We start from the raw sequence: 286,863 nt of genomic DNA, 5'->3' as shown, positions 1-286,863 counted from the left end.
GGAATTTCTTCTTCATATGTTAATTTCTCTTCACATTTGGAAGATTACCTGGATGATCTTTTATTCATTTATTTATTTATTAATTAAATATTAAAATAAGTATTTATATTTTGTAATTTTAAATTGATTTGTTTCTGATAAATTATAATGAAACTTAAACTACCGCGAAATAAAAATTTAATACTTAAATATTTTCAAAGAATTATTATATACATTGTATTTATGATTATAAATAATATAAATAAGCATAATAACACCATTATAATTGATATTATTAAAGATATTTCCAATAAACATTTTGTAAAATTAAAAAAATTCATTTTTATGAGCTTAATGACAATAAAAAAAGATAGAGAAACTAATAGAATAGATACTTTTTGCAATATATTTTGATAAAAATATCATTACAAATTCTTGCTTAAATTATTTGATATGAATTTATATTTTTGCAGTAACATATTCTCTATTGAAATAAGGAGACAGTTTTTAAACTTAATAGAAGCATATTAATATTTTAAATATGTAATCTACCTGATCAAAATCTAAACTAATTAATAAATACTCTCCTTTGTTTATTTTTATAAATTTTAATGGAATATATCCAATTTCAAAGTAGCCAATCTAAAATTTTGATACAAAAGATTATTTTTTTAAATTAATTCATAATTTATTTAACTTAACTTAATTATAAAAAAATTATTTTTAAATAGATTACCTTCAATTAACTAAGTACTTTTTTTCATTTAATTATATATTAATTTTAAAATATTAGCAAAAAAAGTATAATTTGAAATAATTCATCAATTAAAATAATAAATAATGAAAACGAATATATATTATTTTAAATTAAAAAAAACAATCTAAAGATAGTTATTTAATTTATAAAAAAAGTTTTAAATTAAATCTCTTAGAATATAATTTTACATTTTAATTAAGACCCACAAAAAATTGTGGTTGACTAAACAAATTTTTTGCTTTAATGAAAAAAAGATGATTGAAAGAAAAAATAAATATTAAAAAAATAATGAATTAAACTATTTATTTTTTCTTTAATTTTTCTTAATTTAATAAAATATATTTTTTAAGTATTAACATTTTTTTTTTACTAAATAGAGCGAAAATTAATTTGTGTCTTAAAAATAATAATTTTTTCATCATTTTTATGTGATTAAAATTTTTTAAATACCCTAAAAAATTGTAAAATTAAATTTAAATTCTCTCAACAATTAAAAATTTTAACAAAATATTATGAAATTAAAAAATCTAATTATTTAGCTTAATTATAATTTATACACTTATTTTTATTTTTAAGTTGTGTAACTTGCTATAAAATTTAAAAAAAACTATCAGCTTACTTAAAATTAATACTAAAAACTATTAAATTCTACCAAACGCTTAACCCAATAGCAAGACTTTAAACTTCTTCATCTCTAATTTTATTCTATTGTTCAAAATAAAAAAATTTTAAAAATAAAATATAAATGTTAAATTGAATTTTAGTTGAAAAATTATAATTTTTAAATGTATTTTTACATTATTTCTTATGTTGAAAGATAGCTTTTAAATTAACATATCCGTAATAAAAATATTGCTTTTAATTAAATTTAATTAAGATCATTTTACAACAACAAAAAATGAATATTTCTCTCTACAAATTTAAAAATGAAGAACTTAAAATATTTAATAGAAAATAAATTTCAATGATACTATTATTGTTAAAATATCTTAGAATAAAGAAAATTAAATTTAGATAAATATTATTTTAGACAATTTTTGTGGAATTAATTTATTTAAATAAATAATTGGTTTTTTTGTAAATTCAAAATATTTAAAATTCTAAAAATGATTGATTTAAGTTCAGTTTCTGATCGACATTTAAAGCAAATTATAATAAAAAAGATTTGTAAATTTCAAAAAAAGTATTGATACTATAAATAAGATTATTAATTAAAAGCGCGGGAGAAGAAATTATAAAAGTAGATTAGAAGATATAGAAAAATGCTACATTACAGAACAAAAGAGCAAAAGATAGATTTGCCACATAGTTTTTTAGAAGGCGCTTAAATATAGAAAATTTTATGCTTAGAGTTATAAAAAGTATGGATTCTGTTTACCTCTGGAGCATATTAAGTATGGAATTTAAATCACAAGACAAAATAATGTGAAGGTTAGATATCTGCATAATCTAAGAATCACACAATATTAAATGCCTTTAATATAGCCTACATAGATTTACTGGAGTCAAAGCTTAAAATTTTAGATCTACAAGCAAACCAAATTAACTAAAAAATCAATATGGATTTACCCACAATAACAGCAAGAAATGAGTAAAAGCCATCAGGAAGCGGAAGTGTTAACAATAACATTCCTTAACAAAACTAGCAAAAATTATAATTAATGGTAGAGGAAAACACTTAATTAATATCGCTACCACAGCAAAGTCTATTGATATTATGCGAGCAGCGCACAAATTTAAAGGGATAATTTGAATACATAATAACAGTTATTCAGCTAGAGATATTTCCATAGTTTTTTTCCTAATTCATTTATACTTCACAGCAACTTTGTTTAATCAAACCTCTCAATAAAAAGGATAGCCTTATTCTTTGGCCTAATCTTGTAGAAAATACTTAAATGTCCTTTTTAGTATGGAATGTCTTAAATAAAGAAAAAGGCTGTCTTTCTTTAAGTTTCAAGGAGCCTTTTTCGGGGTGTGCTGTAGATGCTACCTCATGGGGATCAAATAAAATTGCATTCTGGATAAATGGGAACACTTACTCCAAGCCTGAAATGAAAATTTTAAATATAAAAGATGGGCAAGAGTTCAAGGGTTTGATTGATTGCTATTCTCAAAATGGAGATAATGATTCTGCTTGGCTTTTGGCAGATGTTTACCATATTGATACAGAGAAGAATTTTGCTGTAATCTAAAAGATAGATGAAAACACAAGCAGCTTAGATATAATTTCACTAGGAAAGTTTAAATGCAGTCATTCAATACCTTATGATAGCAGTAGTTAATAAAATACACAATTTGCATTTAGTTAAGATAGCAAATATTTTATTTAATACACACAGTAGCTGTTTAACTCAGGAAATGACATTGAAATTATTGTGCATACATTTGAACCATTTATTGCAAACACTCGTATAAGAGCAATGTTTTTAATGGAAAAAACAGGCCTTCTTGCTTAATATGATGAACAAGTAATTAGAAAAGCTTTAAGCATGATATATCCAAAAAATAAAATTTGATAAATAAATCCTAATCTGCTAAAAAAGAGAACTCTTTCACAAAACCCAAGTACAAAAAAGCACCCTTTATTGTTTCACAGTTTTTAAAAAATAATATTTGAATTTAATTAAGCGCTTATTTATCTTTAATTTATATCATATTTATAAAGTCTACTAACATAAAAACTTTGATTTAAAAATACTAATTTTTTTTACTTTAAAAATTTCAATAGAACTATTTAAAATTTAGCTTACAGCTTGAATAATATAAAAAAATAAATTTTAAAATTTGTCAAAATTAAAAAAATACTGTTTTAGTGTAAAAATTTATAAAATTACACATAAATTGATTATAGAAGATAGTAATCATAAATCATATTTAATTTAAACATAATTTTTTTTAACTTTTTTAGTATTTTGAATTTATAAAATTTATGGTGAACTTAATTTTACTTACTAGCTGCATTTTTATAACATTTCTCTGTAACAAAAAATTATAATTTTAGACAATACTGGAAAAACAGCTTTTTAAAAATTTAATTACCCACAAATTAATCAATCAGTTATCTTATTAGATTTACACTGAATTTATTTTTAGGATGAATACACTTAAGATTGGAGAAAAAACAAACTACTAAAATTATGTTTGAAGAGAGAGAAAAACTCCATAAAAATAATTATTTTCTTTTAAATTTATTCTTAGTATTTCAAATTAAAAATATGGAAAAAGCTAATTTTAATTAATAAAATTTTGTATTTTTTATAAATAAAATGATCAATAATATTTTGCAATTAGAAAATAAAGAAAATGAAGACTTTTCAAAGTAATAAATTTTTTATTTTAATGAGATGATACTATTTAATGGTGAATTTTAATTAAGCGTAATTAACCAAGAATGCTAATATTGGGTTGGCCATAAAGAGATGGATAAATAGTTTTAAGAAATGAAAAGACTTGAGATAAATACTACAAATATCAGTGATCAATATTTATTGATTAAAAAATATAAAATTTATCCTAAAAAATTGAATTACATTAGAAGAGATAATTAAATGTAGTAACTAGGGTTTATTTCCTCAATCAACCAGCTATTTTTATTATAATTTTCTTATCTTAAAACAAGGCCAGTCTCTTTTTTTTATATTTTGCAAGGAAGTTCACAAATATTTGTTTAAAATCTAAATTATTTGTTAATTAAAAATATTGTTAATTAATTAATTAGATTGTTTTTCAATTTTTTTTTACTTTTGAATACTGTTTTTTCCTTTCTGTATTTCTTCGTAGAATAAACAAAAATTGATTATGTTTATTTTCTTTAATCTTTTTGTTATTCTTACTCATTTTTTTGATTTTTGCATTTAAAAAATTATTCAAATAAGTAAGAATCAAACAGAACAAATTCTTTAAAAATTTAAAAGTTAATAAAACTTAAATCCTAGATTTCATATTGTTATATTAACAAATTCCTATACTTAAGATATCTAAATATAATTTAAAATTTCAAAAATATTTTTAATAAATCTATATTTCAAACAAATACTTTAAATTATTTGCTTTAAAAATAAATAAAGTTGATTTACTTAATTTTTCTTTTTGGTTGGTAAAAAAGCAAAACAAAGTATGAGATAGTTCGAATCAATTATTAAATTCAGAAAAGAAAAAAATTGAAAAATCTAGTATAAAAATCAATTGATAAAGAGCTGTTTAATGCAAAGTGTTAAAAAATTAATAAAAAAAATGAAAAATAATTTAAATAAACTATGTTTAGGTAAGTATGATAGTATTTAAATCCCTGAAAATAGAAGAGAAATTTCTGTAAAACAAAATAAATAAAATCAATAACATTTTGCTCTAATCTTTAGAATAAAGAGAGGAGAGATATAGAGTGAGTATTTGCATCGGGTGGGCTTAAAAGCAAGTTAATTATTAAAAAATTAAACAAGCTAGTAAGTAAGTGAAAACGATAGATAGATAGATTGATCAATCAATATAATATGTGTGCACTTGATTGAAAGTGCACTGTTAATCAAAAAATTAAATTAATCAATATATCATAAATAAATTGATATACAGAGATATTAAATAAGTTATCAAGTAAAAAAAAAAAAAATCAAAGAAACTAGCTAACAAATAAATAAATAAGAATAAGATTGAACAATATTAAATAAAAGCGCATAAAAATAAACAAAGAAGAAAAAACTGAAATTCTATTTTTAAAAGCCAAAAGCAAAGTAAGTTTAGGAAAGCTAGAAGAAGCATTAAATAGAGCAAGCAAACAAGTATTTACCAGTTTTATTAAAAATTTTGCATTTAATGGGGACAATTATGAAAAGATTTTGGATTAAATGAAAATCTTAAGAATTTAGTTATAATGAAAAATATTAAAATAAAGTCGCCCAAATATAAATTTTGTAATTACGTCTGTAAAATAAAATTTATGTATTGTGATAGAATAGGTTGAAGGAGGCAATAAAAATGGAACAAATATTAAGCTAAAACTCTGTCAGCCAAAATCACCCAGATAGCAATGAGATAATTGATGAAGAAATTGAAGGTATATATTTTAATTATACAAAGCAATATATCTATTTATCTATCTATCAATTTATCTTTGGAATTATTAGTCTTTTCTGATGCTTTTTTTTGTGGTTCTTCTTTTCAATTAATTTTCTTCTTTTGTTTTGGTTTTAAATAAATAAAGAAAGCACTGTAAAATTAATTAATTAATAGGCTCTATATATTTTACTTAAGAAAATTTGAATAATCATTCATTCAAGCAATTGCTATTATACTGACCAATCAGTTCAATTTATAGATAAATAGAGATATATATTAAAAGTGCAAAACTACTCATTCAATAAATACTATTATATAATTTATAAATTGTTTTTTTAATTACTAATAGAACGTAAGCAAATTACAGAGTAGGCAAAAAAAGTTTTTGATGAATTTGCTCTTGAGTTGAAGGAAAAAGTCAACGAAGCAGTCGATTTAGAATCTTTTAAAGATTAGTTCAAATTCAAAACAAAGTTAAAGCAAATCACTTTTGAAGAAATAAAGTTAACATGGGAAAGAGTTTAAAACAAGTAAATTCTCATATTTTAGATTTAATTCACTTATTGATATGCAACATCTAGGTTTTTAACTTGTTCAAAGCTCAAATTTCGCAACTATAATATTTGTTTATTTATTCATCCACTAAACCTAGCTTACTCATTCTTAAGTGCAATAAAATACACTTGTGTATCAAAAGAAAATACAAATAATATCAAATATTTTTATGCTATCTTAATTTGAATACATGAAAATAGACTTCTTGAACGAAGAACGCACTTTTGTTTACAAATTTTTAAAAAAATATTCATTTTAATAGGCTACTTTCCTCCAAATCGCCAAGAAAGAATTGGTCAGAAGATGAAGTTAATATTATGATTTGGCTTGTTATCAAATATGCTGACTTCTATTCAAAGGATATTGAAGAAATAGTAATTTTGTATTTTTATTTATGCACCATATAAATACGCACTGATTTAGCATATTATTCACTTAAACCATTTACAAAGTTCAAGTTATTTACAATTTAAGGCACAATTATTTAGTTGAAAAAATATGAAAAATCAAGCAATAAGTTAAAATACATAGAAAGTATTTGAAATAGGTTTTAAGATAAATAAAATAATTCAAGTCAAAGGTTTTGCAAACAATAAAAAGTATCAAAATTAATTGAATACAAAAAATGCACTTAGGTAATTTATAATAAATAGGACAGGGAGAATAAATGAGAGAATTTGTTTTCTATTTTAATACAATAATCAAACAACATCGAAATAAATATGTTTTCTGCTCTCACAAAATTATACTTCTTTATTTATTATTTTTCTCTCTGGAGATTATCCAGTAATTTGTTATAAAATTTATACTGAATTAAAAAATTCTGATCTCTGAAAACAAGCATTATACAAGTTATAAAAAGTAAATAGTTTTTAAAAATATTGGCAGACTGGATTTAATAAATATAGTCTCTGATATTTATTTAGTAATTCCTCAGAGGAAATTTTTCAAATTAAGTATGAACTAGCTCTTTATATGAATTTGAACTGATTAAGATAAATAGTTAAGATATTTGCAATTACTGTGAAAAATTGAACAGTAAATTATTTTTTGAGCAAAAAATAAGTAAGTAAATAAATAAATAGGTGTATAAAATTACCTAGCCAAATAATTTGAAATATGTAATCAATAAAAATTAGATTTCTTAGGCAAATATTGACACAAGTTTAGTGTTTAGATATGACTAAAATAGCATAGGTTTATTAAAGAAAATTTATTTAAGTAGTTTTAAAATTTTGAAAAAGACTGACTACTTTTAAAAAATTTGATAATTTACTTAGAATTCATAAGAATATAATTACTCTGTATTTTAAATGGATTCTCTTTTAAATTTATTATTTTATCTAATGTTTATTTATATTATTATAAGTGAATATGCATTCTCAGTAATTTTTTATATGGTGGGCAAAGCATAATTTTAAATGTTTTATTATTATAAATTTACTCATTTTTTGAATTAAATTAACAAAAGGAAGATGAATGTTTTGATAATTTAGCAAAGATGATCCCGTTCAAGGATGGAGTCACGTTTAAACATAAATGGCTGCAAATGAAGCAAATTAATTTATCATAAATACCGTGGACTAAAGAAGAAGATGACCTTCTTACTCAGATATATTTAGATTTTAAAAAATAAGATAAATAAAATAAATGGAGCGATATAAGCAAAGTATTGGAAAATAAAACAAAAATATTTAGGAGAGGAAAGTAATGTAGAGAAAGATGGAATAACTATTTAGATCCTGATATGAATAGGTAATAAATATATCATTGAAAAATAATTCTTTCAATTAAAAAAGCACACTATAAAAATATTTTATGAGAGGGTTACAACTTAAAGCAAAAAAGCTTACGAATTTTAAATCATTTTTGCTATTTCTAAAAACAAATCTTGTATGTGGAATGTGCGCTTGAAAAAATTTTTATTTTAAAAAATTAGAGGTAATTGGTCTGACGAAGAAGACTATAAATTACTCAGTATCGCTTTAGAAATAGGGAGTAATTGATTGTTTTTTGTTATTATCATAAATTATTTCTGATTCAACCTTTAGATATTTATCTATACACAATTTGAAATTTGAGAGTGTAAGCAAAGAATACAAGATTAAAAAAATAAGAAAAAAAGCTAAGTAGTTAATTATTAAAGGTAGCATTATTTTAAGTAGGAATTAAAAATCTTGTAAACAAATTAGGTATTAAGGTGTTAAAAATAGCCAAATATAATTAATTTAGTGTGTTATATAACCTTAGACAAAATACTTCCAATTTTGCAGCTATTACACGATTTTTAACTTACACTCACAATATTTCTATTTCATTTATACTGCGTTTATTTTTCATAAATTTATTTTCTATCTTTAAAAGGCACTTAATGGTCAAGCTTAGCCAAGAGACTTAGTAAAAGAACAGAAAATGCAGTTAAAAATAGATTCAAAAGTCTCATGAAGAAGGAAAGAAAGGAAAGGATTAAAAACGGTCAAGATGTTAAAAGCGCAGAATCCCTAACGGAACACATTGACAAAGAAATTTTAACACAAATACTTGAAAAGCTAAAGCAAAAAATAGCTATGAAGAATTTACAGTAATAATAAGAAAACAATCAAATTAATGCCACTAATCCAGCTCTATTCTAATTATATTTCAACCCTCAATAAAATTATTCTCAGCTTTCAGCAGCCGCAGCAGCTGCTTTTTTGACTCAACCATAGTAATAGCAATTGAATTTTTAGATGCTTAATGCACATCACTCTTCAAATACTCCTTATTCCTCCCCTGATCATTCACCTTAGCGCTTAATGGCATAGAAGGTATTTTAATATTTATTTAATCTGAACTAATATTTTTTTAATTCGGCTATGAGAATAAATATCTTTCGATTAATAGGTTTAGTAGCAGCAAATGGGAGTGAAGACAAAAGAAGAAGAATTCCCCAATTAATTGAATTTTACTAATGGATTAAACTCCTTTTCTTAAGCATAGCAAGCATATTAATAATTTTAGCAGTAATAGACTACTCCTTAGGCAAATTAAGGAGCAATGACCGAGTAATAAATATAGCAACAAAACTAGGCTTTGCAATAATAATTGCAAAACCTAAATTTAAATGCAGCTATGAGTCCTATGAATCATAATCTTCTTAAAAACTAGTTAATTTAATAGTAAATGTTTTAATAGCAAGCTCAAGTAGCCGCTGCTGCTTAATAGTAACAATAAACACAAGCAGGTAATCCTCCTCTTCCTTAACTTGCATCTTTACCAGGTGGACCAAATACTCCTAATTTAGCTTCATTGATGCAAAGTCTTTAAAACTAAGCTATGTAGAATCATACTAATCTAGTACAGTCACCTTAATTTATAAAATAGGTTGTTCCTAATAACAATCAAATCAATCAGCAATTCCTTAATTAAGTCAATTCTAGTAATTTAATAGATTAATCATTTTTAATTTTGTTCTACAATTTAAATATTAATAATAGATCGTTCACTAAATGGAGCATCCGTACCAGCTAGCTTTTCAGATGCATTAAATATCTACAGCACAGGTAATACACCTTAAAATGGCAATTAACTCAATAATGCTCTCGCACAAGCCTAGTCGAACGGACTTCTTGGAGCTTAAAATACTCCATTTATCTAATTAGCCAATCCAACCACACTTTTTACAAATTAAATTTCTGGACTATCTCCAACAGCTCGTTTGCAGCTACACTAACTCAACTAAAACACGGGAGGAGAATACACACCTTAATAAAAAAATTTAATACCTGGACTTTCTACATTAAATCCTAGCTTCAGCTGTGGTAATACACCTCAATCTAACAGAAATAAAAGATCAGATAAACCAACTTTATTTTCTGACTTTGAAAAATTTTAGAAAATACGTATCTCAGAGAATGAAGAGCTAGAACAATAAGATTAAAAAAGCAATGAAAAATCTAATTGTAACTTAATTTATTTATTTTTACATTAATTTTATGTGAATTTTTTAATAAAATAACAGAAAAGAAGGCATAAAAAATTTTCATGAATCCTAAGATTGAGGAAGAGGAAGAAGAAGAACACTAAATTATTTGCGAAAAAAATGAAAAACCTTCTGAAGCTTAATAAAAAATAATATCTAAGCAAGAAGTAGAGTAAGATAACCATGAAAATTATGCTGACTCACCAATTATTTCTTAAAACAATCTAATACGTGCTAACGAAGATTAAGATTCTGACAGTAACACAGAAGCTGGAAGAATGAAGCGTTAAATGCTTAACCTCTAAGTAAGCTAAAATAGTAGTTTTAATAAATTTCGCAAAGACGAATACGGAAATTCTATCATTAAACCATAAAAACTTCCTATCTCACCAAGCAGTGCGTTCTAATTAGAAGAAGACTCAAAGTCTTCTCCCCAGAAAACAGCTGTAAATGGAAACTCAAAGCCTTAAAATCCTACAATTAATATAAATTTAACACATAGTCCACAATTACAAAACAATATCAATACAATAAATATGGCCAGTCTCAACAACCTTGGATCATTAAACGATATAACTATTACTCCTCATATTCCTATCAGCTAAAACTAATTCAGCAACCATTAACTATCCTTCTAGCAACTAGACTTTTTGACAAAGTAAATAGACTTTAACATTATTTAAATTATTTAAGCAATATTTTATATAATTAAAATAGCCAACAAAATCAAAATAAACAGTTTTAAGCAATCTATTCTCCTTCTCATTAAAAATAAAATTAAGTACCTCCTTTGAATTTCTCAATTTATAGCTAGATGAATTCCGTTTCCCCTTCTAACTCAATAAATATTTAATTACAGAAGTAACTTCAACAACAATAGTAATAAAATTAGCAATAAAACAACATATTATAAAATGGAATTAACTCACTAAACTTATAACTTAATTAAGGTGATATTAAAAATTAATCTTTAATGAACCTTTTCAGTAGCAATAATAGTAATGGTGGTAGCAGCAACAACTTTTTATGTTAATCAGAAAAGAAAGAACCAGAAAATTAAAATGAACTTTTAGTAATTTAAAATATCTTACCAAACCTATCTCTATAGCAAATAGAATTGCTTTCATAACAGCTACAATAATAATAAATAGCTAAAAAAAGTTAGTAAGAATAGTAATAATAATAATAATTATTTCAATAGCAAATGTAATAAAATACTTAAATATAAAAACTTCTCAACCAACAGCACCTCAATAATAATGGAGCAAGTGAGGGCATTCGCATAGATCTAACATAAGTAAACTTGAATTAATTTTGATATAACAAAAATTGCTTACTTGCTTGCTTGCTATTTTAAATAATTTTTAGTTAAAAAACTCTCGCTATTTTAATGAAAATTAAACAATTAACTTGAAATATTCATACACTGTTTACAATAAGTAATAAAATAATAATATTGTACCAATCAATCATATAATTTAAAACTTAACTCAATTTTAACAATAAAAAATTAATCTTCTTACTTTATATTCTCTAACTAAAATAGTATATCCTTTTGTCATTATTAATAATCATATCTATTCTTTTTGCCAACTATACAAATCATTTATATATATATTATTATTTTTTTAATTAATCTTATTATAAATATTTTTACATTTTTTCATACTTAAACGATAATATTAGATCAATAAAAATTATCTTTATTTTTATCATCTTTATTTTTGGTAAATATTTTTATTATTTAATTTTTGATAATTTTGTTAAAAAATTATTTGCATATGCTATTTCAAGAAAAATGAACAATCAATAAAAATAAGTTTGATAATAGATCTTATTTTCATTTTAATTTTAAAATTATAATGCATTTATGTTTCATATTTATTATGAAGTTTAATTTAAAGCTTTATTTTGATTAATTTAAAAATAATTTTAGAAGGTTTTGGTTTTTTTTTTTTGAATTATTTGTTAGTTTTTCTTTCTAGACATTAAAAATAATAAATAATAAATTTGAGGGTTATTTATTATATAGTTAATTTTGTTAAGTAATTAAATTACGAAGAGTTTTAAGTCAATAGTATCTTAGAAGAATTAAAAGTGAAGTTATTGTTAATTTGAAATAAATTGTCAATAAGATTTTTTGTTTAATAGTAAAAATAAATATTAGATCTTAAGTGTAATATTAGATTCTAAAAAAGTAATTGTAAATATTAAAATCAAGAGATGTCAGCGAATTGGTTAGAGTAAACAAGAAGTGTTTTAGAAAACATTGAACTTCTTGATCAGACTGTTTTGGATTTCATGTTTGATAAACTTGAAAATCCTAAAGATTAGGTGATCATTGATAATAAATTAAAAAATTTGATTGAAATGAAGTAAAGTAAATGCATGGATGCTTTAATATTACTATAAGATTTTGATGGCGTTAAGAAAGAAGAAATGGCTATCCTTGAAGGCAAAAAGAGTGTTAGTGCTGGTACAAGATAGCCTGATATTTGGTATAATTTCTAATAGCGCTTAAAGGATATTAAGGAATATTATAAAAAGCATTAGAATCAAAATATTTAAGTAATCGATAAGGAATTCTTGAAAAAAAATGTATTCAGTCCTCCTTATTCTGAACCTTTATTTTCTACTGATGAATAATAAGGAAAATATGTTGATATGAATGTGCTTTATTATGAATTTTTAAGTTTTGATTTAAAGAAAAAGAAAAAAGTTAGACTTTCTGAAGATTACCACATTGGTGATTATTTGTGGTACTTAGAAAAGTTTGATGCCTTCCACGAAATTCCTCTTGCTCTTAAATAAAAAGAATATTCAAGTTATAAGTAATACTTATAGAACCTTATTAATTACTTGAAGGAATTCTTTTTAAAAACTCAACCTTTGACTGAGTTTTCCATTATTGATAGATAAATTCAGTAGGACTTCGAATATCGCTGGAAAGAAGGATCTATTCCAGGCTGGACAAATTCAGGATATGAAGATGTTATTGATTATTCAAGCAATGAACTTTTCTGCAAAGCATGTAAGAAGTTATTCTCCAACAGTAGTATTTTCGCCCATCACTTAGAAGGTAAGAAACATAAAATGGCTCAAAAAAATCTTGAAAAAGAAGAAGAAAAAATGTCTAAATTAGAAGGAGCTCCTGAAAAAACTGATATGGGATAGGATGATTAAGATTAGTAAACTACAGGAGAAATTAACATGAAGGATGAGTAAAAGAAAAAATAATTAGCTCATTTAGAATAATATATTATAGGCTTGAAAAAATAATTAGGTGAGGTAATTAATGAAACTATCCTCTATGTTAAAAAGAAGCAAACAAGGTAAAGATCATTTATTTTAATTAAAAGATGTATTTTAAATTTATTTTTAAAAAAGAACATATTAAGAAATTGAAGCAGAAAACCAATAAGAAAAGGATGCTGAACCCTAGAGTGATAGTGAAGATGATGACATTCCATACAATCCTAAGAATGTGCCTTTGGGCCCTGATGGAAAGCCTATTCCATATTGGTTGTACAAGCTTCACTAGCTAGGTATTGAGTACAAATGTGAAATATGTGGTAACTACAGTTACTGGGGAAGAAGAGCTTTTGAAAAGCATTTCTCAGAATGGAGACACAGTTATGGTATGAAGTGCTTAAAAATACCCAATACTATTCACTTCAAGGAAATTACATCTATCAAGGATGCTCTCGCTCTTCACCATAAACTTTCTATGGAAAGCGAATATTCTTAATTCAACATTGATCAAGAAGAAGAATATGAAGATTCTGATGGAAATATACTTAACAAAAAGACTTATAATGATCTTAAAAAGCAAGGATTGTTGTGATTTATTTTATTGTAAAATAGTTTTTAAGTATTCATCTCTTGTAAATTTTAACTTCATTAAGAAAAAAATGACCACTTATTATGTTAAAAATTCACTTCAATTTAATATATTTAATAATATATTTTTATCGTATAGAAACAAAATTTAAATATTTCATCAAGATTTAAATCGAAAGGTACATTAGTTAAATAACTAATCATATTTTCTTTAACAATGTAAAAAGGATATAAATATCTAATTTTAGTGATACCAAATTTATATATATTTTCTTTACAATATTTTATATTTTGTTTATTATTATTTAATGATAACCATTGATAAATATTCAAAAATTACGGATTTAGCTTTAAGAGGCTTCTTAAACGGCTTTACTAGCCTACTGGTTAACTTAATAGAAAATATTACCTATATTTGCAACAGTATCCATTGAGTGATCAACAAGTAATCCTGCCTATTGTCCATATTTTGCATTTACAACAGAAGTTGTAGTAGATTAAAATCCTCTAGCTATTGTTGCTAATGATTCAAATAATCCATCATAAATTGAAGCTACAGCATTAATAGTGCCTTTAGTTACATTTCTAATATCTGCATAATTTTTATGTTATTATATTTATTATCCAGTTTATGACTGTGCTACTTATGAGAATATTTCTTATCCAATACTTTTAGCATTATCCAAAATATATTCTAATTATTATTATGTATATGTTAAAATGTAATCAGATGTAGCATGGGCCATTTGAACTTTTTAAAGAGTTTATGGATCGATTTCCTTTACTTCAGGCTTAGAAAATGTAGATTTTATAAGTCTTCCACCTATCTTTATTCCATATGCTATTGCATTTCCTCCTAGGATTATTCCAGTTCTAATCATATCACCACCTATTAATGTACAAAAAATATATTAATACCATAAAAATAATTAAAATCTCTGATCAAAAAATGTAAAATATTAAGATACCTTTCTACAAATAACCCTAAATCCATTTAGAAGTCGAAAGTGGTTGCTATTGTTATTATTAATAGTCTTAATTGATGTTGTTGATGTTTTAATTTTCTTCTTAAGGAGTAGCAATTACAAAATCACTACATTATGTAAAAATGCTTTCCAAGATCTATTCTTAATCTTATGTGGTATAAGGTCCCAAAACTAAACCGAAATTTCCTTAGTTAGATGGAAATGCATACATTTTTTTATTGCATGACTCTAAAAACATAACAGGAAGATCTTAAGAAAGACTATATTACCATTAGCCTAGTTTTAAAACAACTAGATTGTATTATCTCAATACATAAATAGCTAAAGGGGCTTAGTCAATAATAGAAAGTGAGTTATTTTAAATATTATATAAAATACTATCAGCAATTTCAAAAACAAGTTCCATACGATATTCCATTTCCTAAATATGATTTTTGTTTTTTAGTAGAAATTATGAATTTTTTATATTTGTATTCGTCTCAGATTAATATTGTCTTTAGAATATCTAATCTATCTTTTAATTTATCAAATATAGGTTTAGTTGGAATATATCAGTAATTTTTCATGATATCATCAAAACATTACATTAATTGCATCTTATACACTATCACATCATTTTATATCTAAAATAATTATTTATGAAGTTATATATCTTAATATTTTTAAAATTTTAAATAAAATCTCGAAAACATTTTAATTCAAATTATTAAATTTAAAGAAATTTTTTTAAAATATTTTTGAGATTCATTAATCAGTAATTGATCATACATTTTTAATTTTATTAATAATTTGAAGAGTAATAAATTACTATTAAAAAATGCATATATTAAAATTTTTATCAGATTATCATTAAATCTTCAATTTAATACTTTGAAATAATTGATGTTTCTTAAGATTTTAAACAAATTACTTAATTATCAATAAAAACATTAAAAATACTTTATTTTCTAATATTTAAAATTTTTGTGATTTAATAGTGTATTATAAAATTATTTTTTTAACCAAACAAAAATTGCAAATATTTCTTTTTTTTATCATTAAAAATAATTAATTTACTGAAATAAAAATTTTTGAAATGACTTTTCCTAATTAGTCCGTTATAAAGATTTTATATAATAAAACAAATATTTATTGAATGATATGTTATATATTTTAGTAATATTTATTGCTTTTAGAAGAGATTAGCAGCTTTCATAAAGCAAACTGACAGATTGATCAACTTGTGAATTTTTAAAGAGATCTATTTCTGCTCATGATTGGATGACTGTCAATACGTTTGATTCTTTCTTTATATACTTCTAAAAGGAATTTATAATCTATAAGTCCATTTCTTTCAGCAAATTTAAGTATTATTGGCCAAGATTCTTCTTTAAGAGACTATCCACTGTTTCTAAGCATCTAACCAATGATAGCTTTAGCTCTTTCGAATGTAATTGGTATATTTCTTTATTAGAGGGAACCAAACATGTCTAAAAGGAATCTACGATTCTTTCCGATAGAAATAATGATCTTATCGAATTCTTTAGTTTTACCCCATTCACCTAAAATTTAATTGAAGTGATTATCTTAAACTGGCTTTGATTCTGGTTATCTCTCTACTTCGTCAAAGAACTTATTCATAGTGCCATATTTCTCCTTGTCTGAAATCTAATGAATCTTTTCATTCTTAACTGTCAATGGATAGTTACTGCTAATATATTCTAGGTTAAATTTATTGTGGGGAAGCTCATTTAAAGTAGATTTGTTGAATGATGTTTGAGGACGCTTTTGGAGATTATAAACAGTTGCTTTTGATAAAGGTTGCTTGTTGATAGAAGCCTAAGGGACATATTCAAATTTGTTAAATATATCCATCCACTCAGCTTAATCAATGACTCCATCTTTCTTTGAGTCAATATACTCAAATAGATCCTTAATGATTGAATAAGGAAGCATGTCATGTCCAGAGAGTTATGATAATTTACCAATAAATTGAGAGAACTAATCAAAGTCTAAATAGCCATTTGAGTCTACATCGAACTATTAAACAACAAACAAGCTTTAATAAAATATAAAATAATTTTTAAAAGATTTACCATTCTAAATGCATCCTTAGGAGATAGAAGGAAAGTATAGACTTGGTTTGTTATTTCTCTTAATTTAAGAATTGATCTTTAAACGATTTTCTTATCACTCTCGCTGGTATTAAAAGTTATAATTTAATTTAAAATCTTAAAATAAAAAGTATTTTAAACCTAAAATCGATGAATTTGAGGAATTATTTGATGTTGACTCTTCCATCTATTTCACAAATGTTCAAGAGCAAGTCAACTTCATTTTAGGCTAAACCTAAGTTGAGAGTTTTTATGGCATTTCTAAATTCTAAGTTAGTAATATATCCAATATTATTAACATCGAGCTATTCAAGAACTTTTTTCACTGATTTTATGGTAGGTCTAAGAAGTCTACGAATCTTAGAGAGCAATTTTTCTTCAAAAACATCATCTTCATTACCATCAACGATACTGCTGGTTCCGAAGGGATTTTGAGAGTTTCCATTTAACTAGCTGGCTCCATAAATGTTATTCCATGAAGTTGATTTACTCAAACTGCTCCTTTTATTCGGTTTTATAAAAAATTTAAATAGATGTTAAATTGGATAAATTCTTACAATGGTCCAGCTGTTTTTGGCCTCATATTTTCTTGGTCATACTCAATAGTTCTTTCATAGTGAGGGATGTATTTCTAGAAGGCTATCTTAAACCTGTGGAAATCAACTTAAGGTTGACCGCTTGATACATACACCCATAAATCTTTCAAATCAGAATCAATAAATCTTTTGGGAAGAATAGAATTTATAGCTTTATTGAAATCTGCTTATTCAATAATCTTATTTTAGTTTCCTTAACAGAAAAATTCAAAGGCCTTTTCAATTGATTTAAAGTTTTACTTTACATACTCTTTAATTTCCTCATGCATTTAATGTTCCCAGTCAAATCCACCTGAATTATAAATAAAACATAAATTTTTAATCAGATTAATTATATTCAATAAAATAAATTTACCAAAAGCAATCTCCCAATCGCTTTCAGAAAGATATCCCTTATTGTGAGAATCTAAGTCAGAGAATAGCTCTTGCATAAGACTTTCAGTTAGATCGAATCCTCTAAGAGCATCAGTGTCTTGAACCCATTTTTTAAAGTGAGAGAATAGCAACTTCTTTCTATATCCACTTATAACTGTATGAAAATAATAAATAAATTATTAATTAATTAAAATTTAAAAATCATACCATCGAAGCTGTGGCTTAATGTAGAGAATCTTCTAGTCAAAACTAAACCAAGCTATTATCTTGCATTAATTTTCCAATCAAAAGAAGAAATATTATCAATTTTCTTTCCTCCCATGATGGTTTGGTTCATACCATATCCGAAGTCTTCCATAATAAATCTCTTCCAATCAACAAAATTAACTTTTCCTCTCTTGTATTAGTCAATTAACTTGAAGAGTCTATCTAGTTTTGCCTTATTTAGCTCTTCAGATTTCACCTTCAAGCAATCCTTAAGGAAAATTTCAAGATCATCAACGTTAATTTCTCTCTTAAAATTTTAATCTATAGCTCTAAAGGAATCTTCAACGGTAATACCTTCTTTTTTGAACCATTATCTAATTCTGAAAACCATTTCATTTTCCCAATCAAAATTATCTTCTTTAATTGGCTAATCTTTAGTAACTATACTCTTTCTCATCACTTTTAAGAAACTGCTCAAATCTACCATACCAGTATGCAACTTATCCATGTATGCAAAGAAGCCATCAATAGCAGGTTATGAAAGCTCAATTATCTAGTTTTTCAAATAAATGAAATAAATGGTAAATAAATTATTTATAAAGTAAGTTACTTTTCTGATATTTTCACTGAATTCATTAATTGTAAGGAATCCATCTTAATCTGCATCTAAAGTACTGAATAATTCAGCAGCTTTCATCTTTTTGAGTTCCATTTTTTTTCTAAGATCTCTAAGAATTGTGTCGACCTTAGCTTCGCTTAAAGCCTTAAAAGGATATAGAGTTTTAGTATTCATGCTAACAGTACGAGGATCAAGAGATTTTAAAGTGAGAGATCTTGTCATACTAAGAGGAGTGTATTAGGTTTAGTCGAAATAGGTGTATCTATTTAAGAAAGATTAAACATCATTTTCCTTAATATAGCCATCACAATCAATATCCAATTCGTTTACATAAAAATCAATATCTAATCTATCATTTCCCTTAAAAACGTTTCTATGCAAAAATTCAGACATCTAATATTAAAAAAATTCATTCAATATTAATAATTTTAAATAAACAAAACTTATATTATTACTTATGTAAGAGTGACAAAGTAATCTTAGTTATTTGAGGAATCCAAAACAAAAGAGAATCTTCTAACTGTCTTCAAGAAAGAAGGGATTGTAAATTTCTTATCTTTAATGAATTTTCCTAATTTGACTGCAAATTCGCTTATATCAGAAACGGCATCAGGAGCTGAAGCATTAATGTCAACTCTTTCAACGAGTTTTAGGAAATTATAGTAATCGATGTTATTAACTTTTACCTTAGGAAGATATCTTACAATTCTATTGATTTCTTTTACTGTGAGCTTTAATTGACTTCTCATCAAGCAAGTTTTGAAGTTAGCAGTATCTAAAATACCTTCATTATGTTCATCGTAATTCTATTTTTAAACATTAAATAATTTTTTTATTGTTAATAAATTTTAGATATATATCTATCTACTTCAAACGATTCTCTAATCTCATTAGGATTTTCAAGAGCCATAATTTTCTGCTTAATTTTGTACAAAATATCTTTAAACCAGCTTGGATCAAATATTTTATCATCTAAAAAAATATAAATTAATTTATATATATTTTATAATTCAAAAAATAAATGAATGAGATTACCTTCTTCGATAGTTTCAAAAGACCTGGCTAAGTCATACATGGAGATATATTCTTCATGACCAAGCAGAGTCTAAGCAACTCTAATAGCTTTTATGTCAGTGAGAGTTAAATCGAGCTTCTTCAAAGCATCTTTGAGTTAATATTTATTAATAGGAGGATGTTCTCTGTCTAATCCCATAGTCTTTAATACATCATCAGTGTGTAATTATCTCTTGTAAATAACATCCTTTATGTACTGCAAATGATCATCTATAAATTTTAAATAATTTTCTTGTTACTTTTTAAATATTTATCAATCAATTTACTATCATCCTTAATAGTGTTTCTCCAATCTGTGTAATTTATATATCCATCTTTGTTTGCATCTAACTGCTTAAATAACTCTTAAATCTTTTTTAATTTTTAAAAATTTAATTATTTATTTATTTAATTTTACTTATTATATCATTTTAAATTTACTTATTCCTCATTTAAATCAAGCTCCATCTTATTTATAGCTTCGAAAAACTATTTATAATCAACTTTTACTCTTTAAGCACGAGTTCTGCCTAAAGCACAATTGCACATTTCTAAGAAAGCCTTATTTAATTAGCAAAAAAATAATGTTTTAAAGATTATTTGCCAAAAAAAATTTTCTTTTTGAAAATCTTTTAAAATATGAAATTCATTTAAATTAATTATTTATTACGTCTTGTGCATTAAAACAGTTTTGTCTAATCCAAAATTTAAGTCTCTTCAAACCAAACTCTAATGGACCCAATTCAGGTTACTTTAAATTAATAGCAGATTATCTGAGAGTGGTGGAAGTGGCTGGACGTTAGAGAGTTTTATTATTTGGTTAAAGTAAATTAGAAGTAGAAGCATTTCTGACAGCTGTTAAAGGTCTGCTTTTTGTTGAAATATTATCAATATCAATTCCTAATTTAGTTTTCAAATATTATTCAGCATCTGCTCCTATTCTTGAAGTATTTTCCAACATACTTAATCTATCAGCAGTTAAGTTCATATCACCTTTTTGTTTTCTTTCACTTAAAGGTCTTTTGGGGACACCCTTGTTTATAATTAAATTCATTTATATTTTATGATACATTTTATGTTAGATATTACTTTGATATTTTAAATTAAGTACTCATCAAAGTGAACAGCAGCAATATTATTTCTTACTTAGAATACACCAATTCCAGGAATTTCCATGTCAACGACTCTTTTCTATTATTTTAGATATTTAAATTAAGTTTAAATAATTTCAGCTCACATAAAGTTTGAATGTTCCTAAAAATATATATAAATTATCTGATTTTAATTTACTTTTTGATTTAAAACTATTTTAACTAATTAATTATATTTTATTTTGAAGCTAAATATTTTTATTTATTTTTAAATTATAGGAACTTCTTCTTCAAGCATTTATGCTGCCAAAGCTAATATAAAGAATATCCTAAAATACCTATCTGGTTTAATCAGCTAATTATCTGATGATTCTTTCAAATGAAATTTTGACAGCTTCCTTGTTTTGATCAGCATATTGTGCTATTTCTGTGAAATTTATTTTTGTTACTGATATTGAACCACTGGTTTAAACGTTGTAAGGTCTTATATGCTTATCGATGAAAATACCAGTTTTAATAGGTTAACCGAGCACAAATTCCTTAGAAACTAAAAATACTGGAACTCTGAATTGCTTATCTCTTTCAATAGGATTAGTAACACCCTATTAACATTTTATTATGAAAATTAAGTTAATAAATAAATTTTATTTGCATTTTTTTAAAATAATTAAATAAGCATTGCTTATTAAAAAACAAATTTAATTAATTGCGTTTTTCTTTAGATTTTTATCTGAAATTATTCTATTAATCAATATAAGAAAGCAAAATAGTTAAATTGAGTTAATGCATTAATTATTTATTTATTAAAATGAATGAAGCAATATTTTATGTACTGTCAAATTGCATTCAGGAGCACTAAATGTGAATGTACCAAAATGAGGAATATTTGTACCTCTACCCATTCTTAGCTATCTAGAAAGATATAAACCTATTTTAACAATATAAATCATTATTATCGCAATGTTTATCATTCCTAATTATATTATTCTAAGAGCACTGAATGGTGCTATATTGTAATTCGTAGACATCCAAAAAGGAGTTAAATTTTAAAAATTTCGCAAATTTAAATAAATCATTATTACCAAATGCTCCCCAAGTCTTTGTAAGACTCTCTTCATCGAGTTGACCTTCGAGAAGGGGAATCCTTTTATAAATTATACAAAAAAAGACATTTAATAAGCTGTTTTTTATTGATAGATTGTTTGATATTTTGGGACAGTTAATCAAAATATGAATATATCAGATTTAAATATGCTTAAAAGGATTTGCTTAAATCTTTCATAAAAATCTTTCAATAAAACTCATTTGATTTTCAAATTGCAAATAATTACTTGGATTGCCCTTTTGATATTAAATTATTAAAGAGTTTCTATGTTTTTGTTGATGCTAGAGACTACTCTGAAATTACACTCCTCATTTGCTTTTACTTTATATTCCTTATTATTACTCAAGAAAATCAGATATTTTTATTTTAAGTTTCAGAATCCGATTATTATCTTTTTATCTATCTTTTATATTATTTTTATGAAGAAATTTAAATGAAATATCGCAAATTCATGCAATTAGCTAATTAATTTATGGGTCAGTCAGTCAGTCAATCAATCAGTCAGTCAAACAGCAACAAAAAAACAAATTATAAATGTAATTTTGCATATAAAAAAATTAGAAATAAATAAATAAACTTTCCAGCTTAGAAATAATTGTGTTTTTTAAAGATTAATTAACATATTGATTATTTTATTTTCAGCTTTTTTGTTAATCTTCTAAAAATTTAATATTATGTAAAAAAATCATGATTAGATAAACTTTAATAATAATATAAAATTAATTTATTTGATTGTAGGAAAAATATAAAAATAAATCTAACTATTTAATTGATAAAATGATAACACTTAACAAAAAATATAATAAATATAAAATAAAAACTTATACAATCTTATTTAATATTCTTATCTAACAAAGAAGTATCTCCGTGCTTTTATTGTTTTGATAAATTAAATAGATTATATAAATTATAAGATTGATTGAATATTTAATGATTTAAATCTATGAAAGTAATTACTCCAAATTATAAAATTAAAAATTGAATTTTGTTATCTTTGATTAGAAATATTTAATATTTTTATAATTAAAGGGATTTTTTTTTTTAGTGTATATATATAATGAATAGCGAGAAACCTGAAGGAGAAGATAACATATCTTTAGTAGCAAATAAATTATAATAATATGAAGATGAGATAGTTAAAAAAGCTAAGCAAGTAGAGCAAGAAATGTTTTAGCTTAAGGAATAAAAACTTGAATTGCTTTTGAAGATGTTCAAAGATTAATTGGCAAAAGATTATCAAAATGATATATAAAAGTTTAAGCAAGATCAAGAAGATGAGTAGAAAAAGAATGAATAAAGTCTCAACAAAGAAAAAAATATGAAATTAGAAAAAATAGAAAAAATGAGTGTAAATATTTATATTTGAATGAAAATAACTTAAAAAAAGAAAAGAACATTTAATAGATTCTCTTAGTGAATCCATTTTATTATTATAAATATCTAAAAATAAGAATCAAGAAAATTATTTATAAAAATAGGCAAACATAGCATAATAAATAAAAACCCTTCAATTAATGTAAGAAGATATATTAGAAAAGAAAGAAGAAATCGAGAATTCATACTTAGCTGCTTTAGAATACCTAAAAAAAGAAACACAAAATAATATTCTTGAATTCTAGTAGAGATGCAAAGCATAGATAGAAAACAAAGTCAAAGAATTTAAAGGCTAAGTTTCTATGAGAAATTTTTGAAATATTTAATGAATGATGTAAATAGAATGAAGAACATATAATCAAGTCGAATTAATTTATTTATTTAACAAATAAAAATAATTAATTTTAATTAATATATAAAATAATAAATTATTTCTTTATTTATATTCCATGTTAATTATTGTGTTTAGTTTTACTAAATTATATAATAAAACTCAAAAAATAAATTAATTTTTTTGTCATAAATTAAACAAAATAAAAATTTAAATAAAAAAACAATTTAATTTTCGAGATAAACCTAAATTTTCAAAAGATATATTAAAAGCTTTTTTTAATTTATTTAAATAAATCAAATCTTTTATCGACTTATTTTAATTTAATACTAAACATTTTAATTAATGTTAATTTATGGAAAATTAAAAAATAATTTGATAAAAATATTCTTAAAGAAAATATACATTCAGATTTATTTTAAAAGTTCAATTAGTGTCGTAATTTATATTAAAAAAAAAATAATTTTATAAATTTGGTCAAAATGAAATATCTCTCTTTTTATTGACTGCTTAAATACATACCCTCCTTTATAGATTATCTTAAAAAGATTTACATACTTCCTATTGACCAATTTTTACTATTTAGTCTTACAATTCAATAATAACTTGGAAGATAGAAAAATAATAAACAAATAAAGTTAGCACTGATAAATAAAAGCATAAAAAATAAAAATTAATTTTTAACTTATTATAAGATGAATTTACTTTTTTCTAATTTAAAAACTACATACAACTAACTCCTACTTTTCACATTAAATCTTATATAAATATAATTATGCTACTAGATGATATATTTATGTAAAGAGCACTTAGAAGCAAGTGATAAATTCACTCTTATTATTATTTATTTATTTTTAATTTATTTAATTATTTTTAAATACAGATAGAATCACATCTTATAAAGCTGAACATATTTTAATTATATTCATAATTTATTTATTTAACTTTTATTTGTTTTTTCTTAATAAATTTATAATGTTCATTCATTTTTAACTAATATTTTATTTCTAAAATATTATTAGGTGCATAGGGTGCATCGGACTTAAATTTTATTTTAGCAAAGTGCATTCATCTCTTATCTTTTGCAATAATGAAACAATAAAATAATTTTTTTTTTTATTAAATCTTTAACAAAAAAAATGTAAAATTTTTGTTTTTTCTTGAATTTAATTCTAAATTAAATTTTATAATTAGATTTATTCTCAAATAAATAAAAATAAAAATTTTTAATTTTGATTAGATTCCATTAAAAAGGTTTGTTTTCTCTAAGATGTAATGTTTCATAATTAACTTTTTAATAAGAAAAAATAATAAAATATAAAAAATCTTCACATATGATTATATGCTGTATAATAATATGATGAGACTCTATATTAATTTTTTTATTTTTGTTTTATTAAATAAGTTTTTTTATCAAATGTACTACAAAATACTTTATGTTTTTAAAAAAGCTTTGAAAGATATATTTATTATTAATCCCTTAACTTTAATACCTCAACAAAAAAATAATTTGCATTTATACTCTTTAAGGAGTAAATGTAATAAATTTATTTTGATGATAAAAAAATAAAATTTTAAAAAAAGTTAAAATTCTTATTTATATGAAGCAATTTCACACAATTTTCATTAATTCATAATTAATTAATAAATAAATAAAAATAAACTTAACAAAAACTATTTTAACTATTTCATAGCATATTAAAAGTTTATCAAACATAAATTTTACTTTTTGTTGTAATATTTGGCCTATTTTCATTGTTTTTAAATAGTAAAATAAAAGTGATTTAATGAATAAATGAAGAAATTCTATATTCTAAACAATCAAATATAAAAAATTATTAATTCATAAAGGATTTATTTTTAAGCTAGATATTGCAAAATATCTTATACTAATGTTTAGTGATACATTTTAATAAAAACCAATAAATCCATTGATAAATTGAGGATATATATTAAATATTATTTTTAAAATATAAAATTAACAAAAAAGTTTTACAATTTTATTAGAGAAAAATTAATTTTGATAAAAATAATTGCATTTATTAGATAGTAGCAACAGATAGATAATGACTAACTATAAATTAAGCAATAGAAGAATATATGTTTGTATAATTATGTGAGTGTGTAAGTGAATAAATATGTGTATCTACAAAGTAAAATTTAAGGATCAATCTGTGTTAGTAGGTACTAAAGGATCAAAACCTAGTTCTTCTACAGGTATAACGAATTCAGAAAGTTTTCCTTCATAAGCCTTAACCATGTGTGAGTGAGCTTTTCTGATTTATTTTAATTGTGCTTGTAATTCAGAAATGAGTTCATTTTTAAGTGATTCAACTTCTTCCAAACTTTTATTGATAGATCCTAAAAATTAAAATAATTTGTAAATAATTTAGCAATTTAACTAACTAAGAAACTAAATTATTGATTAATTATTCTTTTACCAACAGAATTAGGATCGATGTTAGCAGCTGTTAAAACTTGGTGAATTTATAAGTCTTTAATTTCTAAATCTTCTCTTAAATTAGTTACTTTCTTTTCTAAGATTAAGTTCTAATTTAAAATAAAATAAATATCTAAATTTTGCTTAATTGAAAAAATATTTTTACTTCCAATCCTGATTTTTAATGTATTTCGAAGACAGTTTAATTAAATTTAGCATAAAGAGCATTCCTTTCTCTTTCTAGGTACTAGAATTACTAAAGTTTAACTTCGTATTCGTATTCAAGTTTTCTGAAAAGTCTTTCTTAGTTATCAATTTTCTATTTAAGTTCTTCCTTTTCTTTAATGATAGCTTCTTGCTCTTCATCTTATTTTTTCAGCTATATAATCTCTATTCCCAAAGCCTAAAGAGGTTCATTTAATTCTTTGTATCCCTTCTCTGTTTATTGAAGAGTCTTTTTGTATTCCTCATCTTTGGTTTGAAGTTCCTTTATTTCATTTTTTAATGTTTTTCTGTAATCGAGGTTTGTTGCTGTAATTTCAGAATAATAATTTTTAATATCATTGTATTTCTGTGTGTGTTCCTTAATAATTTCTGCTATCTTTTAATTTTTATTGTCTTCCAATTGCTTAATCATAGCTGCTCTAGCTTCTTCCATTTCCTTAGTTAAATTTTACATTTTTAAGTCATATTTTCTCTTGATATCATTAACTTGTCTCTCATAGTCTATTAATTTATTTATTATTTATTAATTAAGCATATTGAAAACAAAAAATTCAATTAAAATTACCTTAACGCATGAGAGTCATTTATTTGTCATGCTCAGATTTTAATGCAAAGAGGTAATCCTACTAAGATATTTCTTACTCTTTTTTCTATTATTTTACAACAAAATGTTGATAAATTCTTTTAATTTATTTGTTTATATGTAAATTTATTTGGTTATGTATAAGTGAGTATATCTTTTGTTTTGTCTAAGTCTTCGCACAAATATATTCAAATTATTAATTACAGTGACTTTAAGAGAGCGGACGTCAGTTTTAAGTTCTCTTGATTTAATTCTATGTTGATCTTCTAATTACTTAAGTGTCACTTCAACATCTTTTTTAAGTTCGCTTTGTTAATCCTGATTCTAAAAGAGCAAGTGTTTAATTCTATTTATTGAAGTAAAATAAAATAATTTGAAAGGTTCTTTATTTACTATTTGTGTTTGTTTGAATGAATAACATAATAATTATTTTGAACATTAATTTAATAGCTATTTATTTATTGCATTCAAACTAAACAATTTAATTACTTTTATTTATAAACATTTAATGTCATGAAATGATTTTCTTGAAGATCTTAGATTTCTCTTTCTTTATTGATTAATTCGCTCTTTTTATCTTCAAGTTCCTTCTTCGCAATAATCCAATTGTAGTTTATTTTTTATCTTTCTTGCTAATAAAATGCCAAGAGCTTCTTTTCCTCATTAAACTATTCAACCAGAGCTCTGGCTTCCTTCCTCATTGCTTTCTTTTAAAGTATTAAAAAAACAAACAATTAATTTTTCTGAGTTTCAACTGATTTTTATATTCAACATTAATTATAACTTGACTAAAATTATTACTTTGAATTCTTCGCTTTCATTATCATTAACACCCTCAGCTGCCTTTCTTGCATCAGCTTCAAGCTCTTTTGATAAAGAAATAAAAATTAAAATCAAGCAACCCTAATTAAACTCTTTGATTAATTAATAAAGTATATTTATGATGTACTTGAAACCACAGGTACATTTTTTTTAGCTTTAGCAGCTTTCGACATTCCTAAAAAATAATTTGATGGTTTTTATATGTGTTATTTATAATAAATACAAATTAGTTAATTAATTAATTAATTAATAATATAACTTTCTTTATTATTCAATTATTTTTAAATTCAATTATCTCTTTGCAAGCTGTACATATGTATGTATGCCTGCCTATAATTTATTAATGAAATAATATAAATCAATACTGAAAAAATATATTTCCATTATTACAGCCATTATCTATAAAACTATGAGTAAAAATCGAATTAAGCTATTTGCCAACTAATTATAATTAACAAGAATCCTTAATTCAACTGTCTCTATATACCTGCTATTCTGATAATTTTTTACTTCTATGAACGACCCTTAAATGTCTATTTATTTTTAAAGCTAAATCTATTACTTTATTTTTCTATATATTTAATTCTTCAATGCAAAATCATTTTTTTAAAATTATATTAAAAAATTATTCAAATTTAAAACTTAAATTTATTCGAAATATATTAAATTTTAACAATAAAAAAATAGAATTGTTTGATTTAACAAAATAGAATAAATGATTTAAAAATATAACTCTAAAATGAAAAATTATTATAAATAATGTTTATTTATTTTTAATTGATCAAACATTTTAAATTAAAACATTTTTTAGTAATAAATAAATAATTGCATCAAAAGATTTAGATTTTAGAAGAATAATAAATGTTTTTACATCTCATATTTTTGATAAGAAGGAATATAACAAATAAATTTTAGTTTTTAAATAGCTTATTTAAGCTACCTAATTCAAAAAAAATTAGTTTTTTAACAAGAAAAAAATAGAATTGTTTGATTTAACTAAATAGAATTAATTTGATTAAAAAATGTTACTCATAAATGAAAAATTGTTGTTAATAATATAATGGTTATTTATTTTTAGTTGATCAAAAATTTTAAATTAAAACTTTTTTTTAGTAAATAAAATTGAAATGAAAATAGTATTAAATAAATAAATAATTTCATCAAAATATTTAGATTTTACAAGAATAATTAATTTTTTTATTTCTCTTATTTTTAATAAGAAAGAATATGATAATTTAATAAGGAAAAAATTTTTATTATTTAATAGCTTATTTAAGCTTCCTATTTCAAAAAAGAATTAGTTTTTAACTTTGTTAAATATTAAAATAATTATGAATACCTTTTAATCTTATTTAAGCTACCTATATTTCAAAAAAGAATTAGTTTTTAACTGTGTTAAATATTAAAATAATTATGAATACCTTTTAATTTTTAAAGTTTTTTAAGATTTTTAAAGTATTTTGGATATATATATCAAATTCAATATATTTGCACAAAAATGTATTCTTTTAATCCCTCAAACAAATTAAGCATTAATTTAACTAAATAAATATAAATACAGTAATTCATATCACTTTTCAAAATAAGAATTATATAAATAATTTTAAATTTTAAATAAATTTTAACTAATTGAACAGATCAGCAAAAAGTAAACAAAATTAATTTATGAATATTTTAAAATTGAATAAATAACTATCAGAATTAAAAAGTGTTCCCTTTGAAATAATTATTCCGAGAATATTTAATGTCAAATGTAAGCTATTTATTTTACTAATAATTAGAAAATGATTAACTAATCTTTCTTTATCAACATATTGATTCAGATAATAAATACATAAAATACACAGTATTTCCTTTAATTTTAGAATTGAAAATCTATTTGATTTATTTAAGATTAAATAGAAATCTCGAAACTTGAAAATTATCTTTGTGCTAGAGCTTTAATCAAGTTTAAATGCAATGATTTTTTTTAATTAAAATTAGTAACAATAAATATTTTCCATAATTTTATTTTGCTTTTCTTCATTAAATTCTTTTATTAAATAAAAAATACTGATGAAATATTAAAATAGCAGTAATTTATATGTTTTATAGAACATTCAATTTAAGAGCCTACTTAAGAAAATGATTAACATAAGTAAACAAGTAAGTGAGTATATATTTTTTGTTAATCTAAAATTAAAATCTTGCTTAACTCTAAAAAATACGGTTTCTGATTTATGGAATTTTTCCAGCAGCTTATGAATGTAAAATAAGTATTGTAAGCTATATCAAAACAAAAAAGATTACAATATTACAAATTTCCTTATGGTATCTCACAAATAGATAATGTAAGAAAAGAGGAGTAATAACAAATTCAAACTGATGTTGAATTAAAATGTAATCAACCAAAAATTATAACAAAAAATAATAAATACTAATTAAGAAATACAAATTAATAAAAAAGAGTAAAAGATGACTAAAAAGATATCATCTACTTTCCTCCTTTTATTGCTTGCTTTAGCATTCGCAAACGCAGAGCTAAAATTTGTCTTCTAACTTTACAGACACGGTGCTAGAGGACCTATTAATGACTGGTTTAATGGTGGTGAATAAAAAGATATTTATAATGAATTGACTCCTACAGGTGAAAGACAACATTATAATCTCGGTTCTAAGATGAGAGAAGAATACAAAGGCTTCCTTCCTAGCAAGTTTAATCACTCAGAAATTTATGTTAGATCAACTGATATGAACAGAACCTTGATGAGCGCAGCTTCTCATCTTTAAGGAATGTTCCCAGAAAATACTGGTGACTTTTTACCATCTAATTTGACAGATAATTACACTCTTCCTTATTTTGCAGGTGCTAAAAACTATTTGCCAAACTAAAAGACAGCCCTTCCTCACAACATTTAAGTTGTTCCAATCCATACTCAACCAAAGAAGGGAGATTTAGTGCTCTAGCCTGATTCTAATTGCTAGTATTATGATGATATTAGACTTGCTTTCTACGCACAAAAGAAGGAAACAATTGATTTTATCACTTAGCAGTTCAACACAACTTATCAATAGTATTCTTTATTGGCAAACAAAACATTCTCAAATTTCGATGACATGGAAGATGTCGATGACACTCTTTAATGCAACAGGTATAACGCCAAATGGGTTCCTTAAATATCTTAAGAATTAAAAGCGAATGCTACTTATCTTAGCTCTTTAGCATGGAACTTTTGGTATAACTAACCAGAACTTCTTCGTGCTTTGAACACACCTTTCTTGAACTAATTAATGGATTATTTAAACCCAGTTGTTTAAGGCAAAAACGTTAATGGATTAAAATGGGTAATGTTCAGTGCTCATGATACCAATGTCCAATTAATTAGTGCAGCTCTTAACTTGACCAGTATTGATTGTCTTCTTCATAAAAGATTCCCTGACAAATTTAAACCCAGCACTCCTTATTATAATTGTGAGTTTGCTCCCGAGTTTGCTTCAAGTCTTATCTTTGAATTATACCAAGCTGACGTAAAAGTTGATGAATAAATCAATAAAGGAGATTTCTACATCAGACTTAGAAGGGATGGTAAATACATGAATCTATGCGAAAGAAACTCAACTCTATGCTCCATGAAAGAATTCACTTAAAGAGTAAGCTGGTTTGCTTATGATTTTAATGCAGTTTGCAACACTCCTCCATCAAAAGCAGTTTTAAGCACTTAGATTATCACCCAATCTCATAATCCACAAGCTGATTAAACTAATTTCTTCGAGATAGGCTTTTATTTACAGTCGATAGTCATAATCTTAGGAGGTTTTGCTTTCTACAGATCAAATTTGAATAAGAAAAAATTAGAATTCAAGTAATTCTCAGACTGTGAAGTCGGTCTAACTCATTGATAAAATAATAAATATATAAACAAAAAATATTTTAAATACTAAAAATCATCATCGAATTGTTGTTCATTTAATTTTTTAGTATTAATTTATATAATCATAAATGTGAAACTTTTTTTTAATCATTTAAAAAATATATGATGAATTAAAAAAATAAATTTCATCTAAAAAAATTAATTTATAAAACAAATAATTAAATAAGAAAGTTATTTATACAATAAAAAATATTAAAGTAAAATTTTATTTTTATTTACTTTTTTCATTTAAACTTTGATAAATATTTATTTATTTAATTATTAGATTTGCTTGAAATTATTAACTTTTATTGTAAAATTATTTTATGAGTATGTCATTAATTGTATGATATTATTTTTTAAATTGGATTTCATTTGCTTTTCTTGATGCTAGTTAGATCAAGATTTCATTTTTAAAGAAAAAAAGCAAGCAAGCAAGGAATTAATTTAATAAATAAATAAATTTAATTAGATAGATTTGTTAGTTCCTTATTATTTAATTTTAAATTATTATGTTTTATAAACTACTACAAATTATAAATAAATATAAAAACAAAAAATTTAAAATTAATTTAACTTTTATAGGAAAAAATATTTAAAATTAATTAATTTAATAAATTCTAAAAATTAGAGGAGTTATTTAATTTTTTGATGATTAGATAGATAGATGTTGGTTGTATTTATAAGAAGAAAAAGAAATTAATTAAAAAGATTCCCTAAATCTAATGAAGCTGCCACACTATATTAGTAAGAGAGATTAAAGAGTAAGTAATCTGTTGATTTTTTTTAATTGGTTTGGTTGAAGATAAGTTATAAAATTTAAATTAGCATTAATAATTAATTAGATCCATCAATGTAGCAACTCACTTTATTATTTAGTTTACCCATCTATTACAGATTTACAATATTCGTATACTATAAAAGTGATTGTATTTGCAGGGAGCACTCTAACTAAATCTACTTTTAATCCTCTATATAAGCCATTTAATCCTTCTTTATGAACTATATCCATCACTATATCTTTAATTCTCAGTCTATGGGATAAATTAAGGCTTCCATAATTTTATCTATTATCTTACAGTCTAATTTAATTATTTAAACAAAAACTAATAAAAACTTTATCATTTCAATATTAAAAATTACCTTGTTCTAATAACTATGTGTGGATATGTTATGGAGCATGCTATAACTGTAATATAATAAAAAAAATAAATTAAAAATATAAAATAAAAAGCTAAATTTATCCCAATAAAATATCAATTAATTGACAAAAAAACAATAAATATTCCTAATAATTTAAAATTAATTACATTTAGAAATAACTGAAGCAACAAAAATATCTTTTGAGTTTACTTTTTTATTTTAAAGACTTTTATTGTGTTCGAACTTAGCTTTTAAGTACTCATAAATGGGGAATTGGAAGGCAACATGAGTCAGACCTATTTTTAAAGCAAGATTAGTTAAATTTTTATTGAAAAAAGCAAATGATACCTAATAATGAAGCACCAAGACCTTTGTAGAGAGCCTTAAATCCTTCCTAGTTGATATAATTTTAAAAAGTTTAGTTTTAAAACAAAACTAAAGAAATTTCAGAAAGTTTTGATGAATTTCTATAAAAAATCTTTTGACGATAAATTATGAGTGCCACCAGATTTGTTTAATTTATTTATTTATTTTTCTAGTAAGGTTATTAAATGTGTTTTTGGTTTTGTTAATTAAATAAATTACAGTTAAAATTTGAATGCACCCAAATAAATTGAATAAATAAATTAATACCTCTTATTAAATCTTTCTGAATGTTTTAAATAAACCATCTGAGTACTTACTCGAATCTTAATGCATATGTTATACCTGTAGTCTAGTTCTGACAACCTAATTTTACATATAAAAATTCATTTTCGATTTGCTTTCATTTATGATTTTTGTTTATTTTATATTTTTGGCCTTATTGAAGTGTTTGATTGTATTCTATTTTATCCAAAAGAATTATTATAATAAAATAAAGTGCATACCCATAAAGGATTTGTGAGAGTATCGCAAATAAAACCAGTAATTGTAGATGCACAGATATGTTGGATTACAAGTGGAGTATCTGTCATGTGATTTTTGATAAATGGCTTCATTTAGTTATAAATTGTGAAAAAAAGAGAATGAAATAGTGGAATGCTGATCACTGTTGCATTATAACCTATTTTTATATTTAAATTATTCAAATAATGAAAACACTTTTTATTCATAAAAATTAGACATTATAAATCCTTTCTCTCCTTTCAATTATATTTTATTGCTCTTTTAACAAACTAAAATGTTTCATTTCATTTATGTCTAATTTTTTACATATTTTATATTTTATGAAAAAATTACCTTTGTAAAATCCTCTAAAACCTTCCTCTTTTTGTATTGTCTGTAAGGCATGCAAGAAACCTTCATACTTTTTAACAGAATACTGAGAATTCTATTATAATAATATGTATTTTTAGAAATTAATCGCTTTCATAGTAAATTTTTAGAATTGTGAGAATTATTTCAAGATTTTATTTTAGAGCAATTACCATCATGTTTAAACGAGTACGAGCTATATCTAGAGGTGCACAAGCTGTGACAGAAACAAGTCCACCTATTAGCCCTGATATTAAATCAGAAAACCATTTATGTTCTATATTGCTTGCTTTTATGCTAATTTCGGATTTAAGCTATTTATTCATTTTCAAAATAAAATTGCAGAATTTATTTATTTAGTTAGTTAATAATTAATTAATTGATTGATTGATGTAGGCTTTGTATTTATTTATGTATTTTGATAAGGACTTTATTCTATATGCTTGCTTGTTTGATAATCAAATTTACAGGATAAAATTTTTATCAATTCAATTTTTAATATAATTTTAGATGAATCTATCTATTTATTTATTTATATATCTATCTATATTTCTTTCTGTACATTAATGTGTTTATAAAATAAACTAATATTTTTATAGTAACTAGAGCTTTTGGTCATTGATTAAACATCACTGCTTTCTTTATTTCATCTATGTACATTTATTTACTAATTAATTTACATATTTTTATTTAAGGTAGAATGTTGTTTATTTTTCATCTATTTGATAAGTAAAGCTGCCTAACTAAATTTGAATAATCTGACTGACTAATAAAATAATTGATTAGATAAATAATCATAAAAGATATATTAACAAATTCATTGCTCTACATTCCGTTCATTTTATTTAGTTTATTTTTTAAGTCATTTCATTTACTAGCATTTAACCACATATGTAGCTATAAATATTAGTTTGATCTATCTTAAAGTATAAAGTTAATATTTTTTTTAGTTATTGAATATCTACTCAGAATTTATATAAATATTCTTTCTGCATTTCTTCGAAGAAGTTTCTGAATATTTTCAATAAAACTTCACATAAAATTTCCTATTTCTAGAAAAAATAGTAAAGTTAAAAAATTAATCTGCTTAAGCTCAGTCTATTTTAATTTATTATTATTTAATTAAGATATTTGTTTTCAAAATTAAAAATTAGATGAAAATAAATGAAAAATTAATATTTTGTTTTAAATAATAAATAGAAAGCTAAAAAATATATACAATAAAAATAAATGTTAATATTTTTTTCATTAAAGATGTTTATTTTTACAAGATTAAAAATAAAAAATATTATTCAAATAAATTTATTGACAACGCTCATTTTATTTATTTTTTACATATATTTTGAAAAGAACTAATAAGTTTAATGCAGTTATAAGCTTTATTTGTTGGGTCATTAGCGTTAATCCAAACTTCATTTTTTAATAAATTAATAATACATACTTAATACACTCAAAATAAAACCATGATAAAATAAATTTTTCTTCCTAAATAGAGTTTGGTATTATAATAAATTAACCTTATATTTTGAAATCAATACTCATAATATAATATTACATACAGCTAAAATAAAATGATGGAAATAGATAAATGAATATATTTAAGTATTTTCATTATGTTAAAATGAAATGAATTCAAGGCAAAAAAAATATGGCTATTATAAAATTTTTAATTTCTAAGTTTTAGTTAGTGTTTTAATTAATTTGTATTTATTTTATCAATTTTTATTTATTTTTTATTTCTTTTATTAATTTTATTTTATCTTTCTTATTAATTTATTTTTCAATATTATTTATTTATTTATTTAATTTAATTTTATTTATTTATTTATTTTTAATCAATCTTTTTTGGTTTTTCCTCTTTTTCTCTTCCTCCACCTTCTCGATCAGCAAAATTTCCTAATTTAAAAAATACTAATTATAATTTGGAGCCAATGCTCTCTAAAATCTGCTAAGAAAGAATTTCAAAGATAGTCTTTGTAAGTTAAGATGTTTTTTGCTATTCCTTTTCTTACTTTAAGTAAGGCAATCGGCGTAAGTCGATTGAATAGGATCTTAATACTAATTATGAAGGATATCAAATGATATATTTTTTTTATTTGAGGGTAATGCTTATATTTGATATAACCACTTTTTATAAGTTTGTTATGATGAAGTGGGTGGTCCATATCATTTATTTATGCAATTGAATAGTATCGCATAGTTCGGGTTTTAAAAACTTTTCTTGATATCCTTCACATTAATATTAGTCCTATTTGCTAAAGAAGTTGTTTTTCTTTGCTGTGAAATTAATTTACAAATTTAAAAAAATTATTTATTATAAAAAGAAAATTTAATAATTAATTTTTATATTAATCAAAAAAAGAAGTCACATCAAAAAGCTTTTTCACAAATAATTTGAGATAAAAAAATCAAAATAATTAATTAAAAAATGTTTCTAATCGAATTCAAAATAAATTTTTAATTAAAAATACAAATATAAACTTAATCAAGGAATTTAATAATTTGAATTTAATTTTCATTTATTTTAGCATATAAAAAAATAATTTAGATATTTAATTAATAAATAAATATTTTATAAATCTCAATTCTAAGAATTATATTTATATTATGTGTAAACCAAATATCATTTATATACTTTAACAATTACAGCTGCTACGAGTATGGCAAAACCAAAATGAATCAAATTCAATTATTTTGTTTTTAATGAAATGATTTCCCTTGTTAATTTGTTCATTTTTTCACACATATCTTTATTAGCTTTTTAGATTTCTTCACTTATATTTTATAGTTATTTCTCAATTTAAAGCGTATTATTGTTTAGTAGTCTTATTTCGTATAACATTTGTTAATTTTGTTGCTTTAAAAAATGGTAATAATAATAAGCTTTTTGCTATGTGTTGATCAATTGTTTTTCTTTTGTATTTAAAGTGCTCTAATTTTTAAAAATGCAAATAAAATAATTAATTTTAAAAAAGAAAAATTTTGTTTTACATTTTATTTTGAGCTAGCAAATTATAAAATTTAGTAATTCTTGCCAAATAATGCATTTCTCAATAATTGCATAGAAGCACTTTATTTTTTACCTGCCTACTAATTCATTTTACCTGTTTAAATGGTTTTTATTTTTTTAAATTTAAGCTTTTAATAATTAAAAATAATTATTATATTTTATTATAAAATCTCTGAAATAAATAAAAAATTTAATATTATTAAAAATAAAAATATTTATTTGAAAATTAAATTAATAGCAAGCTAAGAATCTTCATTTTAGTTATATTTGCCTTTAATAATTCGCCTTAGCTATATATAAAGATACTAATGATTGATTTGAGTAAAAAAAGCAAAAATTAAGAAAAAAATTTTAATATTTCTCATAAGTAATAACAAATATAATAAATATATTTAAAATATCAGATTATTGTCCAGTTAAAATAATTTAATGTTCACATTTGGTATTTTGATGTAAATTTATTATTTTATTTTAAGTTTAATAAAAGTTTAATGTATTAATTTTTTTAAAAGTTGAAATAATTTTAATTTTTTAATAAAATCATAAATTAAATTAATAGCAATTTGAAGAAATAAATAATTAAATGAAATAAGAATTTTTTAATCAAGTTTAATTTAATTTTGAATGCAAAATATTTGATTTAAGATTAAATAAAAAAAACTGAAAAAATTAATTTTAAAGAAAAAATATTTTATAAATCCATTCTTTGCATAATAAATTATTTAAAATTTAAAAGATTTAATTTTATTTTATAATCGTTTTTCTTAGTTCATTCATATTAGCTCATTTTTTAAAAATATTCGTTTTTCTTATTTTTGCAAAAAAGGTCTGAGGATATTTCAAAGCAATTAAAAAAAAACGTATTTGTTTCATTCAATTATAGCTTTAAAAACCAATGATTATATGATATAAAATGAATGAGCACACTCAAAATAATAAGGAAAGTGGCTTCCTAAAAACAAAATACAGGAAATTAAATGAAGCAAAAAAATTTTTTTTCATTGATTTTAGTAAGGGTATTAATTTGTTTTGACTTATCAATGTAAATATGAATGAAAATAAACAAATAAAGACAACAACTCATGTTTTGATGTAAAGTGAGTGAGTTTTGATTAACTAAAACGAACTTTTAAAATATAAAGAAAAACAAACAAAAAAAAGGGAAATCATAATATATTAGATATCAAAATTAATATGGGAAAAAGGTTGGCATTATTAGCAATTTTTTGCCTAAGTTTGAGCATGATTGGCAGTGTCTCATGTAATGATACTACCTCTGCTATGCTTTAAGGAATTTAACTAGTTTAAATGCAAACAGAATATGTTGTCGATGACATTTTGGCATTTTTGAAATCATTCTCAACTGATATTAACTAACAAATCCTCCATTTAGATGAAGCTGTCAAAATCGAAACTGCATATCTTGAAAAATTGATTGAAGATTTAAACACTTAAAAGGAATCTAAGTTCGCTGAGTGTGGTCAAGATAAGGACGCTCTTGACGAAGTCATTCATGAGTACAACTAACAACTTGACTTTGTTAATTGGATTACAAATAAGACTAATGAAGATTACGATAAGATTGCTAAGTATTAAAAGCAAAGTTGTTAGTAGACTCTCGATTTTGTTGAGTATCTTAGACACGCCTAGACTGCTCTCAACTTAATTGACTTCTTGAGACACGCTCTTGATAACTACTCATTTACCTAATTAAAGGCTATTACCAAGGTTGTTAGAGAAAACTAAAACGATAGCTCTTTGTTTTCCACTTCAAATGGTCTCCAATTGATGCTCCTCTAATTCTAGGCAACGATTTAATAAGTTGATGCCTCCAAGTACAATGTTGGAGATTCTTTGGATGATAAGGTTTCAGATAGAACCAGTAAAAATAATTAATTTTTAACATTATTACATCAATTTTCAAATGCACAATTGAACCTAATTTATTAATTACTCTTTTTAAAAGCTCCATTAAACTTTTATTTCAATGAGACTGTAGAAATTAATTTATAGTTAAGTATGAGATTTTGATACATCATATAAAAAATTTTTTTAGAAGTATTTAACCAATAAATTCAGAATCAATTGCGAATTATCAAAAAATGTAGAAAATAAATCATAAAATCTAAATTTATTTTAATGTAAAAAAAACAATTTAATCAAGAATTGCTAGTCTGTGAATAAAATTAGACCAAATTTTTTATTTGAATAAAATAATAGTTTAAATAAAATCAATTTAGTTTTTTAAAATTATATTGGTTAAAATTTTTAAGATAAGTTAAACATGCATTTAAATATGAACAAATGAAAAACATTTAGAAATTATAAACTTATTTATTGATTATTTAACTAATAATTTGTTAATAGAGGATGAAATCGGAACTGGACACATCGATAACGATAAGGGTGATATCGATGTTGATAGCTTTTAGAGTGGATCCAGACTTGGATTATAAGCTATTAAATAAGAATTATTCGCTATTTTAGATGAACTCGAGGCTGTCATCAAGAAAAACATGAATGATAAAATTAATGACATGATCAATTTGGCTGAATCTATTTCAGACTATATTATCTAATTGAAAAAGGAAATTGATTACCTCCAAAAAGAATTAATCACTTAATAATAAGTTTTGAGAGAAATTGAATTAAGAGTTGAAGCTGCCTAACACACAGTAGACTAATGTTTGATTGATTATAACGCAATTGTCAAAACTATTTAAGATACCTAAGAAAAGCACGATAGCTACATCAAGGATAGATCTCACTACAGAGAAGTTTTACTTGATTAATTAGATTAATTGACTGCAATCATTAACATCTATGAAAAACAAATTGCAACTGCAGGTGAAAGCTACAAGAAGCGTTATGATGATCTCATTGATAATGGAGTAGTTGATTACACCGCCAACGTTGATGACAGAGTTTTATACACTGACTACAATGCTCATCAAACACCCGATCAATTAGACGATATTGTTGAAGGAGAAGTTGTTGCTACTGCTCCTAATGATAACGATGAATCCATTACCTTCTGATGAGATAATTCATTTAAAATATATTTTTTAGCAAACACTCTTTGCCTACAAGCTAAATATAGATTTGAACATCTAAAATATCTACTAACTAGTAAAACATACATATTAAATCACTTATGTATCACAAATTCCATCTTCTAACACATAAATAAGATTACAATAAAATACTTTATAAAGTATAGCATGTACTTACTTATGAATGAGTTATTTCTTCAGGTTAATTCTTAAATCACAATCACTTGTATGGAATAAGTTAAGCTAATATAAAATAAACAAACAAATAAATAAATACATCTATTATTTTTACTAAATTGCATGGAAATTTATTATCTATTGTTAAAAACAATCTAGTTAGTATTCAATCAAATATATTTCATTACTTTTTCTTTACTTTTATTTACCATAATAAAATTAATTAGTTATTTTAAAATGAAAAGAATAAATAATAAAAACAAACGTTTTTTAAAATTAAATCTTCTAAAAAGATTGATTTATTCGTTAAGCCTAATTATTAAATTTTTAATTTATTATTAATCCTTTTTTTAACAAACTCATCAAAAATCTATATCTTATATTGTGTTTTATGAATGGTCATTTATTGATAATTTTATTAAATTTGTGTATTCTTGTTTAAATAATAAATTTAGATAAAATATTCAAACTAATCTTATTTATTTATTAAAATTAAATTAAATATGAATATGATTTTCACAAAACATGCATAATTTCTTCAAAAAATATTTTTAATACATCAATTCTATTAACATAATTTTAATTATTGATGATTTTTTAAATTTATAAATTTAGTTTTTATCATCAATTTTTTAAAAGCAAGTTTTTTCAAATATTTTTGTTTAAATTATTTTATAATTGAGATTATTTGTTTTTTATTAAATTATGAATTAATAATTTTAAAGTAAATATGATATTTATGATTCTAAAATAATATTTTTTAGAAGAAATTTAACAAACAAATTTAACCAAACCAACTTTTTATTTGAAATTGAAATATTAGAAGATAGAAAATAGTTTAAAAATGCATTTTAAAAAATAAAATAATCTAAAAATATTGTTAAGACTAAACAAAAAATACAATTTATTTTTTAGATTTAGTTAAATTTGGTAGGCTAATATTTGTTAATAAATGTTTAGAATAAATAATTCATAAATGATTAATTTTAGTTTGGATTTCAATAAGTTAAAATGGAAATAAATATATTAAATAATTATGTTAGTTTATTTAAATTTTATTTTTATAAATTTTCATTTTTTCTTTTGATATTATGCTGCTCTTTGCAAGACATAAGAATCCAACTTAACAGATTTGCCATTTAAAATTTCTATTAAAATATCTTCGTATGCTTTATGCCCATAAAAAGCATTTTTTTCAAGATTTATCCATACTTTACCTAGAGTTGTAAGTTCACTTCTTGAATAACCAACAAAACTTGCTTACATGTTGGCAAATTCACTCACATGGATCATTTTTGTTTATGGAACCTATCATATTAATAATATATATATTTATTATAAGTCATTAAGTAAATATACCTTTTGAATACATGAAAATATAATATAAAATTTATATATTATTTTAGAAATTTAAACATTTAAAAAACCATTTACCCAAAACGCGTTGAAAAAAGTTACTTCAACGAAGTCGCCTGTTCTGAGCAACTTCATTTTATGAATAGTTCTTTTAGAAAATACACTAAAAAATGTTAGAAGACCTATGCCTGTCAATGCACATAATGAAAATGAAAAACTATTCCATCCACCAAAGACTAAGTTTTAAGACAATTGAATGATTTAAAATAAAAAGCAATGTAGAATTTTATTTAATTTTATGAAATATCTTATTATATAATATCATTAAAAGTAAAATAAAATCAATTTATTCCTATTACTTGGATATTAATATTCTCCAACAGCTAAAAAGACATTCATGATGGTAAAAATAGTAAAAATTCTTATTGCAATCCTTAAATCTCTCTAAATTGATATTTTAAAAGCCGTTAATATTATAAATACTTAAATTATTCATTTTATATTATGTTTTTTATTTCTTTTTTGAACTATTCATTCATTTTTAACATATTTTCTAATTATTTAATTACTTCTCCTAGCATATGTTCAAAGATAGGAGTCTTATTTTCTTCATCAAACAAAAACGCTGTGTATTATTGATCCTTATTTGGTCTTGGACCTCTTTCCTTCTTTTCTTACTCTTTTTTCTAAGCAAAGTACCTTTATGTGCTAAATGTAAGCTATTTGTAATTGCTTAAAGCAATTTTTTATTGTTGAATTACAGGTCTTAAAATTTTTGAAAATATCATTTCTAAGACTAGTTAAAAGAATATATTAATTTTTAATTAAATCTTATATATCTTTCAAGTTTTTGTTATTCTTTAAGAACCTAATAGAAATTACTAAATATTATTCTCAAATCATCTACTAATATGGTAGTTATCCAAATATTTATATATCATCAAATATCTACTAAATATTAAGATATATATTTAAATATATAAACAGAGATATTTTTAAATATAAATAAGTAGTTTGAGAGATATAATAATTTATCTGAATATATTAATATATTTAAATCAACTTAACAGTAACTTCTCCTTAATCTTACTAATAAAATACATAAATACCTTAAATTTCAAAAATTTTGTAAAATAAAATGAGAGTACCTAAATATATGAAGATTTATAATAATTTTTTTTAAAAATGTTGGAATATTAATATATGATATTAAAGAAATTTACATTCACTAAAAAAAAATTTTATGATTTTTTATTAAATTATTTTATTATCATTTTATAAATTGTTATTTTTAAACTTTTTATTTAATTATTTGATTAAAAGAATCAATCATTAGAATAAATTAATTTTGAGAAATTATTATTAGATTTAAATATACTTAGATTCAACAATAAAAATGATTAAGTAGATATTATTTTTTATTATTAATTTCAAATTAGCGAAATTTAAAATGAATAGTAGAATAGAATATTAAGATATTCATTATTTCATGTATTTTTTTTACCAGCTTTGCTTGTTCATTATTTTAGAAATTAATAAGTTAATTAATTAATTAATTAAATAAGATTAAATACTGACTGACTGATTGATTGATTTCAAACATAAGGAGATTGATTATAAATAAATTAATTAGCTTTTATCATAAATAGTTATATATTTTGATACTTACTTAAAATATTATCTCTCAATTTACATTTTTATTAGCAATATATATTCTCATAGAAAACACTATGCTTAAATTCTTTGCTACTGGAGAGCATTTCAAAGATAAGATTGATCCTCCACGCTTTCCTCCTTGTTATGCTTCAGCTGTAACTTAATATTCTTATTTATTTTTAAAATTATTATTTGCACATTATGCTTTAATTAGCTGGACTTATTATGTAGAAAAACATTTTTAGCATAAAAAATGCCTTATATTAAAAATGAAGATATTTATTATATGAAAAGGGAGAAGGAGCAAGAATTGAAAATAGAAATTATTCAGATTAGTTTTCATATGATTTCAAATAAGCTGCAAAGCGTTAGCATACTAGTGTTGATTATTCAAAATAATACAATACCATTAACAATAACTACAGTGATTAAAAGTAATAATTAATTGTTTGAAAATTAAACAAAGAAAATCATTTTATAAAAAGTGATTAAAAATATTCATCAAACCCTTTTTAAATAAATTCTAATTTAAAATAATAAAGTAAGTTCTTCTAAAGTAAATACAACAAAATATCTCAAGAAAAGTAATAATTAACAGCAACTGGCTAAACTGATCATAGATAGTAAAACTTAGAAATATGCAATCATTAATCTAATTGGAAGATAGTTAAAGAACGTTCTTTTGCAAAGTAATTAGTCAAAATTTTAATTGTAGTTTCTTTTAATGCTTAAAAAAAAAAAAACATTATTTAGAAATAAAAATTTTTTGTGTAATATTTATTATTATTTAAATAATAATCAATGTTCTTAAAATTATAAAATCAAAATAAATGAAACCTTTGTGTATAAATAATAGTTAAGCAAGACTTCCGAGTGAACAGATAAGATAATCTTAAGTTATTCAAAAGTAAGATTTCGAATCTCAAAAACAGAGCTAAAGCGATTTCATGAAAAAATCATAGTCTTCTTATCTAAATAGAGAAAATTTATTTGTTACTAAACCTTTGGTAAGACTAGATAAAGACTTCAAAGAGCAACCCTTACTTAGAAATGTCTTGTAATCATATGAATTTGAAATTGCATAATAATATAAAATTAAAGAATAAAATAAGCATGTTAATAAATTACTACTTTTAATTAAAAAGGACTGTTTCAGATGATACTCCAAACTGGTGTCAGACTGTTAATAAATTTTACACTGTTGAGAACTTTGATCTAAGCAAAAAATCACGTTTCAAACCTTCTCTAAATACAGATATTTTTGGAAACAAAATATAAAAATACGAAAATAATTTTTTATTTAAATGTATCGAACCAAACTCATCATTAAGATTTGTAATAGGAATAATAAATTAAGAATATTTTACTAAATTTAATTTTATTAAAATAAGGAATAAAAAAAAATGATAGTAGCTGATAAATCTTCAGTTGCAGACATGAAAAAACTCAGTAATAAATTCACGTTTTAATAAATTTTTTAAGTTTATCAATTTTATATTTTTAGAATTAATTAATCTTGATTTTTAAATAGCTAAAGAAGATTTGAAAAGAGGCAAATGCAAAATAGAATGGAATGAATAAATATCAAAATAGAAATTTGATAATCCACCTCCAATAAGGAAAATTGGATTTACATAAGAACCTTTCATAAAATAATTAGAAAGAAAAAGACATCCTAATAAATTAGCTCTTAATAAGATAGGAGAATCAGAAACATATACTAAAATAGATAAAGAAAGACTTACTTAGTTGAAAATAGGTCACGGTACTCCATAAACACTCAATCCTCTTAAATATTGACTTAAATTAATAAATTTTTTCTATATATTTATTTAAATTCTAAATTATTTTGTTTTCGAATATATTAAGTGAGTAAACAAATTTTATTAAAATAAATTCATATACTTATTAAAATTAATTTCAGATTTTTAATAAAATAATTTTCAATAATTTTTCAAATTTATTCTAATTTGATATAATTTAGTTTGTATGTCAAGCTCGTTAATTTAGCTGTAGTATTCATTTAAAAATAAAATTAATTAAATTATAGCACTTTGCAATACTAAAAAATAATCATCACTATTTATTGGCGATGATTTAAATAATATTTAGAAATAAAAATAATTAAATTAAAGATTATGTATATTAAAAAAAAAATTTTATTTTGTGATATATTTTGATGTTTTAAATAAAAGATAGTTAGTGTGTCTCATTTAAATATTTAAGAATTGCATGCAAAAAATTTCAAAAAATTGCTCTAATTAAAATTTTGGATTTTATTTAAGAATTTTTGGACTTAAAATATTATTTAATTAAGCTAATACAATATTATTATTATAAAAAAAAACATAAAAATTAATAATTATATTTTTATTCTATTATTTATTGAATAAAATAATTAATTAAAAAAGCATCTTATCACTATTAATCAAACTGCACTTGCACCCTTCTTTACAATGGTAATTTAGCAAGTTTGATCTTATTCACCAACTTCACATTTCCAACCAGAGTATCTAACGACATTTCCTTCTCTGCTAACAGAAATTATACAGCTAGATATATGTTCAAAGTCATAATTGAAGCTAAATGAGCCATGACACAATCCTGATCCACCACGTAATCCTTCACACTCGAGATTAATAGTAGTTACAGAGTCGTTAACCATTCTAAAATCTGTTGAGCATACTGAGCCAAAAGCAAAAGAAATTGCTAAGGACAAGAGCAATATTTGTAAGAATTGTTTCATTTACTATTTTTTTCTGGTTTAATATTTTTTATTTGATCATTTATTTATTTATGCCAAAATATATCGAGTTTTTATATACATAGAATAAAAATATCTTTAATGATGACTAAAAGTATTAAATTAAGTAATTAAAATACTATATTTATATATTTGAGTTTATACGAGTATTCTAAAAATAGATTTAATCTAAAGTGATATATATATTAGATATCTTTATGAAATCAAAAAATAGATAAGACGCACTTTAATTAAATAATTTAAATAGCATTAACACCTAAAATAAAATTTAATTAAATTTGCTTAACCATTCTAAAATCTGTTGAGCATATAGAGCCAAGAGCAAAAGAAATTGCTAAGGACAGACAAGTACAATATTTGTAAGAATTGTTTCATTTACTATTTTTTTGGTTATTATTTCTGGTTTAATAAATCTATCGAGCTTTTATATACATAGAATAAAAATATCTTTAACTATGACTAAAAGTATTAGATTAAGTAATTAAAATAGTAGATTTATATATTTGAGTTTATACGAGTATTCTAAAATTAAATTTAATCTAAAGTGATATATATTTGATATCTTTATGAAATCAAAAATAGATAAGAAGCACTTTAATTAGATAATTTAAATAGCATTAACACCAAAAATAAAATTTAATTAAATTTGCTTAACCTTAATTTTAATTAGATACTTATTATGCTTATCATCTTCTTTAAATATAGAAATCTTTACAGCTGGAAATTAACATAAATCTATTCTCTTAATTTTTAAATTATTTTTATACTCTTATTTGTAGGGATGTACTAAATTTCACTTAAAATCTCAATATATTTTATTGAATAATTACAAAAATAGCTTTATGAAATTTATCTTTACCTATCACTTTGCTAACCTTTTATTTTATTTAACCAAATTACTTAAAAAAGAAAAAAAAATTTATTAAATGAAACATTTTTATATATCAAGAATTAAACAAACACTTAGATAGAAAATAAAAGTCTTTTGATGGCTTTTTTTATTACTAATAGCAGCATGATGAAGTATTTTGAAAACAGATACATATTATTTTAACTCAAAGTAATAAATTTAGCTTTAAAATTTTTCAGTTTATACGAGTTAATTTTATCAATTTAATAAAAATAGTGCATGAATATAAAATTAAAAAGCAAATAGAAATTTCTTAATTTATGAAATCAAATTTAACATAAATAGATAAATTTGAATTTTTACCCACATAATATGATTATTAAATATTATAAGATTTTAAATTGAATATTGGGAAAATATGTAAACATAAAGCAAATATTTAAATTGAAAATGATAATTAATAATAAGGTTTATAGCTTAAAATTCTTAATATTAATGTTTAATTAATAACTAACTTTCTATTAATAAAATTTGCATTTGTATTTATCTAATTTACATTTTATTTCAAAAAAATTTCAAAGAAACTTATTTATATAATAATTAATGAATTAAGTTATTATAAAAGCTATTTTTAAGATTTATTTTAAGTAAATTATTTGAGCAAGTATTTCTATTCTTCTACTACATATTTAATTGTATGTAACTTTTAATAAATTTTTAAAAATTATAAAATTTTAAGTTAGTTAGAAGGAAAAAATGAAGAAAAAAGATGAAATGAAAAGAAATTAACAACAATAAAAGCAAAAATTGAAAATTAAAAAATGAGTAATAGCTAAATGCCTTTATTTTTTAATAATGTTTTTTAAAAAATATTTATATTATATTTTTATTAAAAATATTATAAATTTTAAATCTTTTGAAAAAATTCAATTTTTTATCAAATTTTTTTAATTTTAGCGTACTTAAATTAGAACACATTCTAAAATTAGAATCAGCTTAAGATAAATTATTTACAGTACATAAATAAATAATAGTGGATTTCTTTTTACTTTTTAAATAAAAAATAAATTTGAAATACATTTTAAGGAATCTTAATTAAATTAATTTGTATTTATTTGCTTAAACTAATTTTTTTGAAATTAACCAAATTAATTAATACATAAATTTTTTACTTGAATTATTTTAAACTAAAAAAAAATAAAGTTTTAAATTAAAAATCAAAAAAGAAAAAATAAAGACTTATAGAATGAAATATCCAACTTTAGAAGCAGTAATTTATCATCTAAATTAATTTCTCTAAGTCAAATTTACCTTTTTATTAAAAAAGTTTTTAAAATCAAATAATTTTAATGATTAATTGATTGAGCTAGATTTTAAGTAAATAAATAAACCTTTTGTCTTTTAAATATATCAATTTTAAAATAAAAAATTTAAATAAGAAATCTTTACTATGGAGTATAGCGCCTATAAAAAATAAAACTAAAATTAGCTTAATATAAAAATCTTCAATAGCTAAAGCTAAATTTAGAGTGAGTTATTTTCTTTTAGTATATTTTATAAAAACTATTTTTCTTAGAAATAACTAACTCAGCCAGTAAGGTGCTTCCTTTTTAGCTTAAGCAATATTAAATCACGCAAACTTAACAAATTTAGATATAAACCTTAGGTAAGTATTATATTTACTTTTAAAAACTTCTATTTATTAAAGATTCGTAATTTTAATACTATTATTATTATAAGCTCGGCCAATTTGTTAAATAAGAAAATGTTTGTTATAAAAATTATAAAGATATTTAATTGAATATTAAAAATGATAAATATATTAATATTAAAATATATAGCTCTAATAATATAAATGATACAGGATCCTCTAATCTAGGCAAAGGTATTGGAGATTGCACTAATCTTACAACTTTAAACTTAAATTTAAAGTAAATACCATATTTAGTCTCGAATATTTTCATTTAAGTATAATTTTTTTTAAATTAAACTCAGCTGTAACAATTTGACTAATGTAGGTCTGTCTAATTTAGCTTTAAGATTAACATAGTGCACAAATTTAAAATATTTAAATTTGTCTATTAGGTAAATATATTTCAAGGTAAAAATAATTCCTAATTTTATTTTTAACTTTTATTTTAGCAATAATAATATCAATGGAGCTAAAGCTTTAGATTTTCTTAATTCAATAAGCTTGTGTTTAAATTTAGTTTATTTAGAGCTTAATTTTGAGTAATTTCTTTATAAATTTGACTTAATATGCTAAATCATAAAAATACTTTTTTTAAGAATAACAAAATATGAAAAATTCAATTTAAATTGAAATTATATTTTGTTATTTATTTGGATATGCTATTCAAAAAATGCTTTTAAAATTTTTTTAGAATTTATTTTATTAATTTATATGATTGATTGTGATAGATTAAAAAAAAAATTTTTAAATAAAAATTTGACTTAAAACAAATTTTTGAAATTATTTTAATTAAATTTAATTAGCTTTACTTAACAATTTAAAAATATTATTTTTGGAGATAAAAAAATGGAATTTATATTTAATAAATAAACAAATATTTAAATCAAATATATTTTTAAGATAAAATAAGTTAGGAATTTAAGGAGCTCAATAATTAGGAACAAGTATAACTAAATGCTAAAGCCTTGAGACCATAAAAATTGAACTATTGTAATTTGTTTCAATTAAATTTAAACTTTTTTATTTCAAAAAACTTATAAATTATCTTAAAGATACAATGTAATTAGTGATAAAGGATTATTTGGATTAACAAACGGATTGATTTAGCTAAGCAACTTAAAAAATCTTACACTTTATTTGAAGTAAACATTTTCTTTAAAATCCAAGCAATCTTTTATCTTAAATACACACATACACTAGATTTAATCAAATAACTGATGAGGGAGCTTCTTAATTAGGAAATTAACTATTAATTTCAAAATCTATAGCTAATTTAACTTTGAAATTGGAGTATAATTTAATTATAATTTATTTATAACTTGATCTATTTAATTTATTTTTATTTTCTTTATATTTAAAAATAGCTCAAATGAAATTAAAGGGTAAGGAGCAATAAATTTGATTGTTTTATTAGGAAAATCTACAACTATAAAAAATCTAATTTTATATTTGAGGTAATTTTTTATTTTTATTTTAGCAAATTAACTTATTTTAGACATTAAGACATATTTTAACTTGGAAAAAATTCAAATTTATTATTTTAGTTGAAATGTTTATTCAATTTTTAAAACAAAATAAAATTAATATTTTTAAAATTGTAAATAAACAAAAAATAATAATATTAAATATGGATATTTAGTGTTAATAATATTTATTGTCAAAAGATAGATTTTTATTTTTAATAAATTGGATTAATTTCATACAATTAAGTTCTATGAGTTTGTTATAAATTATTTCTTAACCTTCATCTATTGAATTTTTATGATTATTAAAATAAATTTTATATATAATCTTTAAAAATATAAAATAAATGTAATAAGTTAGTCTTTTATTTTAAAAAGTAATAATTAACGAAATCAAAATTACCTTTTGTAGTTTAAAATCATTAAAAACTTTATTATCAAAACAGATATAATTAAATTGATGATTAAAATATGAATTAATTTTGTTAAGGAATGTTAAAATGTCAGAATTTAAATAACTTCTAAATTTATATGAGGTAAATTATTTTATTTTTTTTTTCTTAAAGTAACAAATTTAAAAATAATTAGATATAATTGGTTCAAAAGTAACACTTAATCCTTTTACCATAAGATTTTAAAAATGAAAAGATTAGTTTAATATGATTATTTGATATGAAAAATATTAATAATGTTAATTAATTACATCGAATTAAATATATTCAATAAAGAATTTAGTAAAATATAATTAAATAATAAATATTTAATATTTATTGTATTTATAAAATTATATCTTTGAATAATATTAAAATAAGTTTTTTAATTTAATGTTAAAAATTGATTTTAAAAATTGGGTGTAAAAAATTATTCGCCAAACCTCACTTTTCCTCTTATATAAAAATAAATCAAAAAAATAAAAAGCTAATAAATAAATAAAAAGATTAATTTTGTTTTAAATACATTTTTATATTAAAAATATCACTATTCAAAATAAATAAACTATATTTACCAAACAGAAAGTTTAAAATTTGAGAGATGAGTGCAATTTGCTAAAGCAATACCTAAGCCTGTTGCAACTTTTCACCAATTTAATAAATTATTAAATATTGAGAAAAAAAAAATATAATTAATTAGTAAGTTAGAAGGAAAAAATGAAAAAAATATGAAATAATAAGAAATGAAAAAAGAAACAAAGAAAAAACACAAACAGAATAATAAAAAAATAAATTAAATAAAAACCAACAAATGAATTAGAAGATTAGTATTGTTTTAAATTCATTTTTATATTAAAAAGTATCACAATCCAAAATTAATAAACTTTTTTTACTTAAGATCAAGTATTAAATTTATGAGATTAATGCACTTTAATAAAGCAGAATATAAGCTTGATACTACTTCATCATCAATTTAATTTCCACTTTTTAAAAAATCAAGGAAATTTAAAGAATATTGGTAAAAAAGTAAATAATTTCTATTATTAGTAATAAAATTTATTTGATTTTATCATTTATTTTTATTTTTTTTCAAAAATATAGATTAGTAATTTATGGAATTTTAATTAATTAAATTTTTATAAAAAGTTTATTTTCAAATGGATAGAGCGAATTTTATTTCTAAAAAAAGGAAAATTTTGTTATCAATTTATTTAAAAAATAGATAATAATTTAAAGCTTCAAATGAAATTGAATATATTTATTTATTTATATTTTAATTTATTAGACATCAACTTAGCTTACATTATTTTGAATATAATTTCAGGATAGAAACTAGTTTAATAAATAAATTAAATATTTAAGACAAATATTTGAAACTCTAGTGATATTCTATATCTAGATTGGCTCTTTAAATAGCAAATAGAATCAACAAATACATATCTATAATAGTAAAATGTAATTTTTTTTATTGAATTGAAGTTATTTTTATAAAATTTTAACAAGTTTAAACCCGAATTATATTTGATATTTCATTTTCTTTTTTGTTCATAAAGGTGATTGTTTGGATAAATCATAAAATTAAATTTACATTAATTCAACCAAATATTGAGGACAATATTTTACTTGAGAAGATTTTTATTTTTAAAAATTTTGATAATCTAATTCGTGCGATTTTTCTTTCCTTATGATTTTTAATTACTAATTAAGAGTAAGTAAAAAAATATAAAATTAATATTTTTTATCATATGAACAAAATAATAATTTAAATAGCATTGAGCTATAATTAGTAGATATTTTTATTGATTGAAAATAATTAGTTTTAATTGTTATATTAAATCTTTGTAGGATGATATCTAATCAGATTTTATGGAATTTAATAGAGTAAACTAAAATCTACAATTAATAAAAAAGATAAGTCAAAGACTATTGTTAGGTGGTAAATAACCTTAAGGTATTTGGTAGTATGAATAAATGTAAATTGATATCAAAAAAAATTTAATAAGAAACTATAAAATTTCTATTATTTTTATAAACATTTAATAAAAGACTAATTAGATTTTGTTTTTTTTTGTTTTTGATTTTAAATCCATCTAAATTATTAATTAAGTAATTAACTAAAAGAATAAATTAAAAGCTAACAAAAATTTAATCTAGAGAACATGGAAAGTGAACTCTATAATAAAGAAGAAATAGTTTAAGATTTAGTATAATAAATCAAAATTCTTAAGGCAAACTTCAACCATTATTTTATATTTTTTATATTACAATCTTAACTATGAAGATCAGAATAACCAAAAAGAAATTCAGTGTAATTTTTATTATTAATTTTTAGCTTTATATATTTTAATAGCCATAAAAATAATGTTCTAAGTTTGATTATATTTTTTGAAACTTCTAAATAAAAGAGCCAAGAAGTAATAAAATTTTAACTTATTTTTATGAAATATAAAGTGGGTGCACCATAAGCTGATGGAGCTAGAAAGAAAAAGAAAAAGAAGAAGAAAAAAAGAGTTGAAGAAGAGGAATAAGTTTAAGACCAATAAATTGAAATTCAGTAGGAATAGGCATATGGTAAAAAATACAAGAAAATACTAAAAGTTTTTAAAATATAAACCAAAGAATTCTTTTGAATGAAAAAAAATAGTTTTTGATATTCAAGAAAAAGGTTTTTCATTAGAATGTAAATTTAATTTTTTATTTAAAAGATGAGGCATATGCAGAAAATAAGCAAGTTGTAGAAAGTGCTTTAGACTCGTTTAGAGCAACTACTTCTAAAAAGCCTTAGCAAGAAGAAATTATTGATTTAAACCAAAATAATGATGCAATTGATTAAATTTTGCAACAAGATCAGCATCAAATTGTCTAGTTAGATGATGGTAATTATTAGTAAATCTACTACGATTAGCAGTAGCAATAAGATTAGATCAATAACTAGGAAGGGTTTGACTAATCTACTGTGAAAAAGAAAAAAAAGAAGAAAAAAAAGAAACAAGTTGAAAACTCTGAAATTTAAGATGGAAATTTTGCTAGTGAAATTGTAAATCCTGAGAGTAATTATCAAGAAAGCAACTAATAATAACCATAGTAAATGTATGGTACAGATCAAGGATAGACCTTAAATGGAAACGAACAGAAAGCAGATATCGATTAATTGATCAATGAATTGTAATAAGAAGACCACTAAATGTAAAACCAGTAAAATATAACCTCACAAGAATAAAATAATATGCTTTTTACAGATAATAACTTATTTCCTACTCATCCTAACAATACCATTAATGATACAGAATAAAACGAGCTTGTGCCTCCCGTTAAAAGTATTTTACTTAAATTAATACCAAAAATACAAACAAAAAGTCTAATTTTAAGTTTTTTTGCTAAAAGATAATTTGAGTAAGGTTTTTTTGTGGATAAAAAATAAATAAATACACAAAATTTAATTTTTTAGCGAAATGCTGTTAACGTTGATTAATTTATATTTGTTAATTAAATTGGTTGATTTGTTAATCAAAATTATCGAAAAAGTAGAAATTTCAACTCAAATTATAGTAAGCATAAGCAAAATTAAAAATGATGAGATATCTATCAATCTAACTATTGTTAAGAAAATAAATTTTAAATTTGTTAGATAAATAAAAGCTTTTTGATAATGTTATTTAATTAATTAATGAATATTTTATTTTGTTGTTAAAGCTAAGAAAAAAAAGAAAAAGAAGAAAGCAGAAAACTCAACATAAGATGAAGAAAATAGCAGAGTAGTTTTATTGGTTGATTCAATAAATCACCTTGAAGAATAAGGAAATCATGTGAGCGATCAGAGTAAATTTGTTAATTATTATGCGAAAATGCAAATTAAATGAATAATTGGAATAGATTTGAGTCCTGAAAAGCAAAGAATAATTAAAACTGCGGAGAAACATAACATCGGGAGAGATCAAATTATCTATGAAGAAGAATGTAATACTTTGTTATAAATAATAAATTTTATAATTATAATTAGACTCTTTTTAAAACAAAAACTGTAATCTAAATTAAAACTCATAAATCACTCTCTAATTTTTTTTATTTTTCAATAATCAAATCATGCAAACTTACAATTTCTTATGACTAATAAACAAACTATTAATCAACCATTACTTTTTAAAAGCAATTTATTTTTAGTTAAAAGCTGTCAAATATCTTTTTTATTTATTGAGAGTGTTTAGTTAGTATTGTTGTTGTTTATTTTTCATAGTGAATTTACCCAAAATATTTAAATTTTTAATTTACTCATTTTTTTACAGAGAAAGAAGTTCATGAAGATTTTAATCAAAGTATGTATAAAGGCGTTAATCAAAGTCTTGTTTATGGTAATTCCTCTCAGTTAAATGAGTCTCTAGTTCAAGATGACCAGAAGTTCATAAGGGAAAACTAAGACAATAATATTATTAGATCTCAGTCACGCATGAATAATGATCCAATTATATTGAACCAAGCAGAAGATAATTAAGAGCAATTTTAGGCAGATCAGAATAATTAAATGAGCGCTCCATATGGAAATAATTAATTACAAAATCCATCTGAATTCAAGCAATCAGCTTGCAAAAGAATATGTACTAAGTTATGCAATGCCATTTAATATTAAAGTCAAACTAAACCCTATGAGTAAAAATCAAAAATAGCTAAAATTTTCTCTTCAAATCCTCAGCTTTTACGTCCTAAAATAAAACCTCTAGACATATCTTTTGGAAATAACAAAGTGAATTCTTAATTATAAAATAGTATTGCTCCTGCTAAAAATAGATTCACCTTCACTCTCTACTTATTATTGCAAATTGCCTTCAAAAAAATAAATGTTTATTTCTTCTTTTTAGGTGTCATCGCATCTGTTATTTATTGGTAGAATTCGAGAGTAACTATTTTCCATAACCTTCTTAAATCATTTTAAAAATCCAAATAGCCAAATTATTTTTGAAAATTTAGCAAAAAACAAAAAAATAAAATAGAAAATAAAATCAATAAATAAATAAATAAAACTCGCCTAAAATCCTTATTATTAATTAGGATTTTTTAATTGATTGATGATTTTTGCTAAATTTATCAAATTCTTTTACAAAATTAAATTAAAAAGCAAGCTTCAGTTCAGATTATTAATCAATTAGTTCGAATATTTTTAGGTTTATTTAATTAAAATGTTATTATATTAAATAAAAAGAATTTCCCATGCATGATTGCTCTATATTTATTCTCAGTTTTCTCCTAGTTAGTTATTGACTACAATTTAAAGAAAAGAAATTTTTATTTCTGCTAAGCTGTTGATAATTAGACTGTTTAAAAAAGCTCTAATGGAAGCTTTGTATCCTGTAAAAGAGGTGAACTGAGACAGGGTGACATTGTTAAAATAAAATAAGGTGAATTTCTTCCAGCTGATTTGATTTTGGTTTCATCTTCAGGTGAAGACATATTTATTAATTTGGATTCTCATGGCTCTCAGGTGTGTATTTTTTATGAAGTAATTTTATCTAAATTTATTTAAAATAAATTAGTCTGGTTTTGAAAGAAAATATGTACCTTAGCAAATAAGAGAGCTGGATAAGTCTTAACTAATTAGCAATGCCTTTAGTATAGATGGTACTATTAAGTCTAATAGTGATACTCTTTCTATCTAAGAGGGTAAATGGGAAGGAACATTTAAGTCATCTGCAGTAAATTCTGGAAACGAATTTTAAATCACGTAAATTGTTAAAAAAAACATATTAATGATTAATTTTTACTTAATGTATAAAGAGAAGAGAACATTGGCATTAAAAATATGAGATTGCTTAATTCTGATTTTATCATTGGAATTGTTTTGTTCACTTCATAAAAATCTAAATACAATGGAGTTAATTTCTAAAGAGAAACATTTTAACATATTTTGAACAGTTTCATCAACTTACACGTCTTCTTTTCACTTATTTTTATTATAGTTTTTGCTATTATTTTTGCCATCCTTGGTAGCTCCTTCGCTTCTGATGCCTTAAACAACTACCATTATCTTAAAGTATTATCAATTATTATAATTTATATAATTTAATAAGGCTAGACCGAATATTTTGTTTAATCGAATATTTTGTCTATTCAGCATTGGGCAATTAGCATTCGGTTAATTTTTAGTGAGAAATAAATTATTCAGCCGAATTTTAATATTTATCGTATCTATCCCTATAATTTATAATAATAAATATTATTTGAAATAAATTACATCAGCAAGTAGATCCAGTATTTAAGGTATTCATGAATTATCTTGTAATCCTTACAAGTACTCTTCCAACTTTCTTATATCCTGTTTTAGGAGCTGTAGATTTGTTGTAAACATACTTAATTAACAGAATGCCAGACGATTGGGATGACATTATAGAGAGTTAAAAGCAGATGAATGCCATTTCGTTTACTTAATTGGATTAAGAAATGAAACCCTTAGATGCTAGTAAATCTTATTACGAAACTAAACCTAAGTAGAGAATATTAAAAAGTGAAAAAGAATTTTAAGAAAGCAAAAAGAAGCTTAATTTTGAGGATGAGAAGAAAAGAGTTGATCTCAATAAAAGCACTGCCACTTAACAGGAGCCTGGTAAATAAATCAAATCAAAATAATTTATTAATACTAAATCTTAATAAATAAATAATTAGAAGCAAAGAACTAAAAGAAAGAAATTAGTAAATACAAAGAAATAATTTTTGATGGATAAAAAATAAGTTTCTTAGGAAAACTTAATGTAATTGTTTCCGATTTAGAAAATGTAAATGAGAGATATACTGAATTCTAAGGATTTACTGCTTACGATATTGGTTTTGATTAAAACAATAACTCAGTAATTAGCTTTTTTAAAAATTAAATAATCTTTAAATTAAATAAATGTTTTTTTGAATGAAATGCAAAATCAAAAATTTAAATTTTGTTTAATTCAAATATTTTAAATTAATTGTAAATTTTAATAGATTTATTACAGAATAAAATGATTAATTCAATTATTTGGAAAATAAAAATTGTTAATTAATTGAATCTTTATAAAAAACAGCATTTATTTGATGGAATGGGAGAAAGATAAATTCAGTAGGTAGTTAAACTCTTCAAATTTGGCTTGATGTCGAATGGAAAATATTAATAAACAAAAGAAGATATTGCTTTAAAGGAGTACTGTGAAAAACTGGAAATCTTTTATACAAACGGAGAAGAGCAAAACTAATTTATAATCAGTACAATGAACGTGGAAGAAAATTTCACTTTGAACTTTTAGTAAGCTCCTAGTGCTGATAGACCTTACTAAACAAGTTATATATCTAGAACAAACAGTGATAATTAGCTATTAATGAGAGGTTCTCCAGAAGTAGTTATGGATAAAATGATTATGGATAATGAATTATCAGAGAGTATTAAGCTTTCTATTAAGTAATTTAGAGCTAGAGGATATACTTGCTAAATTCTTGCTACCAAACATGTTGACGATAGATTCTTTGCAGTATTAAGCGATCTCAAACAGAATACAGTTTAAACAGATCAACTTTTAGCTAATATCGAAAATAACTTAGAGTATTTAGGTTTATTTGCCTTTAAAACATTTTACAGAGATCCTTTCAACAGATTAACTCAATCAAGTATTAAGCCTTGGTATCTTACTGAATAAAATTATAACTAACAGTAAAATATCTTCAAAGAAAACTCACTTGCTCCAACATTCAGAATCTCCTAATAAGATCCAACCCTTCTCATTAAAGAAATTGACTTCTACTTCAAATAATATGTAAAATTAAATCTTCAAATATTTTTTTAAACAAACAAACAAAGTTATTTTTTAAAGAAAAAAAAATTAAAATTTTACTTTTAAAAAAAAAGAAAATTTTTTTATATTTATAAAATAGCGAATTTTCTCAAGTATGATTTCTCTTCATATTTGAGTAGCTATTTTATATTATTATCACAGATAAATCTTAATATATTTTTATATTGAGAAGCTATATCTTTATTATGAATAATAATTGATTGTTAATTAATCAGTTATTTTTACTATTTTATTCTTTAAATATTTTAAATTTAAATTAATCAAAAATAATTAATTAATTTATTTATTTATTAATATATTTTACTATGATTTTATGAATAGAAACTAAGCACGTTCGGATCTAATATTGTTAGTTAGATATCTAGCTATAAGATAAAATATAATATGGAATCGGATGCCAAAGTTCTTTAAACACTATTTAGCTCTCAAGACCAAAACATGCAAATTTTCAAAGTGATGTTTTTCACTATGATGTTACATGCATAAAATTGTGTCATATGGGGTATGAGTCCTTTACTAAAATAAACTTTGATTTCATAGGTGAAAGGATGTATATCTCCTTCTCTAAACTTCTTGGCAGTTGGCTCAAGTGAAAAAGATATTCCTTTAATGTAGACCTCAGATGTTTCTCTAGTTTACAGTAAAGAAGGAGAGGATAATTCAAATTAGTAATCTATATTACCATATGCTGATGGTTAATTCACAAGTTTCAAGCAACTCAATTATCTTATATTATCATATGGTAGACAGCATTATCACAAAAGCTAGCAATTATGTACTTATATGATAGAAAAGAGTATAATATTTACAACTTTAGAATTAATTTATGCTTTCCATGTGATGTACTCTGGTTAATTGTTTTTCTGTAATTTGATCTATTTCTTCTATGAGTTCCTATTCGCTAATTGGGGTGCAGCTTTCTTTTACCTCTTAGATTTCGATATCTAAATGTATTAGCAAATTGAATATCCTTAAGTTTATCTCTAAGGAAGTCTTCAAAAACTTACCTCAATACCTAAATATTTCTATAGAGCTTTTCTTTCTTTGTGCTAAGGAATATTTATTTTCTTTATTACCTCCTACGTAATCAAACATATTTTTTTTATTATTTTTCATATTAAGAATATTCATAGGCTAAAGATAGCTAAATACATTCAAATATTAACATATTTTTGAAGTGAAATTAATATTAACTAAAAATACAAGTCTATCGTACTAAAATTTATTGAATTTATAATTTGAATGGCTTTACAATTATTAGTGAAAACATAAAAGCAAATTAATTTCTTTTATAAATTTATGTTTTAATTTTTGATAAAGTTTTTGTTGAATTTTTTCTTTCCCTCATTTACAAATTTTATTTGAATAAAATCTAAGATAATTTGATTAAAATTTTATAAATAATGAATAGACTTTGCAAGAAGCTGTAGATGGAACAGGTGTTGTTATGAACCATGGTTTCACATAAATTTGTGCTTTGTTTACCATTTTTAATTTGATGAAATACAAATAAATAGTTCATTCTACAAATATTTCATATCATTAGTAACACTTTTTAACTTTTTTTTTTTACCTAAGTGTTTTATTTGAAATTAAAAAATAGTTGGGTGATGGTTATTGATTACATCCTATTTATTATAGTCATGTTCATAATACAAACAAAGGGAATTTCTAGAATTTCATATAATAATTTGGATAAGATGGTCAGTGCTTTCTTCTCAAGCACATCCTCATTCTTCATATTCCTAACAATTGGATTTATTTGCCTTATTCCTGAAATTATCCAGCTTGTAAATGAGAGATTAATAAACAGAAATCCAATTTATAAAATAATTGGCTTCAACTATGGGCTCTACGAAAGGAGAGTAGGTGCAAATGTGCCAATACTAACACAAAATGTGTACTATACAAACTAAGTAGACAACTTTGCAAAAATAGCTCCTGAAGAGAAATCAAAAATAGGGCTAAAAAAGCTAGTTTCTTGAAATATAATAGAGAGAAATTTAGTTAAGATTAGAATATTAAAAATAATTAATAAATCATTAACAATTTAGAATAGACTCAGTAACAAATTTTCATTATCATTTTCTATGTAATCATTTTATCAATATATATCAATTTATATTCAAAACGTAGTCAATTCTTCTTTAAAAACAAAATATTTTGACCAAAAAATTATAAAAAAATTGAAATATCATAAAAATCTAAAAACAATTTTTTCAAACAAAATATTTTAAAAAAATATCCTCTAAAATTTAATCTGAAAATTTTTGTTTAATTTCACATTAAACTTATTTTATTTATTTATTTTTAAGATGAAATGATGGAATCATTATTTTTGTTTAAAATAATAAATGATTTATTGTCTCTTTATTTTAGAAAATGAAATAAAATACACCATAAAATAAATATTTCTTAAATTAATTTTCTTGATGTATTTTATTGAATTTCAAAATTTTTCTTTCTTAAATTTTTTATAAGATATCAAATGAGAAGATAATAATTATTTTTTTAATTTTTGTATGGATAAATGATTGAGCTTTAACATTTTTTATAAATTTATATTAATTAAGTGAAAAAGAATGTCTAAAATTCACCATATTTTTAATTAATTGTTCCATAAATTCTACTTGTTCTTAGAAAATTTTAATCCTTTATAATTAATTTGAAAAAATTTTTGACTTGAAGCATTTTCTGATAAGAGTTTATAAAATATTCTTTTTTAAATAATATATTTTACAGGAAAAAAACAATTATATAGAAAAAATATATTTTATCAAGAAATAAAAAACGAATTTGAAGTTATTAGTTAAAATTTGCTCTAGATTAATTACAAAAGTAATTTTAATAATATTTTAATAAAGAGTAAGTGATTTTTGTGTTTATATTTGTATTTATCTTTTAAGATTCATATTAAGTTGAAAAAAATTTGTATAAATACATAAACTTTACATGTTTAAAAATATAAATACTGTATAATTGATTGAAAAGAGAAATCCAAAATTTAAATTATTTTAATTTATTATAAATATATTTTACTTATTTATCTGCTTAAATGAATATTGTCATTCAATTTTAATTGTGTTTAATTGCTTTTGTCATTTTTTATTTTATTTAAAACAATAATTTTAATTATTTCATTATTTATTTTTACTTTCTAAATCTTTTAACTATTTTTTAGTAGTCTTTAACATGTCTTTTAATGCTTATTCCTTCTCTTAAGCAACTCTTTTCAGCTCTTTTTGGATTTATTTTACTTCCAAATCTAGAAGTTCTTGCTTTTAATTGTATTCATCACAAAGCTCATGGATTCTTGAAAATGTTGAAAAATTGTATTCGTCTCTTGCTAAAAATCCGCAGTAAGCGCCAGCTATTATTCCTAAATAGCCAAAATTACGCGCAACTCTTACTAAAATCTTTTCAGCCATTGCAGATGATGCTAAATTATAAAAATTTTAATTAAAGAATAGATCTATTTTTTTCTACTTTTATAATAAAGAATAAGTAGGTTTGTTAAGATGCAAATATTATACGTAATAATTAATATTAGTGAAAGCGTCAACGAGATTATATTTCTCGATTATTCTTCTAAAACAAATAAAGAATATGCAATTAAATTTTAATAAGTTTTGCATACATTTAATATTAAAGTTGAAGTCATTCAATATTCATATGCAAATCAGATACATTTATTCAATTACGTTCATTAATTCAATCCAAGAAAATTAAAAGGAATCTAGAAAAAATATTTATTATTAAACAGGTTGCAACTATAATAAAATAAATTAATATAAATTCCTTTAATTTATTCTACTAAGTTAAGTCCTAAACAAGATTATGTTCGATTGCATTTAAATTGCTTTACTTAAGCTAGATAAAATTAAACGTCTGAAATAGATTTTCTATTTACAGAGATAAGTAAAAATATTTATTGATTGAATGAGTGTTGTTGATGATTATAAGACTATTGTCTATTCGCAGATTACTTAATTATAATTTAACTCTATTTGTTTATTTAAAGTAGAGAGAATATGTACTAAAGTGATGTAAGATGGTTTCACCAATAATTAATGCAAATTTAATTTTTTACGGCTTGTATGACGTAATTTTCGGTATTTATCTGCTAATTAGGCAAACATATTAAGATGTATAAATACCTTCTATCAGATATGTTATTACGCTGATTGATGCATTCATTCCCTCATCAATCTCTCCTTAAACGTATTTCTTTAATAATATTTAAGAGATTTAAAAAATAATCAACTAAAATTTCCAAAAGAAAAAAAAGTAAAAAAATTTATTAGAAAAAAAATAAAAGCAAAAAGGATTTTCGATTACTTTTAAAAAAGTTAGAAAGAAAGAATTTTATATTTAAAAACAGGAAGGTGGACTAAAGTCTAGAAAAATAAAAGCTTATTTAAAGTCATCAATAATTTAGCATATTTAAAGCCTATTGATAAAAAATTTCCTTGAAAAATGAAGAAAATGCAACTTTACATTCTACCTGTTAACAACAGAGTAGTATTTCCATACTAAACCATCAACATAAGGATTCCTGAAACTTACTAATATGATGGTAAATTCATTGTTATATTCTATAAAATTAATTTACTTTTATAGACTAATGCTTAATTAGCATCATTCTAAACCAAATAAACATAAGACTTTTTTAAATTACTCATTGAAACAAATTTATCAGTTTATTCTTTATCATTTAGTTTTATGATTACTTAGTCTGAATAAAATGTTTAAAATAATTTAAATTATAGCTAAGAAGTTCAACAGCATGATAGGTGTTTTACCAAATTTAGATCCTACTTTGTGCAAAGAAAAAAATATCGAAACAATCGAAAATTTTGCTAGATATGGAACTATATTGAAGATAACCAGTGAAGATAGAACTTTTTATACATTTACAGCTGGTTATTAAAAAAATCATAGAGAAGTTAGGTATTACGGAGCATTCGCATTTGGTCGTTTTAAAGTAATTGATTTTGATAAAACCTCTCCTTATTACATCGCTAACGTAGAATTGATTTCAGATGAAATCCCTCCTGAAATAGAAAAAGCTGTTAAAGCTGACAATACCATCTCTGACTTCCGTAATTTAGCTAAAACCTATGTAGAAATAGTTTGCAAACCTGAAGCTGTCCCGCCTAAAAAGCAACTTATAGAGAATGAATAATCAATCAATAAGTTAGTTTTTTCAGTAGCTAATTATTTGGACGTTCAGCCAGAGGTAAAGCAAGTCATTTTACAAGTTAATGAAATCAAAGAGCGTATCAAAGAAATATGCAAAATTTTATAATCAAAAAACGATGAGCTCAAACTTGCTAATGAGTTAGAAAAGAAAGTCAAAAAAGAAATGTCAAATGAATCACAATCCCGTCAATTAATTCTTCGTCAACAACCTCCATAATATGAAATTGGAGGATTCAATGTTTCTCCTGAAGACGAAATGTCTCAACTAGAAATGCAAATTAAGTAGAAGCAACTACCAGAAAACGTGTTTAATGCTGTAATGAGAGAATTTAAAAGGTAAATAAATAAATAAATTAATTAAGTTTTATTTAAAAATTAAAAAGTAGTAGTATCTATTGCTATCTAGCATTCAAATTAATTACAAAATTTTTATTCAAAAACTAAAAAATACAAATTTTTCAAAAAAAAATATGAAGTAAGGAAAAAAATATTTTTATTTGTTTATTTCTTTCTTTCTTTGTTAAAGGAAGAAAATAAGTGTTAAAATATCGAAAAATTTTTAAATATTATGTTTAAGATATACCTGAAAGCAAATTAAATAGAACATGCTAAAAATTATTAAATATCATTTTTTGTTATAAATTAATAATTATTTTTTTTTAATTTTTAAAATCTAAATTGTTTTTATAATATAAAAAGATTGAAAAGTATTAGAAGTCAAAACGCAGAAACTAATGTGATTAGGACTTATATTGATACTGTGTTGGAGCTTCCTTGGAATGAAACAACTTAAGATACTTATGACTTAAAGTTAGCAGAAGAAATATTACATAGAGACCATTCAGGATTAGAAAAAGTTAAGAAAAGAATTTTAGAATTCCTTGCTGTTCGCTCTTTGAAAGGAAACTCTAAAGGAACAATTATTTGTCTTTGTGGACCTCCTGGTGTTGGAAAAACATCTTTAGGTAAATAAGAATAAAATGAAGTTATTATTTTTTACTAAAAAAGTTCATTTATATATAGGAAAATCTATAGCAGATAGCTTAGGAAGAAAATTTGAAAGAATATCTTTAGGTGGTGTTAGAGATGAAGCAGAAGTTAGAGGACACAGAAGAACTTACGTTGGTGCTCTCCCTGGTGTTATTATCCAAGCTTTAAGAAAGTGCTAATCTAAAAATCCAGTAATTTTACTTGATGAAATCGATAAAATAAATAGAGATTACAGAGGAGATCCATCTAGTGCCTTATTGGAAGTTCTTGACCCTAACTAAAATTCTACATTTACTGATCACTATCTTGCTTTGCCTTTTGATCTTTCTAATGTGATGTTTATTGCTACTGCAAATTAATTGGATACAATTTAAGGACCTCTTCTTGACAGAATGGAAGTTATTTAAATTCCAGGATACACTTTGGATGAAAAGAAAGACATTGCTCACAAGTACTTAATACCAAAATAAATTGAAGAAAACGGAATCAACTAAAGTATCATTGACCTTGATAAAGAGTCAGTTGATTTGATTATAAAGGCCTATACAAGAGAAGCTGGAGTACGTCAATTAGAAAGAAACATAGGTTCTGTTTGCAGAAGTGTTGCTGTTAAATATTCCACCCACAAATAATCTCACAAAGACAAGCCAAATTTGCCTGTAAATTTTATTAAAATTATAATTCAATTAATTATTTTATTAAATGTTTCTGAGAATAAATCCTTTTTTATTGGATTTTAAAATTTCAATTTGAATTATTTCATATTTTATTTTAATTTGAAATATTTCTTGACTAAATTTTTATTCGAATTAAATTTTGATCTAAATAGGAATTCTAAAAAGTAAAAATAACTCCTGATTATGTGAGAGATGTCTTAGGCATTGAAATATATGATGAAGAGGAAATAAAAGACCGTATTAATTCTCCAGGTATAGCAGTGGGAATGGCTTATACAGCTGTTGGTGGAAAAACATTGATCATAGAAGCAAGCATGAGTTAAGGAAGCGGTAAATTTAAATTTCTAAATTCTTGAAAAATTCTAAGTTTTGTTTTAATAATTTAGGTAAAATTAACTTAACTGGTTAGTTAGGCGATGTTATGAAGGAATCTGTACAAACTGCTATAGGATGGATTAAATCAAATTGGTAGAACATTCAATTCATGATGAAAGATCCTGATATTTTTAAGGCTGAAAAATTATTTGACAATATTGATATTCATGTGCATTTCCCTGCAGCAGCTACACCAAAGGATGGTCCTTCAGCTGGTATTACAATCACAACTGCATTAGTAAGATATTTAAATCTTTTTTTTTTTTGTAATTGTAAATAATTTATTATTATAATAGCTTTCTTTACTTTCAATGAGAAAGATTAGAAGTGATATTGCTATGACTGGTGAAATAACTTTGAAGGGTTTAGTTCTTCCAGTGGGAGGAATTAAGGAAAAGGTATTAGCCGCTTATGCCAATGGTATCAAAACGTAATTAAAATTTTTAATGAAAGCTATTAAAATTAATTTATTTTAATTAAATAATTAGAATCATTCTACCTTACAAGAATCGCAAAGATACAGAAGATATCACTCCTGAGATTAAGAAAAACATAGAGTAAATAAATTAATTGATAAATTTAGTAAAAAATGAATATATTAATAATTATTTAATAAAAAAAATAAATAGTTTTAAGTTTGTAAAGAATATATTCGAAGTTCTTGATATTGCATTTGATGAATAAGAAGAACTAAGCTTACGCAAGGCTAAATTTGAAGCCGATCAAATGAATAAACAAAGCAAGCTCTGATAAAAATATAAAAAAAACTAACTACTCATTTTAATTTTATAATTAATAATTTACTATTTATATGTAAAAACTATTCATTCATATGTCTTCTTTTTATTTTTATAAATAAAGCTCAGCCATTTCTCTATTTATTCTTTCAATTAACACTCTAATTTTACAATTACATTTAAATTTTAGTGAAATACTTAAAAAATAATTCCAAATAGAAAAATTATGCAATTAGGTTGAATTAAGAAAGTTAAATATTTAATTTAAATAAATTCATTTATTAAAGCAAAATTTATTTTTTTTTTAATTTATTTAAAAATTAAAGAATTTAAATCAGTTTCTTTAAATTTATTAAAAATTTATTTTAAAAACTGGTTATTTTATTTGTAAATAAATTTAAATGATTAACTTAAATAAAGTGATTGTTTGCAGATTAAATCTAATATTCGTTTGTTTAAGGATAAAGACATAAAAGGTATGTATGCATGTATTTACATTTCTCAAATATTATAAAGTTATAAAAAACAAGTTATAAATTTTTTAGTTCAAACAATCTTTTCAATTTCATGAGCATAACTTAGTGCTGTTGAAATAAGAAATTCAGAGTTGAATAATGCTTTTTTATCAGAATCTTTATGACGGAAGACTAATCTATTATTTTCGAAAACCCAAGAAAATCCTTGTTCCTTAAAAAAAATAATAATTATTGATTAATTAATTGCTCATTCAAATAGTTAATTTACTTCTCCTTATTTTGATTGTTCAGCTGAAAAGCTTTTAAGTTAATCGGCATTTTGAAGGTTAAATAATTTAATTGCATCATTTATTGATAAACTTTCATAGGCTTTTTCAGCACTTCTAGCAGTTTCAAATCTGTTTTTTTAAAATTAATATTAATTTCTTAGCTTTTATTTGTTTCTACTAATTTATTTGTTATAATTCCCTTAATAAACTCTATTAACAAACGCTCTCTAACACATTTAATGAATCATTTAAATTCATTTTTTATAAATATAAAGAATAAATCTCTTAATCAGTTAAAAATCAAAAGAATATCCTAAGTTACCTAATAGTTTCGAAGATTCTATCCAAGAATATATCGAAGTGAGCAAGAGGAGACTTGTTTTTAGAAAGGAGAGCTTCAGAGTAGTTACCAATAGCCAACTACTTTTCTAATTCAGTAACGAATTGAATAAATTAATTATTGTGCAAGTCTTCAACTGGAACTAACTCCAAAGCTGAATGGTATTCAGTGTTTCTATTTAATAATAAAATTTATTAATTCTATTTTAAAATTTATTTATATTGAATTACTTATTGAAAGAAAGAAGATATAACAAATTCAATGCAATAATTTAATTTCTATCTTGAGAAGCTGGCAATTAAGGATAATTTTCGTAATAAGCTCTTAAGTAATTAATTGCTGACTCAAAGCTTTGAATGTTTTTGGATTAAATGCTATGTAAAATGCACAATTCGTGGAAACGTCCTTTTTTAAAACAAATATTTAATACTCCCAATTTATCGTTTTATCTGTTTTATGAAATAATTTAGAGATTAAAAATTAAAGCTGTTCATTACTGGATGCAATCAACTCTTATTCATTTTTTGTTTTAGTGAGAGGATCATTACTGGGTAGGAGGAATATAATACGCTATTTGTTTTTATAAAAGTAAATGTTTGATATTTAGAAGTAAATGATTTATTGATTGATTAAATTCACTTAAAATAGATACTAAACTTAATTTTTTCTTTTAAAAGAAATACCTTTAACTAAGATATTAATTAGCCTACTCTAGGAGCATTGCTGTTAGAAGCTATTAAAGTTTCAAATTCTGCTAAGAGAGGTTAAGCTTACTATAAAGTCATTGTTGTAATTTTATTTTATGAATTTAAAATAATCTAAAGGTAGGATCAGCTAAATATTGATTACTTGCTATTTTAATTGATTTTATTTGGATTAAATATTTCTATTGGAATCTTTCAAAGATTTTTATTTTTTAAAAACTAAACAATCAATAAAATTAGTATCTAATTAACCTTTTAAATTACTAAATATATATGTATATATATTCTCTGCGCTCTCTCATGCATACATTAATGCACTATCTTTTCTTAAATGCATAACAAAAGATCAGAGAGATTTATTCGCTTTTCTGAATTCTTTTGTTTGATTCTTTCATCTTTCTTAAAAACTGCAAGTCTGATAGAATAAAAGCTCTCTCACTCTCTCTATCAACCAATAACCTAAACGGATAAATTATATCTAAAATTTCAAATTGATTTTTATTCAAAATTAATTTAAAATTAATAATAAAATTAACAAATAAAATATATTATTTATATTAAAATGAAATTTCTTCTTTTATATTTTTCTATATTAAAGTTAAAATATTTTATAAATTAAAATATTAATAATAGGAAATCTTAATTAAAAATAATGATTATTTTTTATTTTAAGCTATTCTCAAAATTCAGAAATATTAAAATTTTTGATTAAAAATTAGGACTATTAAAACCATAAAAGGAAAATAAGCTAATATTTTAAAAATTTACATAGTAAAAAAACAAATTAAATAAAAAGGAAAAACATTTTTTAATTAATATATTCAATAAAGGTTGATTAATTTTTCATTAATATTTATTTATTTATTTTAAAAAAGTTTAATTTATTAGTAAGCAAGCAATCATTTGAATTTACAAATAATAAATAATTAAATTATTTAATACAGTAATAATTTTTTATTTTAATTCAAAAATAATACACTGCAAAAATAAAATATTAAATTTGCTGAAGTTTATTTAAAATAAATAGTAAATATGTTTTAATATTAATTTAAAAAAGAAAATTACTTTTTTTATATTGTAATTCAAAATTCTATCAAAAAATAAATTAATTTTGTAAATATTTTTTTTAATTTACTTTTGAAGTTTCAAAACAATTTATTAAATATGAATAAAATTTTACAGATTAAAAAATAAATAAATATAAAGCATTAAATTAAATATCTTTTATTAATATTTTTTCAAAATCAATAAGTATTATCATACTTTTAGCCTTTATTTTAGGAATTTCTCTTTATCAAAAAATGATATTTTAAAACATAATTTAAGAGAAAAAAGTTGAGTAATTCTAAATATTTTTTGTATTTTTTAGAAAAAAAACAAACACATTTTAATCCATTTTGATTATTTATAGAATTGCTTTTATATTAAAAATTCTTTAATAGTTTATTTTGAATAATTTTTTTTTAGATTTAATCAAAAATTTTCAAGAGCTTTTTCAATTTTATATAAAAAATAAGATTTTATTTGGTTTTTAAAATTAAGTAAAACATTTGGTTAAAGTTTTCTCTTTTATATAATTTATACTAATTTTTTTCAAAAATATGTTATAGAAAAAAGAGGAGAGAAAGTTGTATTTTTGATAATTTTATAGAATCATTTAATACAACAAATAAATTATATATAATTTTCGTGAATAGAAAAAGTAGTTTCAATAGATAACAATTATTAAAAACTAATTTTGGTTGATTAAGCATGAAAGCTCATTTGAGATTAATGTTTTATTTATTTATTATTTATTTAGCAGGCTAAATATGTATAACATTCTATGTTAAAATAGTTCATTTATGGTCAAAGTAAACCCAAGAAAAACCTTCAAGAAGACCTTCCAACTAATTTTAATAATAAGAATAATCAGTAAAAATAAATATTGTTAATAATTTATTTATTTATTTAATATTTCTTATTGCCAAAGTAAGTAAATTCTTTATGCAATTACTTTTGATTTAAATCATTTATTTATTTATTTATTGATTATTACTTGACTAATAACTAAGGAATTCTACTTAACAAATAAAATTTAATTTTTTTAAAATATGGAATATTCTATTTCATTCAAAGCAATCCTTTAAATGTGTGCTTTGAACTCTTTAAGTTGATAGAACTATTATTAGTTTGTTTGTTTGTTTTTTTTATTTTTGTAAATAGCATTTGTTTAATTTAATAATTGATGATATTGTTTTTATATTTTTTACCTCTTCTTCTATTTCCTATTCTGAATAACCTGCTTTTTTAACTGAGTTCCAGAATTCCATCCATTCATCTTCAGTAATTGTGCCGCTATTATCAACGTCTACAGCTTTGAAAAGTTCATCTGTATTAACTTTTGCATAGTTAGATTTCCTATTTTGATGATTATTGAAGAAGTTTTTAAAAATAGATCTAGAAACAATAGAACATGTTATGAAATGAAAATGATATCAATTTGTTTGATGCTCTTTTTCAAAATTTTAAGTGTGTATTTACCAGAACTTGAGAGTTTCTTCTTTATCGATACACTTTGAACCATCAGTATCAATCTTTCTAAAAACACCCATAATTTTGTTTGCCAATTCAGGTGAAAGCTTAAAGTTTTTAAAAAAAATGGTTTTTCTATGAATTTGAAATAAATGCCAAAAGCAGATAATGCTGAATAGTAGAATTACTTGGTTTGAACTTGAATTTCCCATTTGTTTCTATAGTTATTTTGTATATCTCCTTCTAAATTAATTGTTAGACTTTCTTTCCTTTTTAATGGATATTAATTATATTGCAATTAAATAATTATTATTGAAATTATGATTACGCAAATCAAATTTAATGAGTAATACTATTATCAAATTTGTTATAATTAACTCTTTCTTACTACTTGCTTTATTGCTTATTTGCTTATCGTTTTCCTTTATTTTTCGCACTTTTTATTTATTGGTATATTTAATTTTTGATAACAATCTGTCAAGTTCTTCCATTTATTTATTCTTCAGTAAAATTTGATTTCAGTTCAGCCCCATACTCCTAGTGATTTGTATCATTTATGAATATGTTTGCTATCTTCTCTCTGTCTTCTTTTCTACATGCGGCTATTTCATTCGTATTTAAAATTAAACATATTTTTTTAAAGACTAGTTTAATTTTTTAATAAAAATAAAGAAATTTACAAAGTCCATTTAATAAAATCGAATCAGCAGCTTCTCTAGTTAAATCACACAAAAAAAACTCTTTGAAAAATAAAAAAACTTAAAAACTTTGAAAATTTATTGTTCTGATATGCATTTAAAAAATTTTATAACCAATAAATGGATTGATTATTTTACTTGTTAAGTTTATAAAGATAAATGTTAACTAGCATAATTTTATTTATATTAGTTAGAATTAAATATGTAAGATTATCAAATTTCAACATTTTTAAATTTATGGAGTATTTTTAGAGCCTAAAGAATTTTTTGTAAAATTAGGACAATAGATTTTAATGTCTAAAGAATAAATAAATAAATAAAAATTAACATCAGATTTTTGTGAACTATAATTAAACCCATTAAACTTTATTTCACATCTTATAAATCGATTTGAAAGCCTATTTTATTTTTGAGAACAAATATTAAAAAACTTTAATATCAAATATTTCAAAATATATTGATAAATATTTATCTCCATATAAAACAAAATTCTAATATAATCCTACATTAAAATGTTAAATAATATTGATTTAGACATAATAAAAGCATTAAAAGTTTCGGAAAGTATTTGAAATTAATTTAAGAAATAAAATTTAACTATTTCAAAAAATTAATTTGCAAAAATATTTTGTGCTAAAAACTTAACAAAAATGAAATGAGAATTTTATTTATTTATTATTTTTTTTGTTTTAATTTATTTTATAATTAATTTTTATTTCAATAATATCAAAAAAGAATAAAACAATATTTATGCTTTAATTAAATGTGAATAAAATTTTTTAATTCTTAAAAGTTAATTTATTTTTTAAACATAAATAATTTGCAACCTAGATATTATAAAATTTAATAATTTTGTTTGCCTATATTGATATAAAATATTTAATTAAATTATTTTATTTCATTCTTAAAATACAAAAACATAAAAATTGCAAATTTTATAAATTTTTAATATTATGATAAGATTTATTGTTGCTTGTTTTATGCTGATAGAAACAAATATTATAAATTAAATAAATTTAAAGCATTTTGATTAAGAGAATGGTATTCAAAAAATTTTATATCAAATAAAAGTGATTCAAAAATTTAATAAATTTAGGTAATTGAAATTTAATTTTTGTTTGAAGGATTTTGGATATAAGTAAGATTCAGATTAAATAGCAGATTGCTTTTTATATTTTTTATTTGTCAATGAATGAAAGTTTTACAAAATTTAAAATAATTTGCATATGATTTTATTAATAATATGCAAAAAAAGAATATACAAGCAATCAAAGAAAGAAAGAAATAAATAAATATAGTTTGTTATTTTGTTTGCTTATTTGGATGTTTGATTTTTTATTTGTTTGTTTCTTTGAGAGGGGAAAGAAAAAAGAGAAAAGAGAAAAATATTAATATAATTATTTAATAATCAAAGAAAAGTAAAGAGAAAAGACTTAAATCTTAGAAAAGCGGTAGAAAAAGGAAGTCTATAGACAATATCTAAATAAACTAAGTTAAGGTATAAATTTTAGTTAGCTAGCTTATTAGTAAAGGAAAGCAAAGAAAGCAAGTAAGGTAGTAAAAGTTAGTTAGTAGTAGAAGTAGTAAGGTTAATAGTAAAAGTAAGTAAATAAGTAAGTTTAAGTTTTAGAAATGGCTGAGAAATTAAGTCGTATGTATGGTACAGAAGAAGACAAGGTCAATTGTCCCTTCTACTTTAAAATTGGTGCTTGCAGATATGAAAATAAATGTCTCAGAATCCACAACAGACCCTCTGAGAGTTAGACTATCTTGATTAAGCACATGTACTAGAACTCCCCCACTGAGTTGGCTTTGGCTTAGGGTAATAGAGTCAGCGAAGAAGAAGCTTAGAAGGCTTTGAATCACTACGAAGAATTTTATGAGGAAGTCTTTTTGGAGTTAGCAAGTTACGGAGAAATTGATGACTTGATCATTTGTGATAACATCGGTGATCACATGAAAGGAAACGTTTACGTTAAATATGTTAGGGAAAGCGAAGCTCTTAAGTGCTTGATGTCCTTAAAGACTCGTTATTACGACAAGCAACAGCTCCAACCTGAATTCTCTCCCGTTACTGATTTCTCTAATGCAAAATGCAAACAATATATTGAAGGTCAGTGCAAAAGAAGTGGATACTGTAATTACATTCACTCTAAGCCTATCGGTAGACCATTCAGAAGATCCCTTTTCAGATAAATGTACGAAGAGCATCCTGAATACAAGAACAGGTCTCGCTCTCGCTCTAGATCAGATGATGATGAGAGATCTAAAAAGAAAAGAAAGGATAAGGAAAGATCTGAAAAACATGAAAAAGACTCCAAAAAGAAGCATTCTCGTTCCAGAAGCTCCCATAAAAAGCACAAGAAAGATAAAGATAAAAAGAAGAAGAAGTCTAGATCTCACTCCAAGCATTCTAAGTCAGCTTCTCCTGGCTACAAAAACTCTGAAGAAAGAAGAGCTGATATCGCAAAGTGGGGCGAGGAAGATGATGAAGAAGACATGAAAGTCAATGCAAGCGGTTCAGTCAACAATAATGGAACCACCAGCAATAACGAATAAAGCGACAGCAATAACAAGCAAGGCACTCACGATTATTTAGCCTAGCTTGTTAAGCCATAGAATTGATTTCACTATATAGAATTAATTAATTAATTACAAAATAAATCAATCAAGGCTGATTTGGAGATACAGTTGAAGATAAACCAAGAGAACACAAGATAGAACTGACTGCTAAGTAATTAAAAACCAATCAAACCACAATAAAGTAAGCAAAATCTAACTAAGCAAAGCAAATAAAAAGAAGAAAATAAGGAAAAAGAAATGAATGTATGTCTCTTTAATAAGTATATTATATATATAGTAAATAAATCAATTAAGCAACAACATCAACAAATAAGCAAGCAATCAAGCTAGCTAGCTAGTTAGAGATCCTGGCAATAAGAACAATTAATATAAAAACAATAGAAGCGATAGCGGACTATGGAAGGAAACAATTTAACTAAAATGTTACCTGCCATTTGTTTGCAGTTTCGCGTTATTTTTTATTTTCATATATTAATCAAATAATCTAGCAAGGGTATATCAATCAATCAAACAAACAAACAATCTCCATCAAGTTTTATTGTTTTATTTATCTTTTTATTATATTTTATAAAGCAAATCTATTTTAGTTCGTTCTGTAGTCTTTAATTAATTAATACAAGTTATTCTTATTTAGCTCTCTCTTTAACGAAGATAGCGTATTTTTTCATTAGTTAGTTAGGAGCTTAGAAAGTAAGTTCTCCGCGGAAACCAACAAAAAAAACATTTATTATTTCTTTCAATAAAAGCAAGGTTAGGGCAACGCTAGTTAAATAAATAAACAAATATACAAATTAATTAATTTATTAGTTAATTTGCATTTAGCAAGCAAAAAGCAAAGCATTTTTAGTTACTTTTTCCCTTTTTTTAGCAAGCAAGCAATTGATATTTAGCCATCATCCATTACCCATACACACACAAAAATTCTCTTAATTGAGAAAAAAAGAAACAAAATTTAGCGTAGACACATTCACCTACCCACCAACCATTTTAAGAGAAGAGCTTCATTATTTATTTATTCAAATAATCTTTAAACACGCATCAAATATTATTTCAAACCAAGTTTTCTTTGTTTTATAGCTTAAAAAAGTATAGTAAAGCCTAAAAAGCATGATTAAATCACAATTTATTTTAATTTATTATTTCTAAATATCAATTTTATAAAATTCAACTCATCAAACAATTAAAAAATTTTTTATTTTTAACAATTCTTTATTATTCATCATTTCAATTAATTAATATTATTATGATAAAATATCTACTAAAGAAAGAAAATTAAATAATAAAATTATAAAAGCACAAAACCTATATATGTATCTATTAATCAACTTAAATTTTGTTTAAAATATATTCATTTAAAATAAAATAAATGAATGCTAAAATTATAAAATTAAAAAAAAAAAATTATAAATATTTAAATTTTTATTTAATATGTAAATTAAATACAAATCATTAAAAAAATTTAGATCTTATACATTTTATTAGGCTCTCACCTCTTTCAGTGTCAAAATAAATTTGTATTAATTCTAAAAAGATCAAAAATTTTTTATTAAAATATTTTCTAACTAAACAAATAGTTTTTCGACACATTATATCATCTTTAATTTCTTAAATTCATAAATATACAAAAAAACTGTTAATAATAAATAAATAATTTTCAAAAAAGTATTAATCTATAATTATTTTCAAGTTTTTATTTGATTTTAATTTATTTAAAAAATTAATAGTTTTTTCCTCACTCTATTATTAAATAATTTATTTCAATTTTAAATATTCTTTACTGAATAAATATATAAATAGATTAATTTATACAAAATTTTTTTCATTTTTTTTGAAAAATATTTTTATAACCCTTTTTTCCCTTTAACATTTTACTGAGTACTGTCAATTATTTGATAATTTTTATTAATATTATGTATGATACAAAGTTTAGAAACCAAAATTTTTTTAAAAATACAAAAAACTGATTTTTTTTTTTCTAAACTAATTACTCTTTGTTTGTTGATTCAAAACTCTGATAAGTTTTAATATTTTAAAATATTTTAAAGAAAAGAATATTTATAAACAGTAAATAAAAATTATTTTTAATTTAAATGATTTTAAACTATTAAGTTAATTCTTGTAAATTTATAGTTAGACTCTATAATTTATTATACTTATATGTTTGTTTTTAAACCAAAATAAGAGATTTAAATAATAAATTGTGTTTAAAATTTATTTTAAGAGCACAATCGAATAAATAATACAGCATAAATTGTTTATCAAATGATTAAATTATAGCTTAGTAAGTGTATGCAAAACAAGTACAATAGCTATGTAAAAATACACATTAAAATGATATTATTTTAATTATTTCATTCTAACTTAGCAGCAACTTTTTTGGCAGCAATTTCTGCTTATAAATCTTGAATTTGGGTTTTGATTTCATTTTGATATTCCTAATTGGTAGCCAAAGCTCTTTCCCAAGCTCTTCTTGTGATTGGAGCATATTCAAGCTTTTATTCAAGAGTTTTTCTGTTTATAATAAAAATATGTAAATTCTACTTGCTTTTAAATGAGATTTAAATGTTTTGTTTTAAAAATAAAGGTTCAAATATTTTATTTCTTTTTATTGATCTAATCAATAGTATCATTTCTAATTTTTAATATCTTTAACTTCTATTAGGTTAAAATAAATATATTTTCTTATCCTTAATAAACTTCTAAATATATATAAACTATCATCTAATTATACCTGGCACCAACAAGTTCATCGAGTTAGTCACTTTTACCTCTTGAGATAATTGCAGCGAGAGGAACACCAACAATACAACCTGACCAGAAGATACGAGGAGCTCCAACCTTAAGGGCATGTCTTCTAGCCAAGAAACTCACACCAATAATAAAGGCATTAGTGATCCAGTCTAAATTTTATAAATAAATAAATTAAACAAATTGAAATTTACAAAATCACCAATAAATATAATAAAAATAAGATTCATTATCTTGCTTAAAATTACTAATTCATAATTATAATAGATAATATTGCATGCTTTTTTATGTTATATGTAGAATGGAAAACCTAATATTCTAAATATTTTTCAATTTAAAATAATAATAATTTAATTGAAATTTTAAAACTGATGATTTCAATATTGTTTGCCAAATAGTTTGCTTGTAATTCCTGTATATTATAATAAGATTTTTATAAATCTAAGCTAAACTGGTAAATATTCCATATTTTTAATGCGTTAGCCTAAAATCAAAATATTTAGATTTATTTAATAATGATTTTGAATGAATTTCTATCTATTATATTTAAAGCGATTATTGGTAAAGCTAACAAGATATTTATCCTAGAGTTATCAATTTATTACATGTTTTAGAAAAAGGATTGATTTAATCAGGGAGGGGCTTAGGTTCATAAACCTTCAAACCTTGTTTCTTTAAAAATTCACGATGTTAGTCAGTGATTTCGGGATAGGCGTTTTGCATTTCCTTTTATATTTTTTCTTTGCAATAATACAAAAATTTATGGATATGTTAACAAAAATTAATTAATAAGAAAATTGCAAGCAAAGCATACAAAAAGAAAGAAAAATTAAAGGAAAGGAAGAAAGAAAAACTTTATTTATATATTGATAAAATTTTTTTGTATAAAAACATTCTTTTAAACTCAATCTTAAATATTTTTAATATAAAATTATATTTTCAATTTTTAATATTTTTTAATTTTTAATAAAGACCTTTTGACTGAAAATTTAATTAATTATAAATTTCTATTATAAAATTTAATGATTTTTAAAAATTAAATTTATGAATGAGATAGCTAAAATTTACTTTTGAAGAGTAAAGAAAGAATTATAATTTGAAAGTGATTTTATTGATTTGTTTATTTATTATTTAGTAATTTATTTAGGATTTAATTTGATGCAAAACATAGTTATTAATAAGTAATCAAGTATATCTTCAAAAGATATTTAACAAGAATTGGTTTGTAGGTTCACTCAATTTTTAATTAAGTTTTGATTTTATTAAATAAATAAAATGAACATATCAAAAGATCAATAAAGTAATTGCATCTATACGATGACTCTTCTACATAAATAAATACATATAAATACAATGATGGAGTAGGGATTTTCCATGTAAATTTTACATGGAAATAATCATTGAAAGGTAAAAATAACAAAATGAATGAAGGGAAAAAATAAGGAAAAGAAAAAAATAAAATAAATCTGAAAAAAGAAAGAAAATTAACAAAGCAAATAAATAAAATAAATCAAGAAAAAAAAAGAAAATTTCATACAAAAGAAAGAAGAGATGCCAGTCAAGGAAGGACAAGCCAAGTTATGGTTCAGCACTAAGGAAGAAGCTGTAGGGATTTAAAAACAAATTATTTTAATTTGAAGCAAAAAATAAAGCTAAGCGTCCAATTTTGTGATAAAAATGTTTTAGAACAGTTAGAAAGCTATTCAAATTCAAAAATAGTTAGCTTATTCTTGCATCAAATTACTTCATTTTCTTTTGCAATTATCATAATATCTCTTTATAAATTCATTAGGACGCCTATGACGATAAAATGATTTCCAACATCGAATTGAAGTCTCAAGATTATGAAGATGAAAACTTCTCACCTGTCTTCAACAGAAAGACTTAAGAATACTTCCTCGAACCCTCTGAAAAGTTCAAGAGTGACTTCGCTGAAGTAAAAGCAGAAAATTTTTGATATTCATCCAAACAAATCATTTCAAAATTAAATAGCATCAATTTTAATTTTTGCAAAAAGATAGTTTAAACTGTAAAGTTGAGCAAATCAAAACAAAAAAATATACAGCAAAAGTTAAACGAAAATAGGGATTGTTAGAATGCGACATTTTAAATTGATTAAAAGCTGTTTTTTAGTCCTATTAATTTCATTTTCATTTTCAAAATAGTTGTTGAGACCTTTGAGATCTCTCTCCTTCAATCAAGTTGTTGATAGATACGTTTTGATCCCTCCCAACCACACCTTCTACAGAAACTGGACCTACGAAAAGTTCCTCGGTGGTTTCGGTCTCTCTTACTTAATTCTCAGAGAAGTAAAAAAAAAAACTCCATTTCTACCACTAATTCAGATAATTCTAAATAATTAACTAATTAACTAACTATTTCGAATAAAAGCAGATCTTTATAGCTCTTATTGAAAAATATATTGATTTCTATAGAATATCCAATTTCTTCTTTAATCGAATCAAAAAAAACCAATTTTATTTCTTGCATGATACTCCTTTAAGATATAAAGATATATTTAACAAAAAGGCATACAACAATGATTTGATCCTTAATTGAATAATCAATGAAAAAGCTAATAATAGGTTATTCGCTCTTATAAACTAGTTTAAGTCAAACGAAATTGATTTTGGAATCATATAAAAATTTAATTGGAAAAAAAAGAATCAAAAAATGAAGAAAATAGACCTTTAATAAATAGGATTTACAAAAGATTTATAGCAAGCAATACAGTGTTATAATTTATTTAAAGGATGTAAATATGCTATTGCAAAAGGGAAATACTTACTTATTTAAATCAATAAAATGATGCAAAAAATCTAAAATATTCTTTTGAAATAACAGATATAAGAAATTAAAAATAAATGCTAATAATATACGAAGATACAACACTAATATGCATTATAAAATAGTTAGTTAGATAGTTAATTACAGGAATTATAAATTGATGATTGCTAATTATGTATTAATATTTTTCTTTATATGAATAAAGTTACCTTTAAGAAACTTCTACGCTAGAGTTTTCGTTATGTACGCCTTTGCTGCTAAGGTTTTGGATCATTTGGGTAATCCCTTCCCCTTCAGTGGTCACGGTCAAATCGTTGCTGCTGCTGATAGATGGAACCAGTAAACATTATTTTCAATTGATAATACAAAAGCTATTTTTTGTCTTACAACTAATTAAATTAACTTATTTTCTAAAATAATTTAGTTGGGATGTCAGATGTTACGACAATGTCATGAAGGCTCTTAAATACATCAGAATTCCTACTGTTCAAAACAAGTAAATAATTCTTTAAATAAATTAGAATTTCTTAAACCTCTTAATATTTATTTCACTTTTATTAATAATTGCTTTAAAAAAATTATCCTATTATATATGATTTATTAAAAATTTAATTAATTCATTAATAGCATTCCTGAAGCTACCAGATGGTACGGTAGATAACCCGGTCACTTGTTAAGAGCTGATACTTACTGGATTCCTAACTTGGTTTCTCAAAGATTTGCTAAACACCAACCTGCTCATTGGGTAATTAATTAAATAAAATAATTATTAGATAAGATATTTATTAATAAAATATCAATTTCTATTAGGATGGTACTCAAAATATGCCCATCTTCAGATTGGCTGATCCTAAGCACAAGGATTCTTACATGGTCCAATTCAGATGATTAAAAAAATTTAAAAATCTCCTAATTATTCATTAATCAGCAGAAGCATAAATTAATAAATATTATTATTATTATCATAATGTAAAACAGTATGCAAATAAAATTGCTTCGTTATTTAGTGTTATACATGTATAGGAGTTTATCAAACTTTTTTACTAAAAGTGTAATTCACAGTTTACTTTTTACAATGAATTTATTATAATTTATTAATAGCAGATAAAAAGCAAACTATTTTTATACTTTTGCTTTTAATTTAAATATTTATTAAGTGCAAATCAAAACTTGATATTTTTTATTTAATTTAATCAGATACTCAGGTTAGGTAATACCTTTAAAACTAAAATTTTAAAATATGATTTAATTGTTATGTAGACCACAAAAATAATAATTCAAAATTGATGTTATCTATTTAGGGGTTACACAAGATTCAATGCAGTTATTTTATGTATATCGATTATTTGCAAATAATTTTAAAACAAAACCTGTTTATTGCCACCTTAGGAACATTAGTCTATTTACATGGAACATTTGCACCCTATCCTTTAAAAGTAGTAACATGGCTACTTTCATCAGATTTCATATTTATTTTTAGAATTTGCTGTACCTGAATTGGATACAACACTATCTGAATCAGTCCAAACACTGTTTCTAGTAAAGCTACCTGTATTAATAACTCAAGAAGATTAATAACTATTAACTATAACTTTTATTTAATTTGAAGTATATGCTTAGCATGCAGCACAATAGGAATAGGTTCAACCGCTACTTCTAGAGCAGCTCCCTAAAAGGCTGAACAATAATTTTAGTCACAATTTGCACTTACTTTTGATGAATTTTAAGTATTTGCATTACAAGCAGCTTAATCTGAATCAGTTCAACCACTATTATATTTACGGCATCCTGAATTAACAATATAATGTTAGTCATTATTAGCTTTTAATTTTGTTGAGTGTGATATTCCTGCATTTCAAGTAATGCAATCTAAATCATTCTAACAACTATTTCTTTTACTACTACCAGTACTTATACAAAAGAGGATAGTTACTAAAAAGCTTTAACTTTTGTTGAATTAGAAGTACCTGTATTACAAGTAGCACAATCACAATCTAATAAATCAAAGTGTGTTTCCAATGCATACAGTTACACAAGAAATAGTGGTTCTAATATTAGATTTTAATTTTATTACATTTGAAGTTCTTGCAATAAAAGCAGCACAATCTGAATCATTCCTGTCACCTACTCTAATTCGCTATCTGAACTATTTAAACAAGATGAATTATGACTATTTACTTCTACTTTTGATGAATTTATAGTATTTGCATTACAAACACCACAATCTTAATCAGTCCAATCATTCTAGATTATACTGACAACACAAGATTTTTATCACTATTAGCCATTACATTTATTTTATTTGAAGTTCCTGAATTGTAAGCAGCACAATCTGAATCAACACCTAGACTAGCTAAACAAGATGAATAGTCAGTATTAGCCTTTTAATTTGTTGAATTCAAAGTATCATCATTACAAATATTACAATCTGAGTCTGTCCAACCATTATTTTTAGAGTAACTACCAGTATTAGAAACACAACTAGATTAATCACTATTAGCATTTATTTTATTGAATTTAAAGTTCCTATATTACAAACAGACAATCCGTTTTACCAAACGACTATTTGTCATACGATTTCTTGTATTTTCAACTCATTATATTTCTCCAGAAAAGTAAGCAGTATTAGTACAACTGTTTAAGCTACTTTCAACAAATGAATTTTATAATCTTACAAGAAGACAAGAAGCATAGTAAGTTCCAAGTATTCCTATTAAGATTTAAGCATCATCATAATAAGATATATATAATTTACTTGAAGATACTTATTATCAGATACTCCTATCAGTATATCACAAACATGATACATCTGTTAAAGGTGAGCAATATACTACTTAGCCAGGAGTACCTAAATAAAATTTACTTATAAAAAGATAATTAATAATTTATTAAACATATTTTTTTAGATTTAAGAATTAATTTATTTTATTAATCAATTGATTAACTGTTTATATTATATACAAATTATAAAACTGAATAAAATTAAAGAAAGTAAGACTCTAAATAAATTACCTAAAAGAAGATAAATAGATATTAATATTATATTTAGATTATTAACCCAGATTCAAATTAAATATAATAATATTTACCAGATATTTAAAAATAATAACTTATAACTATTTTCTTAGGGTAGGCTAAGATTAAAAAATTATTTTAAAAATAGATCAATTCATTAAATAAATAAAAGCAATAATAAAAAGAAAATATACATAAAATAAAAAAACTTCACTTTTCTTTATATAATGTGTCTTAATTTGTTATTTAAGTTTCATTAATAGTTTCTTGATAGTTTAAAGAAATTAAATCATTATTTGTTTTAAATGGAAATAATGAGTTTTAATGAGAGAAAGATATTGTTTCATTATGTTTTATAAATGAATTTTTACTATTATCTCTTTTTTAGAATTCATAAAGTTAAATACTAACAGGATCCTTTGTTTTTGACTTTAAAATATGTTGTTATTAGAAAAAAAATGTATCTGAGTTAAATGTTTCATTGGCTTATTTTTAGGGACTAAAATCTGTAGAATTTTTATAAATTGACTTATAAGTTTTTTATCTTTCTCTTTTGTTATATATTGGAGAAATTTGCTAGATATTAAATGTACAATTCTAACTCAATTACTAATTATCATCTAAAACTTAATCTAATTAAAATAAGGAGTCACTTTCATCAGGTATGCTAAATAGAGATTCATCTTTTACAAATTTTTATTTTTCAGAAGCTTAAACTTTTAAAGAGAATTATTTTATTACATATCCACTAAGATCATATACTCTAATTAGTACTTCATCTATATCTTCAGTAGAAGGTGTACCATAAATCATTAAAATACCATGTTTTTAATCTAATTATAACCATTTAGGAAGCCTTAAATTTTTAGAAACTCCATATTTATTATAATCTAAATTAAGCATGCTCATTAAGAATCTCACACAACTATTTTTGTATTACTCTTTTTTAAAAGCAATAATTTATAAAATTTCATATGAATGTAAATGAATTGATTCTCCTACAGAGGGCTATAGAACGGAAGGTATGTGTGAGCAATAACCGAGAGCATCAGCATATAATACTTCTCTGATGAGGAAGAAGTTAATATCAAGTTGTTTATTTGTTGAATGTTTAATAAGTTAAGTGAAATTATTAATTTAAGACATTTCTTCGATTGATAAAATATTTATTTAAAATATAATTTTTATTAAATTTTATACGTTTATAGAGAGTTGAGGGAAGATTGTTAAAATGCCTTTATCATCTGTCTCTTATTTATAGTCTAAATTGACCAAAGCCTTGTACCAATCATTTAAGGATTTTTACAAATATTCATAGCAATAACTTTTAATGAACTCATAAACAAGCTATGATTTTTTATCTAACTAAAGTAAATATCTTGCTGCATGAGATCTTATGCCTCTATATAACCTGGAATTTACATTTTTCAAATCAGCAATATTATTCTAGTTAATTTGTCTAACTTTCATTAAATTAAAAGATATTATATCTTTAATTATTTTAGACATGCTCATACTTCCATCTTACTTTAAATAAAGCTTTTCAGCGGGGTGAGTTTTTTATTAAGATTTAAAAGCACTAAGTTGATTTTTTGTCTTTTTGATATTAACTACCTTTGGAGGTTTATTAGTTGTCATTAACTTTGTTTGCTAAACCATTTTAATAATATTATTTTCATCTAATTATTAATCATTACAATAAGGATGACCCTCATCTATCATCGAAGGGTTAGTATGATTTATTTCTTCTTATTTTTATACATTTTTTTTTTTCGATTACTCTTACTCAATTTTTGCAAATAAGAGGTTCACAATAATTTTTGAGTCTTAATGGCTATCACCAAGCATAATGATTTTTTTAACATATTTTTAATTACATTCAACAATTTCTTCATCGAAGTGCACACTATTCTTAAATATCATGTTTAGAATAATGCATCTTTTTTGGTAGATACCAATTATTGCAAAGAATGGACCAAGAATTTTAAGTAGAAGATTAAAAATATAAGAAAAAGGTATTGCGTAGATCTTAATTTAAAATTTACTAATTTTATAAGTGTAACCATCAGTAGCATTCACTTTAAATGAAAAAACTTCTAGATACGAATCAGTAGGTACAGTACCATGGAATGACAATTTTGTGCTGCCTTCTTATTATAGCCAGAAGTCCTAAGTCAATTTTTTATACCCTTCCTCATTATCAACATCTCCTTTCGTGTACATAGTTGTATATGTAATTGTTTAAGCATCTGAAGTTTAAAATGTGTTATCAGCAAATATGATTGATAGATCCTCCTCAATAGCAACTTCTGAGTTCGAAAAGAGTCTATTGATTTGTTACTGTAAAGTACTATTAGGATTTTCTTATATTTACTATTTTAGGGTAATAAAATTACATCTATTAAGAGGAAGGATGTAAGCAATTGGAAAATTAATAGAATCAGAAATAGTTATATTTAACATTTAAGTAGAATTATTTATTTAATCATCCATATGTATTACTGTTTTATTAGCAAATATTATTTTATTTTATAAAATATTATTGACTAAATTAAGCTACCCACTAAGCCTTAGATAATTAAAAGTAGAAGAAGTTGACGAAATCACTCCTTGGTAAATTTGCTAAACAAAAATCCCATCATTTACATTTGATTGAATTTCAATAACAACTTAATCTGATAATGTTTAAATGGAAGGAGAGGAACTTTAGTAGTAGAAAAATAGAGATGGTCTTACATAATAAATAACAGAATTCACAAACTGAGATTATATTAAAGTAATGATAACTTTTTTTATAAATTGTTGAGAGGCTTTTTGGTAGTCTTTTGAAGTAACGTTAGTAAGAATTTAACCTTTAAGGAAATTGTCATCAAATATTTAGTAGTTATTAGGATTAAACCCAGAATTTAAAGTATATTTGTCATTAATTATTCCTTAGTGTTACAAATAATTGATAATAAATTATGCTTAATCAGAATTAGTAACTGCTAAATCATCAGCATCATCAGCATCATATATGAAGTTATTTGTAGATAGTGGAATCACAGTTTCAACAAGAATAGTGTTTAAAGCGACTCCACCAGCAATATTCTAAAGTAGTTACTGACTGATAGCCATTACTAAAGTTTATGTTGAGGGATTATAGGACATAAAGTATGGTAAATCTAAGACTTAATCATTCTAATAAATATGTAAAGAAGTGATCTTCATATTATCTTGAGGATAGAGTATAACAAAATTTAACTAGATAATCTATCCTACAGAAAAGACAAAGTCATCCTAACTTAATCCAGTAGTGTTTACTAGGGATAGTTTTTAATCAAATTTTTGTGTAGTATTTGTACTACCATTTGATATTAATTAGCTTACCTCTGTATGAATCATTACTTTGCTTGTTAGAGGAAGACTAATTATTCCTTGAGGTCCAGCAATAAAAACAAAAGACTAATCATTTGGAATGCAAATAGATACACAATACTGCTTATCTCTTTAGTAAGCACTAATTTTCCTTGGATTTATTTTGTCTTTTATAGTAAGTAGAGAAAGCATACCCTTTTCCATTTAACCGACAAGCATATACTACTCATCAAACAAAGGCTATATCATACTTGTCCAGCCAGGTAAGCTAACTCTGGAGATTATATCTATTTTAGGTAAAGAGTATAAGTCTATTATAGCAAAACCAAGCATTCCATCCATTAGATAAGCATATTGATCAGTTAGAATTGATAATTCTATCCCCTCTCCACCTAAAGTTTCTATATAGTCCACTAAAGTAATGTTATTTTTATCAGTAAAACTTAAAGCATAAATTCCATAAGCTCTAACAGTGCTAACAATCCACTTGTTATCGTGAGTTATTACAGCTCCTTGATTTTCTCCACTTATGAATGATGGATTTTCCCAATATTTGATCAGTTTAAAGTCAAGAGGGTTTGTTGTGTTGAATATTAAGATTCCAGTTGAGTGAGTTATAGTTGCGTACTGCCTATCCTTGCTAAATTTAATTGATTCAGACATTTAAACTGTGTCTGTATGATAAGAATAAACTATTTTTGGGTTCATAATAGATATATTTTATGAATTGGTTGGATCAGTACTGTCTGGCTTAATCTGTAATACAGTTAATAAATTTTCAGAATATAAAGAAGGAATGTAAAGATATTTTCCATCGGGGTCTAAGTAGGCTGAATCAGACTCAATACTCAATCTAATTGAAGTGTCTAAATTTAACTTATATGGGTCTTAATAGAAAGGCATTATGTAAAATCCAGAATAATCAAACGCTCCGATCAAATAGTTATCCGTAGGATCTACGTAGCACCTCCATTTGTAAATTCCATCCATACTTAATTCAATGGCTTAATTGGTGTTGAAAATATTAGGATATTGATTATTAAGATTAGGTTTATTTTGTACAAATGTATACACGCTGATCGAATTTGAATAATATAAATATTGCTCAGTTCTAGAGAAAACGCCTGATTAAGCGAGGGCATCAACTTAAATCTAATGATAAAATCTAAAATTATCTCTCTAGCTGATGTCAAATATGAAAATACCTTGCGATCTAGCTGCTACAAAAAGCAAATTATCATTAGATGAAATCAAGAGGATGTATGTAGTAGGACTAATTTGTGAAAATGGCCAAAAACCAGTGAAATTTAATTTAAGAGGGTATTAGCTTTCACTACTTGCCAGTACGTTTTTAAATGGTGCATAAAATAGGCCAAACCACATCTCTACTTCAAATAAAATTTATTAATCATGTGTTGCAGTAGCATACCAACTTTTCCTATATCCGACACCTGTTGCAGCATTAAGTAAAGTTGCTTATCTTTTATCATTAGGAATCTAAGGAGGAATTATATTTATCTTTAAAACAACTACTCCTACAATATCACAAGCCAAATAAATCCAGTGACCATCGTCAGAAACAGATACGCCAGTAATCTGAAGAGTATCAACAGTATAAGTTGATAGAATATATACTTCTGACATTACTTCAACATCATAGACAACAACACTTCCTAGCATTCCAACGGCTACAGCTATTTTTATATCTTTTACATAAATTAAATCTTCCACTTGAGTTGGAAAATTACATTATCCTACTTAAATAAACTATTATGGTAAATTTAATTAATTTAGAGGATTAATGAATTGGTAAACCTTGATTTCTGAATTCAATCCTACTAAAATATAATTGCCATCACTAGTTACATCAAAGGCGCTTATGTAATCTCTACCTAAAGCTGATTTAAAGATTAATTTGCTACCTGTTTCATCCATTACTTATATGCCCTTAAATCCTAATGATATAAAAACTAAATCTTTATCTTACGCAACTCTAATAGTGAGAGGTATTCCTTAATCTTCTGTAAAATCTATTTTATTTAAGTAAAATGGCGAATATACTAAATTTATATTAGAATTCTGTGACCATACAAATTAGCTTAGTTATTAAATAAATATCAATAAGGGGATTAATATTCGCATATAAATATATTGTTTTTCTTATACGTTGGTTGGTTTATTTATTTAACTTTTTACTATAAATTTACTTTGATGTATTCAATTAAATACAAAAATTATTAATATTTTATAATTATTGATTATTAATTTAGGTCTTTAACAAACAAGAATATGCTTGCTAAACAATCGAACTTCTCCAAATTATTTTTAGATAGCTTTCATAAATAAATGAGTAATCAACAAAACGCAAATAAATCAAAATGAATAAAATGTATAGATTTTTCAATTTGAGTATTTATAATTGTAAAGTTATGATAATGGATAAATAACTGTTTGCCATTAACGCTACTCCATTTAAATTATATAGTTTTTTTAAAATAGTAGTTTTTATAATATTAATTACAATATGAAATTTTTTTTTCTTATTAATTAAAATGTTTGCAAAATATGTGCTTAGTAAAAATTTAAATTGGGAAATTTTTTTATTTACCTTTAATCACTAATGAATGCATTATTAGAAACAAATATTGATTATAATTTAAAAAAAAGACCAGCGTATTCAATTTTATCAGAGTTACATTTAAAGGGATTACATAAGCATCAAATAATCATAAAATTAATTAAATTATTGTGATAAATAATTATCAATTTTTTTAATAATTTTTATGATTAACATAATAATATTACCATCCTCTTATACCTTTATGAAATTTTTAATAGAAAAAATATCGATGCTATTTTTGAAATTAAACTTTGAAAATAATATAATTTTATTTTTAAAAATTTAATATTTACATCTGTTAAATAGTTATCTTAATAAATAATTAGAATAATCAGTCATATATATATTAGAATATATTTAAATAAACTACTTACTCAGATAATTTTTATTTTGCTAAATTATAGATGATAAAAACAAAATAGATTAAATAGCTCAAATAATATTCAATCAATTTTCAATCATTTAATTACAATAATTAAGCTAATCTTTTGATATCTAATTATTCCGCAATTAAAATATCATTATCATCTTAATTCAAGTTGATTTAACTTATTTCAGAAAGAAGCTTTTTAAGGAAAATTATCTTCAGAAAAAAAAATTAAACACTCACCTTTTCTGAATAAAGCAGTGTTTTTATTTAAGGTCTTTATTGATATATACATTATGATTTTTAAAGAAGCAATTTAGTTTTACCAAGTAGTTAATATGCTATTTTATTATTTTCTTTTATACTTTAAAAGACTTTTAGTAAATATTTAAATTATTTAAAGGGATTTAATATTTTTATATAAAACTAAGAATAACTGGAATTATATACTATTTTTTAGCTTTTAGCTGATTTTATTATGCAAAAACTAGACCAAAAGATATACTCTTTGACTAATTTATTCAATATAAAATTAAAAAAATTAGTTGTTAATTAAACTTTTTTACTGTTATTGCTTGAATTTTAATATTTAAAAAAACTAATTAATATTAGTTTTAAAAGATAAAATTATCTAAAAAAATATAGCTAATACAATAATTATAAAATTTAATGACTATCTAACTACAAAAATATATGCCATAGTTTCATTAAATAATTCATAATTGTCATATTACACTTTTTTACCCGTTTATAAACCATTAAAAAAAGGTTATTAAATTACCAAATTTGTTTTGGATTTTTTGAGAAAAAGAGGAAACTGGGTATATGTTAAATAATCAAAAAAAAAAAAAAAAATTAGATATTGATTGAATTATTAATAATTATAAAAATACATAAAAAATAAATAAAAATATATTTATAAATAAAATAAAAATTAATTTTAAGATGTATTCTGAGTGCATTTATATGTGCGAGTTATTCTATTCTATTCTTTACCTATTTTATTCCACCTTTTTAAATATTAATGAAAGAAAGAAAACTCAACCAGAATAAAAATGAAAAATAAATCAGATAAATTGCTAATAAATGTATGAATCAGTAAATATAAAGAGATTTTATGTATAAATTCATAATTTTATTAAAAAATCTAAAACAAATAAACTATTTTTACTAGAGATTAAGTGCCAAATTTGAGAAATTAGTGCAGTTTGTTAAAGCAAGACCCAAGCCTGATACACCACTATCACCAATTTTATTGGTACTTTTAAATTTTGAAGAATGAAAAAATGAAGAATTAATATGAAATAATAAAAAGCAAATTTATTAACAATCAAAGTAAAATTGAAAAATGAATGAGTTTAATTAAGAAACAAAAAAAAAACTGAAGCAAAATAAAAAATATAAGATAAAATTAATTCAAAAGATAATATATTAATTAATTAAAAAATTTTAATTGTTTTAAATTCATTTTTATATAAAATATCAAAATAAAAAGCAAATAAATTGTTTTTACTAGAGATTAAGTGTCAAATTTGAGAGTTTGGTGCATTTTGCTAAAGAAGAACCTAAGCCAGATACACCTTCATTCCCAATATAATTTTCACTTTTTAAATATTGAAGAAAATAATTATTATTTAATTAATTCAAAAGAGCATTATTGTTTTAAATTTATTTTAATTTTAAAAATATCAAAATTCAAAATAAATAAATTGTTTTTACCCTAAATTAAGTGTTAAATTTGAGAGATTAGAGCATTTTGCTAAAGAAGAACCTAATTCTTTTGCACCAATTTCACCAATTTAACTCCACCTTTTTAAATATTGAAGAAAAAAATATGTAAATATTTAGTTATTTGGAAGGAAAAATGAAGAAAATATGTGAATTAATAAAAGCAAAAGTTAAAAATGTAAAAATTAAAAATGAATCATTTATATTAAAATAATGAAAAACATAAATTTAATAAAAAAGAAAAATATACCTAATAAATAAAATAAAAGAAGTTACTTTTTTAAATTCATTTTTTTTTAAATATCCAAAAAAAAGTAAATTGTTTTTACTAGAGATAAAGTGCCAAATTTGAGAGATTAGGGTATATTTCTAAAGCAGAGCCTATGCCCGAAGCACCAAACGTGCTAATTTGATTTCCACTATTTTAAATATTGAAGAAAATAAATAAAATTATTATAGTTCGTTTAAGGAATAAATAAAGAAAAAATATGAATAATAAGAAATTAATTAATTTAAAATCAAAAAAAAGTTGAAATGAATGAATGTATTTTTTAAATGGGTAAAGAAAGAAAAATATAAGAGAAAAATAAATCAAATAGACAGCTAATATATATTAATTGTAATATTAAAAAATATATAAATCCATAACAAATAAAATTATTTACCCAATATCAAGTGTCAAATTTAAGAGATTTTGGCATTTTGCTAAAGCAGAAACTAAATCTACTGAACCTTTATCTCCTAATTTATTGGTACTTTTTAAATATTGAAGAAAATATACATAATTAATTAGCTAATTAGGTAAGAATAAAAAAAAGATTTGAAATAATAAGAATTTTAATGAATAATCAAAGTCAAAGTTGAAAATGAAAAAATAAATGAGTTAAATTAAAAATAAATAAAGAATAGACATGATAAAAAAGAAAAATAAATAAATATAAAGCTAATAAATAAATTAATTTATTAATAGAGTTTTATTGTTTTAAATTTATTTTTATTAAAAAAACATAAAATCCAAAACAAATAAAATGTTTTTACTAGAGATTAAGTCTTAGATTTGAGAGATTAGTGCAGCTTGCTAAAGCAGAACCTAATATTGATGCACCTATAGCACTTATTTAATTCCACCTTATTAAATATTGAAGGAAAAATATATAATTAATTTTTTAGTTAGAAGGATAAAGTGAAATAATAAGAAATAAATTTTTCAAAGTAATAATTAAAAAATAATAATTTAAATTAATTAAGAAAGAAAGAATAACAGGAACACAATAAAAAGAAATTTAATTCAAATAAAAAATTAATAAATAAATGAATAAATTTCATAAGATTTATTGTTTTAAATTCATTTTTATATTAATAATTAATTATCAAAATTGAAAACAAGTTAACTGTCTTTACTCAAGATTAAGTGTCAAATTTGAGAGATTAAGGCATTTAACTAAAGCAGAACACAAGCCTGATATAGCTTCATCACAAATTTTATTCTAACTTTGAAAATATTGAAGAAAATATAAATAATTATTTGGTTAGAAGAAAAAAAACTGAAGAAAAAATATGAAATAATTAGAAATAAATTTATTTGAAATAAAAAAAATTTTTAAAATGTGTAAAAATAAAGAAAAAATATTTGTTAAAATAAAATGAATGAATCTATTAGAAAAATAATATTGTAAGTGACTTGAAAATAAAATAAAATAAAAAAGATTGATTAATAATAATAAAATTAATAAATTAAATATACTTTAAATTAATATTGAGAACTGAGTGAGATTATAGCGAAGAGTTTAAAAACTTTTTTTTTAATAAAAATAAATTTAATGGATATTTATAAAAAATAAATAATTACATCTTCTAGATTGTTATAGTTTTTCTGTTATATCATTTATTTATTTTTTCAAAAATTAGAATAATGATTAATGGAAATTTAATTTATTAATTAAAAATATATTAAAAAACTAATTTAGTTTTATTTAGATTTTATTTCGATAAAAGAAACAAATAGTTATAAGAGAGATGAATAGGATTTTATAAAGTTTTTTTTTAGAAAAAAATATGACAATAAGTAAGTGCAACATTGATTTTTAAATTTTAATAGTACTCGTTATAATGTACAAAATATAGTAGAAGTTAGAGATGGGTTATTGAAAAAAATTTTTTTATATGAGTACTTAAATTTTAAAAAATACAATAATTATTAATTGAACTTTTGAAATTAATTTTAAATTTGTGCCTATCTTTGAAATAAAATTAATAAAATTTAACTAAAATTTTAATTTGAGTAAAAAAATAAAAATATATTCATTATTTTTGATATTCATTTAACTTCTAAAAAATTTAATAAAGGATTAATAATTATTTATCCAAAAAAAAAATGGATTCATAATAAGAAAAATACTTACATTCTTTAGAAGATGTAAAACAATAAATAAATTTAAAATTAAGTAAAGTATTTTCTTTTAATGATAAAGTTACATAACCTAAACTTTAATGTGCTGAAAAAATTACAAATAAATTAAAAGTAGATTTAATAAATTGGAATTAGTAATTTTTAATGGTTTTAATATATAAATAGCTCATCAAAAAAAGAACAATTCAAGTTTAAATACCTTGAAGATTGCATTCTAAAAAGTGAAAATTTAGAGGAATTAAATTTAAGCTTTGAGTAAATTCTTTAATATAAGTAATCCATTAAACCTTATTTATTTAGTAAAAGTTTTGTAGATGATAATTTTTTTGAGGATATTATTTCAACAATAGGAAATTCTACGTCCTTAAAAAGTTTGAGCTTATCTTTTGAGTAAAAATAATTTTTTCTCAAGCCAGATTAATCAAATATATTTTATAAGATTAAATCAGATAACTAGCAAAGGAATAATGAGTCTTGACTCAAATCAAAAGTGCTTTAAAAAATTAAAAAAGCTAGAGTTATTCTTAAAGTAAATTAAATTACTCATAAAGATATTTTATTTATTTTTGTTAAAGTTCCAATAAATTAGAAGATAAGGCACTAGAATATTTTTCATAATTTATTTTAGGCTGTAGCTCCCTTGAAACAATTAATCTTATATTTAAGTATTTTTAATTTATCATAAAAATAACAATTTAAAATTTCATATTTATTTATGTAGCAATAATAAAATATCTGATGAGGGCATTAAGTTTATTTAATAAAGTATCCCAAAGTTATAAAATATTAAAAAAATTGTGCTCTTCTTATCGTAATTTCAATAATTAAATATCAATATTAATTTTTTTTTAAAGAGGGACTTTTGTTACTGAAAAAGGATTCTCTGGCTTAGTGAACAGCTTCTCATAATGCCAAAATCTTTAAAATTTACATTTACAGCTAATGTAAATAAATAAATAACTTTTGCAAAATAAACAATATTTTAATAAAAAAGCAAAGTGCCTTTAAAATTATGTGAGAGTAAAGATTCATTTGATTTTTATTGCTATAAGAATCTCTACTAACTTACATTAAATTTAGAGTAAGTATTTTTTAATTATCTGTTTTAATTTTAAAATTAAAAAAAAAGTTAGTTGAAATTAAAATAAAAGGAACTTGAATAGTTTGCAAAATATTTAAAGATTTAGCAGAGTATAAGATACCTAAAATTAACAATAAGCAATTATTATTATTATTAAGCTGAAAAAAAATAAACATAATTGATTATATTAAATAATATTTACAAAATCAAGCGATTAGTTTTTAAATTTTTACTAGTATGAAAAATTATCTATTAAAATAGTTTTATATGTTTGAATATTTAAGTATGTGTAATAAAATAAAAATTTACAAAAAATAATCAAATCACTTAAATATTTTAAAGGGATTAAGAAATATCATTTTATTTACTTACTTACATTTATTTTTTAAAATTTAAAGTTTATTTTTTTTATTTAAAAGCTTATTAAACCCAAATAAATATTCATCACTAAGAGTAAAAAATGAATAAATAATTTAATTATTTACTGACGGAATTAATTTTGTTAATTTAATTTTATAAAATTAATTTCTAAAAATTTTTAAATACTAAAAATGATTCAAATTTGATAGAAATTGGATCGATTTTTCTATTTTTGTTCAATTTTATGATTGATTATTTTTCACTTTCTAAACCATTTTTTAATAGATGAGATCAAACTTATTATTTTCAACTGTATAAAATTTCTTAATAATTGTATAAAATAAAACATAAATTTGAACTATAAAAAACACTTTAAAAACCTAAGAAGAAATTGATTAATATAAATTTATTTATAAAAAGCTATACTATCTATTTATATTTGTTTAAAGAAATTAATAATATTAAAATCTAAAAAAATTTAGAATGTAGAAAATATTTTGAATCAACTATTTCGCCTTTAGTCACATTTGGTTGAAGAAATATCGTCTTCAAGAGTTAATATTTAAGAGTCTTTATCTATAATTTTTTAGATTTCTTCAGTAGTATTGCTAATTTATGTAATGTTTTTGCTATTTTTGTTTCTCCTAAATTGATAATCTATGATTTACTAAATTTTCAGTGATTTTTAATTGAATGTATTCCCTTCTTCTTCTAAAGATTGAAGTTCTAAATTCTATTAGCTAGGCAAGCTTAATTTAAAATTACCACTATTTTTTTAATTATCTATTGATTTCGTTTAATCTTGTTACTAAAAAAAATACTAAGAAAAGTTTATCTGAGAATTATCTTTGTATTTAAAAAAGGGAGAGGTATTAAATTTATATTAGCTTTTTCTATGATTAATATTTAAATCGTATTAATTAGATAAATTTAGAGTTTATAATGTGTTTTCGTTATTTTACATTTATTGGCTTGCATTAGCTCTGATTTTTAACAGAAATTGCTAAACTACATAGCCAGAGTAATCTTTGATTTTAATTAAGACTTCTTCTGAGTCTTCGTACTGAGGAACTCCACGCATGACAATCATACCTCGTTTCTGATCTAGATAAATCCATGCTGGGAGTCTCATATTCTTGGAGATTCCATATTTAGTATAATCTAGATTAAAAAATTTAAAGACAGGCTTTAAACAATCTTTAATATTTTTCTTCTTATAAGCAATTATTTATTTGATTTCATATGAAAAAAGATGTATTGATTAACCTACTGAAGGCTTAAATTTAGATGGAGAAAATTACTTAAAACCAAGAACATCAGCAAAAATAACATCTCTAATTAAATAAATATTTATATTAGTCTTGTATTTTGCTTCAAACTCCAAAAATTCTTTAAAATTATTAGGTGTTTCTTAAAGTTTATCTGGAAAGAGCTTAAAAGATTGAAAAATGTGAGTTAGAATCAAATATTGAAAGTCTATTTTTGGGAATATGCTGAGGTTTTATTAGTTTTGAATATCCTTTTAGTCATAATCATATTTTATAATAACTATCTATTTGTACCAATCATTCTCTTATTGATGTAAAAATTACAAACAGTAACGCTTAATATTTTCATAAGCTTTTTAAGATTTCTTATCAAGACTTAAGAAATATCTTGAAATATAGGCTCTAATGGCTACTTAAATTCTAGAATTTGGATCTTGAATTTCATTTTCATAATTAAAATTTGACTGAGTTAGATTTAAATTGTAAGATTAGATATCACAAATTATTTAACTTGTGTTGATTGAACCATTTTAATTTAAATACTTTCTTTCAAGGATCGACCTTACTGAGTGTTTCTTATTTTTACTAATACTTTAGGTCATTTTTTCTAAGCTTTTAGGGTTTATTTTCTTTTATGTGAGTTATAGTTTGCTTTCTTGAAAATTCTTGAAATCTTCATTTGAGTTATTGCAAATGTTAAAAATGTTACTATCTTTTTCAGATTCTGATTTTAAATCAAAACTAATTTTACGTTCTTTATTTTGGCTTGAAGAATCTATTTGTATTTGCTGTTTCATTTTGACCAATACTTTTGAAAATAACTAGTTAACAATTTATTTAGAATCCTACTAGAGAGATCCGAGCATTATTATTTATTTTACAAATGGTTGATTGCAGATTGCAATTTCTTCTGAGTATGTTACTTTATTACTAAATATGATATTTAAGAAGATGCTTCTTTGTTTGTACATGCCTAAAACAAAGACAATTGGACCTAAGATTTTAAATAACAAATTTAAGACATAATTCAATGGTACTCCACTTATAATAATTGTAAAGGTGTCTTCTGCTTTTGTATAACCATCAGAGGCAATAATTTTGAAAGTGTATGATTTGAGGTACATACTTGCAGTTGTTTACCCTTTTAGGGTAAGCGAACTTCCATCCATCTACTGAAGCCATAAATTTGGAGGAATAGAAATGTAATTACCGTTTGAGGTAAGATAAAAATATTCATATGATATATCTGATACATCTTCAACTAGAAATGTACTATGTGAAAACGAAATAGTAATTTCACTTTCAATAAAAAGAATTCCTTCAGAAAATTAATTATAAATTTAATCTTATAAAGTATTCTATGCATTAAGCACTAATTGCTACTTTAATGATATGAATTAGCATTAAAAGATAGGAATAACTTAAACTATTGGATAATTTATGCTATCAACTACTGTTATTGTAATATTTGAACTATTTGTGCTTGTTATCTCTGTTATATTGGCAAAGACTATTTTTTATTATAAAACAGCATTGACATTAACAACAGTTCCAGTAATAATAATTTGATCTTTCTAATCAGAAATCTAAAAAGCTACACTTAAGACACTTCGTAATATCAATTTACCAGATTTGTTGTCGATTTGCAAAGTAACTGAAATAGCTTATGAGTTAGTTGTGATAAACTAAGATGTTTAAGTGCTATTAAATTTCAAAGATGGTTATATATAGAATTTTATTGGGTTTATGTAAAAAGACTTCATCAATGATAGGTTTATTTTCCAAATAATTTATGGCAGAACAATATTTTTTAAATTTTAATCTTAGAAAACAGATGGATCTAAAATTTATTATTAAACTGTAAGATCGAAAATTAAAGCTTTAGTAAAATCATAACTTTCACTAATTATTGAGTTAGAATCTAAAATATTTTACTATAAGAGGCTCTGGTAAATATACTGAGATTGTTATTGATTAGTAATAGCTTTATCAAGTTAGTTTTATTAATTAAATATAAAGGAGTTTGAATTTAATGGGATTACTGTTTTTATAAGTATTATGTTTAGATTCAAATTTACTTTGCTACTTCCAAGCAAAGCCTTATCAGTTTAAAATTAAATAGACTGCTAGAATTAATCAAACGAAAAGAAAGAAGGTAATTTCACCATTTATCCATCTTGATAAAAATAGATGTCACTGATGTGCATATTTTCATCAATAGGATATAAAATAGCAAAATTAAATTAGATTTATTCTCCAACATAAAAAATATATTCATCGTTGAGCGTTGGGGTATTTTAATCACCTTATATATTTCTTTTCTCATATTTAGAGATTCGAACCTCTTATGTGAGCTGATTTTATGAAATTAAACTCACACTTGTGTGCATCTTTACACCACTATAGATGGGAAAGGTAATAATACCTGCTGAAGTAGTAACAAAAATATAATTTGAATTATTAGGCATGCAAATCGCCATTCCATATTGCTTTTCATATATTATTGCATTTACTACTGTAGGGAATCTTTTATCTCTAATGTCAATTAAAGTGAGCATTCCTCTTTCCATAGTGGTAACAAATATATATTACTCATCTTAAATTAGTAAACCCATAACACAATATCCTGGTAAGCTAATCCTTGATATGATATTAATTTTTGGAAAAAAATTTGTATCTATTATTGCAAATCCTTTGATTCCATCGATTAGGTAAGCATAATTTTAAAATGATGAAATAATTATACTTTCTCCACCAAGAGTGTATTTGTAGTCAGATAAAAATGGTTTGCTCTTATCTTAAATGTTCAAAAGATAAACACCAAACAACCTTATTGTGCTTAATATCCAATTATTATCATTAGTTATACATGCTCCTTGGTTTTCTCCTTGCATGAAATCTGGGGTATTCCATCTAGAAAGAATTTAAATGTTGAAAATATCAGTTGCATTGTAAATGATTAAGCCTATACCATATGTCTAAACAGCGTACTACCTATCGAAACTAAAAGTGATCATTTCAGTTATTTATAATTAATTTATGTCATATTATTTAATCAGTTTTGTATTTTCCAAAGATATATTTTACTATTCTGGACTATTATCAAGCGGCTCATACTAGTAAATTCCTAGTAGATATTCAGAAAAGTATTAAGGAATTACCATGTATTTTCCAGAAGGTTCAAAGTAAATAGAGTCTACTTGCAAGTCGTAAAATTTGTAAACAGACGTATCTAAATTGTAAGGATTTTGTCTGATAGGGAAAATGAACAAACCAGAATAGTCAAAAGCTCCAATTAGATAATCATCATTCGCATCAGTGTAGCATCTCCACTTATAATTTTAAGTTGGAAGCTATCCATATTTTATTTAGTGGATATTGAACAAATTTGGAAAATTCTCGTTTAAATTAATTTATTCTTGCTAAAATGTAAAGACTTTTGTTGCATCCGAAAAATATAGAAAGTCTTCTTTAATTGAAAACTAAATTGAATAAACGAGAGAATCAGAGTTGATTTGTTAGAAAAATTTAATTTACTCTCTGTCCCTAATATCGAATATAAAAATACCTTAAGATCTCACTCCTAGAAATAAAAAAGTCTCTTGAGAATTAAGAATTAATGACTAACATGTTGGATTAAATTAGTGAAAAGGCCAATATGCATTAAAATTAATATTAAATGGATATTAATTTACACTACTTTGGACAATTTACTAAGAATTTGCATAGAAAAAACCATACCAAAAATCAATAGCAAATATGTAGAAATTATCTGAAGTTGCAATCACTTGGTAAGATATGATCCCATATGTACCATGACCAGCTAATATTAATTAGATCTAGCGACTATCTAGAGAGTCTTTTGGAAGTGTAATTTCTTGTAGCTTGAGCATGAATAGGCCTACCAAATCGCTAGCTATATAAAGCCAATCTCCATTTTTGGAAATAAAAAGACCATTTATAACTCCAGATGTTGTATTAAATACTGCAACTTATTTGATACTAATTTTATGTGTAGTATCATATACAATAACTTATCCCTATCTCCCGCCAACAACTAACAGCTCTTTGCTCTCACTGTAAACCATTTTTTAGATATCTGTTGGAAAGGTGTAGGTTGATTAAAGTTAAAACTCAAACAATTTAGTGTTATTTTTTAAATATGTGAGAGAATACACCCTCAAAGAATTACGGATCCCTATAAAAATGCATGATGCATCTGAATTAACTTCAAATGACTCTATGTAGTTGTTTTCTATGTTTTCTATCTGCAAGATTTAATCACCTTCCTGGCTTATAACAGTAATTCCACTGAATCCAGATGACAAAAAGATCCAATTATTAAATGAAATGGCCTTTAACTTTAAAGGAATCCAGTTAGAATCATTTTATTACAGTTAATTATGAAACAAAGGGGAGTATATTTAATTAACATTTATTATTTAACCCTTTAAAATTCCAGGAATTATTAAGAAAATAATAGTTATTACTATCAAAATCATTTCTACTCTAATTAATACAGATATTTATTTATCTATTTACTTTTTGGCTTATATAAAAAGCAAAAATTAAATATTGCTTAGATTTTGTTCAGTTATTTAAGGGTTTAATAATCTAATCATAATAAAGTGATTGCGTAACAATTCAGACACACAAATTGTTAAATTTGTTGCAAATAATATTAATTAAATTGTTGAAAAAATAAGGTTTTTTATTCAAATGTAAAAATAAAACTCATTTATTTAAGTACTTAAACAGTTTTTATTGACTGAATTCAATCAAAAATTTAAGCAATTCAAAACTTAATTTAAAAAAAAAAAAATTTTTTATTTTTGGAATTATTTTAAAAGTAAATTTTATTTGCTTAAAAATTAAATATTTGAACTAAAATTAAAAAAATAAATAATGGTTTGTAAAATAGTTTGCAGAAAAAGTAATTTTTAATTTTTACTTTGAAGATTTTTAATGACTCACAAATTTTAATTATTAAGAGTGAAATTATTAAATTTTATTGTTTATTTTAAGATTCTTATTGCTTTTATTGATTAGTTCAATTATTTTATTAAAAAATATAAATCCTAAACAAATTATATTTACAAAAAGTAATTGAAAACTAACAAAAAAGCTAAAACTTTAAATGTTCTCAACTATTAAAGAAGTATTTATTTATTTAATTTGTTATTAAAATAAAAAACTTTTCAACATAAAAAGTTCATAGATAGCACTAATTTTGATATTGAAGATATAGAGTTAGATTTCGGGTATAATTCTAAATTTTATTTTGAAGATATACCATTTATTATTTTTTTTGCCTTAGGTACCTTCAATTAGATGAATAAAATTTATAAAATTTAAGTGAAAACTTTGAGTAGTACAAAAATATAAAATAATTAAATCTAAATTTAGCGTAGATATTTATTATTTTCAATAGAAATTTTAATTATTTAAAAGCTATAACTAGATAAATGATAAATGGATATAAGTTTTATGCGAAAAACTTATTCAAAAAAAAAGTTTGGTTAAATTAATCCTGCATCTAGAGTATTTAATTTTATATTATTATTATTATATTAATTCAGCATATTATTTTACTAAAAGGAGTAACCTAATTACTGACTTGGGCCTCATTTTTTTAGGCAAAATGCTTTAGGAGCTAGACTTATCTAATTTAGAAATTTATCTAGGGTAAATATGAATTTGTTACAGTTGTATTTATTTCAATTTTAATTTAGAATTCTAAATAGATTGATTATATTTTTAGTTTGTTAATTCATAAAAAAAATTCATTTATAAAAAAATAAATATAAGTCACAATTAAATTTCAGATTTGGGTGTAGAAAATTTAGCTCAGTTTTTAAGATTTTGCTGCAATCTTTTAGATTTAGTAATTACTTTAGAGTAAATTGAAAATTTATTATTGTTTCTTAATTTAAGATTTTTGTTTTATATAATTTTTGTGGTATTTATAAATCTTTTACTCTCTAATCAAATATTATAAAAAAAGGCATACACTGATTTCTAATCAAGCAGTTGAAAATATTAGCCAAGTTTTAGGAAAAATCTCGAATCTAACTTCTTTGAAGCTATTTTTTTAGTAAATTCTAATTATTGTTAAAATATTATTTTAAAATATTTAAAATAAAATAAAGCTCAAATTAATTAGGCACTTATTAATAACCACTTTAAATGTCAGGATTAAAAAACTGCAAAAATCTCAAAAAGCTTCTTCTTTAATTTGAGTAAATATTTTTGAAACAAATTTTTTAGATTTAATAAAAAATATGTTTAAAAAATAAAAAAGTTCTAATTAAATTGGGGATAATTTGCTAGATTTAGGTATTTAGATTAGATAATGCTCACTTCTTACTCATCTTGAACTTTATTTAGTGTAACTTAAATAATTTGTATCATAAATTTAATTTGATATTATTTAGAGAAAATGAAATTACAAACATTGGAATCTAGTAACTACTAAATTTAGGGTAATAAATTATAAATTAATTTTATGTTAAATCATTAAAATTAATAAAATCATTTATTAAATTTTAAAAAGATAAAATCAAATTTAAGGGGAAGAATTCAATAAAATAAGCGAATAAATTGCTTAGTTCTAATATTTAGAATATTTAGAACTAATCTTAAGGTTTTTTTTTTATCTTTAAAGATATTTAAGATTATTTTAATATTTGTTTATAATTAATAAGCTAAAACTCCTTAAAAAATTCAGGAATTAAGAGTTTATCATAAGGATTAGGATAAATAAAACAACTAAAATCACTTATTCTATATCTAAGGTTTTTTAAATTTTTAAAGGAATTAAAATTTAATTTATTATAGCGATAACGAAATAGGAAATGAGGGTATATATGAAATAGGATAGGCATTCTCAAATAATAAAACCTTACATCAAATTTTTATTAATGCAGAGTAAATCATTAATTTGATTAAAATATTTTCATTTAATTTAATGATTATTTATAATTTTTATAAGTTATTTATTTTTCTTAACATTTTATCGCATATTAATTAACTTTTAATATGTGTCTAATTTTAAAGCTGGAATAATATCAGCTACAAAGGAGCTAAAAAATTATGTTCTTCACTGATAAATTGTAGGTAACTCTATACTTTACAACTGGAATTCAGGTAAATGCATTTATTCGCTTTTAAATCGAAAGCATAAATAAAGTTAATATTTTTATAATATCTTTAGAGAATATCTATTTATATTAGAAATTCAATATCGTTGTTTTTATTATAAAATTTTTCTACTTTTGAAATATTTTATTAGTAAATTATAAGATTAAATTTGTTTTTTGATATCAATCTTAATTAAAAAAGATATTTATATTAATATTTTATTTTATGAATAGGCAAAATCAGATTAATGAAGAAGGAAAATAAAAATTGCTTAGAATGTTCAAAAAAATAAATAGATTGGTTAATTATTAATTATATTTTTGAAAAATAATATCAACATAAATTTTACTAATTATAACTATTACTAAGCTAATCAAGAATTAATAAATTTATTAATATATATTTTATTATTTACAGTATTAAACATTTACAACAAATATTAATTTAAAAATAAAATATTAAAAGTTACAAATCCTTTTTTATCAGGGTTTTTAGTTTGTAGTATTTTTTCTTCAAAATAGTCAAAAAAAACCGATAATAAGAAAAAAACAACTAGTAGAGAGAGATATTAATTAATGAGAATTACAGTATTTACTAATTATTAATTAAATTCATTTAAAATATTTATAAAAATTAAAGCAGAATTATTAAATTTAATACCCTCAATTTTTTTATTGATGTTCACTATAATATTAGTTGAATATTATCAAAAACAAACAAACACTAACTAATATCTTTAAAATGCATATTAAATAAATTGAAAGACTTTTAATAAATTAGAATTTTTTCTTACTACTTATAATAAAAATAACCAACCCTAAATTAATTATGAATCACTGTAATAATATAATAGCTTTGTTTCTTAATTTATGTTAAGAAAATCAATTTAAAATTCATTTATATGTCATAAACAATTTCATTTTTAAAATTAAAAAATATTTATATATGAAAATGATAAAGAAAATGCATGAATTAGATTTTTTATAACAATTATTTTTTTGAGGCAAAATAGATTAGAAATATCTACATATTTATTTATTTGATTAACTAAAGATTTTAACTAACTTATATTACTATTTTATATTTCTTTTTTATTAAACCCTTCAACTAGTTGAAATTTCTTTATCCAAGAATGTTAAAGCTTGCTTAAGAATTTCAAAGTTAGGATTATGGTTGGCTAAAAATGTTCCTTCTTCTACAAACCCTAAGTATAAAAGTGTTTCTTTTGCTCCAAAACACTCGCCAACTCTAGTTTAATAAGCCTTGTTTTCAAGATTTATCTTTCTAAACTTTTCTTCAGTAGGGTTATTGACTATGTTTTCTATTATTAAAAAAAATAATATTTTATTGATGAATCCTTTTATTTTAATTACAAATGTAAATTTAGATGGTCTTCAAACAAACTTGTGCTTTGTCTAAGAAAATGTTTCTAGGATGAGCAGTCTTAACTTGCTTAATACCAACCTAGAATTTTTCAAAAGGAGTAGGTTCTTTAGCTTATTATTCAGTTGGTTTACTGCCAGCGAACTGTATTTAAATTATTTATTTTTAAATCTAAATAAGGGTTTAAAAAAGTAAATAATTATTACCTTTTTGCCAAATCTTTCTTCTCTATCACGTTATAGTTGCTCTAACATTCTTTATTTGTCAATAGCATCTTATTCTCTTTGTTGCTTTAATTAGAGAGCTTCTTATCTCTTTTTCAATTCTTAGATTTCTCTCTAAGCATCTCCCATTGATTTACCAGACATAATACGTCTCTTTTCTTTATCGAGTTCTTCTTGGGCTTCTCTCTTTTTTCTCTCTTCACGCAACTTGTTTTGCAACTCCCTAGCTTTTTATCTAGCTTCTGCCTCACTCAGTTTAGGTTTATTTGTTTCATCAGTGATTTACATCAAAAGTTATTCTTCATAATCAGCATCTCCTTAATGCTTTTCTATTTGATTATTTTAAAAATTTTATCTTAAAAAAATGAAATTTTTATCCTAAAAAACATTAGAATGATTTCAATTTTCACTCTAATTGCTAATGTAATTATTGTAATCATTTTATTTAATTTTAAAAGAGAAAAATTATAGTACCAGTCCAAGCAAGAGCAGCTTCCAAAGTCTTTTAATCTTAGGTCATGAAGATAGCCTTTTCAGAAACGTTTTTAGAGAAACCCATGTCCTAAAGCTGTGCAACCATAAGGGGATCGACTAAATGAGAAATAGGACCCCATTTTTATTATTCTCCTTCAGCGTTATTTTCCTTGCTTTCTTCATTTGGCTTTTCTTCAGCTGGTTTCTATTCCTAATGTTGTTATTATTATCCTTCTTCGGTTCCCTTTAATGATTCTTTTATAGCTTCTTATTCAAGATGCTTTTCAATCCATTCGATGTTTGTATTCAAATCAGTAGATTTAGTAGCATTAAAGCATTTTTAAGCTAACTCTTGATCGTAGCCCATCGATACAATCTAACCAATAACAGAATCCATTTATTTTAAAAAATCTATTTACCTATTTACTTATTATTTTTTGATTAGCTAGTTGCTAAACTAAAATTCAAACAAATTATAAAAATTTAATTACAGACGAATAAATTATCAAATCTCTTATTCCTTTTATACTTGTAAGCGATAGTTCTAAAAAGATATTATATATCAATCAATCAGATCAGCTTCTATTTTCTGATATTATTTTTCAATATTCATCTTTCTAATTTTCTTTTAGAACAGTCAATAAATAAATAAACATTAAAAAGCTATGTTTTGAATAACCCTTTTAATAAATACTTAATTAAAAATCCTTGCAAAATTAATTATAATATTTTAATATTTGTTTGAATTTCTTTGAAATTTAATTTCATCATCAAAGGATTAACTAATAGATAGATTTTTAGTGTAAAATTAATTTTTATTTTTTAGCTAATTTCCTAGAAAAATAAATAACAATTTATTTAAATTTCTATCTTTTTATACTAACCTATCTTGTTCAATATTTATTAATCTAGTTTTGATAATTCTTTTTAGAAAAGTCAACAAATTAATAAATATTAAAAAGAATAACCTTTTTAATAAATACTAAAATATCTTTAAAAATTCATAATAATATTTTAATATTTAATTGATTTATTTAGATTTTAACCTAATTTAATAATAATAAAAAATAAAGTAAAAAAATAGATTTTTAATGTAAAAGTAATTTTTATTAGCTAGCTTATTTCCATAAAAATAAAAATTTATTTTTATTTCTATCTTTTTATTCTAACTTTTCTTATTTATATTCATTAATCTAGCTTTGATAATCTTTTAGAAAAGTCAATAAATTAATAAATATTAAAAAAGTAAGTTTTGAATAACCTTTTAAGTAAATACTTAAATATCTTCCAAGTTTCATAATAATATTTTAATAGTTACTTGAATTTCTTTAAATTTTAATTTAATTTAATAATAAAAAGAGCAACTAGTAGATAGATTTTGTGTAAAAAGTAATTTTTATTATAATTTCTAGAAATTATTTCTATTTTTGTCTTTTTATTCTAATCTATATTTATTTATCTAGCTTTGTCTTTAAACTTAATATTTATTTATTACAATTTCAGAATGATAAAATCGTATTTATTTCAAAATATATTTTTGAAATCTATTTCTAAACCCAAAAACACTAATAAATTAAGTGAAAGTGAAATATCAAAATTTATACGATTATATTTTATATTATATAAAATTAAATACAAACAAACAAATATCCTACAAAGAATTTTTTAAAGAAAAATATCAATAAAGATCAGTACTAATTAAATTTACATATTTATTTTTATTAGAATATTATAATTCATATTAGGTTTTTAATATGATTAACCAAAATTAATAATTAATTGATAAAGCAAATGAATAACTAACTTAAAATTATCTTATAATATTTAAATTTATATGAAATTTTATCTCATATTTGACTAAAATTAAATAAAAATTTAAAATGTAACAAAATTTATGTTTTAAGGAAAGTCAAACTAGATATAAAATTTAACTTAAAGGAACATAAAATAATACCAAAAGAACTGCATAAATTTGATTAATTTTTGCTTGTTTATAAACCGAATTATTTAACATTAAGAACTAAACTAATAATAAAATAAATATCAAAAAACTTATTGATAAATTGTCACTTATCAAATACCTTCAATAAAAGATTTGTTTACAACTAATCTTTAGTTTTTCAATATTTATTATTTCAGTTAATGACGAACAGATATTGATCTCTCATCGCTTTTAAATTTAAAAAATACGATTTTAGAAATTGTAGCTACTTACAAATACAATAATCAAAAAAGCTAACCTAATATTTATATTTAAAACTCTTAGTTGAAGACAATTTTCCAAGCTTTTTATGAAACTTAGTGTAGAATTATCGTCAATTTAATTTTAACTATTGAAATAACAATAAATGAAAAAATTTTTTCAAAAAATCAATAAAAATATTTTTTTTAAGTAATAAAAAAAATTCTAACTTAAAATCTAAATAGAGAAATAATAATTGAGCAAGTTTTTATAATGCTGAGCTAAAGACTAAGATACCCTTTCCACTAACTTCGTTCTCTCTAAATAAATTTAGAAATAATTTAAATTATAGATTATTTATTATTGTTCTTAATAGTATTTTAATTGATAAATGAATTTTCAATTTTGTTAGTTAGCTAATTAGTTAATATTTATTTATTAGGATATTTAAGATTAAATTTTTAAAATATTAAATAATTAATTTTACCGAAATGACATATTTAAAGTTGTAAGTCCTGCACAATTTACCAAACCTGAGCAAAAACCAATTAGACCATCATCTCTAAAGTAATTGTTGCTTTAAATATGTTATCAAGTTATTAATTTCATAATTATTATAGTAATAAACAAAATATATATTTTTGTAATTAAATTTTTTTTAGAAAATAATGAAATGGATGAATTAATTAATTACTTTAAATTAATCATCAAAGTTTATATCTTAGCTAAAGAAGTTCCTAAACAAGTTAAAGCTTAAGAATCTACTAAAATTGAACCCTTCCATTAACTTTTTATTTATAAATATATTAATATAGATCAAAAAACAACAAACAAAGTGTTAATGATTGATGGTTAGTTATTGAAATTTTTTGTTAATTAAATAATAATATTAGTATATTAATTTAAAATTAAACCATTCTAAATATTTTAATTATATTGTAATATCTATTGTTTAGTTTAGTTTTAGGCTAAACAAAATTAAGAAATTTTATATTTTTAAATCCTTCTTTAAGTAAATATTAGATAATGAAATTTCTGAAAAGGTATTTTGAATAAAATATTTATTTAAATCGAAATAAATTTAGGAATAATTTATATAAATTCTGCTTTTACTCTGGATGTTTAGATAATTCTAATCCTAATTTCTAAAGATTCACACATTAAGCTAAACCAGAAGCCAAACCAGATATACCTCTAGAACTTATTTTATTGTTATCACTTTTATTATAAATAAATTTCAAAAATAGATAGAATATCAAAGAAAAATTAAATTATTATTTCTCTTAGTAATAAAGCAAAGATAAAATAAAATATTTTATATTTACAGTAAAAAAATAAATAAATCTTAAAATTCAATATTTTATACTAAAAAGATAGATTTAAATCTAAAAGATTCTCAAAATTTCTTAGCTCCCCGGACAATTTAGATAAGCCAGTATCACCAATTTCATTTTAGCTTTTTATTATTATTTGAAAACAAGTTTATAAATTGTATTTCAAATATAAAATGATTCAATTCTATAATAAATCAGTGAAGAAGAAAGAAATATAATATCAAAATAAATTCATCATAAAAATTAAAGATACTTAAAATAAATTTCCAAAGTTGATAGATTTTTGCATGATTAAATAGAAGAGACTAATCCAAATGCCCCATTATCACCAATTTTATTATCTCTTTTCAATAGTTAGTTTAATAAATAATTCAAAATTTTACTTTTAAAAATATTAAATATTTAAATTTTAAAGAAAGCTAATTTATTTTTTGCAATTAGTAGAGAAAAAAAATTCTTACCCAAGCTTAAGTCTTAATATAGATAACTTTTTACAGCTTTGTAAACCAGAACCAAAATCACAAGCAATTTAATCATTAATGTTACTTAACCTTTAGGTCAAATTAATTAAAATTAATATTAAATAAGTAATGAATCAAACAGCAGCAATACGGTTTAAACATTTAAGTATTAAAAAAAAATGACTAATAAATTAATAAATAATTATTAAATGTATATATATACTCGCAACATATGTTTAAAGACTCTAGATATTCACAATTTGCTAAAGCTAAGCCTAATTTAGATGCTTATTTATCTTAAAATCGAGAATAGCTAATAATTTTATGAGATATTGTTTTACCAAATTAAAAAATAAAGAGAATAAAATAATTATATTTGATTTTCTTATCAAAATAAAGTTTTTAATAGAAAATTTCTATCTAATTTATGGATTTATTTTTTCTATTCGAAATTAAAAATTATTTGTTACTTTAAATATAAATTTAAACTTTAGAGAGATGAACATTTAGCTAAGAGAGAGAAAAGTAAATTAATCGTAAATTCATCTTAAAGTTTCCTTTTATTAATGTTTTTTTACTTTAATATTGCCTATTTTATTTTGAAAAATGAATTACCATAAAAAAAGCGTAATATTAGTATGAGTATGCAAAGATGAGCCTTCAAACTATTTATTTTTTAAAAAGAAAAAATATATTTTAATATAATTTATATCCTTACTTATTTTAGATCTGAAAATTTAATTTCTTATTTATTCATGCTATTTTTTTTTACCAAATTTAAATTAATTTTAATAATACAAAAATTTATTTTCTGCAAATGATTTAAACATCCAATTAATTTTTTGGATATCAACTACCAAATAAAAAAAAAGTTTATTTATACTTCAAATACAAATAGAAAAGTCTTTTTTTGATTTCTATCAAAAATTATTATGAGATCAAATAATAATCAAAACTAAAATAAATATTAGCTTGTGAATAGTATATTTTAAACAGCTCTGATTTATTTTATTAACAATTTTTTTTAATGAAATAAAAATGATTAATAATAAATTTTAAATTAATAATAAAAGCATTTTAATAGATTCATTTAGATTTATTTTTACAGCATAAAAATTGTTCTTTAAAAAAAATTCAATAAAAATGATATTTTTTGAAATTAATTTCAATTGAAGTTTAATTAATTTTTATAAAAATATTTATTTAAAAAGTTTGTTGATGCTTATTGTTTATAATTAATCAACTCATATTAAAATAATAAATAAGTTAATATTTTTATAATTGTAATTATCTAGTTTATTTGAAAGCTAGAATGAATTAAAAATTAATTTATTATATTATATATTTATTAAAAATAGAAATATTTTTAAGTGATTTAAATTAACTTATAATTTAGTTTTTTGTCTAAAGTATTACATTTATTCATAAAGTTTTGCTATATAATCAAATTAAAATATCATTCATAATTTGTAACAAATAAAATAAATTCTATTATATATTTATTTATAAATTTTATTAACATATATATATCGATCGATCATGCATGAAATTTCTATTATTTCATTATAGTAAGTGTTTGTAATAGGGTAGATCGCTTGTTAAGGATGTGCAAAAACGGCACTTATAACCAATTTATCCGCATTTACCATAAGAATCATTCAATGTACCACAATAAAAAGATCCCTTTGAGAGAAATGCTACTTTTCCTTCTGCATTTACCAGAGCATTCTTACCTTACAAATTTCTATACTTTAAGTCTAGTTCCATACACGGAGGACAATTGCATCCATCATCAGGACCACATTATCCATCACAAGTATTACACCTGTGTCCTACAGTTTTACCACAAAAGAACTTAGAAGTCCTTCCAATATGACATATATCTCCCTTTGAATTCTTTACTTCTAACAAAGGATCAATTTTCTGTACAGAAATGCTAGGGGTCCTTGATTATTCTTCTATAGATTTGTCAAATTTCTACATTATTTCATCTTTGTGAACACTTGTAATATGGTTGAAAAAATCTTATTGCTTTCCTTAATATTCGCAAACAGAGCATGAATACATTTTTTTTGGACAATTTTTGTAGTGGTTTTTGATATCTGATACTTATGAAACGTGACCACATTCATATTTGCAGATTACAGGAAATTTATTTATTAGCTTTATGAGATACATATTTTTTTCAAATTTAGGATTTTAATTTCTGCAATGTGGGCAAAATTTTGAGCTTCTTAATGTCAAACTTGTGCAATCTTCGCATAGAACGCATCCACAGCATGAAGAAGTATGGGCATTTGAAGGTACCTCTTGGCAAACTATGCACATTATATCTTCTTCTTCTAATTAACCTTTCATTTTATCTCTAATCTATTTTATTCTAATATGATCTAAATAGTGAAATCTTCTTTAATTTTACTGATTTTGTTTGTAAACTGCATCTCCTTTAAAAAAATTTAAATATGTCTTTACAATATTTTCTGATCAGTCTAAAAAAATCTAAATATTAATTAATTAATTTTTCTATAATTTTCTACTTCATAAAATTGAATATGAAATCTATCAATTTAATAGTTTTATAAAAAATTTGGAAATAATAGTTTTATCAATTAAATAAATATTTTAAACAAAATTATGTAAAAATTTTCTTTGTATAATATTATAATGAAAAAGAAAGAAAATAATTAAATTATGGTTAAAATCAAAAATGTTATTTGAGAGCTAACTTCCTTCATAAATGTTTTTTTTATCCAAAAAGCGAAATAAAATAATTAAAAAAAATTTATTAGTCAATAAATTTATTAACTCTTAATGAATGAATTTTAAAATATTTTTTTCTTGATATTCTAACTAAAAATTGATATTTAGCAATACATACAAATTTGAGAGAGTTTTAGTCTAAATATTGAAAATCTGTTTGTTTACTATTTTAAGAATAATAATTGGTACTACAAAGAAAGATTAAATAATAATTTATTTAATTAATTAATTAATTTTGATTTACTTTTTTAGAAAGCTAATTATTAGCCAATAACTAATTATATTATTCATTTCAAGCTATAAACAGTTTTTTAAATTAATTTTGAGTTTGTCAAATATATTTTAAAAATGTTTGTTTGTCAATTAAATATCAATAACCAAAAAATGTTTTGAATTTTAAATATACTAAAATTTTAATGATAAAACAAATATTTTAAGATTTAATTTATAAATCCTCAAATTATTTGAATTTAGAATAAAATAAAAAGAGCAAAATAAATGTGGTAAAAATATTTTTTTTTTTTAATTAATTTCAATTGAAGTTTAATTTTTAGATCTCTTAAAATATGTATTTATTTATTTAAAAGTATATTAATGTTTAATCTTTATTTATTTTTAATCAATTTATTGTAAATAATATCTAAATTAATATTTTTCTAGTTTATTTAGAAAACTTACTATTTTTGAATTGATTTGAAGTTTACTTAAAAGTTTGAATAAATTTTAAATTAATTTATTTATTCATTAAAATTGAAATATTTGTAAGTGATTTAAATAAAACAAAGCTTTTATTTGAAATAAGAATTTTATTTTTATTTTTTTTGTAAGTATTTCTTTAATTTATTAAATTTGTTTTGCTATACTATCAAATAAATAATTTTATTTTAGATTTATTTATAGATATTGTTAATAAATATATATCAATAATAAAATGTATATTATTTCATTGTAGTAAGTGTTTATAATAGGGAAAATCACTTGTTAGGGATGTGCAATAACGACACCTATAACCAAATTACCCGCATTTACCCCATTCATCATTTAATGTACCGCATTAAAAAGATTTATTTGAGAGAAATGCTACTTTTCCTTCTGCATTTACCAGGACATTCTTACCTAACAAATTTCTATACTTTAAGTCTAGTTCCATACACGGGGGACAGTTGCATCCATCATGAGGACCACACATTCCATCACAAGTATTACATTTGTGTCCTGCATTTTTCCCACGATAGAACTTAGGAGTCTTTCCAATATGACTTATATCTCCATTTGAATTCTTTACATCTGACAAAGGATCAATTTTCTCTTAAGAATTGCTTAGAGTGCTTGATTATTCTATATAATTATCAAATATTGACATTATTTCATCTTTGTGACGACTTGTAATATGGTTGAAAAAGTCTTATTTCTTTCCTTAATATAAGCAAACAGAACAGGAATAATTTCTTTTTGGACAATTTTAGTAGTGGTTTTTGATATCTGATATTTATGAAATGCGACCGCATTCGTATTTGCAGGCTACAGGGAATTTGTTGATTAGTTTTATTAAATACATATTTTTTTCAAATTTAGGATTTTAATTTCTGCAATGTGGACAAATTTTGGAGCATTTTAATGTCTAAATTGTGCAATCTTCACATAGAACGCATCCACAACAAGAAGAAGTGTGGGCATTTATAGGTACCTCTTGGCAAACTAAGCACATTATATCTTCTTCTTCTATTTGACTTTTCATTTTATCTGAAAATTGTTTCAACTAATTTCCTGACATTGAAATCTTTATTTATTTATTTATTGATTGATTTTGTTTGTAAACTGAATCTACTTTTAAATAATTTAAATATATCATTAGAATCTTTCTGATCAATCTAAAAAATCTTAATATTAATTCTATTTTTTTATAATTATCTATTTAATAAAATTGAATTTGAAATCTAGAAATTAATTAATTAATTAGTTTTATAAAAATTTATTAAATAAAATAGATTTTTGAATAAAATAAATATTTTAAATTTAAAGTTATTTAAAACCATTTTGCATTTTTGACTATTATAATGAAAAAAAAGATTAATTAAATTATTGCTAGAGCTAAAAAATTTACTTGAAACTAACTTCATAAACATATTTTAAATGAAAAGAAAGCAAAGTAAATTAGTTAAAAAAAATATTTTATTAGTCAATATTTTTAAGTCTTTGTAAAGGAATTAATTTTAAAAAGTTTTATCGTGATATTCTAATTAATAATTTATTAAATAGCAATGCAGTAAAATTCTAGGGAGTAATAATATTGGAAATCTGCTTACTATTTTAAGAAAAATATATGGTACTACTAAAGCAAGATTAAATAATAATTTAATCAATTAATTAATTAATTTCGATTTACTTTACACAAAACTAATTATGAGCCAATAACTAATAAATTTATCTAATATTCAAATCAATCTAGAAACAGTTTGTTTTAAATTAATTTTGAGTTCCTTAAAAATTTTTAATAGTCAAAAAATATCAATAATTGTAAAATGTTTTGAGTTTTAAATTTACTAAAATTTTAATGATAAAATAAATATTTTAAGATTCTTATAAAAAAATGATTTGAAAATATATTAAAATAAATAAATTTATTTATTTATCTATTAAATTAATTACAAAGTTTTATATTAATATTTAGCTTGATATCTTATTTTACTTAAAGATTATTCCATGGTAAATAAATATCTTCTTGGTTTAATTTAGAAGATTACATTTAAATTAAATTTTTATAAAATAAGAAAAAGCTGGTTTGTTTTTTTGTTACTTAATTAATTGCTTTTCAATTTTATTGACAAACATAATTAATTTTAATGTAACTTTGATTGATCAGTTAGTTATCTGTTTGTTACTTTCATTTTTTGTAAAAAATCTTTAATAAGAAATTGAAATTCAATTTTGATAATTTTGAGAATAAAAATTCTTTCTTTTTATTTGATTTTTCAATAATTTTGAAGAATAACATTTTAATGATATAAGTAATAAATGATAAAAAAATGATGATGAATTTAACAATTTTTATGAAATGATAATTTAAATGACTGTATACATATGAAGATAATAAAAGCATATTGTTTTTTATACAAAGTAATTTATTTGAAATTAATTTATGTTTTTTGTTTGTTTGGTTTTTAAATGGATTTTATAAATGAAAGGTTTTATATTAGTAGTAAATAAATTAATATGTTATTAAAAAATGCAGTGGTTTTTGTAGACCACTCGAATTTAATTAGGGTATTTCGTATCAAAATATTAATTTTTCTTGCTTGATTTTTTAGGCAAGCAAGCTGTCTTGGAAATGTTTCACTGTAATTTAATAAAATTAGTTTTTAGTTTGAATCTATTATTTTGCAACCAGCCAGATAGGTCGGCAAAAGTTATGCTTTAATTTCGCTTAATAGGATTATTTTATTAGTTCCCTAACCTCAGGTTACATAATATTTTTTATCAAGATAATTTTTTTTTAACTAGTGATTAACTTTTTTTTTAATTTTAATTTGTAGATCTTAAACATTAAATAATTCAAATTATTCTAAAATAAATCTGCTTGATGCATTTAGCACGCACAATTTCAAAATAATATTTTTTTTTGTGTTGTTTCAATTATATTTTTTGGCAAGATGTGGATAGTATTTCTCTAGGAAGAGCTAACTTTCAACAGAGTACTAGAAATCATCTGAAATTAAATCTGTATAGTCTTCATAAATAATTTGTTCTGGATGCTTACTTCTTTTATTTCGAATATACATAATTTGGCTGATAATATTTTCTGGAACAACATACTCTCTTACAATCAGAACTTCATCATACTTTAGTATATGCAGATGTGGGTTTGGGTGAATGTGCTTGTAAACTGCTTTGCAAGGTATTTTAAATCCATCAAAACTAAGAATTTCTATATCAACTGGTTCTGGACACGAACACCCATCAACGGACATTGCTTTCAGTTCAGCAATTAATATATCTATTCTTGATTTTGCTGTGAAAAGAATCGTTCTGCCCCTTCTTTATGTAATTTAACTAAAGCTTTCTACTGTTGTGCCGAGAAGGGCAAGAAAAGATTCACTTACTCCTGAATTAATAATCTCAAAATTGAGAGACTCATAATTAATTCTGCCTATTTTGAAATCGTAGTAGCAACAAGGGCTTATTTGCTCTAAAAAATTATAGCAAATTTCAAGGCTGGCCTCAAATCTTTTGTTGCAAAACTAAATGTATTCTTCGTATTTACCCAATTAAATTTATTCACTTTAGATTCTTGATAAGTTTTATCTGTATTTTAAAAATGAATTTTTTTGCTACTGAAGCCAATGAACAACTTCGTATAATAAATTGTCTCCTTTTGATAGCAACAATTTAAGCACTCCTTCGTAGTTGTTTAGACCAATCAAACTAGTTCCTAATTGTTATTCAATCAATTTTAATCTTTTTTTATACTCTTGGCGCAGTACGGGTTTGCAAAATTGGTTTAAGCGAGATCTCTCGTTGATACATTGCAAATCATCCTAATAATTAGCAGAAACAAAAATCTCTCCATATAGAAAGAAGGTGGTTTCACATTCAATCTGATTTCTTGGGACTGCAACGAGAGGCTTCTTAACTAAAATACTTGCTTTCCTCCTCTCTTCTTTCAAAAGTTCTTCTTGTTATTTCTTTCTTCGCTCCTACAAAGCTAAATTTTCTAGCTCTCCAAAAAATCCCTATGATGGAGGTTCAAAAGGCTACATTTCCATTTCAAATAAACCAAAATCATCTTCACAATCGTTGCTCATTTTAGTGTTTGCAGAGCACTAATTTAGTTAGATTTTACTAGTTAAAAAGGAAGTAAATTCAGCTAGAATGTAATTTTAACAAGTCTCTTTTTATTGAGTTTTTATGATTTACAAAAGTAAATACTAATTTATTTATAATCAAAGCAGAAGTTTCTCAAGAATAATTAAGAACTTAAATATATATAACAATGAAGACAATGCTTTTTGTCAAATCAACTGTAGCTATTCTGTTTACTTTTTTAGTTAGTTTTTGAATCAACCTTTAATTTTCTTTGTGAGTGAAAATTAATAATTTAATTTTTTTAATTTTTTCACCACTAAGCAAATTGTAGATCTGTAAGATAGATTTATTAATTAATAAATTAATAGCGATATACTATAATTTCTTTTTATGATTTGCCAAATCACATGAAATTGATGCGAAAAAATAAAGTTTCCTTTCATTCCACCGATTCCTAAGTAAAATAAAAAATTAATTTTGCCTTTAATTACCCAACTCAATTACAATATGATTATCACCATAATTTTTTAGAATAAAAAATAATTCAATTTAATAAATATTTTCAATTCTGTTTACTTATCATTACATATCCAATATCTTAAATTCATATCCATCATCTACTACCTAAAAATCAGTAAAAATAATCCTACATCATTAATTTACTAATTCCAAATCAGGTTATTTCTATTTTTAAAAACTTTACTGAATTTGTGATTTACTTTCCTCTAAAAACAATTCAAAAACTCAAATTACTATCATCGTAGAAAGTGTTATCTAAATATAATTCTATCAATCGTTAATCATTATTTGATTTATTATCTTAAATGTTTAAAATAAAAAATAAATATTTCAAATCAGGCAAATTCTAATTTGAAATACTTTACTGAATTGTTGAGCTCTAAAAAGAATTCAAAAACTCAAAGTATTATCATCATATATATTAAGCGTCTCCTAAATATAATTCTATATATTGTTAACCATTTGTTTGATTATCTTAAATGTTACATGTTTAAAATAAAAAAGTATGTAAGTAAGTAATATCATAAACTAATTTCAAAAATAAATAATAATAATAATATTTAAACTCAAATAATATTTATTTATTGTCAGATAAAATTTTTCTATAAAAATTTCTTAAGAGAAATTAATCAATTAACCAAATACTACTTTATGATAAGAAAGAAACTAAGAAAATGTCTTTGAAATATACTTTGATTTATAGATCAATCAATCAAGTTATTGAATTATTTTAATTTGACTATTTGATTAATCAATTATTGATTGTAAGTTTGAAAAATATAACAAAAAAATTGATATATTTATTGCCATCTCAATAGAGAGTAATCGCTAATAAGTTTTAACTTAGTTTTTTTAAATTTTTTGCTCAGAAATCGAAGAAATGTGCATAATTATTGCTATTTAAATATTAATATTATAATTTATGAGGTGGAAACATTTGATTTATTTTTGCTTACAATTTGAAATTAGGTTGATAACTGTTGTTTATCATATCTCATTATTGTAAGTTTGTAAGATAAATTTGGAAATTAAAAAAAATTATTTAAGGTATTTGTTTTTGTTACTCACTCAAATAAATCATCTTTATAATTAGCATTTAAGGTGATTAAATAAATGACTCTGGTAACCTCTTCTAATCCTAAACAAAATGAAATGAACTAGACATTCAATTAATAAAAATAAATTTTTTGCTTTAAAAGCATTACACTATTATTAATTGCTTGCATTATTTTATTAAAGTATCTAAAAATTTGCCTAAATTAATCATCATTAATATAAGAATCGGAGGTTTTTAGTAAAAGAATTTAAATTTAATAGGTAAGTCTGACTATGAAAAACTAAATCTATATTGGTTACATAAAAATTTGGCAATGTTTATTCTTAAATCTTTACTTTAAAATTCTTTAAGCAGAGTAATAAATTAAAAAATTGTACTTTACACAAATTTGGATTTATAATTTGAAATTGAATTAGTACAACAGGAACTAAAAATTGGAATACAATTTGCCTTTAAAGATTTAAAATTAAAGTGAGATTAAACCTGTTTTGATTCACACAATAGTATAAAAAATTATATGAAATGAAAATTGATTTTTTTGATCGTAATTTAAGAGAGTTGGGTGTAATCGTAGCCAAGCGATTATACCAAAGTATTATAAAATCAATCAAATGTGTGTGTATGTCTATTAATTGATTATTTTAATTACTTTTTTAATTTGATATAGTAAAAATTTCCTATTTTTTTCAGTCAAAAACAAGTGGAAAAACTTAATAATAACAAATCCAGACTGAAATTTGAAGTTTTTCATTATAATTTATCAATTTTATTATAAAAGGGGAATCATATTTATAATTTAAATTTCTTTCGAACAAAATTTACATGGATAATAAGCAAAATCTTGCCCTCTTTCCGTAAAATAAATAAAATCTAGCTCTTACTCAATAAAACAATTGAAAATGTAACAACTAATATTTCCATACATTTTCCAAGATATAAAAAGTTTGTATTTATTTCACTGCTAACTAAATAAGTAAAACTGTAGAGTTAAAAAATATGATTTAGGAATTTCTTTTGTTTGAGGTTTGTAATTTATCATAAGAATTTCTAAAAAAAAAGTGGGTGATTATTTAGTTATTTAATTCCTGTTTACACAATTAAAAAAGGTAAAAGAACTAATCAAAATAGAATCTCTTGGGATTAAAAAATAATTTAATTAAAAAAAACACCAAGTTATTCAAGTTTTTACAAGAAAGAAAATAGTTTGTAATATTTATAATCCAATTAGAGAATAGAAAAATAATTAGTATTACAGTTCAATTTGTTGATTTTTTTATTTGATTGCAAATTAGGGCTTGATCGTACAAAAAAACATCTTAATTAATTATGGAGATTTATTGAAAAATATTCACATTGATTATTTATTTATATATAGATTGATAATTAATTATTCAATTATTTATTAATTTTCATTTAATTTATATATATATAGGTCTATAAAATATGTTTTAAAATATTATTTTGCAAAATATCTTCAATGTTTGTTTTTTGAGTGCACATTTTTTTTATTTTTGGAAACTGAAGTATGAAAAACATTTAAATTTTTCAAAGTAGTTTTTCTTTTTAATACATTCATTCATTTGTATAAATTTGATTTTATTTTTATGGTTTGTTATTTATTAGAGAGATGGAAAATCAGATTGATTATTTTTTTATCTAGCCAGTTGATAAATAAATCTTTTATTCGATCTCACTTTCCTTTAATTATTTGTTTGTTAACTTCTTGCTCAGCAATTTCTATTCGTTAAAAATTTATACTCTGATGTTATTTGTAAGGGCATTGAAATGGCATCAGCTGTTTCTTGAGGAATTACATCCATGCTAATTGCTTTGTTTTCGAGGTAGTGGTTTCGCCACTCTGCTATTTGCTTACTCTCCATAGCAATTGTATCATATGCTTTTTGTATGTAAGTTTCGCTCTATTTTTCTACAAGCTAGTTAAAATCTAACTGGGATATAGTTGATGGTCTTATACTTAAGAAATTGTATGTGGAGACACCTAAACTTATTGCACTCATGATCATAGCAATTATAGCGTTTTGATTAACTTCGTTACCTGATCTTAGAATAACGAATATTAGAGATAGAACTAATTAAGGTGTATCTTCAAATACAAATTTTATACAAGACTTAAAAATCTTATTAGAAATTGATTTGCCTGCTAAATTGGGAAGTAAATATCTTGTTATGCAATTGTTAGGAACAATCCACACATTGAAAGGCGCTACAAAATCTAAGAGACTGCTCAAAGCAGCGCACTCTAAAAGAGTTGTAATTTCATAAAATTTATTTAAAGAAGAGGTTGTGTACAGACGAGAGCTTTTATGTCTGATGTGCTTTATTATTTTAATGAAGTTAAAGGTACTGACTAACAAATTACCAGCAATTATACTTGCCATCAGAGAACCTATTGGTATATATCCACAAGCAAAGCAGACTATTACAAAACAGGCTTCGTTGTATAAATGATATTTCGTTAACTAGCTCTACACTAAAGCCACACCAATCAAAAACTTTTTCTTTCCCTTAATAATTTTCTTAGCCTTAAATATAATTTATTCTAATTTTGATTAAACCTTTTTTTTGTCTTCCTCATTAACCTCCACAGGATCAGGCAATAGCTTGCCTACCTTTTTGTACACATACACAAACAGATACAGCTCGATTATTGCACTGACAAGAGCAAATGCAAAATAAATAATAAGGGCAATTACATTAACTCCTTTTTCACAAACTTCACGATCACTGTTATCACCTGCTAAACTTTTTATATCAATATCATAGTAAGTAACTAAGAAAGGAGCTCCTATAGCAACTAAATAGTAAATAAATGTTAGAATAAGCAAAAAGAAAAGTATTGAATTCTTATTCTTCAGTCTATCATTCAATTTTTAGATTCTCTTTTTGTATTTATATTTTACAGATTCTGAAACAAAAATAGACAAAATGTAGTAAATCAGCTATTTAATCTTACTTCCAATATAAGTAGTTGGTTTATAATTGTAGTAAATATGCTCTCTCCAAGCAAATGCTATACCTACATTAGAAACAGAGTTAATATCATAACTCATATTAACATATTAAAGATCATAAGAATGATAAAGTTTAGAGTAAATTGATTTCCAGCAAGGCAGAGTTATTTTCTAGTAAAATTCTATTCTCTTGGGTGGGAGTAAAGAGATAAATTAGTTTAAATATTTTTCACCTCCTTCTAGCATAATACCTTTAAAATTAACAAAAACAAATAAATAAATATTCATAGACATTTCAAACAACAAGCATTTCATAAACATTAAAAAAATTTATTCTATGAATTATGAAAGAAATAAGACAAATTTAATTTAAAAAATCTAAAGTAAAAAATAAACTTGGAAAAGTTATAAAAAAATTTTTTTATCCACAAATTTTCTTTGAATTTTTATGAAAATTTTTAATTGCTTTTTTTTATTAAAAAAATTGTAACTCAATTCAAATAAAATATTTATGTTCATTTACTTTCCAAAAAACTGCTAGAGAGAGTGTATTAAAGATGAATCTAGTTTATGCCTGAATTGTGGAAGTTTTAATATACTTCTTTCAGGAAAGGATAAGTTAATTGTTCTACATCACTTTCGAAGGAGTTGTTTAGAATATAGATTTCTTTTATGTGGTTAGTAAAATACTTTAAATTGTAAGAATTGAGGATCATTCTGTAAGGGTATGGTTCTATTTCATTTTATGGCATATTATATGCAAATATTTTTGATAAGGATCTCAGTCCTTTTGTAGTAAAACAAAGTATGTTTTTATCCTCTACTATGTATTTTATGAAATGTTCGCCTATCATCTCAATAGGAAAATTACCTAAATTGTAAATAATTCCATTTTATAATGCATTTTTTTCTATTCTTAGATTCTTGCTTTCCAAAAAATACTTGTTAAGCTTGTAAACAGCCTAGGATAAACTCTTTGGTAGGTCTTCTAAAACTTAAAATTTTGTATCTTTAACTGTCATTTAAATTGTGAATTTTTTCATAAAATTTATCTGTTTTGAATTTTATTTGTTGAGTTGAATGTTTTGAATCAGTCCCTAAACAATATCTTAGATTTTCTGATCTTATTTGATGCTATTGAGCTAGTCTGAGAAGTCTACAAGAGATTTCTTTTTCTATTTCTATAAAATAAAAAGTTAGCATTAAAATAATAAAAAAAATAATATTTTACAGTTTTAACTGTCTTTCCTGTAATTTAAGTTACAATGTCCTGTAAATTTTCTTGATCGATTCCATTTTCATCTATTTTAACAGAATTAATTGATTTGCAATCATTTTTCAAAAAGAAAATTAAGTTTATATAGCCTTGCTTTTAAATTTTTGAATTATTATTAATAATAAGCTTTTTCAAGCTTTTGCCAACCAAATCTTTTGCCTTTAAATTAACGATCATCCTAGACAATATTTCATCATTCAAACCGCATTTCGTTAAGTGAATGCTTTCAAGTTTCCTAATTTGAATTAAATTTATTAGCATTATTTTATTTAAACTAAATAATTATTTTTACTTAAAGTTAGAAATGCATTTAAATATGCAATCCCACCCTTCATTAGTAATTTTAGCATTAAAGCTTAATGATATCTTTTGCAAAGTAAAAGTTATAGGATGTTCTTTTTTAATATCATCTTAAATGCTGCTCACCTTTTCATCAGTCAATTCACAAATACTTATATTGAAGTTCTACAAACCTTTCATTAAAGCAACAGTTTAAAATACGTTTGACCATCCTTCTTTATTTATCAAGTCATTACCTTGCAAACTTAAATTCCTTAGACTATTTGTCAATTGACTTTGTTCTGAAGTAAATTCTCTATTCATAACCTTTACAAAATAAATAAAAAATAACTCAAATTTATACATAAAAAATCATTTTAAATTTACTTAGCATATTTTATCATTTAAATTGCAAAATTCCAAACCAAGACTCTCTAAAAAAGTACAATTTTTAAATGCTCTAAACAACTACTCCCATATTACGTCTTTAACTTTATTTGAACCTAATAGCTCAATACATCTTATCCTATCACCAACCTAAGATTTAGGGTTATTTAATTCTGACTATAAAAATGTTAATCTTTCACTATTGAGTTTGTTGTGTTAAAAGTACAAATTAGATATTTGTTCCATATTATTTAAGTTTTAGAAAAATAGTTTCCAATTTAATGGAGAAATCTTAGGATTCATCGAGAGATCGAGAGTAAATAAATTTTTTGATAATTAAGATTTTTTTAGAGCATTAATCAATGGTTTGAACTTTTAATCATCAAGTTAACAATTCTAGAGAGATAAATATTACAAATAAGATTTTGATAAAACTTCAAAAAGCATTTAAAGACCTTTTGAGGTCATTTTTTGATTCCATCCTAAATCAAAATCTGTTAAATTTTTTAACAAATGTTCTTTTTCATGTAAAACCTCTGCTATGCTCCTAATCTATTTGTTAATTTGCATTTAATTTAATTATTAAAAAATAGAATAGATAAAATATAAAAACCTATTGTTCTCCCAAATTGCAGTTTCTCATATAAATTCTTTAAAAGTTTAAGCAAGAACTGAGTGTTTAGAATAGCTTGAGCCAGCCAACATAACTGATTTTTTAATTACCAGAAAGATCAAGTGATTGCAAAGAATTCTTTAAAGGTTTTGAAGCCTCTCTTTAAAGTTAAATTAAAATAGATTCAATTTTTTTGTCATTTAAGTAGCAGTGTTATAGAGATATCTCTTTTATGTTTTAAAACATAGATATTTATCTAAATAAATAGCCCAGTTCTTAAGGAGTCATCTTTATATTCTTATTTAAATGAAGTTTTTATAACTCTTAAGGGAGTTTATTTAAGGTAAAAAGGTGATCTTTTATTTCTTCATAGTTTCTTTCTTACAAATTATCAGCTTTAGCAGAATTTTTTAAATTCTCAAACTGTATTTATTTTTAAATTACTCTCCCAGTTAGTGCTTATAACAATTTCTTATATCCAATAGGTCCAATCTTTATATTTATTTTTCAAAAAAAAATGTTTAAAAATCAAATACAATTTTACCATTAAAAAATACCATATTTTTTCTAAAATAAAATCAATATTATTTTGGATTTATAAATCTTAGTATATTAGTGATTAAAAAAGGTGGGTATTAGATACCATTTGATATATGAAAATTTTTTGTTTTCAAAATATTAAATAAAATGTTTGGGGTCTATGCAAAAAATAATCATAAAATTCCCTCCTCCCAAAGTAAATATAAGAAAGATTCAATATATTTTTTTTCTATAGCTTATGAACCAAAATTGTTTTCAAAACTTTTTTTGCTAAAAATTGAGTTAAAAATATACTTTAATTAATATATTTCATTTTATTATTTTATAAAAGTAGAATTTGTAGAGGAAGAAATAAATAAATAAGGCTTTAGATAAAACTAATTTTTGAAATTAAATTTTTATAAGTTATTCTAAAATGTGAATGATGTTTACTTGAACAGTTTTATCTTTTTATAAGAGTATTTCTTAAAGAATAAAAAATATTTTACTTTGTCATTTCCATTTAGGATAACGTTTCTTAGAGAGCTGTTTTTAAGGAATTCTTCTGTTAATTTATTTTATGGCTAAGCGTTTGGTGTTATGTTTGGCTGACTTTTAGTCAATAATTTTGATATTGCAATCAACTTTTTGTTTGTCAGGTAGCAAAAACTTAAGTCTAGCTTTTCTAATTTTTCACATTTTTTTAGGCAGTCAAATAAATAAATCCAGCCAACAAGATTTAGAAAAGAATTTCCAAACAATGTAAGAATTTTAAGTGTTTTGAAAAAATGGGCATTTTGAGTTAGTTACACAATATTTTTAACTTTATCATGTTGAAGGAAACAAGAAGTGATGTTAAGTTCAACTAAACTTTCAAATTATGAAAGTATTTTCCAAAAGCTATCCCAACCCTTTTTAGGCGAAGGGTTATTTGAGAAAATAAGTGTTTTAAGAGATTTTATTAATGGATACTGTACAATTACTTCTGATGAAGAAATTGAATCTTTATGATTTCTGTTAGTAGGAGATTTCCATGCATCGTTTCTGTTAGTAGGAGATTTCGCTACATCATTTCTGTTAGAAGGAGATTTCAATACCATCATAGTTGGCTAAAAAGCATTTTCCATAAACTTTAAATCTTTATCTGAATATATTGTTTCTGACAGGTCAAGAATATTTAGTCTGTCAAAGTAACGAATACACTAAGCTAAGAATTCCCATCCTTCTTTGATTTCAAAATTTTAAGAAATATTTAAATGAGTAATAGACTTATAAAGACTGCAAGATTTACCAAATTGAGCATACATTTTTTTACAAACACGAGGTCCTAACTGGCATTTGCTTAAATCTAACTTTCTTAGATTTTCATAATCTTTTAATTTACTAAAAATCAAATCCCAGCCATCATCAGAAATTTCAGTATTATTTGAAATGTTTAATTCTTTTAAATTTTGTAAGAAATTCATATTACAATCAAGAAGATTCCCCAAACTTTCATAATTCTCATTATTAATATTAACATTAGATAAATTTAAGTATTTAAGTTTTGAGCACTTCATTAAAAATGATGCAAGCATAAAGTGAGAGTCTTATCTAGAAAAATTATTATTGGAGATATTTAGCAACTTAAGTGATTATTGAACATTAGACTTAATATTAAGGAGCAATTAAGATATATTTATAACAATATCATCGCTTAATTAGCAGTCCTCCAAAGAAAGACGAGTTAAAGTGTTGCTTTCAGAGAGCATTTCAATAAATTTTTCTAAAGACTGTCCGTCAAAGTCAGAGTTTTTTGATAAATCAATTTTTTTTATTTTTAAAAAGAATTAATGCTACAATGCAAATTCATTTAAAATGGCTGAGTTTATTTTATTGTCTTACAAATCAATACTTTAAAATTTTTAAAACTTATTTAACCATTTAAATAACTTATTATATCCCACTGGAGTAATATCCTTATTTCCTTTTATATCTAAAATTTCTAAGCATTTAAATAAATTATAAATTTATTCATTCTAATTAACTTCGTTGGATTCTAGTGTCAATTTAGATATTTTATCATCATTTAATTCGCAATTGTTCATAATTAAGATTTTCAAATTTTCAAATTTTTTAAGATATTCACCAAAGTGTTTCATTCCCTCTTTCCCAACACCAGCGTTTTTAGAAATATCAAAATGTCTAATTTAAATTGATAATTAATAACTTAACAAAATATATTTATTTATTTATTATTTTATCTCATTATTAGCAAATTATATTCAAATCCAACAAAAAAATAAAGCTTAAATTAATTCTTTTTTGCTATTTCTTCTGAAATTTATATTTATAAATTTAATTCAGTAAATTTGCTGAATAATTTTATTGATAAAAATAAATTTATAAGTAATGTGATTAAAGGTGTCAGTAAAAATAATTATTGATTATATTTTTATTTGAAAGAGAGTTAAAAAATATCATAATGTCTAATATAAATTGATAATTAATAACTTAAAAAAATATATTTATTTATTATTTAATCCTTTTTTATGCAAACTCTGTTCAAATTCAATAAAAAAATAAACCTTAAATAATTCTTTTTATGGTATTTCTTTAGAAATTTATTATTATAAGTTTAATTTAGTAAATTTGCTGAATAATTTAATAATTTTATTAATAAAAATAAATTTATAAGTAATGTGATTAAAGGTGTCAGTAAAAATAATTGTTGGTTATATTTTTATTTGAAAGGGAGAGTTAAAAAATATCAAAATGTCTAATATAAATTAATAATTAATAACTTAACAAAATATATTTATTTATTATTTAATCCTTTTTTATGCAAACTCTGTTCAAATCCAATAAAAAAATAAACCTTAAATTAATTCTTTTTATGCTATTTCTTCAGAAATTAATATTTATAAATTTAATTCAGTAAATTTGCTGAATAATTTAATAATTTTATTAATAAAAATAAATTTATAAGTAATGTGATTAAAGGTGTCAGTAAAAATAATTATTAATATCATTTTTATTTGAATGAGATAGTTTTTTTTGAATTTTAATGAAATCATTTTAGTATATTCATTAAAAAATTTCATTCATTTTCTTTATCAATATTTTTTTAATTCAATAAACAATTTTGTTTTAAAAATTAAATTTCATTATAAATTGAAAATGTTTTAAAATAAATTTGCTTGGCTTTAACAATATTAAAAAATAAAATTATAAATAAATAAATACTTGAGGTAACGAAGGAGCCTTTTATTTGATTTAAGTACTATCTCCATATCTTCAAAATGTTCATTTGTTAAACCACAATCAGCTAGTACTAATTTTTCTGCTGATATATTTTTCATTATATGTCTAAATGATTCAGGTTTAATTTTTGATTGAGTAAATTCTACTTTTTAAACGTGAATTTTTCTTTTGGAAATATTGAGTGCAAGACTGTCAATAATGTAATCTTCTAAATGATGCAAGTATAACAGTCTTATGGAAGAACAAGAAGCTATTTCTGTCCAGAGTTTTTTCAATAAATTCGTATTTCTTATGAATAAATATCCCAAATCTAATTTTTCAACTGGATTTAGCTGATCTGATGGAAGAAGACTGTCTAGTATTGCTTCTAAACATCTTTGTGGATTATCATCTTATTCGTCATTATTTTCTTATGATTCTTACTCATCTTCTAGCTATTTTAAAAAATCTCCATATTAATTTTAATTTGTAACTCCATTTGAAAAATGAGATTTCTATTTTTTAGGACTTATTTTATTATCTGAGACGATATTTTCGTCTGCAAATTAATGAATAGATTGTCTTATACACTTCATGCAGCTCAGACGAAAAAACTAATGGCTATTATATTCCATGTCATCTTTACCATTTATATTGAATTATATCAGTCCTTAGTCTTGATAAACTAGAACACAATCACTCAGTTTGGTTTATATTTTTTAAATAAATTATTCTTTGAATACACCATAGTTATTAACTATATAGAGATACAGATAACCATCCTAAATTCTCTTACGTATAACTTCACTATTACCAAATATAAAGTAATCCATTTCAAGATCACTCAAATTATTAAAAGAAAAGACAATACGAAGACACTTGCTATGAAATAAAATTTATCCTTTGAGAACTTTCAAGTGTTCTTTAGTCAATTTGCAATTCTAAAATGTGATTGTCGTAATGTTATTCAATTCTCTCATTACCTGCTCTAAACTAAACCACAAATCGATCTTAAAATTTCCATGAAAGTTAAGAATCTTAATTGCTATATCTTTTTTATAAGTAGAGTAATTGTAAAGCAGCTCTTTGAGAATACTTTCAAAGTCTTGTTCCTACACTAGCACTTCTACTTCGGCTTTTTTAAAGGTAAATTAAATAAATTAGAATTATTTCTGTAAAATTATGTTTAAATTCCTCGCTTCAAGCTAGCGAAATTTTTATTGGGTTAAGTTTAAATTGCAACAATATAACATTTGAAAGTAATTAAATAAAATAATTCCAAATTGATTACAGCATAAATAATTTTTAAACTGCGAACCACGAGGTCTCCTTTTCTAAGATTTGGTAGTAGAACTCTATCCTAATTTAGAATCATTATAATTGCTACTAGCAGGTTTCGATTTGGATGAGCAACACTCAAATAATGACATGGCTTTTGACTTAGTGATTATTAGAGCTTTTATCTATCTATCTATTTATTTATTGTTAATATTTACCTATCTATCTATGTATCTTACAATCTAATTTTAGATTGAATTAATTAATTAATAAATGTTTGATGTTTTCTTCTACTACTATTACTTTTTTTAATTCAGTCAATAACTAAATTATTGTTTTTGATAACCTTTATTTGAATTTTTTCACTCTAAAATAATCTTTAACCCGATTTATTTGCTTATATATAAAAAAATTTAATTTTTCAAACAAAACTCTTAAATTTTTCAATTTATCTTTTAATATTTATTTTCCTTGATATTTTTTTTCATTTTTCATTGTAAATTTATTAATTCTGAATAACTTTCATACAGAGAGACTAAAAAATAAGTGCAATCTCTTTATTTATTTTACAATTATAAAGACCATAAAAATTATAAATTTTAATCTTAAAATATCCAAGACTTTTAACAACTAATTTAATTTATGGTTGGTTATAGATAATTTCAAAGAGTCTTGAAATAAATATACTCTACTTGCAAGATTTTAAATCTTTAAATTTGCACATAAATATAAATAAATCTATTTAATCTGTCTTTAAATGCAAGTATTTTAATGATATTAAGAATAAAAACTTATTAAAACATGTAAACCTAAATAAATTTCAATAATTACCATTGGAATATTTAAAATTTGATGTTTTTTTAAATAAATAAATATTAACCCGTTTAACAAAAATTGATGAAGTGCCACTGTTTGTTTTTAGCTTATATTTCAAATTTATTTTGATAGAAATTAATTTTAACTTACATATTAACTTGATTTATATTTATTTGTTTATTAGAATATAATAGCCAGCCACTCATTTTTTTTGAATTTAATTTAAGCCAAATAAAGTATTTAATTTAATTACATCTATCTTGTCTATTTTTATAATTATACAAAATAAAAAGCTTTTTTGAATCTAAAATTTAAATCAAATATTATCAATTTGATTGATTGATTTATTTATTGATTTGTGGTAAAAAAATTCTTATTACACTTTGATTTAGTCCGTACATACATATCACCTTTAGATCCTTTTTTTTATTATTTTCTATCTTTAAATTATTATTTCATTAATTAGTAACAGGTAAATGATCTAAAATTAACAATTAAATTTTTTTATTTTAAAAAAATTTAATTAAAAATTAAAAGATTTATTTGATTGTTTTTGGTAAAAAACTGGTTTTATAATAAATTATTTATTAAAGTAAATTTAATTTGTAAATTTTCATTTATTTGATAAGCTATTTATTAACTTACCAAATAAATAAATATGATATTCATAAATATAATAATAATAATAAATCTATCTATCGATATTTTAGGTTAAATTATCTTATTACAAAATATTATATAATAAAACATATTATTCTCTATTATTCAAATATTTAATATTTATTCATCCCCTTTCACCACTTGTCTGTCTGTCTATCATCACCAAAAATATATTTTAAAAACAACTAACCTTTTTGATTTATGACACTTACTTTTTACTTTTAATTTTTATGATCCATTGATTTAGTTTTCACTTTTATATTAAATTAAAATAAAATACTAAAAAAAATTAAATAAAATATAATATTTTAATAAAAAATTATATTTAAAATTAATTAAAAAAAACATTAGCTGAAAAAAGAAAAATAAATCAAATAAAAAGCAAAACAAATAAATTAAAAGAGTTATATTTTTTTAAATTCATTTTTATAAGTAAACACATCATAATCAAAAACAAATAAACTATTTTTACCGAAGATTTAGTTTCAAATTTGAGAGATTAGTGCAATTTGCTAAAGCAGAACCTAAGCTTGATGCACCCACTACACCAATTTAATTTGAACTTTTTAAATATTGAAAAAAAATAAATATTTAATTAGTTATTTTGAAGGAAAAAATGAAAAAAAAATTTGAAATGATAAAAAATGAGTTAAATTAAGAAGATAGAAGAAAAAAATACATAAGTAAAATAAAAAGTAAAAGAAAAGTAAACCAAATCAAATCAAATCAAAGAAAAAGCTAATAAACATATTAATATAGCTAGCTGTTTTGTTTTAAATTCAATCTTATAAATAAAAGTATCAAAATCCAAAACAAATAAACTATTTTACCATAAATTAAGTGTCAAATTTGAAAGATTAGTGCAATTTGCTAAAGCATAACCTAATTCTGATGCACTGATTGGACCAATTTAATTGTAACTTTTTAAATATTGAAGAAAACATATATAATTAATTAGTTATTTTGAAGAAAAAATGAAGAAATTTAAAATAATTAGAAATGAATTAATAAATAATAAAGCAAATGTTGAAAATAAAAAATGAGTTAAATTAAGAAGATAGAAGAAAAAAAACAGAAATGAAATAAAATAGAAAAAGAAAAGTAAATCAATCAAATAAAAAGCTAATAAATAAATAAATAAAAAGAGCTATATTTTTTTAATTGAATTTTATAAATAAAGATGAGGCAATCCAAAACAAATAAACTGTTTTTACCAAAGATAAAGTTTCAAATTTGAGAGATTAATGTAGTTTGCTAAAGCAGTACCTAAGCCTGATGCACCAATTTAATTGCGACTTTTTAAATATTGAAAAAAAATATATATAATTAATTAATTAGTTATTTATTTATTTAGAAGGAAAAAAATGAAGAAAAAATATGAAATAATAAATAAATAATAAAAGCAAATGTTGAAAATAAAAAATCAGAATTTCATTTTTTCGGTAAAAATATCACAATCCAAGACAAAAAATAAACTGTTTTACGCAACATCAAGTTTCAAATTCGAGAGATTAGTGCAATTTGCTAAAGCAAGACCTAAGCCTGATACACCTGTTGCACCAATTTAATTTCTACTTTTTAAATATTGAAGAAAAAAAAATAATTAATTAGTTATTTAGAAGGAAAAAATGAAGAAAAATATTGAAATAATAAGAAAAGAGTTAATAAATTTTATAACCAACTGTTGAAAATAAAAAAATGAGTTAAATGAAGAAGATAAAGAAAAAAAACACAAATAAAATAAATAAAAAAGTAAATCAAATAAAAAGCTAATAAATAATAAACAAATTAAAAGAGTTATATTATTTTAAATTCATTTCTATAAGTAAACATATCATAATAAAAATAAATAAACTCTTTTTACTAAAGACCGAGTGCTAAATTTGAGAGATTAGTGCAATTTGCTAAAGCATAACCTAAGTCTGATGTACCTTAATCACCAATTTTATTATTACTTTTTAAAAATTGAAGAAAAAATAATTAATTAGTTATTTATATTAGCAGGAAAAACTGAAGAAAACATATTAAATAATAAGAAATGAGTAAAAAAATAATAAAAGTAAATGTTGAAAATAAAAAATCAGTTAAACTAAGAAAAATAAACAGAAGTATAATAAAAAAGAAAAAGAAAAGTAAATCAAATAAAAAACAAATAAACAAATTAAAAGAACTATCTTTTTTGGTTTAATTTCATTTTTATAGGCAAAAATATATCAATTAATAACAAATAAACTGCTTTTACCCAAGATAAAGTGTCAAATTTGTGAGATTAGTGCAATTTGCTAAAGCAGAGCCTAAAATAGATATACCTTAATCACCAATTTAATTGTTCCTTTTTAAGTATTGAAGAAAAAATATATAATTAATAAGTTATTTAGAAGAAAAAATAAAGAAATTTGAAATAATAAGAAATAAATTAATAAGTAATAAAATCAAATGTTCAAAATAAGAAATGAGTTAAATTAGGAAGATAGAAGAAGAAGAAAACACAAAAGTGAAATAAAAAAGAAAAGTTAATCAAATAAAAAGCTAATTAATAAATGAAAAGAGCTATATTTTTTTAAATTGAATTTAATAAATAAAAATATCACAATAAAAAACAAATAAACTTTTTTACTTAAGATTAAGTGTCAAATTTTAGAGATTAGTGCAGTTTGCTAAGCCAGAACCTAAGCCTGACGTACCTTAATCACCAATTTTATTGCAACTTTTTCATAAAAATAAAAAAAAAGAAAAGTAATAAAAATAAAAAACTAATAAAAAAATTAAAAGAGCTATCAAAATTGTATTAAATTTAATTTTATAAGTAAAAATATAACAATCCAAAACAAAAAACTATTTTTACCAAAGATAAAGTGTCAAATTTGAGAGATTAGTGCAATTTGCTAAACCAAAACCTAATTCTGATGTACCTTAATCACGAATTTTATTGTTACTTTTTAAATATTGAAGAAAAAATAAAAAATTAATTAGTAATTTATTTAGAAGGAAAAAATGAAGAAAAATGTAAAAATAAAGAAATTCATTAATAAATATATAAATAATAAAAGAAAATTGTGAAAATAAAAAATCGAGAGTAATTTTTCGTAATTTTTTCACAAAATTTTAAAAATATTTTGATAACGTACTATTTTTCATTAAATATATCAAACAAAATATATAAAAAAATAAATTTTTATCTTTTACATAATCTTTGGTTTAATTATATTTATTTATTTTTAAGTATTATTTAAATCTTCTCTAATAAATAGTGATGATTCATTTTTAATTTTTGAAAATGTTATTCAATAAAAACAAAAACAAAAGTAAATCAAATAAAAAGCTTACAAATAAATCAATTATAAAAGCTATAATTATTTTAAATTCAATTTTATTAATAAAAATATCACCATACAAAATAAATAAATTAATAAATAAATAAATAAAATATTTTTACTAAAGATTAAGTGTCAAATTTGAGATATTAATGCAATTTGCTAAGCCAGAACCTAAGTCTGATGCACCTATTGCACCAATTCTATTGTGACTTTTTAAATATTGAAGAAAAAATATATAATTAATTAGTTATGAATAATAAATAATAAAAGCAAGCGTTGAAATAAAAAAATGAGTTAAATTAAGAAGATAGAAGAAGAAGAAAAACAGAAGAAAAATAAAAAATAAAAAGAAAAGTAAATAAAAAGCTAATAAATAAATAAATTAAAATATCTATTTTATTTTAAATTCAATTTTATAAATAAAAATATCACAATTCAAAACAAATAAACTGTTTTTACCCAAGATCAAGTGTCAAATTTGAGAGGCTAGTGCAATTTGCTAAAGCATGACCTAAATCTGATGCACCAATTGCGTAAATTTAATTTCCACTTTTTAAATATTGAAGAAAAAAATATATAATTAATTAATTAGTTATTTATTTATTTAGAAGGAAAAAATGAATAAAAAATATGAAATAATAAGAAATGAATTGATAAATAAATAATAAAAGAAAATGTTGAAAATAAAAAAATGAATTAAATTAAGAAAGATAAAAGAAAAAAAATACAAGTACAATAAAAAAGAAAAACTAAAATAAATCAAATGAAAAACTAATAAATACATTAAAATAGCAATAATATTTAAATTCAATTTTATAAATAAAAATATGACAATCTAAAATAAATAAAATGTATTTACAAAAAATTAAGTGTCAAATTTGAGAGATAAATGCAATGTCTTAAAGAAGAAATTAAGCCTGACGCACTATTTGCACCAATTTTATGGCCGCTTTATAAATATTGAAGAAAAAAAATATAATTAATTAGTTATTTATTTAAAAGGAAAAAATGAAGAAATAATATGAAATAATAATAAATGAATTAATTAATTAATTAATTAATAATAAAAGAAAATGTTGAAAATAAAAAAATGATTTAAATTAAGAATATAGAAGAAAAAAAAATGCAAGTAAAATAAAAAAATCAAATCAAATAATAAACTAATAAAAAAATAAAAAGAGGTTTATTGATTTAAATTTAATTTTGTAAATAAAAGTATAGCAATTCAAACAAATAAACTTTTTTACCGAAGATTAAGTGTCAAATTTGAGAGATTAGTGCAATTTGCTAATGCTGAGCCTAATTCTGATGCATTGATTGGACCAATTTAATTGTAACTTTTTAAATATTGAAGAAAACATATATAATTAATTAGTTATTTAGAAGAAAAAATGAAGAAATTTAAAATAATTAGAAGTGAATTAATAAGTAATAAAAGCAAATTTTCTCAATAAAAAAATTAGTTAAACTAAGAAAGATAGAACAAAAAAAAACACATATAAAATAAAATAGAAAAAGAAAAGTAAATCAAATAAAAAGTTAACAAATTAAAAACATTTTGTTGTTTTAAATTCAATTTTATAAAAAAAATATCACAATCCAAAACAAACAAGCAAAAAAACAAACAAACTGTTTTTATCAAGTTAAATTTTTAGAAGAAAAAAAATGGATAATTAATTTTTAAAATTTTAATGATAATTAAGTTAAAATAAATAAAAATAATTATAGTAAATAAAATAAATGAATAATGGTGATAATTAATTAATTTCTATTAGAAAAATAATATTTTAAATAAACTGAAAGTTAAATAAATTGAAAATATTAATAATAATAATATTTATAAATTAAATATACATCAAATCAATATGGAGAACCTAATGAGATTAAAGTGAAGAAATTAAAAACTTTTTATATTCATAAAAATAAATTTAAAGTATATTGATAAAAAAAATAAATATAAATACTTCTAATACACTTTTATATTTAATCTATTGTATCATCATTTATTTATATTTTTTTTCAAAAATATTAGATAGATTGCAATTTATAGAAATTTAATTAATTTATTATATATATAGGTGGATTAAAAGAACAAATACCGCAATTCCTCATTAATTAAGGCAACATTTAATTAAGGCCATTTTAGAAAATTTTCGGAAAGTCAATCATAAATATTTTTTTTTTAAAAATACTAAAAAATAGTAAATATAGTTAGTTAGTTCTATGTATTAAATTCTTTAAATTATCAACATTTAATTTACATTTTTGAGACCATAAATTATTTTATAAAAAAATAAACTATTTATTTTCAGCCAACATATTAATTAAATAAGATTTCTTCAAAAATAAAATAAATTTATTTATTTATTCTTTTATTCTTATTCATAAATTCATATGTAAGGTAACTTATTAACTTCATTTATTTATAGATTGATTATTAGCTGGTAGGTTAGACAGTTTTTTATTAAATTTATAATAAGAATTAAAATTTTAGAATACATTTAACAAATAAGATTATGAAAGTACAAGATTTATTTAAATATTTATTATTTATATATTTATTTATCTCATACAGCAGATAAGCTACTTAAAAAATCCTTATAATTAACTCTTTTTTGGGAGTCTGTGAATGGTTCAAGCTGATGAATTAAAAATTCAATCTCTTTTTATCCTAACCCATTTTTTGCTAATATCTTTTTTACCTTTTCAAGACTTATGTATTTATCATCATCTTTTGCAAGAAGCTTAAAGGCATTGCTAACATCGTTAAATGTATAATCAGTTAATTTTAAATTGAATATTTTCAAGAACTCTTCAAAGCCGATTTGCTCTTTTTTATTAAAAATTTTTGCAACCATTTCATTAAATTATTCTTCTGTAACTTAATAATCTATTGTGTGGAAAAGTTCTTCTAATCCTTTCTTATCTATTTTATTATCTTTTGCTACTAAGTTGAATATTTACTAAAATGCTGTTTTGTGATTGTTTTTTATTTCCAAGCTCATTTATTTTTCTTTCTTCTCTTATCTATCTATATAATTACTTTTTACCTTCTTTAAACTTTTTGCCTTTTGATAATTTTTCTTTTGAAATTTTGCAAAACTAATTATTTATTATTAAACTTCTATTTCAAATAGTAAAAATTTATTATCATTCATTATAATGAACAGAAATCGTAATAATTAAGTTTTCTGCATATTTAAATTTATTCTTTGTTCTGAATACAAGCACTCAAAACAAACTTAAAAATGTATTTAATTAGTAATTCTACTAGCAATAAAATATTATTTTAATAACAAAAAAATAATTCTTAAATAAATTAAATGGTTTCTCAAATAAATAATTTTTAAATTTGATAAAAGAATATACTAAATAAAAATCCATTTATTTTGTACCTTAAAAAGATTAAGAAACATTTACTGCTTTGAAGGATAGAAATAATAATTGAAAAAATAGAAATTTGTTAAAATAAATTTAAATCCTTTTTAAATTTTTAATATTTTTGATAATTTTTTTTAGGTTTAGTTGGTGTTTTTAAACTGACAAAATTGATTAGTAAATGAATATTTATTTTAATTTAGTTTTTTATATCTTTACAAAATAGCATTAATTAATTATTCAAATTCAAAATAAATAAACAAACAATAATTGGTTATTTATTTATCAATCAAATTACACTTTCTATTTTGATATTATAAATATTTATTAGACAAGATTTATTTACATTTTTAGTACAGTTAAAGCTTTATGGAAGGCTAATAATAAATAGAAGATATTTAAATAGAATACTCTCCTACTAAGGAAGGTAAATAAATTATTTTAGATATCATTTTTAATATTTATTGATTGATTTCTTTTGCCAAAATATATTTAGAGATTATTGAGTATGCAAAATATCTAGGAATGGATATTCAAAAAGATTAACGATATTTATACATTGCAGAAGAGGGGTAAATTATAATTGGATATTATTTCATTAAAAGCAATCATTGCTTTAATACAGATTGAGAGCTCCTCTTCCTGAAGGATGGAAAGAATACATCACGCAAGAAGGAGAAATATATTATTTTAACTAGGAGAAATAAATGTCTTAATGGGAGCATCCTAGTGATGAGTTTTACAAACAAAAATTTATGGAGTAAAAAAATAAAGACTAGTTAGCTACGTAGTCGTTGCAGGATTTTGTAGAAAATGATATTTCTAATTAAAACACTTAGTTTATTTAAGAGCAATAATAGAAATAAGTTCAAAAAAACGTTGTTAAAAATTCTCCAATCACAAGCGAATCAAATGTGCTTTAAAAAAATATTAATTAATTAAAGATACAAAGTCCTATAAATATAAATTAAGCTTAAATGTTAGGAAGACAAACTCCAAAGCAGGAGTATTATGAGTACGTCAATTAAGCTGAGCTAAAGATAAATGAGTATCAATAAAAGAAGTCAAATGAATTAAATGAACAGATTGTTAATTTAGAAAATATATTTTAAGAGAAAAAGAAATAGCTAAAACAGTAAATTGATTCGCAGTTGCAAACGTTTATTAATGCATGGGATGAAACAAATGCAAGTAAAATATATATATTAATATAAATTTTTTTGAATAAGTTCAATTTTTATAAAAGAATCGTTGATAGAAAATAAGACTGAAGAAGAAATAAATGTGTAAAGTGAGAAGGAGAAGATTTTACAATAATTATAAATTAATTTTAATGAATAAAAAATTATACAAGAAAATAAATTAAATCAACAGTTCAAAGAATTAAAAGAGTAAATTTAGCAGAGAATTGAGAGAAAATATCAAATTCAAATTGACATGCTTGAGGCAGAGAAAAAGGATTTTGATGATATCAATTAGAACAAGAGTTTTTTGAATATTTCTTAAAGAAATATCAATAACACTCTAGTTTAGGAGCAGTAAAAGATGAAACAATATTACCAAGAGTAAATTCAGAGATTTAAAGATTAAGGCCAAGAGAATTTAAAATATGCAATTTAAGATTACAAAGGTAATCTAAACATTCAGCTTTAGTAAAAGAGACAGGTAAGTAATTAAATTTATAAATTTAACTTTATTTTATCTCTTAATACAGCAAAAGCTAAGGGAAATGAAGGAAAAAATAGATTTAGCAAATGAACAAAAAAAGGATAAAATAAGAAAAGAGATTCAAGCAGAATTCGAGTTAAAAAAATTTGAGCTAAAAAAGTAATATGTAGTTGAAGAAAAAGCCTTAGAGTAGCAAGAAAGAATAAAGATAGAAGCAGAATACTCAAATGAAGTATCAAAATTGGAGTTAAAATACATTGAAGACTTATAAAAGCTGAAGCAATCGGAGGAGATGTATTATCTCAAAAAGCAAGATAGACTTCTTAAAATATAAAATGAAATACAATAAAAATACGAAATGCAAGAAAAAGTAATTAATTAATTAATTCATTCATTTTACAATTAAAAATTTATACAAATAAAAAAGAAAAAATTATTTTGATCATATTAAATATTTCATGAGATAAATAAAATTTTAGAATTAATGTTATTCAATAAAAAAGAAAAATTATTTTGATAAAATTAAATGTTTCATGAGATAAATAAAATTATAGAATTCAATGTTATTCAAATAAAAAAGAAAAAAATGTTGTGATATTTCATGAGATTAAATTTTAGAATTAAATGTTATTCAAATAAAAAAGAAAGTAATGTTTTGGTTAAATTAAATATTTCTTGAGATAAAATTTAAGAATCAAAAATTTTATTCAAATAAAATAAGAAAGAAATGTTTTTGATTAAATTAAATATTTCATGAGATAAAATTTTAGAATTAAAAATTTTATTCAAATAAAATGTTTTTGATTAAATTAATTATTTCATGAGATATACTTTTAGAATTAAAAGAGATATACTTTTAGAATTAAAAATTTATTCAAATAAAATAAGTAAGAAATGTTTTTGATTAAATTAAATATTAATAAAATTTTAGAATTAAATTATATTAAATAAAATAATAATAAATTATTTAGATTAAATTAAATATTTCTTAAGATAAAATTTTAGAATTAAAAATTTATTCAAATAAAATAAGAAAGAATTATTTTGATCATATTAAATATTTATTGAGATAAAAAGAGTTTTTTGTTATCTTATAATTTTAGTTTAAAGTGCAATAAATAGTTCTCAAATATTTAATATATGGAAGTGTTATATTTATTAAAATGCCATTTTATATATAATATGATCAACTAATTTATCAAAAATTCAATCTATATAATTATTATTTATCTTATAATTGTTTTATTTCATTTAATTTAGGATTGTTACTTTAATTTTTTTAAATATAAATTTTATTTAACATTTAATTTTTTTTTCTTTAGGAATTAGTTGCAAAACTCGAAAGAAAAATTTAGAAGTTGGAAGATGAGTAGCTAGATTTATAGAGCAAATTGAATACTAAAAAGATTTACTCAAAAAAATACGCTGAACTAAAGAATTTAGAATTATAATTAAACGATAATATTAAACAGCAAAATGAACAAATTAAACTCACTCAGGAGTAGATTGAGTCTGATAAAGAGAATATATCAGGTTTTTAAAATTAAATTCAAGAAAAATTGCAGGAATATTAAAAATTATTGCAGGAATAAAACTAATTTAATATTCCTAGCTCATAAAATATTTATGCTTAGGTAAATTATATATATTTTTTTTATATGAAGAGTTAGATTATATTTATTGTTTTATATAGGAGAGAAGGGAGCAGTAATTAATTGATAAGGTTAGCAAGCTAAAAGATGATTTTACCTAAATTCAAAGTGATTAGTTTAATGCTAATAATTATACTATTTCTTAGGAAAACGATATTTTGAAAAACAGAGATATTAATTTAATCAAAAAAGGAACATTTGTGATAAAAAATAATGAAAATGAATAAAACTCTACTTTGTCAAAAGAAAAAGAACAACTTTAACATCTAAAAAAAGTTATTGAGCAAAAATTAGATGAAATTCATAGACCTCAAGTTGATAATTATTTATCAATTCCTAAACAAACACCAAGTAATAATGAAGATGAGTCTTTTATTAGAAAAAGACATTCTCAATTTGAGAGCTCTCAATTTTAACAGTAAAAAAGATTCTCTTCTTACGATAGAGCTTATTAAACTCAGAGTTAGTAAGGATTTTATTAGGATTCCAGAAGACAAGACATGCAGTTTTAAACCTCAAAAGAAGATTAAATCAGTCAGCTCAAATAGCAGCTTGAGCAAATAAAAAATTAAGTTATGGTAAATTCATTTCTAATATTTTTAAAGAAATATTTATTCAAATTTAATTTTTTTTTTATTAGGCAAATGAATAGAAGAGAAAAAATTTTCAAAAGTAAACTCCACCTTTGATTCCTTCTCATAATCTTAAAAACAGAGAACTTTCTTTGGATGATTTTACAAATAAGAGAATTATTACTCCAAGTCATTAAGGAACTATTTAGTTTAATAAATTTGGAGAAACAAGTAGAATTAATAGCCATAACTAGTCAGTTTAGAGTTTTAAAGCAGCAAACAACCAAAACCAATCGCCTTTTTACTAGTTGAAAAAAGATTGGAAAACAATTATGTCACTAGAGTTTGAAAAGCTTAAATTAGAGTCTGATGGTGTAAAAAAAGACAAAGAAATTCTGAGTCACTAAATTCAAACAACAAAAGAAGAAATAAAAAGCTTAAAAAGAGGACAAAATGAATTTTTATTGCACGACTTATCAAAAAATATGTAAAAAAACAAACAACATTAAATTTCAATACTTGAATAATTTTTTATTTAATAAAGATAAAACACTGTCAAAAATGCAGAAAAAGTTTTAAAATAAAAACTCATTGGCCAGGAAAATCATAAAATAAGCTTACAAAAAAAAGAATTGGAATTAAATTAAAAGAAACGCATGCTTGACAATATTTAAATAAAATTAGAAACAATGAATCATTCAGATGAAGAAGGTAAAAATTAGCTATATTAATTTGAGTTAATTAATATTAATAAGCTCTTACATATATATATATATATATTTAGACGAAATAGAAAGCATGTATGAAGAATACAAATAGTTATCAAGAGAAGAACATTAGAAATATTCAACATCTATTAACAGCTTTAATTATGAAAGCTAGTAAACTTATCAAGCTTAAAGGAAATAATACCAACAAGAGTAGTCATACTTAAATAGATAAAAAAATAAATATTAGAAGTTTGCACATTAAAACGGTTAAAGCTTCTAAGAATATGAGCTGGATGAGCAAGAAGAAGAAGGTATTACTCAGTAAAGTGATTAAGATTAATTAGAACATCATTCTTCATGGGAAGATAATAACGAAGACGATTTTAAACATGCAAACTAAAGCTTTTAATAGAGAATTATTTCTGCCAAATATTAATCACTCCAACCACCAAACAAATATAGCAAAATAGGACAAGAAGTAATTTATTTTAAACTTAATTCAAATTATAAAATGTACAACTATTTACTAAATTTAGGTCTACATCTAAGGAAAAATGAAGCATTACTAAGATCTTCTATCAAAATATACAATTAATTGAAAAAAAGTTATCTAATTTAATTAAAAATATTACATTTAATATATTCCATGACTGACTGTTTAAAACAAACTAAACAATTATACTAATAAATAAAATATTTATTTTACTAATAAATTATAATTTATTTTTATTTTTTACATTTTAAAAATACTAATTAAGTAAAATCTATCTTTAAATATTTATTGTAGGACATTAAAATTTCTTAATTACTTCTAGGAACTGTTGAAATTATTTTATTCTATTTTTTATTTTGAAATAAATTAAAAAATTATGCTAATAAGTAAAACATTTTCATATTACTAATAAATAATGTCAGATTAATTTTAATTTTATACAAAAGACAGTTTAAGTTAAACCTAAATTTAAATATTTAATGTAGGACGGACTTTAAATTTCTTAATTACTTCAAGAAATTCTTTAAATTTTATTATTATATATATATGTAGTACCCTAGGGTACTGCCTTTTTCAAGGCTACATACACGAATAATAATAATAATAATTTTTAAATTTTTTAAAAAGACAATTTAAGTAAATTGTATCTTTAAGAATTTATTTTAGGATATTAAAATTTTTTAATTAGTTCAAGAAATTGTTTAAATTTTTTTATTTGTTATTTTTAAATTAAAATTAACTTTCAAAAATAATTAAAAAATTTATTTAGCCAAATTAATTTTATAAAAAAATATGAACAATGAAAAGATTTTTATTTTTGAAAAAATCATTGTTGGTTATTTCAGTTATTCAAAGCTAAAGTAATCAAAATGAAAAAATAAAGCAATTCTCAGTAAATAATTGTTCCAATAATAAATAAATAATAGGAATACCTAAATTAAAATTAAAAAATGTAAAAAGTACCTTTAGCTTTATTCTATCAATGTTTTTGAATTTTAATTCTTACAAATTCCGATAATAGCCATTAAAAAAATATCTTTTCTATATTGAGATTAAATAATTAGACAGATATAAAAACCTTAATTAATTTAAAAATGAATAGTAATACTTTTTTTTAATTAGTATAATAATTATGGAAGGAAGTAAAGTAGAAAAAGAAGATATCATCTGCATTATTTGTCAATGTATTCCTAATAAGGCTTTCACTTCTTAATGTTGTGGAATAGTAAGCTGCGATGCATGCGTATAAGATATGAAGTAAAATAGATTATTCGCTTGTCCTAATTGTAGAAATAAACAACCAAATTTTTAGCTAAATATGTATCTTTAAAAACTGATAAACAAATTTCCTATCCCTTGCAAGTATGATTGTGGTTTAATTTTATAAATTTCTGAAATGCCATCACACGAAATAAAATGTCCTCAAAAATACATTTAATGCAGATTGTGTTAATTCAAAGGAAATAAACAATCATTCATAGATCATGCAACATAAAGTCATGAAGACTAAATCCTAAAGCTGTTAGAGTCAAACCCATATCCCTAACTATCAAACTAAATAGATGTATTAAAAGAAATAAAAAATGCAGCTGGTTTTACCTGCAATATAGGTATTACTTCAAAGTTTTATTGTGGAAAGAGTGCAGGATTTAAATGCAATATTTGTACTGGAGTTTGTGGTCCTATGAATGGTTGTAACTGTATTCACTGCATGGAATTAGATATAAAATATAGAAAACTTGATAAAGGAGCTCTAGTCAATGGAGAAGGTAGGATAGCTTTCTATAAAAATGGATCATTTTACTGTGGACTTAAATCAGCAGATTCCAGATTATGTGGAAAAGATTATACATGTCGCCATTGCACTTCCCTTAACGGAGATATTGGTTACTATAAACGCTTATTTTAATGAAATTATTTTTTTAATACAAATCTAAACAAATAACATACGAATAAAACCATAACTTTAATTCATAAAAATAAATGGGAATTGCTTTTCTTTTAAATATACTGAATAGATCGATCGACCTTGACTGAATTTTAAATTATGATTAGACTGTTTATTTATTAAGAATATCAGAATTCAGTAAAATAAATTATAGTTTATTAAATTATTTTAAAACAAACAACTTAAGATATCAAAATTAAATAAATAATGATTTATTTATTTATTTTCTTTGAGTAAATTTTTTTTGTATTCATTCTTAAATTTGAAATTTAAAATAATTTTTATATAATAAATAAATGACTAAATTAATTTTAATAAATTTATAGTAAGTTCAATTAATTAATTAATTTATATTTATTTCTTTTCTCAATATTTCCTTTCACTTATTTTTTAATAATAAACCAATTTATTAAAGTTAACATTATTAGTCATTATAGTAAATACTAATACTAAAATATTTAATAATTTAAAAATAAATTCTTTACAGTTTACAGAAAAGAAAGAAGATTTATTTATATTAAAAAATAAATTAAATTTTTTTGATACTAAAATGTGTTTTGTAATTAATTTAAATTATGATAAAGAATTGATTTTTGTACTAATTAATTTAAAGCCTTTGATTAGTAGAATAAACAATTTATGGAAGAAGAAACACATATTTTATATTGTTCAATTAAAGTATTATTATCTCAACAAAAATTTCATGATTAACAAATAATTAGATAGACAAAACATATTTTTTCAGAAAATATCAACAATATTTTGCTTTACAAATTATACATTTCATACAAATTTAAGACAAGACTTTAAAAAATTCGTTAAACAAACAAGTCTATTTGAATGATGCTTCTTATTTTTATATAAATTTTTAATTTGAATAATAAAATTTATTTGATGAAAAAAAGACTAAATAGCTAATTTAAAATAAAAAAAATAAAAAATTTGCTCTTTTAAAATTTATAAAAAATTATTTAATACTTTTATATCAATTTTTATAATAATTATCTGATCTAATTATATATTTGGAATAAGCAAGCCTATATTGATTCTAAATTGGATTCCATTTAGGCCTAATCAACATAAATTTAATATAAAATTTAATTATTTTGTTGTTTGTATGATAATTTATTTTTATTAAATAAAAATATTAAAACTCGTTTTTAAAAAAAGATTAAGTAGAATTTAAAAAAAACTAGGAATTACAAATAAATAAGTCATAGTTGAAATAAGAAAACAAACAACAATCATAAAAAAGAAACTGATTCTTTAAAAAATCAATCAAGAACAAGCAAATGTACAAAATTCATCAATTATCCTTTATTTTATTAATTCATATTTGAATATTTAATAAGAAACTTTTCAGCTAGAGAGGCTATTAATGATGATGGAAAATAGTAAAAATAAATCAGAAGAAATATTTAATGAAAAGGTATAAATATAATAATAAAAAGAATACTCTATTAAAATATTGTAAGCTTAAACATGTCTTCAAAAAGGATTAGCTTAATTATCATAAATCAGAAAGTAGAATTTGATCAATAAATTAAAACAAAATCATTTAAAAAAAGCTTAAAATTTAATGAATAAGTTGAAAAATTCAACACATAAGCAAGCACTTAGAATTTTAGGAGGAGGTTAATGCTGCAGTTAAGACAATTCCACTTTAAGGGAGATTCATTAGTACAACATTCAAGAAAAAATTAGAGACCTAAACTTACCTCAAGCTTTATAACCTTAAGACAATAATCAAAATAGTTAGTAGACCAACATTAATATTATTAATGAGCTTCCAAGTATTTTTCCTAAAAATGCTTTTAGCTAATCACATGTTACCCAAGTAATCGAAAAATTTGACTAGGCATCAGAAGTGAAGGAAATATTTTAGAAGTACCTTAATCATAAAAAAGTGGAGATCTTGATGGGAATTGATTTTTATAGAAATAGCTTAGTAGAAGCTTTCAATATTATTTTACTTTACTTTGTTTCAGGAACTTAAGAATTAGATAAAGACGACAGAAACGGACTTATTAAATACTTGGAAGTGTTCCTCAATCACCTTAAAGATAATAGTAAATTATTTTCTTGTTAGGATCTTGAGTTTGCTTTTTCTTTTTTGAGTGATTTTAATGAAGAAGATTTTAAAGATGCTCAAAATCAAAATTAAATTGCAGAGTTTTCATAATTTGTTTAAAAATTGTTAACTGGAAAACTAGATAATTCACAAGAGAATTAACTATTAAATAATATTGAGCAGGTCGCATTCTCTAAATAATAACAACTTTAATGTGTTTGGTAAATTGTTGACAAGGTTCATGAAAAAATAAAATCTTTTTCAAAAGATAATGTCTTCTATTTGTTTGTTGCCTTGATTGCTTAAAAGCATAAAAAGTTTGGTAAAATTTAAAATATTTAAGCAAGTGAAGAACTACTTTTCTACATAGAAAAATTTGTTGAATACTCAAACAAAGAAACTTCGAGCTACATAATTCTGTATATTCTAATCTAAATAAACAGCATTTTATCAAATACTAAAGCTTAGATCAACCAAGATGTTCAAAATCAGTATTTAAATAATTAAATTGTGCTTCAATTCATCCAAATGTTGAAATAATAATCTACACAAAAGCACTAATCTGAAAATTTTTTATTGTTCTTTAAATTCACTGTTAAAGATGCTACCTTTAGGTACTTATCTAATTCAATTCTTCTGAAATATTTTTCTATTCTAAAAACTAAGCAAAATTCTGATGCTGAAAATTTATGGGTCCATCTTGTCTATTGCTATGCTACAGAAAAAAATGAAGCAGTTAAGCTAGCTTTTTAGAATAACACAGCATTTGTTGAAAGAGTCAATCAAGAAGTATAGAAAAACCCAACTAAAATTGGAAATGAAGTAATTCAGTACTAGCAAGACAGAAAGTAAGAAATGCAGAATAATAAAATCAGTAAAGATGAGATAGAATAAATAGAAGATACAATTAAAGATCCCAGCGATTTCTTGTAAAAAATATCGATTAAGTTGATTGAATAGTGGGAGTTAGAAGCAAGAAAAAGACTGGAAAAAGACATAGCTCAGAAAGATGACATTTTACTTGAAGTGTAAGATCTGTATATCGATTAAAATATTAAGTATCTATAAGGAAACAACATATTCAATGATTAATAAGACTAGAAATAAAAATAAAATGCTTTATAGTAAATTATAAATAACTTTTTACTGAAAAGTAGTAAAGGATAATAGTGCAATACCTTAGCGGTACTTGCAGAGGGAGGAACAGGAAAGTCTATGCTGATAAAAAAATTAGAAACAGTGATAATGAAAGAAAAGAATTCTAATGCCTTGAAATACAATTCTGAAGTAAATTTCATTCCTTTGCTGATCAAATGTAATAGCTTGGATGCAAATAATCCGTCTTTAGATAATTATTTGTTGAACTAAAAACTTAGTCTAGATCAAATTCAGAAACTAAAAACTTTACCTATTAACAAGCTGATTCTTTTAGATGGATATGATGAATACGCTGGAGACTTCTTTAAAGTTCATACTTAGTTTAAATTAAATGAATGGAAGAATACTCTTCTTATTGTTTCTTCTCGAATGGAAAAAATTAATGAAAACGATGCTGAAAAATACTTTAGTAATTACAACCAATAAAATTAGATTGAAAAATAATCATTGTGCATTGTAAAGCTTGAAGAGTTTGAAAAAAAGGATATTTTTTAGTACTGTGAGAAATTTTACAACAAGGAAGCTACTAAAAGTTAAATTTAACTCAGCTAAGAGCAATTCGTAAATGTGGTAAAAGAGTCTCTCGAAAACAAAGATATGGCCAATATTCTGTATCTCCCGATAAACTTGTATCTATTTACAAGAATGGCAATCAACAAATCACCTAATGAAATCAAAGAATTAATAAAAGACATATCTGACCAGATTCAAATACAAGAAATTTTCTTTAAAGAATAATTCAACAGAGAAGCACTTGACTTTATGACATAGACACAAGAAGATTTATCGAATAAATCTTCTAAAGAGCAAATTATAAATTAATTCTTTATTTACTTTTAAACTGTTGCGATGGAAATGTTTCGCAATAAAGGAGAAAAGAGCAACTTTTTACAAATAAAAAGAGAAGAAATAAAATTTAATTTAATAGGGTAAATAGTTAAAACTCTTTCTGTGGACAATTAAAAAAAGCTTAAAGATAAAATAGAAAATTACGTGAATTCTAAGATCATAACAAGAGTAAAAGATGAAGCAAATTAAGTTATTCAATCAACTTAATAAAAGATCATAGAATTTAAGCACAAGTCATTATTTGAATATTTTGTTGCAAGAGCAATGAAATTTGATTTTGACATCAATCGAGAGAACATTTGCAATTTAAGCTTAGAAGAACTTTCCAAATTCAATATCAACACAAAGCTGATCATGACTTAAGCAAAGAATTAATCAGAGTAGTAAATTTTAATTAAATTTTATAAGCTACTTCAATAAGAAATACTCTCTGATTCTTTCTATGAAAGCTACAAGATTGAAGACATAAAAAAAACAAATAGATTTATCTAGTATATAAAGAAATCTACTATTCCTAGTCCTGATAAGAAAAGTCAAATAGATATTGGTGCATCTAATTTACTCTCTGCTTTGTTTATTTCCAAATTTTCTTATTAAGGTTTAAAGTTTGAGCTCTGCTCTTTCTCTTGTGCTTACCTTTTGTTCAATCAAAGAAAACAGGTCTCGTTTGTAAAATGTAATTTAAGCCATGCGTATTTAGAAACAGATAGTCAGGAAATGTTTTAAGGCTCAAATTTAAAATCTGCCATGTTCAAATCTTATTCACTGACTTTAGATACTAGCACTCTCACTCCTTTATATAAATCAGCTTTTAGTGGAGATAATTTAATTTCAATATCTAACTCAGGCTATATCAATTGTATCAGCTTGAAGGATAACATGGTTTAAGTAATAAATACAAAAAAAGTTTTACAAAATGGAGAGTTTTGCGAATAAATTGAAATAATAAATGAGAAAAAAATAGCTTTTTGCATCTCAAAAACTTTATATGAAATAGATGCTTAAACTCTTGATGTAATAACTAAACATGAATTCTCTAAAAAAATAACTACTTTCACTTTTTCAAGAAACAATAGTAAATACTTAATAAGCCTATAGAATTCAAAAAGTAAATTGTATGGTACAATACAAGACGGCTTTAAAGACGTTTATGCTGAAGGCTATAATCCATTCTTAACTGATAAATTAATAATATTATATAATGGATCGATTCAATTTTTAGATATAGAAAAAAACTTTTCTGTAATTAAAACAGCATAAACTCCTTAAATAAAGAATGCCTTGATAACAAAGTCAGGTCTAAATGCAGTTTTTTGTTTTGCGAGAGAACTATAAGTGTGGGATTTGAAAAGTTTGACTATGACAAAATAAATTAAAAAAGAGCATTTTCTTAAATATGCTGCTATTTCTTAAGATGATCAAATTTTAGCTCTTGCTTTTCTGAATGAGTAAAATGAAGGAGAATATATTGAATTAATTCATAATAATAATAATTATTAGCGTATAGCTATTTATCCCATAAATAAATAATATGAAAAATTATCTTTTTCTTTAAATGGCAACTTTATTTGTTTATCATAAAAGGAGCATCTCGAAATAATAAATAAAGAAAATGACAAAGACTATAAAAAAATGTTTGCTTTGGATTAGAAAGCAGAGATAAAATGTGTTTCATTCTCTCCAAATGGTAGATATTTAGTTACAGGAAATGAAGATTAAAATATTAAAATCTGGGATGTCTAACTTGGATATAAACTAATAAACATCGTTTAGATTTCAGATGAAGTGATTTCTATTGCTTTTTCTCCTGACTCTAAAACCCTTTTAGTTGCTTGTAAATAAAACTAAAGAGCTTATCTTTGGAATGTTGAAAAAGGATTTCAATTCATAAAAGAAATTATGCTTGAATCTCAACAGATTGAGACTGCTAACTTTTCTTCAGATGGTAAATATTTAGCATTTGCTTTTGCTAATAATACTTTCTAGATAAGGAATGTGTTGAGCGATTATTAGATAATCAAAGAAATAAATGAATATAAATAAGAGTAATCAAATTAAAAATTGTATGTCATGGAGATGGAGTCTAAGAGTTAACCATAGCTACCTGCAGTATTTTCAATCGACAGTAAGTGCTTAGCAATAGTAACAAACAAAAAAATTTGCAGATTGCTGGACGTATAAAAAAATTTTTAGTCATTTAAAAGTATTGAAGGCCATACTGATTAAATAACATCAATTGCATACTCGAAAAATGGGAAATATATGGCAACAAGTTCTAAAGATACAACTTGTAAAATTTGGAATGTATAGAAAGACTATGAGCTGATTACTACTATTAAGGATCATACTAGCTCAATACTTAGTATTTCCTTTTCAGCTGATTCTAAATACCTAGCAACAGGCTCTTTTGATCCAGCTTGTAAAATTTGGAATGCAGAATAAGGATTCACTTTAGAAAACATTCTAAAAATAAAAACTTCAAAAGTAGCTTTTTCTCCCACAGAGAATCATCTTGCGACGAATAAGCTTTTAGAATAAAATGAGCATACTTTATAAGTTTGGAATATAAGTGTTGGATACGAAATTATAAAATAATTATAAGGTCATACTCAATAAATATCATCACTAGCTCTATCTTACGATGATAAGTTAATCGCAACAGCTTCTTAAGACTGCACATGTAAAATCTGGGATGCAAAAAAGGGATTTGAGCTTATACACACTGGCATAGTGCATTAAAAGGGGATAAGATAAGTAATATTCTCAATTGACAATAAACTCTTACTTACATCTTGTGAAAATTATGTTAAAGTTTGGAATAAAGAAAAAAATTTTGAACTTTTAACTTCTATAAAATTGGAATAATCTCTAAAATTAGAATAAAATGTTGCCCTATCTCATGAATACCTAGTAATAACAAATATTGGAGAAATGTAATTTTACAATGTCAATAAAGGTTTTAAGCTTGAATTTAAAAAATCTGCATCATCTTTTATAAAAAAATTATACTTTTCAAGGGATGGAAAGTATTTAGCCTCACTTTATTTAGGAGAGTAATATGAGGTTTATGATGCTTCAAATAAATTTGAATAAGTTACGGTACTGTAATACTAATTTAATAGCTCAGAAAAATCAATTTAAAACTTAGCATTCTCCATAGATTCTTAGCATATCGCTTATTCTAATTAAAAGAATGTTAGCATTTATTAATATTAAGACACATGCTAATTTGAAAACATTGATAACTTTGAATGTGAAGATAATGTATTTAGCTTAGAGTTCTTGAATAATAATGAATACTTAGTAATGATTATTCCCAGTCAAGATTTAAAGATTTATCATCTGAATAATAAATATTTGCATACCATAAAATTAGCTGATACTAATATTCAAAATTATCTGGAAGGCGAATATAATATACAAATAATTTTTACAAAAGATTAAAAATACATGTTACTTGGTTATCAAGATACTATATTCAGAGTTTATTAAGTTGAAAGATAAAAAGGAGTCTTAAACTAAGTTATTGGTAATTTATTAATTTATTAATTAATTATTTTTTATTTAAATTAACTTTATAATAATTTATTATAAATAGAATAAGCTTTTAAAATATAATAAGAGAATTACTATGACTAGTTTGGTATTTTAATTGAATCTGAAGCATATAAAAATTAAAAATAGAGCAATGACATTTTTTTCGAAGTTTTCTATGTATGAAAATAGCTTCATAATAATAATAAATATTTATAATTCTTTGTTTTCTTTTTTATTTATCTTCTCTTCGCATTTTATAATCTCATTTAAATTTTCAATTGTTTTTTTTTAAAAAACAGAGTAAGTGTTTTTATTTATTTAATTAACATCCTGTGGAATAATAAATATTATTTTTTATAGCAATTCCAGGTATTAAATTCTTATGAAGTGGAGAATTAAGAATTTAATTCCTGGATTTGCTATAAAATAGATTAATAAATTTAATAATTTTATTTTGCTTTTTATTAAAAAATTTTTATTTTTTTATTTTTTAATATAAAAATGTAATTTAAGAAATTATATTTTTAATTTTTTATAGATTTTTTATGCAGTCTAATCTAAAAAAAGTAAAAAAATACAGTAAGACCAAAAATTTAAAATCGATCCCTATTAATTGCGCAGCAAATTCTGAACTAAGCACATAAAATAATAAAAATTTGGAAATTATAGAATCTTTATTGCTAATCAATCCCATTTCTGAAAAAACAAGCGTAGTTATTTCTTTGAAATATAAAGTTTTAAAACTAATCAATTAAAAAATTTTATAATTGAAAAATAAGAAAATGGAACAAACAAACAAATAATTAAGTTCAAAATTATTTAAGAATCATATTAAATTGAACATAGTAGCATTAATTTAACATAAAAAGCTTTTAAGTAATAATTGTAATATGCAAATTACTTACTGATAATGAATACGTATATACATACATACATAAATATGTGGCTAATTATTCTATATTTTGATTTTATTTTAAATATACTTAATTTTATTTTTGCTTTTTTTAAGATTTTTTTGTTGCATAAATAAATAAATGTTTTTAAAAATTATAATTTTAAATAAATAAATTATTAAATATATCAATCAATCATTTAATTAATTTTTTAATTTTTTCATTCTAAATGTTTATTTATCATTTCTTTTTAGCTTATTATTATTGTTGTTATTGTTATTGGCTTTATTTTCCGTTTAATTATTACTATTCAGGTTATTACTTTTTATTGTTTTCGCTTTGGGTTTATTCTTGTAATTCAAGATTTTCTTATTCAGCAGCAGCGATTCTATTAATATCATAAGGGTATGGTTTTCTTGCACTAGTACCGTATTTTGCATTCATTTTAGCATATTTTAATTTTTACTTTAAAATTTCTCTTTCCTGTTTTAATAAATAAATAAAATAAATTGTTATCAAATTTTTATATTAATTTTTTACATTTATTTGTTATTGCTCTTAAAATTATTAATCTTCTATTTTTTCTTGAGCTTTAGGCTTGACTGTCTTATTTGTGCCAAATTGTCTCATATTATTTACTATTATGGTTAATAGAATTTAATATATATTTTAAAAGGAGAATGTAGCAAACAAGTTACCATCTTTAATAGGTTGTGTTGTTTATCCTTTCTTTTTGTCAGCCAATGTTTTTTCAAACTTGTGTTAGAAGAGAAGAGCTTCTTTGACTCTGGGATCTTCAGCATCAAGATTCTACATTTCCAAATTAAAATATTAAAAACTAGTTTAGACATTTATCAAAATAATTTACTAATTTAAGGATTGCAACGCACTTTTATTGGTATTCAATAGCTTTCTTTATGTCATCAATATCATAATGAGCTAAAGCAACTGCTTGATAGCATCCAGCAATCTTGATATGATCTTTACCATAAACAGTAATGCTTCTGTCCAAAGCTTCAAACAAACAGCTCAAAGAAGCCTAGTGTTATTCATTTTCTTAGAACATCAAGCTCAAATTCATGAAGGTGTGGAAGCTATCAGGGTGCTTTGATAAAAATTAAAAAAATTGAATATATTTATATAATAATACTTAAAATAAATAGCATATACATTAATACATCTAATAAAATAAAATAACTTACAGGTTCACCACCAATGAGTGAGTAGATAAAGAGAGACTTGAACATATTTTTATAAGCAAGACTGTATTTTTTAATACTAAAGTAGTAGTAAGCTAAAGTAGAAATGGCCTAAGCAGTTTAGTGATGGTCAATACCGTAGAGCTTTTTAAATACTTAAATAGTTTGCTTTTAGTAATGAATAGCATTTTCATAGTCTCCCAACTTAAAGTAAATATTTGAAATCTTATAGAAGCAATAAGCATAATCTTTGTGAATGGGTCCGAATAGCTATTAAAATATTTAATAATTTTTTTAATAAGCATCTAAAATTTATTCATTTTAATTAATTACATTTAGGATTATGTGAGCAGCTGTGTGGAAACATTCTAAGGCTTCATTTGCTTTGCCTTCAATAAGGTATTTTTAACCCTTTTAAAAAAATTACAAATTAGTTATTTTATCAAAATTAAATTTAAAAAATGAAACACTCTATTATTCATTAATTTTTAACTCTTTTTATTACACTTTAATTAAAAAATAATAATTTTATTTACCATTTCAAGGTTGGCACGACTATCATCGGAGTTAATTTCGATGTATTTAACAATAGGAGTAATGTTTTTGATGTTTTCAGGTTGGAAAGGAAGGGTTGATTTGGATGAGTTGGTGTTAGCAGCATTATTTGAAGAGACAGAGTTTTAGTTAGTGGATTAAGAAGATTAACTAGAGTTAGCAGGTTTTTCATTTAAGTTGCTAACGACGCTTTCGAATGTAAACTCGTAGTCCTTAGCTTCAATATGAACACCAATGGTTAAACATAAATCTCTTAAAGTGGCAAGTCTGTTGAATTTGAGATTTAAAGGAGTGTAATCGTTAATGTTTTCAGGAAGCTTATATTCGTATCTCTTTGATGCAATGTGAATAATTCTCTTCCACAAATCAGAAGGCTTACTGCTTAAAAATTCAGGAAGAGCCAATTCAATTCCTCCTAATTCTTGGCAAGTCTCAATAGAATTCAAAGTTTCATGGATTTTTTCAGATTGAGCATTTGAAGTAGTCTTTTTGCCCTTTTTACCTTTTTTCTTCTTCTTGGATTCAGAGTTGTTATCTCCATTGACGAGGTTACTTTCGGTGCTCTTGATTTCTCCCTTTTCTAACTTTTCTCTAACTTCAGGTGAGGAGAAAATGCAATTTAAAGCATGAGTTAAGGCTTGAATTAAATAAGGAGAAGCTGTGTTTCTCATGATTTCTCTGAAAGCGTGCTTCATAGCTTTAACGAGAATAACTCTTTCTAAAATTAAATAAATATGAGGACTGTCTTTCTTGCTAATTTTGTTCAAGACCTTTCCCAAATAACGCATATTGACACCATGAATATGGAAGAACTCTTCTATGCTTCTGCTATCAGAAATTCTACCATTTTCGCTATTAGAAATTAAGTCGTTGATCACGTTTGGAATAGCTTTGTTCATTAAATATTCACCAATTTCTTGGAGTTAGTTGAATTGATCTTTTTAATTTAAAAAAAATATATTTAATTGATTTATTTTATTCATTTTGTCTAATACCTTTAAGCTTGGGAACCTCTACCAAAGGAGCCTTAGTGGAAATGTTGGAATTCAACTTAAGCTTGATTTAATTTTCAGGATTTTGCATATATTCTTACATTTTAAGGAACTTTGAGAGACCCTTTTTATTCTTTTCTTCAGTTGTTTGCTCAGTAGATTCTGTTTTGTTATTCATTTCTTCTTATTCTTGTAATTTGAGTTGATTGTTAGCAGCTTCAAAGTTCTTAGAAAGAACATAATTGCTAATAAGTTCGTTACGAAGAGTGCAACATAAGTTATCGCTGTTTCCTGAATAATTAACATCTCTAGGAGAGAGACGCATAAGATCTAAAATATATTTTCTTCTGTCACTTCCTCTAATACCCTTGACTTCGATGGAACCACACAAAGTGTATTCTTTCTTATTTTCATCATAGAATTTGACTTCATCATCTAAATGGAAGTGTTCGCAAATCTTCTTCATTATTTCTTCGAATTCAGGATTATTGCAAATGGTCTTACCATCATCAATAGAACCATATTAGGAGCAGTTAGAATGATCACTATTCAAAATACCAGGAATAATTGACTAAGCAATAACTCTGTGACCTTTGTAATCTACTAAACAAGTATTTAACACACTCAATCCAGGAATGTCAAGCTTATGTAAGATCTTTAAATTTCTTAAATCGCAATTAGCAGTTGTTACGTTAGGAGAAGCATCTGGTCCAGTTTCTTGCTATTTATTTTTAGAAATTTTTACAAATTTTGTTTTATTATTTCAGAATTAAATTAGTATTTTGTTAAATTTTTTTTAAAAAATCTACCTTGAAGTGATCGGTGTTTTCAAGAGCAAAAGAGAAGAAAATTTAGTTGTAAACATAAACTTATTGGTGAGGAGGATCCATAGGGTTGAGGGCAGAGATATTTCCTTCTACAACTGCCTTAGCACCTTCAATAGCAGCTTCAATGAATTCACTTTAAATTTTAATGTTGGCCTTATCTCTGTTCAATCTCTAAATAAAGTCGCTCTTTGGCAAATCTCTACAGATTTAAAGCTCTTCATTCCAATCTCTAGGACCGCTGACATCAAAACCATAAAGATTAATCAATGAGTTTTCGCATCTAAAATTATCATTTTAACTTTAATGAAATGCTAAGAATTGTTTAAATTTACCTATTCATATTCCATTCATGTTCGCTTGCATTATTCTTAGCAGTTAGCCACTTGTTGCCGTATTTGTAAAAGCTAAGTAAAGGCATGTTAAGTTCATCAGAACTTGTTTCGCTTTGAACCATTTTTAATAAATTTTGTCTAAATAATTAAAAATAAATTTAGCGATTAATTAATGATTAAATAGTATTTTGTTTTATTACTTAAATAGAGGACTGATTTGCTAAAAGAGTTCTACTAAATTGACAAACTTAACATTTTTGTTAACTGGTTCAGGATCAAAGTCCTTGCTATTTGATTTGTTTACAAAGAAACCTTGAGGAGATGCAGTAATGTGATAGCTCATGTTTTCAAGAGTTTTTACCTATAAAATATTTATTATTAAAATTAGCTTTTTTATTATTTAATAATTGATTACACTTAAGTAGAAGAAATCTCCTTGGATCTTTCTGTAATGAGGAGGAGGATTAAATCCAGAATAATTAATATAGCTGATACATTCTATAAATTCTACTTTCTTGGGATTCAATTCCTTAGTGATAAACTTGTTAGATAAAGAGGGTTGTAAGGCATCATTCAATGAATACTATTCTTTGTTTTTCTATTATTTTTATTATAAAATTAGCTTTTATTTTAGTCTACTTTATTCAAATTATTAATTAATTTATTAAAAAATTAGTAATTACCTATTCAGATGTTTATTGACTTTCTTGCTTTTCTTTTTGCTTATTTTCATTTTTGTTAGCTTTTTATTCAGTAGTGTTTTCTTCTTTATCTTCTTCTTCTTCGTCATCATCAGAACTATCTCTTTTATTCTTTTGCTTTTGTTCAGCTGCTTCTCCATCTACAAATTTAAATTTTACATTAATTTAGAATTTTCAATTTATATTTTGAGAAAAAATTTTATTTCTATGAGAAAAGTACTTGAAAAAATGTTGGAGAGAGTCTAAGGGTTAGCCAAGGCTTCCTTAACGTTCTTAACATGCAACTTAGCAGTTTTTTCGTCAAAAGGATCTTTTATTTGAAAAAAAAATTTAATTTAATTTATTCTACATAATCAAAAAGCAATAAATAGAATGGGTTTTAAAAGCAATGAATGAATGAATTAATTACCAAACTTAATTTCTAAAACTTCATCATTTTATATATTGTAAGTGGAGAATTCGACATATTCATTAAGCTTTTGGTTTTAGTAGACAAAGTGGTAGTTGGAAAAGAAATAAAGCACAGTAGAATCGCTCAAAAATTGTCTAATTTCTAGTAAAGTATCGCTAGGTGCAATCTATGTTTTTTATAATAGAATTAATTAGCAAATGATGAATAAAATATGTAAATAAACAGCAGAAAGAATCTATTTTTTGAATATCTTGTTCGAAAGATAAAATTTAAGATGATTCTTTATTTATGTTGTCTTTACTAAATTTTTTAAAGTAGTTAGTTGCTAAAATAATGAATTACTTCTAATGGGAGAAGGTACTTGCCTTACAAATGGAGACTGACCTTGATGGAAGCAGCTGTTGTTTCAACAGCAGTGCAAGCTTCTTCTATATTCTATTATAATTGTTATTCGGCTGAACTCATTTCTATAATGAATAATAAATTGATTTTTATCGATTGCTTTCCTTTTTAAAAATTTCTTATTGTTTTTTCAATAGATAATATTTATTTTTGCTTTTTAAAGAATTATTTATTTTTTTGGTAGTCTGCTGAGCTGATAAATCTAATTTTTTTTAATAATACTCGATCAATACAATAAATATTTCAAAGCAAAGTAAATAACTAATCAAATTATCAAATAATTAATTAATAATTAATCAAACAAATTAGAGCCTTAATTAAAAATATATAAAATCCCAAATATCTAACAAATTATATAGCGTACAAAACTATTAGCTCTATTAATATTGTTAACTATTTATTTATTTATTTCTTTTTGTTTCTATTGCTTTTATCTAATTATTAAATCTTAAATCAATAAGTAAATTAGTAAATTCACAATTTTAAATTCAAAGAAGATTTTTTAGAAAACTCCGATATCTTTTCTAGAAATATCTATTTATTTATCCAAACCAATGAGTTTCACTGTTATTCAGTCAGTCAGTAAAATAATGCTTTTAAATTGCTCATATTTTTAAATATGCGTTTTAATAATTTAATTATTTTATATTAAGGAATAATTCTATTATTAAAATACATTTAAATTTATGTCCTTTACTCTAATTAATCATTACTTATTTAGCTTATTTTCTACCTCTAATAAAGAAAATTCTAATAAAAAAATCTAATTAATTTAAGATTTAATTATTCTGTCTGTTAAAATATAAATTTGTGATATAAATAATTAAATAGACTTATTTTTATTTACTTTGAGCAAATAAAATGTTTTGATTTTCCTAATTTAATTTGTTCCCTGTGTTTTTTATTGAAAAAAAAAATAATTTAAATAAAATTTCAATAAGATTTTTTATTTTATTTCTAAAATTTGTTAATAATTCCATTTTATTATAAATTTAATTATAAAATAAATTTAGAAACTAAAATTAATATGCCAGCATAGTTTTTTTTACAGAAAATGTACATAAATTATTAAAAATTTAGCAAATTTTATCAATAATAATTAGGATATCTGATGAAATTGAAATTTTTATGAATTAAGTTAAATTATTAAGCAAATAATTAGATAAACAAAAGAATATATTTTGTAATAATAAGCCATTAGTTAAAAAATAAATACCAAGTCTGCTTGCTTAAAGGGTTTAATAGATTGATTAAATATTATTTTATGTTTAGATATTATTTAAATAAGAATCTTGCCTTAATTTATAAAAAGTAGATATTTATTTGTTATTACTGTTTATACAAAGTAGTAATTAATTACATTAATTTATAACCAACATTTAAAATAATAATCATATAAAATTATAAAACATTTAATTTTTCAAATTGCAGCAAATTCGTCTTTTTCTATTTCTTCTTCCTTTTTAGGTTTGTAGTTATAAGTGATTTGGAATTCACCTTTCTTACCATTTTACTATTTATTCTAACCATTGTTTTTTTATTATTGATTTTTGTTTTCCTATTTATTTTGCTTTTGTTGTTAATTTTAGTTTTAAGCAGGTTTGTTTTAAATAGGCTTCTTGCCAATGTTCTAATTATTTGCTTACTTATTATTTTTATTGTTATTATTCTTTTATTGATTTTGACTTTATTAGGATTTTTTTTATTCTACTATTTAATTTTCTTAATCACTAATTTCACTTTCTACTTCCTCTTCATCTTCGTTATCTTCTTCACCATCTTCATCATCACTTTCAAGATCCATACCCTCTACATATTCTTCTTCATCATCTAAATCCTCATCGTCATCTTCTTGATTTCCACCTTTTTATTTCATATCTTTTACAAGACCTGCTAACTCAAGAATCATTTTCTTTTTAGCATCAGCAATTTGTGGTCCTAAATTCTTTACAAGTTCGTTTGTGAGAGCCTTACCCTCTTTAGCCTCAAGAGAGCCCATCAAGCAGACTCTTCCTTTTCCGATAACACTGAAGCTGATATCTTAATTTTTTAAATCAAAGTAAAGATTTAACTGAGCACTTCTATTTTTATTTTCATCTAAATGGCATAAAACAATATCAATTTCTTCTTCGACTCCGTTTTCTTGCTTCTTAATATTGCAAACCAAGCTAATTTTTTCATTTGCCCATAAAGTGCTAACATTTCTTAAATGAAGATAAGCATAGTCTTCCTTTTCTGGAACAAACTTTTGATTAAACTGAACTTAAGCTCCCCAAAACATCTTTAAAAATCTAAAATTTTTTATATTTAATAATCAATTTAATATTTATTTTTATAAATATTTTGTATCTCAAATAATGTCTAATTAATTAATTTATTTATTAACTATCTTTCTATCTTTATAGTTATTAAAATTTACACCTTTAATATTATATTTACCGCATAATTAAAAAAATTATTAATTTTAAAACAAGGGATTTATCTTTTTTTAAACCGCCTAACTAATTATTAGCAACAAAAATTGAATGAAATAAATCTAATTTTAGAGGTACTTTAAAATACCAAAAAAAAATAAATTCTAAAATGATTATTTTGAAAATTTATTTAAATCACCAATAATAAATTCGCAATTTAAATAAAATTTTAATTAAAAATAAAAACAAGCAAGCTTATTTGAAATCTTAACTTCAATAAAAATAAATGAAATTATTAATTAGTTTTTTGTTATACTTAACAAGTAAAATTGTATTATTTTATTTAGTAAATAGTTTGATTAATATTTTTTTTGTATCATTCAAATAAAATTTTAAACTTTTCAAAAATCATCTCTATTTATTTGCTTAAATCTAAAATTAACTTTAATTTTTTAAAAATCATTTAAATTATTTAACTTTTCAAAATAATAAATAGAATAATAGTGACAAACAGGAACATATTCTGTATTCTCTATCAGAGTAGGAGAAAATGGTCTGTCTCTACCAGAGTTTTAACTTAAGAATAATTATAATTTTTATGAATTTTATTAACTTTTATTTTGAAAATATAAAAAATAAAATCTAAAATAAATATACAAACAAACTCTTTTAAGATACATTGATGGATGATTCTCATTCCTTTATAATTATATTTCAACTATTAATATTTAATCAAGAGTTTTTATTAATTTTTCATATTTTTAATAGTAAAAATAATAAAATGTATATTATATACAAAATACAATTTATATTTTAGATAATATTTTATTTAGTTCAACTACTTTGGATGTTATTTAAAAATGTTTGTAAACTTTTAGTTTGAGCTTTTAAATAGTTAAGCTCATTTTATTTTCTTTCCTCTTCAATAGTTCTTATTTCTTTGAAGCTTTTTTCTATAGAGTCTAATTCGTTTTCTAATATGATTTTCTATTTTTAAGAATTAAATTTGAATAAAATGATTATGACATGATATATATTCACTCATTTATTTATTTATAAATTGCTTGTTCGTTCAATAATAATAATAATAAATAAATAGTTTCAGTTGTTTAAAATTTAATTAATAAATCAAATTTAGTTATTTAATTTATTTACTCTGTTTTGCAAATATATCTTTTTCTTTTCTAGCTCTTCAATCCTAGCTTAGAGTTCTGGTTTATCTTTTTCAGCTTATAGAGCCTTTCTGACACCGAAGACAACAGATCCTTAGTAGAGAGTTTGATAAGCTGCGAATGTCATTCTTAGATTGTCTCTAACTCTAAGCAATAACAAACCTATAAAATACAAACAAAATATATAAATAATTAAAGAATTAACTTTTTTTAAATAGTTTCAATAATCTTACCCCTTTCTGGACAATTTATAGTGCATTATCTAATAATTTCATCAAATAATTAATTGTGAAGGTCCTCTCTTACAGGGCAAATACCATTTTTACTGTTATTTTAAATTCATTTTCATAAATCGCTTTGCTTTTTAAATATTTTTACCGAGCTTATCTCAATCTGAGCTTTTTATTTAAAGTTTCTTCCAAATCTTGCAAATCAAAACGTGAAACTTCATCAGCTGATACGTTTGCTTTGTAATATTCGTTATTTTTTTACCACTTTTTGGGAGGAAAAATGCTGTTAAGTATTTCTTCTATGTTAGATTTTTAATCAAGAGGAGGCAATTATGGCTTCTTTTTAATCTAAAGTGGATCTTTTAAATAACTTTCCTTATCTATAGGAGCATCTATTCTTTATGGAATCTAATATTTCAATAAGCCATCATCATATTAATCTTCTTCATTCATAGTGGCCTCTAATCCTACATGTTATGTCTATTCTAAACTCTAATTTTAGTTCATTATTTATTTATTGTTTTGTAAATTACTAAATGCTATCTATCTATTATCAGTAGAATCTTCAACTTTTAATTAAATAATTTTCTTACTCTCCAAATCAATTATACAAAAAACTATAAAAAACAATAATCAAAGTGATTCATTCATTCATTAATTATAAACATATACTTCGTTTGTTATCTGTTTCAAATTATATCATAGTTTTTATTAATTAATTCTATTTATAAATAAATGCTATATAAATAATAAGTCCTCTTCATATCAAAAAATGAATATTTTAAATCATTTTTGTTTTAATAAATTTTTAAAAAGCATTTTAAAAAACAAACAACAAAACTGATTTAAAATAATTCTAAACAAAATAAAAAGGAATTATTTAAAAAGTGATAAATAAATAAATAAAAAGCAAAGCAAAGTTTTTGTAGAAAATATAAAAAATAGGAAATTAAATTATTTTTGATAGTTGTTAGATTATTTTTGTTAAATTAAACAAAAAGAATTTAAAAAAAGAAATATGAAAAAGATTTGATAATGCCAATACAAGATGATATAAGTAAGTAAGAATGAAATGAATGCAATAAAATTTAATTCAAGTTAAGTTTTAATATATTAATTGTTGAATGGAAGCATGATTTGTTTATTTTCTCTGCTTGCTTAATTATAAAAATATTTTCGAATATTATGCAATTAATTTTTAAGTGATTAATTTATTTTATACAAAATACATACATAGTTAATTCTCAGTTATTGAGCTTCTTGAAATTTATCTGTTATTATTAAATATTAAAATATGCTTAAAATATTGTTTTTATCAAAATTTTAAATTACTAATTCTTCTAAAACATATCTTAAAATAGCTTTGGCATCATGTTTGTTCTTAACTTTATCTGTTACACCCAAGATATCACCTGATTCTTTAATGTAATAATCTAAATCGTTGTTGTTGCATTTATTTGTGAGTTAGGCCAGTCTTACTCTGTTAATTTTTAAAAAAATATTGTTAGAATTTATTTGAAAATATTTAAAATCTTCTTTTATAAAAATTAATTACTTTTCTGAAGCAAATTCATCATCTAAATCAAACAATTCTAAACTTGGAGGAGCTAATTCTTTTAAAATAGGTGGGAAAACAGCTGAAACAAGTCCAAGGAGTGGAGTTTCGAATTAAGGAACTATAAGAGCAAGAGGATCGTGCTTTACTCCAAGAGTTTCATACAATTTTACAGCTTCTGGAACTAAGTCTACATCATACTTAAACAAGTCTGTCATAAATAATTGCTTGCTATCAAATGGTAATGGGTCACTTTCCTATATAAAATTAATTATGCATAAATTTAAATAACTGTTATAATATTCATTAATTTACTTGTAAGCAACTCTTGAGGTTATCAGCTAATTCAGCAATATCAGGAACCTTGAAGTATTCAACATCAGGTTCTTTAGGACTAAATTCAAATTCGCACTCATTTGTGAGCAAATATTTTATAAAGAAATCAAAAATCTTGGAGTTATCTTCATTGTCAAAATATTCATCTGTAAACATTTCGAATGAACCAATAACTGCAAGTCTACCATTATTTTTAGTTTAGACGATAGCAGAAACTGGTCTATTAGAAGGGTAAGAAAGAGGACCAGAACCTAAAATAGCGTGTGCAGGTTATTAAACAGTCAAGGTAGCACCAAAGGCATAAACAAAATCTAAACCAACTCTAGATTGTTCCTTTTAATATTCATCTTCTTCATCATCCTTTCCAATAACGTTTTACAAGAATGTATTTTGGGGTCTCTTTGTTTCTTTAGGTAAACCATTTGCTACTCTTGTTACTTCTTCATTTAAAATACCAGAATGAACATAAGTCTCCTTAGGATGGAAGTATTTATAAAATGCAGTTCTAACGACACAATCGTTATTGATACTGATACCATATTATTCCAAGAAGAAATTTATATTTGTGCGATTCCTATTTTATTAAATATTTTTTTACTCTAATAAATTACAAATTAGTTTTATTTAAAATTTAAATTATTTTTTTAAGACATATCAAACTTATTTTAAAATCCCTCATTTGTAAAAAAATAATGAAATTGTTATCAAATAATTTCGATAAATAATTTAGTGAAATTCAAACTTTTTTATAACACTTTCCAAATTTATTAAAATCTGTTAATCTTATTTCAATATTAAAATATTTTTTTTAATTTTCAGATTCCTTGGAAAAAAAATAATGAAATTGTTCTCAAAGAACTTTGACAAATTATTTAGTGAAATTCAAACTTTTTTATAACACTTTCCAAATCTATTTGAATCAGTTAAGCTTTATTAAATTTATATTAAAATATTTTTAAAAATAAATTTTCAGATTCCTTGATAATGAAATTGTTTTCAAAGAATTTCGATAAATTATTTAGTAAAATTCAAACTATTTTATGACATTATCCAAATTTATTTGAATCTGCTAAGCTTATTTCAATTTTTATTAAAATATTTTAGCAAAATGAATGCAATTTTTTTAATACAATCCAAATTTCATTTCAAAAAAATTCATTTTTTCATCTTAATTTGTTTAAATTTAGTTAAGAATTTGAATTTATTTTCTCTAAATAAAATAATAAGTTTTAGAATTAACTTAAAGATAAATAAATGTACGAGGCGTTGCTTAAAATATTCTCCTTATTTTATTAAAATTTTGTTTTTATCTGAGTTTTTTTGGTATGTTTGCATAAAATTTTAAAATTAAACATCTTTCTTTAGTTATTATTTGCTTCATTAATAAATTAATTTTTGAAATTAACATGTTTTATCAATCTATTTATAAATTTTCATTTATTCATTCATCCTCGCCTTTTTATATTTGCTAATCTCTAAACTAAGATTTGAATTAATTTTGAAATTTTAATGAGGCATTTTAAAATAAATTATATAGAAAAATAGAAAGGCATTCTTAGAATTGTTTTTATGTTAATTACTTATGACCACCACCTTCAGAGCTCAAAACTAAGACACGACCACCACTTTCTAAGTATTATTTGAGGGCATCGAATTCCTCCTTGGTAAACATTTCTTTGGGGCAAAAAAATATGACCAAAGAAGCCATCTTTAGTCTATCATATGTGATATCTTCTTTATTTCTGCCGCACTTTATGATAAAATAACAAACTTAAGATAAGAAACCTTATTAAGGGCTTATATTATCAATCGCATATAGATTTTATTATAAATTCTTTTAATTGTTTTGGTTAAAATCAATTTATTTTTAAAACTGTTCTTGTTAAATATTTTGAAATATTTCTCCTTCGTAAGTAAGAGATTGGTTTGCATGTAGATTGATTTTTTGAAATAGAGCCCTTTAAGACAAAATCTGCTAAGTCAAACTGATTAATGATAATAATATAAACTCTATTACCTTATATGTTTCTTTATATTTCTTGATAATCTTTTTAATATTTGTACTAGGGTTACCAGCCTCCTTCTTTGAAGCGTTGAAGACAATCTATTTATTATATTAGGAAAAAAATCTTTAAAATGATAGATCGATTTGAGTGACATGAATTCTATCAAAATAAAAGCTAGCTGCTAAAACTATGAAAAATTGAATACAATTTTCTATTCTCCACTCATGTCTATCGGCTAAATGACTGCAGTTAGTTATAATTTATTCTAGTCGGATTTATTAACTTTTCTTTGAAATAGTAAGTAATATGTATCTATCTATCTAACTATCTTCTAAAAAGATTTAATTTTTTGTTTGATTCTTTTCTATTATTAATCAATGACTAATTAATTTAATTATTTAATTAACAAAAAAGAAACTGAATGAAACACTAATTATTAATTAATTAATTAAATAATTAACTTGCTTTCACAAAAAAAAGCATATAAACAAGCAAGCAAGCAAGCAAACAAACAAACAAACAAATTTTTATTTATTTTTTAAATTTTTTGTATTTTTTTGATTTGAAAATATAAAGCGAACAAAAAATAAATTGAAATACAAACCTTAATTTAGATAATATTTATAATCCATTATTTTTTTTGGTAAATTTTCTTAAATTAAATTCATTAATTTCTAAATAATTTGCATTCATTTATCAATAAAAACTAACCCATTTAACACTCTTCTCACCTCAAATATAGAATTGCATGTAGTTTAATAAATATTTATTAATTTATGATTTTTCTATCACAATCTGATACTAATTTAATTCTTTTCTACATTAATTATTCTTTAAAATTATTATTAATTTATAAAATTTAGTTATATTAAATAAAATTGTTTTAATATTTTTTACTCATTTTAAAACAATTTTATTTTTTGATTTAAATATAATCGTTGAAGAAAAATAATAAATGAATGCATTTTCAACAAATTCAAAAATTTTATTAGTTAAATTAATTTACTTAAATTTTTTTATAAAAATATTTTATTAATCTTAATTTAAATATTAAAAAACAAAATTTTAAAACAAGTTTATTTTTTAGCGTGGCAAAAATTTCTTTATTTAAACAATATTAATAAAAAATTAAAGCAAAAAAAATTTATTAATTCAAATCAGAATTTAAAATTTAAGCATTACTTTTTCAATTCAAATACAAAAAATCAATTGAAAATTAATGTTTTTTATAATAGTTTTTTACTTGATGTTAAAGTTTTAAGTGCTCACTAAAAAATCATAACTAAGTGATCAATTTCTAAAATAAATTAAATAAATATTATAACAAATTTACTAAAATGTTATTTTTTATGGTTGCATGAATAATAAGAATAATTTTATCAATTAAAAATTATAAAATTGTAAAATAAAATAAAAAGTCTTCATAAGATTTTATTTATTTATTTATTTATGATATGATTTTAGATAAACTATTAAGTAAAAGTAAAAAAGTGTATTTCTATTTTATATATCTGTTTAATTTTACTATTATTAAGATTTACTTTTATAATTTAAAAAAATATTTAATTTATTTCGAATAACTTAAATGTTTTAAATGGATATATATGAAACAAATAATAGAATTTTATCTAAATCGTATAAAATTATAATAAAAAAATTATTAATTTTTCATCTTCAAGGAAAATTAGTTTTAGAAAATAAAACTTTCTCAATAATATTTAAATTCTTAAGAAATTCTTGAATAGAAATCTATTTTATTTAATAGAGTTTACTAAAAACGAAAGGACAAAATTAATATTTTTAAATTATATAATACTTTTGTACCATCGAATAAATTTATTAATCAATTTTACTTTAGTTTATGGTAGAATAATAAAAATTTAATAAAAGAAATACAAATTTAATCTAATTAAATCTTTTGTTTTCCAACAATTATTTGAGTAACTAGATAAAAAAGAGAGTCTATCTATCTATTCTTTTTTTGTTATCAATAATTTGAATCTTAAAAAATATATATCAAATTAATTATTTTTAGGTTCTTATGAATAATGTTTAATCATGTGATTTAGTCATCTAATTTATCAAATAAAATAAATAGAAAAAATTATAATATCAAATCAAATTTAATAAACTTTGTCAATATAATCTTATAAATTGAATGCTTATTTTAAAAATGTATTTGTATCATAATAATGCATATTTCATTTATTAAGTACCATAACTTTATTTTTATAAATGATTACGAAATTTCAGAAATTATTTAGTTTAGGTAAAAAAATTTTATAAAAACCTCTAAAAAATATGTTCCTAAACTGATTTTTAATCTATTATATACAGTAACAAAAAATAAATTTATAATTTTTTATAAAAATTGATTGTAAACCAAAATTTGATTTACAGATTACTTTTTTAACAAAAGAAAGAAATTCCAATTTCATAAATGATAATTAATATATTTATATAAATTATTTATTTATTAAATATATATTGAAGTAAGTTTCATAAAAAATAAATTTTACTTTTGTAGATAATATATAATACTTAAATAAAAGGTTTAAAATCTTCCATATCCATTCATATATGAGCATTAAAACAAAATTATTTCAACAACTGAAGATAAATTAAGATTAAAATTTAGATTTAATTTCTGGATCTATTTCAGTTTTAATAAGTAAGGTAATTAATTAATAGCAATTACTTTATAATTTGAACAAATATAATAATATTTAATAAAAGAAATTCATTTTGAATCTTTTATAATCTATTCTTTTATTTTAAAATAAATACTTTAAATTAGTGATATTCTTTTTTAAATTATTAATAATTAATTATTAAGCAAAACAAATTTAAGAAAGAAAAACATTAAAAAAATGAAAATTAATAATATCTTGATCTTCTTAGCTTTAGCATTAACTTTGTTGTTTGGAACAATCCTTACAATAAATTCTTCTTCTGCTACTGATATTGCTACTGAAAATGTTAGTTCTTTTAATTGTTCTGGAATAAACAATATTTGTTATGAATAATCAGATTGCTGCGAAAACTTAACTTGCACATTTAAGCTACACTTTAGCACATGTGTTTGATATTAAATAAATAAATAAAAATTTAAAGAGCTTAATAATATTAAATTTTATTTCTTAACATAAATGTATTATATGTGAAATCTATATTTTTATGAAAGATTAAATTTAAAAGATTTTTATTAAGATTAATTTTTAAAATAAAATTTTAATTTAAAATTTGTTCTACTTAACCTGTAATCTAAAGATTTTATTAAACTATTACATAAAATTAATTATGAAAGACAATCAGATAGTTGACTGACATCATTTATTATAATTTTTAGTCTAAATTGTTTAAATCAATATTGAAAATAGTTGTTTGAATTAATCTAAACTAAAATAAAATTTGTTTAATATACTTTAAATCCTCATTTATTAATGATAACCAAAAATACTGAATCTTATTCTTATTTTTTTTTAAAAAAATTAAAAATAAATAGTGTTATCTCCTTGGCTAGGGTATGTTCGTTCAAGGAGTTACAGTATTTAGAAAATACTCAAAATGAATATAAAAACTTTATATGATAATAGAGTTAAACATTCAGAATGAGTTTGTTAAAAAATATTTTTTCTCAGATTAATATAAAGTTTGATGTAAAAGATGATCTATAGAGGTTTATTTCAATTTAAATTTATTTATTTGTTATAAAATTATATTTATAAAAGTATTTTGAAGCTAATATTTTAATTTATTCATTTTTTATTTTCTTTTTGATGGCTTCATCAATTAACAATTAATACAGAAAACAAAAATTTCTATTTTGCATTATTAATTTTTCAGTTATTTAGTTTAAAATAATTAAAATGAAACAACATATTTAAATCTGATTTATCTGGAAAAGACTTAATATTTCAATTTTTTTGAATTTTTAAAGAAAATTCAGTATTTGTCTATAAAATATTAGTTTTAAAATAAACCTTAATATTTTCTGAATTATAATTAGCATGCTTTAATTGGTAAAATCAACAAATAATTAATTTTTTTAAATTCTTACATTATTATTATGCATATATACACTATCAAAATCAAGTTTTCATTAAGGATAATTTAAAAGAAAAGGTATTGCAATGGTTATTTTATTTAACTTATTATTTTTAATTAAGATGGGATTCAAGCTTTTCTAAAAAAAATTTCTTCTTTTATGCTATTTTTTTTATTAAAAATATCATTTAATAGAATATTAAATAAAAGATAAACTAAGTAGAAATTAGTAATCAACTCACTCATTCATTTTCAATTAAAAAAAAAATCAGATTTCTTTAAATTATTTAAAAATTAATGAAAATGTTGTTGAGTAAGTAATGCCAAGTAAAATAAATAAAAGAAAGAAAAAAATTGAAGGAAAGATAAATTTTATGCAAAAAATAATAATCTTCCACTAATTTAAAATATAAACTAATATTCTATTTTCAATACATTTATTTATTATTTAATGAAATCATCAAGAGAATCTACTAATAATTAAACTGCTTATAAAAATAAAAATTTTATCTTAATACACTGATCAATTTAAAAAAAGAGTCTTGAAATCAAAATAATAACTTAAAAAATTTTTGAATGATATTTAAAAAATCTTTACAAAATTTAAAAAATTATTAAAAAGAGAAAAAATTAAATGTAAATTAAAAAATGAATAAATCAATACAGCTAATGATAATTTTATAAATTGTAAACATATTTGCAGTTACACCTGGTTGTGCAATTACCTGTATTCCCACAAGTTATGATACTCAAGCTAATTGTATGAGTTGTGAACCAGATCCATCCGTTGAAAAGTTATTTGCTGGACCTTCACCTGTTAATTGTTCAGTTATTGACTGTTCTGCAAAATTTCATTAATTAAATGGATATGTATGTTAATCTTGTAAAGGATTAAACCTTAGTGCTTTTTATGATCCTATTACAAATGATTGTGTAATTTAATGTCCAGATAATTCAATAGATGATAAATACAATTGTTTACGAATAGCTAAACCAGGTGCAAACATTAATTGTGGATCTACAGATGGTGCTTAAGGTTCATGCACTGGATGTGGATCTTCTTCTAGTATTCAAAATTTTTTCACATGGATTTCGGGTATCATTTGTAGATTTAATGATTGTAGTATTGCTCCATCTTCTTATAACGGTTATGTTTGCAAATCTTGCTTTTAAGTAGAAGGAGCTCATGCTACTTTTGCAGCTGGGACTTATTACAATCCGTTTACAAATTCATGCATTAGTTAATGTCCTATTGGAACATACCCAGATAAATCATATACTTGTTAATAGATGGTTAATTCAGGTGACTTAGTTAGTTGCGGTACTGTTGGAATCCCTTAAGGTACATGCAATAGATGCGGATCTACTTAAGCAATTTAAAATTTATTCCAATGGGATTCTAATTCAAATTGTAAAATTATCGATTGTAGTATTGTTCCTCCTTTTTATAATGGAAACGTATGTAAATCCTGTTATAAAGCAGCAAATGCAGCCTCTGCATTTAAAATTGGTCCCTACTTTAACCCAATAACCAATTCTTGTGTTGCTTAATGTCCTTCATTTACATTTTCTGATAACGACAATATATGTTAAAACTATCCTACTAATCCTGTTCTTGGTAAAAATGTTGCTTGCGGTACTGAATATATACAAGGAGGAGAAAATGCTAACTGCAATAAATGTGGCGATATTTAAACCATTTAATCTTTATTTATTTATGACTTGAAAACTTTAGGTGTAAATTGCTATTATGCTGATTGTAGAACTATTCATAGTACTCTTAATGGTTGGATTTGCAATTCTTGTGATGGAGTACCAGGATCAAACATACCACCTGGTATATATTTTAATGGAACTACATGTACATATACATGTAATAGAGGTGTTGCTAACTCTAAAAGTGGTTATATTTGCTAAAATTCAATAAATTTATCAGGACATAAATTAAATTTTGTTTAAGTCTTATTATTTTTATGTTTATTATTCTGATAATTAATTACTCTAAAGTTTTAACCATAATCGAATTAGGAGTTTTCTAGGGCTCGTCCAAAAATTAACTATCCAAATTACCCCCCTCACTGTTTATATCATATATTTGAAATTATTTTTAGATTTTATTGATTTTTAAAAAATATTTTTAATGACTTCATCATCAATTTACAATTAACACAGAAAACAGAAAATTATATTTATCACTGTTGATTTTATAGGAATTTCATTTAAAATAATTATTAAAATAAAACAAAATATTTATATCTGATTTATCTTCAAAAGATTTATTATTTAAATTTTTGGGCCTTTAAACAAAATTCAGTAGTTGTTTATTGAATATTATTTTTAAAATAAACTTTAATATTTTCTGAATTATAATTGGCATAGTTTACTTGATAAAATCAACAAATAATTAACTATTTAAAATTGTTGCATCATTATTAAGTATATTATATCATAATCAAGATACGTTAAGAAAGATTTAAAAGTTTAGGTATTGCAATTAATTGTTAATTTATTTAAGTTATTATTTTTAATTAAGATGGGATTCAAACTATTCTAAAAACATTTTCTTCTTTTTTTTATTTTATTTTCTTTATTAAAAATATCATTTACTATAAATTATTAATTTATTTATTCATTCATTTTCAATTTTTTAAAAAATTTGATTTCTTTAAATTATTTAAAAATTAATGAAGATATTGTTGAGTAGAGTATTTAAAGCTTAATAAAAAATAGAAATAAATAAATTGAAAGATAAATTTTATGCAAATAAAAATAATATTCTACTAATTTAAAATATAAACAACATAAATTCTATTTACAAGGCATTTATTTATTATTAAATGAAATCGTTTATATAATATACTAATAAAAAAACTGATTTGTAATGTAAATATATTTCAATGAAAATTTAATAATAATAAGCAGATTTATTTAAAAAAAGAGTCTTGAAAACAAAATAATAACTAAAAAATCTTGATTGATATTTAAAAATTTTTTTTAAATTATTAAAAACAAATAATTTAAAAATGAATAAACTAATCCTATTAATCATAATTTTATAAATTGTAAACATATTTGCCTCAACTGCACCTGGTTTTCTGGTTTCCTGTATTAATACAAATGATGGTAGTTGTATCAGTTGTGAACCTGATCCATCTGTTGAAAGGTTATTTTTTGGAGATTCTGCCACGAATTGCTATGTTTAAGATTGTTCTGCAAGACCTCATTTATTAAATGCCTATGTGTGTAAATCTTGTTTTGGAATCGTAGGGTCTTTTTAAATCTCTGGTTAGTTTTATGATCCTGCTATAAATGATTGTGTAGCTTAATGTCCAAATGACTCTATAGTTTATCAGTAAACTTGTTTACGAATAAATAAAACAGGTGCTAACGTTATTTGTGCATCTAATACATATGATTGCACTGGATGTGGATCTTCTATTAGTATTCAAGCGTTATTTACTTACGTTTAAAGTACAATTTGTAGATATACTGATTGTAGTATTGCTCCATCTTCATATAGCGGCTATATTTGCAAATCTTGCTTTCAAGAAGTAGGAGCACATACTGCTTTTTCAATTGGGGCTTACTACTATCCGTCTACAAATTCATGCATTAGTTAATGTCCTATAGGAACATATCCAGACTAATCATATACTTGTTAATAAGTAGTTAATTATGGTGATTTAGTTAGTTGCGGTACTGCTGGAACCCCTTAAGGAACATGCACTAGATGCGGATCTACTTAAGCAATTTAAAATTTATTCCAATGGGATTCAAATTCAAATTGTAAAATAATTAATTGTAGTATTGTTCCTCATTTTTATAATGGAAACGTATGTAAATCCTGCTATAAAGCAGCTAATGCAGCCTCTGCATTTAAAATTGGTCCATACTTTAACCCAATAACCAATTCTTGTGTTGCTTCATGTCCTTCATTTACATTTTCTGATAATGATAATATATGTTAAAACTATCCTACTAATCCTGTTCTTGGTAAAAATGTTGCTTGTGGTACTGAATCTATAAAAGGAGGAGAAACTGCTAGCTGCAATAAATGTGGTGATATTTAAACCACTTAATCTTTATTTACTTATGACTTGAAAACTTTAGGCGTAAATTGTTTTTATGCTGATTGTAGAACTACTCAAAGTACTCTTAATGGTTGGATTTGCAATTCTTGTGATGGAGTACCAGGATCAAACATACCACCTGGTATATATTTTAATGGAACTACATGTACATATACATGTAATAAAGGTGTTGCTAACTCTAAAAGCGGTTATATTTGCTAAAACTCAATAAATTTATCAGAACATAAATTAAATTTTGTTTAATTCTTATTATTTTTGTGTTTATTATTCTGATAATTAATTACTCTAAAGTTTTAACCATGATCGAATCGATTTTGGGTTGGCCTAAAAATTAACTATCCTAATTACTCATAATTTTTAAAAGAATAAATTAACGTTTTCCTTCATTCAATAAATGGAAAAGCTCTGGTGGATATTATATTTAACTTTTGCAAATAAAATATATTTGCTACAGCTTTTAGAATTTTTTTAATTTTGAATTTTGAATAATAACTAATGCTTTGTTTATTTTAAACCACACACCAAATATAATCTATAATCTAATAATATTTAAATCAATAAAGCTTTTATTAAATTTAATGTAAACGAAATTTTGATTTACATCTTAGTTTTACATAAAAAAAGCCTCATAACTTTAATGGTTTAGCATTACAAAATAAATAATTGTAATTTAAATAGATTGTGTTGAATACTTAAATGAGATTAAAGTTTACTTTATTTTTAAATACTGAAACATTTAAGATATATCCCACACCTAAATAAGCAATTTATATATATACCAATGTTTCAACAGCTGAAATTAAATTGTAACTAAATTTATATATTTGATTTATCCCACTTTTTAAATTGTAATCTAAAAACAAAAACCATTGATTTCTGATTTAATTAAATGAGTTTTGAATAAAAATATAAATATTTAATAAAAGAAATTATGATTGCATCTTATAATGTCTATTTACCTATTTATAAGAAAGCCTTTTAATAAAATAAGTCAGTCCTATTTCCAAATTATAAACAATTATTAACAAAAAAAAATTAAAAAAAATTAAAAAAAACAAAACAAAAATGAGAATCAACAATATTTTGATCTTCTTAGCTTTAGCATTAACATTATTGCTCGGCACAATCGTTACAATTAATTCTTCTTCTGTTAACGAAAAAATTGGTGATGGAGCTTGCTCTGGAGTTAACTAAGGATGTAGTGATGATACAGATTGTTGCAGTGGTTTAAGATGCTAGATGGTACCACAAAAGTTCTTTGGAAAATGTGTCTGATAATAAATGAAGAAGGATATAAAAAACTTATAATTTAAAATTATAATTAAATAAATGTATGAAACATTTAATCATATAAATTTCATATCTTACACATAAAAAAATTAAAAATTATAAAAGTAAAATAATTATTTAAGAAAAAAATTTTATTTAATTAAACTTAATACTTGAAGAGAGGATTTTAATACCTCAAATTTATTTATGATAATATTTTTTAAATTAATAATTTGATAACATAAAATAATTTTTAAAGGAAATGTATAATTATTATATATTGATATTTGAAAGAAAACCATTAAATGTAATTTTAATTATAGTGAATTCAATTAAATAATTTACTATGATATTATTGATTACTATTTTTTATAATTATTCAAATTTATTCATATTAAAAAACTTATTTCGAAAAACTGTTATTTCAAAATATTTAAATTTAAGAAGAAAACATATTTTAAGAATACAAATCAAAATAAAATAATAGATGCAAGTTAATATAAAAAAATATAATAATTTTTTAAAAACATAGATAATTTATGGATAATTAAAAATAACTAAGTAATTAAATAATTATTTATAAGTATTTATCGCTTTTCAATATTTATATATTATTTGTTTTAAATTATGTCATTATAATTAACATTTCATAAATACAACCGAAATATCAAGTACAACTAATTTTTTGAACTATCTTAGCATGTTTTATTTCAGCTTTAAATAAACTATATATCTAGTTACTGCACTAATAAATTATATTAAAATATTTATGTTTTTTTTTAACTAATTAAATGAAGAAATTGATATACGGAAGTTTTACTTTTAAAGCAAATAAGTTTTTGATGTCTCTTAGTTTGATAAATAAAATTTGTTTACTTAAATTACTATTTCCTCTGTTATAAAAAATATATAAATAATTGTTTAAACAAACAAAATTCTATTTCAGAAATAAATTAAACCTTAAAAACTTAATTTTAAAATAAAATGTAAATTTAAATAACAATTTTTTACTTTTGTTATAATAATTTTATGAAAAATAATTAATTACCCTAAAAAGATGTTAAGAGAAAATAGATTCTAACAATTAGATAGCTTATCAATGAGTCCATTAAAACTTTCAGATCCAAATATATTTTATCTTCAAAAATAAATTTATTTTTTTATTGAAATAAAATAAAAATAAAATTAAGATTCATTAAATAAATTCTTTTCTTAATCGTTTAAAATAAGCTATCTTTTTTTTTGTTTAAATCAAATTAAATTTTAAAAATAAAATAATTAATCTTTTTATTTTTAACAAGAGTAAATAAAGGTTAAATCTACGATAAGTTAAGGGTCAAGCATTTCAGATTTTTACATTGTGATAATCCGTCTCCTAAATAAACTATTGCTTAATCACCTAATTTTCTGAGCCTGATAAAAATAAAAGATAAAAAATTTGATAATTCATTTTATTTTAACTTAAATTTGTCATAAATTATTCAATGTTTTAGAATCAATTAATGAGAAAGATTAAATTTTTATTTATTAATTCAAAATAAAATTTATAATACTCAAACTATAAATCCAATGATGCTATTATGTCTTTACACTCTGATAATTAAGCAGCAAAGTCAGATGCTTATTACTCACCGATTGTCTTTTTTGGTCTAATTTCATATTTTTAATATCAACTTAACAAATTTTAATTTTCTCAATTAACAACCAAAAGCATAAAAATAATGTGACTTATAAAATGGTAATTCTCAAATAAAAAAAATATTAATTTTTATATTGTAAGAATTATCATTGAGATGAATTATTTAATACCTTATTTATAAGAACAAAGTTCTTTAATTTGAATTATATTCTTCAATTTTATCAGAGGATCGTTATTTTTGGTAATCAAATTATTTGTAAAACCTTTATTTTAAATTCAATTAATTATAAACAATTGTTTTTAAATATTTAAAAAAGATTTAAAAATTGATTTTATAAAATTTAATTTATTTTATTTGTATGGATTAAAATTGAATTTTTAACATCAATCATTCGCTTTTGTCAAAAGTGACAAAATAATATAAAAAATTATTCTGTATTAATCAAAAAAGTTTAAAATCAGACTTATTTATTTGATGATTTTAATGACTCTAATAAAAATAGAGTTTTTAGTCATCCAATTAAATAAAAAGAACAAAAATAAATTATTAAAATTTACCTTGACTCAATTTAAAGGATCTTATTTGAAAATAATTGATACTATTTATACTTAAAAAAATTAAATTCTGATATACTGCTAGATTAATCTATATTTTACATTTTTTAAATCAAAAATTTGATCGTTTTATTATTAGTTTTTTTTATTTTGATTATTCCCCATTTTTTAAACAATTTTTGCAAAATTATTTGTTTTATTAGTTTATTCAAAAAGAATATATTAAAAAATTTTTTTAAGGTAAATTTCTTTGAATTATATATTTACAAAAGATTTTTTTTAATAGTTAAAAACTAAGAAACTCATTTCATAAGCTTTTATGTAAAAAATTAAAGCTTTTAATTTTATTTTTTTTCATAATAAAAATTAAATCTATTTTAAAAATAATTTTTCAGTAAATAATAAATTAAGTAAAAAGCTACAGTTTAAAAACAACTTATTGAATAAGGATCAGAAAATTATTCGTTTTTAAAATTTTGAAATTTTATTTAATATTTTTATTTGCTTTAAAAACATTATCAGCAAGCAAAGCAAGCAAATAATAAAAAATTAGAATCCAATAAAGAATATAAAAAGTTCTACTTATTGTTTGAATTTAAGATAATCATATATTTATTAAAATATAGAGAGTCTAAATGAACTTTTAAATTAGTCAAAAAATGCAAATTTAAGACATTAATTTAATTGTGAAAAGAAATTCATTAAACCAATCATAGATTTAAAGATAAAATTTTATCAATTAAATAACAAAATTTGCTAAGATTGTAAACTTGTAGAAGGAGCTAAATTAAAACCTTGGCAAATTTTGCACATAATATCAATCCAGTTTCAAAGTAATTTAAATAGAAATATAAAAGCACTTTAAAAACGAATAAATAGAATTTATTAAATTCAACAAAAATAATTTTGAAAAAAGCCAATAAATAAATAAAAATTTGAAAGAAATATTCTAAGATATATCTTAAGAATCTAAATCATACAAATAATTACTAAAGAATGAAATAATTTAAGGCTTGGATTAAAAAAACTTAAGCAGATTTGATTCATTAAATTTACCTAGACTTTTAGGTGGAGGAGGAGTGTGTTTCTCTTCTTCTAAAAAGAATGAAATTGATTTTCCTAATAAAAAATAAAAAAATATTCACAAAATTCATAACTTAAAAAACGATGAGTTTTTTAAAGAAAATGGCAATCAAAATCAAAATATAGATAATAGCAAAGAAGCTAAGAGCGATGGAGATAATTAAGATATTGACGATTTCTAAAAGGCATACAAACAGTATTTTAACAAAAATGCAGTTGTAAATACAATAAAAAAAAATTTAATTGCTTCTTAAGTGAGAAAAATAATCGAAAAAGCTATCTATGACAATAGGGAGGAAATAATTTATTAAAATATTAGAGAAAAAGTAGTGGATCTCATTAATTTAATTATAAATTATTTATTGATATCTATTTAAAACAATGAAATAAGAAGTCTTTAAAATGATATTGATGATATAAATGTCAAACTGAAGCAAATTTAAAAGTATTCATACTAAAATAGAAAAATCTATCCTTGCTTAGATCTTTATTTGTATTTAGAATTTCTTATAGCAATTAACTCTTAAAGGTCTGGTTTGGACACTTTTAATTAAAGTCTTGCTTCTAAAATTGCAGAGAAATTTATTTAGTTAGCTAAAACAGCATCAGGGTTTTTAAGCATAGCTGGAGCAGTGAAAGGAATTGTTGAAATAAAATTAGAAGATTTATCTAAATTCATTTCAGAGGTTAAAAATATTTTTAAATAGTTAGCTGGTTCTAAAGACAATATTCAAAGTTTAGGGAATGATGCTAATTAGTTGTATGATATATACTAAAATGGTAGTTTGTTCTAGTAAATGTACTCTTTATGGATAAGAAAAACTCAGAATTTTGGAAATAGATTGCTAGAAATTAGTTCAAGTGAAGAAATCATTTTCTATTTGAAAGAAATATCTGAAAAAAATATAAAAAACCAAGATTTGATTAAATTTATTTACATGCAAATAAATTATTTATTAGAAAAAGAACAAAAAAAAGATAATTTAAAAAATTTATCTAACGAGTTAAAAGAAGAAAATAATTTGATTATTAGATTTGTGAATGAGTTATTAATAAAGAAGTATTCAAAAGATATTATAGATTATATTAAATAGCTTGCTGATTTGGTAACTAATAGTGCATAATTTAGGTACTTACAAACATCTATTTTACTTAAACTAGCAGTCCTAATTAAAAATTTTGAAATGAAAGATCAAGAACATGAAATCATGGTTAATTTATGCTTAAAATACATTGAAGAAAAAGATGTTTCAGTGAAAATAGTTTTTAAAAATAATCAGCTCATAAAAGAATTCATACATAGCATAGATAAATATGAGGAGTTAATAATAAATGAGTAAAAATAACTTAAAAGAAATTTAACTAATTTTGTAGAGGAAGAAAAAATAAATTAAATATAAGAAAATATTTAGGATAAGTAAGACTTAGTTAAATATTTGGCTAATTCCATAATTCAAATGTGGGAAATAGGAGTAAAGCAAAGATAAGAATAAAATTAAATAGCTCATAAAGATGATATTCTTCTTGAAGCAGTCAATTTTTATGTAAAGCAATAAATGACATTTATTGATGGTAAAAATATATTTAAAGAAAATTCTGATGAGTAATAAAACCAAAAGGACAGTGTTTCAAATGATGCTCTGACCATGATCATAAAATATTTTCTCATTCCTAATTATAAGTATCCTAAAATTAAGAGCTAAAATAATGAGTTTAATAATTAATAAAAAGATCATGATAATAACAAGAGTTCAGTCAAAATTATTTCTATATTAGCAGACGGAGGCACAGGAAAGTCTATGCTTCTAAAAAAAATAGAAGTAGAACTTATAAATAGCGATTCCGTTTTGGAAAATTAAAGTTCTACATTGATAAGTGATGAAAGAGCTAAGTATATTCCTATTATAATTAAATGTAATTCTTTAGATGCAAACGAGCCTACAATTGAAAAATTTTTGGTTAAGCAAAATTTTTAAATGGAATAAATTGAATCCCTTAAAAAATCAGAGCGAAACAAATTATTGATGCTTGATGGGTACGATGAGTTTGCTGGTGAGTATTTTAAAATTTTTGAGAAGCTTAAGATTTATGAATGGGTAAATACTCTGGTTATTGTCACTTCAAGGCTAGAAAAAATATCTATTTCAGATGCTAGAGTTTATTTTAATTACTATAACGAAGAAGGGAAATAAGAAAATTATGAATCATATGTTTCGATGCAATTAGAAAAGTTCACTGACTCTGATATAAAAGATTATTTTAATAAATTTGAGTAAATCTCTAAAATTACTCATTAAAATTAAAAAGAAATCCAAAAAATTAAAGAAGTCATTTTCTAAAATAACAATTTAATTGAGCTTGTAAAACTTCCTGTTAATTTGTATCTAACAACAAGAATGCTGAACGACTTGGACTTAAAAGATGATAAAATTTTTAAAGATCTGAAATAAGCTTCGGATTAAGTTGATATTCAAGAGTTATTCTTCCAATAATAATTCTCAAAAAAATCAAAAGATTTTACATAAAAATTAAAAATTAAAGAAAAAATAAAGCAAAATAATATTGAAAATTTAATTAAACAAACTTATTTCGAGTATTTATAAAATATTGCCATGCATATGTTTTTGTAGAAAAAAAATAAATCAAATTTTCTTTCTACAAATAGAAAAGAAATTCATTTTGAAATCAAAAATGAAATTGATAAATTTTTAGATAAAGACTAAATGGAACAGTTAAAGATATAATTGAATTAATATGTGGATTCTAGAGTTATTACTAGAATGTATTTATCTAATTAAATAAATAGTGAAGCTGAGAATAATTAAAATTTGGATTTTGAATTTAGACACAAGTCTATCTTTGAGTATTTTGCAGCGAGAGCCATGAAGTATGATTTTGATTTGTATTAGGAAAGCATCTATAAATTACCTTTGGACAAGCTTGTATCTTTCAATATAAATTAAACACTTATAATGAATATTGGATATAATAAATCTGAACAATAGATTCTCTTAAAACTTTTTAAATTGATAGATCATAGCAAAAATGTTTGTAACTATTAGGAGAATTATACTTCTGAAGATATAAAATAAAATAATCGTTATTTCTAATACATAAGGCGATCTTAAATAGATCAATATGATCATGTTAGTAAAATAGATATGGGAGCTTCGAATTTGCTTTCAGCACTGTTCGTTTCCAGATTTGCATTTGATAACTTAACTCTTAGAAAATGTTCTTTTTCTAAGGCATACATTTCTTACAAAAATAACAAAAGAATTAATTTTGATGAGTGTAATTTAAATAATGCCTTGCTTAAAAAAGTAAATCCTTAAAGTATTGAGTCTTCCATGACTTAAGATTCAATTTTTGATTCTTATTAAAAAATATTTAGCTCTGATAACTTTTAAAATTTTAAGAAAATAATTTACGATAAAGAAAGGTTAATTTCAATAAATGATAATGGATATATCAATAGCTTCGAGCAGTCTCCAGAAGATCAAAAATATAATATAGCTCTCTCTAAAAAGATTACAAATTTTATTTTAAATGAAATCAAAATTTATGGAGAAAACTAATTAGTAGTTTCATCCTTGTCAACTTTGTTTTTGATTGATTCTATTCATTTTTCAATAAAGAAGCTGAAGAAATTCGATAAAAATAATATTTTAAATTTTGATTGTTAAAACAAAAATTTATTAATTTAGCTAAATAATAAGAATTATTATGGTAATTTTGAATAAGAATTTAAAGAAGTAGATTTTTGTGGGTAACTTTCAAAGCTATCTACAAAATGTGAATTTATTGCTGCTTCAGTGAATAATCAATTGATGATATATCAAATTTAAAAAGATTTTTAAAAATTAAAAACTTTAGAGGGTCATTCTGATAAAGTCAATTCAATTGAATTTTAAGAGGATGGAAAATTTATGATTTCCGCTTCAAATAAGGATGGATTTGATCTTTTGGAGTTTAGAAAGTAATTTTGAACCAATAAAGATAATTGAAGATATTCAAATTGAATCTTCTACGATTAGTAGAGATGGAAGATATATAGCTACTGGATATGTTGATAAATTTTATAAGATATGGAAAAGAATTGATAAAGAAGTTGAGCTTATTGGAAAAATTGAAGAAGAAAATAATTAAATACTGTCAATTGCTTTTGCAGAGAAAAGGGATGTTGTTGCTGTTGGATCAAAGGTAAATTGTAAAATTCTAAATATGTAAAACAAACTTGAATAAATGTAAGTAATTGAATGTCATGGTAAAAAAATATCTTCAGTCGTCTTTTCTCCAAACGGATAATATATAGCTACAGGCTCAACAGATACTACTTGTAAAATATGGAAAATAAATAATTAAGGTTTCAAGCTATTCAAAAATTTAGAAGGTCATAGTGGTGAAGTGTCTTCCATAGCTTTTTCATCTGATAGTAAATATTTAGCTACTTCTTCTTATGATAAAACTGCAAAGATTTGGGATTTAGAAAGATAATTTTTGCTAATTCACACTATTTAGGGTCATTCAAGAGAAATAACTTAGCTTGCATTTTCAAAGGATAACAAGTATTTGGCTACAGTTTCATATGATAAAACATGCAGAATTTGGAGTTGTTAAAAAGATTTTCAATAAATAAAAGCTATCCAAGATTATACAAGAGAGGTAACTACAGTAGCTTTCTCTGAAGATAGCAAATATTTGGCAACAGGTTCATATGAAAAGACTTGCAAAATATTTGATATAGAAAGAGATTTTTCATTATTAATAACTCTGTAAGACCATACTTCTATTATAGCCTAGGTTAAATTTTCTAAAGATGGAAGATATCTTGCAACTTGCTCCTATGATAATACTTGCAAAATTTGGAGTGTAAAAAATGAATTCCATTTAGTTAAAACTATTGATGGGCATAAAGAAATAGTGTATTCAATATCTTTTTCTGAAGATTCTAAGTACCTCGCAACTGGTTCTAAGGATAAAACTTGCAAAGTTTGGGATATTGAAAAACAATTCAAATTAGCAAATACCATTTAACGAGAAAATGAAGAAGTTACTTCTTTAAGTTTTTCAATAGATAACAAGTATCTGGCAATTAGCTCATTTAACATTTTAAATATTTACAATGCAGAAAATAGATTAGAGTCAATCAATCAAATAGAAGGTCATTAAGAAGAAATAACTGCAATGGCCTTTTCTAACGACTGCAAATATCTAGCAACAAGTTCTTTAGATCAAACTTGCAAGATATGGAATATCGAAAACAGATTTGAATTACAAAAAGTAATTTAAGATCACACTGATATGATAACATGCGTTGCATTTTCAAACGATAATAAATATCTTGCTACTTCTTCTTTTGATTAGACATGTAGGATATGGGATACTTAGAAAGGATTTGTATAAGCTAATATAATTTAAGGCGAAACAGAGTACGTGTATTTTGTTGCCTTTTCTCCTGATTGTAAACACCTTGCTATTGGCTATATGGATTATTATTGTTAAGTTTTAGATATTTAGGAAGGATTCAAACTCAAATATACACTTGAAGATGAAGCCTATAATGTAGCATCTATGTCTTTCTCTGATGATGGAAAATACTTCTCTACAGGATCAGAAGATAATACATGTAAAATATGGGACTCAAATAATAATTTTAATCTTGTACATACAATAAAAGGTCATGAGAGCTTTGTGAACTCTGTGTGTTTTTCTCCAGACAGTAGGTACTTGGTAACAGGTTCTTTAGATAAAACTTTTAAGTTATGGAATGCGAAAAAAAATTTTGAGCTTATTCATACAATAGAAGTTAATAGCATTTATATAGTACTAGCATGCTTTTCTAAAGACAGCAGATACTTACTTACAAGCTCTGAAGGTAGCACTTGCGAAGTTTTGGATGTTGAATAAAATTTTAAATTAGTTTATACAATTGAAGGAAATAATAATGAAATTAATTCTATCAGCATTTCATCAGATGGCAACTATCTCGCAATAGGTTCATAAGATAGTACAGGTAGAATATTGGATTTAAAAAATGCGTTCTTATAAAGGTGTCATAAATACAATATCACAAAAGGTTTTATTGAATTAAAAGAAAATCAAATTAATGGATCAATAGTGAAATAATCTCATCAATAAGAATTGTTTGAAAATATTTACATATTTTGAAAAGAAATAAATTTCAATTCAATTGAGAGGAATGTCAATAAAATAAAATACAATAAATGAATAAGAGATATTAATTTAGATGATTTATATTAAAATGTATTTTTTTATGATATTTATAAGTTATGTATTAATTTTTAATTCTTTTGTCTTAAATAATCAATATTTTTAATAAATCTTAATCAATAATATCATTTTAAATATTATTTCTTAATACACCAGTGCTGTCATACATAATACTATTCGATTTTGAGTTTTTTAATCATTTTTTTATACTTTTAAAATTTTTTGACATAGATACAAAAAAAATGGTGTCCCCCATAGATAGAGTCGAATATTTAAAAGAGTTAAGCTATACATAATAATTTATGTATTTTTTATATGCATAAGAGGAGTAAATTAATATAGAATATATTTAATTAATTCAAATAAAAAAACTAATGAAATCTTATAATTTTCTAGATATAATTAATACCCAAACCATTCAACTATTTGAAAAAATATAAGCTAATAAAAATAGATAAATTATTAAATAAAACAAAAATTTTTTAGCTTATTAAAAGGATAAAGCAATTATTCCCAAAAAAATTATTATTCAAACCACTTAATTTAAAATTTTTCATAACTAAAATGATTTTCTCTTAATTACATAATTATTTTTTAATGGAGTTATCAAAGATGTTAATGAAGTTTTTTTTATACCTAGATTTTTTTCAGATTAAGAATAGAAAAAATGAGACTAGTTAAATTAATTGATTAACTTCAATTTCTATTTTATAGCTTTAAACCTATTTTTAGTTATTTACTTTAATCCATGCAGTAAGAATTTTTCAAAGAATTTAATTTTTTTGATTACTCATAAATTAATATATTTATAGACTAATATTAACCAAATTATATTTCATTAATCTATTCTATGTTCTATTAATGCTACTCAACATTTATAATTTTATTGACCTTATTTAAAAGCTTCGATTTTAGCTATCAAAAGAAAAATATAAATCACAAAATAAAAATCAAAACCTCAATAAAAGAAAAAATGTAAAAAAAACTACTTTTTATTACTGCAATTATTTTGCTCATTTCTTTCAGTTAATCAAAGCCTGATCGTAATTTAGGAAATCTCTTAAGGTGCTTTGCTTAAATAGGTGATGCAATAAAAGATGTCGCTAATCTAGTCGCCACTATCCAAGCGAAAAAGGATGCATCTGCTATACTTAAATCTATTGGAGATGTTTCTGGTTAAATAAGACCATTGATGTAGGAATGTTCAAATCCAATTTGCTTAATTGATGCTCAGAAAAGATGTGAAGAATCAACAGGAAAATCTTGCGAATAATATGGTGCTATTATGTATCCTAAATGTGAAGAGGGTTTCTACAATGTAGGTTGCTGTTTGTGTGAATCATCATGTCCTCCCGGATTCAGAGACGATGGATTATTTTGTGCTAAGCCTGAGGCTTATGGAAGGGGCGCTGGTTACCCTTGGAAATTCGGTGATAGCTTAAACTTGAACGATGCTTCTAAGAGATGTCAAAGTGAAAATTCTTAAGGCTGTGAATAAAATGGCTTAGTAATCTACCCTAAATGTAAGTAAGGTTTTCATAATGTTGGTTGCTGTATATGTTCTCCTGACTGTCCATCTGGAACAACTGATATTGGAGTTTCTTGCACAAAACCAGTTTATGGTAGAGGAGTTGGTTTCCCAATGTAATATGATGATTGTTAAACCTAATCATCATAAAATAGTTACGAAAAATCTTAAAATAAAGATTCTTCAGAATATCTATCACTTAATACTGAGTAGTTGAAAGATAAAATCTTAGAATAATCCTAGAAATTCATGCAAAATAAAGGTAACAAAGACTTGTCAGTTAAGTTTGCTACAGAATTATCAAAGTTGATGGCTGCATTAGAGGTCAAATCTTCTAAAAAATGATAATATTAAATATAAAAATTACATTATAAAAGTAAAATATATCTATATAAAATATGTGTTTTGTAATCCCAAATAAATTGATGAATATTTCTATAATTAAAAATAAACTTTAAAGATCAAATTATTAAAAAGATAAATTTTAAAATATAATTTTGGATTATTCTAATTTTGTTCTATTAATTAAGTGTAAAAACAAAATAAAATATTTTATAATTTTTGAGGTTAATGAAATTGTAAAAATAATATTTTCAATATAATTAAGCACATTGGATTTTTATTAAAAATTGGAAAATTTGAGTAAATCCAAATTGTTTAAAAGTGTAGTAAATTAATTTTTTTATAAATATTTATTTTTTAACAAATTTATTTTTAATGACAATTACTTACAAATTAAAGAAAATATATATCATTCTTTAATTTGTTAAAACAAAGCAGTTCTAAGTACCTATCAACTGGTTTTAAGGATAAAACTTGCAAAGTTTGGGATATTGAAAAACAATTCAAATTAGTAAATACAATTTAACGAGAAAACAAAGAAGCTACTTCTTTGCTATGGAATATCTAAAATATATTTGAATTATAAAAAGTAATTTAGGATCACACTGAAATGATAATATGCGTTGCATTTTCAAACGATAATAAACATCTTGCTACTTCTTCTTTTGACTAGACATATAGGATATGGGATAATTAGAAAGGATTTGTATAATCAAATATAATCTAAGGGGAAACAGAGTTAATGTATTTTGTTTCCTTTTCTATTGATTGTAAACACCTTTTTATTGGCTTTATGGATTTTTATTGTTAATTTTTAGATATTTAGGAAGGATTCAAACTCAAATATACACTTGAAGATGAAGTCTATAATTTAGCATCTATGTCTTTCTCTGATGATGGAAAATACTTCTCTATAGGATCAGAGATAATAAATGTAAAATATGGGACTCAAGTAATAATTTTAATCTTGTACATAAAATAAAAGGTCATTAGAGCTTTGTGAACTCTGTGTGCTTTTCTCCAGACAGTAGGTATTTGGTGACAGGTTCTTAGGATAAAACTTTTAAGTTATGGTCGAGCATATATATACAAAAAAAGTTTATATCATTTATATAGTAATAGCATAATTTTCTAAAGTCAGCAGATACTTACTTAAATGCTCTAAAGGTAACATTTGTGAAGTTAGGAAAGTTGAATAAAATTTTAAATTAGTTTATTCTATTGAAAATAGTTCAGGTAGAATATTGGATTTAAAAAATGCGTTCTTATAAATGTATCATAAAAACAAACACGCCAAAGAATTATATGAAAGTGATGCTAATCAAATTAATGGGTCTATAGTGGATTAATTTCATAAATAAGAATTCTTTGAAAATATTTTGATATTTTGGAAAGAAGTAAATTTAAATTCAATTAAGAGGAATGTCAATAAAATAAATGAAGATGAGGCATTAAGTTAGATGATATATAGTATTTAAAAATAATCATTGCTATTTATTAACAATAATTTAAATAATATCGAGAAATAAACATAATTATATTAAAGATTTTGTATATATAAAAATGTATTTTGATATGCTAAATGATAAGTAGTATTTAATTAAAATATTTACAATATTTTGTGCAAAAATTTAAAAAAATTGATTTGAATTTTCAAAAAATAATAGATTTTCATTCATTATTGAATGAAAACATAAATTTTATGTAATTAAATTTTCATTTTTAAAATCAATTTTTAATAAACTAATGATTGTTTTTTTCATTGTTGGTTTTCTAAGGTTGTTTGGTGTATATGGTGGTTGCTTTATAGATGGTTTTTAAATGATGAATCTAATTTTATATTTTTTATTTAAATTTTTTAAAAACATTGTAGGTATTAGGTCATTACGTTCACTATGTTCGCTTAAGCGCTAGCTATTCTTGTGCGAAACTATATAATTTTTATTAAAAATAATAAAAACTTAATTAAAATTTTTTTTTTAATAAATGAACCTCAATTCCATGAGGTCATCTTAAAATTTCCTCTTCAATCTCAATGAGTTTTTTTACTTCTAAAATATTTTGACATAAATACAAAAAAAATAGTGTCCCCCATAGAAAAAGTCGGATAAGCAAAAAAGGAAGCTACACATAATAAATCATGTATTTTTTATATGCGTGAAAGGAGTAAATTAATTTAGAATATGTTTATTAAATTCAAATAAAAAAAACTAATGAAATCTTATAGTTTTTTATTAGATATGATTAATACCATAAAAATATTTGAAAAAATGTAAACTTTGTAAAAATAGATAAATTATTAAATAAAACAAAAATTTTTTAGCTTACTAAAAGGATAAAGCAATTATTCCAAAAAAATTATTATTCAAACCACTTAATTTAAAATTTTTCATAACTAAAATGATTTTCTCTTAATTACATAATTATTTTTTAATGGAGTTATCAAAGATGTTAATGAAGTTTTTTTATACCTAGATTTTTTTCAGATTAAGAATAGAAAAAATGAGACTAGTTAAATTAATTGATTAACTTCAATTTCTATTTTTTAACTTTAAATCTATTTTTAATTTTTTACCTTAATCCATGCAAGTAGAATTTTTCAAAGAATTTAATTTTTTTTATTACTCATAAATTATATATTTATAGACTAATATTAACCAAATTATATTTCATTAATCTATTCTATGTTCTATTAATGCTACTCAACATTTATAATTTTATTGACCTTATTTAAAAGCTTCGATTTTAGCTATCAAAAGAAAAATATAAATCACAAAATAAAAATCAAAACCTCAATAAAAGAAAAAATGTAAAAAAAACTACTTTTTATTACTGCAATTATTTTGCTCATTTCTTTCAGTTAATCAAAGCCTGATCGTAATTTAGGAAATCTCTTAAGATGTTTTGCTTAAATAGGCGATACAATAAAAGATGTTGCTACTCTAGTCGCCACTATTCAAGCGAAAAAGGATGCATCTGCTATACTTAAATCTATTGGAGATGTTTCTGGTTAAATAAGACCATTGATGTAGGAATGTTCAAATCCAATTTGCTTAACTGATGCTAAGAAAAGATGTGAAGAATCAACAGGAAAATCTTGCGAGTAATATGGTGCTATTATGTATCCTAAATGTGAAGAGGGTTTCTACAATGTAGGTTGCTGTTTGTGTGAATCATCATGTCCTCCTGGATTCAGAGACGATGGATTATTTTGTGCTAAGCCTGAGGCTTATGGAAGGGGCGCTGGTTACCCTTGGAAATTCGGTGATAGCTTAAACTTGAACGATGCTTCTAAGAGATGTCAAAGTGAAAATTCTTAAGGCTGTGAATAAAACGGCTTAGTAATCTACCCTAAATGTAGGTAAGGTTTTCATAATGTTGGTTGCTGTTTATGTTCTCCTGACTGTCCATCTGGAACAACTGATATTGGAGTTTCTTGCACAAAACCAGTTTATGGTAGAGGAGTTGGTTTCCCAATGTAATATGATGATTGTTAAAACTAATCATCATAAAATAGTTACGAAAAATCTTAAAATAAAGATTCTTCAGAATATCTATCACTTAATACTGAGTAGTTGAAAGATAAAATCTTAGAATAATCCTAGAAATTCATGCAAAATAAAGGTAACAAAGACTTGTCAGTTAAGTTTGCTACAGAATTATCAAAGTTGATGGCTGCATTAGAGGTCAAATCTTCTAAAAAATGATAATATTAAATATAAAAATTACATTATAAAAGTAAAATATATCTATATAAAATATGTGTTTCGTAATCCCAAATAAATTGATGAATTTCTATAATTAAAAATAAACTTTAAAGATCCAATTATTAAAAAGATAAATTTTAAAATATAATTTTGGATTATTCTAATTTTGTTCCATTAATTAAGTGTAAAAAAAAATTAAAATATTTTATAATTTTTGAGGTTAATGAAATTGTAAAAATAATATTTTCAATATAATTAAGCACATTGGATATATTGCTAATTGCAGATTTTTTTTTTTTGTAATAGAGAGATAAATAGTGATAGGTTACACCTATAACTATTTATCTTTCTAATAGAAATTAATATAATATTAAATAAATTTATATAATAGTATTTAATATATATTTATGTATTTTATATGTAGTTTATAATAATTTAAATAAATTTAAAAATATTTCTAAAATTTTTTGACATAAATACAAAAAAAAAGGGTGTCCCCCATAGATAGAGTCTAATATATAAAAGAGTTAAGCTACACATAATAAATTATTTACTTTTTATATTCATAAGAATAGTAAATTAATTTAGAATATATTTAATTAATTCAAATAAAAAAACTAATGAAATCTTATAACTTTCTAGATATGATTAATATCCAAACCATTCAACTATTTGAAAAAATATAAGCTTTATAAAAATAGATAAATTATTAAATAAAACAAAAATTTTTTAGCTTACTAAAAGGATAAAGCAATTATTCCAAAAAATTACTATTAAAGCCACTTAATTTAAAATTTTTCATAACTAAAATGATTTTCTCTTAATTACATAATTATTTTTTAATGGAGTTACCAAAGATGTTAATGAATTTTTTTTTATACCTAGACTTTTTTCAGATTAAGAATAGAAAAAATGAGACTAGTTAAATTAATTGATTAACTTCAATTTCTATTTTATAGCTTTAAACCTATTTTTAGTTTTTTACTTTAATCCATGCAGTAAGAATTTTTCAAATAATTTAATTTTTTTGATTACTCATAAATTAATATATTTATATAAATAATATTACCAAATTATATTTCATTAACCTGTTCTTTGTTCTATTAATTCTACTCAAAATTTATAATTTTATTGACCTTATTTAAAAGCTTCTGTTTTAGCTATCAAAAGAAAAACATAAATCACAAAATAAAAATCAAAACCTCAATAAAAGAAAAAATGTAAAAAAAACTACTTTTTATTACTGCAATTATTTTGCTCATTTCTTTCAGCTAATCAAAGCCTGATCGTAATTTAAGAAATATCTTAAGGTGTTTTTCTTAAATAGGTGATACAATAAAAGATATCACTACTCTAGTCGCCACTATCCAAGAGAAAAAGGACATATCTGCTGTACTTAAATCTATAGGAGATGTTTCTAGTTAAATAAGGCCATTGATGTATGAATGCTCAAATCCAATTTGCTTAATTGATGCTCAGAAAAGATGTGAAGAATCAACAGGAAAATCTTGCGAATAATATGGTGCTATTATGTATCCTAAATGTGAAGAGGGTTTCTACAATGTAGGTTGCTGTTTGTGCGAATCATCATGTCCTCCTGGATTCAGAGACGATGGATTATTTTGTGCTAAGCCTGAGGCTTATGGAAGGGGCGCTGCTCCTGACTGTCCATCTGGAACAACTGATATTGGAGTTTCTTGTACAAAACCCGTTTATGGTAGAGGAGTTGGTTATCCAATGTAATATGATGATTGTTAAACCTAATCATCATAAAATAGTTACCAATTATCATAAAATAAAGATTCTTCAGAATATCTATCACTTAATACTGAGTAGTTGAAAGATAAAATCTTAGAATACTCCTAGAAATTCATGCAAAATAAAGAAAACAAAGACTTGTCAGTTAAGTTTGCTACAGAATTATCAAAGTTGATGGCTGCATTAGAGGTCAAATCTTCTAAAAAATGATAATATTAAATATAAAAATTATATTATAAAAGTAAAATATATTTTTATAAAATAAATGTTTCATAAAAGATAAATTTTAAAATATAATTTTGGATCATTCTAATTTTGTCCTTTTTATTCAGTTTAAAAACAAAATAAAATATTTTATAATATTTGAGGTTAATGAAATTATAAAAATAATATTTTCAATAGAATTAAGCACATTGGTGCTTTATTAAAAATTGGAAAATTTGAGTAAATCTAAATTGTTTAAAAGTAGAGTAATTGAATTTTTTTTATGAATTTTTATTTTTTAACAAATTTATTTTTAATGAATAATACTTACAAATTGAAGAAAATATATATCAATCTTTAATTAGTAAAAACAAAGCAGAAAATATGAAATAATGAGAAATTAATTATTAAATAGCAAAATATACAGTTAAAAATTAAAATGTGAGTTAAATTAAGAAAGATAGGAAGTCAAATAAAAAGCTAATAAATAAATTAAAAGAGTTATATTGTTTTAAATTCATTTTTATGTTAAAATGTATCACAACCCAAAACAATTAAACTGTTTTTATCAAGTAAAAGTGTTAGAAGTAAAAAATGATGAAAAATATTAAATTATAAAAAAAGAATAATTATAATTCAAAATAAAAATTAAGTTAAAATAACTAAAAAAAATATTTAAATATAACACTTTGCTATTTAAAAAAATGGCTATTGCTGCTAAACAGCACATATCCAATAACTTTTAAAAGTAAATAAAAAATATCTTTTTTTATATGTATTTATGAATCAAATTAAATTTGTAAAATGAGGGCACAATGGATTATTTTAAGAATTAAAAAAGGAGGGCAATTATATAAAAAATAAAATTTATTTTAATGATTTTGTAAAGTAAGTTTATACTTCTAAAATTTTTTGACATAAATACAAAAAAAATAGTGTCCCCCATAGATAGAGTCGAATATGTAAAAGAGTTAAGCTACACATAATAAATTTTGTATTTTATATATGCATGAAAGGAGTAAATTAATTTAGAAAATGTTTATTTAATTCAAATAAAAAAAACTAATGAAATCTGATAATTTTTTATTAGATATGATTAATACTATAAATATATTTTAAAAAATAGATAAATCATTAAATAAAACAAACATTTTTTAGTTTATTAAAAGGATAAAGCAATTATTCCAAAAAAAATTACTATTCAAGCCACTTAATTTAAAACTTTTGATAACTAAAATGATTTTCTCTTAATTACATAAATATGTTTTAATGGATTTATCAGAGATGTTAATCTTTTTTATACCTAGAATACAATTTTTTTCAGATTAAGAATAGAAAAAATGAGACTAGTTAAATTAATTGATTAACTTCAAATTCTATTTTATAACTTTAAACCTATTTTTAGTTTTTTACTTTAATCCATGCAAGTAGAATTTTTCAAAGAATTTAACTTTTTTTATTACTCATAAATTAATATATTTATTGAATAATATTAATCAAATTATATTTCATTAATCTGTTCTATGTTCTATTAATGCTACTCAAAATTTATAATTTTATTGACTTTATTTAAAAGCTTCGCTTTTAGCTAGCAAAATAAAAAAATAAATCACAAAATAAAAATCAAAACTTCAATAAACAAAAAATGTAAAAAAAACTACTTTTTATTACTGCAATTATTTTGCTTATTTCTTTCAGCTAATCAAAGCCTGATCGTAATTTAGGAAACATCTTAAGGTGTTTTGCTTAAATAGGTGATGTAATAAAAGATGTTGCTAATCTAGTCTCCACTATCCAAGAGAAAAAGGATACATCTGCTGTACTTAAATCTATTGGAGATGTTTCTGGTTAAATAAAGCCATTGATGGAGGAATGCTCAAATCCAATTTGCTTAATTGATGCTAAGAAAAGGTGTGAAGAATCAACAGGAAAATCTTGCGAATAATATGGTGCTATTATGTATCCTAAATGTGATGAGGGTTTTTACAATGTAGGTTGCTGTTTGTGTGAATCATCATGTCCTCCTGGATTCAGAGACGATGGATTATTTTGTGCTAAGCCTGAGGCTTATGGAAGGGGTGTTGGTTACCCTTGGAAATTTGGTGATGGCTTTAACTTGAACAATGCTTATAAGAGATGTCAAAGCGAAAATTCTTAAGGCTGTGAATAAAATGGCTTAATTATCTACCCTAAATGTAATTAAGGTTTTCATAATGTTGGTTGCTGTATATGTTCTCCTGACTGTCCATCTGGAACAACTGATATTGGAGTTTCTTGCACAAAACCAGTTTATGGTAGAGGAGTTGGTTATCCAATGTAATATGATGATTGTTAAACCTAATCATTATAAAATAGTTAGCAATCATCATAGAATAGTTACGAATTATAATAAAATAAAGATTCTTCAGAATATCTATCACTTAATACTGAGTAGTTGAAAGATAAAATCTTAGAATACTCTTAGAAATTCATGCAAAATAAAGATGACAAAGACTTGTCAGTTAAGCTTGCTACAGAATTATCAAAGTTGATGGCTGCATTAGAGGTCAAATCTTCTAAAAAATGATAATATTAAATATAAAAATTACATTATAAAAGTAAAATATATCTATATAAAATATATGTTTCGTAATCCCAAAATAAATTGATGAGTTTCTATAATTAAAAATAAACTTTAAAAAATATCTGATCAAATTATTAAAAAGACAAGGCATAAGATATAATATAGTATTATTCTAATTTTTAATTAAGTGTACATACATAATTAAATATTTTATAATTTTTAGTATGTAATGTATTTTTACTGTACTTGAAATGGAAAAATATATATTTAAAAGTTAAAAACATTAAGAATATAGATAGATATACAGTATAATACTTCTTTTTTTAGTTTTGCTCGATTTTGTTTATTATTTTTCGAAAAGAATTTTTAATAAAAACCATAGAAATAAAGACATAAAATTTTTTAACTAAATAAATGAATGAAAACAATAGATTTTTAAAATAATAATTGAATAAAATAAAATAGTTAAATGATATAAATAATTAATTTTTTTATTATAATTGTGGTTTTTAAAATATAGATTTTATTGGATTTATTTTTTCATTATTATTGCTTGAAGAAACTAGATTTAGGCATTTCTGGTTATTTGTAATAAGAAAATTTACTTTCACTTTGCTTTTCAGAAGCCTAGTTTGAAAAATCTACAGAATTTAACATTTAATTATTATTCTAAACGTATGAGATCGATTATTAATCGTTTACGATTATAGAAGAAAAAGACTGATTTTGCAGATTATTTGAGACAGTATTTTACCTGTTTTATGATCTATTTTTCCTCATACCAGGAGATTGTATGATTGTATTTTTTTTAATTGATCTTTTCCTTCTTTTGATTATGACTCTTTACTTTTTTACAGTCTGCTTATTGTATTATTCTATGACATATGAATAGTTATTTTTTGGAAAAAAGCGAATAAATTCATGCATTTTATCAAAATCAGGAATGATAAAAAAATCATCACCTTGGATTTAAGATTGCATTTCAACTTAATATTCTCCATTTTTTGCTTAAGATTATGATATCAAGTTAATGATATATTTCAGCAAGTTATCATCTTATATTTTTTAAGATGATCTACTTGTATTTTGGTTTTAACAGTGTGATAAATTTGAGAGTCTTTTTGTAGTTTACTACCTAGGAAAGGTTGTTTTTTTACTCATCATTGTAGTGATAGTATCTTTAAAAATGGATGCTTTGTCATTCATAACAGTGCTGTTTGAATTAATGTTTGAGCTATTCTAAGTTACCATTTATGTTATTTGATGCAAACTTTTCTTAGGCTGTTAATTAGGAGAAGAAACAATTGAAGTCTGCGATGAAATTTTTTGCTCTTCTAAAAAATTATCACTACCTTAAATTGAGCTTCTACTTAATTTCTTTTACATATTAGTGCCAGGATTTAGATTATCATTAACTTCTTATTCATCATCGCAGCTTTCATCCTCTGTATAAAATTCTTCAAATATTTTATCAAAAGGTACTAGGACAGTTTAAAATTCCTAATCATCAATGCATTTTAAATAGAATGCATCATATTTTTTATAAAAATCAAAATCTGTTTCCATTTAAATAGTATTAGCAACAAGCTAAATCATTTAATGCTTATCAATAACTTAATTATTTATATAATTTAATCTGATAGCTTTTAAGTGTAATCTTACTTGACCATTCTCTACAACACTGCTAAATTTTAATTTCTTTTTTCTATAATGCTATTATCTTGTTTAATTTATACTTATCTTACTCCTTTCAATAAATAGTTATCTTTAGTTTTTAATAGTAAAAAAAGGGCATTTATCATAAGCATGATTAAATTACTTGCAAAAATAGCAGGCTTAGTCAACTACAGTCCTGCTCTCAGTTATTTATTCTTTTATGCAGCAAAATTTCTCCTAATAAAATAAAAAAAATATCTTTATTTCTTCTTCATTTCAAAACTTTCAAAAATTTTTAAACAATCAAAAAAATTGATAACTCTTCCTTAACTTAAAACGCTTGAAATATTTTCTTTAATTTATTTAATATTTTATGTTTATCTTTTTGCTAATAAGTTTTACATATTCTAAAGGGTCTTCTTTTAAAACTTCTATGAATTGATTCAACTCCAAGTACAAAATTTGGGAAACCGTTTTACTTTTCGCTTATAAACTTCTAGCTTCGCCACTAAAAAATTCACTTATCCCAAAGCAATTGTCATTTTCCTATAAATTTTTTAATCAATTAGATAAATAAGAGTTAAATTAGCTAATATCTATTTACATCTTTTACACAAATGTTGTGATTATTATAGCTCAACTGCACTTCTCCTTTTAAGATGTAAAATATTCTATTATCACAATCGTTTTCATTGAAAATTATTTGACCAGGTCCAAAGGTAAGCTCCTTCATTTTAAGAGATGAATTGACTAGAATTGAATTCTTGAAATTTAATTTAAAAATATTAGTTTTATTCAAAAAGGGATAGTAAGAATTCATATTAATTTATGATTGCAGATAAGGTGAAAGCTTTTAAACTATCTATTCGCCTTTTTAATGATTGTAATGGTCCATTTACTCTAAGTAATGCAAATACTGAAATACTTATGATTGAATGGCCTAATCAATATTTCTTGTCCTCATATAATGTATGATATCTACTAATTAGCTCCTTAGTTTTTAAATTAATAAAAAAGATAAGATAGTTTTTATTAAAAAAACATTTACTTATATTTTGCTTTAATTTATGCTCTTTCAGTGAAAATATTTCCTATACTACTCACAATATAGCCAAAGGCTCCACAACTGTAAACAACCATAAATATTACAAACACTTTTTCTTAAAGGGAAACAGGTGTTATGTCACCATAGCCTACTGTGACCATTGTAATAAAAGAAAAATATACACTATTAATATATCTAACATACCAATCAGAATTTTTTAAGTTATTTTTCGTAATCCAACTCTCATCTAAATTCTTTGCTACATAATTAAAGATGCAACCTTTAAATTTAATAAAATAAATTTCTTTTTCTATTAAAAATATTAAACTTTTTACTAAATTTTTAAAGTTTTTAATGATTTGCAATAATATGTAAAAAATTGTATTCAGTTTTCTTTATAATCAATATTTTCCAACTAATTTAAATGCTTTTAATTAAATTTACCTTATAAATTTGAAATAAAACTTTATCTTTTCTTTAATTAGTTTTTTTTGTTAAAATTTTATTGGGAATAAATCTAAAAATAAAATTCTGATTAAACAACAAAGTGCTTGCAAATGCACATTATTAATTTTAATATAAATTTAGTAATCTCTTGTTCAAAAATTTTAAAAGAAATACCATTCATGTGGGCGAGCATCAGAACTAGAAAAACCAGCTTTAGAATTTCAAAGCTGTGGGGTACTCTTTAAGATAAAGAGAATTTGGTGTCAACCTTTGAGAGTGAATTTTATATTTGATAAAGTCTTATCAAAAAAAATATATAAACATAAGAGTTTTAGGTAAATTAAGTTATTATAATTGAAAAAATTGTAATAATATCAATAACAAGTCCACCAGTTTTATAGTAATTGCGGAGAATTTTTTTTCTGTTACTGACTACGATATTCTCTTTGAAAAACCCTGTATTTAATTTAATAAATACTGCAACTGTGAATATAATAGCAGGGATTGTATAGAATATTATCTAGCAAACCCTTATTTCAAAAAAATCAATATCAAAGGAATCTGCAAGAGGTAGAACTAACATTTAAGTTACCAAAATAACTATCACAACTAACTCAAAGATTATAATAGCCGAATTTAAAGGATTAAAAACAGGAATAAAATTAATCAATTTAGAAAATACTTTACTGAATGCTTTAGAAATTATTTGTTAACCATCAATAGCCATAGTTAGTTACTTCTTTTTAGATTAAAAAAAGGATAAATCGTTGAATTTTTATTTTTAGTCCAAAGACATAGTTCTAAATTTAAAGGATTGTGATAGATTTTTCATGTTTTTTAAGAATCTCTAAAAATGTTTCACTCTTATTACAAATTGATTCCTCATTTTTTCCTCTTTCTTTTTAAGTTTTTAAATATTCAGTGTATTCTAATGTAAATCACCATTTTATGCACTATCTTAACTTTATTGCAAAGTTGTTTTTTTTTATAATCTTTATGACATTTCTAAATCACTTACCTCTCTTGAAACTTCATCGTCTTTAAGCTCTATTTACTTATTGCTTTTGTCTTAGATTATTTTTTGTAACGACTATTCAAATTTAAGCATTTGTTACTGTAACTACAAGTTGCTACTTCTTCTTCTATCGTTTTTCTTATCACTATTAAAAGAAGGATTATTCTTTTTAGACTTACTAAGCCTCTTTTCTGTATTATTAAAATTTTCATTTTAAACTTCAGAATTTGCACCAAAAGATATTGATAAACGGTTTTATACATCCTTGTTATCAGCATTTTGAAAAAATGACTATCTAACACTTATTTATTCATCATTAAAGTGTTCAAATTTTGAATTTTCTTCTTGTTTTCCATAAAGATTGATTTTAGGATAAATAGTAGAATTTAGAGGTTAAATACCACTAACAGCAGTTCTATCGCTGGTATAATAAAAGAGATCCTATTAAGATCTAGTTAAATATTAACTAATATCGCTTAAGTCCTATCTTTCATTCAAGCTTATCACGCTTACGTAATTTTCTTCATTATCTATCATTTTATATTCCTTTTAAATCTTAGGAGAATTTAGATTTGATGAGTGCCTTCCTTGATCAACATAGATTTATTTTAGACTTATATTATTTTTCTGATCTTGATGAGGTAATTAATGAAAATTATTAATTATGCTATTTATTTAATTGCTACTTTGTTGTTTGCTCTTTTAGTTTTTAGAATGGTTTTCTTCCATTTTAATTCAAAACTTAAAATTGAGAATAGAAATATTAACTAATGAGTATAAAGAGTAGACTTTATATGTTATTTCTCTTCTTTAATTTTAATTTGAAGCTGATTAAAGCAAAATATACCAATACTAAGCTTCAATTAAAATGAATGATATTATATAATCTTTAGCAACAAATAATTGATTAACTAACAGTTTATAAAGCTAAAGCAAATTTTGAACTTTTAGCCATTGACTAAATAAAAACGTTTTGATGATTTAAAATCTATATTTTCTTTATTATATTTTAGCTTGATTTATTTATTACTAAAAGAAATTTATTTCTTATATAGGCTAATTCATCTTTATAATATTTCATATTAGATACTAATGATACAAAGCATAAGGTATTATATTAATAGCTCAGTAAATATAAAATAATTGTATTTTAATAAAAATCATTATTATATTTATTTACAATTTCATTTATTTAATTAATTATCAAAATTATTAAATTTATTTTATAAGATTTTAATTTTAAAATATTTCTCAAAATAAGTTAAAAAATACTAAAAAACAGAGTTGGTGAAGTAAATATGCTAACTGTCAAATATAAAATTTATATTATTATAAATATAAATTTTTAGGTAACTTCAAAAAAGAAAATGAATTCAGTAAATAATTTATTTAACCAAATAGCATATCAATCTCATTTGTTAATTTGCCAATATTTTTTCCTTTTTTAAAGCAATAGATTTACTAATTTAGAAAGATTTAAATTCCTGCAAAGAAGCATGACAAATAAAGTTATTTTTAACAAAAACTGATTTTATTAAGTTATCTTTTTATTTTTATCAAAAAATTTAAATGGTGTAATTAAAACTCAAGCAAGAATAGTATTTCAAATTCTTTAAAAACCTATTTTTATCATAAATTTTTTACAGTAAATATGTTTTCCATCTTATTTTTTAGACTGTTAGTAATTTAAAAATAAATAAACATATTATAATATTTAGAAGTAATTTTCAAAAAGGATAAACAACTAGATTTTTTTGGTAAAGTACTTAAAAGTTCATTCAAATAAAATAAATTTAAAAGTTAATTTGTTTATTTTACAAAGAAATAAAAAACTTTAGAATAATGAATAAAATAAAAAAATAATTAATTTCTTTAATCATGATAATTTGTAAATAATTAGAAATTTTACTTACTTCGATAATAAATTTAATTAATTATTTTTAAAAATAGAATAAATGAAAAATATTTTGAAAATTAATAAAAATTATTTTAATTGCTTTGAATTAGTTAGCTTGGATTGGATTTAATTAGGTTCGCTCTTTATTTTTAACTTTTTTAAAAAATAAATGGCTTAGTTCATTCTAACTAATTCAAGGACAAGCCAACTAAATTTAAGTGGTGAGTAAATAAAATAAAATCCAGCTAAACTATGCGTCATGCATGGAGTAATTTTTGTATAATTGTATTGCTCAGACTTTAAACAAATAAACAGGTTTTTTATCAAATAAATTCCTTACACCTAATTAATTATAATTAAAATGATGCAAGTACTTAAAATAGGTATTTAAATGATATTGTTATATTAATTTTGTTTACATTCATGTAAATTTTAATTTAAATTAATTTAATATGTCATTTTTATTAATTTCTTTCTTTCCATTGCATCATTGCTTTTATTAGTTTTTTAATTATAAGGAAACAAATTTTAATTTGATGTAAGTAAATTTTGTTGAATAAAATTTATAAGAATGATTGAGATATTAATTAATAACATCTGATTAATGCCATACCCATTTAATTAATAATACCTTTCTATTTATTCATTAATTTTTTGATAATCTTCTGAATAACAAAACCCTTCATTTAATTAAAAGGAATATCATTCATTCATTAAACAAAAATTTAATATTGGTAAATGCAAGTTGTTCACTATTACTCGCATTTAAATATTCGCCAAAAATTAATTAGATTTTGAATATATAATAAAAAATTAAAATATAAATAAAAAACAATCACAAAAAGAATCATTTAATATGACTAATTCAGAGGATATCACATAACCTAAACTTGAAGTTTCCCACTTCTAAAAAGATTTAAAAGCTAAATATGAAGGATAAAATGCTTTGTTATTTAGCTCCTTACAGTACTACTTTGTACCTTTAATGTATATTTTGGCCTTTGTCAGTATACTTTACTTGAGAACAGGCTACTTATTCGTCTTTCTCTTTTACTCTTTCATACCTCTACTAGATGAATTTTGTAGCTACGATATTCGTAATCCTACTAAAGAAGAAGCTAAGCAACTCACCGGAAAGATTCACTTCAAAATTCCTTTATACTTGGCAGTTGTCTTCGATTGGCTTTTCACATTCTGGTGTGTTTACTTTATTGCTGCAAACAAAGACGAAATATCTCTTTTTAATTAGTTTGGTATTATTTTTGTTGCTGGAAATCTTGCTGCTTCAAACATTAATGTCGCTCACGAATTGTTCCATAAAAATGGATGGTTCGACATTTTCATGGGAACTTTTACTCTTGCAAAAAATCTTTACATGCATTTCGCTATTGAGCACATATATGGTCATCACCGCAATGTCGCTACTCACAAAGACCCTGCCACATCTCGCTTAAATTAGACTCTTTACAAGTTTATTCCTTAAACAATTATTGGCTCCTATTTCAGTGCTTGGCATTATGAAAACAACTACCAACGTCTCAAAAATCGCTCTCCAATTAACATTTTTAATAAAATGATTTACTACACCTTGAGCATGTTTTTAATTCCTTTCATTGTACAAAAAATATTTGGAACATATGGAATGTATGTCTTCTTATTTACTGTTTTTAATTCAGTTTTCTACCTTGAAACAGTAAATTATATTGAACACTATGGACTTCAAAGAAAAGAAATAGAACCAGGCATCTTTGAAAAAGTAGACATCCACCACTCATGGAATGCTCCCCACAGATTCTCCAATTATTTGCTTTTTAAATTGCAAAGACACTCAGATCATCATGAAAATGGTTACAAAGAATATTAAACTCTTTGCAGTTATGACGAAAGTCCTACTTTACCCCATGGATACACCGTATGCGTTTTACTAAGCTTTTATCCTCCTTCATGGTTTAATATTATGAATAAAGTGTTGGCTAGATACCAAAACGATAAAAAGACAATTACATACAAAGACATTCAAAACGAAGTATACAACTATATCCTTAAATTCACAGTTGTATCTTTAACCCTATTCGTTACAAGTTTATATTTTTGACTAGTTTCATTTTATATTTGTTTATCACAGTGTTTGTTGTATTACTTACTTTCCATTCAAAATATATTCAATTCTTAGTTTAATGTTTTTTAAAATGTAAAATAAATTTATTTTTATAAATAACCATAAATTATTATTTAAAACAAATAAATAAATAAATAAATAAATAAAAATGAATTTTGAAATATAGAATTCATATATTATAGCAAGATGCCATTCAAAAATTCCATCTTTTGGATATCACTAATTTTGAAATAGATATTTTAGTTATTTATTAAAAAATCTAATTTTTTATTTTATAATAGAATTTTTGTTAATTTATGATCCAATTTATTATAATTTTTCAAATAAATAATTTTTTTACATCAAAAATTTTCAATTTAGCTAAATTTTCTGAAGAGGAGTAGCTAGCAAAAATATAGGATTTTGGGGCAATTAATTTCTGTAGTGATTAAAAATTACTAAATTTTCCCTAAGAAATATCTTAAATATTTATTAAATATATTTTTATATCTTTTAATATTCCCCTCCCTCTGCACTGGACTAAAATGGAAAAATCCACTAAATAAATAAATATAAATTATATTATTATTACTTAAGTATTAGAATTACTGGATTTTTTTTAACATGTAACTAACCACTGTTAGTTCATACTATATTTTTAATTATATATATTAAATAGAAATATTAAGATTAAATAATGTATGTTATACCTACTTTTTTTGGTATCTCTTCCTAAAAGTAAATTTATAAATTGATATTTTATTATAACTTATTTATTCTTTTTATTCATGTTAATTTGAAATAAAAAATAAAAATTAAATAAACTTCCAAAAATCATTGTTCAATATTTTTGAAAAATAAAAAATGATATAATAGAAATAATATTACAAAAATCTAGAAGAAGTAATTATTAATTTTTTATGAATAATCTTAAAATTTATTCTTATTAATAAAAAAAGTTTTTAAACTCTTCACTTTAATTTCATTAAGTTCTCGATATTTCTCTGAGGTATATTTAATTTATTATTATTATTGCTTTATTAAATTCATTTCTTATTATTTAATATTTTTTCATTACAAACTAACCTGCTAATTAATTTTATATTTTTTCTTAAATATTTAAAAAGTAACAATTAAATTGGTGATGAAAGTGCATTAGGATTAGGTTCTGCTTTAGCAAATTGCATTAATCTCTCAAACTTGACATTTAATCTTAGGTAAAAGCCGTTTATTTTTTTTGGATTGTGATATTTATTAAATATAAAAATGAATTTTTAACACAATAACTTTTTTAATTAATTTATTAGCATTTTATTTTAATTATGTTTTTTCTTCTTCACTGCTTGTTCATTTAACACATTTTGATTTTCAATTTTTGCCTTTATTATTAATTATTTAATTTATTTCTTATTTTTTCTTCTATAATTAAAAAGTGATAATTAAATTGGTGCTGTTGGTGTATCAGGCTTAGTATCTGCTTTAGCAAGTTGCACTAATCTCTAAAATTTAACTCTTAATCTTAGGTAAAAAGAGTTTATTTGTTTTAGGTTGTGATATTCTTTAATATAATACAGAATAAATCTTACTATTTGTTTATTAGCTATTTATTTTATTTATTTTTTTACTTAGCTTTTTTTTAATTTAATTGTGTTTTTTTTCTTTCTATTTTTAATTTAAATCACTTTTTTATTTTGAATTTTCCTATTATTTATGATTAATTTATTTATTTTTTATTACTTCCTTCGTTTTTTCCTTCTAATTAATTAACTAATTATATATTCTTTCTTCAATAATTAAAAAGTAAAAATTAAATTGAGGATGAAGGCGTATCAGGCTTAAGCTCTGCTTTAGTAAATTGCACTAATCTATCAAATTTGAAACTTATTCTTAAGTAAAAAAAGTTTATTTGTTTTTTATTATGATATTTTTTAATACAAAAATGAATTTAAAACAAAAAGCTCTTTAATTTATTTATTTATTAGCTTTTTATTTGATTAATTTTTTTTTTGAATTTTATTTATTTATCATGCTTGTGTTTTTTTGTATATTTGTTAATGTAGATTATTTTTTTATTTTTAGCTTTTGCTTTTTTGTTAATTAATTCATTTCTTATTATTTTATATTTTTTCTTAATACCAACTAGCTTTAATTATATTAACTTATTAATAAATTTTATATTTTTTCTTCAATATTTAAAAAGTTATAATAAAATTGGTGTGATCGGTACATAAAGCTTAGGTGCAGCTTTAGCAAATTGCAATCTTTCAATATTGAGAATTGATCTTGAGTAAAAACAATTTTTTTATGATATTTTTTAATATAAAAATGGATTTAAAACAATTTTCTCTTTTAATTTATTTATTAGATCTAATTTGATTTATTTATCATTTATTTTTTTATTTTGCTTTTGTTTTTCTTTCTTTCTCTCTTTATTAATTTAACTCATTTTATCATTTTTGACTTTTGCTTTTATTATTAAATAAAATGATTTCTTATTATTTCATATTTACTCTTCATTTTTATTCTAATCAACTAACAAATGTTTTCTTCAATATTTAAAAAGTTACAATTAAATTGGTGATAAAGGTTTATCACATTTAGTATCTGCTTTTGCAAATTGCACTAATCTATCAAATTTGACACTTAATCTTAGGTATAAACAGTTTATTTGTTATTAATTATAATATTTATCGACACAAAAATGAATTTATAACAATATAATTTTTTAATTTATTCATATTTTAGATTTTTATTTGATTAATTTTTATATTTTGTATTTTGCTTGTTTTTTTTCATTGTTTGTTAATTTAACTCATTTTTTCTTTTAAATTTTATTATTAATTATTTCTTTTTTACAAGATCTATCCAATTTTTTCTATCTAATTAACTTATTAATCATATATTTTTCTTCAATATTTAAATAGCCGCAATTACATTAGTACAATTAGTGCATCATGTTTCGGTTCTGCTTTAGTAAATTGCACTAATCTCTCAAATTTGACACTTAATCTTAAGTAAAAATAGTTTATTTGTCTTGGATTGTTATATTTTATATATAAAAGGGGATCTAATGCATATAACTAACTCTTTTAATTTATTTATTATTTTCTTTTTTTATTATGCATGTTTGTGTTTATATCTTTTTTTATTTAACTAATTTATTTATTTTCAACTACTTCTTTTGCTATTGATTGATTTATTTCTTATTTTTTGTTTGTTTTACTTTTTACAAACTGACTAATTAATTTTATCTTTCTTTAAAAAGTGATAATTAAATTGGTGCAATTGATGCATTAGGCTTAGGTTCATCTTTAACAAATTGCACTATTCTCTCAAATTTGACACTTAAACTATTGTAAAAAAAGTTTATTTATTTTTGGTTGTTATATTTTTGAATAAACTAAAACTATTAATTTATTTATTTTTCTTATTTTATTAAATTAGAGTTTTTTTTCTATTTTTGTTAATTTAACTCATTTTTTTTATTTTCAACTTTTGCTTTTATTACTTATTTATTAATTAATTTCATACTTTTTCTTCATTTTTTTGTTCAAATAAACTTGCTAATTAAATATTCTTTCTTCAATATTTAAAAAGTTTCAATTAAATTTGTGATGATGGTGCATCAGGATTAGGTTATGCTTTAGCAAATTGTACTAATCTCTCAAATTTGATAATTGATCTTCGGTAAAAACAAATATTTTATTTGTTTTGGATTGTTATAATTTTAATATAAAAATGGATTTTAAAAAATGCAGCTCTTTTCCTTTTATTATTAGTTTTTATTTGATTTGTTTTTCTTTTTAATATATTTATTCTTTTTTTCTATCTTTGTCATTTAACTAATTTTTGTATTTTCTACTTCTACCTTTGCTATTAATTTATTTATCTCTTATTATTTCAGATTATCCCTTCATATTTTCCTTTTAACTAAATAATTAACTCACTTATTAATTTGATATTTTATCTTCAATATTTAAAAAAAAAGTGAAAATTAAATTGGTGATAAAGGTGTTTTAAGCTTAGGTTCTCATTTAGCAAATTGCACTAACCTCACAAATTTGAATCTTAATCTTAAGTAAAAACAGTATATTTGTTTTAGATAGTGAAATTTTTTAATAAAAAAAGGATTTTAAAAAAATATACTCAATAAATAAAAAAAAATAATTTTTCTTAAACATAAAATTTTTTATTTTTATTTTGGCGTTTTTTTTTTTTGCTAATTTAAGTCATTATTTTATTTTTAACTTTTAATTTTATTATTAACTAATTTATTTCTTACTATTTAAATTTTTTTTTTCATTTTTTCATTTAAACTAATTTATTAGTTAATTAACTTTATATTTTTTCTTCAATATTTAAAAAGTAGCAATTAAATTGGTGATGAAGGTGTGTTAGGTCTAGGTATTTTTTTATCAAATTGCACTAAATTATCAAATTTGACACTTAAATTTCTGTAAAAACAGTTTATTTGTTTTTAGTTATGAATTTTTTAATTTTAAAGTTAATTTAAAACTAAACAATTTTTTTAATTTATTTATCACAATTTTACGAGATAGATTTTTTTTTCTTTTATTTTAATTTTATTTTCTTTCTATCTTTGTTAATTTAACTAATTTTTTTATTTTAAACTTTTATTATTATTAATTAATTAATCTCTTATTATTTCATATAGTTTTTGATTATTCTTTATAACTAACTAACTAATAATTTTTTTTTTTTCAACAATATTTAAAAAGTTGGAATTAAATTGATGCGATAGGAGCATTAGGCTTAGGTTCGGCTTTAGCAAATTGCACTAATCTCTCAAATTTAACACTTTTTCTTTAGTAAAAACAGTTTATTTGTTTTGGATTGTGATATTTTTTAATATAAAAATGAATTTAAAACAAAAAACTTTTTTATTTAATTATTTATTTAATTAAATTTAAAACAAACTTGATATTTTTATTCTTCTTTTTTACTGCTTTGTTTTTTATTAATTTAATTTAAAATATAATTTTTAATTTCAAAATTTTATTCTTTTAATTTTTTTTGTAATTTAAACTAATTTTTTATTAAAGTTAAAAGTAAATCAATAAATCATAACAGTTGAAAGTAGAAAGTAAGTGCCTTAAATCAAAAAGATTAGTTACCTTTAAAATAAATTTCTCATTATGATAAAAAAGTGTGAAAAAACATGAATAAATAGAAAAATAAATATTTGAACAAAATATTATAATATGTTTTATTTTATAATATTTTGTAAGTAATATGAATTTGACCTAAAAAATTGATAGATTTATTTTTATTTTTATATTTATAAATAAAATATTATATAAAGTTAAAAAATAGTTTATTATAAATAAAAGAGAATTTAAAAATTAAATAAAAACTTCTAAAATCAGATTTTTTTTCACTAAAAACAATCAAAGCTTTAATAATATTAGTGTCTTATTATATCTTATTAAATTATATAAGCGTGAGCAAACTTCTTGTCATCATTTTACAAGAAGGTAATGTAGCAACTTCTAACGTCTCTGTAGAAATCTTCCTTCTAAAAGTAGAGCATGATATTGCCAACATTCTCAGACTGATACTCAAATTGATTGTTAAAGATATTCTCCTTTCCCAATAAGAATTTTTATTGGAATTGTTCGAATTTTCTTCTTAAGCTTCAGACTCATATGATGAATTTTATAAAAATAATTCATATTATATTAAAATATTATAAATAAATAATTGTTAAATTAACTATACCGTTAATCCTCAATAAGGTTTGCGACCGACAAGTTCATAAGGAGAGCCAAAAAATTCACTTATAATTAAAAACATTTTCAATAAATGATTACAAATTTTTTATTGATCAAAAATGCAAAGGCGCCATATTTAAAATAACAAATTTTTAAAAATTTTATATTATTAGTATTAATTATTATTTTCTCTTTTAACATTTTAATAAAAATAATTAAATAAAATTAAATTATACTAAAAATATAATTTTATTTACTAATTTTTAATTTTAGTATGATTAGTAAAGTAATAAAAAGTAAGCATAGTTTTTAACTCATGATGAATTAAAATAAAAATAATAAAACCATATTTTTTGATGAATATTTCTATTAAAAGTATGTATAATCAGTCGTAAAAAGAAGAATAAAAATATTGAATTTTTTATAAATTATATGAAAATTAGATTTAAAGATGATTAAATCTTTATCCAAAGTAATCCTATTATTTTTAAAATAAAATAGGTATCGTTGAATTAATTTAATGATAATTTAGAAGACTTTTGATTTTAGATAATAGAAAAATAAATTACTTTTTTAAAAATAGCACCTATTCTAATCTATTAATTGGATAAAATCAGAAACGAATAATCAAATATTAAAAGTATAATTGGTGGGGTTTTATAAAATTCTATATTCCTTTATTTAAATTATTTTCTGGAAAAAAGCAATCAGTTTAAAAATTGAACTTAGATAGAGATAAAAATCAAATAAAAATTATATGAAAATTTCATATAAAGACGATTATATTTTTATCCAAAATAATCCTATTATGTTTATAAAAATATAAATATCTTTGAATTTATTTGACCTTAATTATGAATACTTTTGATTTTAGGAAAGAGGTAAACTAATACAACTATTATAATCTATTGCATGGCTTTGATTATCTTTGATTATTTTTAATTAATAAAAACAAAAACAAACAATTAATATTAAAAGCTAATCGAAGAGGGTTTAAAAAAATTAATATTTTCTTTTAATTAAATATCTAATTTTTTATGGACCAAAAGCAAGCAGATTATAATTTGAATTTAGCTTGAAATAAATCAAATAAACAACTTAGATTTTTAAATTTTCACCATACAATTATTTATTGATTAAATTGCTTTATCAGTTATTAAGAAAACATTAGTCTTATAGCATTTTTAATATCAATGAATCTATTCTTTTTTTACAAACTAAAAATTTTTAAAAAAAGATTAATAAATAATAGTAGGTTTGGAGTAATTAATGTGCTAAAAAACATAGATTAAAACTCTTTGCTAAAATATTTCTACAACTTAAATTAATAATTAATTAAATAAAAGTGAAATATTTAAAGGTTTGAATATAAAATATTTTTGGTTACTTACTTTCAAAAAAAATATGCGTAATTTAATAAATCAAAAAATAAAGATCAAATATAATAAAATAATTGAACTTTATTGTTTAATAATGCTATCTTACCTGATCTATCAACAGAAGATTATAAAAGAAATAAATATATTTTTTATTTGATTATAATCTTTGACTTGTTTTTCTGTTCAAATCAAACCACAAATACAATACTGCTTAAAATTTATTTGAGTAATAAATTATTAAATAATATATATAGCTGTTCATGCATTTCAAGCAATTATTATATTAATTATGAATATTTTTTTTCTAAATCTTATTAGCTCAAACAATTTAATTAAAACTTGGGTGTCAAATTTTTAGAAGTTTTCTAAAATAAATTATAATAATTAATTAAAAAATAAAATTAATAAAAATATAAATTGAGTATTAGGAATATTGTTAATATATTTGGCAAAACCTTAAGTAATTTTTCTAGATAAATACGACAAAAAGAATCCATCACAAAAATGAACATAAGCATTTTTTTTGATTCGACATTTAAAGACAATCTTAAAAAAATTAAAAAAAAAATTATTTTACTTACATTATCAGAAATAAGTTAAAAATAAGGATAAAGACCTCAGGAAATAGATATTTCAAGCTTCAAAAGTAGTAATGAGTATAAGTATATCAAAGAACGTTCAGAATTCATATAGTAATAATTAGAATAACACAGCGATTAGAAAAATACAGAGGAATGGAACTTATTTTCTTTCTATTACTTTATCACTACTTATTTTCTAGACAAAGAGAATTACAAAAAAAATTATGAATCTTGCAGACCAACTGATGATAAGTTAAAATTTTGTATATAATATATCACGGAAACATTATCAAATGATGAAATAGATAGTCTAATTAATAAAAAAGTATAGGATATATAGAAAATAATTAAAGAAGAAATTTAAATAGATTATGAAGAAAGTTATCAATCGCAGCCTTTTACTTTCTCTCTTTTTACAATTAAAGAACGTGAATACAATTTCGAAAAGTTTTAATTAGAAAGAATTAAATTGGATTAATAATAATTAAAAGATGAAAAGGATTTCTTAAATGACTGGGTTGAATGCTATGAAATCTGGGGAAACATGATTTTGATAGACCAATACAGAAATAACAGAGTTTTGCTTTTTTTATAATCTTTAGACAACTTCTCAGTGCAAGAGTCAAAAACTAATTTAATAAGAAAATATGAAATTTCTGAATTCAAATTTTTTGATAAATTTGATTCATTCTATGTTCTATTTTATTCAGAGTATATTAGCACCCTAAAATAAGAAGATGAAGATGAAATATATTTTTATTTTCTTTTTTTTTGTATCTTGAACTTGCTTAAATTTAACTACCTGTTTATGAACAGAGAACAAAATCTAGTCAAGCTGATAGAAAAAATCAAAAGTTTTAAAAGTATTAAATTTATATAAGGATACCAGTTCCTTCTTAGATTAATGATAGATTTTCAAGAGAAGTTAACACTTTCTGAATCGAATGATGACTATATTTCCTAAGAATTTGAAAAAAAATATTAAAATGAGATTTTTAAGAAAAGCTTAGTTTAGTTATTTAAAGATTGGACTAATGAAAAGTATGAAGTTTCAGAAAAATATATCAACAAATAATAGCTTCAGTTGTATATTGATTCAGCAAAAAGCGTTTTGATTCTGGCAATTTTACCAGATTTAGTTAGGTTTTATGATATTAATGAGAAAATACCCTATCAACCTACAAACCTATATATAGGATATGCTTAGCAAATTATAAGAGGAAAAAGACTCTATCTTAAAAATCCTTAAGAAAAAAAAAAAAATCTTGCTTATTGGATAGAGCTAATATAGAATATAGAAAATACTAGAGATTAATAATCCAAGATAAAGAATAAACCTGCTTCAAAGATTTTTTGTCTAGAAATCTGCAAAATTAACTTATTAACTTTATAATTACTCTATAAAAGTGAAAGCTGTGAAAGATAAAATGTAGTAAATTCAAGTGAAGCAGAATTACTTAGGAAATAAATTTAAGAATTAATATAATAGATAGGAAGCTATTTTTATTAAAGCCTTTATAGATAAAGATAATTTTACTAAACTCTTTGTTATTTACTAATAAAGGAAAATAGTATCATGAATTACTTGATTAATCAAATTATAAAAAATAAAACTTCTATTGAATCCTATTTTCATTCTCACTTATTTATGAACTTGATTCTCTCTTTCAAATAAGATTTCGATATCAGAAATATTGTTAACATGAGAGTAATTACACATTATTCTTTACAATCGACAGATAAGGTGTTTGATAATTTAATTACATAATTCCATGAAGTCCATAAATAATTTATCATACAGACCATAAAAACAGATATAAATGAGCTACTAGATACGAAATAAAAATTCGAAAATATAATCAAATACTATGGTTTTCTTAATAGAAAAAAGTACGAAGTTTTGAAATTAAATTTAAAAATGTACATTAAATTTGTAGAATTAATGATCGAGTTGAAATCACCATCCTAATATTCAACATATTCATATGAAGAGCTAGAAGAAATAAGTCGTTCTTAGTTTATTGTTAAAAAAGTAAAACTTGTAGAAAATAAAGAAAGTATAGTAGCTTTGAAATAATCAAAAGATGATGGAAATGATTATTTAAAGTAATAAATGAGAGAAATTAGTATTCTTTCCAATTTACCTAAAAACAATCTCTTAATTAAATATGTAGGTCATTAAAAAAATGAAAAATAATTTTAGATATTCTTAGAATATTTTGAGGGTATAACTCTAGAAAAATTCTTATAAGAATTATATAAATAATAATAAGATTAAAACCATAAAGATTTGAAATTGCAAAAACTTTAAATTTCTAAATAAATTCTTTAAGCTATTGAATATTTGCATGAGTACAATATTGTGCACGGGGATATCAAATTTACAAATATTTTAATTAACTCAAAGGGAGAAATTAAGATAATTGATTTTAGTGAATCTAGTTTTATGGTAGAAGAAACACTAGGCTATACTAGAGGTTATGATGCTAAAGATAATGTTAATACTAGATATGTTGATTATTATAGCTTAGGAATATTGTTGATTAGAATTTTTTACTAAGGTGATTTCGAAATTGTATGTAATTGTTAAGAAGAAGGAAAAATATGTGGTATGGAAAATCATGAATAATTTATAAATTAGGCAACTTCTAAAATTGATGAAAAAAAAAAAAATTAATATTCTTAAATTTTTTTTTATTAAATTAAAAGTTTACTGAATGATTAACCTTACTTAAGATGTACTCTTAAAGAACTAATTTATATAATTGATTTAGAAATTGATATAATTAATAATAATTTTACAGAAACTTAGCGTTAAGAATGTAAATAGAAATATATTTAAAAATATGGTTAAATAATTGATTATAATGAAAATACTTAAAATACAGATATAATATAGGATTGTTTATTTAGAGTTGAAAATATAATCTGTCATCTGACTTATGATCATCCTCCAGTCACTAACTCAATTAGCGAAAACCAAAATTAAAATAGCAGCAAAAATAACGAAGAAAATAAACAATAAGAAAATGAAGAATCTAATTAAAATAATAATTCTTAAGAAAAATAGTAAAATATCAGTCAAATATAAAATGATTTTGTTGATGATTAAACTATCCGTAAATAAAATCAAAATAATCAAAACAATTTAAATGAAAATTGCAAAGATAAACTAAATTAAGATTAAAAAAATAACTTATCATTTTCAAATAATTTTTAAAAAATAAAATCTCTTCAAAACTTCTAAAAAAATTAAATTTAAAATATTCCAGATTAAGAAAACCAAACTATGATTTTAGAAAGCTATTTTATTGACAAAATAGATAAAATGGAAAATGAGATGGTTTTAATTGGTTATTTAAGAAAGTTAGATTTAAACTTTCGTAATCTAAATATAGATTTTACTAAACTTAAATTAAAGTCTAGAGAATAGGTAAAATATATTTTATAAAAATTGATTGAAACTTTAACAATTTAAAAAGTTTTGTCTTTAATATCAGATAATTAAATTTAAGAGTTGCTTAAGATATTATTTTTTAGCATAATATTTTAAAATAAAGAAATTTAAAAAAATTAAAAAAGATAGATAAATAATTTCTTTTTATAATTTAAAGAATGAAAATTTTTAATATACCATTAATATTTCTTTATCAATTAAATATAAATATACTAGCTGACTGCTAGATTGTTATTTTTTATGAAAAAAATATATATGAAGTGTACTAAATAAAAAATATGTTTGAATTTTACATTCATTTTTTTTATTTGTTTTTTAACTTTTATATACCTACCATACATAATTTCTCATTAATTAAGGCCACTCACCCCCCAAAGTTTTTTGAAAAAAATGGTCTTAATTTCAATTAATTAATATAAATTTTTATTGATAAAAAATGTTATGTTTAAAATAGTAAGTAAATTTTTTAAAATATAAAAATATAATTTTTATTTATTAGTATTAATAATAATTTTCTTTTTAACATTTTAATTAAAATTAAATTAAATTAAACTAAAAATATAATTTTATTTATTAATTAATTAACTTATAATTTTAGTATGATTGATTAGTAAAATGATAAGAAAGAAGAATAATTTATTTTTATTAATAATAAATGAAAATAAAAATAATTTTGATGGATGCATTTCTTTTTGTATTAATTGCATATATTATCATGAAATGAAGAATACAAATATTTTATTTTTTATAAATTAGATGAAAATTTGATTTAAAGATGATTAAACCTTTATCAAAAGTGATTAATCCTATTATGTTTAAAATAAAATCAATATTGTTGAAGTAATTTAATTTTTATTTTGAAGACTTTTGATTTTAGATAATAGACAAATAAATTGCTTTGTTAAAAATAGCACCTTTTTTAATCTATTAATTGGATAAAATCAAATAGAAACAATCAAATATTAAAAGCATAATTTGAGGGGGTTAAAAAAATTATATTTTCCTTTATTTAAATCATTTTCTAGAAAAAAAGCAATCAAATTATAAATTGAATTTAGATAAAGATAGAAATCAAACACAAATAACATGAAAATTGCATACAAAGGTGATTATATTTTTAGCCAAAGTAATCCTATTATGCTAAAAATACTTTAAATATCTTTGCTATTAATTTTAATTATGAAAAATTTTGATTTTAGATAAGAGGCAATGAAAAGATAACAACTACTCTAATCTATTATTTGTTTGTTTTTATTATTATTGATTATTTTTAATTAATAAAATTAGAAACAAACAATCAAATATTAAAGTTAATTGAAGAGCGTCTTCACAATTCTTTATTTTTTTCTTTTAATTAATATTTTAATTGTTATATGGAGAAAAAGCAAGCATAAATTTGAGAGGGTTTATTATCTTTCTTTCTTTCTTTAATTAATTATCTAATTGTTTTATGGAGAAAAACAATCTAATTATAAATTGAATTTATATAGAGATAAAAATCAAATATAAATTATATGAAAATTTTAAATAGCTCAAAAGGTAGGTATTTACAATTAAATCATTTAGAAAGTGCTTAAGTCATATTTTTTTTTTCATTTATTCCTTTTAATTGCTGGTTATATTTTTAGTAAAAGTAGTCTAATTTATAACAATAAAAATATATTTGAAGTTATTTAATATTAATTTTGAATACTTTTGATTTTAAATAAATGACAAATAAATTACTTTGTTAAAGATAACATCATCTTTATCTATTACTTGACTTTGTTTATTATTGATTATGATTAATTAATAGAATTAGAAACAAAAAATCAAATATTAAAAGGATATTAGAGAGGGTTTATAAAATTCTATATTTTTTTCTTTTAATTAATTATCTAATTGTTTTATAGACAAAAAGCAAGAAGATAATCAATTGAATTTAGCTTGATATAAATCAAATAAACTACTTAGATTTTTAAATTTTCACCATACAATTATTTATACTAATTTGAAAATTTGTATAATAGCTTGATTCAATTGCTTCATCAGTTTTTAAACAAACAAACAAACAAACAAACATTAATCTTAGAGAGTTTTATAATCAATGAATCTATTTTTTTTACTAAAAAATATTTAAATAAATAAAGATTCGTAATGATAGTAGGTTTACAGTAATTATTGTACTTATAAATATAGATTAAAACTGTTTGCTAAAATATTTCTACAACTTAAACTAATAATTAATTAAATAAAAGTAAAATATTTTTGGTTTCTTAAAAAAAAAATTTGCGAAATTTAATAAATCAAAAAACAAAGATCAATTATGATAAAATAATTGAATTTTATTATATAATAATGTTATCTTACCTGATCTATCAACAGAAGATTATAAAAGAAATCAATCTATTTTTTATTTGATTATAATATTTGACTTGATTTTTCTGCTCAAATCAAGCCACAAATATTAGTTGAAAAATTAATTATAAGTAACAACTATCCATTATAAATGACTGAAAAATTCAAATTGCTTTTGATATTAATTTATTTTCTTTTCTGTATTTTAAATGAGCTTTAGAATAAATAAAAAAAATGCATTTATCTTTTTAATTTTTTGTCTTCATTTTAAGTTTAGTGATATTTTAGTGTTAATAAATAATCATTTAAAAAAAAGAAAAAATATTAAGTATTGTATTTATTTTTGCGTTTTAAAGATATTATTTTTAATAAAATGTAGAAATTTTCAATTTTTTTAGGGTTTTATTCTTTTATGGTTATTGAAAAAATATATTTTATCTATTTTTTGTAATAAAAAACAAAGATAAATTTATTTTGTGTGCAATTTTACTAAGAAACTAACACATTGTTTGGGATAAATACGTTTTTGGTTTTTATAGATAAGGTTGGCTCAAGCAATTTAATTAAAATTTGGGTGTAAAATATTTAGAAGTTTTATAAGATAAATTATAATAATTAATTAAAAAATATAATTAATAAAAATAGAAAATGAGTTTTTGGGATATTATTGGTTAACCCTTAAATAAATTGGCTAAATAAATATAATAAAATAAATCCATCTTAAAAATGGATATAAGCATTTTTTTTGATTCAAAATTCAAAGAAAATCTTAAAAAAATTAAAAAAAAAATTATTTTACTTACATTATCTGAAATAAGTTAAAAATAAGAATAAAGACCTAAGGAAATAGATATTTCAAGCTTCAAAGGTAGTAATGAGTATAAGTATATCGAAGAACGTTCAAAATTCATATAGTAATAATTAGAATCACATAGCGATTAGAAAAACACAAAGGAATGGAACTTATTTTCTTTCTATTACTTTATCATAACTTATTTTCTAGACAAAGCGAATTACAATTATGAATCATACGGACCAACTGATAATAAATTAAAATCTTGTATATAATATATCATGGAAACATTAACGAATGACAAAGTAGATAGTCTAATTAACAATAAAGTAGAATATATAAATGAAACAACTAAAGAAAAAACTTAAATAGATTATGAAGACAGTTATGAATCGTAAACTTTTACTCCCTGTTTTTTAACGCTTAAAGAACATGAATACAACTTCGAAAAGTTTCAATTAGAAAGAATTAAATTGGATTAATAAGAATTATAAGATGAAGAGGATTTCTTAAATGACTGGGTTGAATGCTACGAAATCTGGGGAAACATGATTTTGATAAACCAATACAGAAATAACAGAGTGTTGCTTTACTTATAATTTTTAGACAGCTAATCAGCACAAGAGTCAAAAGTTAACTTAATAAGAAAATATGAAATTTCTGAATTCAAATTTTTTGATAAATTTGATTCATTCTATGTTGTAATTTATTCAGAGTATATTGGCAACCTAAAATAAGAAGATGAAGATGAAATATATTTTTATTTTCTTTTTGCTTGTATCTTGAACTTGCTTAAACTTGATTACCTATAAATGAACAAGGAGCAAAAGCTAGTCAACCTGATAGAAAAAATCAAAAGTTTTAAAAGTATTAAATTTATATTAGGATACCAGTTTCTACTTAGATTAATGATAGATTTTCAAGAGAAGTTAATACTTTCTGAATCAAATGATGACTATATTTCCTAAGAATTTGAAAAAAAATATTAAAACGAGCTTTGTAAGAAAAGCTTAGTTTAGTTATTTAAAGAATGGACTAATGAAAAGTATGAAGTTTCAGAAAAATATATCAACAAATAATAACTTCAGTTGTATATCGATTCAGCAAAAAGCGCTTTAATTCTGGCAATTTTACCAGATTTAGTAAGGTTTTATGATATTAATGAGAAAATACCTTATCAACCTACTAATATAGATATAGGATATGTTTAGCAAATTATAAGAGGAAAAAGACTCTATCTTAAAAATCCTGAAGAAAAAGAAAAAAATATTGCTTATTGGAAAGGGTTAATAGAGAATATAGAAAATAATAGAATAAAAATAAATGAGAAAAAGGATAGCTATAAAGGGAACTAGAAATCTGGTGATGAAAATCCTCTTCCATAATATTTTTGTCTTGAAATCTGCAAAATTAACTTATTAACTTTATAATTACTCTATAAAAGTGAAAGCTGTAAAAGCTAAATTGTAGTAAATTCAAATGAAGCAAAATTACTTAGGGAATAAATTTAATAAATAATAAAATAAATAGGTAGCTTTTTGTATTAAAGCCTTTATAGATAAAGATAATTTTACAAAACTCTTTGTTCCTTATTAATAGAGGAAAATAGTATCATGAATTACTTGATTAATCAAATTATAAAAAATAAAGCTTTTGTTGAATCCTATTATCATTCTCAATAATTTAAAAACTTGATTCTTTCCTTCAAATAAGATTTCGATATCAAAAATATTATTAACTTGAGAGTAAAGTCAAATTTTTCTTTACAATCTATGGATAAAACCTTTGGAACTTTAAATACATAACTCTTTGAAATCCATAGATAATTTATCAAACAGACCATAGAAACAGATATAAATGAGCTACTAGATACGAAATAAAAATTCGAAAATATAATCAAATACTATGGTTTTCTTAACAGAAAAAAGTACGAAGTTTTGAAATTAAATATAAAAATGTATATTAAATTTGTAGAATTAGTGATTGAGTAGAAACTATCATCATAATATTCTACATATTCATATGAAGAGCTAGAAGAAATAAGTCGTTCTTAGTTTATTGTTAAAAAAGTAAAACTTAAAGAGAATAAAGATAGTATAGTAGCTTTGAAATAATCATAAGATGATGGAAAAGATTGTTTAAAGTAATAAATGAGAGAAATTAGTATCCTATCCAATCTACCTAAAAACAACCTCATAATTCAATATGTAGGTCATCAAAAAAATAACAAATAATTTGAGATATTTTTAGAATATTTTAATGGCTAAACTCTATAATCTTTCATAAATGAATTAAATAAAAAATACTAAGATTAAAATCATAAAGATTTGAAATTGCAAAAACTATAAATTTCTAAATAAATTCTTTAAGCTATTGAATATTTGCATGAGTACAATATTGTGCACGGGGATATCAAATTTACAAATATTTTAATTAACTCAAAGGGAGAAATTAAGATAATTGATTTTAGTGAATCAAGTTTTATGATAGAAGAAACACTAGGTTATACTAGAGGTTATGATGCTAAAGATAATGTTAAAACTAGATATGTTGATTATTATAGCTTAGGAATATTGTTGATTAGAATTTTTTACAAAAGTGATTTCGAAATTGTATGTAATTGTTAAGAAGAAGGAAAAATATGTAATATGGAAAATCATGAAGGTTTTATACATGAGAAAACTTGTAATATTGATGAATAAAGAATAAATCAATATTCTTAAAATTTTTTTGATTAAATTAAAAGTTTACTGAATGATTAACCTTACTTAAGATGTACTCTTAAAGAACTAATTTATATCATTGATTTAGAAATTGAGATAATTAATAATAATTTTACAGAAACTTAGCTATAAGAATGTAAATAGAAATATATTTAAAAATATGGTTAAATAATTAATTATAATGATTATACTACAAATAGAAATATTATAAAAGATAGTTTATATTAAATCTTAGAAATTGAATCTGGAAATGAAAGTGAGAAAAGTACAGAAAATAATAATAATTAAAATGAATTTGAAAACGGAAATTAAAGTGAGAAAAGTACACAAAAATAAGAAGAAGAATTTAATTAAAGCAATATTAATGAAGAAAATAAATCATAAGAAAAAGAAGGATTTAATAAAAAGTAATTAATTTATGAAAATAATAATAATTATTAATAAAATATATAAAATTTCAGTCAAATTTAAAATGAATTTTTATAAGATAAAACAATTAAAAAAGGAAAATAAAATCAAAATAATTTAAAAAATTTAAATTAAAATAGCAGCAAAGATAAACTAAATTTAGAAAAAAATACTGATGATACAAATTTATCATTTACAGATAATATTAACAAAATAATATCTCCTCAAAACTCAAATCCAAAATTTGAAATTGATAAAGAGTCTTTCTAAAAAAATTAAACTTAAAATATTCCAGATTAAGAAAACCAAATTAGGATTTTAGAAAGCTATTTTATTGACAAAATAGATAAAAATGAAAATGAGATGGTTTTAATTGGTGTTTTTAGAAAATTAGATATAAACTTTCGTAATCTAAGAATAGATTTTAGTAAATTTAAACTAAGATCTAGAGAATAAGTCAAATATATTTTAGAAAAATTGGTTGAAACTTTAACAATTGAAAAAGTTTTGTCTTTAATATCAGATAATTATATTAAAGAGTTGATTTTTTAAATATTTTTTGATAAAATATTTAAAAAAAGAGAAATAGAAAAAGATTAAAAAGATAAGATGTTAAACTACTTTTTAAAATTTAAAGAATGAAAAATTTTAAGATACCATTAATATATATGAATTATAATTAGACTGACTGGCTGACTGGCTGCTAGAATGTTATTTTTTATTATTGTTGTTGTGTAATAAATAAAAAAATGTGTTTGAAATTTACTTTCCTTTTTATTTGCTTGTTTTTTAGCTTTTTTACATAAATTTTAAATTAAATTTTTGCTTAAATATGTTTGTAAAAAATTTATTAAAATTATAAAATTACATATTTTACTGTATGTATGTATATATGTAATTCATAGTTATTTATTTATTACTCTCAGAAATTAGATTAATTTAAAAAATTTTTTTCTTTTAATTACAAAAATAAATCAAAAATTTATTTTATTCTAATAAGTACGCTTTCTCATTATCCTTTATATAAAATCTTTAGTTTATACTATAATTTTAAATACGCATTTGAAATAAAAAGATTATGATTTAATAATGAAGGTTCAATTAAATTTTTGTGATTTTTCTTGATAAAAGTAAATTTATAAATTCATATAATTTATTTGTTCTTTATATCCACTTATTATTAATTAATTAAATTTCCTTTAATTGCTATTAAATATTTTTAAAAGAAAAAAATAAATGACATAATAGTTTAAATATTACAACAAACTAGAAGAAGTAATTATTAATTTTTTGATCAAAATACTTTAAATTTATTTTTACTAATATTAAAAGTTTTTAAATTCTTCACATTAATCTCATTAGGTTCTCCATATAAATCTAAAGTATATTTAATTTCTTAATATTATTAATATAAATAATTTTTTCTAAATATTTAACTTTTATTAAAGTTTTTTTTTCTAAAAGAAATTATAATCTTAATTAGTAAATTTTATTTATTTATTTATGTGTTATAGTTATTTTAACTTATTTAAATTAAATTTTTTTAATTTATTATCCATTTTTTATTATTTGATATTTTTTATTGAATTTTTCCTTCTAAAACTTATACTTGATTAATACAGTTTAATAGCTTTGGACTGTGATATTTTTACTTATAAAATTGAATTTAAAACAATATAGCTCTTTTAAATTATTTATTAATATTTTACTTTATTTACTTTTCTTTTTTATTATAATTGTGTGTGCTTTTTTTTATCTTTCTTAATTTAACTCATTTTTATAATTTCAACAAATATTTTTTAATTATTTAATTAATTTCTTATTCTTTCATATTATTTCTTCATTTTTTCATTCTGATAACTAGTTAATTATATATATTTTCTTTAATATTAAAAAGTTAGTACAATATTGATGAAATAGGTGTATCAAGCTTAGGTTAAGCTTTAGCAAATTGCACTAATCTCTCAAATTTGAAACTTGATCTTAAGTATAAATAGTTAATTTGTTTTGGATTGTGATATTTTTATTTATAAAAATGAATTTAAAACAATAAAATTTTTTAAATTTAAATATTAGATTTTCATTCGATTTACTTTTGTTTTTATTTTTTATTGTATTTGTGTTTTCTTTTTCTTTTAACTTTCTTTATTTAACTCATTTTTTTATTTTCAACAATTATTTTATTATTTTTTAATTAATTTCTTATTATTTAATATTATTTCTTCATTTTTTCCTTCTAAAAACTAGTTACTTATATATTTTTTCTTCAATTTTAAAAAGTGGAAACAAAATTGGTGAAACAGGTGTATCAGGTTTAGGTTCTGCTTTAGTAAATTGCACTAATCTCTCAAATTTGGGACTCCATCTTTAGTAAAAACAGTTTATTTTGTTTAGATTTTGATATTTTCTTCAATATTAAAAAGATATAACGAAATTGGTGATTAAGGTGTATCAGGCTTAGGTTTTGATTTAGCAAATTGCACTAATCTCTCAAATTTGATACTTGATGTTGGGTAAAAACAGTTTATTTGGCTTGGATTGTGATATTATTATTTATTTAAAACAATAAAATTCTTATAATTTATTTATTAGCTTTTCATTTGATTTACTTTTCTTTTTATTTTTTATTGCATTTGTGTTTTCTTTTCTTTTATATTTTTTTATTTAACTCATTTTTTTTTTTATTTTCAAGAATTATTTTATTATTTTTTAATTAATTTGTTATTATTTCATATTATTTCTTCATTTTTTCCTTCTAAAAACTAGTTACTTAAATATTTTTTCTTCAAAATTAATAAAAAAGTTATAACAAAATTGGTGAAACAGGTGCATAAGGCTTAGGTTCTGCTTTAGCAAATTGCACTAATCTCTCAAATTTGATACTTTATTTTTAGTAATAACAGTTTATTTGGTTTGGATTGTGATATTATTATTTATTAAAACGAATTTAAAACAATAAAATTCTTTTAATTTAATTGTAAGCTTTCCATATGATTTACTTTTGTTTTTGTTTTTAATTGCATTTGTGTTTTCTTTTTTTTTTATCTTTCTTTGTTTAACTCATTTTTATAATTTCAGCAATTATTTTATTTTTTTTAATTAATATCTTATTATTTCATATTATTTCTTCATTTTTTCCTTCTAATAACAAGTTTATTATATATTTTTTCTTCAATAATAAAAAGTGATAACAAAATTGGTGATTAGGGTGTATCAGGCTTAGGTTCTGCTTTAGCAAATTGCACTAATCTCTCAAAATTGATACTTGATCTTGGGTAAAAACAGTTTATTTGGTTTGGATTGTGATATTATTATTAAAAAAATTAATTTAAAACAATAAAATTATTTTAAATTAAATATTAGCTTTTCATTTGATTTACTTTTTATTTTTTATAGTATTTGTGTTTTCTTTTCTTTTATCTTTCTTTACTTAACAATTTTTTTTCTTTTCAACAATTATTTTATTATTATTTCATTTAATTTCTTCATTTTTTCCTTCTTATAACTAGCTAATTTTTTATTTTTTCTTCAATATGAAAAAGTAATAATAAAATTGGTGAAATAGGTGCATCAGGCTTAGGCTCTGCTTTAGCAAATTGCATTAATCTCTCGAATTTAACACTTCATTTTGAGTAAAAACCCTTTATTTATTTTGGATTGTGATATTATTATTTATAAAAATTAATTTAAAACAAAAAATTCTATTAATTTCAATATTAGTTTTTCATTTGATTTACTTTTTTTTTTCTTTTTTATTGTACTTGTGTTTACTTTTCTTTTATCTTTCTCTATTTAACTAATTTTTAAATTTTCAACAATTATTTTATTATTATTTAATTAATTTCTTATTATTTCATATTATTTCTTCATTTTTTCCTTCTGATAACTATTTAATTATATATTTTTTCTTCAATATTAAAAAGTGATAACAAAATTGGTGATTAAGGTTTATCAGGCTTAGGTTCTGCTTTAGCAAATTGTACTAATCTCTCAAATTTGACACTTAACCTTGAGTAAAAATAGTTTATTTGTTTTGGATTATGATATTAATATTTATTAGCTTTTCATTTGATTTACTTTTGTATTTATTTTTAATTGTATTTGTGTTTTCTTTTCTTTTATCTTTCTTTATTTAAATCATTTTTTAATTTTCAGCAATTATTTATTGAATTAATTTCTTATTATTTCATATTATTTCTTCATTTTTTCCTTCGAATAACTAGTTAATTATATATTTTTTCTCCAATATTAAAAAGTGATAGCAATATTGGTGATTAAGGTGTATCAGGCTTAGGTTGTGCTTTAGCAAATTGCACTAATCTCTCAAATTTGACACTTTATCTTAGGTAAAAACAGTTTATTTGTTTTGGATTATGATATTATTATTTATTAAAATGAATTTTAAACAATAAATTCTTTTAATTTCATTATTAGTTTTTCTTCTCCTTTTTAATTTTATTTGTGTTTTCTTTTCTTTTATCTTTTTTATTTAACTAATTTTTTAATTTTCAAAAATTATTTTATTATTTTTTAATTAATTTCTTATTATTTCATATTATTTCTTCATTTTTTCCTTCTAATAACTAGTTAATTTTTTATTTTTTCTTGAATATTAAAAAGATATCACAACATTGGTGATTAAGGTTTATCAAGCTTAGGTTCTGCTTTAGCAAATTGCGTTAATCTCTTAAATTTGACATTTTATCTTAAGTAAAAATTGTTTATTTGTTTTGGATTGTGATATTTTTATTTATAAAAATGAATTTAAAACAATAAAATTCTTTTAATTTGTTTTTATATGATTTATTTTTTTTAATACTACGAATGCTTTATTTATATATTAACTTTAATTTAAAAAAAATTAAAAGTGATTGCCCATAATATTGGAAACTAAAAAGCAAGTGTCTTAAATCAAAGAGATTAATTGTCTTTAAATTAATTATCTATTGACGATAAACAGATGTGAAAAAGGATTAATAAATAATAAATATTTGAATATTAAAAATAATATGTTTAATTAAATAATATTTTGTAATAAGATTATTTAACCTTAAATTAAAATATTTTGTTTTTTTTATGTTTAATGAATACTTTTTTTGGAAAATTAATAAATAACTTATTAAAAATATAAAAATTTACAAATTAAATTTACTTAAATAAATGAATTTTTCTTAAGCAATCACTGAGTTTTAACCAAAAACATTAAAAACTTTAAATCTTAAACATTATCCTCTATTATATTAAGGAAATTGAAAATTACAACCAATAACTTTCTATTTATTATTTAATTATGTTTCATGAGAAATTAGAAATTATGATAGAACCCCAAGAAATAAAATATTTAAAAACCTTGATTATTTTCAAAATTTAATCAAATTTTTTTTTTAAAGCTAAACATTTGTCTAAATTTTTTTTAATTAAATATTCATTAGTTTAGATAGACTATCCAAAATTAAAAAGGCATTTAACTCAATTTTTTTTTTATTTCAGCTTATTTCAATTTCCTTTTTTCTTTTTTAGTGATGAAATCTTCTTTATCTTATTAGAGAAAATAAGTTTTGCAGTAATCCTCTTTAGAATATTGTAACCTCTATTCAAAAAAATACTAACTAGTGATCGTTTATTTATATTTCTCTAAAGGATTCAGACGCTTCTAATCTATCATACTCACGTGTATTTTTGGATAGCTTATCTCCTAGAAAAATTTTTAATCGTATTTTGGTGATGATTCTATCATCTTTGAAGCTTTTTGATACTTTTTTAGCAACCAATAAAACTCAACTTCTATTATTCATTAAAAAACCCTTTGAAATTAATATTTTAAAATGCAATTTTCTTCACATATATTTGCTTAATTTTTTTTTTACCATCTATTACTTAAAAATATTCTTAATGAGAAACTACTGTAACTTAATATTATTATTATTATTATTCAAATATTAATCTTAAAAACTGCTCTAAAAAGATGGAAAAAATAAAATGAAATTTTTTTTGCTTTTAAAGCTAATTCAATTCAAAAAATGACATTTTTAAAGGAATTTTATGTTTTACTCAAGAATTCCTCTGTCTGTCTATCATTTTATTTATAGTAAAAATAAATGGATTTTTTTAATATTTTACCAAAAATAAAAGACTTTTTAATTAATAGATTCAAGTTCTCTTTGCTTTAAAAAGAATATAATTAATTCAAAAAATACATCTAAAAAACAAATAAGCAAAAAATGATAGCTGATTTTATTATTCATAGTGGCTAATCTGCTGACTGTAAAGTAGGAACCTTAAATAACAAAGTTTATTTTTTCAAAGAGTTTTTCAGTAAAAAAGACTATAATCACCAAAAAACAATCTACTAGCACTTAAATGAAATTACCAATGAAGTTGATCTTAGCATCTTAAAAATGATTAAATATGATGACCACAAATGTTAGATTGTATTCCCCTATATTATTTTTAGTCTTACTTAAATTTGTAGTAAAGTAAAAAGCAATAATACTAGAGGAATGAGATGGATATTTGCACTGTATCATTTTACATAAGTTGCTAGTAGCATTAGAAAACTTCACAGTTTAAATTTATGCCACTGTGATATAAAAGTAGATCATATTTTAATTGAGTAATAATCAAATGGTTTGAAAGATATTCTTATCGATTTTAAGCACTGCTAAAAAATCAAATAAAATTAACTATCATAAACAGTTTGTGGGACATTAAGTTATAATCCGCTCGAATTAAATGATGGAATTGCTAAATCACAAGTTAAACCATACAGCCCCTACAAATTGGATTTATATTAATTGGGTATGCTTCTCTTGACTTTAATCGTATATTTTCGTATTAGTGAGAATATGAAAAATTTGATAAGTTTGAAGAAAAAAAATAAATTTTTAGAAGGTATTACCCTTTTATACAAAGCAAATTATAATACTAATTTAGAAATAAAACCTGAAGTATATGATCTTATTTGGGGTCTTTTGACTGGAGAGATTGAAGATGCTGCTTAAATCTTCAACCACTAAGTTTACAATTTATAAGAAGTCTAAAATATGTTGAAAAACCTCTCATTAACTGGAAATACAAAAGTTTTTTAGATTGAAGATGAAGAAGAAGAATTTATCTACCATAATATTGTTATTAAGAAAAAAGAAGATGAAAATAGAAGTGATAGTACAATAAGCTTTGATAAAAAGTTTAACGAAATGCTACAGTCTAATTGCACAAGATATGATGAACTAATTTAAGAAATCAAATTGTTTTGTGATAAAAACCCACGATAAATAAAGGAGAGTGAACTCCAAAAAGGATCTTTATTATTTGAAATGAGTACATGTTAAATATTATAACACTTGTTGTGTTGCTTTGGAAATAATAATCCTGAAGTCTTTGATCAAAATATTTTTGGGGAAACATAAGATTTAACCTTTTAAGTCACTTTAAAATATACTTCTCCAGAATTTACTGAATATAGTACTGATGATGACAGTGATGAATATTTATAAAATACTGGAATTGAAGAAATACAAAATTATATTGAAATTCAGATAGAAATAGTTATGATTGAAGAATTGAAGTAATCAGAAACAAAATCTATTATCTTCACACCAATAAAAGGAGAATTTATGTATTACAGTAATTTAATTGAAGATATCTCAAGATATTTAAAAACAAATATTTGATTTTATTTATTTTTCAACTATTTATATATAAATAATATTATACTAATAGATAGATTTATTTAAATAATTCATTTATATTTTTAATAATCTTTGTTAGTAAATAAGTAAGCGCAGTGTTTAATTTATTTTTTCCAGTATTCTTTTATTTCTACATTACTCACTCACTCCTTTTCAATTTACATAAAAAAAAATCACAGTTATAAATTAATAATTATTTGAGGTATTTTCAAATTTAGATTATTTTTTAAATTACTCATTTTCATCAAATATTTTTGAACAATTATTATAAGTACTTACTTGTATTTTTTTTTATTTTTTTACAAACATTTTAATCAAAAATCAATTTTCATAAAAATTATTCCACAATTTCTAAGAAATACTAAATTTTTTCGTAGTTTTTAAAGTAAGTAATAAGACATTATTATGTTTATTTAATATAAATCTAAAGATTTAAGAATAAATATGTGCATATATGAAAAAAGAAACATTCAATTATTGATTTTTATATATAAATATAAAATAAATAAAAAGAGATTATTTCTTTCAATTGTTACTGAAATTTTAAAAATATGAATACCTTAGTAAATACTAAAAACTATTTATTCATAAGTTAATAATTCTTAAATCCACTAGTCTCTCCAATTTTTTTGCTTGAAGATCAATAATATGACCCATTTCTCCAAACATAAATTTATTAATTCTTTAAAAATAATTTTTTTTAGTTAATAAAAGAAAAATTGCTATCAAACAAATATCAATCAATACTCCAAAATTATTCTCAAGGAGGTGATTTTCTTCCAAAATTTAATTTAATGAGCTAGAGTATTTAAACTTTATTATTTTATCTAGTTGCTAATTAAAATTAATTTAAATTTTTAATAAAAACATAAAAAATATAGTAAAATATACTTTTAGAAACCAAATATAAGATTCAATATTGAAAGATTTTCACATTGTGCAATACCCATTTGTAAATCTTATAAGCAAGCTACACCGTTGTTGTTAAACCTAAAAAATTCAAAAAAAAATAATAAGAAATAATTATTTTCTTAAAATTTTAATAAATTTAATTCAGTGTTTATTTGATTTTTTTACTAGCTTCAAATTAAAATACTTTACCAAATAACTAATTTTAAACTTTTGAGATTTCTAAATTGAGCTAAAGATTACCCAATTAATGATATTCCTTAGTCATCGATATCACTAAAAAATTTGAAAAATTATTGAAAACAAGTTTTAATTAAAATATTTTAAAATTTTTAGAACCAAATGTAAAAGAGTTTTTATTAAAAATAAATTTAAAAATAAAAAGCAATTTAACTTACTTAAAATGTAAACCTAAGCTAGATATCTAAGGACATTTAGATACTCCTAAGACTAAGTTATATACATCTTAATTATGAATACAGTTATTACTAAAAAAAAATATTTTTAAGCTTAAAAATTAGAATTGAATGAATGGTATATTTAAATTTACTTCAAAATCAAAGTTAACTTTTAGATATTTATATTTTTTACTATCATCATTCCTAAATATTCTCCTTTATCTGTTAGACATACATTCCTATCAAATAATTTCATAAAATAGAATTAGAATATTATTTGCTTTAAGTTATCTTTATTTTATTTAGAAAAATTCAAAAAATATAAATTTTGAACTTACCTCAAATTTAAATAAAGGACTTAGAGATTCTGACATTCATGAACTCCCTTAATAATGAGCTATAAACATTAGAAATCTAACTAATTTTTACTATCCAAATTAAAAAATATTAAAAGCTCATTTACATGTTATCTTAATAAAAAGAAAACCTTAAATTCAAAGTTAAATTTTTAAGATTTTAGCATTTTTTAATTGTATTTCCAATTATTAAGGCATGTTCTTCATACAATTTTTCACTAATTTAATAAAATTATTTATTATACTTATAATATTTTTAAAAACTAAATTAATCTATAAAAAATTAAGCAAAATTAATTAATTAAATATCTAATAACTTACCTAAAATCTAAATCCAAAATTTCATGATAACTCAAATAAGAATCAGCAAACTTAAAAAAAATAATGATCAATTTCAAATATTAACAAGAAAATAAATATAAAAAAATACACTTTCTAAGCTAGTATATTGTTTTTTATTGATATATTTTTGTACTCTGAAATAAAAATAAAATATTTTAAGCATTTTAAAAAAATATTTATGATTGAAATAATTTAATTATTTGATTAAAGTTATTTTAATTTACATCTTTGATTTTATTTATCCCATTTTTTTTTCTTTTAAATTATTATATTTATTATCTATCCAAAACTTTAAAAAAAAATATCTTCTTTTTTTTTAATTAATATTTATAGCTTTTTCTAATTAGTTCATTTATTAAACCATTTTAAAGCAAATAATAAATAATAAAAAAGTTAATTTTATTTATAATTATTTAAATTTATCAATTAAAAAATTCGTATTTTAAAAAGGAAAATGGATAAATAACTATAAATATTATAAATTATAATTTATTGCTCATTAGTATATTTTAAAGTATAAAATGACTTAAAATTATATTTACGTGTTAATTTGTATTTCATCATAACATGTAAAAGTAAATTATGATAAGTTTGATAATATTTTAGTTCATTATCAAAAATAAGATAAATCCACATTTTGCTTATTATTACTTATGGAATTAAAATTATTACAAACTACCTCTTTTTAGTCTTAAAATTAATCTTAAAGTAGATACAATTTTTTTGCTTTAGTCATTAAGAAACTATTTACAAGAATAAATATTCGCAAAATTAGATTATAAAAGTTTTATGTTAATAATTTTTTTGTGATTGAGTTATATTTAAGCTATACTTTGGAATATTTGAATTACATTGAACATATTTAACAATTATAAGCATAGAAATCTTTAATCCTTAAATTATTAAAAATCAGAATTTGTATTTTAAATATAATTAAATAAATAAAAAAAGCTCCGAGACCGGGAATTGAACCCGGGTCTCCTGCGTGACAGGCAGGAATACTAACCACTATACTATCTCGGATTACTTGATATTTTAGTTATTTATCCTTTAATCATTATACTCCTCATTACCAAAAATTTTAATATTCATCATCATTTAAATCACTCATTATTTTTTTTTAATTCTACTATTTGTGTCTCAAAAAACTTAGGCTTTTATTACTGACTTACTAAGCATTATTTCTTAAATATATAAGATTTATTGATAATAATAAAGTTTATTGAAATGTTTTACAATAAATAAAATTAAATATCATTAAAAAGTGGTAGAATTTAAATAATAATTTAAAAATAAAAAATACAATAATGATCAATATATGAGTTCATTTATTAAACAAATTTCATTTAAAAATGCCATTTGCATATAAAATAAACGTCTTATTATCAATTTATTTTTAAAAAGTAATCAATTATTAAACAAAAATGCGTTTATTTATTTAATTTATTTACGGGTTTTCATGAATATTAAAGAAATAATGAGATTTTTACAGTTAATTTTATAAAATTTTTGAAAAAGAAAATATGATTTTATTTTGAATTATTATAATTGATAACGTATTTGCTTACAAATATTATGTATTTATATACTTTAGTGATATATTTATTTTTATAATTAGATTATTGTTTGTTTTTCAATTCTATCAATATTGTATTTCAAATATGAATTTAATCAGAAACCACCTCTTAATCTAAGGACTAAGTGAAGTGTAGATTCCTTTTGAATGTTATAGTCAGAAAGAGTTCTTCCGTCTTCGAGTTATTTACCAGCGAAAATAAGTCTTTATTGATCAGGAGGGATACCTTCCTTATCTTGGATCTTAGCCTTGACATTTTCGATAGTATCAGAAGCTTCAACATCTAAGGTAATAGTCTTACCAGTCAAAGTCTTAACGAAGATTTACATACCACCTCTTAATCTCAAAACTAAGTGGAGAGTTGATTCCTTTTGGATATTGTAGTCAGAAAGAGTTCTGCCATCTTCAAGTTATTTACCAGCAAAGATAAGTCTTTATTGATCAGGAGGGATACCTTCCTTATCTTGAATCTTAGCCTTAACATTTTCGATGGTATCTGAAGCTTCAACGTCTAAGGTAATGGTCTTACCAGTCAAAGTCTTAACGAAGATTTACATACCACCTCTTAATCTCAAAACTAAGTGGAGAGTTGATTCCTTTTGGATGTTGTAGTCAGAAAGGGTTCTACCGTCTTCGAGTTACTTACCAGCGAAGATAAGTCTTTATTGATCAGGAGGAATACCTTCCTTATCTTGAATCTTAGCCTTGACATTTTCAATAGTGTCAGAAGCTTCAACATCGAGGGTAATAGTTTTACCAGTTAAAGTCTTAACGAAGATTTACATTTGAAGTTTTTTAAAGTTGCTTTTTTGTATGAGTTGTTTTTTTAATTATTGTTTTGATTTTGTTTTTAGAATTCAATCAATCCCCTATTTAAAACAAGTGAGAAGAGCAGATCTGTTTAAATCTGATTAATTACCTCTCATGTAATTTTTTTTCTATTTTTTTTTTTAATAGAAAATTTACAAAATTGATATATTTTTTGTTTCAAGTAGACAATATAATAAAAATTGAAATAAATAAAATCATCTTTCATTTATTTGCATAATGATTTATTTATTATTTTTGTTATAGATTATGTTTTTCATATCCAAAAACAATAATGTGATTATTGTTACAAATTTTTCTATATCATTGAAATATTCATAAAAATTTCTTATCATATAAGGAAAAAACATATTTGTAAACAATAAATTTATTATTTACTAAAATAAAATATTAAATTATAAAATTAAATTATTATTATTGAGAGTGAATTAATAAAATTAGCATTTGTTTTTTAAATAAAATCTAATAAAATTTTTTTTCTTTTTTCTCAAAAATAAAAGGCTCCGAGTCCAGGAATTGAACCTGATTCTCCTGACTATCAACAGGCAGGAATACTAACCATTATACTATCTCGGATTACATGATTACATCAAATAATTTTTATTAATTATCTTTTAAACATATTGTATGAAATTCAAATTTCAATTGTAATAAGAAATAAATCAAAAGTTTTTATTTTTAAAACTTTAAATAAAACAATCATCAAGAATATAAAGCTATTCTACTAAATAATTAAAAATAAATCCAATAAATTATAATTTATTTAACAGCAATTAGGCATTGATTGTTTTTCTTAAATTATAATGGGTCAGTATATCTTTTTTAATAACTATAGGTTTGCATATTTGATTTGATTTATTTATCTATTCTTTTCATCAAATACAAAAAATTTAAAATCCAATAAAAGTAAAAAGTATTTTTATATTTGAAGAAAAGAATTCCTGATTGCAATAATTAAAATAAATATTTTATAACTGAAGTATTTCCATATTTATTTTTTCAATAAAATACTTAAAAATAAATTATTTAGTGTTATTAAATATCTCAAAATATGTATATTAAAAAATACAAATGTAAATTAAGTATTTGATATGTAAAATAGAGAAAATGCTAAATTAATTTTGTTTTTTATATTAAGTTATTAATTAAATTTTTGAAACATTTAATTCAAAGAATAATTCCCTCGAGCTGCTTAAAACTTTAATTCCTTTAGTAAATACTAGAATAAATATTGAGAACAGTACAATTCATTTTAGAGATTTAAAATAAGAAATAACATACTAATTTTCTCTTAGATATTAAATATCTATTAAATCTAATAACTTTTTAGTGTCTAAAATAGATTGAAAGCATTAGTTGAAAAATCTCAGATAAATAAATATAACTGAAATGACAAAAGCAAATATTTAAAGTACTATCAAAATAATATTTATTTTGGTGTATAAACTATACTAATTTAGCGTCATGTTTTTAATAAAACCCCTAATTAGTTATACCATGTAGGACTCATAAACTAAATAATAATAGTACTTTGATAGAGTATATTCTTGGAAATGCTCTTCCAGATTTTATTTATAAATAGTAATATCTTACTCTTAAAAAATTGGGTTTGTATAGCTTATCTCTTCGCAAAAATACTTTATCGCACTGATCATTCCTTATAAAAATATGCCATCATCAGTTTCTGAACATTCATCTATTTCAAACCCATCAGAAGTAATATATTATGTGTAATAAGAAGACTCTAAACAGGCATTTGATTGCATCAAATTATTATTTAAACTATTAAATGAATCTTAATCCTATCTAGACAGTTCATTTTGCTTATTTATGATAGAATAAAAAGTATTAAGCTATTAAGTAATATTCTAAATCAGGTAATTGCTCTCCTACAAGTATAAATTATGTACAATATTTTACTTTAACAACTTAGTCTATATCCCTACCATTCTATAAGAATTTAACTTTGAGGTAAATAAATGGATGTTGTATATTTCATCTATTTTTAAAAATATTTAAATTAATAAACAATAAAGAAATAAAAACTATAATTCTTCAATCATTTCAACTAGTTCTAACACAAAAAAATTTTCTTTAGTTTTTAATAACTGATAATTTTGATAAAATGTTAAGTGGGGCTGATTATCTTAAATATTAAAAATTTATAGTATATAAAATTTAATGACATACTTGTATATTCTAAGTTGTTTAGCTAGGTCTAAATGAATGAAGATAATGCAAATCCCATTCCGAAGGAATATATAATGTTAACTAAAATGAAAATAACACTGTAGAGAAGCATCAGGCAATTAAAAATAGGGAGCTTAGTGGTGTTACTAATATTTTTTTTCTTTTCAATTAAGCTTTTTTGAAGCTTATCATTCATATTTAAAGAGTATTAATTTATTTACTTTTTAGTTTTTATTTTGCTTTTTTAATCACTTTCTGTTTAGTTGAATTTTTACTTTAACTTTTCTATTCCGTTTTCTGTATATGCTAAAGTTTCAAACATTAATTCAATCTTGTCAGGTCCAAATGTTGAGAACAAAGTTAGTATTTCTTACCTTTTATGTTGAACATAAATATAAATTGGAATCAAACATAGGGAGAAAAATGCAGCAACAACAAAATCAGAAATTTATGAGGTTGTAATACTGCTTTATATGTTATCAAAAGTCTAATGGATAGCATCCTGAATTTAAATATCTACATTATCTAATTCATTGTTTAACGTTATCATGTTAACTTAAAGTTATAAAGTAGCTTGATTTACTGCATTCAAGTTGTACACAATATAAAAAACATCTCCTAAAATGTTTTTTAAACTGTAATCAACCGGAAGCGGAATTTAAATTTAATGAGTTACATTGAAAGCCAGAATCAAGTTATATATTTTATTTTTTATAATATCACTTAAAGTACTTTAAACCTAGTTATCTTAGTATGTTAAGAGGAGATTAGAAAACAATTTAAGCTATTCTTTTTACTGCACAAAGATATCACCTACCATAGTATCCTAATCTTCTGTAGGCTATAAATATTCAGGGTGTGTATTTATGATATTCTAAATTGCTTACGATTCTAGTATTTGAGTTAATAAAACTTGTATTCTATTAGCCCAGTCATAATTTTCATAATCATCCTTTTGATTATATAAATAAGTGTTTAGCTAAACGAAATTAACAACATTTAGAACAACCATTCCTAGTAATGTAATAAAACCTAAATATTAAAGCAATCTTAAAATAGTCATTTTACTAGGTTATCTTAGTTCCTAAATAAGCTATTACCTAAAAGATAATTTAAATAAATAATAAATTAACACAAAAGTTTTGATAATTGAGATTTATTCAATAAATAAATTATTTTTTTGAATAGTTAGAAAAATTAAAGAATATCATAAAATTTTCTAATTTAATTTCATTTTTAATATAATATTTTAATTATTTATTTATTAATTAATATTTTTAGAGTAACTTTCTAACTCTAAAGTATTCCTAATAAGATTAATCTTATTATTTTTAATCTAAAAAATGAATAAATAAGATTTACAATTCTTAGGTTTGTTTGTTTATGTTAAGTTCTTTATTTTATGTTTTTTTTTTATATTTTAAATTTCTTTTTCAATTAATTTAATTTTCCAAATATTTATTAATAAATTTAACTATCTAATTTAAAAAATTATATATCTAAGATTTAAAATTAATATTAAAAAAAAATTTTTTTAACGTTAAATGATAAGATTGTAACTAACTTGGCTTCTCTTAAAAGTTAATAATTATATTAAATATCTGAAAAAAATAATTAACTTTTTAATTAATGGTCTAATTTATTAAAATATTTGTCTAAAAACACATGAAATATCTTTAATTAATTCAAAAATTAGAAAATTATTAATGTTTTTTTTTTAATTTTTTAAAAATGAAAATTAAAGAGGATAAAAATGAATAATTTTGCTAATTTTATTTTTTTTAATAATAAATAATGAAAAATAAGTAAACCTTTTATTTGAGTCACCTGTTTTATTTGAAAGGTTCACACTCTCTTCATTCATATTTTTTTTGAAGGATTTTTTACTATGGCTTTAGTGAGTTTTATATTTTGAAATGTCTTTTGAATGATTTTCATGATCACTATTTGAAGAAATTGAATTCAAACCTACCTACTTAAAAAATTATTAATCATTAAAATTCTTTGTATAATTATGATTAATAGTTTCATTTGGTAGCTACTTTTCTTTTTACTATTTTTCATTGGCATTAAATTAAAAATTTTAACTAATAAGTGGCTATTGATGTTGTTAATTTAATTGCTTATTTTTATGAAATAAAGTGGTTTCTAAATTCTGTTTAGATTCATAAATATCTGATTTAGAATTTAAATTTATAGAAATTAAATGTTTTGCAATTGATGTGTTTTATTGGTTACCAAGCAGTTCAGTTTATTCTTAAGGAGAACTCAATAAATCATATCCTGCTAAATTTGAACCTTATGCTGATATCATAATATTCGAATTAGGTGATTGTAAATCAAAATAATTTCCATATTCCTATAAATGTATGGTACTTTTATAAAAGTCTCCATCTTTTTTAAATCCTATTTTATTTTAGCTAGCTTTTTGATTTTGAAATTTTAAATTATTCTGACTTTAATTGGCATCAATTTTTAAGAAATCAAATTAATTTTCAATCAAGTGATCATTATTTGTAAAATCTATAAATTCATAATTGTAAAATGGTTATAGTTCTTATGAGAACTTTTTTAACAAATTCTAGTATTAATTTTATTAATTTGTATTTTTATAGCTAAAATTTAAATTTCTCTGGTTTAAGTAACTTTATAGTATTTATTTTTGATTCTCAACATACTCAAAATCGTACATTTCTAAATCTAAAAATTCCTACAATAATTAATGAGCTGCTTCTATTTTCTATTATAACTCCTATAATCTTTCTAATGAAGACACTTTTACTTAAATAAAATCTATACAGCTATGGAATAAAGGAAAGTATTCAGCTTTTATCTTAAAAATATCCATTTCAAATATTTTGATAATCAGATTTTCTGATTTTTTAAAATTATCATCCGAAGAGCAAAATTTCTCATTTATAGGTTTTAAAAAGATTCCCTCATAGTATTAATTTGAATTTGAGCATTCTTATTTATTTATTAATTTAAAAATAATTAAATAAAATTTCGAATTTGTCAAATCTAAATAAAAAAATTTAATTCATTTTTAAACAGGAGTCAAAGTTTTTAATTTAAATTTTCTTTTATTCACAAATTTTTATTTTTTTAGATAAATATTTCCATTTTTAAAAAAGGCAAGTTAATAAAATATTTTTTTCTTTTTAAAAAAATAAATTGTAAATATTTTCAAAGTTAAAAAAAACATTTAATGTAAATTTACTCTTTCTTATAAATGATTCTAATGTAGGCATAAGAGCTCCCATCTTAACTTTATAGATGCTATTTTTTTGAATCACTCCATGAAATAAATGTTGATACATATTTTTTGAAATGTTTAGTATTTCAAAATTATCATTATAAGTCATTTGCATGTACGAATTTGCATCTTTTATTTATTTGACCCAACAAGAAACACCAAAATCGTCAGTTCCAAGCGTACATGTTTATAATTTCATTAAATATGGAATCGCCCAGTTTTAATTATCAATCCCTATCAATAAGGGATAGTTTTTCACTTAAAAATCTGCATTGTGACTTTTTATAAAAGTTTTCAAGATATCATTATGCACTAAACTAATTTTTTAAGCCATCATATAATTGATATTTTTTCCAATTACTTCACTATTATCTAGGAGAGGAATAACATCATAAATGTTCTTTGTTACTTTTTTAACAACTCCAATATTTTAAATTAATGTTATAAAAATTACGCAACTATCCTCTGAATACAAAGTGAGAGTTTTTTTTAGAAATGAAGAATTAAACTGTGTGTTAATGAATTTTTTCTATCTATTTAACTATTGTGACAAACTTTAATCATATTGTAGAATTCTTTCATAGCTTTCTATCATAAAATGTAAAAAGTAGCTTTGATAATTCAGCAAAAGAAGATAAGAAAGAGTTTTTTAAAGTTCTTCCCTTTTTGATCTTAAATGAGTTAGAATCGAATAAAGTTACTATAAATTAACTATATTCATCCCCATATTTTAAAGCATCGCTTTCTTAAGTTGTAAACATTCTTAAAATTAATTAAAACTTTTATACATAAGTGAGTCATAATTAATGCTTTCAATAAAATCCAATTTCATTTCTGAATTTTTGTTAGCCAATTTAACCTGAATCTTAAATTCATCAACTTTTTTATTGAGATAGGTAATAATAAATAGCAATCGTTATTACTAATAAAGCGTAATAGTAGCTTAATTGTTTTAGAGGTAGTTAAGAGCTATAGTAAAAGCCTTAATTTCATTTTTTTGAACCTAAATGATAAACATTAAATAGCTAAATAGTATATTAGGTATTTTAGAATTTCCTTAAATTGCTTTTTAGTAAAAATTCTCTATATAATCGTTTAAATATTAGCTCCTCAGTGTTGCTGATTCCCTTTATTCTTAATTTTATACTTCCTGTTTATTAAAATACAATTTAATTTCACAAAATTATTTTAATTTCTATTTTTATTATCAATTGAGGATTTAATTATTGAATTGACATCCTAAATTCTCAAAATGAAGATTAAAAAATAGATATTTTTAATTCGAAAGTAAATATTTTAATCTTACAAAATAATTTAAATATTTAAGTAGAGAATATGAAAAGTAAATTTATTAAAATATTGAAGATGGATTTAAATATAATTTAAATAATTATGAATATTTTTTTTACCTATGCGCAAAAGCAGTAAGGATACCTTTTACAAAATATTTTATGATTTTGAATGATATATTCTAGATGTATTGAGAATTAAGAAGACAAATAATCATCGTAACTAAGCTTACACATATTATACATTGCTCTTAAGAATATATCAATCTTATTTAAATATATTTAAGAAGAAAATTATTATACTTAGCTATTTTCTTCACTAAATTATGTGGTATTTCTACTTAATTAATCTAAAATAATATTGTGGATTCTCCTTTTTAAAATGTTTTGAGCTATAACATAAGACAGAGGGGAAAAAACTATTAAACTAAACACGTAATTTTTTGAATATGACGTATTTAAAGTTAAGTAGGCATTCAAATTAGTAATTATATTGAATATATATCCAAATATATTGAAAGTCTATATTTATAGGTTGTATATAGGAAGGTAGTAGACTTCTAATATTAGCGAAAGAGTGTAAAATACAATAGTAAAAGTAAGCAATGTATTTCCTTCTATGTAAGTATATGCTAGCAGTAAACATAATTCTAAAACCGAGTAGATGTTTTTTAGCCATGATGATCTCATAGAAAGGAAATCTGATATTAAAAAGCGGTCGTCATACTCATGAAGACAGAAGATTTATGCTTAGTTTTACAAAATAGTTATTTTTGAATAGAATTTTAAATTAAAGACTAAATTATCTACACTTTAGATACAATTAATATTATGAGTAATTTTAGTTGTCTTAAAATGGAAAAACAAATAACTTACATATGATAACAGTGAGAATTAAGTTAAGAATACTACTCACAAGATTATTTTTGAGTAGTAAAAGTGAACAGACAGCTGAAAGCATATATATAAGATAGTAGTATATTTAAAAGCCTAAAGAGGTTAAAATGTCTCCTTTAGATCTAAGATCCCAAAAAGTAGATCTCAGAAAGAAAGTCAAGAAAGCTCCTAACAAATAAGAATTTATTGCTATAAAAGTATAAATAAATACTGTTAAAATTGTTTGATTATCTTAAAAGAATGCTTGGTATTGCAAAAATTAAACATCATTTTCATTTTCTTTAATTTTGTTAAGGATATTTGGCGATACTTAAATAGCAAAATACTATAAATGCTTAAAAATTATAAGGAAAACGCAGACTATAAATGGTCTTTCAAACGTTTTAATCATTAAATAACTCTCTTCTAAGTAAAATCTCTTTACTTTTCCAATTTTACTTTGATTTTATTTCTTTTACTTTAAATCCATCTTATTATTGTAAGTAATTCTTATATATTTAATTAACTCAAATATCCATAAAAATTTTTTGCCTGAAATTAATTAATTAATTGTTAATCTAATTCAAAAAAGAATTATTCTTTATCCTTAAAATTATTCGACTCTTTACAATATAAAAATATGTAAGATATTGATTGATTCATGGATTGATAGATTTTTTAATTTATTCAAATTCTTGTATTTTTAAATAATACTTTATTTGTTAGACTAAAATAATTGATTTAAAAATATTAATAAAAAATATATCTCTATCAATTTCATTAATATTATAAATTAGAATTTTGATTCTTTAAGTATTTCCCTCGTTGCTTTTTCTAAAGATTACTTATTATAAAAATTGAAGTGAAATTTAATTAATAGAGGATGGTTTTCCATCTAAATTATAATTTAGTTCTATAATGAAAATATATTTTTGATTTATTATATTAGTTAAAAAAAAAACATAAACTTTCTATTTAGATTACATTTTTTTAATTAAAAATAATATTTTTTGAACACAAAAAAATTATTGAGGAAGTAACCATAGTCAGATACAATACAAACTCAAAAGCGATCTACTACTTTTTAATCTTTTCAAAAAAAAAATGAAAGAAAAAGTAGTATTTAAATAAGCATTAAATTAAATTTCAATTTATTAATATTTATTTTTACCTTTTTACAGTATTTTATAAAAACATTTATAAAATTCTTATTTTATACTAACTTGAAATTAAATTAAGTTGATTGATTATTTGTTTACAGATTCTTGAAAACTTAATTTTTGATATAGACAAATTTATTTTTAATTCTTTCTAAATTAAAAAAAAAAACATATTTAAAATGAAAAATAAGTTAACCCATGTTTAATAATAATGTTCAAGAATATTATTTAAAATAATTTAAATGGATTTCAACTAAACTCTAAGATAAAAATAAAATCAAGGTAGGATTTAACATATTCTAATTTTTATTTTTAATAAAATAAGCAAATAGCTACTTCAAATTCAAAGCTAAAAATTATATTGTGAAATCTTTTTTTAAATCAATTCAACTCATTCTAATTTTACAATTGATATACAGTAAAAATATAAAAAATATAAAATTTTAGTTTTTTGTTATAATGCATTTGCACTATTCATGCTCTTAATAATCATTCTTAATTCTATAATAATTTTATTTATTTTAAGCAAGTTTAATCTATTTTTATTTTTATAATACTCAATAAAAATATTTATTTTCATTTTAGAGATCTAAAGTAAGAAACAAAATATTTATATAGTCTTAGATGTTAAATAATGTAATTCTTTTAAAATTATAAATTTAAATTTTTTTTGGATTGTTTTTGGAAAATTAAAATTAAACAGAATTAGAAATTTAGGACTTTAATCTATCTATTGGTGGAAAGGAATCACAAAACACCCCTATATATTCTTAATATAAATAGGAATAATTAATAAATTATTAAATATCATTTAAATTATCACTTAAGAGACCTAAAGTAAGAAACAAAATATTGATTTTCTCTTAGACATTAAATTTCAATTAAATCTAACAATCTTTTTGTATCATATATGGAATTATAGCACTAATTAAAGAACCCAGTTTATATAAGAATAATCGAAATGATAAAAGCAAAGATTTATGTTATTATCAATGAAATATTGATTTTTGTATACATGTTGTATTCATTTAGTGTTAAATCTTTGACGAAACCTCTAATTATTTCAACTATGTATGATTCGTATACTAAGTAATAGTAGTAATTTGTTAAACTAAATTATTTGAAATGCTTTAATAAGTTTTATTTATAGATAGTTATATTTGATTCCTAAAACAAAGGATTTGTGTAACTAATCTCTTCACAAAAATATTTGACTGAATTTATCAATCCTTAATTAAAAATTCCATTATCAGTTTTATTGCACACTTCTATATTAAATCCTTTAGATGTGATATACCCAATATTATTAGATGACACTAAGCAAGCATCACCTTGCATTAAGTTTGTATTTAAACTATTGAATGAATCGTAGTCAAATCTAGATAGATCACTTTGTTTATTAATAATACTATAAAAGTTATTCAGCTATTAGGTACTATTTTAAATCAAAGCGTTGTTTTCGGACAAATAAATTTTGTTAACAGTATTCTATCCTAAAAGTTTTGTCCAAATAGTTTACATTCTATATGCATTTAGCTTACTTGTGTAAAGATGTATTTTATATATTTCATCTATTTGATATTTTGATAAAAAAAAATAAATTAATAATATGTATTTTTTAAATAGATTTAAAATTAATAAATATTCTAGATAATTTTAATTTTTTTGGAAAAAATCAATCAAACTTTACTTGTGTACTCTAAGTTATTCAACTGTGTTTCTATAAAAGAATTCAATGCTAATCCAATGCCAAAAGGGTATACAATATTCACTAGAATAAAAAGTGAGAGATAAAGTATTAAAGAGTATTTAAAAATAGGAAGTTTAGTGGTAGAGCTTATATTTTTTTTCTTTTCTATTAAATCAGATTGAAGTTTAAAATTTTAATTTTCATTGTCTTTACTTTTTTGCTATTTGTTAAGTGTATCTTTTTCTTAATCTGAATTATTATTATTTAGTTGTTTTTTCAGGACTTCTATCTGTAATTCACATTCAATCAAATTATCTGTCATTATTTGTATTTTATCTGGACCAAATGTTGAAAAAAGTATCAAAACATCCTGTCGCTTTTTTTAAACATACATATATATAGGAATAAAGCTGATTGAAAAGAAAGAAGCCACAATTAAATCAGCAATTTGTGAGCTCGTTATACTGTTCTGGATATTAGAGAATGTCTAATGAATTGCATCATAAATTAAATCATCTACATTATCCAATTATTAATTTAATTTTATCATATTTTATTATAGTTGTAAGATGTAAACTTTTTGAGCGATTTAGGTACTCTGATAGTTATTTACAATATAAAATAGATAAGCAAATATGTTTTTTAAAGCATAATCTAAATTTAGAGGAACTTAAATTTAATGAGTAACGTTATAAGCAAAGGTTAGATTGTATATTTTATTTTAAATGATATCACTTAGAGTGCTTTAAACTTTATTATCTTGATAAGTTAAAAGAAGTCTAGAAGTTAAATTCAACTATTCTTACTATTAAACAAATATATCCTTAATCATAACATTTGAGTTTTCATTTGATTGTAAATATAAAGGGTTTATCGAAATTATATTTTAAATAGCTTCTGTTCCTAAAATTTAAGTGAGAACAACCTACATTCTGTTTGCCCAGTCATAGTTTTCATAGTCATCTTTTTGATTCTGCAAATATGTGTTCAAAGAAAGAAAACTAACTACATTTAAGATAACCATCAATAATAATGTGAGAAACCCAAAATATTATATTAATCTTAATATTGTCATTTTATTAGGATTTCTAATATCTTAAATCAGTTTTTACCTTATTAAAAAACATTAATAAAATTAATTCAATTAAATTTTATATCAATAAAACAGTGAAGTGAAATAATAAAAAAATATTAAACAAAGGAAATAAATTTCCTAAAAAATTATTTTATCAATAAAAAAATAATTATTTTATAAAGTAAGTAAGTAAGTAAGTAAATAAATAAATAATTACTTCTTTTTTTGTTCTGTATTTTTATCTGAGAGTTTAATGCTGCTTTAATTTAACTTGTTTTGAGATATTTTAGTCTTTAATTTACTCATATTTTTGTTAGAATTCTTTTTTGTTTCAGTTTTTGTTAAATTAATTGAAGAGGTAGATTTCTATAAATTATATTCAATAAATGTAGCCTATTTAGAGTCAAAGTAGTCATTTTTACTTTGTGACTTAAGTCTTTCAGGATATAATATAGAATCTTTACTTGATAATCTTTTATTCTTAAAGAATTGCTAGTAAGATTATTAAATTTAGCTGATATTCGAAATATTTGCGTTTTTAGGTGAATTTAGCAAATCATTACCAGTAGCTGCATTAAATATCATTTACATTTAACTATTAGACTAAGGAGAACATAGATCAATGTAGCTTTCATTTTATAAAAATAGGATACTACCATCGAATTTACTGCTTAATTACTTGACTTCTAAATCTTTAGTTGGGGATTTAGTTTTTTATTTTTAGTTAATAAAACTTTAGGTTTTGTCTTCATCAAGTTTAATACTTTTTTATTACTTATGGGATAGTACTTTAGTAGGAATTTCATTAAGCTCATAACAAATTTATCTTTTTTCTTCTTAAATGTTAGATGTATAACCTAAGCTAATCTATTGATATTAATCATTGTCTTTTACTGAATACTACTTATTTTCTACTGAAGCAGATTCGGATAATTCTTCTTAATCATTCTATGATTCAATTAGATAGCAGTCCTTCATTTGCAAAAATTTATTATTTTTGTTTATTTTAATCAAATAATTTTATAAAACTAATCTTTGACAATCAATAAAATCAGTATCATACATTTAAAAAGACTAAAAATCCATAAGCAATTAGCTGACAGCTTCAAACTTTGCCCTTTATTCTTCTAATTGTTCCAAAGATAAAATTTTCATTTAAACAAAATCTATGCTACTATGGCGGATAATTTAAAAGTCAGCTTTTATTTTGAACATCTGTTATTCAAAAATATTGATTACAAGATTGTTATCTTTAACAAAATTAGAATTTGTGTAACAAAATTATTCACTTTTTGGCTTAAATATTAATGTCTCATACAAAGTATTTGTGTTAGAATAATCTAAAATATTTATATTAATGAAATATATTTAAAAATTAATATTAATTTTATAAGTTTAAATAATTTTATAAAAATAAACTAATTAGGGATGAGAGAAATAATTAATTATTCTAAAAAAATATTATAGAAAGCATTTAATTTCATCATTAAATTATTAAATATCTCCTAATATTTCAATTAAATAAACAACTAAAATTAAAAATTAAAATTTTATTTCAATAAAAATAATATCAAAATTAATAAATCATTTATAATCAAAATAAATAAATTATATTAAAAAATAGTAAATTACTTTTTTTTAGGAAAGACTCTAGCGTTGGTATAAGTGAACCCATTTTTACTTAATGAAGATTGCTTTTAGGAACACAATTTTGCAAAAATAATTTGAAAAAGGATTAAGAAAGGGTAAATACTTCAAAGTTGTTGCTATATGACATTTATATGTATTGATTGCTATCTTTTATTTGTTTTATCCAGCAGGAAACACCAAAATCGTTTAGTTCAATCATGCATGTTTAGATCTTCATTTCATATGGTATCGCCCATCCATTGCTATCTATGCCAATTATAAGACTATAATTTTTTACTTTAAAGTTCATATTGCGATATTTAATAAAGTTTCTAAGTATATCATCATGAACCAAGCTAATTTGTTAAGCCATCATATAATTAATATTCTTACCTATTAACTCGTTTACTTTATAAATTGGTATTACATCGAAAACATTATTTGTAACTTTTTTAATTGTTCCTATATTTTACAATAGTGTGATAAATATTACACAACTATCTTCTGAATAAAGAGAAAGTTTCTTTTTTTATAGCAATAAATGAGAAGCTAAAGTAGCATTCATAAATTTTTTTTCTTTATTTAGTTTATCCTGTAAATAGTCATCAAATTAAAGTGATTTATGATAAATTTCAATAATTTGTTGTAAGATAAAACTATCATGGTACAAATCAATCAGCAGAGAAAGAATAAGTTGCAATTCTTCTCTCTTTTATCTTAGTAGCTTGAGTATTTAATAAATTTACTCTAAATCTATCATATTCTTTCCCATTCTCTAAAGAGCAATTTTTTTGAGTAGAAAACACTATTAAAAAAGGAGACAGCTCTTATACATGTTAGAATCAAAATTGATGCTTTCAATAAAATCTAGATTTATTTCTTTATTTTTATTTTGCAATTGAAACTGGATGTTAAAAATCTTAACTTTCTAATTTAAAAAGCCAATAATAAAAAATAATCTCTATTATTAATGCATACCCATCACGTTCTTTTTATTTTGTAAATAATCTAAAGCGATTGTAATAGCCTTGGTTTCATTTTTTTGAACCTCGATAACAAACATCAAATAGCTAAAAAGTAAATTGCTTTAAGATTAATGAGAATTCACCTAAATCGCTTGCCAATAAATTTATTCTATGTAATGATAAAGAAATTTGCTTCTAAGTTCTGTTGACTCTCTTTACTCCTAGTCAATGATATCCTTATTTGTAAATTAATTAATTTTGTTAATATTTATTAAAATTATTATAAATAAAAATATTAGGTTAGTAGATTTTGCATTTAATTAATAATATTTTATTTAATTATTGTAAGTAGTAACTCTAGAATTATCAATTTTGGAATAATACATAAAATTTAATTATTTTTAGATAAAAAAATAGCGAATGTATTTTTGATTAATTTTCAGTTTCTAAAAAAGAAAATCTTAGTTTCTAGTTATATAAATAAAGTAAACTAAATGTTTTAATACCTCAGCGCAAAAGCAATATGGATATTATTAACAATATTTTTAATGATTTTGTATAATATATTCTAAATATAATGATGAATAAGAAGATAAGTAATCATCATAACTGAGTTTACAGATTTCATAGATAGATCTTAAATAAATATCAAGTGAGTCTAGATCTCGCTAAGAATAGATGTTATGCTATTACAATTATTTTGATTAATTACCATTGAACTCCATTTTAATATTATTTTTATATAATTATTCCTAGCAAATTTACCTTATCCTCATTTTAACCATATTTTTGGCAAATAAAAAGCTCAATGGTATAAATATAAGAAGGTTAAGAAAATAAATTCTCCAGAAATTAGTATTAAGCATCAAATAAGCATTAATAGTTGCTAATAAATTGTATACAAATCCACAAATATTTAGCACCTACACTTCTTATTTATAAATTGGGATATAAAAGAGTTCTAATGATAAAATGATCAAATAAAAAATAATTATGGTTATGAGTAATTAGTTGTCTTTCGAATAGACATAAGCGATAGGTAAAACTAACTCAAGCGAACAGCAAATAGTTCTCTACCATAAATTTCTAATTGAAAGAAAATCTTATCTTACAAAGCGGTCATCATACTCATGAAAAACTTTTATGAAAGCTTTAAAAATTATAAAAATATTTGAAGTTAAATTGAATGTAATTTTTAAGAAAAATGTATGAAACAGTTTCTTTGATTTTAAATTAAGATATTTACTTATGATTATTGTTAGTACGAAGTTAATTATACTTGCTATTTGATACTAATTTAATAGAAGAATTGAGCAAAGAAGTGAAATCAAGTAGAAAGCATAGTAATATATTTAAAAAGCTAAAGAAAGAATATTATTTTCTTTTGGCTTGAGCTACCAAATTATAGAGCGAATAAAATAAAATGAGAATCCAATAAAAATGAAAGAGTTTAAGAATAGAAATAAGTATAAAAAAGCTATTTCAAATGTTTTATTGCTTTGAAAGTAATTCGAGCCTTGTAGAAAATCAGAGTTCTCTGAAATAATTTGCAGCTTGCTAGCGATGCTAGGTGTAATTTGAAGTAAAAAATACTAGAAGTGCTTAAAAATGACTAGAAAGATGCTGAGTAAAAATGATCTATTAAATTTTGTAACTAATGCATAACTCTCTTCAAGGTAAAATTCCTTAATCCTTTAATGAAAGGTCAATTTGTGTTGGCTTTTATCTTTTGTGTTCATATATTTTTCTTTTGACCTTTTTTTTATTATTTTTTAGTAAGATTAACTCTTTTTTTGTTGCTTTAATTAGATTGATGATTACAAAATTATTTAGATTTCTAACTTTTAGGAAAATTAAGTATGATTATTTTTTTTCTTTGTTTCAAGCTTTGAATGTGTAAGCAATATATGTTGCAAATTGCTTGAATTTAAAAATAAATAAATTTCTAAGATTTATCAGGTCAATAATTAACTATTCATTAGGATTTCTTTTTTGGATATATTTTTCGTGAATTAGAAAGTAAAGAAACCTTAGAAGCAAAAAGATTACATTCACTAAAAAGTTAGTAAGTGTAATAACTATTTTAAATAAGTCAATATATCAAAAATGTTTTATTTTTCTTTCAAAAAAGTTCATTTTTAATATTATTTTTAAAAAATGACTCCTTTTAAAATCGCTAGCATTTAAATTTAAGTTAAAATAAGACAAAAAATCTTTTTGCTATTTTTTGAGAAAATTAGTTTACTAACTTCATAGCATTTTTTGAAAAATTATTTATTTCTTTTTGTGGAATTTAATTATTTTATTTAAAAACTAAAGCAAAAATAATGAATTCAAGTTTGACGTGCACAAAATGCGCAAAATTATATTAGAATTTTGTGCTGTAAAACCTACTTTTTATTCCAGCACCCACTTCAATTTTTTTAGTAGATAAATTTGTAAGTAAATTTTCAAATATACTTTAACCATTTTATATATTTATTAAAATTCAAAAATATTTTTGCTTGTTTATTAACTATCCAGCAAACATAAAAAAATTTTATTAAAGACCTAATTATCGTCCATTATCTAAGTTAAGGTGCACAAAAAAAATAATTATTTTTCTTCATTTTGCAATTTAATAAAAAATCATCTTAAAATAGAGAACAGAGCACCTTAATTTAAGAAAGTTAAAATAATTTAAGTTTTAAATACATACATACACACGCATATATTTGTATATATTGAATTATCAAATATGAATACATCTCTAAATTAATATATTTGTTTATCATTATTATTATTCTTTGTTGTTATATTCTTAGGACTTTTCAATATCTTCTTGTAATGTTGGTTAGTGTTTTGTGACTCTCAAAAAACTCTTCTCCATCATCATTTTCTTTCATAATTTCTTAATTTAATAAAAAAATTAAATTTTAATTAATATACCATAAATCCTCATAAATTTTCACCATATTTTCTGAATATTTTATAAATAAATTAGATATCACCAACATTTTTGCCCAAAAAAATTCAATACAAATTTTGCGCACTTGACGTTGTAAGCATTTATGTTGTATTTATGCCGCGCTTATAAGCAAAAATAATATATTAAAAATTAAAATAGCTAATATCGAAAAAATTTAATTATTTAAATAAATGTAGTAAAAATAATATTATAAAAAATTAAAATAGCTTAAATAGTAAATATTTAATTATTAATAAATAAATTTCTTTCATCCTTTTGTTACTGAACTAATTTTTATTACTAACAAAGTTTTTTTTTTTTTTCTAGAATAACAAATAAAAACCAAATTAAAATCAAAGCAAAATTATAATTTTACATATAAATTTTTATTTTTAATATATTAAGAGTTAAACCTTTTTGAAAAAGTAGAAAAGAAGCATGCAAGTTATTAAATAGATAACAATAAATGAGTAAACATAATATTTATTTTATATATAAAGAGCTCTTTCATTTAAGTGATTTGAAATAAGAAAGTACATACTAATTCTCTCTTAAAAATTACATATCTATTAAATCCAGCAAGCGCTTTGTTTCTAGTATTGATTTGTATGATTATTAATAAAATCTTATATATATAAATATTATGGAAATAATGAATGCTAAAATCTAAAAGAGCATAAGAGAAATGTTAAGAATTTTATATAAATCATAATGCTCTAAAGTAATACTTTTTACAAATTCTCTTATGATTTAGACCATATATGATTAATAAGCTTGGTAATAATAATATTGTGATAGACTATATTGACTAAAGTGCTAAGCAGCATTTTGTTAAAAGATTGTTTTGTTTTGTTATTAAAACTAAGAATTAGAAGATACTATTGCATCAGAAAAATATTTGATTGCAGAGATCATACCTTACTAAAATATACCTCCTGAAGTTGAATTACATTAAGTTAAATTAAATCCCTATGAATCAATATAACCTAGGTTATTCTAAGATTCCATACATGCATTGTTTTACATTAAATTTTTATTCAAATTATTAAATGCGTTGTATTCATATCTAGAGATACTACTTTGTTAATTTATGATCTTATAGAATTGATTTAAATTTTAGGTTGTATTTTATATTAAGGAATTACTGTTTGAATAATATAAGTCAAATATTACAGTTTAGTTTTACTGCTTAGATTATATAAATTGCATTCGATATGCAATTAATTCTGACATAAACTAGTGTATTGTGTAAACACTATCTAATTATAAAAATAAAATTTTTAAATCAATAAAATTAAATATATTATGTTTATTTTCTTAAATTGTAACCATAAAAAGTTAAATTATTTTAAATTAAAAATCATAGAATAATAGAAAAATACTTTAATTTTTCATTATTAAGATTAATTTGCAAAATAAATTTTCAAGGTTGAATTTTAAGAAAAAATTCAAACTAAAATTATTTAAATAAATTTTTAAGAAAATTTTAATTTAAAAATTTATTATTGTAACATATTCTTAACAATTTAAATATATTTAAAAAAATAAGAACTTACTTGTGTAATCTAAATTATTTAGCTAGTTATCGATAAATGGAATCAGAGCAAATCCTATGCCAAACGAGTAGATGACATTGACTAAAATAAATATAGTTGCATAAAATATTAAAGAAATTTTAAAAATTGGAAGTCTAGTAGTTGAGCTGATGTTTTTCTTCTTCTCAATAGAAATAGATTTTAAACCATTTATATTTATAAAGTTTTAATTAGCATCTTTTTGGTTTTGTATTTTATATTGTTAATCACTGTTATTTTGGTTGAATATTTATCTTAGCTTCTCAACTCCAAGCTCACATTATAGGACTGTATCTATCATCATTTAAATTTTATCTGGCCCGAAAGTAGAGAAAAGTACTAAGATGTCCTATCTCTTTTTTTGTACATAGATATAAATTGGTATAAAAAATAGGGAGAAAAATGAGGCAACAATAATATCTGCAATTTACTAGCTTGTTATGGAAGCTTATATGTTTTAAAATGTGTTATGAATAGATTTTTATATCTTATCATCAATAATATCCAATTATTTGTTAAGTTAAATTAAGTTAATTTATAGCTACAAAGTGTTAGCTTATACAGGACCTTAATTATAGACAATATAATATAAATAAGCTAGCATTATTTTTAAGCTATAATCTATTTTATAAGAAGTTTGAATTGTTCGTGTAGCATTAAAAGCAAATGTAAAATTAAAAACCTCATCTTATATAATATTATTAAGAGTGCTTATTACTTTATTATCTTAATACTCGAGCAGAAGATTTGACATTAATTATAATTAATGTTACTACTAAGATTTTATATCTGCTGTCAGTTAAACTTTGTTTTCTGATGCTTGTAAGTATTATGGATTTCTTCTTACAATATTAACTATTCCTTATGTTCCTAAAATTTAAGTCAACAAAACTTACATTCTACAAGCCCAATCTTAATTTTCATAATCATCTTTTTGGTTACTTAGATATTTATTCAGCTAATCAAAATTTACTATGTTTACAATAACCATAACGAGCAAAGTAATAAATCCAAAATATTATATTGATCTCAACAAAGTCATTTTATTTGGTTTTCTCAGTTCTAAAATTAGTTTTTATCTTTTTTAAAAAATTAATTACTTAATAAATAAATATAATTTTATTTGGTATTAAATTTTATTACATTAGTAAAATGATTTAAATAAGTACAAAAGCTATTAAAATAAATACTTTAATTAGTTTTTTTTATTAAATATAGTTAAAAAAATTATTTTTTAAAAATTTTCATATTTTAAAATATATTAATAAAAATTTTATAAAATTTTTTGGTGTTAATTGATTTATAATTAAAAATGAATAAAATAAAATAAAAAATTTTTATAATAAATTAATTAAATTTATTATTCTGATTACTTTTTCTTAGAATCTCCTGTTTTAGCTGAAAGGTTTACACTGCCTTCATTTACATTTCTAAAAGATTTTTTGCTATTAGTTCTATTAAAATTTATTTTAGAAAGTTTATGAGAGTGTTCATCAAAATAATCTTGTGAAGATGCTGATTACTGTTTCTATACAAGCTAATTGAAAAAGAAAGAAGTTTTTTATTTAGCAATTAAATTTTTATTGCTTTATAATGGATTATCCAATTGAGAATTTTTATCTAAAGTTCGATTAGAAATCCTTTTAGTAGAAAGCTCGGAGCTCAATTTTGATATCTACTATTGATAAATAGTGCTTTACCCATTTCTTTTATGAAAAGAGGCCAAGTCTTAAACTGGATTTGAATCAAAGGAATCTAATCTTGATTAATGAGTAGACATTTGTAACATATTTCTAGTGTGAGGAGAATAAGCCAGGTCTTTTATATTAGTGTTTGATTAGGCAGAAGGAGAATTTAGCAAATCGTTTCCTGATTAAAAGACAGTAGGGTATAAAATTTAAAATTAGCTATTAATATTATGAGGTGATAATGCATCATAATTGCTATCATTTTCTTAAAGTTGTATGCTACTTAAAATATGTGTATCCAATTTATTACTTAATCTATTTAAAGTCATTTCTCTTAATGATTGCTTGGTTTTTTACTTCTTAAGAATTTCTGGTTTTTCTAAATCCATTAATGAAAATTTTTAATTCTAATTAGCTAATTAATTATGTATTTATTCATTTTAGTCAATTTTAGACTATCTTCGCTTTGTAATGTTCTATGTGGGAATTTAAGTTTATTGATGCTATTCATTATTTTCATCTCTATTTGTTAGTTATTTACCTGACTCATTTTAAGATTCTTCAAAACTAGACTAAGTGAGTTCATTAATTCTTTGGTTTGATTAACCTTCATAGAAATTATTAATATGCATATGTCTTCTATTAATATTTGTTTGGATTATATAGTTTTGTAGGAGTAATTTTTAGTTATCAATAAATTCGTAATCATAAGCTTAAAAGTATTCAAAATCATACAATAATTATCTAGCTGCTTCTACTTTAAATTGAAATTCTACTATAGGTTCTAAGCATGATATAACAACTTAAATAATTTCAATACAGCTATGTCGTATTGTGTAGTAATCAGCTCTAATTTTATAAATTTCCATTTCAAAAATATTTACAATAAGATTGCTTTCTTTCTTGAAATTATTATCACTATAGCAGAATTCTTCTTTACTAGGTTTCAAGAAAATAGACTCATAATAATTCTATGAAGTTGAGAATCCTGTTTTTTAAATTTATAATTAGTTAATTAATTAATGTATAAATTTTGATTTATTAAATATTGGCCAAAATTTGTGGTATCTGGTTTGTGTTTACAAAAAATTTCTTCTAAAAAATAATTAAAAAGAGTAAACCATAATTAAAAAACTTAATTAATTTAATACTTTTTTTGATAAAATGTTCTAGCGTAGGCATGAGGTTTCCAATTTTAACTTTTTGAATGCGATTTTATGGAATCACGTCTTTTAGTAAATATTGGTAAATACTTTGCGATATTGTCAAAATTTCAAAATTATTGTTGTATGACAACTACATATATAGATTTGTGTCTTTAATTTATTTAACCCAGCAACTAGCACCAAAATCACTTATTCCTATCAAGCAAGTTTACACTTTCATTTTGTAAGGAATTGCCCAGCCTTAATTGTCTATTCCTATTAAAAGAGGATAATTTTTAACTTAGAAATCAACATTATGGCTTTAAATGAAATTCTGCAAAATATTATTATGCACAGCGCTAATCTTTTAATTCATCATATAATTTATATTTTTGCCTATTACTTCATTATTTTTTAAAAGAGGAACAACATCATAAATATTTTTTGTAACCTTTTTCACTATTCCAATATTTGTGAGTAATGTTATGAAAATTACGCAGCTGTCTTCTGAATACAGGGTTAGTTTCTTTATATTTTAAACTAAATTCATAGCAGTATATATTTACTTTTTCTCTTTGTCTAATATCTTAGAGAGTGTCTCATCAGATTATAGAGATTTTTCGAAGCTCTCAATTAAAAAATACAAAATGTAGCTCTTGTGATATCTATTTATAAGGTGAATAAGTAGACTTTGGAGTTCCTCTCTTTTGTCTCTTAAAAGACTAAAAGTTGATTCTATCTCTAACAAATTGATGTTGTTCATTCCCATTTTTTAAAGAGCAACTTTTTTAATTAACAAGCATTACTGGAATAAAATACAACTCTTATACATATCAAAGTCGTAGTTAATACTTTCTATGAAATCTAATTACATTTCGTTATTTTTATTTGTGGTTTGATATTGAGCTTTAAAAAACTCAACTTTTTGATTGAGGTAATTGATCACATAAAGTAGCCTTTGCTATTACAAATAGGTCATCATACTTTATTTATTTTGAAGATAATCTAAAGCAATAGTAATAGCCTTTGTTTCATTTTTCTACACTTCAATCACAAACATCAAATAACTAAAAATTAAATTACATAATTGCTTATTGGAGTTTTCCTAAACTGTTTGCTAGTAAATAATTTCTATATAATTATAAAGATACAAACTTCTGATATTCGTTGATTCCCTCTATTCTTGACTATTAATCTCCTGTTTTATTATAATTTTAAAAAGATTATTAATTAAACAATCACTTTTTAATCTAATTTTCAGTAACACAAAATAGATAATTCGATAAAGATCATTTAGATTAATTTAAATCACACTTCAAGCTGTAAATTAATTAAATAATTGATATTTTTATGGATTAGAGAAAGTTTTTTACAAAAATTAATGGTTTTTGTTAAATTAAAAAAAAGCATTAACAATATTTATTTTTTTTAAATATTGCAAAAGTATTTTTTATGGAAGTAATTAAAAAGCTAATTTTAATTAAAATATATATAGAATAACTATAACTACAAAAAAAATTTGCTTTCTTGTTTGTATTTTTCATATAACTCTAATTAATTAATTGATATTTACCTCAGAGCAGAAACAATAGGGATAGTTTTTACAGTATTATTTGTGATTTTAGATTATATTTTCCAAATATAAAGAGGAATATGATGACAAATACTCATCATAGTTTAGTTTACACAAAGAGTAGATATTTCTAAGATAAATATCAAGTTCATCCAATTCTCTTTAAGAAAAATAGTTCTGCTATTGTTTTTAGAGCTTACTTTCTAATGATTTACTCCTGATGCTGTTTTTACTCACTTATTCTAGGCAAATCTATTGTATTCTCATATTAATACTGTTTTTTGCTATAGTAAAACAAAGTGGGATAAATATAAGTAACCCAAAGATGTAAATCCTCCAAAATGATGTATTCAAGATGAAATAGGTATTTATATTTGAGATAATGTTGAATATGAAACCAAAAAAATTCAGGACTTGAACTTGCTAATTATAGATTGGAACATAGTAAATTTCTAAGAGTAAAAGTATTAAATAAAAGATAATTGTAAAGGCCAATAGCTTATTCCCGTCTAAGTAAACATAACAAAACAAAGATATTAACTCAAAAACTGTGCTTATATTCCTCTACCAAGAAGATCTCATTGAAAGATAGTCGTATCTCACAAATCTATCATCATACTCATGTACAGATTGAATATAAGCTATATTAAAAAAAAACTTTAATTGCAATAATAAATTTTATGTAAAATTAAATATATCTCTTATTTCTACTTTAAAATTAATTTATTTCAAGAATAAGTAATAAAATACATAATATTTTTTATTAAACTACTAATTAAACTCAAAAACCTACTTATAATCATCGTAAGAATAAGATTGATTGAGCTTGCTGCTGGATTAGTATTAAAAAGTAGCAATGAACACATAGCAGATATCATGTAGATTAAATAAAAGTAGACTTAGAAAATTAGAGAAAGAAGATAATCTTCTTTAGGCTTAATCTACCAAAATACTGATCTGAGAAAGTATATTAAGAATGCACAAAATACATAAGAATTTATAATGAGTAATGTGTAAATAACAGCACTTTCTACAATTTATCTGCCTTAAAAGTAAACTCCGTACTGCAAAAATGAAGCATCATTTTCTAAATCAATTATTTGGCTCATGATACTAGGACTGAGTTAAAGGAAAAAATACTAAAGATGCTTGAAAATAATCAGAAAAATAGATATCAGATAAGGTCTATCAAATAGCTTGATTAGCGGATAACTCTCTTCTAAGTAAAATTTCTTCATTCTTTGATACACAGATTAATTTGCTTACTCCTTGTAAATTATATTCATTTTATAAATATTACTTCTTTTTAATTCTATGTTATTTATTTATGTATGTAAGTTGTTTTAATTAATAATACTTTTTTATCTCACTATTAATTATTTATCATAAAAATCAACTCAACTCAAAAAATTAATACTTATGCTCCTCCGCATGTATGTATACTTTAATATAATGAAATATAAATTATAAAGATGCTTTCTTCTGTTTTTTTATAACATGTAAATAAATACAAATTTAACTAGATTTTTTTAATGTATTTTGCGTAATTGTTTATAGGAAATATTAATTTATTAGTATTTTCCATCAAATAAATAATTTAAATATTTAATTTTTGTAATGATAATCAAAGCTTTGCCAAATTTTTATATTTAATTAATAGAGGTAATTGACAACTTTTTTTTCTTCACTTTTTTAAAGTCATTAAGAATTTTAATTTAACAAATAAGATTTTTAACATTTTCTAATAAGTTAATTAAAGAACAGTAAAGATTGAGTCTTATTATTTTAATAAATTGTTAATAAATGAAATATTTAATATTATTTATTAAATAACTTGATTAAATTCAAAACTTATTAGTCAGTTTTCTTTTATAATAAATTTTTCTAAATAGCTGTGCTTGAAATATATGAAATATGTATTTTAATATTTTTGTAATACTATAAATCCTGTTATTTAAAACACCTGCCTTCCACCTCCATTTATTAGAAGCCTAAATTATTTAGTCCTATCAATAATGGGTCAAAAGTTGGGAGTGAGAACCTAAATATATGTGATTTATAAAATATATCATTTAAAACCCTTTAAAAAAGCTATGAATATATAATATTAAAAGATTATTTTGATTAGTATTTTTTGAAATGAGAATATAAATAAATTACAACTCATAACAAAAGGGTTAATAGGAGAATTATTTTTAAATTAAAAACTAGTTAATCTAATCTTTTAATTCTAAAACATTATTTGAAAAATGGATTCTATATTTTTATCTTATAAAGCAACTACTTTCTATAAAGTCTATTTTATCTTATTATTCCATAGCCACTTTAGGAACATTAACAAATATGTTTAAGTATAAAATTCTTAAAGAATTAAATTATAGAAATTTATAAGTTCTTGCTTGTTTTTATTTCATTAAATATCTCGCTTCTAAAAAATTTGAGTATTTTACATAAAGATTTTATTTTTTTATTGATGAATAATTGATTAAATCATTAAAAAATTACAAATTATAATTTATTTTTTGATGGGCTGATTAAAGTAAATATTAGATTTTCAATTATTTTCTGTAATTAAATTTCAAAATATTAAACTTTCTGTTAAATTTATCTTTAATAGAAATAAACGCCTTACAATAAAAAATGAGTTAACAAATCTCTCAAATATTTATTTTGCAGTTTAAATATAAATAATCGAATATATTAACTAATTAAAAAAAAAAGAAATACTAGTTGTAAACAAAAATAAAAAACATTATTTAGAATAAGACTTTATGGACAATAAATATATATATAATTAAATTTAACTATTTAATTAAATAAATTTAAGTATGTATTGCTAATTTTTGATTGCTTTTAGCAACAAAATACTCTGTTTTAAAAAAAGAAAAAAACAAAATATTAGGAAATAATCTTAATTTTACTATTAGGGTCTTTTATATGGGATATTATTTAAATAAGTTCATAAATTATATGAAATTATAGCTTATTTGGAAGAGAGAAAAAATAAAAATCTTTAGGAAATGTTCAAACCATTTCAATTCCCATTTTATTTATATATAAATTAATTTATTTCTATAAAAAATTTATATATTAATTTAAATACAAATTTCAAAATTTTATTTTAGTTTCTTCTTAAAAAATAAAATTTATTGCTTATGCAATATGCACATTTAAAATCAATTCATATTAACACAATTATATATTTCAATTTATAAAAATGATTTTTTTTTATACCAGAAATTTTTGGCAAGTCATACTTTTATATAAGGAATTGTAGCTCAGCTGGGAGAGCGAAAGAATCCAAATCTTTAGGTCAAAGGTTCAAATCCTTTCAATTCCCTTTTTATTTTATCTAATTTTTATTATAAATCAAATTTATTATTTTAAATTAAAACATTTTTATTTTATTCGAGTTAATTTATTAAAAATAAAATTATTGATTTATGTTGTTTGTGTTTTTAAATAAATTCATATGAATTCAAATATTCTTTCAATTCATATGAATAATTTTTTTGATACCGAGGAAGTTATTTGCAAGTCCTTGTTTAATGTAAGGAATTGTAGCTCAGTTGGTAGAGCGGAGGCAGCCAAAACCTCAGGCCAAAGGTTCAAGTCCTTTCAATTCCCATTTTATTTACCTATCTAATATCATTAGTAAAAAATTAGATAAAAGTTACTCATTTATTAATTTAAGTTGAAACTTTTTCATTTTATTTGAGTTAATTTTTTATAAATAAATTTATTGGTTTATGATAAATATGTTTTAAGTAAATTCAAATAAATTCAAATATTCTTTCAATTCATATGAATAAATTTTTTGATACCGGAAGTTATTTGCAAGCCCGAGTATTATGTAAGGAATTGTAGCTCAGTTGGGAGAGCAGAGGAATCCAGATCCTCCGGTCAAAGGTTCAAACCCTTTCAATTCCCATTTTATTTCTTTATCTAATACTTATAGTAAATCAATCAAAAATTTATTTATTATTTTAAGTGAAAACTTTTTCATTTTATTTGAGTTAATTTTAAAAAAATAAAATTATTGGTTTATGTATGATGTGTGTGTTTAAAATTCAAATCTTCTTTCAATTCTTTTGAATCATTTTTTTATACCGGAAGTTATTTGCAAGCCGAAGTATAATGTAAGGAATTGTAGCTCAGTATTTATTTATTATTTTAAGTGAAAACTTTTTCATTTCATTTGAGTTAATTTAAAAAAAAAATTATTGGTTTATGATATGTGTGTTTAAAATTCAAATCTTCTTTCAATTCTTTTGAATCATTTTTTTGATATCGGAAGTTATTTGCAAACCCTAGTATAATATAAAGAATTGTAGCTCAGTTGGAAGAGCGGAGGAATCCAGATCCTTTGGTCAAAGGTTCAAACCTTTTCAATTCCCTTAGTTTTTGACTTTGAAATTTAATTGAGGTAAAATTAAACTACCTATAGTTAATTAACAAGAAATAAAAAACTTTTTTATAATATTCTTTTTAGTAATAAAATATAACATTTTTGAGCTGAAACATAGAAAATTTATTTTCTAAAAAAAAAAATGAAAAAATAATTATATTTTTACTTAAATTTTAATTCTTCCTATTTTTCAGGAAAATTTTTTTAAGCATAAATTTAGTTATTGAGATGTTGCTCAGTTGGAAGAAGCCAATCAATCCAAAAAAACTTATGTCAAAGGTCCAACCCCTTATAATTTTACAGATATAAAACTTATTAAAAATCAGGTAAAAATAGCTTTATTTTATTTGTAAAATAGAAATTTCTAAAATTAAATATTACAGTTCTTTGTTTCTAAAAAAAATTTTTGAAAGCTGTAATAAACACATAAAGTAAACTCATATTAAATTAAATAATTAGTTTATTAGTATATTTCATATACCGATATTTCCCATGTAAGTATTTCTGTAGCAAGGAATTCTAGCTAAGTTGGTAATGTGATGGTGGATTTAACCAAATGCTGATTTCTTAGAAGCCATTAAAATTCATTAAAACTATAAATTTTTAAGTATTACTAGAAGACAAACAGTAAAAATTGCTAATAACTAATGAAACACTTCTTCAATAACTGGGCATATAATTTAATAATTATAAACTTACACTAATAATTTTTTTAAATTTTTATATTTAAAAAAAGCAGTAAAATTATAAATTAATCCTAAATTGTAAATTGTTCATTATTACTGTAAATATATTAAATTTATGGAATTTTTATAGCAATTAAATAATAAAAATAAAAAATAAATTTATTTGCTAAAATTAACTGACATTTTCCACTTTAAATTGCTATATAAATAGATTATATGAAGTTGTTACATATTGAAATTGGGAGAGTGAAAAATTTTCTAAATCTTTAGCTCAAATGTTGAAAAGCTTTTAATTGCTTAACATTTTTATAAATTTTTATAAATTCAAAAGAGAGACAGTAATAATATAAAATATATCAAACATTACTTCAATAAAAATTAGCTGCGTATTAAATGATTATTGTTTGTTTATTTTTACTGCATCACTAAAAACCTTAATTTAGAAATTTTTTATTAAGCTTTATCATACCACAAAAGAGATTTAATAAAATTGAAAATAAATCTATCAAAATTTTACTAAATTGGCATGAATAAAATTTGAGAATTGAGCATTTTTAAAATCTTTATTTAAGAAGAAATATTTTTTGCCTAATTCGATTTAGTTATTAATGCTAATTGTATGGTTCCATTTGAAATTATATGTTTTTTTTTTTGTTCAAAGGCAATAATAAAATTACCTTTTATCTAATTTTTTAATGGTTATAAAATCAATAATATAAAAATTAAAACATAAATAGTGTGTATTGAATTTATTAATTTATAAAAAAAAACTTTTTTAAAAACGTTTTACTTCAAATTTAATTATATAAAACCCACAAAAATATTTTTTTTTTTTATCGCTAATTCTTTTTTAGATTTAATTCATCATAAGGAATTGTAGCTCAGTTGGGAGAGCGGAAGAATCCAAATCTTTAGGTCAAAGGTTCAAATCCTTTCAATTCCCTTTATTTTTATACATCTTTTAACCAATTAAAAATAATCAATCAGTAAACATCTAAAAGGGGGTTTGAGCTGTCTTTAAACTAATCAGTAGAGTCTGTAAAAGGTTCTTTAGAAATTATTAAAAATATTAGAGAGTATTTTAAAAAAATTTCTAAAATAAAATTTAACACATCTTGTAATTAAATCATTTCTTAAATACTAAAATATAAATTTTGAGAGATTTTGAATTATTCAGTTCCATATTTACCCATAAAAATATTGATTTATTTGTTTTACTTTTTAAAGTATCTCATGAAATATTTGTGATTACAAATTAGTTCGAGTGATAATTATTTTTTTAAAAAGTATGTTTAAATTATTTGATTTATAGAAAGATGTTTGAATGATTAAGATTTTTTTTAATGGAAAATTTGATTTTTGGTGATAGAAAGCAATTACTTATTTTTATTATTTCTTTTAACTTTGAATGGAGCGCTATAATTAGCAACTTGATATTTGAAAAATCCACAAAATTTGATATTTATTTCAAAATATTAAATGAGTTTTCTGATGGTAAATTAAATTAGAATACGCACTAATTTTGTAGAATATTTAATACAGTAATAATTACCGAAGAATAAAATATACTATTTTTGTTATAAATTCTTTTATAACAAAGAATTTATCAGATGCTATTTTTCTTTTTATTAGCAAATATTTTAATTTAAGAAAACAAATTTTTATTATATTTAACACAAAGATTACAATATACTCGATTTAGTTATTTTTTTGAATTAACAATACTTAATTTACATATATTGCTCTAATTACCACAAAAAATAAAATATAAAAAAAAGGATTATTTCAATATAATATATGTAAGTTTTATTAACAAATAGTTATTTCCCGTTAATAAAACTTTTCTTGATTTTGGTTAATAGTAAATGTATTTTTCAAAATGTTAATTTTTTTATTCATTTAAATTGGAGTATATTTTAGCATTTCTCTTAAATTATTAAGAAATGAAATAGAAATTAAATGGATTGATTCATTGATATTTTAGAAACAAAGAAAATACAAAAATTATGTTCTACATGTAAATTATATAATAAATAATTGCATAATTTCCTTAAATTTATTAACGCATTTATAATACACATTTTTTCTATAATATGAATGAATGCTTTTACTAGATTTCGTGTTAAAAAAATTACTAGCAGTAAATTAGTACAAGAAAATTTAAGGTAAAACCTTTTAAAATGAAAAAAGATAAGATGAAATAGGTACATTTAATTCATAATACAATAAATGGTTTATTCAATAAATATTGGATATGGTTTACATCTATTTGCATAAATATTTTTTAATTATATTTAGTATAAATTGAGTTACTTTAAAATAAATTAAGATATCTTAATAACTTAACAAATCCTTTTAGGAAATCTAGATAAGTAAGTTAAGCGACATAATGGACTGACTACTTTGAAGAAAAAAAAGCAAAAGATTATGGCTTAACTATTTTTTAAGTTATTTTAAATGATAAAATTTTTAATATTTGAAAATAAGTATTTTTTGATTAGTTACTTACATTACATGATTATTCAAATTCATATATTTATTGAAAGAACCATAAAATCTATAGGATATCAAACAAAATAAAATAATAACTATATATTTTCAGTTAATTTAACAAGATAATAATTTTTTATAGCTCTCTGTCCTTGTGCTTATCTAATTTGTAGACATTTTATTTTGGTTACTTTTTTCCTAAAAAATTTGAAATTTCATCACTTTCTCCTTATTAGCAAGTAAACTTTTATAAACGCAAATCAAATATTGGGTATTAAAAAAAAAAATCAAACAGCCATTTCAAATTATAAATTTACAAATTTAAAAAGAAAAATAAGTAACAAATTTATAAAATTGATGAATTTATAATAAGGCTATAGAAATTTTATATTGAATTTGGAATGAGATGAAGTAAAGAGTATTGAATACAAAGATAGATATAGATAGTGAAGTATTGATTGATTACTGTAAATTAACATATTATTAGATTAAAATTGGATAATAATTATTTTATATACTTGGAAATAAAAGTAGGGAAGTTTTTTTGATTATTGATAGTTGTTTACAATTCTATTTTCAAATTTGATTATTAGTTAGTGATTAAGTGAATTAATTTAGTTAGTATAAATCTTAGTTTTTAAACCAACAGGAATTTAAATATTTTTTGTTTCCTCTGTATCCTAAATTCGAAAGGACTTTTTTCAGCAAATGTTCTTTTGGCTTTCTTCTTTTTATTCTGAGAAATATTTGCTAAGTACTTCTAAGCAGTTTGAGATAACACTCTTTTGAGAATAATGAATCTTGAAGTCTAATTTGGTTAAGTTCTCATAGATTACTTGCAATTTCATCATTGCATATTAGAATTTATTAAATAAGTTGGTAGCATAGTTAATGTAGTTTTCATCTTAGAATTCTCTAATGTAGACGACTGAGTTGAACAAATTTATTTGGTCTTTGTAAATAGAAGAGTTTTCAATTTTTTCTATTAAATGGGGGATTTCAAGCTCTTCATATGCAGTAGCACGAAGTATTTCGATTTGTTAAATTAAAGTGCAAATTTCCTCAAGCATTTTAATTGATTAATTTATATTTTCTTGGTGTTTTACTTTTAGTATTTAAATTTATATTTATATTTTAATTTATTTAATTATTACTCAACTATCTGATGCAATTGCCTTGATATTTAAAGTCACTACTGGTTTTTGATCGTTTTTCTTAATTTTTATATTTCAAGTAAAAATTTACTGTAAGTCTTTTCTTATTTAATAAAATTTATCTGTTGTTATGAGAGTGGTTATTTTATTTTCCTACCAGCTCAAAACAAGATTACAGAAAATATTATTTTTTAAAATTTCATTTATATAATAAACAAACCTCTATTAAAAATAATACAGTAACCCAAATTAAATCCGAGTCAATAAAATCCTCAAAGTTTTAATTTATGTGAGTAAATACTCCTTTCTCATAAGATAAATTAAAAAAGTCTTAATTTTAATTCAAACTATTGTAACAGCATTCTCTTAAGTTATTTCCAGCTCATTTTACTTTTTCTAAGTAAGTATAAAACCTTCTATTTGTTATCTATAAATCTAATTACTAGTTATATTCAAAATATTATTCTACTTATTGTTCTTTCTTAACAATATATGAAATTTCTAATCTTATTTAATAATATTTTTAACTTCTTTATTTAATGTAATCCTTATAATACTCATTAATAAGTTAGTTTCAGGTAAATATTTTTCTTTTAAAATTAATTAAATGAAAAGATTCAAATACTTAAAGTAGAAAAATAATTATGGTTATAAAAATAAGCAGTATGTAAATTTAATTAATTAATCAATTGATGATTTTAATAAAAGGTTATTTATTTTCTTAAGAATCAAAATCAAATTTTTGTGCTGAATTGAAAATTTTAATCCATTAAAAAATTAATAAAATATGTAAATATAATCGCAATCAATAATGATATTAATTAATGTTAGGAAAGGTAATAGATTATTTTCTATGACTTAATAATATAATAGAAAAATTATCTAATTTGTAATTAAAAAACGTAATTAAATTACTTAAATAACTTAAACATGTTAGTATGAGTTATTACATAATTTAGATTAGAAAACTTAAAAAATACAAAATTTTATTTAACTAAATGTAAGACTCGAATATAAAATAACTAAATCTATTAAGCAACAATATCTAAAAAAAAGTCTAAAATTATTCAAAATAATAGATCATCTTCTTTATTAGTTAACTCAAAGTAAATTAAGTTTTTATTCTTTAGTGCTGATTATTTAATTTCCTCTTGAATATATCCACAACTAGTAATTTAATTATCAAAAATTGTTTAATTTATTTCTGATCATTTATTTATGTATATATTTATTTATTTACTCATGATGATATACAAAAGTATGTAAATTTTGCTGCTCTAAAATTAATTCGGCTAACTCAAATATTTCCACATATTATAGTTCAGTCTACCTATTTTTGGATGAAAAAAAATTATATGGTAAAATAGTATTTACTTTTATATGTTTCATTTAAATTTGCACTAGAATGGTAGTTTTTGATAATTTAGCAAGTAAAAATTTATTAATTTGAATTTAAAAGATGAGTATTTTATAGAATTATTTAAAGTTAAGAAAAATGAATGAATTACGAAAAATCTAGATTCAGTGATTTTAAATTGGGTCTTAAGTCTTTGAAATAAGGAATCCATTCTTGAAACAATTCACTTGTTAATTATGTCTAGCCTCTATTTTAATTAATTAATTATATAACATTAAATCTAAGTTATGTATATTTTCAAATACTGGTCATACCTTAAATCTAATTTTATATTTGCTAACGTTGACGGCTTAGACAAAACTTAACCTAAAGCTTGAATTAATTCCAGTCTTATTTCTTAAGACCTTTGAAATTATCCAATAGAATTTTAAATATGTCAATTACGAATAATATAATATTTACCTTAAACTGAGACATAGCTATTACAAATACATGTTATTCATTATCGAATCGATAATATTTACCATATCTACACATTCAATTTTGGTTAATCTTCACATTTTAGTAGTAGAATTAACAAAAAAAATTTTTAAATAAAAATTTACGCTAGATTTATTGACTTGAGAGTTGCATTTAATTTTCGAATGGTATTTGATAACTCTATTGAGCCTTCTTTTCCGATTTTATTAGCCCTAGAATTTTAATTATTCATGGCATGAAATACTTTATTTTTTAATTGCTTTACTTTAAATTGATTTCAATTGTTCTAAGATTACTCTAATTAGACAAAATAGGATTAAATAAATCTATAATCTCACTTTATTCGATTGCATTTCTTCTATTTTATAAAAAAAAATTATAAAAGTAAATACACTCCATAACTAAAAAACTAAATTTTACTCTAAATTTAGATATAAATCATGTAACTAAGCTGAACTAGCGAGTAATTTTCCTAAACTACCCAATCCATCTTTGATTTTACATTATCTTGTATTTGATATGTTTAAATAAATTATAATACTCTTGAAAAATATGTCCATTTAATTAAATTTATTTAAAGCAATTTAAAGATAAAACTTATTTATTTAATTAATTACTGCAAATCAAGATATAGTTTCTCAAGCTTATTGTTATTTAAATTTGCATAAATTTCTTCCAAACATTGATTATTCATACTTATCCCACTGTATACATAATAATTTTAAAAAATAAAATACTAGTCTAATAATCAATTAATCTACCACAACGACAGCTTTAAATTAATTAATTTTTTAAAACCTTTCAAAGTTTTAGAAACACCAGCCAATCCTCTTTGATCTACTTTATTCCCCCTTTTTGTAAATTGCATATTTAGATAAGAATTTTTTCTATCATACCAAATTTACCTAATATAAAGAGCAAGTGCTGTGAGTTATTCCATTTTTTAAAGTGTTTCACAAAAAATCTACAACCCTTCAGATGATATTTAGTTATCTCTAAAAGTAAAATTTTTTATTGAATCAGTAACTACAAAAAATTATAATTCACTCAATATTTAAGCTAATTTGCTCTAGATGCTAACTTTAAATTACTTTTTCTGCAAACAGTTATAATCCTTTATCTCCAATTTGATTCTACCTTTTAAATTTTGTTCAATTTAAGTATATTAATGACCACAATTATTTATTAATGAATTCACCAGAAATTTATCTTTATAGATCTGATTGAAGGAAGTTTTGAAATCAAAGACGCCACAGTATTAGCTCCTTGGCTTCCTATTTTATTTTCTCTGTTAATTAAATTTTTTCAAAGCCTTTTAATGCATTTATCAAATATAAGTGAACAATTTACCTTAAATTAAGTTCAACTGATGTCAAGAAACTTCCATTTTGGAGATATGAACATACGATTTCAAGTAATTGATCATTTAATTTGACGTTCCTATTCCAAAAATGATTATTTTTTATCTCTTAAGAAAATTTACTATAGGCTAACGTAGACACTGTTTTCGTAAAAAACTTTGACAGATTTTTCACAAATTTTCCTTAAATTAGATTCAGTTAATGCAAGACTATATTTAATAGATCAGATTAGAATTTGTCAAATTATAAACTGTTTTTTGATCAAAATAAATCTAAATTTCTAATTAATTTACTTTTCTATCTATAAAAATAAGTGTTATGACATTTAACTTTTTTAAATATTACTTCTAATTATTTTAAATTTTCAAAATCAATCAATAAAAATTATCTAGCTTTTATAAAAATTTTAGTAGTATGGAGTTAATAGGGTAAAAAAAGTAAAACAAAAAACCTAGTTTATGATTTAAATACTAATTTAAAAATCTTAGAATTCTATTTAATAAATATTAAAAAAAATATTTTTTTTTTAAATGAATTGAATTCATATAAAATAAAAAGAAAATTTTAAAACATAAATTAAATTGGAATAACTAAAATAGAATAAAAATGATAGTTAAACGATAAAAATACAAATGTTTATTTATAGAAAAATAGTTAAGTATAAATCTCACAAAAAATAAATTATTTGTATTGCTATATTTCTAAATTCTTTAAATATTTTTAAAATTACTTCAGTTTACTGTTGAAACCTTAATATAAATTATGTTTCATTTATTTAAATTTTAACAATTCAATTTTTTTAATTTTATAGCATTTTTTAAAAAGAAATTTTCCTAAAATATTATAATTATTCAATATAATTAATCAGTCAGATTAATGATGCTTTTTTTTTGTATTTAAAAATAATAAATAGTTCAAGGTTTTTAGAAAATAAAAACTTACTTTAAAATGATATAGTTAAATGATATGTTCAATGATATATGGTAAAATAAGAAGTCTAGCCCATAGGGGTATTTTTGACACTCATTTTTCAAAATTTTAAAACATGATATAAATTTGTTTTAAAAAGCTAGTCTAAAAAATATTGCTCCAGACCTCACTTTTCCTCTTATATTCAATGTATATCAAATATGTTTAAATAGTTCATAAATTGAAAAAAATCTTATTTAAACTCATAATATCATGAAAAATAATTTGTTTATGTTTTGATTTTTTTGCAATTTTTCGCTTAATTTGCATACTTTTTTTATAAACAGGATTCTTTCACACACATATATATGTTTTATGTATTTGTACGAATCTATAAATTACTGTAATAAGGTTTATATTTTTAATAGGTTTTATTAAATGTATATTAAAATATAGAAAATATAAATATATTTTTTTAAAAATAATTATATTAAAATTAATTAATTGAAATTTTATTACTATTACTATGAGAAAAACTTTTAGTTAGTTATTAGATTAATTGCTTTTTATCTAGGATTTTAAGATTTAACTTAATTATTTATTTTATTTTCAAATAATTATAATTTTTAATCATAAAAAAGTAGTTCAAAATATTATGAGCTGATTTAAGTTTAAATTTCATTTTGAATTAATTATAAATTATTTAAATATTTTTTTTTTTTGAACATTACAAAAAAAATTTTTTTGAGTGCTTAAATATCTTTAAGATAATGTAAAATAATCTTATTTTTTACAAAAGACATTACAATTTGTTCAAAAGTTATAAATCTGATAATAATCCTTAAATAAATTTCTCTTAAATAATATTTATTTATCATAAAAAAAATTAACTTCCTTTTTTCTTTTAAACATCTTTATCAAAAATTATTTTAAATTATTTTTATAAAAATAAAAAAAGGTTGTCGACACTGGGACTTCCCAAGCGGTCCCCCACCTTAGTACTAACCCAGCCTTAAGGCGCTTAACTTCGGAGTTCGAATGGGATCCGGTGTTTTCACCTTAGTATGGCCGACAACAAAACTAATCAATATATAATTCTATTTATAAATTAATTTATAAAATAAAGCTAAAAAAATTAAATAACATTATTTTTTTGAAAATATAATATAAATTTAACAATATTTTACAATAAATAAAAAAGGTTGTCGACACTGGGACTTCCCAAGCGGTCCCCCACCTTAGTACTAACCCAGCCTTAAGGCGCTTAACTTCGGAGTTCGAATGGGATCCGGTGTTTTCACCTTAGTATGGCCGACAACAAAATTATTTATCATGTATGTGTATTTATTTATAAATTAACTTATAAAATAAATCTAAGAAAATAAATAAGCATTATTTCTATTTTATATAATGTAAATTCAAAAAAATTTTATAATATTTAAAAAAGGTTGTCGACACTGGGACTTCCCAAGCGGTCCCCCACCTTAGTACTAACCCAGCCTTAAGGCGCTTAACTTCGGAGTTCGAATGGGATCCGGTGTTTTCACCTTAGTATGGCCGACAACAAAACTAATTAACACAGATAATTATTTAAATTATAATTATTTATAAAATTATAGAATTTAAAAAATAATTTCATATACTCTCATTATAATCAAATAACATAAATTAATTGTTTTGATTTTACTTCTTTAATTCAATCATGAGATTTTATTTTAATAAAATATCAATAATTTAAAATACACTTTCTGAGATAATTTTATTTCTAATTTAAATTTTTTAAATATTTTATTTATACTCCTCAATCAATAACAAATTCAACAATAATTTTATAATATAAACATTTTAAAAAATAAATTTTTAAAGTTTTAAATTTTGGGCTATTTTTGATAAATTAAATACAATTAATTGTCAACTTTTTTGCATTTATTTTAGGGTTAAAATATTATTTATCTAAAAAATGTTTTAAGATCTGATGATACTAGAAATGAGTATTTTATCCTCTTAAATTTAGATTACTCAAATTACCTTTAAAAAATAAATATCTTAATATTTTTAGATTATGTTTAACAACTATAATTATTATAAATAGAAGTGTAACAAAATATGTGGATATTTATTAACTATATTTTAAATAACAAAATTTTCTTAATTTTAATTAATTATTGTTAAGTATTTCAATTCTCAACTTATTTATAGATATTTAGATTAAAGGTTGTATTGAGAGAAAAATGGATATGTAAAATAATTCTCTCAACAAGAAAAGTGAAAATACTATTGACATTAGCTAGCCTCTTACTTCTTAAAAATAATCTTATGATAATTTAGAGAAAATAATGAGAGAGTAACTAGAAAGTTTGAAAAATAGCGCAAACATTTTAAGATCAAATGGTTAATCTAATATTAATAATGAAGGATTTCTAAGTTAATGCTCAAATAGAATTAGAATTAGATAGAAAAGTAACATAAGAAACAAGATAGAATAAAATCAAAAAAATATACTTTCAATTAATGAAGAGAAACTAATAAAAAATGAAAATGATGAACCTAATAGAAAAGATAAATCAGTCAATCAAAATAACCATTTTAATAAAAATAATAATAACGGTAATATTTTATAAGTAATAAGACATGATAAAGAAAATATAAGAATTAGCACTGCTTCATAAAATAGGGACTAACATATTTCATCTAAAATAGAAGAAAGGCTTGAAGAAAACTAATCCAGTTAACCATCTTCTTTGGTTTAATCTCCTAGTAGAAAAAGAAGCAATTTCGTAGTTGGGAACTCCTTTGTTGAAAATAGATTAAATTTTGATAACAACAAACCCTATTTATTTAAAAGACTAAAATAACAATTAGATAATAGTAAAGGGTTCAGCTTTTATCAAGATGTTGGTGAAAAGAAAGGCAGTTCATTACAAACTAGCACAATACAATCTAGTTATTATAATAATAGTAACAACAGCAGTATTATTAATAGTAACAATAACAGTAATATAATCAGAATTAGGAGCAAAAACCCCAAAGACTTATCTGATTTAAGTAATATTCATACTCAAATTTCTAACAACAAATCAACTTTAAGATCAAATAAAAAGGAGGAGCAGAATAGCTCTTTGTAGAACTCTTTAGCAGATTCTTAACTTTACTAATAACAAATTAGAAAAAGAAATTCATTATACTAAAATTCTACATAAAATTAGTAAATAAATAATAAAATAAACAGTTAAAATCAGAGAAATGGAAATGGCTTAAGCAATCAGCACAATTTCTACTCTATAAAAAATTCAGTAAGCTAAAACACTTCACAAAAAAGAGATAATAGCAACTCTTTGAATTAAAAATATCCTACATTGATGAGAAGAAATGATAATAACTAGTTGGTTAAAGTTTTTCAGAATGAAACAAAAAATAGAGATAAGCAAGACACTCTCAGACTAATTTAGATAAAAAAGGAATAAGAGGACTTGATAAGACAACAAAATGAATAGAGAAAACTTGAAATTATTAAAAAACAAAAAGAAATAGATAGTCTTTTTTAAACAACAAAAGAATAACTATATGGGAGCTAAATTGAAAAAATGAGCAGCGTTGGTTAACACATTTACCAGCAGAGAGAGAAATACTTTAATTAATTAAAAAATAATTAACAACTCTAGTTACCATAAAAAGATAATGAACCCAGTCCACCTCAATACACTCATGAGTCTCTTGCATATGCAACACAAGGAACTTAGCTGGTAAATTATTTTATTTATTTATTAGAATAGAAATTGCTTTCTTGTTTGAAATATAAATTATTTATTTAGCTTCAAAATTTTGTTTGTTTTTTTGTGGAGAAAAAAAGTTTTTTTAATTTTTATGAGATATTTTATATTGATTGGATTGTTTAAAATAAAAACATTAATTTTAAAATAATTATAATTATTTATAAAATAGAATGAACCATATTCAAAATTAAATGCATAGTAAATTTAAAATGGAGATGATAAGATAAAAATGATATTAAAAAAAAGGAAAAAAAGTTCAAAAAAGAACAAGAAAAAAAAGAAAGTAATCCCTATTAAAATAGAGCAAGGAGAAAATGGAAATTATATTATTAATAAAAAAGAAAAAAAATAATTAACCTGTAGAAATAACGATAAAAGCAATAACAACAGCGATTAATAATAGCTAAGTAATAATAAATCATCAAAAAACTGCTTAATTAAAAAGAAGAAAATTAGTATTAGATATTAAGATTAAAATATTAAGTCAAGCTAAGAGTAGGCTAGGATAGATGAATTGATTTTGCAAGATATAAGAAATTCTGACATGCTCTATCCTAATAGCAGTAGAAAAGATTATTAGCTAAACACGTTTAGAGCTCTTTAAAATCATGCAGACTAAATAGATAAATAAAATAAGGAAACTCATAATAAAAATTATGATAGCGGATCTATAATATATTAAAATTTAGATGATGATTATTATTCTTTAAAAACTTAATAATAATAGAAGAATACAACTAACATTTCTAGATTTTCAAATAAAAAATAAATAAGTCATAGAAATCCATTATCTTCTCATGATAAGGATGATATGGAAGACCTTTTTGATGTCAAGATAAATACCGGATAAAATCTTGATCTTTTTAAGCTTTAGTCTTTTCCTAAAATAAATGACTCATATGAAACCTTTAATGGAAACAAAGACAATAATTTTAAATAAGATTTTTTCAATTCGAATAAAAAAATATCTGATTCTGAAAATGATGAAGAAGATGAAGAAGAAGAAAATGATGAAGATGAATAGTATGATATCATAGAAAGTGATAAAAAAAACATAAAAGAAAAAAAAATTAGCTTTTAATGAGTTTATTTTAAATTAAAACTTTTATTTGAGTAATTTGACTTGAAAAAATAAAGCATCTAATTAACTTAATTATTTTTAAATATTGATAATTATTAAAAATTTTTATTTTAAAAATAACTGAAAAATATTTTAAAATAATTGATCATTAAGCTTTAATTTATATTAAATTAAAATAAATTTATTTAAATAAATATTAACTTAATCTGTAAATATTATATATTAATTGCAATTTAATCACAAATAAATAAAAATATTATCAAATTTTATTTGTTTTATGAATATTTTATATTTTACTTATTTTTTAATTTATATTTCTTCATAAGAATAATATTTTTAAGCAAAAATTTAAAAATAAATGGGTTAAAAATATATTTTTTGCTATACTACAAACCCTCTTATATTTTCACACAAAATTCAACTATTAAATTCAAGTTTAAATATTAGCTATACTGTGGGTTGTCATATAATATTAATTTAATTTGAACATACTCACAAAATTTGTTTTAAGTTTTATGGTTTCATAATTACAATATTTTTTGAAATATTTTAATTTAATAAATTTTATTTATATTTCAGTAAATGTTAATTAATTGTTTTTTTTAATAATTTATGAGAAAAAACAAACAAATACAATATAAAAATTTAATAATTAGTTAGTATATATGAAGAGGAAAAGTAAATAAAATTTATAAATTTCATTTATTTGTCCTAAAAAATGAGTTGATATATTAATTATCGTTAAGTTATGCAACATCTATTATGTCAAGAAGCCTTTTTGTTGATTGTATTTGCTTAGAGCAAATTGTAAAGAATCTAAAATATATTAAATAAATAGAAGAAGCAAATAAAGATATTTGTAAGGCAATAAATAATCTATTGAGCAGTATTAAGTAATCATATTCTTGATAAGTTATAGACTCAATAAACCCTTGTATTGCGCTAATACTAAATGTGTAATACATTTTAAAGTAAAATTGTTATTTAACTGGAAAATCTTCAAATAACTTATTAGCACCTTCAAAAAATGCTACATCATCTTCCTCATTAAGCAGCATTCCATTTTAACCTACAAAATCAAGAAATTGTTTTGTTGCAGTAATTAGCCCTTTAGAAAATATTCCGAATTTAACCTATTCGCATTCAGTTTAATTATAACCTGGAATTATTAAATATTAAAGATTTTAATTAACTACTTCACATAAATTTCCTTCAAGCATTTAGTTTATAAATTTGTTAAATTTATTTTTTTGATAGCGATTTATTTTTGATTGCTTAGCCATAATTTCATAAAAATCATTTAATGCAGATTAAATTTTGAGAGATTTTTCCACTATTGCTTCAGTATATATTTTGTATGTATTATCATCATCAAATTCCAATCTTGTGTCAATCAAAATTATTTCCATCTCAATAATAGAAATAGTTAAAGAATGAATTTAATTTATTTTATCTTTTTTTAAATATTTTAAATTAAAAAAATATTAAAATTAAAAAAATATGTTTTTACTTAAAAATTCTGAGTTGTTTTCTTGATCATTCATGAAATTATTCATGTTAATTCCTATAGCTAGAGAATAAGTACAGTTGAATAAAATAAAACAGAGAGCATAAATGAGAGTTTTTAATTAAAATAGAGGGAGCCTTGAAACTGAACTGATGTTTTTGTTTTTCTGAATTTCAAAACTAGTTATTTGAGAATACTTTCCACTTTTATAATTATCCTCTTCCTTTATGATCTATTTTTATTTTTAATTCAACTATTCGCTTAATCGCTCAGCTCTTTTTTCGTTATAGAGCACTTAGAATTGCATTTCCTTAATCTTTTGCGGATTAAAAGTAGCCAGTAACCCAATAAATTACTTTGTTTTAAGCTGAACATATACAAAAATAGGTATGAAACTCAAAGAAAAAATTGTAGATGAAATGATGTCGCATAATTGTGATACAAATAAACTATCTCTAATTTCTTAATATTTTTATTCGACTAACAATACTACATCTTTTTCGAAATCATCCAATTTATTTATTAACTAAATTTCATTTATTAGTAACTGATAGTATTCTTCATCATTATTTTTTTTCCAATCTGATGTTAAGAATTCATAGCAATATATCTCTAAAAGCGCATAATACAGAGATATATGTTGCTTATCAACAGAAGTAAGTGAGTAAGCGAAATCGAAATCAACTGTTTACTTAGAAACTTCTTTAAACACTTGAGTGCCTTACTAGACTTTTGAATTAGTATAGGCAATTAAAAGTTTTTAAAAATAATTTTTCCTTTAAATCTGCCCATCTTTGATTGCAGCCATAAATTTTTTTTATTCTTCAGGATCTGGCAATTCAAAATTTGTTAATTTCATCATCCTTAAAAAACTTATATCTCCCACAATTTATTAACTGATTAAATTTATTTTGTAAACCCAGTCGCTATAAATATATTCTTCCCTCTGCTCCATTAAATAAGTGTTTAAAGTAACAAATGAATTAACATTTAAAATAAGCATCACAACTAAAGTTATGCAGCCAAGATATTTTATTGTTTCCAATCCATAAATTTTGTGTGATTGCTACAAGTAATCTATCATTTATTTGCTAATAAAGAGATAAAATATATAAACTAATTTAAAAAAAATAAAATAAATTACTGCTGATGAGAAATATTTGATTTTTAAGTTGAATCACTCTTTTGTTAGATTTATGCCTATTTAGATTAGCTTGAGCATCGTATTTTTGATAACTATTCTTCTGTTGATTCTAAATTATTTTAACTTAAAAGCTTCAATTAAGTTCCAGAATTGAGCTATTAAAAGTTGCCTAGTTTTTTTTGAACCAATTAATTTTTTTAATCAATTTATTGCATGATTTTCTAAGATTCTTATTTGATTTAATCAGCTTTGAATAATTTATTTTATTAAATATGCTTCTCGTTTGTTTCCTCTTAAATTGTTACCAAATTCTTTTAGGAACTGTTTGGATGCTAAATCAGCTGCTAATTGGAAAGATAATTGATATAGGTAAATTAATCCCAAAATTGGGAAGAAGGTAATGGTTAAATCAAATGTCTTTGAGTAAAAATATCTGTATCTCGAGGTGATAGTTAATCAAAAGGAATGTTAAATGAGACCTAATCAATTAATTGAATTTCATTTTTATGCTCGCTTTAATAATTCCTTTAATTATCATTTTTTTAACAGTTTTCTTCATCATTTAGCTATTATAACTCAGAGTTCTCTTATAAATACAAACTATTTTATTTTTGCAAATTTTTTTTATTCCCATTCAACTCAAAGCTTGCTGATTAAACAAAAGTTTATTTTTTTTATACTAATTTTTTCTTATTCAATCCATTATTGTTATTTTGCAAGTAGCTTAGCAAAATAAGCTTTTATTAATCAATAAATTAATGATCAAACTGTTTAAATTTTTTAAAATCATGTAGCAAATTATAAATACTTTCTACCTTATCTTTATGATCAGTTATCTTTTCTATTGTATGTACTTTTATTTGTACAAAACTTATGTATTTATGATGGAAAGGATAAAAATCAGCTTCTATTTTAAATATTTCTTCTTTCAATAAATTTTAAACTAAGTCATCACTTTGAGTAAAATTATCTTTAGAAAAGCAAAATTCTTCATTCTAAGGTTTTACAATTATCGTACTATATCTGTTAATCTCCTTAGGGCACTCTAAAATTAAAAATAATTAATAAATTTAACTATAATTATTTAATATAAATGCATTTTTCTTAAAAACTAATCTAAGTTTAGCATTTAAAATTTTTTGCCAATAATTTATATAAAATTAGGAAGTATTTTAATATATTTCCATGACTATTCTAGTCTTTTAAAATCCATTTTATCAAAAAATCTATTAATTTAATTTATCTAATCAAAAAATTTTTTTTCTGTAAATTAAAGCATAAAGAAATTAAGACTAACTTTTTAAAAAATTGTAAAAAAAATGAGTTATTTGATTTTTTTGATTCTAAAAATACTTTTAAAAAAAATATTTTTTTATTATCAAACAAAAATAATTAATTAATTAATTAATCATTAAAATAGTCAAAATTTTACAAAATTATGGTTAATGTTTAAGAATTAAAAATCTAAATAATTTTACATGTTTTAATGAAATAATTTAATGAAGGCATTAATGATTCTAGACTAATATTTTAAACTTTAGAGGGAGAAACAACTTTTGAAAAGAGGATTTAGTAGAATCCATAAGAAATAGTCATTATTTCATAATTTTATTCATATTTAGTGCTGATGTAGTAGCACGAGTCTTAAATTTATTTAATCCAAGTGCAAGCACCAAAATCTGAGGTTCCAATTAAGCAGGTTTGTAGTTTCATTTAATATGGGATAGCCCAACCATTTTTATCAACTCCAATAATAATATCATAATTCTTTATTTGGAAAGAGAGATTTTGCTTAGTAATAAAATTAGTTAAAATTTTATTATGAACTTGAGAAATTTCTTTTGGCTGCATATAGGAAATATTTTTTCCAATAGCTTCTTAACTATTTAATATTGGTACAACTTATTCTAGATTTTTAGTAACTCTTTTTATTGTACCGATTTCCTTTAACAGAGTTATAAAGATAACACAACTGTCTTCTGAATAAAAGTTTAGCAAACATTTAAATTCAGCTTTTCTCTATTTAATTTTTTTTTGGATAGCTTAAGTTAAGCTATTTTAATAATATAGAGATCTCTCAAATATATCAATCATTTGCATTAAAATCCCACAGCTATGATTAATTACAGCTAACTGTTTTAAATTTGTATATAACTTATCTCTTTTCTAGCGAAGTAGAGTAAAGGTACCTATGACTTCTGTAAGATTTATATGGTTCTATCCTATTTAATAAAGCGCTATTTTCTTTAGAAAAAGACACTCTTTCAGCATATTAAAAGTTTCATATAAATTGTTGTCATAACTTATACTGTTATAAAAATCTAGCTTCTCAGTTTTTTCGCTTATAGGCTTTTTATTATAAATACCTACTTTGTGATTAATGAACTTAATTATTTGTCTCAATCTTTATTCTTATCTGAAATTTAGTTATTTGGTATAAAAATTCAAACAATTTAAAGCGAGACAAAGTGATTTAGTTTCGTTTTTCATTACTTCAATAACAAACATGATATAACTAAAAGTTAGGGGATTCAATTCTCCCATTTTAGTTTTCTAAAGATTAAGTTGATAAGCCTTTTCTATATATTAGTAAAGGTACTGTGTTCTTTGAGTTTTAGGTTCATATTCGCATCTGCTTTTATATTCCTAAGTAAGTATTGAAATTACTTTGTAATAAATATGAAATAATTCAAATTTTTAGAGCAAATTTAGCCATTTAAATTAATATGGTATGAATGAATAAAAAATTAATTACATTTTAGCAAAAGCAAAAAGGAACGTAAGTGCAGTTTATTTTGTGAGATACAATTATACTTTCTAAAAAAATTGAAGTATTAGAATTTACATATTCATCATAATTTGTCTTTGTTTAGTAAAATAGTTTTCTCAAAAAAAGGTCTAGTTAGCTTTATAAATTGAAATTAGACTTATTTTATTCAAGTTGCTTGTATTTTTATTTGTCATAGACAAGGTCAGACAATTTAAATTTAATTAGAATAAAATAAAATCTTAATTCGAAGACTATCTCAGCGATTTTGTAGGAGATAGGAATGGAGATAGCTAATATAAGTAAGTATATTTGCCATGAAGAAAAATTAATTGTTAGGAGCGTATTAATTGAATTTATAATATTAAAAACATAGCCACTTAAATTAATCTTCTGAACTCTTTGATCAATGATTGGAATGTAAATAATTTCCAATACTGTTAAGATAATAATTAAAATTAGATTTGATTCTATTAATTGTATATCATCAAATAAAGTGTTTTGTACTACCATAATTAGTTCTAGAAATAAAGATAATATTTTTTGGTAAATTGTGCTGTAAGAAAGAAAATCCTTCCTGATAAACCTATCATCATATTCATGCAGAATTTGAATAACACCTAAAACATTTTAAAATTAAGTAAAATAATTAAAAAAAATTAACATATTTATGGAAATTTTCATAGAATTCTCCAAAAAATAAAAATATCAATAAGCAAATAAAAAATATGAAGGTTTCTTACTTATGATAGCAGTTAATGCAATATTAAAAGACCCAAGTATTTAGTTTTCTTTAAATTTAAACAAAGAGCTTTGTAAAGAGAGGATGTAAAATGCATAGGAATGAATTTGAAATAGAAAAGAGAGTATTATGTTGTATTGTTTAGGCTTATTGGATAGGGCTAAATACAAAATTAAATGAAATACTAAGCAAAGAACCATAAACAAGTTAATAGAGAAAGTTAAGATTAATATGCTTTTATTTGAAAATAACATCTCTCCTAAGTTCATAATTTCTTAAACATTTTGTGTTTATGAATTTTTCTATAGTTAGTTGAGCACATTTTAGCTGAGAGAGAGTAATAAATATTAAACATGTTTAATCATTAACAAAGAGATGCAAACTAAAAGACTTCTGTCAAATGATTTAACTAAAGTGTACATAGTCTAAACATAAAATGTCTTCAACACACTTATCTAAGTCGGGATTATTTGCAATAATTTTTAGGCTAACATAGTGGATAAACTAAAATTTAATATTTTTATTCCCTTTGTATTTTTTTTTTAATAGCAAAATTTTTTTGTAATTAATTTTTTATGGCTACGAATAAGCATGATTTTGTTTAAATTTAATTTAATCTGTTTATTAATGCTATTAAAGCTAGATTAATTTATTTTTCATCTAAATTAATCAAAACGTAATATAAATTTGCAAAATTAATTAATTAGTGAAAGTGTGAGCTAGTGACTGCCTAAACTAAATTAGTTTTTTTATTTACATCCAGTAATGATTTAATACATAATTAACTTTAAAAAATACTTACTTCAATAGAAAAAACTTAATTGGATAATTAATTCTGCTTCATTTACACCTATTTTTAATTTTCTCAAGTTTTCCCTAATAATTTAAGGAAGCAAATTTTTTTTTTAATTCTTTTTAGATATTTTTTTCCATTTTTAATAAAAACCATGTTATAATATCAAAACTTCATTTTTTATTTATCAAAATTAAGTTTAATATATAAAACATAAACCAGCTTGACTTTAATTAGCAATCCAGCATTAATTCTAGTGAAATCGTAGATTTCAATCTTGCTTTTTTCTGAGTGTATTGTATTAATTTCCTATTTTTAGCTTTCTTTTTATGTAAAATAAAATATTAATATTTATTTTAAAATCTTAATATTTCAATCAGGTTTTTAACTATCTTAAAAGTTCAATTGAAATTAAGATATAAATTATTTTTGTAATTACACAAAATTTCAAAAAATTATTATTTGGTTTAAACTAAATTAAGATAATCATTAATTAATTTTATTTATTCATTAATCAAATATTTTTAAACTTTTTATTTATTAAATAATAAAATATTATATAAAAAATTAATATAAAAGATTGAATTAAAAAAAATGTAAATAAATCAATTTAAACTTTTCTGATTTTTTTTGGGTTTTTAATCCCTCTAAAAAAATTGAAATTAAATTTCTTCTTTTTAATTATTTTTATCAATTAAAAATTATTACTAAATAATAAAATGAAATAATTAAAAAACTACTTATGATGTAATATTTTATTTCTTTTAAATTTTATTATTTAGTATTTGTAAATATTAATTTTTATATTCAGTTAAAAATCAATAAGATAAATTGGTTGAATAATTTTTTAAAAATCTAAGAAAAATATTTTTTAATTTTCAAATAGAATATTGAACTAATTTTTAAAAAATTCAAAGAAAGTTCAAATTATTAATTATTGAAATGAATGTTTTAAATCTAATTTGGTGTGGACATTTTTGGAATTAACATAATAAATAAGATAGTAGAAATAAGAATCAAACAAAAAGAGACTTTAAATTAATTTAAAAATTTAACGAAGAAAAAAAAAATGAAGTTATTCAAGAATTAATATAAGCAGTTTAATGGATGAATGAATGAATAAATAAATAAGCACACCACTAACTTTATTCCGAAAATTTAAATAATTAAAGAGAAAAATAGAAAAAATCTGATTGATAATGATGGTATTATTTTGCTTGTTATTGAATTTTTTGGTTTAAAGATAGATATAAAGATTTGATAAGATTTTGGGTGAATTTTTAATTATAAAAATCATATAAAATTCAATTAGATAACTAAAAAATGCATAATTAATTAATTATATAAGTTATTAATTAATTTCATAATCACAAATTTCTTTAATTTATTAATCAAGCTATATAAATAGTTAACTTAAAAAGACTAGATGAAGGGCACAGCCGCAGAAAAGCACAAAGGTAAAAATAATTTTCAACAAACTATTTGGCAAGAATTTGAAGAACTAAAGGAAGGAGCATTCAAAATCTAAAATCATTTTCAAAATAAATAGAGCGTTTGAAAAATGCAAGAGATGTTTAGATGAGCAAGAAAGAAGCGTAAATTAATAAACTTACTGATGAAGAGGTAGTTAACGAACTTAAAGATAAAGCTTTGCCAGTTTATGGCACACGCCAAGAAAAGCTAGATAGGTTGAAGAAATATATGGGTAAGCTACTAATTATTGTTAGAATATATTTATTTCAATTATTCTTCAACTTGATCAATTGCAAAAATATTCATCATCGATTTGATCTTTCAAATATTCTTTTATTTAATTGTTCAATTAGCAAACAAATGTTAAAAACTTTCATAAAAAAATATAATCAAATATAAATTAAGAATTATTTGCAAATAGGAGAATGAATAATTGAACTAATTCTAGCAATAAAATAGATATTTTTTTAAAAATTTTAACTTCATTATGAAAAGGAATCATACCTAATCCAGTCCAGTAATAATAGTAATAAGGAAATAATTTACCACCAAGCAATAACAACGGAGGATTAAATCAGAACTTTAATAATAACAATATTAATGTAAACGACTTTAATGACTAGCAGAAGAAATAGAATGCTTTTAAAGATCCAACTGTTGAAAAAATTTAAAAAATGGAATAAAAGCGTGAGGAAAGAAGAGCTAAAATGGAAGAAGCAAAACGTGAAAGGGAAGAAAAAATTATGGAACACTAAGCACTTGGAAAAAATATTGATGTTGACTTTGAAATATTAATTGAAAAGAATAGATTTAAGGAACCACTTTAATAAAATCACACTCCTGCTTCTCATTTGAAGCTCTGCGTTTGTGTAAGAAAACGTCCTATTTTTAAAAAAGAAGAAACCAACGGTGAAATAGATTCAGTTTCAGTGTCTAACCCTTAGATTCGTGTTTTAGCACCTAAATTTAAAGTTGATGGAATTACTAAGTATGTAGAAAATTATGATTTCACTTTTGATAATTCATTTAACGAAAATGAAGAAACACAAGATGTTTACAAATACTCTTTAAGACCTCTTCTAGATCACATTATGAACTAGGGAGTTATAACATGTTTTGCCTATGGTCAAACAGGCTCTGGTAAAACCTTTACCATGAAGGGTTTACAAAACCAATATGTGACTGACATGTACAAGTTGTCCACCCATTAAAATTATTCTTCAATGAACTTAAAATTCTTCATTTCATTCTTTGAAATCTATGGAGGAAGATGTTATGATCTACTTAATAATAAAAACTAACTAGTTATATTAGAAGATAAAAATGGATATGTTTAAATTCAAAATATTGTAGAAAAGCAAGCTATGTCAGCTGAAGAAATGATCCAATTAATTGAATATGGCCACAACATTAGAACGTAAATTTAGATTGATTTTCAAATATTTTGCATATTTTTTAATTCAAAATATTAATTTGAAAATATTAAATAAATTATTTGAATATTCAAACAAAAGAACCCATGCTACAGCTTCAAATGATACCTCTTCTCGTTCACATGCTATTTGTTAGATCATGCTTAGAAATGATAAAGATAAACAAGTTGGTAAGTTGGTTTTGGTAGATTTGGCTGGTTCAGAAAGAGCTTAGGACTGTCAAAGTAACAATAGACAAAGAAGAATGGAAGGTGCAGAAATCAATAAAAGGTATAATTTAAATTAATTTAAAAGTTAAATTCATATATTCTATTTAAAAAAATAAGTTTATTGGCTTTAAAAGAATGCATCAGAGCTATGGATACAGGTGCCGCACATGTTCCTTTTAGAGCTTCGAAATTAACTTTAGTTTTAAGAGATTCTTTTTAGAGCAAATCCGATAAATCAAAAATTGTAATGATTGCATGTATCTCTCCTGGCTCCTCTTCTTCAGATCACACAGTAAACACATTAAGGTAAAATAAAAAATAAATATATTCTTTTAATTATTACTAATTAATTATTTTGAAAAATAGATATGCAGATCGTTTGAAAGAAAATAAGCCACCAGTAAAAGGAGGTATGCCAAGAATAGATGCTCCTTAGCTTATAGATGAAATGCCAAGTTACAATATTAATCACAACAATATAAAATCAGATAATTAGTTAAATGATCAACCTAGCAGTTAAAAAGAGTAATTATCAAACAGAAGAAATCATTCTTCAAACTAAATGGATGATGCTAGTGTAATATTTTTTTATTTACTTATGTTGAATTATATTTTATTTATTTATGAAATAAAGCCTTAGCAGCAACTACCTCCAAAATAAAATAAAACACCACTACTTCCTCCAGCAGATAAAAGAATAGCTTAAAAAATAGAAGAAGAAAGAATAGAAAAAGAAAAAAAATTACAATAATAACAATAGTAGTAAGCTTAATAGCAATAACAACATCATATGAAAAGAGGTCAATCAAGTAATTTACCCTCAGCTAACAAACAAACTCCTACAAATTAATAGTAATAGTAGTAGAAAAACAACAGTTAAAACAACTTGAGCAAAAATAGCTCAGATGATGAAGGTGAACAAATTTAGCAAGTTAATAAGGGAGTAAAAGATGATGTCCGTTGCATGAAAGAAACCTTAAAAATGGATAAGAATAATAAAGTTTCAAATGAATTTTTTGATTTCCATGAAAAAGTTAATACAATTTTAGAAGAATAAGAAGAAATATTTGCTACTCACATGGCTGCAATTAAAGTAAGAAATAAATTATTTATCAAAATATATTTATTTTTAAATAAAAATAAATAATAGGAAGATGCCAAGCTCCTAACTCAAGAAAGTGAATTAATATCTAAAGTTTAAGGAACTGGATTTATAGATTATGATATTGATTTATATGTAAAAAAGTTAGAAACTGTCATTAAGAAAAAGCTAAAAATGTACAATCTTTTACATAAAAAGCTAGATACTTTTAAGTAAAATAATTGCATTTATTAAACCTTAAATTTATATTTATTTATTTATAAATCAATTAAGGAAACATTTATAAGAAGAAGAAGAAATAAGCTCTAAAGTTAAAGATACCTTCTACTTTTGAAACTTAAATTAAATAAATAAATTATTCAAATAAATTCTAATTAAAAATTGTATTTAAATTAGTTTAATTTTTGTTAAATCTAATTTATTCAACTTAAATTAAAAATATATTTATCTTCCTAATATTAGTTATATTTTTTATCTTAATTTTTAAAAATTGAATATAATTTTTAAAGGATTTTTTTTAGAATTTCAATTAACTAAAAATATTCATTTAACTTAAACATTTAAATTAATAGTTAGCATAAAAGGAATGATTTGATAAAGATAAATTATTTTATTCTTCTATTTTAAATAAATTAATAAAACATTGAGTTTTACTTCATAAATAACAAAATTATATTTTACTATTTATTTGTAAAGCTTTTACTTAAAATTTATTTTATAAGCTAATAAAAAGAAATCATAATAAAATGAAAATAAATGAAATTATTCTAAACCAAAATAATTTTTAATAAAAATTATGTAAATAAATATTTTTTAGAAATTTAATATTTTGAATAATAATCTAAATCTTAAATAAAAATTAACATTTTTATAAATCAAAACAATATTTTAAAATTAAATAAATTTCATAACTCTTAAATTTTATATTCATTTTTTTTCATAGTAAAAATGAGGTAAACAATTATAAATGCTTTTATTAATTAATATAGTCAATTATCTTAAGATATAAAAACTCTTAATGATCTAATAAAATTGTATATTAAAATATTTTGTAATAACTGATAGAGAAAAATATTAAATTCATTACTTTCTAGTATAAATATCTCTATACTAATTTTTTATAATAATAGAAAACTAACTAAAATTATTCTTATAAAGTTCATAAATTCAATTTAATTTTATTTAAACTTTCCATTTGAAAAATGTCATCTAAATTATTCTCTTTGCAATTCAATAATCAATAATTTATTAGATACATATTATTAGTTATCTATTAATTAATAAAAATGGTTACTTTCAATTAAAAAGTATAAATAAAGTAATGAAAATTTTATTGATATGTAAATAAATACAGAATATAAATTTACTTGGTTTAAATTACAGTAGTTATTTTGAGTAGAATTTATGACAAGCTATTTTGGAAATTAAGAAAGAAATTATCAGTGCTTTTTTTTATCAATTAAATAATTTATATTTATTACTCTACTTATCTGACTACCTGAGCAGATAAATAGATAGATAGCTAACTATATATATCTTTTAAGTAATAATAGACAAATCAAAAGTAATAATCCTAACAGATATATGAATCTTTGAGCTTTTCAATATTTTTTGCTTTCCATTTTTTAAAGATATACTAAGCAAGCAAGGAAATTAGGAAGAATAATACCAGTCCAACCCCAAAGATAAAGTATGTTTACCAGTTTTTCCATGTGATTCCTGGGTAAACTGGAGACCATATTAAAGAATAAGACATGTTTATGAGACCATATACAAAAGTCAAAAAGTAAATAACTATCATGTGTCTCTTATAAAACTAAATGTTATTTATGACAAAATCTATCACAATAGCTATAAAAAATCCTCCATGTAACTAAGAGTTAAAAATTATATTCAATCCTCCAAATTATGATATATCACCAAGCTGAGGGACAATAAATCCCCAAAAGACTAAAACTATTAGAGGTTGTGTGCAAAATGCGAATTCGAACATCAAATGAGTAAATTTCCAAATCCTAACATAATAGGAAGGTTTTTTGTTAATCCTAAAAGTAATCATTTCAATCATAGTAAACAAGAAATACCATTGAACATTTAGTGCTCCCCAGAAAGTCAAAAACTCTACAAACGCTCCAATATTAGGGATTTTTATTGTTTAAATTGTTACGACTACAGAGGAGTAAATTGCCAAAATAGCTCTGATTCCAAACAAAACTTTATGGGAAACCAAATGGCTTTCATTCATGCGATTTGGGACTTTTAAATCTTCCCAAAAGTACTTATCTAATCTATCAAATATTGGGCCAAACATTTACCTAGAACTTCTAACTTATATATATTTTTTTTATCTTTTTATTAAATGTTTAAAATTTCTAAATTAAAAATTGATTATCAAAAATTAACAAATTTACCAACAAACATAATATTATTATTTTTTTTATTATTAAAAATCTTTATACTCTTTATACTAATTTAGTTAATTATTTATGATTATTAATAAATAACGTCACATTACTTTTTATACCAATCAAACTAAAAATTTTAATACTTTTCTTAATTTTTTTGTCTTTCTTTAATATTATTTTTACTATTTTTGGATTTATTTACGGGGTTGGGGTTGGGGTTGGGGTTGGG

At 22.0% G+C, this 286,863-nt stretch overlaps 74 protein-coding genes across 74 annotated transcripts in view; 37 read left to right on the top strand and 37 right to left on the bottom strand. All coding sequences in view use genetic code 6, as the record gives it.

The window, feature by feature from the left end:
* Positions 1-68, bottom strand: part of TTHERM_00649330 (hypothetical protein) — a gene marked incomplete at both ends in the record, with an annotated part of 1,431 nt that extends 1,363 nt beyond the window's left edge. Inside the window, one exon of the mRNA XM_001032327.1 lies at positions 1-68. This exon is cut by the window's left edge and continues 1,363 nt beyond it. Within this exon, the coding sequence (XP_001032327.1) occupies positions 1-68 (68 nt within the window).
* A 1,930-nt stretch (positions 69-1,998) lies between these two features.
* TTHERM_00649310 (hypothetical protein) lies at positions 1,999-3,255 on the top strand (the record flags this gene model as incomplete). Its single annotated transcript, XM_001032325.2, has 1 exon — positions 1,999-3,255. One exon carries the CDS (start codon positions 1,999-2,001, stop codon positions 3,253-3,255), a length of 1,257 nt encoding a protein of 418 aa, XP_001032325.2.
* Positions 3,256-5,710: 2,455 nt separating this feature from the next.
* Positions 5,711-11,625, top strand: TTHERM_00649290 (Myb-like DNA-binding domain protein; the record flags this gene model as incomplete). The annotated part of the gene is made up of 10 exons (XM_001032323.2): positions 5,711-5,789; positions 6,141-6,321; positions 6,609-6,720; positions 7,818-8,101; positions 8,286-8,344; positions 8,711-9,153; positions 9,230-9,764; positions 9,823-10,287; positions 10,347-10,965; positions 11,025-11,625. 10 exons carry the CDS (start codon positions 5,711-5,713, stop codon positions 11,623-11,625), a joined length of 3,378 nt encoding a protein of 1,125 aa, XP_001032323.2.
* Positions 11,626-12,530: 905 nt separating this feature from the next.
* On the top strand, positions 12,531-14,151 carry TTHERM_00649280 (splicing factor 3a, putative; the record flags this gene model as incomplete). Its single annotated transcript, XM_001032322.3, has 2 exons — positions 12,531-13,639; positions 13,695-14,151. The coding sequence occupies 2 exons, from the start codon at positions 12,531-12,533 to the stop codon at positions 14,149-14,151; spliced, it is 1,566 nt and encodes a 521-aa protein (XP_001032322.1).
* A 325-nt stretch (positions 14,152-14,476) lies between these two features.
* TTHERM_00649270 (senescence-associated protein) lies at positions 14,477-15,668 on the bottom strand (the record flags this gene model as incomplete). Its single annotated transcript, XM_001032321.4, has 2 exons — positions 15,116-15,668; positions 14,477-15,036 (listed from the first exon to the last, which is right to left on the bottom strand). Exons 1-2 carry the CDS (start codon positions 15,549-15,551, stop codon positions 14,477-14,479), a joined length of 996 nt encoding a protein of 331 aa, XP_001032321.3. The 5' UTR covers positions 15,552-15,668.
* A 680-nt stretch (positions 15,669-16,348) lies between these two features.
* TTHERM_00649260 (EF-hand protein) lies at positions 16,349-22,584 on the bottom strand (the record flags this gene model as incomplete). The annotated part of the gene is made up of 18 exons (XM_001032320.2): positions 16,349-17,152; positions 17,209-17,311; positions 17,368-17,727; positions 17,784-18,114; positions 18,178-18,351; positions 18,405-18,957; positions 19,015-19,416; positions 19,479-19,829; positions 19,892-19,995; positions 20,059-20,307; positions 20,364-20,448; positions 20,518-20,637; positions 20,747-21,109; positions 21,166-21,267; positions 21,506-21,769; positions 22,001-22,095; positions 22,250-22,311; positions 22,499-22,584. 18 exons carry the CDS (start codon positions 22,582-22,584, stop codon positions 16,349-16,351), a joined length of 4,608 nt encoding a protein of 1,535 aa, XP_001032320.2.
* A 745-nt stretch (positions 22,585-23,329) lies between these two features.
* Positions 23,330-23,963, top strand: TTHERM_00649250 (hypothetical protein; the record flags this gene model as incomplete). Its single annotated transcript, XM_001032319.1, has 2 exons — positions 23,330-23,620; positions 23,751-23,963. The coding sequence occupies 2 exons, from the start codon at positions 23,330-23,332 to the stop codon at positions 23,961-23,963; spliced, it is 504 nt and encodes a 167-aa protein (XP_001032319.1).
* Positions 23,964-26,144: 2,181 nt separating this feature from the next.
* Positions 26,145-28,220, bottom strand: TTHERM_00649240 (growth-arrest-specific microtubule-binding protein; the record flags this gene model as incomplete). Its single annotated transcript, XM_001032318.3, has 8 exons — positions 26,145-26,338; positions 26,419-26,527; positions 26,584-27,143; positions 27,208-27,292; positions 27,430-27,571; positions 27,715-27,932; positions 28,027-28,091; positions 28,175-28,220. 8 exons carry the CDS (start codon positions 28,218-28,220, stop codon positions 26,145-26,147), a joined length of 1,419 nt encoding a protein of 472 aa, XP_001032318.2.
* Positions 28,221-30,501: 2,281 nt separating this feature from the next.
* Positions 30,502-31,926, top strand: TTHERM_00649220 (histidine acid phosphatase family protein; the record flags this gene model as incomplete). Its single annotated transcript, XM_001032316.1, has 1 exon — positions 30,502-31,926. The coding sequence occupies one exon, from the start codon at positions 30,502-30,504 to the stop codon at positions 31,924-31,926; it is 1,425 nt and encodes a 474-aa protein (XP_001032316.1).
* An 861-nt stretch (positions 31,927-32,787) lies between these two features.
* TTHERM_00649210 (carrier protein) lies at positions 32,788-34,642 on the bottom strand (the record flags this gene model as incomplete). Its single annotated transcript, XM_001032315.3, has 8 exons — positions 32,788-33,019; positions 33,081-33,126; positions 33,248-33,376; positions 33,429-33,474; positions 33,714-33,809; positions 33,950-34,125; positions 34,302-34,392; positions 34,490-34,642. 8 exons carry the CDS (start codon positions 34,640-34,642, stop codon positions 32,788-32,790), a joined length of 969 nt encoding a protein of 322 aa, XP_001032315.2.
* A 3,815-nt stretch (positions 34,643-38,457) lies between these two features.
* Positions 38,458-40,364, top strand: TTHERM_00649180 (splicing factor subunit 3, putative; the record flags this gene model as incomplete). The annotated part of the gene is made up of 2 exons (XM_001032312.4): positions 38,458-39,208; positions 39,694-40,364. The coding sequence occupies exons 1-2, from the start codon at positions 38,521-38,523 to the stop codon at positions 40,362-40,364; spliced, it is 1,359 nt and encodes a 452-aa protein (XP_001032312.3). The 5' UTR covers positions 38,458-38,520.
* A 1,263-nt stretch (positions 40,365-41,627) lies between these two features.
* TTHERM_00649170 (transmembrane protein, putative) lies at positions 41,628-42,700 on the bottom strand (the record flags this gene model as incomplete). Its single annotated transcript, XM_001032311.1, has 4 exons — positions 41,628-41,864; positions 41,991-42,148; positions 42,272-42,356; positions 42,482-42,700. The coding sequence occupies 4 exons, from the start codon at positions 42,698-42,700 to the stop codon at positions 41,628-41,630; spliced, it is 699 nt and encodes a 232-aa protein (XP_001032311.1).
* A 942-nt stretch (positions 42,701-43,642) lies between these two features.
* Positions 43,643-45,368, top strand: TTHERM_00649160 (hypothetical protein; the record flags this gene model as incomplete). The annotated part of the gene is made up of 7 exons (XM_001032310.2): positions 43,643-43,723; positions 43,863-44,002; positions 44,111-44,257; positions 44,425-44,625; positions 44,714-44,903; positions 44,960-45,017; positions 45,100-45,368. 7 exons carry the CDS (start codon positions 43,643-43,645, stop codon positions 45,366-45,368), a joined length of 1,086 nt encoding a protein of 361 aa, XP_001032310.2.
* A 628-nt stretch (positions 45,369-45,996) lies between these two features.
* On the bottom strand, positions 45,997-46,314 carry TTHERM_00649150 (hypothetical protein; the record flags this gene model as incomplete). Its single annotated transcript, XM_001032309.1, has 1 exon — positions 45,997-46,314. The coding sequence occupies one exon, from the start codon at positions 46,312-46,314 to the stop codon at positions 45,997-45,999; it is 318 nt and encodes a 105-aa protein (XP_001032309.1).
* Positions 46,315-49,194: 2,880 nt separating this feature from the next.
* On the top strand, positions 49,195-49,977 carry TTHERM_000649149 (hypothetical protein; the record flags this gene model as incomplete). The annotated part of the gene is made up of 4 exons (XM_012797728.1): positions 49,195-49,267; positions 49,325-49,414; positions 49,776-49,865; positions 49,928-49,977. The coding sequence occupies 4 exons, from the start codon at positions 49,195-49,197 to the stop codon at positions 49,975-49,977; spliced, it is 303 nt and encodes a 100-aa protein (XP_012653182.1).
* Positions 49,978-52,754: 2,777 nt separating this feature from the next.
* On the top strand, positions 52,755-60,722 carry TTHERM_00649140 (phospholipid-translocating P-type ATPase, flippase). Its single transcript, XM_001032308.3, has 15 exons — positions 52,755-53,077; positions 53,221-53,340; positions 53,475-54,086; positions 54,463-54,588; positions 54,643-54,726; positions 55,053-55,660; positions 55,964-56,242; positions 56,295-56,482; positions 56,536-56,791; positions 56,998-57,361; positions 57,421-57,602; positions 57,810-58,532; positions 58,893-59,654; positions 59,983-60,116; positions 60,175-60,722. The coding sequence occupies exons 3-15, from the start codon at positions 53,858-53,860 to the stop codon at positions 60,554-60,556; spliced, it is 4,317 nt and encodes a 1,438-aa protein (XP_001032308.3). The 5' UTR covers positions 52,755-53,077; positions 53,221-53,340; positions 53,475-53,857; the 3' UTR covers positions 60,557-60,722.
* Positions 60,723-61,708: 986 nt separating this feature from the next.
* On the bottom strand, positions 61,709-61,999 carry TTHERM_00649130 (transmembrane protein, putative; the record flags this gene model as incomplete). Its single annotated transcript, XM_001032307.1, has 1 exon — positions 61,709-61,999. The coding sequence occupies one exon, from the start codon at positions 61,997-61,999 to the stop codon at positions 61,709-61,711; it is 291 nt and encodes a 96-aa protein (XP_001032307.1).
* A 1,048-nt stretch (positions 62,000-63,047) lies between these two features.
* TTHERM_00649120 (ATP-dependent protease LA (Lon) domain protein) lies at positions 63,048-66,565 on the top strand (the record flags this gene model as incomplete). Its single annotated transcript, XM_001032306.3, has 9 exons — positions 63,048-63,147; positions 63,341-64,109; positions 64,473-64,738; positions 64,797-65,422; positions 65,593-65,770; positions 65,827-66,053; positions 66,112-66,245; positions 66,304-66,372; positions 66,445-66,565. 9 exons carry the CDS (start codon positions 63,048-63,050, stop codon positions 66,563-66,565), a joined length of 2,490 nt encoding a protein of 829 aa, XP_001032306.1.
* A 533-nt stretch (positions 66,566-67,098) lies between these two features.
* On the bottom strand, positions 67,099-68,422 carry TTHERM_00649110 (26S proteasome non-ATPase regulatory subunit 8; the record flags this gene model as incomplete). Its single annotated transcript, XM_001032305.3, has 6 exons — positions 67,099-67,239; positions 67,297-67,426; positions 67,620-67,811; positions 67,868-68,042; positions 68,135-68,207; positions 68,321-68,422. 6 exons carry the CDS (start codon positions 68,420-68,422, stop codon positions 67,099-67,101), a joined length of 813 nt encoding a protein of 270 aa, XP_001032305.3.
* Positions 68,423-70,179: 1,757 nt separating this feature from the next.
* TTHERM_00649109 (EF-hand protein) lies at positions 70,180-71,067 on the bottom strand (the record flags this gene model as incomplete). Its single annotated transcript, XM_001470580.1, has 4 exons — positions 70,180-70,230; positions 70,594-70,741; positions 70,865-70,962; positions 71,044-71,067. 4 exons carry the CDS (start codon positions 71,065-71,067, stop codon positions 70,180-70,182), a joined length of 321 nt encoding a protein of 106 aa, XP_001470616.1.
* Positions 71,068-72,864: 1,797 nt separating this feature from the next.
* Positions 72,865-75,588, top strand: TTHERM_00649100 (U2 snRNP auxiliary factor, small subunit). The gene has a single exon (XM_001032304.2). It carries the CDS (start codon positions 72,877-72,879, stop codon positions 74,176-74,178), a length of 1,302 nt encoding a protein of 433 aa, XP_001032304.2. The 5' UTR covers positions 72,865-72,876; the 3' UTR covers positions 74,179-75,588.
* An 899-nt stretch (positions 75,589-76,487) lies between these two features.
* TTHERM_00649080 (transmembrane protein, putative) lies at positions 76,488-77,778 on the bottom strand (the record flags this gene model as incomplete). Its single annotated transcript, XM_001032302.4, has 3 exons — positions 76,488-76,647; positions 76,868-77,036; positions 77,490-77,778. The coding sequence occupies 3 exons, from the start codon at positions 77,776-77,778 to the stop codon at positions 76,488-76,490; spliced, it is 618 nt and encodes a 205-aa protein (XP_001032302.4).
* Positions 77,779-78,435: 657 nt separating this feature from the next.
* Positions 78,436-80,559, top strand: TTHERM_00649060 (hypothetical protein; the record flags this gene model as incomplete). Its single annotated transcript, XM_001032300.2, has 7 exons — positions 78,436-78,489; positions 78,677-78,820; positions 79,050-79,193; positions 79,877-80,010; positions 80,096-80,167; positions 80,299-80,416; positions 80,482-80,559. 7 exons carry the CDS (start codon positions 78,436-78,438, stop codon positions 80,557-80,559), a joined length of 744 nt encoding a protein of 247 aa, XP_001032300.2.
* A 1,114-nt stretch (positions 80,560-81,673) lies between these two features.
* Positions 81,674-82,405, bottom strand: TTHERM_000649059 (cell surface immobilization antigen; the record flags this gene model as incomplete). Its single annotated transcript, XM_012797727.1, has 3 exons — positions 81,674-81,719; positions 81,850-82,164; positions 82,347-82,405. The coding sequence occupies 3 exons, from the start codon at positions 82,403-82,405 to the stop codon at positions 81,674-81,676; spliced, it is 420 nt and encodes a 139-aa protein (XP_012653181.1).
* A 491-nt stretch (positions 82,406-82,896) lies between these two features.
* TTHERM_00649050 (calpain family cysteine protease) lies at positions 82,897-87,978 on the bottom strand (the record flags this gene model as incomplete). Its single annotated transcript, XM_001032299.2, has 1 exon — positions 82,897-87,978. The coding sequence occupies one exon, from the start codon at positions 87,976-87,978 to the stop codon at positions 82,897-82,899; it is 5,082 nt and encodes a 1,693-aa protein (XP_001032299.2).
* Positions 87,979-90,512: 2,534 nt separating this feature from the next.
* TTHERM_000649049 (cyclic nucleotide-binding domain protein) lies at positions 90,513-92,643 on the bottom strand (the record flags this gene model as incomplete). The annotated part of the gene is made up of 8 exons (XM_012797726.1): positions 90,513-90,633; positions 90,750-90,839; positions 91,088-91,177; positions 91,424-91,513; positions 91,797-91,886; positions 92,160-92,249; positions 92,503-92,552; positions 92,608-92,643. The coding sequence occupies 8 exons, from the start codon at positions 92,641-92,643 to the stop codon at positions 90,513-90,515; spliced, it is 657 nt and encodes a 218-aa protein (XP_012653180.1).
* A 489-nt stretch (positions 92,644-93,132) lies between these two features.
* TTHERM_00649040 (hypothetical protein) lies at positions 93,133-94,490 on the top strand (the record flags this gene model as incomplete). The annotated part of the gene is made up of 10 exons (XM_001032298.2): positions 93,133-93,174; positions 93,230-93,279; positions 93,334-93,423; positions 93,469-93,558; positions 93,608-93,697; positions 93,744-93,833; positions 93,890-93,979; positions 94,023-94,112; positions 94,163-94,249; positions 94,298-94,490. 10 exons carry the CDS (start codon positions 93,133-93,135, stop codon positions 94,488-94,490), a joined length of 912 nt encoding a protein of 303 aa, XP_001032298.2.
* A 621-nt stretch (positions 94,491-95,111) lies between these two features.
* Positions 95,112-100,379, bottom strand: TTHERM_00649030 (calpain family cysteine protease; the record flags this gene model as incomplete). Its single annotated transcript, XM_001032297.1, has 1 exon — positions 95,112-100,379. One exon carries the CDS (start codon positions 100,377-100,379, stop codon positions 95,112-95,114), a length of 5,268 nt encoding a protein of 1,755 aa, XP_001032297.1.
* A 635-nt stretch (positions 100,380-101,014) lies between these two features.
* TTHERM_00649020 (kinase domain protein) lies at positions 101,015-102,320 on the top strand (the record flags this gene model as incomplete). Its single annotated transcript, XM_001032296.2, has 9 exons — positions 101,015-101,035; positions 101,089-101,138; positions 101,195-101,284; positions 101,329-101,418; positions 101,476-101,562; positions 101,686-101,775; positions 101,882-101,971; positions 102,027-102,116; positions 102,179-102,320. The coding sequence occupies 9 exons, from the start codon at positions 101,015-101,017 to the stop codon at positions 102,318-102,320; spliced, it is 750 nt and encodes a 249-aa protein (XP_001032296.2).
* A 1,800-nt stretch (positions 102,321-104,120) lies between these two features.
* On the bottom strand, positions 104,121-105,561 carry TTHERM_00649010 (ubiquitin-associated domain protein, putative; the record flags this gene model as incomplete). The annotated part of the gene is made up of 4 exons (XM_001032295.4): positions 105,099-105,561; positions 104,607-104,953; positions 104,391-104,544; positions 104,121-104,338 (listed from the first exon to the last, which is right to left on the bottom strand). The coding sequence occupies exons 1-4, from the start codon at positions 105,493-105,495 to the stop codon at positions 104,121-104,123; spliced, it is 1,116 nt and encodes a 371-aa protein (XP_001032295.3). The 5' UTR covers positions 105,496-105,561.
* Positions 105,562-110,635: 5,074 nt separating this feature from the next.
* TTHERM_00649009 (hypothetical protein) lies at positions 110,636-111,433 on the bottom strand (the record flags this gene model as incomplete). Its single annotated transcript, XM_001470578.3, has 1 exon — positions 110,636-111,433. The coding sequence occupies one exon, from the start codon at positions 111,431-111,433 to the stop codon at positions 110,636-110,638; it is 798 nt and encodes a 265-aa protein (XP_001470615.1).
* A 1,345-nt stretch (positions 111,434-112,778) lies between these two features.
* Positions 112,779-113,573, bottom strand: TTHERM_000649008 (seven in absentia family protein; the record flags this gene model as incomplete). Its single annotated transcript, XM_012797725.1, has 1 exon — positions 112,779-113,573. One exon carries the CDS (start codon positions 113,571-113,573, stop codon positions 112,779-112,781), a length of 795 nt encoding a protein of 264 aa, XP_012653179.1.
* A 1,891-nt stretch (positions 113,574-115,464) lies between these two features.
* TTHERM_00648990 (hypothetical protein) lies at positions 115,465-116,637 on the bottom strand (the record flags this gene model as incomplete). The annotated part of the gene is made up of 1 exon (XM_001032293.1): positions 115,465-116,637. One exon carries the CDS (start codon positions 116,635-116,637, stop codon positions 115,465-115,467), a length of 1,173 nt encoding a protein of 390 aa, XP_001032293.1.
* A 3,304-nt stretch (positions 116,638-119,941) lies between these two features.
* TTHERM_00648980 (transmembrane protein, putative) lies at positions 119,942-128,912 on the bottom strand (the record flags this gene model as incomplete). Its single annotated transcript, XM_001032292.2, has 9 exons — positions 119,942-121,437; positions 121,710-122,367; positions 122,418-122,697; positions 122,755-123,068; positions 123,129-123,680; positions 123,742-124,233; positions 124,770-126,444; positions 127,486-128,617; positions 128,774-128,912. The coding sequence occupies 9 exons, from the start codon at positions 128,910-128,912 to the stop codon at positions 119,942-119,944; spliced, it is 6,738 nt and encodes a 2,245-aa protein (XP_001032292.2).
* A 1,350-nt stretch (positions 128,913-130,262) lies between these two features.
* Positions 130,263-136,558, bottom strand: TTHERM_00648960 (hypothetical protein; the record flags this gene model as incomplete). Its single annotated transcript, XM_001032290.3, has 15 exons — positions 130,263-130,489; positions 130,709-130,760; positions 131,119-131,156; positions 131,451-131,531; positions 131,721-131,810; positions 132,101-132,190; positions 132,479-132,568; positions 132,854-132,943; positions 133,082-133,171; positions 133,673-133,762; positions 134,013-134,102; positions 134,413-134,502; positions 134,801-134,890; positions 135,408-135,457; positions 136,256-136,558. The coding sequence occupies 15 exons, from the start codon at positions 136,556-136,558 to the stop codon at positions 130,396-130,398; spliced, it is 1,428 nt and encodes a 475-aa protein (XP_001032290.3). The 3' UTR covers positions 130,263-130,395.
* A 742-nt stretch (positions 136,559-137,300) lies between these two features.
* TTHERM_00648950 (WW domain protein) lies at positions 137,301-142,132 on the top strand (the record flags this gene model as incomplete). The annotated part of the gene is made up of 11 exons (XM_001032289.2): positions 137,301-137,358; positions 137,428-137,503; positions 137,557-138,122; positions 138,178-138,596; positions 138,646-138,969; positions 139,922-140,233; positions 140,293-140,829; positions 140,892-141,310; positions 141,368-141,534; positions 141,608-142,011; positions 142,070-142,132. The coding sequence occupies 11 exons, from the start codon at positions 137,301-137,303 to the stop codon at positions 142,130-142,132; spliced, it is 3,345 nt and encodes a 1,114-aa protein (XP_001032289.2).
* A 1,026-nt stretch (positions 142,133-143,158) lies between these two features.
* On the top strand, positions 143,159-143,938 carry TTHERM_000648949 (seven in absentia family protein; the record flags this gene model as incomplete). Its single annotated transcript, XM_012797724.1, has 1 exon — positions 143,159-143,938. One exon carries the CDS (start codon positions 143,159-143,161, stop codon positions 143,936-143,938), a length of 780 nt encoding a protein of 259 aa, XP_012653178.1.
* A 1,414-nt stretch (positions 143,939-145,352) lies between these two features.
* Positions 145,353-151,772, top strand: TTHERM_00648940 (WD domain, G-beta repeat protein; the record flags this gene model as incomplete). The annotated part of the gene is made up of 2 exons (XM_001032288.2): positions 145,353-151,581; positions 151,651-151,772. The coding sequence occupies 2 exons, from the start codon at positions 145,353-145,355 to the stop codon at positions 151,770-151,772; spliced, it is 6,351 nt and encodes a 2,116-aa protein (XP_001032288.2).
* A 950-nt stretch (positions 151,773-152,722) lies between these two features.
* On the bottom strand, positions 152,723-157,965 carry TTHERM_00648930 (translation initiation factor, putative; the record flags this gene model as incomplete). The annotated part of the gene is made up of 16 exons (XM_001032287.2): positions 152,723-152,965; positions 153,023-153,120; positions 153,181-153,292; positions 153,351-153,587; positions 153,685-153,951; positions 154,015-154,092; positions 154,218-155,173; positions 155,232-155,949; positions 156,038-156,335; positions 156,388-156,525; positions 156,588-156,748; positions 156,803-156,985; positions 157,071-157,228; positions 157,309-157,398; positions 157,498-157,666; positions 157,843-157,965. The coding sequence occupies 16 exons, from the start codon at positions 157,963-157,965 to the stop codon at positions 152,723-152,725; spliced, it is 4,029 nt and encodes a 1,342-aa protein (XP_001032287.2).
* A 1,357-nt stretch (positions 157,966-159,322) lies between these two features.
* On the bottom strand, positions 159,323-160,183 carry TTHERM_00648920 (hypothetical protein; the record flags this gene model as incomplete). The annotated part of the gene is made up of 1 exon (XM_001032286.1): positions 159,323-160,183. One exon carries the CDS (start codon positions 160,181-160,183, stop codon positions 159,323-159,325), a length of 861 nt encoding a protein of 286 aa, XP_001032286.1.
* A 967-nt stretch (positions 160,184-161,150) lies between these two features.
* Positions 161,151-162,225, bottom strand: TTHERM_00648919 (33 kDa inner dynein arm light chain, axonemal protein; the record flags this gene model as incomplete). The annotated part of the gene is made up of 4 exons (XM_001470577.1): positions 161,151-161,303; positions 161,472-161,650; positions 161,722-161,813; positions 161,867-162,225. 4 exons carry the CDS (start codon positions 162,223-162,225, stop codon positions 161,151-161,153), a joined length of 783 nt encoding a protein of 260 aa, XP_001470614.1.
* Positions 162,226-162,962: 737 nt separating this feature from the next.
* Positions 162,963-165,841, bottom strand: TTHERM_00648910 (intraflagellar transporter-like protein; the record flags this gene model as incomplete). The annotated part of the gene is made up of 7 exons (XM_001032285.3): positions 162,963-162,989; positions 163,051-163,198; positions 163,274-163,530; positions 163,589-164,183; positions 165,190-165,359; positions 165,627-165,713; positions 165,821-165,841. 7 exons carry the CDS (start codon positions 165,839-165,841, stop codon positions 162,963-162,965), a joined length of 1,305 nt encoding a protein of 434 aa, XP_001032285.3.
* Positions 165,842-170,310: 4,469 nt separating this feature from the next.
* TTHERM_00648890 (immobilization antigen) lies at positions 170,311-171,651 on the top strand (the record flags this gene model as incomplete). Its single annotated transcript, XM_001032283.1, has 1 exon — positions 170,311-171,651. One exon carries the CDS (start codon positions 170,311-170,313, stop codon positions 171,649-171,651), a length of 1,341 nt encoding a protein of 446 aa, XP_001032283.1.
* Positions 171,652-172,685: 1,034 nt separating this feature from the next.
* On the top strand, positions 172,686-174,026 carry TTHERM_00648880 (immobilization antigen; the record flags this gene model as incomplete). The annotated part of the gene is made up of 1 exon (XM_001032282.1): positions 172,686-174,026. One exon carries the CDS (start codon positions 172,686-172,688, stop codon positions 174,024-174,026), a length of 1,341 nt encoding a protein of 446 aa, XP_001032282.1.
* A 792-nt stretch (positions 174,027-174,818) lies between these two features.
* Positions 174,819-175,028, top strand: TTHERM_000648879 (ion channel inhibitory toxin protein; the record flags this gene model as incomplete). Its single annotated transcript, XM_012797723.1, has 1 exon — positions 174,819-175,028. The coding sequence occupies one exon, from the start codon at positions 174,819-174,821 to the stop codon at positions 175,026-175,028; it is 210 nt and encodes a 69-aa protein (XP_012653177.1).
* A 624-nt stretch (positions 175,029-175,652) lies between these two features.
* On the bottom strand, positions 175,653-177,522 carry TTHERM_000648878 (hypothetical protein; the record flags this gene model as incomplete). Its single annotated transcript, XM_012797722.1, has 8 exons — positions 175,653-175,767; positions 175,832-175,915; positions 176,071-176,160; positions 176,346-176,435; positions 176,576-176,671; positions 176,832-176,924; positions 177,220-177,260; positions 177,319-177,522. 8 exons carry the CDS (start codon positions 177,520-177,522, stop codon positions 175,653-175,655), a joined length of 813 nt encoding a protein of 270 aa, XP_012653176.1.
* Positions 177,523-177,875: 353 nt separating this feature from the next.
* TTHERM_00648860 (WD domain, G-beta repeat protein) lies at positions 177,876-184,470 on the top strand (the record flags this gene model as incomplete). The annotated part of the gene is made up of 2 exons (XM_001032280.2): positions 177,876-182,278; positions 182,337-184,470. The coding sequence occupies 2 exons, from the start codon at positions 177,876-177,878 to the stop codon at positions 184,468-184,470; spliced, it is 6,537 nt and encodes a 2,178-aa protein (XP_001032280.2).
* A 1,036-nt stretch (positions 184,471-185,506) lies between these two features.
* TTHERM_00648850 (hypothetical protein) lies at positions 185,507-186,406 on the top strand (the record flags this gene model as incomplete). Its single annotated transcript, XM_001032279.1, has 1 exon — positions 185,507-186,406. The coding sequence occupies one exon, from the start codon at positions 185,507-185,509 to the stop codon at positions 186,404-186,406; it is 900 nt and encodes a 299-aa protein (XP_001032279.1).
* Positions 186,407-186,631: 225 nt separating this feature from the next.
* On the top strand, positions 186,632-187,712 carry TTHERM_000648849 (WD domain, G-beta repeat protein; the record flags this gene model as incomplete). The annotated part of the gene is made up of 5 exons (XM_012797721.1): positions 186,632-186,639; positions 186,839-187,173; positions 187,222-187,355; positions 187,526-187,570; positions 187,635-187,712. The coding sequence occupies 5 exons, from the start codon at positions 186,632-186,634 to the stop codon at positions 187,710-187,712; spliced, it is 600 nt and encodes a 199-aa protein (XP_012653175.1).
* A 1,498-nt stretch (positions 187,713-189,210) lies between these two features.
* TTHERM_00648840 (hypothetical protein) lies at positions 189,211-190,110 on the top strand (the record flags this gene model as incomplete). Its single annotated transcript, XM_001032278.1, has 1 exon — positions 189,211-190,110. The coding sequence occupies one exon, from the start codon at positions 189,211-189,213 to the stop codon at positions 190,108-190,110; it is 900 nt and encodes a 299-aa protein (XP_001032278.1).
* Positions 190,111-191,328: 1,218 nt separating this feature from the next.
* Positions 191,329-192,078, top strand: TTHERM_00648830 (hypothetical protein; the record flags this gene model as incomplete). Its single annotated transcript, XM_001032277.1, has 1 exon — positions 191,329-192,078. One exon carries the CDS (start codon positions 191,329-191,331, stop codon positions 192,076-192,078), a length of 750 nt encoding a protein of 249 aa, XP_001032277.1.
* Positions 192,079-193,645: 1,567 nt separating this feature from the next.
* On the top strand, positions 193,646-194,638 carry TTHERM_00648820 (hypothetical protein; the record flags this gene model as incomplete). Its single annotated transcript, XM_001032276.2, has 1 exon — positions 193,646-194,638. Exon 1 carries the CDS (start codon positions 193,718-193,720, stop codon positions 194,636-194,638), a length of 921 nt encoding a protein of 306 aa, XP_001032276.1. The 5' UTR covers positions 193,646-193,717.
* A 537-nt stretch (positions 194,639-195,175) lies between these two features.
* On the bottom strand, positions 195,176-199,527 carry TTHERM_00648810 (cation channel family protein; the record flags this gene model as incomplete). The annotated part of the gene is made up of 5 exons (XM_001032275.2): positions 195,176-196,528; positions 196,694-196,837; positions 196,896-197,283; positions 197,340-197,616; positions 197,958-199,527. 5 exons carry the CDS (start codon positions 199,525-199,527, stop codon positions 195,176-195,178), a joined length of 3,732 nt encoding a protein of 1,243 aa, XP_001032275.2.
* Positions 199,528-201,551: 2,024 nt separating this feature from the next.
* On the top strand, positions 201,552-202,790 carry TTHERM_00648790 (fatty acid desaturase; the record flags this gene model as incomplete). The annotated part of the gene is made up of 1 exon (XM_001032273.1): positions 201,552-202,790. The coding sequence occupies one exon, from the start codon at positions 201,552-201,554 to the stop codon at positions 202,788-202,790; it is 1,239 nt and encodes a 412-aa protein (XP_001032273.1).
* Positions 202,791-203,417: 627 nt separating this feature from the next.
* On the top strand, positions 203,418-207,953 carry TTHERM_000648761 (cyclic nucleotide-binding domain protein; the record flags this gene model as incomplete). The annotated part of the gene is made up of 15 exons (XM_012797720.1): positions 203,418-203,531; positions 203,670-203,696; positions 203,753-203,802; positions 203,921-204,010; positions 204,227-204,316; positions 204,595-204,684; positions 204,994-205,080; positions 205,357-205,446; positions 205,718-205,807; positions 206,059-206,148; positions 206,391-206,480; positions 206,782-206,871; positions 207,160-207,249; positions 207,533-207,622; positions 207,857-207,953. 15 exons carry the CDS (start codon positions 203,418-203,420, stop codon positions 207,951-207,953), a joined length of 1,275 nt encoding a protein of 424 aa, XP_012653174.1.
* A 2,455-nt stretch (positions 207,954-210,408) lies between these two features.
* Positions 210,409-214,104, top strand: TTHERM_00648760 (kinase domain protein; the record flags this gene model as incomplete). Its single annotated transcript, XM_001032270.2, has 2 exons — positions 210,409-213,307; positions 213,374-214,104. 2 exons carry the CDS (start codon positions 210,409-210,411, stop codon positions 214,102-214,104), a joined length of 3,630 nt encoding a protein of 1,209 aa, XP_001032270.2.
* A 2,823-nt stretch (positions 214,105-216,927) lies between these two features.
* On the top strand, positions 216,928-220,845 carry TTHERM_00648750 (Serine/Threonine kinase domain protein; the record flags this gene model as incomplete). Its single annotated transcript, XM_001032269.2, has 1 exon — positions 216,928-220,845. The coding sequence occupies one exon, from the start codon at positions 216,928-216,930 to the stop codon at positions 220,843-220,845; it is 3,918 nt and encodes a 1,305-aa protein (XP_001032269.2).
* A 594-nt stretch (positions 220,846-221,439) lies between these two features.
* Positions 221,440-225,279, top strand: TTHERM_000648733 (cyclic nucleotide-binding domain protein; the record flags this gene model as incomplete). The annotated part of the gene is made up of 11 exons (XM_012797719.1): positions 221,440-221,478; positions 221,536-221,585; positions 222,101-222,190; positions 222,484-222,573; positions 222,627-222,716; positions 223,007-223,096; positions 223,389-223,478; positions 223,746-223,835; positions 224,127-224,164; positions 224,862-224,913; positions 225,072-225,279. The coding sequence occupies 11 exons, from the start codon at positions 221,440-221,442 to the stop codon at positions 225,151-225,153; spliced, it is 801 nt and encodes a 266-aa protein (XP_012653173.1). The 3' UTR covers positions 225,154-225,279.
* Positions 225,280-225,628: 349 nt separating this feature from the next.
* TTHERM_000648731 (hypothetical protein) lies at positions 225,629-225,940 on the bottom strand (the record flags this gene model as incomplete). The annotated part of the gene is made up of 1 exon (XM_012797718.1): positions 225,629-225,940. One exon carries the CDS (start codon positions 225,938-225,940, stop codon positions 225,629-225,631), a length of 312 nt encoding a protein of 103 aa, XP_012653172.1.
* A 484-nt stretch (positions 225,941-226,424) lies between these two features.
* Positions 226,425-227,876, top strand: TTHERM_00648730 (kinase domain protein; the record flags this gene model as incomplete). The annotated part of the gene is made up of 1 exon (XM_001032267.1): positions 226,425-227,876. One exon carries the CDS (start codon positions 226,425-226,427, stop codon positions 227,874-227,876), a length of 1,452 nt encoding a protein of 483 aa, XP_001032267.1.
* A 603-nt stretch (positions 227,877-228,479) lies between these two features.
* Positions 228,480-230,463, bottom strand: TTHERM_00648720 (transmembrane protein, putative; the record flags this gene model as incomplete). The annotated part of the gene is made up of 11 exons (XM_001032266.2): positions 228,480-228,576; positions 228,642-228,728; positions 228,786-228,924; positions 228,991-229,079; positions 229,202-229,291; positions 229,354-229,440; positions 229,540-229,629; positions 229,689-229,775; positions 229,879-230,033; positions 230,124-230,238; positions 230,426-230,463. 11 exons carry the CDS (start codon positions 230,461-230,463, stop codon positions 228,480-228,482), a joined length of 1,074 nt encoding a protein of 357 aa, XP_001032266.2.
* A 1,107-nt stretch (positions 230,464-231,570) lies between these two features.
* On the bottom strand, positions 231,571-232,260 carry TTHERM_000648677 (polyubiquitin; the record flags this gene model as incomplete). The annotated part of the gene is made up of 1 exon (XM_012797717.1): positions 231,571-232,260. One exon carries the CDS (start codon positions 232,258-232,260, stop codon positions 231,571-231,573), a length of 690 nt encoding a protein of 229 aa, XP_012653171.1.
* Positions 232,261-233,339: 1,079 nt separating this feature from the next.
* On the bottom strand, positions 233,340-240,579 carry TTHERM_000648673 (ubiquitin family protein). Its single transcript, XM_012797716.1, has 6 exons — positions 239,915-240,579; positions 239,159-239,787; positions 237,714-238,899; positions 236,305-237,460; positions 234,494-235,593; positions 233,340-234,302 (listed from the first exon to the last, which is right to left on the bottom strand). Exons 1-6 carry the CDS (start codon positions 240,402-240,404, stop codon positions 233,551-233,553), a joined length of 5,313 nt encoding a protein of 1,770 aa, XP_012653170.1. The 5' UTR covers positions 240,405-240,579; the 3' UTR covers positions 233,340-233,550.
* A 1,314-nt stretch (positions 240,580-241,893) lies between these two features.
* On the bottom strand, positions 241,894-248,172 carry TTHERM_00648670 (transmembrane protein, putative; the record flags this gene model as incomplete). The annotated part of the gene is made up of 6 exons (XM_001032263.3): positions 241,894-242,645; positions 242,765-243,876; positions 244,057-245,179; positions 245,472-246,669; positions 246,940-247,583; positions 247,680-248,172. The coding sequence occupies 6 exons, from the start codon at positions 248,170-248,172 to the stop codon at positions 241,894-241,896; spliced, it is 5,322 nt and encodes a 1,773-aa protein (XP_001032263.3).
* Positions 248,173-249,243: 1,071 nt separating this feature from the next.
* On the bottom strand, positions 249,244-254,661 carry TTHERM_00648660 (transmembrane protein, putative; the record flags this gene model as incomplete). Its single annotated transcript, XM_001032262.2, has 7 exons — positions 249,244-249,323; positions 250,298-250,475; positions 250,554-250,639; positions 250,937-251,568; positions 251,728-252,033; positions 252,328-253,630; positions 253,794-254,661. 7 exons carry the CDS (start codon positions 254,659-254,661, stop codon positions 249,244-249,246), a joined length of 3,453 nt encoding a protein of 1,150 aa, XP_001032262.2.
* Positions 254,662-255,685: 1,024 nt separating this feature from the next.
* On the top strand, positions 255,686-255,994 carry TTHERM_000648606 (hypothetical protein; the record flags this gene model as incomplete). The annotated part of the gene is made up of 2 exons (XM_012797715.1): positions 255,686-255,724; positions 255,839-255,994. 2 exons carry the CDS (start codon positions 255,686-255,688, stop codon positions 255,992-255,994), a joined length of 195 nt encoding a protein of 64 aa, XP_012653169.1.
* Positions 255,995-259,406: 3,412 nt separating this feature from the next.
* On the top strand, positions 259,407-260,634 carry TTHERM_00648600 (hypothetical protein; the record flags this gene model as incomplete). Its single annotated transcript, XM_001032260.2, has 5 exons — positions 259,407-259,509; positions 259,564-259,786; positions 259,978-260,047; positions 260,127-260,532; positions 260,585-260,634. The coding sequence occupies 5 exons, from the start codon at positions 259,407-259,409 to the stop codon at positions 260,632-260,634; spliced, it is 852 nt and encodes a 283-aa protein (XP_001032260.2).
* A 3,011-nt stretch (positions 260,635-263,645) lies between these two features.
* TTHERM_00648580 (hypothetical protein) lies at positions 263,646-264,014 on the bottom strand (the record flags this gene model as incomplete). The annotated part of the gene is made up of 1 exon (XM_001032259.1): positions 263,646-264,014. The coding sequence occupies one exon, from the start codon at positions 264,012-264,014 to the stop codon at positions 263,646-263,648; it is 369 nt and encodes a 122-aa protein (XP_001032259.1).
* Positions 264,015-265,165: 1,151 nt separating this feature from the next.
* On the bottom strand, positions 265,166-267,621 carry TTHERM_00648570 (kinase domain protein; the record flags this gene model as incomplete). The annotated part of the gene is made up of 16 exons (XM_001032258.2): positions 265,166-265,265; positions 265,339-265,428; positions 265,607-265,702; positions 265,770-265,859; positions 265,918-266,007; positions 266,061-266,147; positions 266,201-266,293; positions 266,356-266,442; positions 266,553-266,639; positions 266,697-266,786; positions 266,841-266,930; positions 266,983-267,072; positions 267,134-267,223; positions 267,286-267,375; positions 267,419-267,505; positions 267,590-267,621. The coding sequence occupies 16 exons, from the start codon at positions 267,619-267,621 to the stop codon at positions 265,166-265,168; spliced, it is 1,389 nt and encodes a 462-aa protein (XP_001032258.2).
* Positions 267,622-268,975: 1,354 nt separating this feature from the next.
* TTHERM_000648561 (MFS transporter) lies at positions 268,976-269,886 on the top strand (the record flags this gene model as incomplete). Its single annotated transcript, XM_012797714.1, has 3 exons — positions 268,976-269,024; positions 269,164-269,543; positions 269,653-269,886. The coding sequence occupies 3 exons, from the start codon at positions 268,976-268,978 to the stop codon at positions 269,884-269,886; spliced, it is 663 nt and encodes a 220-aa protein (XP_012653168.1).
* A 550-nt stretch (positions 269,887-270,436) lies between these two features.
* TTHERM_00648560 (hypothetical protein) lies at positions 270,437-273,062 on the top strand (the record flags this gene model as incomplete). The annotated part of the gene is made up of 2 exons (XM_001032257.1): positions 270,437-271,948; positions 272,148-273,062. The coding sequence occupies 2 exons, from the start codon at positions 270,437-270,439 to the stop codon at positions 273,060-273,062; spliced, it is 2,427 nt and encodes an 808-aa protein (XP_001032257.1).
* A 695-nt stretch (positions 273,063-273,757) lies between these two features.
* TTHERM_00648550 (transmembrane protein, putative) lies at positions 273,758-278,254 on the bottom strand (the record flags this gene model as incomplete). The annotated part of the gene is made up of 5 exons (XM_001032256.2): positions 273,758-274,512; positions 274,570-275,657; positions 275,711-276,477; positions 276,526-276,755; positions 277,189-278,254. 5 exons carry the CDS (start codon positions 278,252-278,254, stop codon positions 273,758-273,760), a joined length of 3,906 nt encoding a protein of 1,301 aa, XP_001032256.2.
* Positions 278,255-281,438: 3,184 nt separating this feature from the next.
* Positions 281,439-284,563, top strand: TTHERM_00648540 (kinesin motor catalytic domain protein; the record flags this gene model as incomplete). The annotated part of the gene is made up of 9 exons (XM_001032255.2): positions 281,439-281,469; positions 281,562-281,717; positions 281,981-282,902; positions 283,000-283,188; positions 283,245-283,433; positions 283,494-283,704; positions 283,762-284,220; positions 284,278-284,441; positions 284,503-284,563. The coding sequence occupies 9 exons, from the start codon at positions 281,439-281,441 to the stop codon at positions 284,561-284,563; spliced, it is 2,382 nt and encodes a 793-aa protein (XP_001032255.2).
* A 1,224-nt stretch (positions 284,564-285,787) lies between these two features.
* Positions 285,788-286,636, bottom strand: TTHERM_00648539 (transmembrane protein, putative; the record flags this gene model as incomplete). Its single annotated transcript, XM_001470574.2, has 1 exon — positions 285,788-286,636. A coding segment is annotated over one exon (849 nt), but the record flags the coding sequence as incomplete, so codon positions are not given.
* Between the last annotated feature and the right edge of the window lie 227 nt (positions 286,637-286,863).

The sequence above is a fragment of the Tetrahymena thermophila genome, assembly GCF_000189635.1.
Source record: "Tetrahymena thermophila SB210 genomic scaffold scf_8254644, whole genome shotgun sequence".
Classification (NCBI taxonomy): domain Eukaryota; phylum Ciliophora; class Oligohymenophorea; order Hymenostomatida; family Tetrahymenidae; genus Tetrahymena; species Tetrahymena thermophila.
The sequence above is the reverse complement of the archived record's forward strand: the minus strand, read 5'-3'. Positions and strand labels throughout refer to the sequence as shown.